The sequence below is a fragment of the Sminthopsis crassicaudata genome, chromosome 2 (assembly GCF_048593235.1).
Source record: "Sminthopsis crassicaudata isolate SCR6 chromosome 2, ASM4859323v1, whole genome shotgun sequence".
Taxonomy (NCBI): Eukaryota; Metazoa; Chordata; class Mammalia; order Dasyuromorphia; family Dasyuridae; genus Sminthopsis; species Sminthopsis crassicaudata.
In genome coordinates, this window is record NC_133618.1 from 320,236,811 (window position 1) to 320,525,168 (window position 288,358).

The window sequence follows — 288,358 nt, forward strand, 5'->3', positions numbered from 1 at the left end:
TACGTTGAGAGCCTGTGTTAGTTTGCTGCTTTGGAGGAATCCCTGAATTTACCTGAGTCATAATTAATTAGCAATGTCCCCAAAACTCTAGGAAAAGACATGGAGCCAATGAGTGTGAGCAAAGTGAGTTCCCCCTATCACCAGTGGGAGGCTTCTCTACTGAAAAGGGCTCAGAAACCAACGTGGTAGATAGAGTACAGATTTCGTTCCCAAGCCGCGGTAGGGTCACTTTCTCTAGGCTAGACTCTAGAAACTGAGGCCAAAGGAGAGTGTGATTTGGCCCAAGCACATGAGTTAAGTCACTGCAGTGTAAAAATTAAGCAGTAGGTTGCAAATCACGGGAATTTTTGGTCGATGTTAGTCTGGAACTTGGATTTTTGTTTTTCGTATTTTCTAGGAGTCTCACAAAAGGGTGTGAGGCAGAAAAGGCAGGGGGAAATTCAGGCCAACAAATATGCACAGTTCTTCCCCCGCGATCAAAACTTCACAAACTAGTTCAGCAAAAGCCCGTCTCAGTCTTTTTTTTGAGCATTGTAACTGTTGAATTGAAATAATATTTCAGATATGATTGTGGACTTTTGAATATGGACCGAACATACGCTCCAGCCTAATTTTAAAAGCCGACTTCTATGCAGAGAGAAGCAGCCCCCAAACGAAGAAACACGTTTGGACCCTTCCCCCACACCAAAAAAGGGGAGTCTTCACAGGAGAGTGCTACGTCACTCAAAGCCTGGCCAATCCTACTCAAGGCTCCCACAGGAATCCCGCCTATGACTCGCAGACACTGACCCTTTGGCCCGCCCCTTTCGGCGATGGGACGGGAGTTGGGGGAGGATCTGGTCTAGGTTGCGGCGGGCGGGCTCAGTTGCTTAGAGGCAGTAGGGGGAAGATGGCGGCTGCTGGACCACAGCGGTTGTGGAGTGCGGAGCAGCTGCGCAGCGAGGCGCTCCCCAAGAAGGACATCATCAAGTTTCTTCAGGACAACGGCTCGGATTCGGTACCTCAGGGCAGGAAGGAGACCGGGCTTGGGATAGTTGAGGGGGCAACCATTCTCCCCCTCCAGCCCCCCCATAACATTCTACCTCCCGCCTCGTGTACCTCGCCACGCGCACCCCGTGTCGTGGGTCTAAGGTGGGGGGAGCAGCCCCCTCCATTTACTGGAACTAGAACTTCGTATTTTAATCTTGAGTCCCCGGAAGAAGTCCCGCCTCCCCCGGTTTGAGGGAGGGGGGGACGGGGGAAGATGGGAAAAGAGACCGCCAAGACTATGTTCGAGGGCCGGGTGGAGGAGGCGACCAAGGAGCCCGAGGGGGATTGTGGGATCTAAGCTTCTTTTTCTCCGCTGCTAATGGCATTGAGGCTTGGATCGTACTCTCTCATCGCCTCCACGTTTTATAATTTTTCATTTCTTCAAATCCTGTTGAAACACGTTCCCTGGAAACTCAATTCCCAAAGGGATTGAGTGGGAATGTGCTCTTTGGCGTGGCTAGGGCCGTCTGGCCTGGTGCTCTTTCTCCAAAGGCCAGCAGCTTAAATTGTGGGGTCCTGTAACTAAATGTGGGGGTGGTGAAACTGATTTATTATCAGTAAATGCTTTCATTTGTAAACGTTTAAATTAAAAACGCAGGAGTCTGCACCCCCACCTTCCCCTCAGTAAACATTTCTGGATCGAAAAGGGGTCAGGAACAAAGTTTAAGAAACCCTACTCTAAAGGCACTCTTGGCATCCCCGGGCCAATTCCAAATGTGTAATCTCCGTTATATTCATAAGCATTTGCATAGGAGGGAACTTGGTGGTTTTTAGTTTTGATAATTAGCTCAGTATATTTTGCGATTCTATGTATTTTTCGTGCATTTAAATGCATTCTGAAAAGGGTCTGTCTTTCTCTAGACTGAGGGAAAGGTGCATGACAAAAAAAAGTTAAGCAACTTCCAAATTCAGTCTACCTCAGTTATACTCAGATGCTCTGAATAAAAAAAGAGGACTTTACCCTGAGGTACCTGAATTTTTTTTTTTTAATAACCTTCAGTGCGTATTTAATTTTTTTACATTTAAAAACTTTCTATGGGAAATCCATTGGTTTCACCAGACACCAAAAAGGTTAAATCAGTTCCAGACTCAGTCAACATCAATTACACTCAGATACTTTGCTTGAAATAAGGGTTCTTAACCCTGAACTTTCATTTTTTTATTAAATATTTTGATAACTTTTAGTATGGTGGGATTGCTTTGGCATCCTATGTATTTTATGCATTTAAAAATTTTATTCTGAGGAATTCATTATAGGCTTCCTCGACATGAAAAAGAGTAAGCACTGCTCTTCTGAGGCCAGTTCTAAATTCTCTATTACCATTTTCACTTGTACTCAAGTATTTCACATAAAAGAAAGATAAAAGATTTTGTAGAAATGAAAAAGTGAAAAAAGTTTGAGGCAGATTGTGTGCCAGATTACAAAATGACTTATGAACAAAGGAGGTAGCTATACTGAAGGCCAGTGAAGGAGAATTTTTGGCTACAGAAGGCAAAATGAAAACGGGTCAAGAGCCAAGATAACTAGATTAAAACGGAGAGGAGGTAGTGAATACTAGGAGGAAATGATTTAATTAAATTCTGTGTTTTTCAAGTTCACCAGAATGCACTTTCTTCCACCCTCTCAAATTTTATTTTCAAATAAAGAGAAAGAAAGTTGTTCTATATAAATAGCATGAAAATGACTATATTTTGAGTTCCTTACTCTCTATTAGGTATTTAGTACCTTGAGGAACATTGAGGAATTAAAGATTAGTATGGCACACAGCTGTGAGATGAAAAAAGAGACATTAATTTTTTACCTTCATAAATTTTATTGTAGTACAGTAGTAGATTGTAGGGTATTTCTAGGGTTTTTTATTTTCTCAATAGTGTAAATTATCTATCTAGTGGAATTAGAAATTTTAGTTAATAGTCTTGGATTGTTCATAATAGTCAATATCAAAGCCAGCAATGCTGATAGCATAATTCTTTGCCTTATAATTTTAACAGTAATATTTTTAAAAAATTTATAATGTGGGGCAACTAGGTGGCACAATGGATTGAGCACTGGCCCTGAAGTAAGGAAGATCTGATTTCAAATCCAGCCCCTGGTACTTTCTAGCTGTGTGACCCTAGGCAAATCGCTTAACCTTAATTGCTCCCCCCCCAAAAAAATAAAATAAAATCAATTATAGTGCTACTAGCACTTCCAGTAAACATAATAGAAAAAATTTTAATATCTGTTCTATGTAGTTCATTTCTGGTCCACAAGTATTTATTGAGTGCTTATTCTGCCAAGCATTGAGTTTAAAATCTTTTGGGGGAAGAGGAAACAATATGTATACAGATAACAATACAGAAAATATTTAGAATAAATATTTTAGGGTATTGAAGGAAATACAGAATTGTTTCTTTTAGCACTTTGAAGGAAGCTAGAAATTCCAAGAGATTGAGATGTGGAGGGAGAACGTCTTGTAAAGGCATCCTTTGCTTGGGGAATTATTATAATTTTTAACTTTCCTCCCTTAATAGTTTCTTGCAGAACATAAATTACTAGGAAATATAAAAAATGTAGCCAAGACAGCAAACAAGGATCATTTAGTTACAGCCTACAACCATCTTTTTGAAAGTAAGGTAAGTATCTCCCACAGATATTCAAATGATTACATTTGACATTTTCTTTAAGAATGTGTGTGTGTGTATAAATCAGATTGTTTTCTGTCTTAAGGGAGAAAGGGAAGATAAGGAAGGAAAGGAGAAACAAATTTGGAATAAATTTTTAAAAAAGAATGTTGAAAATTATCTACCTTTATTTGGGAAAAAAAATTGGTATAAATATAAATATGTGCTTTTATGTGCATATGTTCAACTACATTAGAGCTATAATTATTAAATTGTACAAGAGTGTATAATATGTCTGCTGTTTTTCTAAAATATCAAGATATATGATCTGCCAATCTAGGAAAGTTAATTTATATTATGTGGTATTTTGGGAATCTTGATTTTTATTAAGTTTGATCTCTAATAACAAATGAGAATATGGATATGAAAGCACCTTGAAAATCTAGATATGTTGCTAAAGCAGTTTTCTGTGATTTAGTCTTGTGGGAAAAATTTTAGATTGGAGTACACACATTTGAATTCTGGCTTTAATACTAGTTAAATATGTATTTTCATTTCTTTGAGCCTGAGGGTAGGCTGGGATGAGTAACACTTTTAACAAATATATAAATGTGAGCTACTTTTATTACATAAATAACTAGATGCAGATTTGTATTGGTAGACAAAATTTTCTTCATGAAATCTGAAGTTTTGTAACAAAAATGCCTTGGTGAAACCAGAGCTCTTCCTTTTAATGCAAAGATTCTTAATCTTGAATCTGTTTCTTAAAATATTTTAACATAATTGGTTTCCCTTGTACTTGTTAAATATTTTGTTTACATTTAAAATCATTATTCTGAGAAGGAGTCTTTAGGTTTTACTAGACTGTCAGAGAAGTCCATGACATAGAAAAGATTAAAAATCCCCATTTTAATGAGTTTGTTAGTGCAATACATTTAGGTTCTGGTAGCAACAAACATCTCAGAAAGTACTCTTACTCAGCTCTAGCAGGATTTTTTTTTAAGTGAATAATCGAGTAACAGAAACATATCCCTATCCCCTTTAACCCACTCTTCATCCCCAAGAATATACATTTTTTGGAGGGTTGAGATTATTTAATTTTTGTTTTTTTACTACAGCCCATTTTTTTTTTCATGAAAATATTGTTTTGGGTTTAATAAAATAATCTTTAAGGAGCAATTCAAAGATGAATTGACAAAAAGAATGTTATAGTGGAATTTGCAGTTTTATGAGACAGATTAAAATGTATAAGCAGTGTAATTGTAGAACAGCTCTGTTTTTGGTAACATCAAGGATATATCTTTAGAATTATTTTTTGGTTTGTATTTCAAGTGGTTGTTTTGGAAAATTAGCTCATGACTTAATATGGTAAAAACATTAATAACATATTTTATATTCGTTAGGCCAATTATTTTGTTAAACTAAATATTCTTGTCACATTTTTTTCATTTGGCACAGGATGTCTACATTTCCTCAGATGTAGTGTTCATGAAAAGGGTTTGTCCTTGGTATGTTAACATGTAAGGAATTTTTATTACAGCGTTTCAAAGGTACTGAGAGTGTTGCCAAAGTGACAGAGCAGGTGAAAAGTGTAAAACTTGATGAAGAGAAATCCAAAGAAGTCAAACCTGAAGAGACTTTGGATGAGGTCTGTAGAGTGTCATACAATATATCACAACTTTGTTTTTGTTTTTATATGTAAATCTTAATAGTATTATTAATGAAATCTGGAGATCTAATCTTGGATTGCTTTTTGATTTCCAGTCCTAAGCCCAATTTTTTCTAAACTTTAAGGTGGATTTCTAGCCAGAAGATTCTAAATGCAAATTGAAATAGATCTTTGAGAATTCCTTCTTCCTGTACTTGGAAACCTGAACCTTCCCTCACTTAAACTTCTGACACTAAAAATAAATGATTGAGGTATTTAGAACTCCTTCGACTTTTCAGCCTAGGTTGATATCCCATAAAAATTAGTATCTCTCTTGCCCATTTCACATCTTACTCTCTTGTTATTTGATTTTTTACCCATTCAACTGTACATGCTTTTCCCAAGGTCTTTTTAGTTCTCTGACCATTACGTATTTGACATTGTTTAAATATATAACTTGGGGGAAGAGAGAATGTCAAAATGGGGGATATAGTTATGTCTATAGAATATAGACATAAACCGGACGTTTCCTGTTTTTTTGAATATCTGAATTATCATTTTAGTTTTCCTTCCTTTGCATAAATATCTCTGCTTTCCCCTGGGTCCTTTTTTCTCTTTTTATAATCTTATTCATTCCCATGGGTTCAATTATCTATCTCTTTGCCTACAAAGGGACCCCCAAATTTGTTTATTGCTCTTCTAAATGCCAATTCTATATGACCAAAATTTTTTGCTTCATACTTCTACCTTGATATCTCATAGTCATATCAAATACAACATGATTAAATAAAGTTTCTTTTCCCCATGAAATTCTTACTTCATTACATCCAGGACAATACTGTAGTTCAAGTCACTTGCAACCTTAGAGTCTTCTTTGATTCTTCATTCCATCTATTAAAAAAAGGTTTTTTTTTTCCAATTATGAAGTGTTTTTCTTCCTTACTCTATTGGAAAAGAAAAAACCAACTTTGTAATAAACAGTCAAACTTTCTTATTTTCCACATCCAAAAATATTTCTTATATCTTAATCTTAATTCATCACTTTTGTCATATTCACTGCCGATATATTATTACTTGCTAAGTGCTTTTAAGTGTGTGTGTATTTATTTATTTGTCTGGCTACCACTCTAATTCAGGTCTTCATGTACTCTTAGCTGAAATCACTTCTTAATTGATCTTTCCTCCAGCCCATCCTCTACACATCTACACAAATTGATATTCCCTTCCCACCTCTTTGTTGAAGTTTCAGTAGCTTTCTATTGCCTCTGTAATAAAATGCAAAGTCCTTTGAGTACTTAAAACTCTTTGCAATCTACTTTCAATCTTTTTTTTTTAAGTTTCATTAAAGTATTTCCAAATTACATATAAAAAACTAACATTAACATTATTTTTTTAAAATTTATTTCATTATAGCTTTTTATTTACAAAACATATGCATGGGTAATTTTTCAACATTGACCCTTGCAAAACCTGTTCCAAATTTTCCTCTCCTCCCCACCCCCTCTCCTAGATAGCAGGTAGTCCAATACATTAAATATTTAACATTCATTTTTTTTTTTAAATTTTGAGTTCTAAAATTCTCCTTCCTGCTCCCTCAAGGCAAGAAACATTTCCATATTAGCCATTCAACATCCCCCCCCCCCCCCCAGGCTGGGGCTAAGTAACTTGCCCCAGGTCACACAGCTAGGAAGCATTAAGTGTCTGAGATCAGATTTGAACTAGGGTCCTCCTGAATTCAAGGCTGGTGCTCTATCCACTGCACCACCTAGCTGCCCCCTCAATATATTTTTCTAAACTTATATCATCCCCACACGTTATGTTCTAGCCAACCTTACTTATTTGCTATTTTTTAACATGGCATTCCATATTTTGCCTCATGGATTATCTCATATCCCTGAGAATTTTCCCCTTTCATTAAACTTCTTGGGAATCTCCTATCTGAGACTTTTCCTGGTAACCCCACTTATTAATATTCTACCATCACCTTGAATTTTTTCTTTAATCTGTTTTTTAGAAACAAGTCTGTCCATGAAAGGACAGTCTTTTAACTGATTTGATTATAGTGCTTACAACTCTTATGGATTTCAGCCACTGAGTTCCTGTAGTCCCCATAATCTTGACCACTTGGTTATTTTCCTCATGAAAATATTACTTACACAGTCTCTGGGTCTCATAGAGGTAGAAAGGATCCAAAAATAGAGATATTATTTGTAGACTGCAAAAATTCAAATGGGCAATCAAGAGCTTTTATAATAGTAAAATTGTATGTTCTTTTCTTAGTAGATAATCCATTTAAAAAGTAAATTTCAGTCCAAATAAGCAAGATGTTGGGCTAGTTCCTGAGGTTGCAGAGAATTAGAAATAAAATGGTAGCCATGATCACAACTTACTTTGCCATTAAAAATTTGAGCATACTACAACCGGGGTGGGATGAGGAAGGGGGTGATCAGGAAACCCTTTTATGTAGGAAGTAGCAGCTGAAGAGGCAAAGGGGAAAAGAGAAGGTCATGAAGGAAAGAACTGTAACTTATGCGAATTGATGGAAATGGAAGTTGATAGACAACAGCTAATAAGCTGGTAGAGTTAGACTGTAAAATACATGAAATAGGGAATATGTGATAAACATCATAAAGATATATGGCAGTCAGAGTGTAGAGGACTTCTAAGTGAAAGATTTTGTATTTTACTCTAGAAGCCATGGGGCAACTCTGCCTTTTTTTCTTGCATACTAATTTGGCAGCTTTATAGAAGATGAAATTGAAAAGAGAAATGAATGGAAAAGAACAATTATGAGGCTTTTGCCATAGTCCATGTGGGAAATTATGAAATCTCTGAATTAATGGTTTGGACTTCAATTTTAGCCTATAATCCACTGTACCTCACAGACACCCCCCTCCATTCCTTACCTCTCATCTGTTTCTTTCTTCCTAATGCCACAACTGAAATTGAATTTTTTCATTTGGCTTTTAACACAACCTAATGTCTGTATGAACAGTGCTAGCCTTGGTACATAGAATTTAATATGTGCTTGATGATTGATTGTACAAAATGATCTAAAAGCCATTACACCAACTTTTGGAGCACCGCTCATATAGATAGATATATAAGATTGGGTTAAACGCAGAATAGAGAAATTAAAATCTTAGCAGAGGTAATGAGCTATTGGCACTTGAATATAGGGGAGAGATGTGGTCAGACCTTAATGCAGCACAATGAACATTTTAGCAACTATGTATTGGTTTTTTGTATAAGGACAAATGACTTGGAAAGCCTACTTAATAAGCTATTGCAAAAGTGAGGGCCTAAATAAGAGTGGTGGCTGTGCAATTGGAGATAGACTTGAAAGATCTATGTCAATAGAATCAACAGCTGATAGCTGATTGATTAGAAATAAAAAATTTCAAGCCAATTTTTTTTAATACTTTTTTAAACTTCATAGAAAATACTCATTTTTGCTAAAAATCCTATATCTTTACAAACAGCATAAAAAAGGACAGTGCTTTACACCCCAACTTAGCAGAGAACATTTTACATAAAAAAAGCAAATTATGGCATGATTATCTGATGAAAGCTGAGTTTGATAATAGTTAATAGTTTGATTTCTATAGATATTTTAATTGTTTTGAAAAGTGAACCTCTCAGGTTTGCTATAATACTTACAAAGTCAAATCATCTCTGAAAATTCCAAAAATTACTCCAAACATCCAACCTTTAAAAAGGTATTGTTGAGCTAATTTTAATAATTTGTGTTAAAGCTAATCTATATATTCATACAGAAGAAGCCATGACCCTACAAGTATACTAATAATTGGAAATTGTAAATGAATAAAATTAAATTATTTTGAACTGTTAATAAAATTCAGTGATTTTTCACTTTTTTAACATTCAGACTTTAGATTTGATATAAAATGTATATGGTCCTATCCATATATATATATCCTATCCTGGAATATAGTATTCATTAGTAATAGCTAAATTATACTACTTAGAATAATTTAGCAACATTTTTTATTTCTTTTTTATTTCTTTGGTTTTTATGAAGCCAAAATGGGAATTTTAAAAAAGATGACCAATTTTGTATCTCTTTTATTTAGGGTCCACCAAAGTATACAAAATCTATTCTTAAGAAGGGAGATAAAACTAACTTTCCCAAAAAAGGAGATATTGTTCATTGCTGGTACACTGGAACATTACAGGATGGAACTGTTTTTGATACTAACATTCAAACTAGTAAGTCTACATGTAAATGAATTATTTGGTTTTACTTGAAAGACAATGTATTATTTGTGCAGATAAGTTGGGAAAATAAAGTAGCCATTGCCTTTTATTATCCACTTTCAGACATTTCCACAAGAATTTTTTATTTTAGCTTAGCATAGAGTTGAAGATTCTATTTTTCAAGACATGTCACAGGCTATGTTATCCCCATTTACTAGTATTTTTATACTTGACTGAGAAAATACGTGACAAAAGTTACTATGAATTAAAAAACTTTTAATGACTTAGTAATCATAACAGCATCTATATACATTTAAAAAATGATTGATAATACATACATTAATCATGCTGCATTTTTATTGGAAGTTTAGTTTTATAAAAAATGACAATGCTTGGTACATATGTGTATCTGATGATCCTTGTAACAATTTTACTCTTCCTCTTCCCCCTCCCTCATCTGCCCCCCCCCAAAAAAGGGTCCATGGTCCACAAGTTGGGAACCATTAGTTTATTTCACACTACACTGAACTTTTGTATAGTTAAGAAACCTAGATTCTAGTCTAGGCAAATCTTTGTGACTGACCTTGATTCTGTTCCCTCATTTGTAAAATGAGGATAAAAACACCAGTACTTCTGTACAGGCTATTGTGAGGTTTAAATTAGATACATGAAAATGTTTTATAACCATAAAGCACTATAAATAAAAGATGTCTCATTAACAAGTCTCCTTTTTCACTAGCTGATGATAGGCTATTGACAGCACTGTGCCTTCCACACAGTTGATAAGGATAGGTTAATTCAAAATCTGAGTAGAATCCCCTAATTCCCCAGCCTTGAATGATGCAGCATTATAGGGCCTGAAATACTTGGACTAAACGTCATTCAAGCCTAATTGAACAACCAAAAACAAATAAAGCTTCTCAGTGGTAAGCTTGAGTATTTAAAACAATAAAGAATTCTGAGTCATCTGATTTTTTTTGGCTTTTACTTTGTTTTATATTTCCAAAAAGCCTGCATAGTGACATCAGCAAGAACATAATCGGTTAAACTGGCTACTGTTTAAATTTAAAAAAAAAAAAAAAAATCAAGTTTTCAAAAAATAGAACATATATCTGAAAATTGTTTTCCAGGTGCAAAGAAGAAAAAGAATGCTAAACCTCTAAGTTTTAAAGTGGGAGTGGGCAAAGTTATCAGAGGAGTAAGTAATCAACATATACTTGAATTTCTATTCCATATAAGACATTGTCAGTTCTTATCAAAGATAAGATTTATCTTGCACTTAACAGCCTTTACCGTATAAGTTTGTAATCAATTCTTTTCTTTATTTAGTAAAGCATTGAGATTGTTTAAAAATTAGAAATAAAAAATTCTAGTTTTTATTTAAATTATGTATAACTTACTAAATGACAGATTTGGATTTTGCTTGCTATTGGGTAATTTTTGTTAAGTTTTAAATACCTGAATAATTTGGGGACGATTCCCCATATACATAGTATCTTCCAAATTATTTTGGTCATCTAATACCTATTAATAACCCTTTCTACTTTAACATTTTACGTAGCTTAGTGATAACACAGTTCTGGAATTTAAATTAAAACTCAAATGTCTCTTCCAGGTTTTGACTAAGAAATGAGGGGGGTTGGACTTGATAACCTCTAAGTTCCTTTACTATTACAATTCTATAGTGCTTGTAGGAACAAGAAAAGAATCAAGTAATGTTTTGTCACTTTGATGCATAGGGACAGGTCTCTGTTATCTGAAACTTTCTGCAGTTTTTTCACCTGTTTCTTACCCTTCAAATACAGGCTCAATAAAGAGAAACTTAAGTGACCAGGTTTCATTACAGTATACCATCTTACACTAAGTGAGGCATAAGGCAACTTTCAAGTTCTGTTCAGTCAGATCTTATTTTCCATCCTAGCAGTTAGCTAGCAATATGGAAACTTAAGTACAGAATTATACATTAAAACCAAATAATACAGTAGAAATCCCAGAACTCAGGTGTTTTATGTTTTAGCAAAAAAAAAAAATAAAATTATAAAAAACATTTGGGATTGTTTCATTCATTATATTTTGATCTCTATCCTAGGGTGAGTGCTTAATGCTTGACTGTTCACTAGAGACCAGAATGAATTTGTAACTAGACAACTTACCCCACTTATATTTCTGCTGCTTTTTAAGGCCTCCTCCCCTTCCCCCCCCCCCCGGGAAATTTTTGCTCAATTTGAGATTATCCACTGTTTGAGATAGCTATATTATAGGTTAAATAAGTTGAGGACAATTGATTCTGGGTGCTTGCATACCACAAAATCATGATTTGCTGCCTCAGAAACAGCTTTAAGAATCAGAATGGGAAATGAGGCAGGGAAGGATCTCATATTTTATAAAGTTAAAAGATTCTTATTTGGAATTCCTGTTTTGTCATGTTTTTTTACTTTTAGTGGGATGAAGCACTCTTAACAATGAGTAAAGGAGAAAAGGCTCGCCTGGAAATTGAACCCGAATGGGCTTATGGCAAGAAAGGACAGCCTGATGCAAAGTATCCTTTTTTTCTTTGAAGAGAGGAAAAATCTAGTTGGTGAAGTTATTCATTCATAGCTTCTGACTTTATCTCTCTAGTAAATACCTACTTCTTGAAGCAAGTGTTTTGCTTACTAGGAAATTGTCACATATCACCTAATCCACTGAAGCAACTAACTCAGGTTACCTTTTATAAAGCTTAAAGTGCTTTTTTCCTTTTACTCATTTGGAGTAGAAAAGGGAAAAAGACAGGTAGAGCTTACCTGGAATATGGAAGAAAATGACTAGTTACTAGCATGTAGTGCATGTATTCCAGAGGCCTTTTCTTGTGGTTAAAAACTTCCTGAAGATAGCTTTTAGTTTGCCCCAACATTTCTTTTTAAGTTTGAAATGTCAGGTAATATCTATATTGTGATATCTGAAAAATATTTTCAGAATAGTCCATAGCAAGTACCTTTATTGGTTTATAGATCACTTTTTGTGGAGGGAAGGGAGAAGAGAATGGCTTTGGAGTATTGTGATTAAAGTAATTGTCTGATTTAGCACTTATTTACCTTGACTTCTCAAACAGAATTCCACCAAATGCAAAACTCAATTTTGAAGTGGAATTAGTGGACATTGATTGAAGTGATAAATGTTTTATCAACCAAACCACATAACTTCAGGAGCTACTTCTACAAACCTGTGGCCTTGTTTATACTTGAAGAACTGATCTTATTCTTGGGGGTGGGGGAAGCATTATTCATTTTGAGAATAAACCCCTCAAACTGACTGTATATTATTGAGGCTATGTAAAAGGCTGGTTGGGATTCAGTTTTCTATTATTTAATAGTCATGTCGTAAATAGAAAATCCTGAATACAAATATATTAACACAAGTAATTGGATGACTCATTGAATTTTCTGGGGTTGCATTAATAAGTTCCTTCAAGTGTGCACTTTAAATATTTTTATTAAGTGCTTTTCCCACTAGTAATTCAACAGTTATCTGTGATAATTTGACTAAACCTAATAAAGGTTTTTAACACCTTTATTAGTTATAACACAAAATAGCAGGTATGTTTAAACCTAAACTATGAAATCTGCCTATTTTCAGTAAAGGAATAAACCTTACTGATGATCCCTATGTTAGCTATTATACGTAATGAAATCTTTTAGCAACTGTACCAGATGAGGTTACATAACCCCCAACTTGTTGCTAAACTCTTGACTTCTTTCCACATCACTGTATCTGTCATATCACTAATGGGCACAGTTTTTCTTGCTGGTTGTAAATAATATATATACACATTGAAAGATTTTGAGTGCTCAGAAGTCAGTGGCTGAAGAGTTGAGGATCTAGGTTTAAGTCCCCCTCTGAATGTGAGCAAGGCAAACCCCTCTTTACAGGTTTACTTGGATACCTGTATACAATCAAGATTATGCAAGGAGCAGAGTTTTTTGGCATTTAAAAGAAAAATGAATAAATATCAAAAGTCTCACCCACCTAGTAGCCTGTTTTAATTGGCACAAGTTTAAATTTCTAGAATATGGTTTTAAAAAATTCATAAGCAATTGTTATAGAAGTCCTTGTTTTATTACGAAAACGATCAGTTTGATCAAAAAAGTCTGCTCACAAGTTATACATAAACATTCTACATACAAAAGTCTTTGTGAAGCAGCATATTTTTAATGAATTTCACTTTTAAAGGGATGCAAATATTTTGACATTTTATCACTTATGAATATCCATTTAAGGATTAGTTCCTTATATTTCTATAAGTAGATGCAATGTCACAACAAGGACAAATTGGAACATGACCTGGACACCGCCTTTTTTAGGTTCAAAATTTGAAATAATTTTTGATAGATGAGGTGAAGACATGTTAAATAATCAGCCCTTACATATATTCAGAATTACTTGCTCAATTGACATAACTGTCAGTTTTTTTTTTCTCCTTAAGGCTATTAGACGACTTGGTTTCAAATATGTTTAAGAGAATTCTAGACCGCTTAATGCAAAAATTAAAAAAAAAAAAAAAAAATTTCCTCAAAGTAATAAACAAACAGTATGTTATTTGCTATTCAGTGAAATATCATCCCAATGTTACATATGAACAGGGAAGACAAGTTTATCAAATGTTACCAAATTATGTTTTGTTCATACCCCTCATTTAAAAAAAAAGTTTTGTTTCTTCCCCCCCCCCCCAGACAATAGCAATTACGAAATATTAAAATGCTTTTTTTCATCAGGTTGGAGGGGGGGGATAATATTGTCCATAATTCCAGGGATTCTGGTAATTGTACTGTAAAGAAAAAAACAAAAAAACAAATTAGCAGTTTAGAATTAGAATCTGAAAATTCATCAAAATTAGGTAATTTTTAAAGAAAGGAAGAACTTTCACTTTCACAGATCTGAGGCACATAGAAAACTCCCAGTACAGCAGTACTGGAATCAGATATTTTGACTCCTAATTCAAAAATGATCTTAACAATTAGCTGTGGCTCTAAAAGCCTGAAACATTTAGCAAAGAAAGTTTGGAATCAGGAACAGGGTTTTTAAGTGTCTGGTTCCTACAGTGACTCATGAGCAAATCCTAGGTCTCCCATCAACTCTTTAGGACATTTATAGATGGCCTGCAATCTGCATTATTTCCAATATGTGCTAGACACTGTATTATCTACACTATACCAATATCCTCTTACTACAAAAAATATTAAATAATGCTTCCCCCTCCCCTGGAAGTTTACAATACATAGGTTATTGATACATTGCCATGTGTAAAAAGTCAGTGGCAAAGATTAAAAAGCCCCAAATCTGAATGTTTTATACTTACTTGATACCAGGCACTATAATTATATGCAGCTTGGTTAGCTTGGATATCTCCATCAATTATCTGAGTAGATGCTAAAGCTGCATCTTCTGTGTGTACTTTTTTTTCATCTGGTTCTTCTGCACTATTTAAGACAAACAAAAATACTTATTAGTATTTCAAAATTCTGGTCAGCAAGACCATGTAATTCTGTTTCCATTAAGCACACCCAAATATTTCACCATAAGAGTCTTTTTTGCTTTCACTGAAAAACTGGTTTGTCTATGTAGACTTTGTCTTTTAAATTTTTTTTCTGTGATCAGAAAAAGAATTAACCTCTGAACCAAAAAGAGAATGTGGGATAATTTATATGAGAACCGACATTCCCAATTTATGCATATTCAAGACCATAGATTTAAAGTTAGAAGATATTTTTAAATGCTGTCATTTAAGAGATAAGAAAACAGAAACAGAAGTTGAATTGCCTGGTAAAATATCAAAAGCAAGATTTGAATCTAGGTCTGAGTCCAAAGTCAGTGGTTTCTGGGTTAGACATAATCTTTAGACGCGTCAAAGTATTTCAAGCTAATCTACTTTAATGAACTATCTTAATCTTATAGATGGTAACATACCCATTTTCAGCTTTCCTTTTTAAAGAATCTTGTTCTTTTAAAAGTATCTGATGTTCATCATAAGCATCCAGAAGCCTGAATAGAAAAAAGTGCATTAAGGTTTGTTCCATTCCATATTTTAAACTTTTTAAGTTTTATCATATATCATTTTATAATGATAACAAATAATTATTTTTTCAAGAAAATATACTATTTCAAAAATGAGTTTTTCAAGGTAAAAAAAAACCCCAAGTTAAACGAAAACCAAAGTTTTCAACTTTAATTGACTCATTAACATCATCTTTCTTTGAACTTTTATGGACTCCTTTACATTTCAAGTAAATGTTACCAAACTTGATATTTTCTATGAAAGGATTTTCATAAAACAAAATTCCATGGAATTTATTAAGATGGATTAAATAAAACAATGCCCAGCTTAATCTTGCATTATAATCTTATTTGTAACAAGATTTCTGACAAAATCTACAAATTCAATCCATTTAATGAGAGAAATCCTACTTTAAATTTTAAAAATTATTTCCATGATTAAAACTATTTTTAAAAAATCAATATTTGTGCTTAAAAAAATTCAAAATCATGACTAGTCATAAGAGACTATACTTTTAATGCATAGCCAAGAAACATTTTACCCAAGTCATATTTTTAAAACTATACAATTTTTGCATAAATACAAGCTGGACAATGATGTGTATTACTTTCATTTCCTCAAATGGCTGGTATACATTCACCTAAAATAATCAGTAAATATAGCCCTGAGGAATTATGGGTATTGAATTCAGAAAAGGCACCAGTTTAGATTTTTTTTTTTCTAGCAAAGCAAAAACTGGCAGATCCTATCATGTTGAAGAAGCTTTTAATTATGCCTTTGGTTCCAGATTTTTGTCAATTTTCTGAAGATCAGAAAAGATATTTAGGCAACCATATTATCATGAATTGTTTGGTCAAAATACCACATTTATGAGGCCCTCTTTTATTCATTTTCTACCTGTGTAAGCTTCAACAGGGTACTATGGGTCTCAATATCTTCATCTGTAAAATGTGAGGATTGAATTAGTGCGAAATGGTTGAGAAAAGGAAAGACTTTAAAAATCAACGTTTTTAAGACCATCTATACATATTAGCTACTAGTAGACTAAGAAATCATTATTCAAAAATCTTAAAGTCCTGACTCAGGCCAGATTTTTATCCACCATATAATAAGCTTTGTCTCTTATTTCCAGGATGCAGTAAATTTTGGCCCATATGTTCCAATTATCTTCATAGTGATATTTTCAAAACCTCATTATTACTGAAATTAGACAGCCAATTTTGCCCATCGAAATGTTATTTTTTGTTGCCTTTGGACCCATGAAAAAACATCTCTGACAAAGCCTTTTATTTGCCTCCATGAGAAAAATCTGAATCATTCTTAAATTACATTCCAAGTTCCTTGTCTTATTTCTTTTATAGTGTAAGTGTTTGGGGAGAGAGGCATTCCCTATCTTCAGGTCAAACTTTTATTTTTTCTTACTCAACAGATCTGTGATCGGAATTTAGAAATTTCCAACCTAGAATGCAGCACATCAATTCCTGTAATGTCAAAAGTGCTGTACATGTTCATATCCTCTTAAGTTGACCAAAGGAGGAGCATTTAGTTTCTATATATTCCAGCTTTTTAAACTGTGATTCATGATCCCATATGGAATCTTGTAACCGAAAATAGGAATTGCAAAATTATGATTTATTATCAGTTGTTTTATTTACACACACACATAAATTTTTCAGGTGAAAAGGGGTTGTGGGTCGAAAAAAATTCAAGAAAATGTTCTATATTGAATTCTTCCTCACTTTCTTCTAACATTCTGAGAGCCTCTCTGTCATTTCTCGCCTTTACCACAAGACCAATCTATCTTTTTGTCATTTAGTTACCCAAGGATATGTTTTACACCTTTCTTCAAAATTCCTCACTACTCACACCATTTGGATGATTGGTAACTCATTTTCTTTCTTTCTTTCTTTTTTTTTTTTTTTTTGATGAGTGTTGTATTTCATGTCTTGATACCAAATCCCAACACTATTAAAGTGCTGGTCTTTTTTTTTTTTTTTTTTTTTTTAAATAAAGACCCTTAGTTTTCAAGGAAAATCTGGGTTTATGAAAAGAGCATTATGATTTCCCAAATTCAACACATCAACATAGCAGCCTGCTCTCCTCACATTCAGTTCTATCCATCTGAACTATCACACACCACACTGGTGAGTAAACTCCATAGGGTTGTACAAATAAATGCCTTTTGTAATCTGGGCAGTAGACATTTTTCATCCACTTAATCTTTTACCTTGGGCATGGTCTGCTTGATGTCCAAGGCTGGACAATCTCACCATCCTCACAGAATCCCTATGGTGCAAAGCAATTTTGGCAAATCTACATTTTGTATCTCTCTTATGCTTTGCCTGGTGTTATAAGAACTTTATTTCAGAGTTATTTCTGTTCGATCTTTCAAGAAAGTGAACACTGTAGACATATTCGTAAGATAACTGTTGTGAAGAGCCTTCCTGATGGTTGGTTTTTCTTTAAATCCATCAATGACAACAGTGATTGTGCAGTTTTGTATTCTCTGAGTTTACTTATTAATTGGTAAAGATGTGAGTCTGCTATTTTCCATTAATATCCTCACCAAACAAGCATGCCCTTATTCATATAAAAGTCTAAGGAGCATTCTGGGAGAGAGATATAGGTTTATTCTCTTAATTGCCTTTTTTCAGTAGCATTAAAGGCTGTGATTATCTTTTCTCCATGCCTTTGTAATGTTTTCAAACTTATGTATTCTGTGAAATCTTCACAAATTGATTAAAGTACAATATCAGTTGTACACTTATTTTTGATATTGTATTACTAGTAAATAATATTAAATTATTTCAACTGTATGTCGCTCTCATTTTCCTTTATTTGAAAAAATTAAATCCAAATACATTTCTGATTACAGAGTAAACTCAGTGATACTGCTACATCCAAAACAAATTAGGTTTTTTTCTGTTTCAAAATATATCCTATTGTGGTCTTTACGAGTATTAGTTGGTATTCATCATTTCCAGCACCTATCAAAAAAAAAAAATTTTTTTTTTGGGGGGGGGGGGGAGAAATTGTATTAAAGGTAAAACTTCTATAATTTATAAGCTTTATTCTTTTTCAACCCTTCTTCCTGAACTATTATTTTTTCATATATTTCTTCCACTTTTCTACTGAAATCAAGTATGAAGAATGGTATATGTTGAATTAATACGAGTCTTTTCAAGTTTTTTAAAGATTTTCTTTAATTTTTGACTCACAACTAATATTGATGCATAATCAATGTTGAGAATAGTATTAAATTTATAGAATATTCAAGTAATAAGGATTAGGGACTGTACCTCTGATTTCAGTGGTATAGGGAATTCTTTTTGTATTGCTGCAAGTCAAGCCAATCCCTATAACTTAAAGAACTGGCTAATAGCTTTATTATACTGATGTAGTAAAACATGCATTTCTTGTACACCACACCTATGTATCTATTTAGAACTTACACCAGACACTAAGCATACTATGAACTTTAAATAAGTATTTTAATCTTCAAGAAGCTAATACTCTATCAGAGGGGAGAGTATATTTGTAACATAAAAATATTTATCAAGGTGATTTGGTGAAACAAACACAAAGCTGGGCAAAGGAATCAAGAGGGATTTTATGTAGAATGTAACATTAGTGTAATTCTGAAAGGGCAAGGCATTTCGATATGCAGAGATGAAAAAGAAGCACATTTCATGAATAGAAATCAGCTGATGTGCATAAGATATGGACACAGATGATGGAGGTCCTTAACTAGAATAATAGCCATGTGAAGAGAGAAAACTAATGGGGATCCAAGAGTAAATAGACAATGGCTAATTTAATAAATATACTTAGGCTAAGAGAGTGAAGAGTTAAGAGTGACACTGAAGACCAGAAGGATAGTGATGTCCTTGAAAGAAATAATTATGAAAGAAAAAGGGAATAATGGGGAGAGGGACGATAGTAAGATATTTTATACATGCTAAATTTGATATGTCTACAAACCATCCAGTTTAATATGCCTCATACATAGCTAGCTAGCTGGTGATATGGGAACTTGAATTTAAAAAACTGATTTAGGAACTAAAGAGGTCACAAAGAGTGAAGGTGAGGCCAAGAGAGATCATTTGAGACAGAAAGGTAAAGGGTATATAATATGGATGATGGTACTAACAAATGGAAAATGATATGGATTAGAATGGAAGGGAACATGCTGGAAAGAACATTATTTTTCTGGGATACTACATGGTAGCAAAAGTAAATAAGAATTGGACTATGTAATGAGTGTCCCAAAAGTGTTTATTGTTGTTTTAAGGTATTTATGTTGTATTTAAGCTAAAATGGCACTAAAACTCCTGTACTACTACTAATCTCTTCTAGCTCTAAATCTATGGATTTCTTTCTAGGATAAAGTATGGTGGAAGCTTGAACCCCCTCCATATTGGCAATGGACCAGTGAAAGAAGTTCTCACACTGATCACTTCCAAGGACATATGAAAGCATTAAAAAAAAAAAAAAAAAAAAAAAAAAATCAATTAAACATTTATTGAGCTTCTATTCTAGGTGCTAAGTGCAAAGAAACAAAAACAAAGTAAAAATTAAAGACTTTTAAGCTAATTTCCATGAGCAAGTTGAAGATTTTTATCAGGGAAATAGTTTCTACTTAAGTAAAAGGATGAAACCATCAGTTTTAAAGCAAGGATAAACTTCACTAAGTTTAAATAAGACCTAATGGGACAGCTAGATGGTGTAGTGGATAGAGCACCAGTCCTGGAATCAGGAGGACCTGAATTCAAGAAGGCATCAACACTTACTAGCTATTTGACCCTGGTCAAGTCTCTTAACCCCCAATTGCCTAGTCAAAAAATCAAACCCATCACATTTTTTAAAATCTAGCTTTATCAGAAAATTTGATATATGCTAATATACATATTATTTTAAGTATTCCTTTAAAATGCAAATTTTGAAATGAATATTAATAAAACAAGCTTCCCCCCAAACTAATTAAAATTTTTACTGATTTTCTTTTTTTAAGGAACCTTCACAAACATCAGGAAACATAACGAACATTTTTATGTACAAAGAACAGAAACAAAAGATTATACAAAACCATGAATCTGCTACAGATGTTTTTTCTTTTAAAAATAATATTAAATATGACTACCAAAATTGCTTCTGTCCCCTGAATGTCCTTCTGATCAATTTCATTATTAAAGTCAATGCCATTTTTTTTGGATACAATTTGTCATTTCACTGGTATAGCTAATTTCTTCCAAAATAATTTCCTCTACCAATGAAAATCTATAACATTGTAATGCAGAGGGGAGACTAAGAGTTAAGTAACTTGCTTCAGGGTTATTCCTCCCTATCAGATCCACAGTTCTTGAATCCATGGAAATTCTCCATCTACTTGTAAAGATTTCATTTCATTTTGTTAACTGAAACTTTATTTTCAAAACATATGCAAGGACAATTTTTCAACATTGACCCTTGCAAAACCTTGCACTTCTCCCTCCTCTTCCTCCACTCTCTCCCCTAGATGGCAAGTAATCCAACATATGTTAAATATGGTTAAAAATATATGTAAATCCAATAAAGGCATATATATATTTATACAATTATCATACTGCACAAGAAAAATCAGATCAAAAAGAAAAAAAAAAGAAAGAAAATAAAAATAAAATTCAAGCAAACAATAACAAAAGAAGTAAAAATGCTATGCTGTGATCCACACTCAGTTCTCACAGTTCTCTCTCTGGGTATAGATGGCTCTTATAAGATTTCATCTTAAAAGTGGAAAAGTTCTTCCTTCAAAATACCCTAAGATTTTTTTATTCCCAAGTTCAGGACAGTTCTAATCACTAATTACTCTATTACTAGAAAAGCCTAAAAAAATAATCTTCTGACTATAACATTCCCTATTAGGTAGGCTACCAGATTAAACTATCATTCTGCTACAAATTTCAAATGGTTTCCCAATGTCTTAAAAAACTCTTAAATCTGATTTTTAAGACCTCACAATAAGTCAATGTGGACACATAACCAACTGTACCCTCCACTTAAGTAACAAAAAACAAAAACAAAAAACCCCACAAAAATGCTTCACTCAAACTAGGCTTTCCTTAATGATCACAATTTTAAACAAATTGATTCCTACCTCTATTAGAGAAGAACCTTCTTCCTTTTCCCTAAGCACCTTCAAAATAAATTCATGTTGCTTTCCCTTAACCTTCATTTTGGTTCTTAAATGTCAAAGAAAATGTGTTAAAACTCCCTGTTTCATGTGTGCACGTACTTAACTTTGGAGCAATTCCTTATACTTTATTGTCCCCCCCCCCCCCCCCCTCTCATGGTCTAAGAGTACCAAACAGGAAAGAGACATTTATTATTTGAGTTTAGTCATCATTTAAAAAAAAGCCATTCTCATAAAAAATTCCATTTAAAAAAGTCAAACAAATAATACGTAGCCACTAGTAACATTCCATTCTAATTCCCAGGGGGAGATGATGAAAACTACCATAGCAATCTATGAAGGTTCCTAAAAGCTCTAAAAGATCTAATACAGCCAAATGAAGTATTATACTAGTCTTTTCATTAATGTAATTTCATACATAATTAAATGATGATCTCTTTTTCCTCGGTCGTTGGAAGACTTTATCAAGAGAATTGACTTGGGAAATTGGGGATTCAGAACTTTATATATAAAATCTTCATCTTTAAGATTACTTTTTAAAAAAGAGGTACAAGGTATAAAAAATAAGAAAAAAGAAGTAACACAGGAAAAAAGTGACACACTTTCCCTTAGTTAAAAACATCCAGTAGGATCTACTTTTCATTTGAATTTTTAAGGGCACAATAAATTTTTAAAAAGAAATCAGAAATAAAATTATCATTATTCCTTGACTTTTAATATGGAGGGGTTTTTTAATGCTTAATTTAGAAGGAAAAACATTCAAAATTATATAGATGTTTAAAGTGTTCTTAGAAGTCAATGTTCATTCATTTTTCAAATAATGGCAGATATGTCTTACTTGTTCACATCAGAACCAAAATCTTCTAGAAATTCCACTTTTCGTTGAGAAAATGTAATTCTCATCTTAATAGGCAATGAACCATGTATAGCTTTGTCAAAACAGGTGAGGATATTGTCTTCATTTTGTTTGAGGTCTCCACTATATTCCATTTCAAGTAAATTAAGGTACAATTTTGTGTTCTCCTATAGAAAAATAAAAACCAAATACATTACCTGTCTAAAATATAGACATAGAAGGACAGAACTTAATACCATTCAATAATTAGATTGGTAATATTTTACATATATACATTATAACAAAATCTATGTAAATAACGTTTAAAGTCAGGGAATAGGTAGAGTTCAAGAATACCTACATACACAGAAAATTAAGAACACGCAAAGTAATATGCAGAGTAGACTAGTCACAAAAATGAGATTTGGAAAAGGCCTGTAGGTAATATGAAATCAAACTTTAAATGTGAGGGAATAAATTTCTATTTTCTCCTTAAGGCAATTATAAAGGAGCCATGGAGGTTTACCAAGTAGCAGTTGAAATAGTTAAGAGATAACGGAGGTAGAACAATGAGGAAGCTACCGCAATAGAATGACATGATGGCATCCTGGACCGAAGCAGGAAAAACAAGTTCCCATTCTCCAGAAATATATTCAAAATTATACAGTGTAATAAAAATTGTTCTATGCGGAAAAATATAAACTTTAGCATACAATTATGCCAAGTATGAGTTTATATAAACATACACAGTGTTCTCAAAAATTGCCTTTTGCTTTTAAAACAATAAATTATTTTGGCTGCCAAATTACTTAAACATGGGTAAACATTTGAAGTTCCATCTCTGCCTACACTTTTATTTTTTCCGTAATTGGTTCCTCCATTCATGATTTGAATATCAACATATGACAAAAGTTAATTTACATAAGTGGCTTATGTGTACTTTAATATTAACCAGATCCCTAATTTTGCTGGTATAAGAAAATAACAGGTGAATAAATTCCCCCTATCTCTCTAAAGACTGCCATTTGCCCCAAAAGTGGAAGTCTAAAGAAATGCCCATAGGTTAAGTAAACAAAAGGTCACAGAGCAAGGATGACTAAGGTAGGAGTCCAAGCCAGGACTCCTTAACTCAACATCAGCTTTTTAAAAAACAAGAATGGCAACATCAGCTTAGAGGGACTGGTGTCTCCATGTAGTAATATGATATATTACGTACAGACCACAACCTGTCATCATTGTTGCCAGTATGGTCAAATATTTGCTTATTAGCCTATCTCAAAATCTGAAATATGTAGAAACACATACTTTGTCTCTCTCAATGGCTTCCAAGAGTACTTTTCTGGATTTTGAAAGGTTCTTCTGTATCTTGAAAAGATGTCGGGCTAATTTTATAGCATAAAATGAGGATTCATTATTTGATTTGGCATTCTTTACAGCATCTTGAAGCAAGTGCTCAGCTTCTTCCATATTTCCATGCCGTCGCTCTAAACTTACTCTTCTCAAGCGAACCATTGCCAGTCCTAAAACACATTCTTCAAATGTTCTTAGAATGCTTCTTGCTTCATTAATATTACCTAGAAATATCAATATACAATATTTTTAAAAAGTCTTTTTCCACAGCATTCCCCCATCCTTTTGATTTGACAATGGAATTTTTACTTTAAATTATAAATATAATTTCAACTGATGTTGCAAATTCTTACCCTGCTGTTCTTCAAAAGCAGCCCATAGCATGTGAACCATGGGTTTCTTTGGAAGATGGATCGTGCAAGCCCTGCTGTAGACATGTCTCACTCCTTCGATACTATGGTTTTCCATGTACTTGGCATACTACACACAGAAACAGAGTAAACACTGAATAATTTATGATTGAGTAGGCCATTAAATACATTTCAGAACAATAAAATTCTATTTTTAAACCCATTCAGCACCTTTATTGAACCACTAGACTAGTTTCTGTAAGGAAGGACGAAGAGAGGCAACGAGGTTGGCATATGCAGCAGTCAAATCTGGTTGCAAGCAGACCATCTCCTAATGCAACAGATATAGTTACATGAACAACATTCGACAGAGGTACAAAAAAGGTTAGTCACTAGATCAATGTTTGTAATCTATTAAAATTCATTAGCATGTAATATTCTCACCTTAATCCAAAAGTCCTCATAGAGGGCACATGATATGACACATCTTTCAAAGAGAACCACAACACGTTCATGAGTTCCATTTTCAATTTCAAATTCTAAGTATTCCTTCCAATTTTTCAGTTGTGCTTTTTCCAATGGTTTCACATGGAAATAAGGTCTTTTAATCTGAAATTTAAAAAAATAGTATAGCAGTGCAAACATGCCAATACTGTTTACACAGAAATGTCAAATGTGAATTTGATAATATAAATTAAATACTGGTTTATTGTCTAAATTTTTTGATTTAATATCCCCTGTACTTGGTATAATGCCTATGAGGCACATGAATACATTCTAAACTACCTATTTAAAATATGCAGCTATACCATCATATAATATGAACTCGTTAACAAGGAACACTAATACTACTTGATTCATTATTCTGAGAATTCTAATAAAATCTTGATTGACTATGGTATCTACTGGAATTAAAATAGATTACTTTAATGAAATTTATATTTAGAATAGATCAGGATAATTCTTATCCTAATTAAGATAGTAGGTATGTAGTTTTTATTTCCTAGGTAAGACAGGCATAAAAATAATACAGAAAGTCAAGTTTCAAAACATATGAACTTCAAAAAAAAGAACTTACACCTTCTTCAAAGGTCCATCTTTTGCTAACCTCATGCTCATTATAATTAAACATTTCTTGATGAATCTCAATGATTCTATGTCTCATGTTTTCTATTTCAGTGATTAGCTTAGAGAGAAAAAAAAAAAAAAAAGGAAAGGGAGAGTTAAAAAAAAATGACAATTGCATATAAATAGACTTAAATTTATACCAGCTTGCTTGATCTCAGAATTATAAAGTTCTACAACACTACTTGTTCCACAGACAGAATATCAATGTGAAAATTCATCCCATATGGGATTTTCAGAAAAATACTATTTTTTTTGCATTTCTGAAAGTTCCTAGGTTGTATATTATTATCAAGAAATTCTTTTGTTATCTTTACATTCAAACCTAACAGTTGCAACTGAGGAATTAGTATTTTCCTTCAAGAGAAGTTAAAGACTTGCTATTTTAATAACTTCATTTTCAAAATTAGAATTGATTGGTAAACGGATAGGTTATAATTCAACAAATCACATCTACAATGAAGAATGTGCAAAGAGTTTATCATATACTAAGGGAAGAATTTTGACGTGACTTTTAAAATTACCTTTGCTGGGTCAGTTATATCTTCAATTCCAGATGGTAAATCATCACCAGGAGGGCCATCATCACCACTGTGTCCATTTACAGAAGCCAGTTCTCTTCGTAGCTGAATAAATTGCTCACTAGTTAAAAGATCTCTAGGCAAGTTATTCTGTACATGTTCTTTAAACCTAGAAGATTCAATAGTATCTATTAAACATTTCAAAGACCCTACCTATCTTACTCTTTTAGAATTAAGATGTGCTGACTTTTTAATGTCTCAGAATTCTAAAAACAAGAAAGTCTGATTGAACATAAATATATTCAAGGAAATTATTACAAAAACAGAAAAACCTAGTAACCAAGAGATAAAAACATAAAAGTATAAATTAGCACTAACAAAATTACACAGTATGGCCAAAACGATATAAATCACATATAAATTTGATTTCACTTTTGTTGTATACTTTTAAAAAACAGATGGACCCTTATCTCACAAAAATTGAATTTCTTTAGAAAAGTTGAAGTTAATTTTAGATTTTTTAATAATTCTTAAAAGTATTTATCTATTTACTAAATTCAGAAGTGAAAAGATTCCCTGGGGAAAGCCAACTAGAATATTTTTGTTTTATGCCCTCCACAAATTAAAAATCAAGATAAAAACATGGAGAAAATTGATTCATATTAGAAAACAAATGAATAATCAAATAATTTCTACATATAAATGTTTAGTTGTTCAATCACTTTTCATTCATATCTGACTTCTCATGATCCCCTTTGGAGTTTTCTTGGTAATTATTAGAGTGGTTTCTCATTTCCTTCTACAGCTAATTTTAAAGATGAGAAAATTGAGGTAAACATGGAAGTAACTTGGCCAGGATTACCCAAGGTCAGATCTGACTTCAGGAATGAGTCTTTTTGATTCCAGACCCAGCACTCTATCCACTGTCCTATCCAGCTACCCATAGAAATGCTCTATGCAAGCTAAATGTAACACACATGTCTATGTGCATAGGGATATGTATACTGTTGACATTTGGTTATCTGCCTAAAATAACATTTTATTTTATGTACAGATTTCCATTTAAAAAGCATAACTTATTTGATATTTGCCATGAAGAATCTTGTTTTAGTAAATATAATATCAGTCTCTAATTTCCTTACTTATGCTGACAAATATCTCACAATGTTTTTATGACATCAGAAATATAATTCTTCTGAATAAAAGTGTCATATTATGAGTAAATTTAGCAAAAGAGATAAAAGCCTCCTAACTACTTGCCTCTTCATTTACCAGTCACAATATATTTTTTAGCCAGGGGAGGAGACCCAAAGAAGAGAGAAAGAGACTATGTATAGACACAAATCCATACCTATATAAATACTGTAAAAAGACAAATACCAGCACCAAAAAAGAGAAAAATTTGGATAGCTTCTTCATATAGAACTTAACAGTAACATATCCAGATTATGGTTTTTTATTTGAAAAATGAAAAAAGATTTTGCAATCAATCAATTCAATTATTATCTTGAAAGTGCTTCTGACCAGCTTTAAAAAGTTAACTATTAATTATAGAATTTTAAAAAGTTGTTTCAAAGTCCTATTAATGATTAAGTAGTAGAGCCAAGATCCAGGGTCTTCCGATTCAAAATCCAATAATATTTCTACTACAATACACTGTGAAAATACTATTCAAGACTGTTACTAATTATTTTAAAATATTTAAAAATACTTTATTTTTCTACTTACCTCTGGAAATGGTGACTATAGAGCTGTGTTGGAATACCAAGAATACGATCATATATAGTTGTAACTTCTCTCAGATTTCCCTGTTCATTTTCCCAGTTTATGTACATTTCCCATAATCTATCAGATCGGAAATCTGTTCCTGCAGCTAAAACAGCATGCTCGAAAGTTCTGAAAAATTAAATCATTTCTAAATTTATCTGTAATAAAACCATTTTATAATTATTTCACAATCTTATAAATTAATCCTGATGCTAAGATTTACTTTAAATCTTATGTAATTAAAGAAATGTTAAAACTCCATGAGGGAAGTAATACAATATAATAATTATCCCTCAGATAAATAAAACTGCACAAAAATGAGACTACACATTTAATTCCAAAGGAAACTTAAGTTGCAAGCTGAAATGTGAAATAAACAAATGGAATAATCTTAAATGTAATGTTCTTATTTCTTATTTACCTTATTTACTTGCTATTTATTATATTATATATTATAATATTATTTATTTATTATATTATTTACTTTATTTATCTTTGCATTTAGCACAAAGCATTGCACAATAGGTACTTAATAAATGTTTGTTGAATGGAGAAACATAACTGCATAGGGAATTCTCTAAAGCACATTACCAAAGATACACAAAGTGACTGAAAAAATGATAAGAAAAGCATAACTAAAATTATCTCAGAATGAGCTAAGACCTACAAAAAGTCTTAACATGTATAACTCAATTCAGCAAAGATAATGGTGGTCTTTGCTTCTTTGATATGTGTGGATACTCTACTTTTGCAAGTAATAGTTTAAAATTTCTTTGGACTGTTGGTTTATTATTAACTTAAATCTCTGATCTTTTTTATCTGAGTAGCTATCAAGCCAAGTTTCATTTGTTTTATGCAGCTTTCTTTTTAAGACAGCTAGATGTTACTGTAGATAATGAGCATAAAGTTGCAATCAGTAATATCTAGTTTAAACTCTGGGTGACCTTTAGCAAATCCCTGAAATTTTGTTTGCCTCAGTTTTCTTATTTTAAAACAAGGATAATAGCATACAGCTTTCTAGTTGTGAGGATAAAACTAAAAGACATTTTAAAAACATTTTGCAAACCTCAAAGTGCTATATACATACCAACTCTAATAATAATTATTATATTAACCCAAACATCTACCCCTGTTAAATCCATCTTGTTGGTTTTAGTTCATTCTAGACTTAGATAATTTTGGGTAATTTTACATTGAACATCAAGTTCAGCTTTGTATTAGCCTCATTACAAATGTCTTCATACAAATATTTGACAAATATGCTGATCATGATAGGACACTTTGAAACCCTTTTGACTCTTATTTCTAAATCATCAAATGTTACTGGGCTTCTGTACTGTAATTTTAAAATGTTGGACTAGATAGGTTTCTAAAAATCCTTTCCAACTTTCTCTGTAATGTTATGATCATATAAATACAGAACTTCATGATTTGACATTAGAAACCTGCTTCTAAATCGCTATCTGCTAATCAAGACTTTGGATATGATTATTTAGCCAATTGCATTTTTTGTTTCCTTGTATGCTAACTGGAATGATATCATTTAAGTGATTGTTTAAATCATTCGAAAAGCATTAAGCTCCTCCAAGGTGCCAGACACTATATTAGGTACTGAAAATGTAAATATAATGAATTGTATACCCCTCCTTTAAAGGTGTTTGCATTCTAACAAGAGAGACAAAAAAGTACGCAGGTATATATCTTGCTAAAAATTATTATATTTCTTTTACATTGTCCTAACCTATTCAATGAATCCATTATAAAATGAAATTACATCAGATTGTTGTGACTTTCAATACTGGTTCTTAGTGGCCTGCTTTCTATTCCAGATCACAAACTATCTCTTCAGAAATATTTCTAGAATTTCTCCAAAAAAATATTTTGTATGGACTGACATCTAACTCAATTATCCATAGTTTTTCAGTATAATACTCCTTTCTCAAATCTGATATACTGAGGGAACATTTGTAAATAAGTGAGTCTAAAAAAAACAAAACAAAACAAAATCCAAATTGTTAAGCCCATCCTGTTTCATTTTCTCAAAGCTTATTGATAGTGAGCACAATAGCATAATCTTGGACTGCTGTAATCTAATTCATTGATCTTAATTACTTGCATTTAGGGTCTTTTTTGGGGGGGAGGGGGAATGGACTTTGAGTATAATTTCTTTTCTTTATATGATACTCATGTTAACTCTTTCAGTTTTTACCATCAGAATAATTTTCTAGAATTTGCTATCATAACGTAGATGTCCTCATGCTGTGGATCCAAGCTAACAGTAAAACATTTTAAACAGTTATTAACAAAAGTAGAAGATTTACACATCAAAGATGCAAAGATCACTATTATCTTTACTGAATTGAATTATAGATTTTATTTTAACATTTTCTGTGAAAAAAATTAGAAAGATTCAATAGAAGAGAAATTACAGAATGATAGAAACTAGCTCATCTGTAGAAGAACATTTGAGGGAAATGGGGAAGCTAAATGGAAAACTGTTTTAAAAGGTTTATCTTCAGATAAAGTCTGATGCAGATCTGAGAATACCTTTTTATTTTCTTTTTTTGATCTGTTTTCTTTTACAACATGGCTAATACATAGATAGGTTTTACATGACTGCACATTTATAAACTGCATCAAGTTTGCCTTCTCAAGGTAGGAGGGAGGGAAGGGAAAGAATTTGGAACTCAAATTTTTTTTAAAAAGAATGCTAAAAAAAGAAAAGACAGAAGGGCAACTAGGTGGCGCAAAAGATAGAGCACCAGCCCTGAAGTCAGGGGGAACCGAGTTCAAATTTGACCTCAGACACCTAACTCTTCCTAGTTGTGTGACCCTGGAAAAGAAAAGGTACAGATTTTCTAGTTCATGAGGACAAATGAAGGGCAAAAATATTAAGTTAAGATTTTTGACTCATCATAAGGAATAGTTATCCCAAAATGAAAGAAGTCATCATAATGAGGAAGTGATGCAAATTGCTCTAGACTAGAATATTTCTGAAATCCTTTTCAATCTGAGATAATATCAATCATGAATAAGCAAAGAATTTTTTAACCACTGTGGGTGAGAATATACTGTGTATGGGAACTCTTATCTTTACTCATCTACATATTCTTTTTCCAATCACATAGCTAATCAGTTTCAGAAATGGGTTAGAAATTGAGGTATTCCTCATTCCAAGTCCATCATGGCACACTGCTTGCCTATGGCTTTATCATTACATACTCAAATATATACATCTATTATCTCATTGATTCAGGAGTTCCTTGCAATAACTCAAGACAGAAACACATTATATTTAAATCTGTAGATCCATACAGACATCTATCTACAGATAGGTATATTTAATAAAATAAATTCTATCAAAGGTTAGACTGATATACATATATACACATATACTTGCAAATATAACAACTGCATTCAAAAAGTTAATCAAAATAAATTAATCGCCACACTAAGGCCAAAAGAATCCCAATAAATACTTTAGTCATCATGCATATGACTTTATGACAGATGGAGAAATACAAATAATGAGATCAAGACAAAACAATTTTGCAAAATCTTTACTAAGAGGGACAGAAAATTATGGGCAGTGTCATCTATTAAAGCAGAGAGAAGCAATTGAGAGTAAAACCACTTTAAAAAAATTTAACATGGTAAGTCACCCCAAGGATATTTATAGAACAAATAAAACATAAATAGAACAAATAACAGGAAAAACAGAAAGAAATCCATGCTTAAGGCAACCCAATTATGAGGACCTTGATATATTTAAATTAAAAGTATCTAAAGGAGCCAAAGATGCCCAAGGCATGGAGAAAATTATCTGACAATAATGCTGGAAAAAAGTAAGCAAAATAACGGTTACTGATCTAGACTCTGCTCTCTATTTATACAAAATATTCCTGAGACTTTATATGAATTGAAGGCATCCTCGATGAGAGTATTAGTAGAGGATAACATACTCAAATTTTTACCAATTCGTAAGTAATGAAGAGAATGCAAGACTACACATAGTCACTATGATTCTCTTGTTTAATTATAAAAAAAAAATGTTTTTAAAAGGACATTTTGGAAGGACAAAAATACTATATCACAGGATTCTTCACATCAAGGTTCTCCCATGGCTACGTCCACATTGTTCACGCTTCCTTGAAAAGACTTAACAGAAATAATCCTATTCAATAACCTTACCATAACATCAGATAAGACATAAGATATAGGCTCTGCCCCTTAAGAGAAGTATAAGGCCCAAAGTTCATGTTGAACCGGGATTCTTTGTGTATGGTAGACATCAAGCTGATCCTATCCAAGGTAAAGATTAAGTGGATGAAGAATGTCTATTGCCCAGATCCCAAAAAATATTTTTTTGTACAACCTATAGGGCTCACGTAGTACTGTGTGTGTCTGGGACAGACAATGCAGAAGCACAGAACTGAACGTGAGGAGAACAAGCTGCTATGTTGCTCTGCTGCCTTTGGGAAATTACAAAGCTCTTTTCATAAACCCAAGCTAAATGAAAAGTACGTGCCCCTGTTCATAGGTTTTTAAAAAACTGTTTTGCAAACCTTAAAAATGATAAGCGAATTCATAGAAATGTGGGAATCTGTGTGGCCCATCTAGTAGAATCAAGAAAAAGATTTAATATAGTAACTACAATAATTGTAAATAAAAACAATGAAAAGATTTAAGAACTTTCATCCAGGCAACAATTATGATTTCAGAAGTATTAACAAAACACAGTTCACCTCTCTCAGTAGAAAGGTCATGAATCAAGTAAGAATGAGATATTCTTCAGTTTGTGAATTTGTCTGATAACATATGCATAAATGGAAGATTTCTGGTTGGTATGGGCTGGGAGGATGGAGGCTTAAAAATACATAGCACACTAGTGGGATTTTTTTTTTTTTTTTTTAAAGAATATCAATAAAACATTTTAAAAATACTTAAGAGGAAAGTGGAGCCAAGATGGCAGGATGAAGGTAGAGACAACCAATTCTCCCTCAGATCCCTCCAAATACCTTTAAATGCTGACTTTAAACAAATTTTAGCATTTTGGAACCCATAAAAAGATGGAGTTGATTGAATAATTTTTCTTTTAGAGGTGGTCTGAAAAGTCATCAATAAGTCTGTTGCTTTGAAGTGGGTCTGGAGTACAATCTTTGCATAGGCCAGGTCAGTACAGTCCAGGCCTCAGGGAATCAGAAAGTAGCAGCAATCTCCAGATCTCTCAGCCCACAAAAGCCAAGGACAACTCAACTAGAAGGGTTTGGCACTAGGGTGGGAGGAAAAGCTCAGCCCAGGATTAGGGTTTGGGAGCCACTGAATCAACAGGTATGGCAGCAGCAACCTCTGGAGATCTCAGCCCATAGACAAGGGGTTTCAGACAGCTGATCAGAGGGAGATTGCAGGGGACCTCTTTATTGGCACTGTCAGGACTCTGTTCTTTGGGGAAGAGGAGCTCAGAAAGATCACAAAACTCCTGAAGCTTAGGAAATTACACCATCCACCAAGAAAGAGTCCTACTTTAACAAAGAGTTAAAAGCAAGTAACAGGCTGGAGAAATGAATAAGAAAAATAAAAAAATTCTGATCACCAGAAAGTTACTATAGTGACAAGGAAAATAAAAAATACACATTCAGAAGATAATCAAGTCAAAGCTCCTACATCCAAAGCCTCCAAGAAAAATAAGAATTAGTCTTAGGCTAAGGACGAGCTCAATAGGCATTCTGAAAATCAAGAGAGATTGGGAAATGAGAGTGATGCAAAATACAAAAAGCAAAATTGGCCAAACAGGAAAGAAGGTACAAAAACTCAATAAGAAAAATAATTCCTTAAAAATCAGAATTGAACAAATGGAAGTTAGTGACTTTATAAGAAATAAATACAATAAAACAAACAAGAAAGAAAAAGAAAAGAAAGAAAAGAAAGAAAAGAAAAGAAAAGAAAAGAAAAGAAAAGAAAAGAAAAGAAAAGAAAAGAAAAGAAAAGAAAAGAAAAGAAAAGAAAAGAAAAGAAAAGAAAAGAAAAGAAAAGAAAAGAAAAAAGGAAAAGAAAAGAAAAGAAAAAAGGAAAAGAAAAAAGGAAAAGAAAAAAGGAAAAGAAAAGAAAAGAAAAAGAAAAGAAAGAAAAGAAAGAAAAGAAAGAAAAGGAAAGAAAAGAAAAGAAAGGAAAGGAAAGAAAGAAAAGAAAGGAAAGAAAGGAAAGAAAGAAAAGAAAGAAAAGAAAAGAAAAATAGAAAAAAAAAAAAAAAAAAAAAAAAAAACATTCAACTGACCTGGAAAATAGATCTAGGAGGGATAATTTTAAAATTATTCGTCTACGTAAAAGCCATGATCAAAAAAAAAAAAAAAAAAAGAGCCTAGACATCATCTTTCAAGACATTATCAAGGAAAATTATTCTATTATTCTAGCATCATCAATCACCTTCTGAAGATTCCAAGATGAAAACTCCCAGGAAGATTATAACCAAATTCCAGAATTCTCAGGTCTGGAAGAAAATATTGTAAACATCCAGAAAGAAACAATTCAAATACAATGGAGCCACAGTCAATATAACAGATTTAGCAGTTACCACATAAAAGGATCAGAAGGAATAGAATGATATTTTGAAGAGCAATGGAGCTAGGATTACAACCAAGAATCACCTACTCAGAAAAACTGAATCTAAGCCTTCAGAGCAAAAAGGCAGATAATCAATGAAATAGAGGATTTTCAAATATTCTTGATAAAAAGACCAGAGTTGAATGAAAATTTGATTTTCAAATAAAAATCAGGCATATACAGAAAGTATAGGAGTATACCTCCTATACCTCAGCATAAGGAGGTAATTAAGAAACTGAAATCATAAGGGTTTTAACAAAGTTTATGCGTTTACATTTTGACCCAGGAAGATGCTATTAGTAATGCCTTAGAATTTCCTCATCATTATGGCATTTAGAAGAGATAATATCTGAAAAATAAAACAGAAATATACTGAAAGAAAGGGAAAGGCAGAGATTGAATGGTATAAATTATCTGCCAAAAAAAGAGGCAATAAAAAGCTTTTGCAATGGAGGATAGGAGGGAAATTGGCTCGAAGAAGAAATAACATACACACTCAATAAGGATATAGAAATCTATCTTAGCTTGCAGGAAAGTAGAAAGAGAATGGGATATGGGAAGGGGAGAGAATGATAGAAGAAAGGGGACACATTGGGGAAGGAGACTGTTCAAAAGAAAAAAAGGGGGCCAACACAATTAGAAATAGCAATTATGAAAGGGATTTGGAAGGAAGTTTCTCTGATGAAGGCCTCATTTCTCAAAAATATAGGGAACTAAATGAAATTTATAAAAATTAAGTCATCTCCCAATTTATATATAATCTATGGGTTATAAAATCATGTAAATCCTATGACCTAAAAATATGACTACTAGGCATGAATCCCAAAAAGAGACTTTAAAAGAAGAACCTAAAAGGAGAAAAGAGAATATTTATAGCAGCTCTTTTCTTAGGGTAAGGAATTGGAAATTGAGAAGATATCAACAAAATAGGAAATGGCTGAATAAACTGTGGTATGGGATTATGCAGGAATACAATTTTGTATAAAATGATGGGCAGAGGGCTACAGAAAAATCTGGAAAATTTTCCATGAACTCAAAGTGAAATGTACTATACATGTATATAGTAATAGTAAGATTGTGGGATGATCAGCTACGAATGACTTTGCTATTCTCATCAATTCCAAGACTACTCTAAAAGATTTATGAAAAATGCTGTCCGTGCCCAAAGAACTAATTATGTCTAAATGTAGAGTGAAGCATACTTTAAAAAAAAAAAAAAAATTTTCTTTGTGGGGTAGGGTAGGGACAGGTTTCTTTTCTTTTGCAACATGACTTTTATGGAAATGTTTTGCACAATTTCACAGGGGATCTTCTCAATAGGGTTTGAGGAGGAGAGGAAAGAATTTGAAACTCAAAAATATTAAAAACAAATGTAAAAAAAATTGCTCTACACTTAACTGGGGCAAATAAAATATATTTATATATTTTTGAAAATACATAGGAGATATGAGATTTGGAAGAGGTCAAAAACACGAATAGTTCTGCTATTGTATATATACACATAAAAATAAACTTCCTGCATATATTATATTGAAATTGTATTTTTGTTAAGTTCATAAGAAGAGGGTGGGGCAGAAAAGCAGCCAGGACAAAATCACCACCAAATGCCTCTCCCAAAACACTATTTCAGGAAAGTCCCAGCAAAGATACATTTTACTTTCTCCTCTCTGGGACCATTAAGTCGAGAGTCCCCCTTACAAAAACTATAAGATCAAAACCAGTAACCTTATTTTTAACTTAACAACACTAGGATCCTTTCCCTTTTCCCAGTTCTAGACCAACCAATCACCTTGAAGCAAATTCTTATATTGTTGTGGGATGAAGTATGTTGAATATTTACTGACCATTCCCATTTAAGTTTCTGAACTTAAGTATCTATTAGAATAATGTAACTTTTGTGAGAACAGGGAACTTCTTTTTCTATCTGTATTCCCAATGCATGCAATTTAATAAATGCCCTTTAAACATTCATTCAATTGTACATGTTTTAACATATATTAGATCACTAGCTGTCTAGGTGAGGGGATGGGAGAGAGGAGGGAGAAAAATATGGAACACAAAATCATGCAAGGATGAATGTTGAAATTTATCTTTGTATATATTTTGAAAATAAAAGGTTATTAAAAAAAAACACAAAAAATAAAAATTTTGCATCCTATTGAAAAAAAATTCAATTATACAATAATATTGCAGTTATTTTATTTTATTTTTTTAAAGGAGAACAAATTAGGTAGCTACTATCAAAAACTGAGTTAGAGGTAAGAAAATAATTTGGGAATCGTCAATAGGCAGTTTTCAGATGAAGAAATCAAAGCTATCTATAGTCCCAGGAAAAATGCTCTAATCACTATTGTTTACAGAAATTAAAATTAAAACAAATGAGTTATTACTTATTATCTATCAGATTGGCCAACAACAACAACAAAATTTAACTGTTGGAGAGGATATGGAAAAATTTGGATACTAATGCCCTATTTCTTGGTAGGGTTGTTAACTGATCAACCATTCTCAAAAGTAATTTTGACCATAAAAGTGTATACCCTTTGATCCAGTAATTCCATTACTAGGCCTATATCCCAAAGAGATATAAAAGAGAAAAGGACCCACATATATAAAAATATTTATAGCAGTTCTTGTAATGGCCAAGAATGTGAGGTGATGATCATCACCTGGAAAGTGGCCCAATTTGTGGTAACAATGTCATGTTGTGGTGCAAGAAATGACAAGCAGAATGACTTCAGAAAAACCTGAAAAGACTTACATGAACTGATTGATGCTAAGTGAAGGGAGTAGTAGATTATTGTACACAATAATACTGTATTGTAATAATGATCAATTATGAATACCTTAGCTCCTCCCAGCAATAAAATGAACCATGACAATTCCGAAGCGCTAATAAGCTAATCATGGGAAAAGTTATCCACATCCAAAGAAAGAATTAGAGTCTGAATACAGATCAAAGCATACTAGCTTAGTTTTTGTTTTCCTTCTCAGGTTTTTTTGCTTTCTTTCTATATCTGATTTTTCTTGTGCAGCAAGATAACTGTATAAATATGTATACATATATTGTATTTAACATATACTTTAACATATTTAACATGTATTGGACTACCTGCCATATAGGGGAGGGGGTGGGGAGAAAGGTTGGAACAGAAGGTTTTGCAACATTTGTTAATGTTGAAAAATTACTCATACATATATTTTGTAAATATTTTTTTAAAAAAAGAAGAAAATAAGCATACTAGCTTCACTTTCTTCAGCTTTTTTATAAGTTTTTTCCCCTGTCAGTCTGTTTCTTCTTTTATAATATCTCCTAAAAAAACACTCAGAAATATATCCAAAACCCAGAGCTTCCAGATCAAAGAACTAATGGAAATGGTCAAAAAAAAAACAAAAAACACAAAACAACCAAGGAATGACAGTGTTACAGTCAAAATTTAAAAAAAAAAAAGAAATCTTGGAATAAATCATACCAAAAAGCAGAAGAAAGGATATAATTACCAAGAATAACTTATCTTGCAAAACTGAGGATAATGTGAAAGGGTTATAAAAATAAAGGGGTGAGATGACAACCCCAAGGGAAATTCGCAACCATTTCTGATTAAAAGATCTTTCAAATACAAGCATGGGAAACAAGGAAAAACTGGAAAGGTAAATGCAGTTGCACAACTACAAAGGTGTAAGTGATGATACAGTAACTGCATTCCAATTAAGGAAAGAAAAAAACTGGCTCTTCAGATTAGGATCACAGAGAAAATAAAGACAAAGGCATGGTTCTGCTTTATTTTGTATGTTTTAAAAGAGGAAAGAAAATGGAAGGAAAGAGGAATATACTAAGTCAGAAATGGGGAGAGGGATTTATTTCTCTTAATTTTCCTAGACAAGAAGACTATAAAAACATAAGCGCAAAAAGAAGTTTAGCATTTAACAAACCTTATTTTCATTTGAAAAAGGCAAAGGAGGGGCGGAGCCAAGATGGCGGAGAAGAAACACACGACTCAGTGAACGTCCTCACTCCCTCACAACCAATTAGATAAATTAAGTCTCAAAATTAGCTCAGGACTGATAGATACCACAAGGACTGGAAGCACGACTTACCAGCTGAAGAGAATCTGGAGTTTCAACAGGAAAGGTCAGTTCTCAGGGGAGGAATAAGAAAGACCAGCACAGACGGTGGGGTAGGGGCACACTGCGCCCATTGCGCTGGGAGGGGCTCTGGGATCAGAGAAGCCACTGAGGTAAAGGAATCTGGCGCAGGCTGTTAGCTCTTCTCTGCTAATTATTTAGCAGTTCAGAAGAGAAAGCCAAAATATTTTAAAACTCAGATTAGATTTCCCCCCCCCCCACCCTGGGGGTGACTCGGCAGACTCCGCACCAGGGGGTGTGGCCTCAGCTACCTCCTGAGAATAGTTAAGAGACTGACAAGTGGGCGGATACGGCCCAAGGCAACACACACTGCCTAGCTTAGCTGGAGGGAGTGGAACTCAGCTCCAGGAAGTCCCAGAGAAGCGGAACCTTTGAACTAGGGACCGCGGTTTCTGGCAGACACTTCCAGTTTGAGCGCAGGGGCTTCTCACGTCACCTGCTGCAGACATCCACTCCCCACCCGGACACATAGGCTGAGCTTCTTGCTGTCTTCACTATTCTACGCCCTCAAAGCACAGCAGTGCTAATCACCTCTGAGGCGCTTCCAGGGAGGGGGTGGGGAACTCTCTCCCAGAGCTCTCTCTTAGCGCGGGCGCAGGGGCCGCTGCATCCATCCGGTCTGGGAGGAAGCTGGTAAAGAAGTAAATAATTTCCTACCCCAGGGACAGACCCCAAAACATTTTTTAAGTATGAGCAAAAAAGCTAGAAAAACTATAGATTCCTTCTATACAGAGAAAGAGCGGGTATCCAACCCCGAGGAAGTTAACAGCAAAGATTCAGAAGATAACAACCTAAAGGGGAACGATTCCTGCCCCCCATCACATAACTCTCTCCTAGAAGAAGCTCTTAAGAAATTGAGGGAGATCGAAGAAAAATGGGGCAAGGAAAGGGAAGTTATGATAGAGAATAACAACGTCCTGAAATTGGAGTTGGAAAAAATAAAGAATTCACAGGAGATGCAGGGAAACAAAATTAGTGAATTAGAAAAGGTTAAAAAAACACAGGAAAGTAGGATTTCTGAATTGGAAAAGATAAAAAAGTCTCAAGAAAACAGAATTTCTGAATTGGAAAAAGAAAATAATTCTCAAAAAAAAAAAATTAGGGAAATGGAAAAAAATTCAATAGAGCAAAACAATTCATTTAAAAACGAAATTGGGCATTTACAAAAAGAACTAAAAACTGTGAAAGAAGAAAATAACTCCTTAAAAGTCAGGATGGAACAAATAGAAATGAATGATTCACAGAGAACCCAAGAATCAGTCAAACAAAACAAAAAAAATGAGAAGCTGGAGAACAACGTCAAATACTTACTGGGAAAATCTATAGACCTGGAAAATAGATCTAGGAGAGATAATCTGCGGATTATTGGACTTCCAGAAAACTATGACCAAAAAAAGAGCCTAGATTCTATTTTACAGGAAATTATCAAAGAGAACTGTCCAGAGATAATAGAAACAGAAGGGAAAGTAGATGTGGAAAGAATTCATCGAACTCCTTCTGAAATAGACCCTAAAAAAAGAACACCACGAAATATTGTGGCTAAGCTGCAGAATTACCACACAAAGGAGAAAATCCTGCAAGCAGCTAGAAAAAAACAATTTAAATACCAAGGTGCCACAATAAGGGTCACCCAAGATCTGGCTGCCTCCACATTAAAAGATAGAAGGGCCTGGAACCTGATATTCCGTAAGGCAAAAGATCAAGGACTGCAACCAAGAATGAACTACCCAGCTAAGTTTAGCATCTTTTTCCACGGAAGAAGATGGTCATTCAATGAAACAGAGGAATTCTATATGTTTCTAAGAAAAAAACCAGACTTAAACAAAAAATTTGATCTACATCCACAAGACTGAAGAGAAACAGAAAAAGGTACACAGAACCCTTGAGAACTGTAACTCTGTTGTGGGTATATAAAAAATACTCAAGGATAATTTGATTTTACTGATATAAAAGAAAAAGGCAAAGGAAAGCTTCAACACATTAATTTATTATAGAAATCAAATAATTCAACAGGAAAATAGGTATAGAAGCAAAAAGGGAAAAGATATTTAAGGAGAGAATAATCACAAAACAAAATAAACACCAACTTTTGTTGTTTAGACATTTCAGTTGTGGGTGGCTCTTTTGACCCCATTTGGGATGTTCTTGTGAATGATATTGAAATGATTTGCATTTTCTTCTCTAGCTCATTTTACAGGTGAAGAAACTGAGACAAAGAAGGTAACAGCAGATCTGAATACAGGAAAATGAGTCTTCCCGACTCCAGGCCTGGCACTCTAACCACTTCAATACCTCCTTTTCCAAAAAACATCAATCACATAAGACTAATCAAAACAGGTGGGAGGGGAGGTCAAAAATAGAGTAAAAAATATAAAAATATATGTTCCAGGTCTGGGCAAAGAAGTAGTCAGGCAGATTATTAGTGAGGACCCCATTCCATTTTTTTTTGGCTTTGTAAATAGGTTTAGCTCTTAATGTAGTAGAGAACAGTATGAGTTAGAAAACAATCCAACAACATTGGATAACAAGAAACAAAGAAGCAAAAGTTTAACACAAAATTAAAGAGCTAGAGCAGAATTTATAAGGCCTCAAGGGAATCCAAATGATGTCAATGGCAATCATAAGCCAACAAATAATAGTTTAGAGGCAAGCCAAGTACTTTCACACCCAAAAAATTAACAAAGGTAACAAAGGACAAGAATACACAAAATTGGAAAAACATGGAAAAAAACAGGCATACTACCAGTGGAGGTGTGAATGATTGCAGCCATTTTGGGAAACAATATGGAATTATACAAATTACCCAAACATGCCACTGCTACATAAGTATCCAAGGAAGTGACTAATTTAAAAAAAAAAAAAAAAAAAAAAAAGCAGCAGCTCTATATATTCCAAAATATTACAGCAGGACTTTGTGATCAAAAAGAACTGGAAATAAACTAGCTGCCCATCAAATGGGGAATGCTTCGACTGTGATATATAACTGAAATGAAATATTATTGTGCTTATGAAAATACATAATAAATACAAAGGCGCATGGAAAAACATAATACATGCAAAACTAAGAGGAACCAAGAAAACAATATTTATCCCATCAATGGAAATGGAAAAACCGACCCCCACAAAAAACAAACAAAAAGAAAAAAAACCCGAAAACGAATATTGTAAAATTATAAAGAACAAGCTGGACCTCAAACAGAACTATAGTGAACTCCACTGTCCAAACTCCAACCCACCCATACTTCTTTAAAAATGGTAACATATTATGTCAAATTTTCTTAAAAAAAAAAAAAAAAAAAAAAAACCAAACAACTAATATATTCTGATAAACTTTAACTTCCTCTTTTCATTTAAAAATTCTTTCATATAAATGATGGCTTTCTGTGAAAAGATAGGGAAGAATACATTGGCAACAGATAAGCAATGCAAAAACAAAAGCTATCAATTTTTTGTTTTGTTTCAATTCAACTATATGATTTCAAAGACAATTGAAGTTTTAATATTCTATGATTCTAATAAATGGGTAAGCCTAGAACATATTAACACTTATAATACTGTTTCTAAAACAGGGATGGACTTGTAATTTCACTGGTATTGGGAATGTCTATGAAAGACAACACCTACCAATAAAGGTTGGCACCTTCATTGCAACTTCTGGATTTAGAAGTTAGATGATGAATGGCATAATATTTATGTTATTTAAAGGAAAATTTAATCAATTATAGGGAGACTGAAAAACTCAAGAGCTGGGGATTCAAAGTGCCCCTTCAAGATATAGACAAAGCTAACAGTAAGACAAATAAGAAGTCCCACCTATCTATAAAAACATCAAGTTTATAAGGGTAATTATAAAAGGGGGAGAGATGTCAAAAGTAGAATAAAAAAATGTAAGAACCTATGATCTGGATCCAGGCAAAGAAGAAATCAGGCGGATCCCCATTCCTATTCTTTCCCCACCTTTTTCCCTTTAGAAAGGAGGAAGTAGGGGACAAAGAGAAGAAAAATTAGAATAAGAGCTGATGGGGGGGAGAGGAAGGAGAGAGAACTAGAAGAAAATTTTAGAAAACTCAGTTAAAATAATTTTCTTCAATAAGTGAATAAAGTATTAAATGGAAACTGAAAGGAATTCAACTTTGAATTCTACTTTATAAAAACTAACCACATGCTGAGGCATAAAAAAAATTCAATCAAATGAACAGCAAAGTCCCATCCCATCTCAGGGCAAGAAAATAATCACCTACCCTCTTATTGTATTATTTGTCTCAGGATCATCTGGGTCCAATGTTTCTTTTAAGAAGTTTATATAATGAATCCAAAGATCAACACTAAGAGGTATTGCCTGAAGCCCTCGCCGATAAACCTAAGAAGAAAACAACAAACTGTACTTCAAATATTTATTTATTTCTTAAAAGAGAGGCAACACTGTGTTATCCGGTGAACCTTAGAAATACTAATTACTGGAATTTTGTTTAAATAATCTACCATTACCATTTGGGTGGAGGTTGGATAGAACATGGCAATGTTCTGATCCCCACGTGCAGAATCTTGATCTTCAAAGCGCAGCAGTCCCTGCATTCTGACCGGGTTGTGTGGGCAGGCTTTGGGGTACAGACCATAGGGCACAGACCCATTAGAGCATCAATGACAGCGTCTGACCAAAAATGCAATAAGACGTAGCAAATGTGACTAGCAAACCAACTATATTATTTGGAAAATGAGAAATAAATGTAAGTGAGAAAAGCCCTGCCCTACTTGTTAAGCTGCAGTGTAATACAGAGGCTTGCACTGCAAAGCTTGACAAACTGTTGAGGTTTTACGCACCTGCCAACAAAGAGAGAAAATATTAGCTACAAATGCCACAAGAGTGACAAATGCAAATAAAATACCCTATTAAACTATTTGAGCATATATGGTAGGTACTGCCAGCCAAAAAAAAAAACAAAAAAACAAAAAAACAAAAAAAAGTTTTGTTGTTATTTGGCTTACAGTACCTAATGGTATTAACTTCATTCTGTGATGTACGCACCTCATCTGATTGTTTAATGTTGTCATGGCGCTTTTCAAGATCTGCATACTTTTTCCAATAACCATAGCAATATGGGTAGTGTGTAAAAAATTTGTCAAATGCTCTCCTGGCAGCCAGCAAGTGATTCTGATGAGGAGGAAAGAAAGAAAAAAAACAAAAACAAACAAAATTCTTAAAAAAAAAAAAAAATCATTTCTTACATGAGAAACACAAACATACTTTTCCAAATAACACAAGAAAATGCTCATCTAACTAATAAGTTTTCATACAAATAAAGGAATAGATTAAAAGAAATACCAACTAATGAGGAAACTGATCCTGAAATTAAATTACTTCCTCAGGTTAGAATTTAGAAAGCAAAAACTGATTCAAAAGTTTTAATTCCAGAGTTAATCCCTATCCCATTAAATCATCATGCCATGAAACAAGTTTAAAATCTAGAGGATACTGATGACCAAACTTACACAACTCTCAAAGAGAATTAAATCTAATTGTGAGCACATTTAACTTTCAAAAACATATACAAGCTAGTATTTTTTCTTGTAAAGATGTTAGAAAGATTTCATTCAGTTTCTATTCTTTCCTGTCAAAATACAAGAATTTAGACAAAATCTTTAAGCATAATTACACTATAAAAATAACATTTTCAAACCTTAATAAAACTTTAAAAATGAAAGAAAAGTACTATAAAAGCTATACAAAAAATTTTCTTAAGAATACTTGATTGAAAATATTAATATTTTCTATGTATCCCCATTCATTCTTAATGAAATAATTACTAACCTCCTGTTCTACATATTGCAGCAAATATACCCAGCCAGTAAAATCTTGGAGATTATTTTCTACAGTTTTCCAAAACTTTTCATATTCGGGAGGAAATTGTGCTTCAGTGTCTGTCACCGGTAGTTCTACATTTGAAATTTCATTTTCCTCTGTGTTTTCTTCATTTACATTGGGAGAGCCATCAGGCGACTGTTCCATCTCTATAACATTCATAATCTCAGTACTGAAATCACTGGGCTGCTCTATGGCTACCTCAGAACCATTGCTTGCATTGCCATTGCTAGAACTGCTGTACTCATCCATGTGTGCAGAATTCTGCATAGCTGTTGGTGTTGTCTTCTGTTAAACAATAATCTGTGAAAACATACAATAAAAATTACCATCTTCCAAAAAAAAAAAAAAAAAAAAGAAAAAAAAAAAGCACAACACACAAAGCTCTTCAAGTAGCCTGCTTAAATGCAAAAAAAAAAATCTACAACTTAAAAGAACTTAACGATTTGTCCATAATTGTTTATGGTTTTACATGGAAATGTATACCATATAAGATTGACTTCAGCAATTGGGTACCTCAAAAGTAAGACTGAGGCACAGTTGAGTATTATCTGATTCTAAAAAGTAAAATTGCTTAGGAAAAGGTAAAAAAAAGCGATTATGTTATACAAATGAGGGGCAGAGTAAGAAGAACAGAGGCATTTGAGGAACAGAAAAGGACTGGAATTCTGAAAACCTACTCACATAATACTACATCATACTACTATATATACACATACCGTGACATGCATATACTACATACATACCAGGAAGAACATGTATGTAGCACCCTCCAAAATCTATAAAGAAATAAGGGGGAGGAATGAAGAGGGAAAGCAAAGGGTGAGGGAAGAAGATAAGGGAAAGATCCATGGGTAGGGGGAGGTTAAGTAATAGTAAAACAAGTTAAAGAGCAGAATTTAAGCAAAAGAGTTAGCAGGGATAGGAAAGAGAAGAAATACATAAATACAATTATTAAAAACAAAAAGTGCGGCTGGTAATCATTCATCTTAGACAAAATCAAACTTTTTATATCCTTATATCTCACTACTCATACAGCTATTATTACCCTCTTAGTTCAATCCCTCATTGACTATTGTGGTGGCTTCCTAATTCGTTTCCCTGCCACCTAAAATCTCTTTTTCTTCAATCCATCTTTTACAAAGCTGCCAAGATGATTTTTTAAAAAGTGCATCTTATTAACAGCCCATATGCTTAAGTGACCATATCACTCTCTTATTCAATAAAACTCCAGTGGTTTTCTATTAGCTCTAGGATAAAACAAACTCCATTGTTCAAAGCTCTTCCCAACCTGAGTTCAACCTATTTTTGGGAAGCTTTCTTATTACATTACTCCTCTTCATGAACCTTACATATACATTAAGCATTCCATTGCCCTGAAGAAGTTAAATATGGAAAACAATAATCCTCTGGGTAGATAGGTTCTTTTTTTTTTTTTTGGGGGGGGGGGTAGTTATTAAGAGGAAAAATGAAAGAATAGTAAAAGGAATATACAAGTGCAGGAAATCCAATCAATAAATATTTATTACATGCTTATTATGTGCCAGGTACTGTGCTAAGCTCAAGACAAAGAAAAGCTAAAAGTTCCTGCCCCCTAGCTCATAATTTAAAGGGGAAGGCAACATGTCCATATAAGATATCCATATATACCCATTAATACATAGGCATATATATGTATGCACATAAGATAAACTGCAAATGAGAAAAGGCACTAACATTAAGGAGGATCAATTAGAGTTTCTTACTGAAACAAAGATTTTTAACTATACCTTTGAGAAGGGAGAATGAAGAGAAAGAACTACGGGCATAAAAAACATCCAATGGGGGGAAAAATGCAAGGAGGTGGGAAATTGAATCTCTTGTGTAAGAAACAGCAAGTCATTGATTACAAAGTACATGGAAGAGAATAAGATGTAAGTACACTGAAAAGGTAGGAAGGGGCCAGGTCATGAAGGATTCTAAAAGGATTTTTATATTTATCTTGGTAGCTTTAGGGTGCAACTGGAATTAGTGAATTGGGGAGAAAGGTTATCAGAAAAGAGAAAGAAGGAGGTGGAACTTGCAATTTCTTATAGTTGAGGTACATGAGAACAACTATATATATATATATATATAGTAGGACAGCCACCAGATGGAATCACACTCATATGAAGCAAAGAAAAGTTGAATGAATGTGCATAACAGTTTAATGTAGAAATACATGATACTCAACAAGGACTTAAGCAAGGAGGGGAGGATGTTAAGAGGGAAGAAAATAACAGCAGAAACAATAAGCAAAATTCATTTCTTGATCTTGAAAGGGGACAGAAAGGGATCCCCACAAAAAGGGAGGGATGCCCATCAACTGGGGAAATGACAATAAATTTTAATAGATGAAGAGAATATTACTGTACTATAAGAAATAATGAAACATGATTTCAAAGAATCCTGGGTAAAAACAAATTATCAAGAGTGAAATGAGCAGAACCAGAACAGTTTACAAAAAAGGTAGCAATATTGCACTTTTGTTTTTCTTCCCAGATTATTTTTACCTTCTAAATCTGATTTTTCTTGTGTAGCAAGACAACTGTATAATATGTATACGTATATTGTATTTAACATATACTTTAACATATTTAACATATATGGGACTACCTGCCATCTAGGGGAGAAGGTGGGGGGAAGGAAGGGAAAAATTGGAACAGAAGTTTTTGCAAGGGTCAATGTTGAAAAATTACCCATGCATATGCTTTGTCAATGAAAAGCTATGATTTTTTTTTTAAAGGTAGCAAAATAGTAAAGAAAAACAAATTCTGAATGACCTAATTCTGAACAATGCAATGATCAATCAGGTCTCCATCTTAAACATCTTTAATTTTTAATTCTTGTGAAACTCCATCTTCCAAAAAAGTGTAGAATAAATCATCTAAATATGGTTTCAAAAATTATATTAAAGTTTCTGTAAGTAAATACATCTTACATGTATTGCCCTGGAACTGTAATTTCATTGGCATTGAATACAAAAAGCAAACAGCTTCTACTTTCTATAACAAGCCTACTTCTAGAATTTATATTCTCAAGAGTTTCCTGGGGTACTGAGAGGTTAAAGGATTTGAAGTGATTCAGAAAACTATTATGTCTAAGAAGTGGAACACCAAACCAAGGATTACTAAGGCCAGCTCTAACTCAAAGGAAAAAAAAAAAAAAGAAAAAAAACATCTTACGCAAATAAAAGATATTTGGTGAGAAGTGCAACAGGGAGTAACAGACTTGGAAATTAGATTTCTTGTTGCTCTTAAGTTAAAGTACTTAGCTAGCTATTCAGAAAGTAACAGGCCAAATAGTAATCCTAAATCATTCTTGATTTTATGTACTTCCTTTCTAATATTTATGAATAGAAAATATGACTCAATGATATGATGAAAAGAGAAAAATAATTAGCATTAACTTGTACATAAGCACAATTGTATTATGTACCCATTTTAGCATACATCTAGTTTGACTCTCATATAGATCCTAGAAAAGTTCCAGGGAAGATTGGCCTATAAACAATTGCCTAAAAAAGGTTGGTTTAAATTATTTTTTTTATTATTATATATTATATTTTTGTTTCTTTTGTTAAATATGTAGGACAGGTGCTAGACCCCCTTACAACAAATTGACTAGGCATCTTCAGATACAAAGAGGAAGCAGCTGAGCAGACCTAGACCCCATCTCAGCTCTCAGCTCCCATCTCCCATCTCCCAGCATTGTGCCTAGTCAGCCAGAAATAGTGAATTTAGTTAAATAGCAAAAGACCCAAGTCTTTTCATAGAATGGACTGAAAAACCATTGATCAATGGTGAGCAATGCTGTCTTATTTCCTTTGGGTCATCTCACTTCCTGAAGCTTAAGTCTAGGGTCTGACTTTTCCTGCCCTACAAACGGCCTATGGTATGACCTATTCCATCTCTCGGACTTGGAGAAATCTTCATCTAGTCTCATTCATAAATACTTCCCAATTACATTTCTTTTAAAATTTATTTTCAGTTCTGAATTTTCTCCATCTATCTAGCCTGAGACTCATTGAGAAGACAAGGGGGGGGGGAAAAATCCCATTATACATCTGAAATAATGCAAAACCTTTCTACTTTAGCCATGTTGAAAAAGAAAGAGGAAAAAAAATAAAGAAAGTGAAAGAAAACATGCTTAAATAAGCACTCATAAAGAGTTCTTCTTGGAGATGGATGATATTTTTTCATCATGAGTCTTCAAAAGTGCCATGAAATCACTGTATTAGAGGAAATAAGTCACAGTTGTTAAATATTGCTAACACTATGTATAATGTTCTTAAGTTCTGCTCATATCACTTTCAGCTCAAATAAATCTTAAGTTTTCTGAAACCACACACCTTAATATTTCATCACAAAACAAAAAACTTTTAAGGTAGTGATGCTATTTTTTATGACTCTACAATCATATTTTCTTCCTTTTGCTTCAAGGAGAAAAACAGGTCAAGTCCCATTATAGAGATATAGTGTGTTAGAAGCCCAGACATTTAGAATGAAATGTTCACCAGATAACTGGTTTTGAAGAACTAGATTTCAGAATAAAAATGAGGTTTATAAGTCATCTGAAAGGACAATTGAACCAGTACTTAAACAAAAATTGCTCCTAAAACATACCCATGCAGCTAATAGTTATCCATCTAGTCTATGCCAGAAAAAGGCTTTTAATTTCTCCCAAGGTAGCCCATTCCACTGTTAGCCAAACAATAGCCATTGTTTAATCCCCCCCCCCCCCTCAGAGGAACAAGGGCATCAGAGCTGAAAGCCAGGTATGGACCTTAAAGGTGAATGAACGAACAGCCCTTAAATGGGTGTGGAAAGGTCTCACACCTGAGGTTCTAGTCCTCCTTGGACATGACACTTTTGGAGAACTCTGTAATTACAGGTAGGGCAGAGAGATGATAAAATGCATATAGTGCTAAGGCTAAAGTCAGGAACACTCCTTTTCCCGAGTTCAAATCTGACCTCAGGGTGATCCTGGGTAAGTCATCTAACCCTGTTAGTCTCCATTTCCCCATCTATAAAATCATCTGTAGAAGAAAATGGAAAACCATTCTAACTAAGTATCTTTGTCAAGAAAACCCCAAAGAGGGTCATAATGAATCAGACATGACTGGACAACAAATAATTATAGTTGAGGGCAGAATTCCAAAGGATGTGGCATCTTGTAAATCCTAAATATGAACAATTAATGTTAAAAATGGTAGAATTTAAAACCCATATATCATAATGATTTAAAATTTGTAAAGTTATGTTCAAACTAAACTGAGCTCATGTAATCATTAAAGCTAATTTAATGAGCTCAATTAATTTAATAATTAAATCCCAAATGAAATATTATGTCATTTGAGTTTCATACCCCTGTGAGGTATGTAACATACAGTATGGCTGTGCACACTTACCAATGAGGAAAGTCAGGCCCAGAGAACTTAACTAATTTACCCATTGTCACACAATAAATATGAAGGAATCTAAACCCAAGCTGGACTCCAAATCCAAAATTGTCCACTCTACCACATTGTCCAAACTAACACAGCATGTGGTAGAAACACAAACTCCTTTTGTATGGTACAAGAGAAATAACACTGGACTTGAAGTTAAAAGTTGTTTTTTTTTTTTTTTTTGGAATCATAACCACATTACATGTATACAAGTCATGAACACATCATGACAACACATCTTTATGGGCCAGAACTCTGAAACAAGGATTCTTACAAGATGTTAAGTCAGTGGAATTGATGAGACAATGGTTATCTAGTTTAACATGATGCTTAATAGTTCTCCAAGTTCAGTATGATTGATTTAATCTTACAAAAAATTATAGTTTCCTAGTGACATAATGATTAGTTTATACTGAGTGTAGAGCCTCAGCCAAATTCATTTAAGAGCTAGGGAAGACAAGCAGACTGGAGACAAGCACAAGCCCTTGTACTCAGATTCATTCATCCCATCTCACACCCTGTGGTGGCAGACCTGTCCTCCTGCATTTTCTCCACTGAAACTAAGACTATGGAAGGCCTCAAAGAAAGCTAATTAAAGCCCCAGGCAAGGAGACAAGACTTTGAAGATGATAAAGGATTTGGACTTTAAAACCTGGCTATTCTTGTGGTCATTACTCTACTGAAACAAAAGCTACCCCAAGACCTCCAGAAACCCACCAAGGACACTACGACGTCTCCATATATCTATGTTCTCTCCATATATGGGTTCAAATAATTAATGACAAATACTCATATAAGGCCATTTTAGCTCTCTCCTACTTCAAGACTAGAAGCCAGGTATCTTGACTTATGTTCCAAAGCTCTAGTATACCAAAGAGACTCTTGTATTTGCAATATTCTTATAAAGTACATACTGTATACACCAATAATTTTTTTTTTCCTGAGGCAATTGGGATTAAGTGACTTGCCCAGGATCACACTGCTAGGAAGTATTAAGTGCCTGAGGCTGGATTTGAACTCAGGTCCTCCAGACTTCAGGGTCAGTGCTCTATCCATCATGCCATCTAGCTGCCTGTATTTAATACTATTTATAAGAGAGATCTTAAGGTACAGGGAGAAAAAAAGGATATATTTTAGGGAACCACATGAAAATGGTTTACAAAATTACGTATCAGTCTTGTCAATTATATCCACAGAACAGGTCTTGAATTCACCCCTTTCTTTCTATGTACTACAATCATCCTACTCCCATCCTCCATCACTTGAACCATCATAGTACCCTCCAACTAAATATCATCTAAATCTCTTAATGAGCAGGCTCAAACCAGTCTTTCCAGGTTGACTTCACATTAATCCCCTTCAAAGACTTTATTAGTCAAAGTGGTTTACTTGTTCTTTCTTCTACATATTCTGTTCTGTTAATAAACATGTACCCATGCCTAGAATACACTCCGTTAAGACTTAGTCCTCTTCAAAGTTTAGCTCAAATGCTACTTGTCTTTTTTTTTCTTATTTCCTCCATTAGTACTTCCTTTTCCATCCATTTCCAAATTATTTTAAATTTCTTTTGTATATATTTTCTATTTATCTGTAGATAAACTATACTCTTTAGGATAAAGTTAAATTCATTAAATTTTTGTCTTTGCATCCTTGATGAGAGTTATGATGACCTGAGACAGCCCTGTAAAGTTATGTAAAATCACCAACAAAAAGTTATACAAACTCAAATGGTCTTATATCCTCTGGAGACAGGAAGATATTGAGTCTTCAGAAAACGTCTCTTTACAACTCACTTCTCTCTTGAGAACGATATTGCCTGCCAAGGAAGTCTTTCTCTTGGTGCCTCTTTAACAATAAAAGCTTTTTATCACAGCCTTTGAGTTTATCGAATTTCCTTCACTGTGAACTTGAGCCTTGGAGAGAACAAGAAAACCCTCACCCATTCCTGCCACACCTCTCCTTCGGTACCTTGTCCTCACCATCCTCTCCATTTCTTACACAAAATATCCCGATGAAAAGTAGGTATTTAATAAATGCTTGTTAAATTGTAAATCAGTCATAAGTAATTCAAATGTTTCCTACAGCATAATAAATTTGACTACGTTAGCCATGACAAACACTAAGTTTTGATTCAACAAAAACTTTCATAATTTAGAATTTTAAGGAGCTTTTTGGAATGATTTGAATGACCCACCTTTCTGTAAAAAATGGAGAGGAAAAAGGGGAGGAAACACATCTATTTTCTCTGGGAAATTTTCCTTGTAACTAACAAAAAGATCCCACAAATAATATTAATGATTATTATTTTCAGAAGTAGTTTTTGCAATATTTAAATATTAGAAGACATCATTAAGAACTGGTTGTCAGGAAACAAAGCTTTTTAGTCCTAGGGCTGATAGCAACTTCTTAAACTTAGTTTCCTAAATTTATTCCAATGAAAAGTGTAGGAATAAATTTTAAAAATGAGAAGCACGAATATCAGGGATAGAATTTTTTAAAAAGAGCTAAATTGCAGTTGCTTGTACTCTTAAACTTCCAGATTATTTTTGGTTGTAAGTCACTTGTTAAGAGTGATTAAAACAAGGGGCAGCTAGGTGGTGCAGTGGATAGAGCACCAGCACTGAATTCAGGAGGACCCGAGTTCAAATCTGATCTCAGATACTTAACACTTCCTAGCTGTGTGACCGTGGGCAAGTCACTTAACCCCAGCCTCAAAACAAAACAAAACAACAACAACAACAACAAAAGAGTGATTAAAACAAACACAGCTTAGGTTAATAAAGAAAGGCTAAGCAAAGCCTTTAAGATCCTCTGATAACAACTGAAATTTAACCAATGTGTAAATAAATGTGTACCAAATAAGGACTCAGAAACAATCCTGAATGGCTCAGTTGTTGACATACATTAACTTCATTAATTTAAACTATAATGAAATACATTAAATTAGTTCAACAAAGCCTACAAACATACATCTATGAAACAAAAGTACAGAATAGAACTTACACAAAGTTACTTTAAATTAGGTTATAAATATGAACTGATAAAAGAGGTAATCAGTCTTTGATGCCTTAAAAAAACTAAAATAACTATCTAAAATAATTCTATAATTTAGCAATACACAATGTTTTTAAACAAGGACCCATTACTACTATCCATAAAAAGAAAATTGTTTCCATAAAGTTAGAATTGCATTATCTTTTTTCCCTAGGTAATAATTATTTTTAAGTCTACTAATAATGCTGCTATGGACAACTTCAGAAGGAGAAAATTGATTCTTCCTGTCTCAAGTATTACCTCAGTTATGGACATCAATAATTCACCTCACCTATTATCCCTATAATCTATTTTTATGGAGCTGATTATTGGGGTCATAAAAATCTAGTAAGACCTCTACTTCTTACTGCCATTTTATCTTTATTAAAGGATACACGGAAAAGTTCCACACCTCAGAAAACATATAAAGTTAAAAGTAGTTCCAAGTTAGCAGCTTTACTTATAGTAGCATGTAATAAGCACTTTAAAAGCGTTTTCATTGCACTCACTCGGGGCACTGAGAAGTTAAATGATGTGCCCAAGGTTATAGCTAGTATACTACAAGAGGCACTAGTGTGAAACAAAATGTTGATTCTAGTATCCAAACTGCCTAACTTGTTGCCCTGTTAATAAAGAAACATTACTTTTTAACCTAAAAACTTCTCACTAGATCCTACCACCCCCTCAAGTTTTCATTATTTCTCCCCTCCATTTATCAAGCTCCTAAAATAAACCACATTCATTACTTGACTTCTCTTACTTCCCACCTCAGCTGAAACTTTCTCTAAATGATCTCAATTCCCAAATTTGACAGTCTTTTCTCAATCCTGAGCTCTAAGATCTGTTAAATCATCCTCTCAGTTCTGGTTATTATTTTCCTAGCTTACCTAAATCCTATTCAGTTCCCTTAGCTAGATTATCCATCACTTTGTATTCCACCTTTAAGTATATCTTAAGGCTCTGTGCTAGGACTTTTTCCTCTTCCCTCTACTATATCTCATGAACCAGCATATATATTCCTATGCAGAAGATTCCTAGATATAGTTAGTTCAAGTCTTTCCTGGAATCCAGTCTCATAAATAATTTATCGGACATTTCAAACTGAGTGTTCCATGTAATTATCTTGAATCCAAAAAGTTCAAAACGGAAAAGATCTTTTCCTCAGAAACACAATCAACTTCTAGACTTTCCTATTTCTAGTGAGATCATCATCATTTTTATAGGTACCCAAGGCTTTTAAAAACTCTGGTGTCATGCCCAACTCCTCAATTCTCCAGACCCCACAACTCAATGGATGCCAAATCTTGTCCTTTGTATCTCCAAAAACATCTCCCACATCTGCTAATTTTATCCAAGCCACTATTGCTATCCTAGTTCAGGTCCTTATCAATTCAAAATTCTAATTAGTTTTACCTCTCTCTCAAGCCTGGTCTCCTCACCCCCACCCCCACTTTCAATCCATTCTTCATACAACTAAAATTTTTCCTAAAAGATCCAACCACGTTAATTCCCATTAATGAACAGACTGTAGTGATTTCCTATTATTTCTAGAATAAAACACAAACTCTTTTGCCCGGCAAAAGCCTTGTCCCACTCCTACCATCCTTCAGAGTGGACATGTCTAAAAAGTTTAATTCCCTTGTTTGCGACTCTCATAACGTCTAATTTAAAGACATAGCTCCACTTTTAACACGAGGCCTCTCTCAAATGTTAGTATTCTCCTCAAAAAAAAAACAACTGCCTTTTCCTATTTATAAAAAAAAAAGTGTGGTTTCTTCCCTTCATACCCGAGAGGATAGACTTTCATTTGTCTTTATCGCCAACAGAACTTAGCACAATTCCTAGCATATTAGACACTTCCTAGAGTGTTTGCTGGGTAATAATGCAAAGTGGGAATGAATCCCGAGGCTGGCTCTGAAACGATCAGGAACAACAGCTAGTCTTCAAGCTGACTTCCCTGTTCCCGAAGCGGCCACATTAAAAGCGGACTTTGGCCTAGCTTTAGAACGCTGCTACCCGTTTAAGGCCCAGGACTGAGCACAGTGCCTGACACCACAATAGGGTGATTAATGTGCTTGTAGAATGCCTGGAGAGTAGGATTTTCTATAGCCTGGAGGAGTAATTAAGACTTAGCTCAGTAGGACTGTCCGGGATCCTTACCTCCCAGTCCGGATTGCCTTCGAATTTGAGGAGGAGGGGACGCAAGGATGGCTATCTGGGGAAATTCGCCTAACCTCGTGGGGCCAAATTCCAGCCTAAACATGAAAGAGCCGCTCCTCGTGTAAAAAGCCCGCGGAACTGCAATCCGGCAAAGCCAGAGGAAGGGAGGGGCCGTGGGGGGGGAAGCAGTAGCAGTGGGAGCTTCGGGCGCCAAGTCCGGACCAGGCCGCAAGGGCCTGTGGGGTTGGAGTGGGGGTGGGGAAGTGGAATTAGGCCCCGAACCGAGACAAACCAAACCAGGCTTTATTCCCGAGAAATCAGCCGCCGGCCCTCTGCTCGCGTTTCCACCACGCCGCCCGACCCGCACTAACCTTGAGCTAGAAGCCGTTCAAAGCCATTAAGGAGAGACTCGGGCCTGGCTCCCCACAAAACGAGCCCAGACAGCCACGTCTGCAGCGGTCGCAGCGGCTTCTACTACTGCGGCTGCGGTGGCTCCCGAGCGCCCCGCCCACGACACGCAAAGAGCTTAGAGCGCATGCGTCCGCGTCCCCCTCGCGGGCAGGCTTGGTCACGTGTCTTCGCGCTGCGCTCCACCCTCTCTGGCGCGTCCACCTGGGCTGGAGCTCGCGAGGCTCGGGGAAGTACCCCTTCCCTCTGCAAAGCCAGACTGTTCTTGCCACGCTCTCTGCTAGTCTCACCTGAGTGGAACTCCGGAATCCCCGGCACCTGGCGCCTCGCTGACCCCAGTGTTCTCCTGCCTCCCCTAGACTGGGCCGCGAAACCCAGAAGCTGGCGCTACTCTGCTAGAGTACTGTCCCTTAGTGTAAAGGGCTTGGCCGTGTACTCAGGCTTGAGAAAAAGCAAACAAACAAAACAGTCCTTGCTCCCTAGGAGCTCACGGGACACTATAGTTTTCAACACTGGAGGATAGGGATTTTTTTTTTTTTAATCGAACCAGCGCGGACTTAGCGGCTCTGAGTGTCATGTTTTGCTGCTATTTCCTGGGGGGAGTGGGGAGAATATATCTTTCGTGATAAACAGGACTTATTGTCATATTCTGGGAATGTCCATCTGATTGCGGAAACTGTACAATGCTGAGAAGGACTTTCTCCCATTCCAACCCCCGCTTAAAGCAGGAGAAACTCCTGCTCTCCAAACTGAATACCCGGTAGTTTTATTTGGAGTATTGAGGTGGAAATGAGTAGCTCTTCAATATTCAGAGGGTAGTGAACTGTCACATTTAATCTAATCCACTTTATTTTACAAAGGAGAAAATGTGAGGTGAAAATTAAGCGATTTATTCAAGGTCACTTAAGGGGTAGGAAATCAGTTACTTTAAATCTCAGACAAATAAGCAAAAATACCTCAATGAATCGCCTCGAATTTCAACAAACAAACCTTTTAACACGTGAAGAATAACAATATAAAAATTGTACATGAAAACGTGAACTGTTTTGGGTAATTTCTCCCAATTTCCACTTTTTTGGTGGTTCTGGCTTGTCTGACTCCAGGTGATCCCCATCACCTTGACATGCCGGGCTCTCCTCGACGTTCTCACGAAGTTTGTCCAAGCCCACGTGTGTTATTTGTGTAACACCATCTACTTCATACTCTGCCGTCCCCTTTTCCTTTTGCCTTCAATCTTTCCCAGCATCGGGGTCTTCCCGTGAGTGGGGCCTTATTAAGTAGACAAAATATTAAAGCTTCAGCGAGGTATTTGATCTTTCATTGAATAACCTGAATTAACTTCTTTTTAAGTATTGACTGATTTTAAGTATTGACTAATGATTTTGATTGATTTCATCAAAATCATCAGTAGCTGGGTGGGCATTATCAGAGAAAGCCTGAAGCACTGACAGGTTTATAATATCCCCTGGGATAAGCAGGAAGGGATCTAATGGTATTATCACCGCAGTGAGCATTTTGTTCTTAAGTAGGTCTTTGGTTCGAGTGGAAGGTCAATTAAAGTCCCGCTCCAGGTGGAGTCTCTAACAGCCCTACCTTTACTTGTCCAATCGGAAAGCCGTGATGGCAAACCCGGGAGGGTATATTTCCCCTATAAAAATCAGCTTGATTATCTGTGATGGAGTTGGCTCTTTCAGCCAATTCCAACAGACTTGGGAAAGAGTCATCTACATCCGGACAGAATACTATGAAGACTAAAGGGATCACAACATACTATTTTCACCTTTTTTCTGGTTGTTGTTTGCTTCCTTGTTTTTTTCTTTCTCATTTTTTCCCTTTTGATCTGATTTTTATTGTAGAGAATGATAAATGTGGAAATGTGTTTAGAAGAATTGCACATGTTTAATCTATGTTGGATTATTTGCTGTATAGGAGAGGGGGGAGGGAGGAAGAGAGAAAAATTTAGAATACAGGATTTTTTTTCCAAGGGTGAATGTTGAAAATTAACTTTGCATATATTTTTAAAAATAAAAAGCTATTATTGTAAAAAAAAAAAAAAAAAAAAAAGTCAGCCCATATTGTAGAAATTTGCTTAATCTCTCTTAAAGCTAGTCCACAAATCAATTGTATAATCCCCTTCCCTTGCTAACTCCCTTTTGGGGTTAGTCTGCTAAATTCTATGGATTTAACTTGCCAATCACTGGCTAACTCTCACCTTATATTGAATTCCCTCTAATGGCCTCTTCTTTCCAGTTAGTTGTGAGTTCTAGAAAATTTCTTTCTCCTTATTAATTCTTAAAAACCCTTTTTCTTGCTGACTCCTGTATGTTAATTCACATAATAAATAACATGTCTTTGTAACTTATGATGGATGCCTATGACCATAATTACTTTGTCTCAAATTGAATCTATTATTATGCTATTTTAAATATAATATTCTTTTTACCTGAATCTATTTCATATTTACAACTCCTTGTCTCTATTTTATCCCTTCAATTTGACCTCCTTATTATCCAAGGAACTCTGTGTGTGTGTGTATCTAAGGAACTCTTAAAAGAATTCTCCAGGGGCAACTAGGTGGTGCAGTGGATAGAATACCAGCCCTGAAGTCAGGATGACTTGAGTTCAAATGTGGCCTGAGATACTTAACATTTCTTGGCTGTGTGACTCTGGGCAAGTCACTTAACCCTAATTGCCTCAGAGGAAAAAAAATTCTTCAGCACCAAGATTTGAAAAGCAACAATTCTGCAGTGCTCAGCTTTCCTTATAAGTCTAACTCGTACAGCCATATATCGCTGCTGGAAAAACCATAGTTCTGACTTTTGTCCATAAGATAATGTCTCTATTTATTAATATGCCTTATTTTCCATAACTTTTCTTCCAAAGAGCAAGTATTAACCAATTTGATAGAATGATATCAAAGTTCCATATATGAAGCCCCAGAGCTATGAGCTTTAAAGTCCAAGTAATGTTGCTTAACTGTAGAAAGTTAACTAAAGGCCTTCCACCTTTGTTTTTTATTGTCATGGTGATCAAGTCCAGAATAGCAGAGATGACAACTACATGGAAAATCCCCAAACATATTTTTGTACTTCCAGAATATTCTCTTATCCAACAGGAGCAGGCGAACACTTTATGACCATTTAGGTCACTGATCTCACTTATATCATTTCCTCTAACCGAAACTAAGAAGAAACCTGTTCATCTTGGGTGGAGATATTTCTTGCTTCTCCTAATTTGTGATCCTGCTGATATATTATTTTGCTTATTTTAGTTTGTGTCACATGTCAATCAGTGAAATTATTCTGTATTTGGTATAGTTGTTCTTGAATTATAAAAATAGAGCCCAGGTAGAGAGAAGTATCTCAGATCATGAAGAAAAGATAAGGTCCACTTCATTAAAGGGGACTATAAACCCTTTGATAAAATATTAGCTCAGAGCTCTGCCTTACTCTTTTTTATTGTAGATGAAATAATTTTAATCCTCAGAGAACCCAAGATTATAAAATCTAACACTGCTTTCTTTTTTCTTCTCTCTATCAGGAAGTGATGGGATAAGTTACCAGAATCTTAGGATTTTTTGATGTTAAACTGAACACAGCTTTTATACTTTTCTCTTTTGCCTTTATCAAGATCTCTTAATTCTTTATTTTCTGCCATCAGAATGGTATCATTTATGAATTTGAGATTATTGATATTTCTCCTAGCAAAAATTTGGACTTTTGAAAATAAATTTTATTTTTTAAAAAAAAGTTATAAGCTTTTTGAAGGTAAAAATTGTCCTTTCTTTTTATTAAGAAAGTTTTTTAAAATTCATTTTTGTAAGACTTTGTTTTCCAAATTTTTCTCCCTCCTTCCCTTAATTCCTTCTCTCCCCAAGACAGCAAGCAATTAATATAGCTTAAAGATGTACAATCTTTTCCCCTTTCCACTCCCACCTTTTTTTTTTTTTTTAAATTAAAGCTTTTTATTTACAGAGCATATGCATGGGTAATTTTTCCAACATTGACCCTTGCATAACCTTTTGTTGCAAAATTTCCCCTTCTTTTCCCCATTCTCTGGCCTGCCATTCTATCTGGCAGGTAGTCCAATACATGTTAAATATTTGAAATATATGTTAGATCCAATATATGTATACATAATTCTACAATTATCTTGTTGCACAAGAAAAATCAGATCAAAAAGGAAGAAAAAGAAAAACTGAGAAAGAAAACAAAATGCAAGCAAATAACAATAGAGAGAGTGAGAGTGCTATGTTGTGTTCCATACTCTGTTCCCATGGTTCTCTCTCTGGATGTAGATGGCTCTCTTCATCACTGAACAAATGAAACTGGTTTGAATCCTCTCATTGTTGAAGAAAGCCACGTCCATCAGAATTGATCATCATATAGTCTTGTTGCTGTGTATTATGATCTTCTGATTCTGCTCATTTCACTTTGCATCAGTTCATGTAAGTCTCTCCATCCAGGTCTCTCTGAAATCATCCTGCTAGTCATTTCTTACAGAACAATAATAATCCATAACATTCATATACCATAATTTATTCAGCCATTCTCCAACTGATGGGTATCCACTCAGTTTCCAGTTTCTTGCCTCTACAAAGAGGGCTGGCACAAACATTTTTGTACATACAGGTCCCTTTTCCTCCTTTAAGATCTCTTTGGGATAAAGCCCAGTAGAAATACTGCTAGATCAAATGGTATGCACAGTTTGATAACTTTTTGAGCATAGTTCTAAACTGCTCTCCAGAATGGTTGGATCCATTCACAGTTCCACCAATAATGTTATCAGTGTCCCAGTTTTCCCACATCCTCTACAATATTCATCATTATCTTTTTTTGTCATTTTAGCCAATCTGAGAGATATATAGTGGTATCTCAGAGTTGTCTTAATTTGCATTTCTCTGATCAACAATGATTTGGAGCATCTTTTCAAGTGGCTGCAAATAGTTTCAATTTCTTCATCTGAAACTTGTCTGTTCATATCCTTTGACCATTTATCAATTGGAGAATGGCTTGAACTATTATAAATTTGAGTCAATTCTCTATTTTAGAAATGAGGCCTTTATCAGATCCTTTAGATATAAAAATGTTTTCTCAGTTTATTGCTTCCCTTCTAATCTTGTCTGCATTAGTTATGTTTGTACAAAAAAATTTTAACTTAATATAATCAAAATTATCTATTTTATGATCAATAATAATCTCTAGTTTTTCTTTGGTCACAAATTCCTTTCTCCTCCACAAATTTGAGAGGTAGACTCTCCTATGTTCTTCTGATTTGTTTATAGTATCATTCTTTATGTCTAGATCATGAACACATTTTGACCTTATCTTGGTGTATGGTGTTAAGTGTGAATCAATGCCTAGTTTCTGCCATAGTAGTTTCCAATTTTCCCAATAGTTTTTGTCAAATAATGAATTCTTATCCCAAAAGGTGGAGCTTTTCAGTTTGTCAAATACTAGATTGTTATAGTCAGTGGCTATTTTGTTCTGTGAGCCTAACCTATTCCACTGATCAACTAGTCTACTTCTTAGCCAGTACCCCTCCCACTTTTTTTATAAGATGAGAGATGTTTCTCAGTGAAATCAAATATATCTAATATTCTTTCTTTGGTCCAAATCTGATGAGAGTAAGATTCACATAATATTCCTCACCCTCCTTTCTTTCCCTCAATTATAATATGTTTTCTTTGTCAATTCCTGAGATGTAATTTCCCTCATTTTACCTCCACTTTCCCCTCTTTTTCTGTTACAATCCCCTTTCCATGTCTAGGTTTTTTTATATTATAACAGTAAAATCAGATTTTACATATACTCTCTATGTATACCCATAACAGAAATATAGTTCTCAAGAGTTTTTTTTTCTTTTTATACTTCTCTTGAATTTTCTATTTGGAGGTCAAATTTTTTGTTTAGCTCTGGTCTTTTCATCAAAAGTAAATGGAATTCATCATTCTTCCTTGAAAGAAAATGTTCAGTTTAGCAGAGTAATTTATTCTTGACTGCATTCCAAGTTCCTCTGCCTTTCAGAATATGAGATTCCAGGCCCTTCGATCCTTTAAAGTGGAAGTGGCTAGGTCTTAGGTAAATCCTTATTGTAGCTTCTCAGTGTTAGAATTGTTTCTTTCTTGACCAACAGAATGATTTCAGAAGGCCTGGAGAGACTTATATGAACTGATGCTGAGTGAAATGAGCAGGACCAGAAGATCGTTGTATACTTCAACAACATTAGTATATGGTGATCAATTCTGATGGAGGTGGCCATTTTCAACAATGAGATGATCCAAATCAGTTTCAATAGAGCAGTAATGAACTAAACCAGCTTACCAGCAAAAGAACTCTAGGGGATGACTATGAACCACTACATAGAATTCCCAATCCCTCTAATTTTATCCGCCTGCATTTTGGATTTCCTTCAGGCTAATTGTACACTATTTCAAAGTCTGATCCTTTTTGTACAACAAAACAACTGTTTGGACATGTATACATATATTGTATTTAATTTATACTTTAACATATTTAACATGTATTGGTCAACCTGCCATCTTGGTGGGGGGGAAGGAGGGGAAAAATTAGAATAAAAGGTTTGGCAATTGTCAATGTTGTAAAATTATCCATGCATATATCTGGTAAATAAAAACTATTAAAATTAAAAAGTAAATAAATAAAAAAAAAAGAATTGTTTCTTTCTGGCTGGTTGTAATATTTTTTTTCTTGGTCTGATAGTTCTCAAATTTAGCCATGATATTCCTTGGGGTTTTAATTTTGGGGTCTCTTTCAGGAGGTGTTTGGTGAATTCTTTCAATGGTCACTTTACCTTCTGATTCTATGATATCTGGGCAGTTCTCTTTGAGGATTTCCTGAAAGATAGTGTCTAGGCTCTTTTTTTTCATCATATATTTCAGGGAGTCCAATAATCCTTAGATTGTCTCTCCTAGGTTTATTTTCCAGGTCAATTGTTTTCCCAATTAGGTATTTTGCATTTTTTCCTATTTTTTCATTTTTTTGATTTTGCTTGACTGATTCTTGTTGTCTCATTGAGTCATTCATTTCCATTTGTTCAATTCTGAATTTTAGTGAATTATTTTTGTCCTTTTTTTTTTTTTTTTTTTTTTTTTTTTTTTTACTTCTTTTTGTATTTGTCCAATTGAATTTTTTAGTGAGTTGTTTTATTCTATGGAATTTTTTTCCATTTCACAAATTCTATTTTTAAGGAGTTATTTTCTTTTTCTATTTCACAAATTCTCTTTTTCTGGAAGTTGCTTTCTCTTTCCATTTTATCAAATCTATCTTTTGATGAGTTAAGTGCTTTTTCCATTTCACTGTCTATTTTGTAGTGAATTTCCTTCAGATTATTTCTGTGTTACCTTTTCCAAATGCAAAGTTTTCATTTCCTTTCTCCATTTTTTTTTCTAGCTCTCTTTTAAGATCCTTTTTAATTTCTTCTAGGAGAGCCTTGTGTAATGGGGACCAAGTTATATCAACCTTTGGGGGCTTCATGTGGAGAAAATTTGCCTTTAGTCTCCTCAGGATTTGAAATCTGTTCTGTTTTGCCATAAAAACTGTCAATCATTAGAGTCCTCTTTACTTTTTTACTCATTTAAAAAAAAAAATTAACGTCTCCCTTTAGGGTGGAGAAGGTTTCCCAAGCGGCCATAGCTGAGCTGGGTCAATGCGGATTCACTATGAGTGCTGGGTGGGCATGGCCAGGTCCCATGAGATTCTGGCGTTCTGGGATTCTCTACTGATCTTTTGTGTTTGTGTTCTATGTTTTATAACTTTTCTGCTGATCTACTGGCTTGCAACCAGGGCAGAGTGGCCAACACTGCTGTAGATTCCTCCCTGTAAATTCTCTGCCACACAGAGTCAACAGAGTGCACCACCCAGCAGAGTCTGCACAGTCCTGAATATGTACAATCTTTATAAATATATTTCTATATTCATCATATTGTAAAAGAAAAATCGTATCAAAAAGGGAAAAACAATAAAGAAAACAAACAAACAAAAGATGAAAATACTATGTTTCAAACCACATTCAATCCCCATACTCCTCTTTCTGGAAAGCAGATAGCATTTTCCATCCGAAGTCTATTGGAATTGCCTTAAATCACTTTGTTCATTTGCATATATTTTGAAAAATAAAAAGCTATTATTATAAAAAATCAACCCATGTTGTAGATCTTTGTTAAATCTGTCTCAAGGCTGGTCCACAAATCAATTGTTGTTGAGAAGAGCCAAGTCCATCACAGTTGATCATTACATCTTGTTACTATGTACAATGTTGTCCTGAATCTACTCACTTCACTTAGCACCAGTCATGTAAGTCTCTCCAGGCCTCTCTGAAATCATCCTGATGGTCATTTCTTACAGAACAATAATATTCCATAGCATTCATATACCATAACTTATTCAGCCATTCTCCAACTGATAGGTATCCAGTTCTTTGGCATACTTGCTTTTAAATCATATTTGTATTGACATAGTTGGTTTTTATATCACTGAATTTATTTTGATGTTGACTCTCTGTGAATTCCTAAAAGTAGTGACTATTTTTTTACCTTTCTTTGCATCCCTAGCACTTAGCACACTGCTTACTGATACATATGAATGCTCATTGACTTATTAACTGACCAATAAGTAATAGAATGTATTTTGAGTTGGAAGATTCCATTTTGTAACAAAAGTGATTAATTAATCCAAGTGTGACTAATTAATGGATTAGGGAGTTTGGGGGGGTCCCTAATTAATTGGGCCCAAGATCTTTCCATCAATGACCCCTTCCTTTTGAAGCTACCTGCTACTTTTATGCATTTGGAAGGGCACTAAATATACTAGATGTGTTACAATTCACTGATTGGTAAGTTCCAAAACTGAGGAAATCTTGTGATTGGCAAATGTAAATGCCCATCAATCATAACCAGTTAATCAATAGGCCTTTCACAGGTTATGAGAACTTCCATAGGTCATCAATACAGATCGTTTCAGCAGTAGCTGTCCAAAAGTCATAATGATGGGAATGCAAGACCACTCAAACCTTAAAAATATATTGGGTTTTCAGGCTCTCCCCATATGGTCCACTAAATGGTGGAGAGAAGAGGTTTGGACCTCAAAAATATATTGGAATCTCTAGTCAGTGTTATGAAGTGTCTCAAAAGAATGTGTAGGATTAGATCTTCTCCAAATCAAGAGGCATCAATGATTGTATTAATGAATTAAACAGAATAAAGTTTGAAATAATCATATTAATTGATGTTGTTAGGATGAATTATGAAAGATTAATTCACCATGTATTTATGATTATATTAATCGCATTTGATTTATCATAGTCATAGTGTTAGAAATATAATAAGAATGTAAGTGCTACCCTAATCCCCAAACTTTACTCTGTAACCTGCTAAAATAAGATTTGTTTTGTGATGCAATACCCTGTCTGCTTTATTCATTAATACAATCACTGATCTCATAAAATCACAATAAACTGAATAAATGCTGATTAATTTGATTTGGAACATCAAAATTATCATCTACAAAATAAAAACAGAGTAACTTGTCCAATTGTATTATGTTCAAAACAAGTTTCTATAATTTTTTCAATTCCTCTCTATTGCTATCAAACCCATCTCTGTTAATTATTTTTGGTCTCGGATGTCAGGAATCAGATGACCTGATTTGATATACAAATGCTAATTTTGTAGATAGTGGATGGATACCTAATTTTGTCCAGTTTCCTTTTTATTTCAGATTATCAATTTTAACACTAGTAGGGAGAGATTTGAATAGTTTTTTCATTTTTCCCCAGGCTGTATTCATTTTGTGCCTTTTTTTTTGTTTTTTTTTTTTTTTTTGTTTATACTATGTCCTCAAGGATACCTTTTTCTCCCCCTCCCTCAAGGGCAAGAGCTATCTATTATTTTTTGTCTTTTTATCCTCAAAGTTTAGCACAGTGACTAAAACTTAGTGGATGTAATAAATGATTTTTTCATTTATTGACTCTTATGGAGATGAGGAAAGATGCAAGAGATATTGTAAAAATAGAACTCATAAGACTTAATTCTCTTGTCTCTTTGGTTCCTGGTGTTTTCTGTAGCTGTCCTACATATCTCAAATGCTCTCCTTCTTTAGCTCCATCCCTTGCTTTTCCTGCCTTCCTTCAAATCTCATTCTCTCGTCTTTCTCTCTCTCTCTCTCTCTGTCTCTCTTTTCTCTCTCTCTTGTCTCTGTGTCTCTCTGTCTCTCTCTGTCTCTCTCTCTCTCTCTCTCTGTCTCTCTTTTCTCTCTCTCTTGTCTCTGTGTCTCTCTGTCTCTCTCTGTCTCTCTCTGTCTCTCTCTCTGTCTCTCTCTCTATATATAAATATATATCTTGGTCACTTTATATTATTCCAAATTGCTTCCCAAAATAATTACCATTTTACAGCTCCATTAATAATGTATTAGTATACTTATCACTCACAATCCCTCCAACATGGACTATTACTATTACCATTTTTTGGCCATCTTTACAAATTTGTAGAGTGTGAGGCTTTACCTCAGAGTCGGTTTGTTTTGCATTTTCCTTAAATTACTGACTTGGAGTATCTTTTCATGGGGTTGTAAATATTTTGTAATTCTTCATTTGAAAACTGTCCATTCATATCATCTGATCTTTCATGTATTGGGAATGGCTATTTGTCATGTAGATATATAAATAAATATACAATTATATGCAAATATATATATTTAATTGTTTATATGTCTGAAATGTCAAACTCTTATGAGAAAAATTTAATATGAAAATATTTTCCATCCTATCAATTCCCTTATACTATGTGCATTAATTTTTTATAATAATAGCTTTTTATTTTTCAAAATATATGCAAAGGTAGTTTTCAACATTCACCTTTGCAAAATCTTGTGTTTAAAATTTTTCTCCTTTCCTTCTTCCCTCTCCCCTCCCCTAGACAGCAAGTAATCCAATATAGGTTAAACATGTGTAATTTTTCTAAACATAGGAAATCCCATGTACTCTAGGAAACCTCTCCCATTCCCTCTGAATTCTAGTGCCTTTCCTCTTTTAATTATTATTGCTTTATTGTTATTACGATTATTAAATTTTTATTTAATTGTTTCCTATTTGTCTTCTATCTTGTTTGTACAATTTTTGTTTGTTTTCTTTCGCCATTCGAATGTGAGCTCTTCCATTTCCCCAACTGATGGATGATCTGGGAATCTATGCCCAGGGATTATGAAGTCATGCACATCCTTTGGTTTAGCAGAGACATGACTGGACAAGAATCCCAAGAGAGTTTGAAAGAGGGAGAAGAACCTATATGTATGAGGATATTTGTAGTGGCTCTTTTCTCGGGGAGTGAGGGAGAATTGGGAATTGGTGGGATACTCATCAATTGAGGAAAGGCTGAATAGATCATAGAATGGGATTGTGAGGGAATATTGTCCTGTGGGAAGTGATAAGCAGGATGCTCTCAGACCGTGGACTCTGGCTGAGTGAAATGTGCTTTATGCAATGTTATGGTGGAATTGTGGGATGATCAGCTGTGAATGACTTTGCTGTTCTCAGTGGTGCAGTGATCCATAGCTGTTCTGAAGGACTTGTGATGGGGAGTGCCATACATGCTCAAGGAGGGAACTGATTGTGTCTAAATACAGACTGAGGAACACTTTTTTAAAAAAAGTTTTTTGTCTTGATTTTTTTTTTTTGGGGGGGAAGAGATATATTTTCTTTTGCAGCATGGCTTTTATGGAAATGTTTTGCTTTGGCCTTCTCAATGAGAAAGTATGAGGAGGAGGAAGGAAGAATGTGAAACTTGAAGACTGGGGAAAATAAAAATATTTAAAATAAAATATAAAAAGGATATGAACTCTTTCAGTATTGTTCATAATAACAGTAATATTATATGATGGTCCACTGTGAATAACTTAGCTATTCTCAGCAATACAATAATCCAAAATAATCTTAAAGGATTTATGATGAAAGATGCTATCCATCTCTAAAAAAAAGAACTAGTAGAGGCTGAATGCTGATTGAAGATACTTTTTCTTTACTTTGTAGTTTGTGGGTTTTGTTTGTTATCTTTCATAGTATAACTTACATGGAATGTGCTTTGCATGACTACACATGTAGTCAAATCTATTTCAAAATGCTTCTCTCCTCAATGGGGCTGGAAGTAAGGGAGGGAAAGAATTTGGAACTCAAAATTTGAAGGAAAAAAAAGAATGTTAAATTATTTTTACATGTAATGGGGTATGTGAATAAAATATTAAATAAAAAAAGAATGTGAGCTCTATGAGAGCAGAGTCTGGTTTTTAAAAATTTATATTGTCCATACTTAGCATAATGCTTTCTACTTTACTTAATAAATGCTTTCTTTTTTTGTCTCCTCAGGGCCTGAGGTATTATAGGGGAAAGTATGGCCCAGGTTCCTGACATTGTCTGTGATGCAGGATTTCCCTTTACTTTCAACTAGCTCCACAACAGATTAAGACCCTCATAAACTCATGGCTGCCCTCAGAACTGGACATATCGATCTCAGTATTGGTGTATGATCACCTACACTCAGGAAAGAAATAAAACAGCAGAAAAAGCCTAAGACCTAGAATCAGGCCTGCTCACACATGTGCTTTAGCTATCACTGTGTCTTCTTGATGTGAACTCTATAAGAGTTCATTATATCCCCGTTATCAGGATTAATCTTATGGTTTGTCCTTCATTTTTAAAGAGGATCATGACATTGGGGAGGTGATTCTATGACGTGCAAGTGAATTGGATTGAAATGAGGGAGGACTGAGCAAGGTCACTTGCCTCACTTTCCCCTCCAGAACCATCAGGATCCAGTGTCCAGATAGAGATCAGAAAGATTAGACATGGCCCTGGAAGAAATGAAAGACCCTGTCCTTTTCAAACTAAGGTTCAATTTTGATTGATTTAGGATTGCCTTCTTATGCATGACCTATAGAAACAAAGCAAGGTAGATATTTTCTGTGGATGCATATTCAAAGACAGGAAGCTGGAGAAAATTGGTGAGAGATGGAATTATGAACAGAATTATTTTCCTCTCCAGAATGAACTCCTGGGTCTCCAGGATCCTTCTACTGTGCCATAAATTTTTTTTTTACTTTAGAAGTTCCTTTACCCCTAAACCTGTCCCATTAGTTGTATTCTCCTCTCTGTGGTATTTTCCTTTGATTGGCTGGCTCCTCCCAGCTCTGTGAGAAAGGTATTATTATGATCTTTATTTTTTTTATTATAGCTTTTTATTGATATGCATGGGCAATTTTTCAACATTCACCCTTGCAAAAACTTCTGTTCCAACTTTTCCCCTCCTTCCCTCTACCCTCTCTCCTAGATGGCAGTTAGTCCCATACATGTTAAACATGTTAAAATATATGTTAAATACAATATATGTATGCATATTATACAGTTATCTTGCTGCACAAGAAAGATTGGATTTAGAAAGAAAGTAAAAATGACCTGAGAAGAAAAAACAAAAATGCAAGCAAATAATAATAGAGTGCAAATGCTATTTTGTGGTCCATACTCATTTTCCAGTGTCCTTTCTCTGGGTGTAGCTAATTCTGTTCCTACTGACCAATTGGAACTGATTTGATGATCCTTATATTTTACAGATTGGGAAACTGAGCTTGGGGTTAAGTGATCTGCTCAGCATAGCACAGCTAAAACAAATTTCTAAGGAAGCAATTCAAATCAGGTCTTTTTGATTCCAAATATGACACTATCTGCTTAATCACCTAGCTGCCCAATTGATAGTTTATTTTTTCCCATATTTCTAGGATATATAAGAGCAGAAAAATGTGTTGCAGATTTTTTCTCCAGTTAACCGTTTCCTTTCTCATTCTAAACACATTTCTTTTTTTCATGTACAAAATTTTTTCTATTTTATGGAATCAAGACTGTTCTTTTGCTCTCTTTGGTAAATGGGATTGACGTGAAGTGATGCGTAGTGAAATAAGTAAAAGTTCTTACCTTACTATGAGAGTTACCTCCTTTCTTTCTCATCTTGTGTCACAGTTCTCTTCTAATTGTCCTGACTCAATTTCCCTAATTGGTCCTGCCTCAGTTTCCTTAATTGTTCTGCAACCCCCCCTCCAGTTCATTAAGACTGGTATAACTCAGAGGTTAATATGTAAATTCAAAAAGGGGGAATTCAGGCATTCTGTCTCTAGTCAGACACTTTCTTAATACTCAGCTTGTTAGAATTTATGGTCTTACCTCCCAATCTGTCAGAGACCAGTGATGGCTCCTGCCTGGAGATTCCTGTTCACCAGAGTTTGGATTCCATCCCCATCTTTGTTTAGCTACTGTGTATAAGTATGTCATTGAGAACTTGCATTGGCTGCTGGATGCAGCCTCTTGGAGAGGATAGTCTCATTCAGCCCTGGGACCAAACCATGGATCCATTTGGTCCCAGTAAATCTCTCCCTTTCAAATAAAATATTAAAAACTCTCTAATCTCTCTCTTGCCTCAGTTTCTCCGGCATTACAGCCTAACTTATAGAAACTTTTATATCTAGGTCATGTATTCATTGGAAGTTTATAATGTGGTTTATAGTGTGAAATCTTCTAAATCTAATTTCTGCAAGACTTCAAATTTTTAGCGTTTATTTGTTTTCAGTCATATTTAACTCTTCATGACTTCCCTTTTTGTTTGTGGAAGAAGGAGAGCATATCTTGGCAAAGACACTGCATTGGTTTCCCATTTTCTTTCCTAGATCATTTTACAGGTTAAGTGATAAACTGAAGCAAACAGGCTTAAATGACTTACCTAAAGACAGTAATATAAATGGCTGATTTTAAATCTGAATTCAGGTCTTCTCTACCCAAGGCCCAAAACTCTATTTACTGTGCCACCCAGCTGTCCTGTGTTCCAATTATCTCAGCAATTAAAAAAAATATATCAAGTCCTTAAGCCAGTTTGTTCTTGAGTTTACTGAAAATCATGTTGCAGTGCTTTTTAAATTTATTGACTTTTTTTTTTTTTTTTTTTTTTTTAGTGTGCCCATAGAAAATTAGAACCTTAATGGAGGGCTTAATAAAGTTATAATTGTCTCTGAATGAAATTGGCCAAAACTTTTCCTTCTACGTTTTTGAGAACATATGAAAAAAATAATACAAACCTTTGCATCTGAAGGTTTTTCCCTATTCTTGAAGATGATTGGAAAAGAAAAATTTGTCTGATGTAACCAAAATCATATGATAGTATCATTTATATAAACAGTAATAATTCCACTTATCACTGCTTAGCTGAGTTTAAAAATATCCAACATGACTGCAATTCAACAAGAAAAAACTGAGTAGAAATAATTATAATTTTCATTTGCTTCTAGATATCAAGATTTGTTTTTGTACAAGAGTCAGTCACAGTTAAAATCACTTTGTTGTTAATAGATAATAGCACTTCATTAAGGTGATAAAATCAGCATTAAATAGTAAAGCCTACTCAACTTGTATTTCTACTTAATCACTGACTATATATATAGCAACATAAGTTTCTCTGTTTAAGTAAATTTCTAAAACTATTTGATTAATTAAAAAAAAAAACCTTGTCATTGAATGTTTTCTTAGTTGATTTATGCTATTATAAGATTTTTTATGAGACCTTATCTCACAAAATATATCATAATGATAACGTTTAGATTTAGGGAACCAAAATGAGATTAGGGTTTCTGGTGGTAAGGTAGTTAAATGATAAAGTCTAGGGGCAGGTTCAGGATTCAGGGAACCAAATGGAGAGGTTTGGCTCCCCTGCAACCCTTGGGATTCGTCATAAGAGTAGGGAGTTTTGGGGACTTCCTTCTGGCAGCGCAGAGGTTCTCTGTAAAGGAATCTACAGGCCGGAAAACCTAGATTGATAAAAAAGGTTTATTATAGGGATTGGGAAGTTAACTTAGAAATCCTGACAGAGAGGCATAAAGTCTGGTTAGGGAAATAGATGGGGGTAAAGAAAGGGTGGCACTGGAAAAGAATATTCCAGTGGACAGATCTATGGAAAATTGAGTTTTGCACTGAGAATGCAATTCTTTTTGTTGAGAATGCTTTTTTTTTTTTTTTTTTTTTTAATTATTATAGCTTTTTAGTTACAAGATACATACATGGGTAATTTTCCAGTATTGAGAATTGCAAAACCTTTTGTTCCAACTTTTCCCCTCTTCCTCCCCACCCCTTCCCCCAGATGGCAGATTGACCGATTTACATGTTAAATATGTTAAAATATAAGTTAAATACAATATATGTATACATGTCCATACAATTGTTTTTCTGTACAAAAAGAATCGGACTTTGAAATAGTGTACAATTAGCCTATGAAGGAAATCCAAAATGCAGGCGGACAAAAATAGAGGGGTTGGGAATTCTATGTAGTGGTTCATAATCATCTCCCAGAGTTCTTTCACTGGGTGTAGCTGGTTCAGTTCATTACGGCTCTATTGGAACTGATTTGTTTCATCTCATTGTTGAAGAGGGCCACATCCATCAGAATTGATCATCATATAATATTGTTGTTGAAGTATACAATGACCTCCTGGTTCTGCTCATTTCACTCAGCATCAGTTCATGTAAATCTCTCCAGGCCTTTCTGAAATCATCCCGCTGGTCGTTTATTACAGAACAATAATATTCCATAACATTCATATACCACAATTTATTCAGCCATTTCCCAACTGATGGGCATTCACTCAGTTTCCAGTTTCTGGCCACTACAAAGAAGGCTGCACATACAGGTCAAAGGGATGCTTTTTGACCAGGATTTGTAATTGAATCAAAGGCTCTGGCATCCTGAAAAGACAACTTGTCTGGGGAAGATATACCTCAGCCAGGAGGTTGAGAATCTGAAAGGAATCACAGATCAATAGGAAATACAGTTTCTTAAAGGGATCACAATCTGCTTCAATAATACATTTTCTTAAAAAAAACAAAAAAACAAAAAACTTTTGTTACCTAATTTCTTGTGGCATATCTTGGAATGTGAATATACCGCTTGGATTTCCCCTTTGTTGTCCTTATATATTCAAGGCCACATACACATATCTGTCTATCTCTTTCATATGTTCTTGGATTGACAAAGAAGCTTTATATTTTTAATAAAGATGCAAAATATGTCCAAAAATTTGATTTTAAAAAATGGGGATGTGCAAGGCAAAGGATGGTATATAGCTGGGAAAGTAAGCACATAGGTTATCAATTATAGATTTTCTCATGTTCTTTCAATTTTTTCTTTTTTTTCTTCTTTCTTTTCTCTTCTTCCTTTCTTGTTTCCTTTTCTCCTCTCCTTCCTTTCTTTTTTTCTCACTTTTCCCCCTTGTTTTCCTCTTCTCTTTCCTTTTTTCTTTAGTTCTCTGCTCTAATTTCCTTTTTTTCTTTCTTTTCTTTTTAGCATGAATAGGTTCTGAAATATTTTCTCACACCTTTGGTGTCTCCTCCTTTAGATACTTTATATCTATATCAGTTTTTCAAAACTCTCACTAATGTCTTCAGCACAAGTTTTCTTTATATAAAATCCAATCTGGCTGTTTTTCTCATTTCAGTTCTTTCTTTAGGACCCTTTCTAACTCTGTTAAGCACCTTAGAGATTATCATTCTACTTCTTTCCATTTTTTCCCTTTTTTGTAGTCTTTTTATTTATTTCTTTCCTTTAATGCCCTAGAGATGACTTTGCTTGATTGAATATTTTCCCACATATTCTTCAAACTTGTCTTACTATTTACTGCTTCTCTTTGTTTTATGAGACAGGATTACTCATGATTATTCATCCTATATTTTAAATGGGTGTTGACTATCTCTGTTTGCCAATTAAGTTAGATGTTTGCTGACTAGGCAAACTAAGGCATTTTCTAGGCCCTTTGATCTCCTTGTAACAACTACTTTATAGTGGTTAAACTAGATGAAAGCATTCTAGTCTGAGGCAATGCCATTTATTTTTATTCATTTCCCATTTTTTATTTTTAGTTACTCATTTATAGATTTGGGTTCAATTATTTTAATTACATTCCATGTGTTTTATTTATTATTTTTTATTTAAAATTTTTACAAATACTGCTTTTTATTAAATTGATAATGACTATACATGTCTCAAAATGTAATAAGAATTTTTCCATGTCTACTAAGCCTGATTTAATTTACATTTTTGAGTGTTCACCTTGTCCAATGTCTACCAATTCTTCTTTTAAAATGTTGTTATCCATTTCTTAGTTTATTTATTTATTTATTTTATTTTCTGAGGCTGGGGTTAAGTGACTTGCCCAGGGTCACACAGCTAGGAAGTGTCAAGTGTCTGAGACCAGATTTGAACTCTGGTCCTCCTGAATTCAAGGCTAGTGCTCTATCCACTGCACCACTTAGCTGCCCTCTATCTTTTTTTAAATCACTATAATCCTCTCCAGTATCTCTACTCTTAGAGTCAGTCATCTCAGAGGACAAATTTTTTAAAGACACAAAAATGGGGGGGGGGGGAATCATAATTAATCAATATATTGAAATAATCTGAATATATGCAATGTATAACATTTATGAACTGAATCTCACCTCTGCAAAAGGGTGGGGTGAGAGTATCTTTTCTTTCTAACCATGTCAATTCTATAAAATTTTGCAATATTGAATTTTAATTTTTTGGGTATTCTTTTCATTTGTATTAATCATTGTGTATATCTTTTTTTGTTGTTTTGCTACTTCCTTTTGCATCAGCTCATATAGATCATTTCATGTTTCTCTATATTCATCACATTGTCATTTCTTGCAGCACAGCAATTAATTCCATTATATTTATCTGCTACAATTTATTTAGAGTTGATATTTAATGGCTATCTACTTTGGTTTCATTTTTTTGCTAATAAGGAAATGCTACTTTGATGTTTATCAAGACTATCTGTGGCCCTTATGGGGTATAAATCTAATAATGAAATCTCTAGGTAAAAGGATATGAATCTTTTCTTCATTTATTCACAATTATTCAGATAATTAAAATTATTTTATAAAATAATAGGGCTGATTCATCACCAACAATGCCTGGAATATTGCAATAGTCTATTGGTTGGTTTTCTTGTTAAAAGTCTCTCCAAAAACTGGAAATTGAGTGAATATCCATGAGTTGGGTAATGCCTGAATAAGTCAAGGCATGTGAATGTAATGGACTATTATCATTCTGTAAGAAATGATGAGCAGGCTGATGAATGACTGAGGTGTCACTTTACAACTTGCAAATAGCAAAAATAAAAGATAAGAATGGTCTCTGATGGAACAGTCCAGATAAAAGTTTAATGAGTGTCTATATTTGTCACCCTATGGTATGCACATGATATACAAAGAAAGATAAAAGCCAATCCCCTTGAACAGTCTCTAGGGAGTAAAACTTACAAAATGAGATAAAAACAAGCTTTAGTGCAAGATAAATTGGATATAATCAAAAGAGAATCAAAAGAGAATTGGGAAAGACTTTCTATAGAAAGTGGGACTTTAGCAGGAGACAGAGATGAAGAGGGAGCATATTCCAGCTATAGGAGTTGGGAAGGTTTTAATCTTTAATTACATAATTGCAGATGTGGGTGTTGTATAGAGCAGGAACACCTGGAATCAGTCTTGTCCTCTTTTTATACCCTAAATGCAACACTCCCTTGATGCCTCATGAGCCGAGTGACACAACCCTAAAGGAGTGCATGATTTCCCTCTGTGTGAATCTCTACCCTCACCACCTCATTACTCCTTCCTTGGCATAATATTTGGAAGTAGTTCAATCCTTCTGGATTCTCTGTTGGCAGAGTACTATTTTATCTGAAGTAGGACAGTCTAAATCTCTGCAAGTGTAAGTGGTTCTTTACCTTTAATTACCTCTCACAAGTATCTGGCGAATCTCCACCCTTGATTATATTTTCCTTTCATTTTCAAATCTAAAACCCTAATTCTGATTACATTCTTTTATTTCTTTGTTCTGAGTCCTAACCTCCATTTCTTGGGTTTTAATTTAATTTTTCTGTAGTTCTAATTCAATTTTCTCCCTCACTCAAATCCAATTCACTTGCATGTCATAGTATCACCTCCTTAATGATTTATGGTCTTTGAGAATGAAGGACAAATAGCAATACATAGTATAACATCAACCTTTTGGTGGCCCTATCTGGGAAGTCTGGTTGCACTCCCTTAAACATCATCCTTTAGTGGGCCATTTGGGAAAGTAATATGGGTTTTAAGAAACCCCTAATATATTTTTTTGGGTTTAATACCCACAATCCCCATAGAAATTTTTCAGCTTCATGTAATTCAAATTATGTTTTTTTTTCCTTCTGTAGTTGCCTCTTTTTTGTTTGATGAATAATACATCTCTAATGATAGCTGTGAAAGGTATACAATGATTTTTTCTTTAATGTTTACTTCACATATTTTAAGTGTTACAGAGTATGATGTAAAGTGTTGGTCTAAGACTAATTTCTGCCCAAAGATTTCCCAGCAATTTTTAATCAGAGTTCTTCCTTAACTAGTTTGTGTTCCATCTATCAAACATTGTATAACGGAATTCCATTGTTTCTGATTTTTGCTTGTCTAGTCTGTCCCACTAACCTATTTATCTCTTTAAATCAATACTAGATGATGTTGATGATTGTCATGGTCCAGATCTTTTATTTTTCAAAATGAATTTTATCTAGTAAAGGAGCCATCCTTTTTATTCCTGGCATAAATTCAACCTATTCATGATGATTTTTTTTTTACTGCAGTTTGTTATATTATTTTAAAAGATTTTATCAGTTTTTCTTTTATTTTTTATCTTTCCTTTAAGAACTAGACTGTATTTGTCTGATAAAAAGAATCTGAGGATGCTTTTTCAATTTTTGAGAGTAATTTGTATATTATTTGATGTGAATCCTGAAATCAGGTTATTCTCTCTCCTTTCTTCAGGGAATGCTAAAATGGGATTTTAAGTTTTCTAGTCTGTCTTATTACTATAGTTAGGGTAACTATGATGATTCCCAACTGCAATTAGCATCTTTTAGATACCTAAGATGGGAATTTCCCAGACTGTTTTGTTAAGCCTGATGGGAACCAAGTTTTCTCAGAATATCTTTAAGGCAGTCTCAGTACCAATATATACATCTTTTTCTCCCCAACTCTTTCCAGGTATTTCTCCTCCTCCCCTGAGGAATCCACATGGTAATATTTCCCCTATAAAATATATGCTTATGATGAAGATCTAAGTTAAGTCCTTTTTGGGACTAAGCCAGCTTATGAGGTATTCTCTCCATCCTTATGTCTTCCCTTTAATGGCATCTTTCTCCTTATTATAGCCAATTCTGTATTTTCTGCTAAACTTCTCTATGGATTTAGCCTGACAATCAATGAAGCATCTCATGGCATATATCTTTAATGTTTTCTTCCAAACTCCTTTACTTGCTAATTCTATTGCTCTCCTAAATCTATTTCTATTTACCACTCCTGGTGCCTCTTTTACCCCTTCATTTAGTCTGTAACCTCTTCTCTTAAATAAAGCTACCTTTTGGCAAGGAGAAAGCCCTTGTGAATTTATCACAAGTGCCTTGTACTGCATGAATTAGGATTTGCTCTTCTGACCTCATCACTATTGATATTAATTATTCCTTAAAAGTTTGAATTCTTCAGTGAAGCTATCAGGGTTGAGTTGGTCACCTTTCCCCCATCTTCTCACTTTCCTCTTCTTTGGTAGTTCCCCTATGTGAAAAATAATTGAACAGGAGTTCCCTATTGGTTGAGTACTATCCTATCTGAAAAGCCTAATTCTCCCAAGTAAATCTGTCTCCTTCTCTGATTATATCATTACATCTGTCCCCCCATCATTTATAAATGGTTCTTCATCTCTAATTTCACCTTGTTCATTTTTATTTTGTTGGTTTGATTTCTTGCCTTCTTTTAAAATCAGATTAAAGATTTATCCATTCAAAGTCTTTCCAAAGAACTAGATTTTAGTTTAGTTTCTAATTTCTACAGCTTTTTAAATTTGTTTAAAATTTGTCTGTGATGTAGATAAAGCAATCCTCTAGAAAAAATTCTATTCTTCTAAACATACACTATTAACAAAATAGAAAATGAGATGACTGATGAATGTACATTAAAAAAAATATAAAGCCAACAACTAAATCTAAAATAAACACAAGAAATATAAAAATTAGAGAAGCAAACTAACAATTTTTAAAAAATAATAAAACATCTAATGGCTGAACTACACATTCCTTTAAACCCCAAAATCAGATTTGATTGGTCAGAACTACTTTAAACAAAAGGATGAACTGTGTTAACAACAAATATGTCAAGTAGCATATTAAAAAAGTTCAATTAGGTGTTACCATCATCTCAAGAACTATAAAAATCAGTAATTCAGCTAGATATTTTAAACCTTGAAATGCAACCAATCCAAAATGATATCCTCAGATAGGTAAATTGGGCTTCATGATAGCTACTTATTCAGGAATTTTTAGTTGGGGACTGTCTCTTGAAAAAAAGACCATCATTCTAAATGCCAAGACACCCACTCTTCCATAAGCAGTATGTTTGTTTTTACTGTAATTCTATTCTCATAGTATAATATTAATAATTTTCTATCTCTTTACAGTCAATCTATTTGTTTTACTATTAAGTTTATCTGCATATTTTTTCAGTTCTAAATGTTTTAGGGATTTGAAGATGAATCTGCTCGTTACTTTCAAAATTGGAAACCATAAAAAGAGTTTATGAATCTTAAGACAAACATTTGATTATTTTTCCATTTTGAGGGGGAGGAAAAACAACACCTCACACATCTACAGAAATAAATCCCTTTATTTTATAACATTCCTTTTCCTTTTTAAAATGTAGTACAGTACTTGTAGCTGGATAACCTTGAGAAAATCTATAGAAGACCTGGCACTATTGTTGAAAATTAGACAACTGGGCAGAGATATAATACCTTTATAAATGTTTGGACAGAGAGAAAATTTAGTGTTTTCACACAAAGATATGGAAGTTATATTTAACACGTTCTCTTAAATAACGTGTATTTTAAAATATTTGAAAATTTGTTTCCTAAAAATTTGTTGTCATGCTTTATTATGTTATTTAAATCTTACAGTTTCATAGATGGTAATGCCCAATAGTTAAACAAATATATTACATCAACATATCAGCAATAGCAAGCTAATACTGCACAATCATATTGGTGGACTGATTTAAGAAATACATCTTTTTTTTTTTTTTTTTTTTTTTTTTACAAGTAGCAAACAAATCCCTCTTTGTGGTACATATATTTCAATGACTTTTTTCTACTTTTGTAAAATAAGGCTAAGTAATAAGACATATCAGAACATGATTACATAATAAAAAGTATATTTTTAATTACAAATCTAATTGTACATATAGGGCAACATACTGTAGTTTCTACAGAGGAGTGCAAATGAGCAGGACTTTATAAATGTTAAAGATGAATTCATTCCATGTGTTTTCAAACAGAATTTTTGAGTGTTATACTGATTGTTTCATATGTATTATAGGTTTGATCATGAGTGGTAGTCACTAGTATGAGACAGAGGTGTGCTTTACAAGTTTTCAAGAGTTGTCATTCTAGATAGTTTCTAAATGAAAAGTGTAGGTACCGTGATAATTTAACTTTAAAAAGGCTCCATCTGTCTTCATGTAAACAGGTATTTTTAGCCTATCTTATTGCATTACACATTAATGGAGTAACATACATAATTCATTTTAAGTTGTCATTTCAAGCAATTCTTCTAAACTCTTTTTAATCTGTGGTGGCTGAGATGCAGCCTGGTTTAATAGACCTTGACCCATTTGTGCAAAAAGTGCTTTTGATAATTTAGCTGTGGCTGTTCGGATATTTCCTCCAGCTCCTGGTAGTGAGCCACTATTTGTCATGTTGCTTAATAAATGCCAAAGAACAGCCAACACCTTCTGTTCTATAGCATGAGGTTTCCTTTGATAGAGATCCATAACAAGATCTGAAATGCAACAATATGGCATGTGAGTAAATAACTTGTAATTCAGTTCATTTTAATTAAAAATATCTAAAATACAATTTACAGTATAAAATATAAGTGTTACAAAATTTACTATAGAATGAAAATAAAAAATTGAATCTACTTCAAAATCAGTAACAAAATAAAACATACTTCAACTATAATGAATTATTTTCAGAAGAACAGGAATATTGGAACCAAACCCTCACTTCACACTGAGATCCTTTCTGAATGAAAATTATATTCCATTACAAAGAAATAAAACTACATTCTAAATCATAGGTCATAATGAGAAAAATACAGAGGGAGCATATTCTCTATCTTGTAAATAATTTCTATTTTTCAGGGTTTCAAGATAAGGGCTTTTCTTACAGCCTTTAAAAAAAAAAAGCAGTATTAAGAAGACAGAAACCATTAAAAAATGCTTTATAATGCTCTAAAAAGTCTTCTTGGGGTACACAACATGACTAGCTTTAATTTTAAGGCAAAATGATGCTTAATCAGGTAGGTTTTTAAGTACTGATTATCTATTAATACACAACTAAATATCCATCATAATAATAAAATCCCATAATTGGATTACAATTATAATTTACAATGTAAATACAACATACTTACCAGCAAGTTTTTCAGTCATATCCTGTTTTGCTTTTCCATTTAAAAACTGTGCTTTAGTACAGAAAGGCTGTAGAAGTAGATAATTGTCTAAATAAAAGAGAAATTGCATATAGTTACGTAAATATTAATTTTTCATTAAAAGGCAGAAAAACATTTATTTCTTGAATGCAGATAATTACACAATAATAAAAACCAAGTAATTAATTTAAAATTCTTTACTAGGCTAATGTGTTTGAAAAAATTGAGAAATAAAAAGATTAGGAACATTTTTTCAAATTAAATGTAAATTTTTTTTAAGCTTTAAATTGAAATTTCTTACCAATATGCTGACTCAGAGCATGAATAACATTTGTGGCAGCAGCATAAATTCCTGGATTCTTGGAATTTAGATTGTTATCCACTATTGCTGGAATGAGCATGTTGATTACAGGTGATAAGTTATCTCTGAGCAAAGGAATCATTTTGTGCATTGTTTCCAGAGCTATTAGATTTACTTTACTATTTGAGTCATGTAGTCGAGATTTAAATGCATCAAAGATCTGAAAATAAATTAGTTGATGACATTAAGTAATGAAATGGGAAAATTTTTTAAAAACTCATTAATGCTAACTCTAGAAAATTTAAGCTAGACCTAGATTTCTTGTTATTGTCCAGTTATTTCAGTAGTATATGCAAAGTGGTTTGTAGGCTTTCAGGTACTATATTTGTTGTTGAGCTGTTTTAGTTGTGTTAGACTCTTTGTGAGCTCATTTGGGATTTTCTTTTCTTTTCTTTTTTTAAATAAATATTATAATTATTTATAATTATATTATAATCATATTTATAATTATAATTATAATTTTTTGACAGTACATATGCATGAGTAATTTTTTTTTTTTTAAATAACATTATCCCTTGTATTCACTTTTCTGAATTTTCCCCTCCCTTCCTCCCTCTACTCCCTCCCCTAGATGACAGGCAATCTCATTTGGAATTTTCTTGATAAAGATACTGGAGTAGTTTGTCCATTTCCTTCTCCAGTTCATTCTATAAATGAGGAAACTGAGGCAAACAGAGTTATGATTTGTGTAGGGTCACATGGTTAGTAAGTGGCTGAAGTCACATTTGAACTCAAGATCTTCCTGACTCTGGGTATAGTACTGTGCTTCATAGCTGCCTATGATACAGATAATAAGTTGATAATAATATGATACAGATAATAATCAATTGTAAAAATATTAAAGATTTGCATTCAAAAGCTGTATTTTTGAGCCCTTTAGCAAAAGAAAAAAAGCTTAGAACGTCATTCTGAATTTCAGTATTACAATTCTGTTAAAATCTTAATTCCAGTCATAAAGCAGGACAAGAAATCTATGCCCACATCAATAAGATCACATATTGACTTAAATAATAATTCACTTTATTATATTAATACAAAAGAAAATGAATCAAATTAATTTGAAATGAAAGAACAAGTAATGTTTTAATTCTGGTGTCACTAATCTTTATCTAAAATATAGATTTGCATAATATTCTGATAGTGTTAGTATAATTGAAGTTCAAGTAGATCTGAATTAAGGTCAGTTGCAAATTAATTTTAAAACCACATATAAAGGGTTTCTTTTGAGCAAATAGGACCTCTCCATCTAACACTTATTATAGATATTAAGTTCATTCTAATGCCTTATTCTCTTCTAAATTAAGTCTTTCTTTTTTTTTTCTTTTTCTTTTTTTTTTTTGATCAGCTGGATTTGCTTATTTTTTTCTTAACACTTTTTATTTTCAAAACATATGCATAGATATATATAATTTTCAACCCTGCAACCCTTACAAAACCTTGTGTTCCAAATTTTTTTCCCCTCCATAAAACAGGAAATAATCCAAAACAGATTAACCATGTGCAATTCCTCCATACATATTTCCACAAATATCATGTTGAACAACAACAAAAAATCAGATTAAAAAGGAAAAAATGAGAAAAAGCCCAAAATGGAAGCAATAACAACAACAAAAAAGTGAAAACATTATGTTGTAATCCGCACTCAGTCCCCAGAGTTTTCTCCCTGGGTGCAGAGGGCTCTATCACAAGATCATTGGAACAGATCTGAATCACCTTGCTATTCAAAAGATAGGCTTACTTTCTAAGTCTTATTCTTCCTATTAGCTCTAATTTTCAAGATCTCAAAACAAAAGGATAAAATTATCTGGTTACATATTTTAAATTTATTTATTCACCTACACAGAGAGTGAAGCTTAACTGCTACATAATACTTTTTGAATACTAACCTTTACAATGTTTCCAACAACAAGTTCTTGATTGTTTTCAGTGTCTGATAAAAGTTGCTTGATCCCATTTATTCGATCTCGGAAGTCTTTTGCATTTAATAAACCTGTTAGGACCTTAATATATTCAGCACTCTCTAAAGAACTGCGGGGAACACCTTTTCTTACTTCACGTATGTCTATAATCTCCCTAAAGGGAAAGAAAAGAAGCAATTTCCTGGAAGGTCATCCACCCAATAATACATCATATATAATAAATAAAAATTTATATTCCCAGGATTCTCAAAACTATCTTCTGTTTTGTTCTTTTAGTGTCATGGAAAAAAAATATCTTTTTGAGGAGTCTTCATTTTATTAGAACTTATAAATCCTTTTTTTTGTTTGTGAGACAATTAGAGTTAAGTGACTTGCCCAGGGTCACACAGGTAGGAAGTATTTAAGTGTCTGGGGCCAAATTTGAACTCAGGTCTTCCTGACTTCAGGTGCTTTACCATTGTGCCATATAGCTGCTCCTCATACATCCTTTTAAATGATGGAAGACAGAATTCCCTCTTCACTCAAAAAGACAGGAAAATATTAAATCTGAGGAATATTTTCAAAAACAGTATAATCTATTATGACCGTAGTTTTTTCGTTTTTGTTTTTTTAAGCAGCATACTATTTTTTACATTGTGACTAAATAGAAATAATCAATTCTGAAAATGATCCTATAAACACTGAGGACTTAAGGGAAAAATACTTTTTATTTGGAGGTTGCTGGTGGCAATGATTATCATAACTGAAAAAGTTAAATCAGATAATTCTCTGCTGCTCTGAAACTGTCATTGCAGAAGCATAAAGATTTAGTTGCATTTCTGTTCGGTTGTAATTGTCAAAAAATTCTTTATTAAGTGGTCAGCCTTCTGGTATTAGATTTCTCTATGTTTAAATTAGTCTGGTTTTTGGAGATCAGGTCCAGCCTTTTTCCAGAATCTTACTTAAAATATGTTCATTATGATGAACCTAATTAATCTTATATTCTGCTAGTATGGCCATCAAGAATCCAAAGTCATTCCCACAAGACAAAAAAGCAATGAAAAGATGTGTCATATTATTTAAGCTAAAATAGATTATTTGTAGAGCTTAAAGAATATATTCATAAAAACTCTTCTCCTTTTTTTCCCTACAGTATCTTGAGATATTAATTTTTTTGATGAACTATAAAAAAATTTTTTTGAACACAATGTTTTCTCCAAAAGTCTCATAAAAGCAGTACTATCATGCAAACAATGAAACATATCACATAACATACGTTTTTTCATGTTGGCTTGGAACTCCTATTCAATAATATAATTATACAGTTATCAAAAAAAAGAATACAATACTCTCAAAGGTTAAAAAAAACAAAACAACTTTGGGATCCAATTCAGACTTACTATATTAAGCTTTAAGCTATGTAAAAATAGGACAACAAAATGTTTTACTAGTAGATTTGTTTGATAAACCTACCCAAGGCTTAACTGCTTGGTGACAATAAGAATGCTGTAAATATATAACTGCCTTATTACTTCATAGTTTGTGTGTCATACTTAAACTTTTGACATTTCATTCAATTTTTACAGTTCCTCTGGGGGAAAACAGTTCAAGTAAAAAGCCAAAGATAATTAACCAAATTATATGATATATGAAATGGTCCTGCCTTTCAGCTGAATTGAGAACATCTCTAGAAACAGAGGATGACCTTGTACTTCCAACACTGCCGGCATGAGAACGCCTCCCTTTGGCGGATGGAGTGTCTAATGGCATGTCTCCTAAACCCTGAAAGTGAAAAAAAGAAAGTCAAGTATTATAATATACACTTAAAATCAGAAAACTAGTAATTTAAATTAAAAACAGATAAAACAAATTTTTCATACTAGTAATTACATTGTTGTTTTAATATGTTAATAATCATTACAATATGTGCACTGTTAGTTATGAGGTGATCCTTAACAGTATTTAGTAGCAGCAAATTATTATTTTATAATGAATTCTAATATGAAATAAACTATTGGTCTGTGGCATAAGCAGTTTTTGACTCTAAATAACCCAGTAGTTGTTTCCTCTAAGCTGATCTCTAAAATGTCTTGTCCCTGATATCTGTTATGGCCCAGCAGCTCATGTAACAGTTGACAGGAACAAATGTTACATTTTAAAATCAATTTTTAAAAATCATATCTATAAATTTAACATTTATTTAACCTTGTGGAACTCCACAAAATAAACAATATGACAACATTCTTTCAATAACTACATAATTTCTTACTACCAATTTGAAAATTTCATCCTAAATCATCAATTTAGAGCTAGAATGGGATTTTACAATCATATAGTCCATCTTAAACATTTTACAGCTGAAGAAACTGAGATCTAGAGACATTAAATGACATTCTCAAAGTCACACAAAGTAAGTGTTGTTAAATGCACATGTGTGTGTACTCACATGTGTGAATACATAGCATGCTTTCATTGATAATAATACTTGAAATAAATCTCTAAGCACAAATGCTTCATTTGTCAAAAAACAGATTTTTGCTTGGGGTAGAAATCTGAATATTGGAATTTTCATGTTTAGTAAATAAAAGGATAGGATGGGGGTTGGAGAAGACATATAAACCCTTACCAGTTCTGAAATTCTGTGACTCTAATGACTAACATGGTATAGTAGATAGCAAGCTTACTTTGAGGAAGAAAGACCTGGGTTCAAATTCTTCATCTAATATATGCTAGCTATGTGACCCTTAACCTTTCAGTGTTCTATGTAGCTCTTTGAGACTATAGTTTCAGAGTTGATGTAGAAATGCACTGGTAAAGTAGGAGACCTCACCTAAGAGTACTCTACACCAATGTAATCACAGATATAATCACCTATTCCTATCTTCTAGCTACCATAGATTTTGTCAGAGTTACAAGGAATCTCAGAAGCCATTTAATGCAAATGACAGTCAAAAAAATTTTGTTCTAAAACCCTACAAATTGCTATGCTTTTGCTTTAAAATCTCCAAAGACAGGAAAACCAGTGCTTCCCAAGATAGCCCCTTCAACCTTTGGATAGCTCCTTACTATTTATCATAAGTGTGAATGCACGGTTTTGGGGTTTTTTTGACTAACTTTCATCAATTATTACTGGTCCTGCCCTCCTTGGCATATTTCCTAAGGTTATCAGTAAAGATATACTCAGTGATGATAATTCAAGCTAATACTAAATTAAATATGTTTTTAATATATCAAAATCGCATCTATTCCACCATTACGAGGTTAGCTATTATCTAGAAAAGCTCTACCACTAAGAATAAAGAGATTTAATTATATAAGGAAAATTGCATTTTAGAAGCTCTATTGCTGAAGGAACATTTGCTCTAAGTAGTTAACATTATGGAAGAAGAAAAAGAAAATAGTTATTTCTCTTTTTAATCATCCAAGGTGAAATATTCTCAATTTTTAAATTGTTCATTAAAACCCAGTCTTTTTTTTTTTTTTTAAAGTTTGCAACATTTGCTTTTATAAGATTTTGATTTCTATTTTTTCTCCCTCTCTCCCATCCCCCAATCTTTTTCACATACCTTCTGACGCAAGTTTTTAACAGATTCTTTAATATAAAGCAAATCTTTACATGGGACATATTTTTCAAGCATTTTATCAAAGTTAGGATGTGACATCATGAGGAATAGCATCTTTCGACCATAATACCTGCAAACATGTAAGAAGTGTTTTTATCATTTAGACTTAAGAGTTTGTATTATTAGCTACAATTATTCTAAATTCAAGCCCCAAATCTACTTGCTGCTATAATTTTAAAGAGATTTGAAAGCACCATTTCCTAATGTTTTGAGGTCAGCTGGTTATAGATCATAGTCTAGATGAAGGGCCAACTGTTTTGCTCAGTCTTGTGAGTACCTATAGGAATCCTGTTTTCCAATATTGGCTAGCTTTCAGCAAAACTGTGAAGCAGATCAAGTACAGTGTTAGCATTTGCTTCAATGCCCAGTAATTCTGATTGCTAACCACCTATTTAAAGCTTCTGACTCAGCTGTTGCACTTAAGAGCTTGATATCTTATGTAGGAACTCTATAATCTGATTTTTCTTTCTAAATCTACCCACACAAAAAACTTACCTGTCCTTTGTGTACTTATCTATCTCTCAGGAAATTGTTCTCTGTCTTTTAGGGATAGTTAATTAACTGGTTTAAGTTTATATTAATGTTGCTAATATAAGTGCTTCTCTTTTCCCAGAAAAAATATGAATTTTTATACCAATCTTCTAGAAATAATATTTTAAAGAAATGATACTCAGTAGGAATTTCAAGTGCCACAATTCAAAGCCAGCAGAATTTACAGCAGCAAGGGGTGGAATGGGGGTAGAGATAGGGAACTTAAGAACTTCAACTTCTTTTAAGCAGAAAGCTAGCTGCCTTTTCTGCTAAAGTGCTGGACTGGCTCTGATATGAGTTCCAATGTGTTTTCTCTTTTTGTCTCTACTTCTAGGTGTGGTATATAATTTGGGGAAAGAAAGCGATAAAGAGGCACTGAGATCTTAGAAAGCCTAAACAAATCTGTTTCCTTTCTATGTTCCTCTCTATCAGAAAAGAATTATGAAAATGGGAATATGTGGGGAAAACAGACTTGATCCTTCCATTCCCATGGTCCTAGAACCAGAATATGGCTCACAATACAAATGACCACTCACTCCTCAACTGTTATAAAGTTTCTTGGACACAACCATGGTACCTACTTAAACCTCAATTGGGGATCTAAGGATATAAAAAAGATCCTATAATCCAGAAAGGTCAATAGCCAAGTGATAAAGAACATATGAAGTGGAAAATATTTCATCTTGAATATTTAATTTTCACTATACAATAATTTCAAAATTATAAAGATGAATTAAAAAATTCATTAAAAATAAAACCCCAATGACTGCCATTAAGGGGAAGTAAAGGGGTATATCTCAAAGAATCCTAGGTTCCCATAATAATATAGCATGTTCCTATCATTTATGAAATTTGTCTAAATCCTTCCTTTATATCACTCTCTATCCTGTACCACTTTAGGAATAATAAGTTCCAAAGGTTTATTCACTGCTAAGTAAAATAGTAATTCTATGTTTAAAATATATCCTCTTTAATGTTTTAAAGCCTGTCTCTGTAATCAACTTATCAATTACTATTTAATCATTTTGATCATTATTCCTTTTCAAGCTTTATTTTTCTAATCAAAAAATCCTAAGAAACCCTTCAATCTTAGTAGTACCCTTCTTTAGAAATCTTTATTATGCCTTATTTTTCTTGAGAATAAAAAATGCACATAGTATTCCAAATATATTATGGCCCTGAACATTGGTAAAATAACATTCCCCTCCATGTTAATCTTGATGATATCTAGCACTTTGATGGCCTTTTCACTGCAGTAGCACACTGGGCCATGTCTCCAGTGAAAAGTTTAATGACCCTTAAATACTTTCCTGGATTTTAACTGAGCAATTGGAGCCCATTATTCTATAAGTATAATTTGGATTATGTTTCCCTAAATGCATTACCTTACACTTGCCCATAATGAAGTTCATCTGCCACTTTTCTGCCCACTCATACAGCCTCGTGTCGTTTTCCTGAAGTTCATCCCTGTGACTTGGCATTTCACTACCCAGAAGTGCGTAGTGTCATCTGTAAATTTGGAGAATTCACTGTGCACTCCTTCTTCCAGGTTATTTATAAAAATGTTAAACAAGTTCAGTCCCAGCACCAATCCCGAGGGATCCCACTGTTGACATTTCTCATTTCAGAGAAACTCCCGTTTGTCCCTACCCTTTGTGTCCTACTTTTAAGTCAGTTTCCTATTTGTGTCAAAAATATTCTTCCCAATCCCAAATGTTACTAGATTAAACTTATTTTATGAGCACCAGCTCACCTAGTTTCTTGTGAGCTGTCTTGTGCAAATTTTGCAGCAGCTGGCAATATTCTGTCAGCCAGATCTTTTGTTCCAGATAAAATCCTTTCTGGTTCCATTTGCTCTACCACATCAGATAAGTGCTGGGCTGTACATCTTCTTACTGCAATGTGTAAATGGCTGCAAGGAAATTATAATAAAATAAAACTAGTTGATGAGATTAACTATTTACCAGATTTAAGAGTTCTTAGGAAAGACCAATAAGTTGTTCTTAACCTTCTAACCCAATCCTTCTAAGTTCAAGAAGGAAGCTTGGTATTAATAATTTGAATTGGCTACCCCTGCACAAATAGCAAAAAAAAAAAAAAAAAAAGATATTTCTAATCAGTGGTTTAGCACAGTGCCTGGCATATAGCAGGCATTAAATGTTTATTAAATGACTGAGAGAGACATCTGTTTTCTTTTACACTGCTGTGTAAATAAGACTATAAAATTTGCCTTCTTTCTCTATAGTCTAGGCAGTATGAAATTTAATTTTAGCTAAACTTATTTCAATTTTTAATGAATATTACCTTTGTCCTCCATTTATTAAAGAATTAATTGCACGTGCTGGAGTTACATTATTAACCATAGCCTTCAATGCTTTGTCTACATCTTCTCTTATAAATGTGTTTGATTCACCAGCTTTATGTAACAGAACTTTTACTGTGTTATCTATTTCTGGATCCATATTCTTTTTCAGATGAGTAAAGAGATCACCTAAACAGACCACAGCAGCACGAGAAACTCCAGAGCGTAAATTCTTCACCTAAAAATTTTAAAATCTGAAATAAGAATAAGTCTTGCTAATGTAAAAGGCAAATCAACAAAAATATAAATCCTATTTTTTACCAACATTAACCAATCTCTGTATTTCCATATTTCAAAATGTAATAGTAACATTTGTACCTTCCTGTTCCTGCTTGGGAATTCCTGCTTCCCAACCTATAAAGTTGGGTTTCTGGCTGGTTAGAATTTATCATATCCAGGGCAGCCCCAGATTCACAATTACATGTTCCTGCACTTCTATCTCCACATCAATAAATAATTGTCTTTCCTTGTCTTTCCTCTTGTCTTTCCTACTCTGGCTCTATAAAAAGTATTAAAATCAATGGAGCCACAAACCTCCTCCCTTGCCATTCCCTTAATATTTTGCATTTCTCTTAAGGCATAATTTTCTTCAGAAAAGAGACTGTCTTGCTTATTGTATGGGTTTCCCTAAAGCTTGGGAGAGGGCCAGGTAAACATTTAATAAATACAAAACTTTTTTATTCATTTATTCAGTGGAAATGACCAAAACAGAAAAAGGCTGCATTCCTTATCACTTATTAAAGTATAATAATTTTTTGAGAGGTTAAATACAGCCCCAATGACATGTCTATCCAAAAAGATGTTTTTAGGATTACCTCTTGAACAACAGCAAAACTTGTTTCATGTAACTTTACAGTCAAGACATCAGAATGAAAAGCAGATAAACATCGTATAAAATTCAGTCCTTCAATTTTTTTTTCCCTATGGAAAAATAAAACAGTAATAAAAGGATTAATCAAGAATGTTTACTCTCAACTGGATTTCAGACTCTAATATATTTTCAAAATGCAGTCAAAGAATAAAAGAACACTTTATTAATAAACTTGTAAGGTTAATTCACTACATCTTTCTGTGACAATGTCAGATTAGGAATCTGAAATGAAGGGTATTTGCCTTATGATCAAAGAGGAACTCTAATATTTGAGTTGGTACAAGAAGAATGTTGGGAACAAACAAGGTGAATTTATTTTTCCCTCAATGAGAAATTATAATCTTGTTCTACATATTTTGAAGCATAGGGAAAAGAAAGAAGAAAGGAAAAGAAGAGAATGGAATGATTAATGAAAGTTAATGGAGTAAATTTACTGTATGAACAATCCTTCTTAGGAGCATGGCTCTCATTTTAAAATTTCAACATGTAAAATATTACATGCTTATATAGCCTGTGCTTGTTTCCTATAACAACCTAGTATTTGCATTTTTTTCATTAATCCCCTTGAAATTCTTCAATTTCAATCTGTTCTTCCAGATGAACGGTGTTATTATTTTTTCTAGCTCTGTAATTTCTTGGTATTCTGATTGATAAGGCACTGAATAAGTAGATTAATTTAGGTGGAATTGTCATTTTTATTATATTAACTTGGCCTACCCACGAGCACTTGGTATTCTTCCAATTATGACAACCTAGTTTGCTCAAAGACAAGATTAAATAATTAAAATAAGAGAAAACTAAAGATAGCTAAAATTAAAGAAAAACAAAAGATATATTAAAGATAATTAATAGACATAAAGGAAGTAAGGCTGAGAGTTCTTTGTTTTTCTTTATATCTCTAGTGTTTAGCATAGGGCCCAGCATTTACTTAAATAAACATTTATTAAGCACTTTCTAAGTAAAATTTTCACATGTGAAATTTTTTCTGATGTCCTCAAAAGTAGGAACTAACTGAAGAATCTGTCCTCAACTAGTATCTTTGATGAGAACAGTGGCTTTTTCTCCCTGAGTATTTAAATCTCTACCATGAAGTATTGTTAATGTTATTGTTATGTTCCTTCATATTACTTTCTGAGAGGAACAAAACATTTTATATATTATTTTCAGGTGGGTGCTAAGTAGGAATGTGTGGAGGTAACTTATCCTCAGTGCTTCAATGAGAAATTCCAGGATCATGACCTCATATTTAGATAGATAGCACTTTAAGATTTGTGAAATACTATACATGCTATCTCATTTGATCCTCAAAATAACCCTAGGAGGTAGATGATTTTATTATCCCCATTTTACAGATGAGAAAACTGAAGATAGAAGAGGTTAAGTCATAGAACTCATAAGTGGCTGAGACTAGATTGTAACTCAGGTTCAAATCTAACACCATCCATCTAACCATCAAATCTAACACCATCCATTGTGCCACCTGGCTATTTTTGTATGCTTTTCTATCTAAGGATGCTTGGGAAAGGGTGGAGAGAGGGTGGTTTTGTTCAGAGGAAGCAGATGTGCTTAGGATATATCGGAGTCAGAGAACTCCATGATAAGATACAAATCATTGATTTATTGTTTTGTTCATGGTCTAGATTTAAGAAAGTGAGGCAGAAAATGGTAAAATGCAGATCAAATTTTAAAATGCATTATGTTGAAAAAGTTTTTCCTTGGAAAGCCAGATGTTAAAACATTTGCCAACATACACCTGCATGTACTTGTGTGTTGTCATGGGAACTGGAGAGATAGAGAAACTTGAGGGGGAGGGGCAGGAGACAAGAGGTTGATGTGAGCATGTAGCAAACTTATCTGGGAAGAGGGAGAGTAACCTGGAGATCTATCTATGATAGAAACCAGGATCTGGATAGAATGAGGTAAGTTTTAGAAAAGGGGAAGTTGGTGCTGAGTGATGATGGCACTAAAAATAATTATAGTTTAGCAAAAATGTACCTAAATATATGAATGGATCTGTGATCGCTATGATTTATATTCAATACACCCATGCCTGTGCCCACCCTGTGAGACTCTTGACCAAATCCTTTTATAAATTCACCACAGGAGGTTCAACTAATATGATGGAGTATGTACTCACAGACCATTTTAAGACTGGAGTCTATTCCCTAAATTAACTTGTGATCCCTTGTTTAAACAACATTGTACTAAGTTCTAAGCAAATGAATTAGAAATTAACTTTTGGAACACAATGGATTTATAAAGTAGGGTCTTTGTATACTTACCAATCATCATCAGCTAAAAATCTTAGGGCTTCTGTAAGTGCTAGTTCTGGTTTAGAAAAAGGTCTTAGTTCAGAAGGATCCATTATTTCTGGACTATGAGTGACAGATGGGATTCTTTCTTTGTATTGTGGCCTGGCCCCAGGAGACACTTCACCTATGAATGCAAACATTAAATAATCACAGACCAGATTGCCAAGTTCACTCAATACTGAAATACATGGTATTTTCATCTAATTTTATTTTCATTAGTCACAGAAAGCCAATTTTATTAACATTAATTTTAAACAAAATTGTGTAATTAAGTCAACAATAATAATGAGGAAGATGAGGATGATAGCTGACATTTATATAGAACCAGGCACTACACCAAGTACTTTACAATTATCTAAGTTGATCCTTACAGCTCTGGAAGGTAATGCAATTATTACCCTCATTTTGCAGATGAGAAAATTGAAATGAAGTTAAGTAACTTGCCTAGGGTCATGAAGCAAATGTGTGAGGCTGGATTTAAACTAATTCTTCCTAACTCCAGTCTTGGCATTTTATCCATTTTGCCATCTAGTTGCCTCTGTAGGACAAAAATAATTTGAATCTTCATTTCTTATGAACTTAAACCTATTTAGAAAATAGAGAAAACTTTATGTCTTTGACATTTCAGATGCTATTATATATTGTTTTGTTTTGTTCTTTTTAGGTACTGGTCATGTTATATAAAAGTTTGGCTTCACTTCATTCATTCACTCATTTATTGGCTTCACTTTTAAAATTGAAGATATTTATAAAATGACAGGATGAAGTCATAGTTCTTCCTGTAAGAAATATTCTGGGAATGGGAAATAAATAGATATAAGAAATTTGAAAACAAATCACACCCAGCTTATAATCCATTTTAATAATTCATAGGCTCATTGTATCTGGGACAGTCAGGTGGTGTACTGGACAGAGCACTGGACTGATTTCCCCAAGTTCAAATCTGACTTCAGACACTTAATAGCTCTGTGACCCTGAGCAAGTCATTTAACCCTGTCTGCATCAGTTTTGTCATCTGTAAAATGAGGTGATAGAAGAAATGGCAAATCATTCCAATATTTTTGTCAAGAAATTGTCCCAACCCATGGGGTCATAAAGATTTGGACATGACTGAAAAACAAAAACAAATAACAATAACATCTGTATATACTTAAAGCAAACTAATAATTTATTTGTCTCTAGATTTTGCAGTCTGTCAAGACTGATACTACTGATGGCAACTTTAATAATCCAAAGTCCAAGAGTGTTCAACATCAACTAGCATTTATTGAGAGCACATCATTTTTAAAGCCTAGTTGGGCCTAGTGAGAACATAAAGAGGTATAAGAAAATTGTAGTCCTTGAACAGCTTGCAGTTTAATCAGAGAGAACAAATATATAACTTGAATTCCCCCCTTCGTATCCTTAATCTTTAATCTGATTACTGTAGTTATATATTAGAATAATCTATTGGAGCAAGAAAAATGTATTTATTATTCTGGTATATTTTGAAATGAGAAATAAGTATTTTGATTAGGGAGTTACTATGCATGAATCTTAATGTTTAAAAAAATCAGATTAAAATTTTATTTTGTTATTTCAAGGATCAGTGAGCTTTAATGTTTCTACTTTCACTGAAACAAACTATAACACCTCTATCCCTCAGGAGGCAATCTTTAAGGTTATATGACCCAAAAAAAAAAAAAAAAGTATTGCCTGGTGGCCAATGCTCTGATTTCATCTTGGACATCTATTATGAGGTTTCTTAGACCCACCACCAGGGTTTTATAGATAACCCAGGATTACTTCCATAACAGCATGATGAGAAGATAGATAATAAAATATACTACACACTAAAACAATATAAATGTAATTTAATCTTTCTTTTATTAATAAGATAACCACTGAAAAAGGTTTACATGTAATAAATATAAACCTCTAGGTACTGTCACAATCAGGTAAGTCTAATGTAAGAGTTAATAGTTCTTACCGATCCTGGTTTAAAAACAAAAAAACCACAACAAATAGCTATTCCCTAAGAAAAGCTGGTAAACTGCTAGAATTAATCATGTAACATAATGAACTTTGAGTTCCTTCAAAGTCCCTACTATTTTCTGACTTTTTTTTTATTAATCTTCCCTCCGCCCCCTCACCCCCTGCATAACACAATACCTGCATATAATAAGTGCCTAATAAATGTGTAATTACTCTGACTCTAACTAACTGACTATAAATCCAGGCAACTCTAGAAATCTTATCCCTTCTTTATTTTCAAGGGAGAAAAAACCCTAACATTTTACAACATAAAAAAGTGTAAACAAAATATATCAGCTATGGGGAAATAAAACTGGATAGGCTAATAAGGGATTATTTAATTATAGTATCATTTTTACTTTCATTTCCAAATCTTAAATAGTAAAATAGTTCTGCCATGATACAGAAAACTATGTGTAGAAAAATCACATAACAGAAGTTTGAACCTTTCAAATTTTATTTGTAACACTAAGACTAAGAGCAGTCGACATTATCATTTGCTAACACTTTTGATTAAGGCACAGAATCTTAATCAGGCCTCATAACTAACACACATAATATACTCATTTATTTTTAACTTTATAAGTTCTTTAAGTTTATGAAAAAATCTATTCCATACCGCTCTCTAATAAAATTATGAGAGCAATCTGACTAGTTAGTTCTTCTGCATAAAAGAATCTTGTTAGCATAATCAGTAAAATATTTTCAATATTTAAAAATTATAAACAATTACTTTACCTGACTCTGAAAAAAGAAAAGATGGTGATCTTTTTAAATAGGATACTCCTTTTGATGAAGGGCTGAAGGTTACATTTTCTAAAGATAAACCTGATATCACCACCTCATCTCCAAAAATACTCAAGTCTAGAAAAGAAGAAAAAATAAACCCCGAAATTTAGATGAAGATAGTCTGTTAATTTTTAATAAAAGCCTTACATTGAACCAAGCAATTATTTTCTTTTTTACTACAGGGATTCAACACTTGTTCTATATATCAAATTAAAAAATTTCTCTGGTACTGACCAATGTAATATTATAATTCTGATCATGTCAAAGAGTAAAATGAAAAATTTTATATTACATCAGCTAGGATAATATTAATACAAACACAACAGTAGCCCTATACCCAATCCATAACTTTATTTGAACTAACTTCGTTGACATTCTTCAGCTTCAGTATGCTTATTGCGTTCTCAGTGGATTATGTTCCTTTTTTATCATGATCTTAATACTTCAAAAGCGTTCATTTATGAGTTATTTCTTTTTCTTCCTTTCTCTTCTGGTCTCATCTTGTCATAAGTGGATTTTGAAATGGAAGCTTTAATCTGCATTAAAAATTGAAAAATTTGAAGATAACAGTTTAAATAATTACTAATTTTTTTTTTACTCTTACACCCTGCACATATCCATCTATAATCTGTAACAAAGTCTATTCAACATAAAATAAATAATTAATGCCCATGTGTGGTTAAAAAATTGATTAAATTTCTTTTTTTTCACCTTACTAGTATTTTATTTTTCTAATTAAATGTAAAGATCAGTTTTCACCACTTTTGTAAGATTTTAAGTTTCAAATATTTTTCTCTCTTCATCATCTCCCCCTTCACCAAGCAGCAAGCAATAGGTTATACAAGTACAATCAAAATGATTAAATTTCAATACTGGCATCTAAGTGTAGGAAAAAATAACAAGTTGAGGTATGAAATGTCTCAAGCTTTTTGAAAAGTGATATGGCGTTATAAAGTACAGAGTTATGATACTCAGCAGTCCTGCTAGACTGACATTCTAAGGACACATTAATGTTGATTGGGTTAAAAAACTTATTTACAAAAAACATTTGTAGGAATAATAAATATAATGGCAGAAAAAATTACAAATTAACTTGAGTGTATAAAAACTGGGGAGAAACCGCATAATACCTATAAATAGATCTAATCTAATAAATCATTCTATAGTCTTGGTGACTCTAGGTCCTTAAAGGAGATAGCAAATGACAACAGAAAGAGAACTCTAGCAAATTCTCCTAGGCTAGAATGACTCTGGGTATGAAGCTATCACAGACCTGTAATTGTTTTCAAAATGCTGATTTTCCTACATTTGGAGATTTATTACTAGCAAGCTGACTCTAAATTATAATAATGAACAATAAAATGAAAAACACAAAATGGCTTTCAGGCCTTTGTGGGCTTTCTTGGTTTTTGGCAGTGATAGTGACAGACTGACAAAAAAAATTAAGAAAAAAAAAGAGGCCAAGTGTACTAAGATGAACATTTTCAGGCTGCCTATGAACATTAAACTTAGGCAGATCCTCTATTGGAGTTGGTTTTATTGCACTTGCAAACCAACAGAATCAATGGGATAACCTTGTGTTGCAGTACTGATGATAAGCACTAGTTAAAAAGATAAACATGAAGATAATTGTAGCTTAGACACCAACTGTATGGGGAATAGTGAAGTAGAGGATAAGTTGCTTCAAATTAAACTAATAAGTTCTTTAATACTTAATGATATCAATAAAATGAGAGAATATAAAGATACAAGAAAATATAATTCTATAATAAGAAATGAGAAAGGCCAAAGTCTAATAAAGTATAAAAAGTTTTACTCCTACACAATAAGAATATTTTTTAAAGAAGTGATTTTAAAGAGATCAAACATGGCAAATATAAAATACTTAAAGAATTGATAGAAATTCACTGGTTATGCACGTAGGAGTCATTTTTGCATCAAATGTCTATGTAAAATAAGACTACTGACTTGTAAAGCAAAGACTTAAAAAATGCCAAATTAAAGAAGAATAAGAACTAGAAGTTATGGCACCACAATATATGGAAGACTGTGCTAAATTCTGGGGATACAAAGACAAACATTCTAACTGGGAAATCAATACATATATGTAGAATATACATGAAGAGAATATAAGATGGAAAAAAGGGTACTAGTAGATGAGGTTATAAGAAAAAGCTTCTAGAGCCTAAGTAAAAAGAATGTATGTGAGGAGGAAGAGGTTCTAGATATGGAAGACAGTCAATGAAAAGGCAAGGAGATTCCAGATACTCTTTGTATGTGGAACTTCAAATAGACCAGTAGGGAGTAATATGAGAAAAGAATAAAAAGATAAAAAGGGACCAGGTTGTGAAGAACTTTTAATGGCAGATGAGTTTATTTTTTATTTTAGAGATGATAGGCAACTACTAAAGTTTACTAAGGGATGATAACTTTTGATGACTGTCTGGAGGATGTATTGGAGTAGGGAAAAACTTGGGGAAAAACTTAGAAGGCCCATTGCAAACATTCAGGCAAGAGGCAATCAAGATTTGAAATAAACTGTGTAAGCAGAGAAAAGGGGATGTATATAAGAACTGTAGTAAAGAAAGAAATGACAAAATTTGGTAGATATAGAAATTGTTGAATGAGAACGAGCAACTGAAGTCAATACTGAGGTGGTGAATTTGAATGAATGAAAGGATGGTGGTGTCCTCAACAAAAAAAAAGTTTAGAAAAGGGATGAGTTTAAGGTGAATAACAATGCATTGTTTTGGACATATAGAATTTATAAAGCATATGAGACATCCATTATGAAATACCCAACTGCTACTTTGTGATGCAGGATTGGAACTCAGTATGGATGAGGACTACATACTATATCTGATATAGTATGTACCATAAAGAAAAGATAATTAAACCAAATAGAGCTGATGAGGTTACTAAAGGAAATAATATACAAAGAAAAGAGAAGATGTCCCAGAATAGAATACTGAGGCAGTATTCTATTGGATGATGAAATACCAAAAGAAAGAAGAGAAGTAGACAGATGGGGGGGGAGGGGGTGGTGAGGGGCGGGGGTGGAGAAGGAGGAGGAGGAAAGTTTATCCAAGTGTCAACAGTGTCAAATGTAACAGAGAAGTCAAAAAGGTTAAGAATAAAGTAAGGCCATTAGAATTGGTAGGTCATAGTTAATTTTGAGAAATTTGAGTTGAGAAAGTTTCAGTTGAATAATAAGGTTGGAAATCTGATTACTGAAGGTTTATTCAGAAAAGAGTGAGTGAAAAGAAAATGAAAGCATTAAGTGTGTTTCCTAAGGAATTTGGTTGAGAAAAAGAGGGGAGATAAGATGCTACATAATGGGGATGGAATGTCAAGATCTAGTGAGGGTTTCTTAAGATTAGAGAATACAGATATTTCATGGGCAAACATCACAGAAGAAACTAATAGAGAGAATGAAGACTAGAAAGAATAAGAAACCAATTGAAATACATTTATCCTGACCTATTGAAATTCAGATGTCAGAAAATGGGAAGTGAGTAATAGAACAGAACCTTGGCATCTCTCAAGGAATTTATGATAAACAGCCACAACTAGAAGGCCCACTAAATCCTAGAACTACCTTCAGTAGCAAGCACTTAATGACTGTGCCATATAGGGAGATATAGCGGCCAAGTGTATCAAGTAACTCAGTAAGCATTACTAAAGTAACTTTACTGTTACTTTAATCAAAGCATATTCACAGTTTTAAAGTCCATAAATCAATGATTCAAAATTTAGACTTTAAAAAGATAATATAGCCTTACATCTTTTTCATTTTCAACATCCAGATATGGTAGACTGTTCTGCTGGACTGCTCTTCCATAAATCCCTGATGGTGGTTCAATACTTGGTTTAATAGAGAGCGTATCCCCATTTTCCACAGAAGGTATCACTGATTGGTTACTTGTAACTGGAACTGAACTTGAGATTCCAAAAACACCTAAAGTCAATCAACCAGGAAATATTCATTGAATGACTGTGTACAAGGCAGAATGAGAAATACAAAGTTGATCCCTACTTTCAAGAGGTTTATAATTTAGTTGGGAAGTTTAATAAATACATGAAAAGCTAAACAGTGGCATAATACAATAGCATAGGAGATACTGAAGATGGTAGACGATTATATTAAATGAATAATACAGCTTTTTTACTACTTTGCTAAAATTTGCAAATTTAGAAAAGAGATTATGAACTAGATTAGCCTGAGTTGAGTTAATGTTTCAAGATAGGTATGATTTAACAAAGTAGGGGAGAAAAAACAAACAAACAAACAAACAAGATCGGGGCAAGAGAACAATAACACAAACAGGTGCATTTCTAATTAATTTCAACTTTTCAAATTTCAACAATTTTTTTCAAAATCTTTACTGAATAAACACTTGAATTAAATCAAACTCTCCTTTTTGATTTCAAACAGATAAGTTTCCCTATATGTGAATACTATAAAAAGGACTACATAGCTTTGAAATCTTAATACCTTTTCCAACAACTACTACTGAGTCTTCTGATAAGGAATTTGTTGAAGTGAAGTCAAAATTGGAAATTTGCTGTAAATTTGATGACCCTGTAAATCCTAAAAAAATAGGTTTAAAAAGAGAACAAAATTTTTCTACTTGCTTTTTCACCTCAATCACTTATAATGTAACAGCCTTTACACATATATATATATATACTTTTTTTCATACATTCAAATATAATAAAGGGATAACATGTAAAGTGCTAACCTTAAAGGACTATATCAATTTATGCTATTAATGATTATCATCTACATTTCAGTAACAAATGCTTTGTAATTTTTTTAAATATTTGAAGCAGATCAGAAAAGTAAAGTAAAAATACTATATTTATGTCTGGCTAATGGGTTGATTATTTTTGACTGTGATGATTGCTAAATATAGGTAAACTTATGGTCAACTTGGTCAACCAATCAGTTTGATGAATTTATTCCCCCAACTGATAAACTGATTCAAAAAAATTTTGATTGATTATGATCAGGCTTACTACCAGATTATCTGTGCTAATGGGAAGAACTAGGATGAAATCTGAAAATTATTTATATTTGGTTTTGGAATTTAACATAACATTTATCAAATTAGAATTACTCTACTATTTGTTTTTTTACTTTGGTGAGTACAAAAATTAGTTTATATTTTTATTACATATATGAATTGATTAGCAAAAGAAGAGTCTAAATAAATCACACAATGGAAGAGATAAGCCAACATGGGATTAAAAACCTGGGAAATACATACAGATAATCAAAAATTAGTTATAATTAACAACTGACAACTTACAGTAAGGAAAAAAATAACAGCCATCCCCAGGGTATGAATCATTGAGTTTTTAAATAATTTTTTTCATAGAAGTAGGCTATTAGTTCTCCTTTTTTTCATTTATGTATTCTTTGCAGTATAGTCTTTGCTGTACAAACAGAAACTTAAACTGTCTATTAATCATTAAGCAGAACATAAAAAAGGTTCAAAATAAGTGCCATATAAATGTGCCATATTTACTCATAATTTCCTCCCCTTTCCCCTAATATTTTCATTATATCAATGGAGTTCAAGTGAAAGAACATCTGGGGCCACATCTATCTATCCTCAGCAACCTTCATTAATTTTGTTCCCAGTCATCTCAAAGAAAGAATAAACTAGGGCAAAGTTTCTAGATGTCAAAAGGTAGGCTTAGGGAGATAAGAGAAGAGAAAGGACCAGCTGGTCCTACAAAAAAAAAAAAAAATACAAGTTGATCATATATATGTACGTATGTGTTTATACATATATATATTTTAATAATGTACACACACACATACTGCAATCACTATTTTGTAACTTTAGATTCTTTTTAAAGATGTCCTTGATATTTTTACTTGATTTCACTGGCATGAAAAAAGTTCGGGGGAGAGGGGTGTTAGGGCTAATCAAGTAGAAGGAAAAGCCCATATAGTATATAATTTGTCCTGGGGCCCACACTCCCCCCTTTACTAAAAAACAATGACTCACCCAGAGTTACACAGCAATCAGTAGCAAAATTAACTGGAATCTAAATCTACAGGCAATCCCCGCTTTTTTGCTGCAATGCACTCCTGGAAACCGCATCAGAAAGCAGAATGGCGAAAATGTATTATTTTTTTCATATGCACCATGCAGTCTGGAACTACCCTGTCCACCATTAGGTAGCCTTGATTTGGTATGGAATGCTGAGTTTATGGGGGCAATGGGAGAAGAAGAAAGAGCACCTAAAAGTGAGCTGATCAGGCTGTGAAAAGTGAAATACAGGTACTTTTTAGGCATTGCTAGCTGCGTATAGGTAGATGAAATTTGAGACAGCAAAAAGCAGACCTTGCTTCTAATGGTTTCTTTAGTACTTCACTCCTAAACTAAAGAATGCTGTGAGATTTTCCGATAGATAGGAAACTGCTTTGCAAATGAAGAAGAGTTGATATTTACATTTATAATTTCCTTTCATTTTCCTTTTCAAGTTTGGAGTTTTAATACCTTTGATCTACAAATTAACTTCTTGCATCCTCCCATAGTAAGAAGTGCACTGGTAAATCAACTGCCCCTAAAACCAGGGCCTACCAGAGGCAAGAAGGAAACAAAGGAGCAAGAAAAAAGGGCACAAGGCAGCTACTAAGGAGTGAATTCAATCAAGCCAGATGCTTTAAAAATTCAACCTTTTTCTGTCTAATCAAAAATAAAATTTGTTTTTAATAGGAACTCTTTTATTGGAAAGAAAAGTTCTTTCAATGAAGAAAAAGAACAGTAATATAGGTAGAGATTACAAGAAAGAAAAAAATTTTGGTTTTTCTTTTTTTTTAATTTTTTCTCAAATTCAAAGTACGGGGAAGAAATATTCAAGCAGAGAAAATATATGAGTAAATATGGTAGAAAAAAATTCATTTTATACAAAAGCTAAAGAAAATGGTTGCTATTATGACTAAATAAGACAATTACTAAACTATGCCATAGACTGAGTTTCTTAATTGAAATATAAGCATTTCTTCAGTTCTTTCCTCCCATTCCTTACTTAATTTACCATAAAAACAAATGACATAATAGATTTTCTGGTTAAATTAGTCTCATAAATATTCTCCACGAACTAAATTTTATTTTGCATATGATTAAATTAAAAGGAAAGCTGTTACATTCCAAGCACAAATTTTTACCTATTTTTTGTCATTTTTTGCTAAGATTTCAGCTTATAAAATAGTGGCTTATATGATTACACAATAGTTCCTTGCTATCTCATAGTAATATTATTATAAATTTGAACACAAGACAATTCTAAGTTATAAATATTATTGCTAGCGTCAATAATCCTTGAAAACTGCCCTCCCAACCTACTTCCTACATAGAATTCTAAGGGTAAATATAAGCAGTAAAACTCTTTCTGAAAGCTTGATCAGAATAATGGAGGGATGAAACTCTTGTCTATTATGCTATAAGAATTAAAACATAAAGATATTAATAATAAAGTAAATACTTCAGGTTTTAAGTTTTTACTAACACAATTTCCTTAATTTTTTTTCTTTTTAGCAGTTTTAGTAATAACTTTAAAAGTATTTGTATTTTGTGGGGTATTAATAAAAGAATTCTGTTGGGTAAATTTGGTCTAATAATTCACTTTTATAAGACTGTAGGGAAGTTCACAAACCTTTTGTGTGTTTATAATGCTTTAGGTGTTCTTTATTCTGCAATTTAAAAACACTAGGTGAAACATCTTGCAACTTGTCATCTTCAAAATCACCACAACCATATCCATAGTTCATGCGTTGGCCAATTATGCTCACATTCGATGTAATTCCTGCATGAGTAAATTTAAAGAAAAAGGTAATTCAGTATATTTTAAACAAACCTTCCCCACAAACTAGGACACAATAATCATTTTAAAGATTTTGGTTAATCAAAAAATTTTGATAATAAATATATGAGAAAATGTAATGGCACATATAGTAAAAAATAATTTCAAGAAATTTGTGAATTTAATTTACAAACACCAAATTAAAAAATTGTAGCTGTTAAAAGATATTATATATTTTTAGTTTATAAAAATTATGATAGGTATAAACATAAAGAAAAACCCTCATCAAACCCTAAAATTCATTTTGTCATAAAATTAGAAAATATATTAAGTAGACTTTTCTCACTGAAGTCATATTATATATAATTCAAAATTTCCATTCCAAATCCACTGTTATTTCTTGTTCTCTGATATTTATTAGTGTGAAAATGTGCAACTCAGCCTCTGTATGCCTCAGTTTCCACAACTGTAAAATGGGGATAGTAATACTATCTACCTCTCAGGATTGTTATATCAAATATGATAATATTTGCAGAATTTAAAATACTACATAGATGTAGAGAACTCTGGAGAAGTATAGTTGAAACAAGGTGTTAACTCAATTGGAACTGATGAGATAATGGTTCACATGTATACTTAGTACTTAGTATGGTGATGTAATGATTCTTTGGTTCACACATACTCAGCATACTATAATGATGTGATTGTAATAAGCTATTTAAACTTTGGACAAAGTTAGACTCAGAGGGAGACTGGTTGAAACTGCCAGTCTGCCAGTCTGACCTAGTTTTGATCTTACTGCAGGAGGTAGGAGAGCCACCACGAGGATGGTCAAAGATAGAATGTCTATCTTCCAGTCCTTCTTAGCCCTTTATATACCTTACTGTAATTACATCATTACAGTATATGTGTGAACTAGAAACAGCCCCAGGCAAAAAAAACACTTGGAGCATGATGGCAGTTGATGTTACACCTAAAGAGTCTTTATAAGTTCAGTACTTAAATAGTAGTTAATATTAATTAGTAGTAAGTTAAGGATAAAATATTAAATTAATATTAGGGTAAAATCTAAGTTCTTATATAAACTCATAGATATAAATTTATAGGAAGTCAAATAACCTTAATAAAATTCACTTTAAACAAATTATATATGATTTTTATCAGTCAGAACTAGAAGAATGAAAAGAATATCAGAGTTATGAAGCAGAATTAACAATGGATTTGGAAACCAGAGGATCTACATTGAGTAAGTCATAGTAAATGTTGCTTGATAGTGACAAAGCTGCTCAGAGTCAGGAAAAAAGACCTACATTGAAGTCTTATCCCTATCACCTAATGGAAAACACAAACAAAAACCCCAAAATATAAGTGACATGGAAAACAGGTAATGAAGAGAAAATATAATAGTTTAGGGATTTCCTGAAAACTATGACTAAAAAACAAAGCAAAACAGAAAACCTAGATACCATTCCCCCCCCCCCCCGTAAAGCACAAAAGAAAACCATTCAGATTTATTAGAAACAAAGGACAAAGCGAAATTATAATTTACCGATGTCTTCTTGAAAGAAATTCCAAAATGAAAATTCTCAGGAATAACATAGCCAAAATTCATTGCTTATGAGTTAAAACAAAACACTGTAAGCATTTAGGAATAAAAAATACCAAAGAATGACAGGATTCATGGACAGCTTAGAAACTATAATTATAAAAGTGAAGAGATTTTGAGTAAGATAAGGAAAAATAGATATAAGCTTATGACCAAGAATAATATACTCTGCAAAAGTGAAAGTGATACCATAGGGAGAAAAATAGCTTAATGGAACAGAGGATTATAAAAAGATAAAAGATGAGCAGAAGTTTTAAAATATGAAGAATCTAAATAGGTAAAAATATTTGAAGAATATTTGACTACACATGATGAAACACATTATAATAGAGAGAGAATAAAAAGTACACCTCTAGATCCCTAATTTCTTTCACAGTCACAGAGACAAATATAAGACAGAAGGCTTCAGGAATGTAGTTCATGCCCCTCATTTTGATAGGTTTTAGAAAGGAAATAAAGGGGAGAAGAGAAAGAAGAAAATTATAAAAGAAGGGAGGAAGGAAAGGGGGTAATGAACTATTTTTTATATTTAAGTAGTGTGAAAAAAAGTACAAACGTGGAAATGGAAAAGAAGGTAGAAAAGAACAATCATATGAATCTTACTCTGATATGAACTTATCAGTCAATATGAACTTATTAGGTGCCTACTTATTATGTGCTAGGTACTGTCTAAGTCCTGGGGATATAAAAAAAGCAAAATACAGTACCTACCTCCAAGGAACTTACAATATAATGGATAAGACAACAAATATGTACAAATATACTAATATGTAGGATAAAGAGGAAATAACTAAGGGAGGAAAGGCATTCAGTAAAATTGAGAGATTAGGAAAGGCTTCTTGTAGAAGACAGGATATTAAGTGAATTAGGAAGAGAATTTTGCAACTCTGGGACAGCCAGAGAAAATTTTAGGAGCTGAGAGATGGAGTGTCTTGTCTATATACTGGAAAAAAGACCAATGTCACTGGACTCAATATTAGGGTATAAAAAGACTGGAGGGAGAGGGGAGATTGGTTATAAATAACTCTTAGGTGCCAAATAGAGGATTTTATATTTGATGTTCAAGGCACTGGGGTTTATTGGGGAGCCAGATATGTATGGATCCTTGTTTTAGAAAAATTACTTTGGTAGCTAACTAGGAGAATGATTAGAGGGGGGAGAGACTTGATGCAGGCTGACCCACCAGCCCACTATTGCAATAATTCAGGAGGGTCTGTATTAGAATGGGGGGAGTGCCAGAGAAGAGAAGAGGAGACAGGAGAAATGCTGCAAACATGAAATTGACAGGTTCTAACAATATGTTGGAGAATAGGAGAGAGGCTGAGAGATTGTAAAGAGTTAAGCTAACACTTGACTACTGGGAGAATGAATTTCCCTTGATGGTAACTTCGAATCTAAATGGGACAGGGCTTAAGGGAAAAGACAGAAAATTCAGTCTTGGACATTCTGAGTTTAATGTGTACTGGATATTCAGCTGGAAATTCACAGCTGGAGATGTGAGATTGGAAGCAGCAGAGGTTAGGGGAGGATGTCATCAATGTAGAGAAGGGCATTCAGCATGGACGTTGATGAGATCACTAAGTAAAAGAGTAGGGGATGGAAGAATAAAGGACTTGAAGAATGAGATGTGTGGGACATGGTAAGTGGACATGAAATTGAGGAGTTTGCCTCTAAAAACCTAGGGGGAATCAATTGGGGAATGGCTCAATAAACTGTGGAATGTGTTTATATTGGAATATTATTCATCTATGGGAAATGATAAGCAAGATGCTCTCAAGGAAAAAATCAAAACAAAACCTGGAAAATCCTCTATGTACTCAAGCAAAGTGAAATGTACTATATGCAAAGTAATAGCAATGTGTCTGGGATTACCAGCTGTAAATGACTTTGCTATTCTCAGTAGTACAATCATCCATGACTACTCTGAATGATTTAGGATGAAAAATCCTATCCATCACCCAGAGAAGGAACTTGATTATGTCTGAATACAGATTAAAGTGTTCTCTCTAACTCTCTCTTTTTATTTTAAACATAATCTTTCTTGAGGGTTTGTATTTTCATTAGAGTGGGAGATCTGTTTTCTTTCATAACTTGACATTTATGGAAATGTTTTGCTTAACTTCACATGTGGTTTCTTAATTGTGGGCGGGGACAAGGGAAAGAAACTAGAACTCAAAACATTTTAAAAACAAATATAAAAAATTTGAGGAAAAATATTAAATAAATCAAACATAAAAACCTAGGAAGAATTATCAAGGAAAAGAGGGTAATCAACAGTGTCAAAGGCTGAAGAGAGAATGGGGATTGAAAAAAGATCACAGATTTGGCAATTAGAAGATCATTGGTAACTTTGGAGAGATCCAAGATGATTATAGAAGCCAGTCTTTAAAGAGATAAGAAGAAAATGAAAGCATGGAAAGGGGCCAAGAACTTGAGAGAAGAGGCCAATATAGAATTGAAATGGTTCTACCAAGAGTCAAGATGGAGGAAAGAGAAGAGTGGTTAATGCAGGAGTCACAGCCTAGGAGAGAACTGAATAGTTGAAGATTAAAGGTCATGGTGTAGATGAAGAATTGAGTTTGGGAAGAAAGAAGAAGTGGAAAACAAATAGGTTATGATAAGACAAGGGGATGTCAGAGTTGAGACAAAACTAGTCAAATCTAACAAAAACTTAAAATAAGAAAGAAATCAAATACCTGAATAGAATTTTGGAAAAGATATAATACCTATTAAATGGGAATAGAAAGAAGCATACACATATATGTAAAGTATATAGGGCAACTTTAGGAAAAAAACTGAACTCCTCTTCCAAACAAGCTTACTTTTTTTTTTTTTTTTAAATGAGGACTCCATTTTTTTTTTTTTTTTTAATCTTCAGTTACCCTCAACTCCCACTTCATCCAATCAACTGCTAAGTTTTATCATGAAGGTACAAGAGCCACCTCTTGTGTCCATACTCATCTTTCTTTGCTCCACACATGGCCACTGCCGTACTTATTACTTTATGTAGACTACCTTGACTACAGTAGTTTAATTGGTCTTGCTCCTTCCCAACTTTTTACTCAGATTCATTTTCCATGAAGGGACCAAGCTAATGCACAATAAAGCACTCCATTCCTCAATAACTATAATGAATCCCTATTACTTCTGTCTGGTATTTTAAGCCATTTGCCATTAGTCTCCAGTCTACTTTATCAATCTAATCTCATAGAATTCTCAGTGTGCACTCTACAAATGGGCTTACTGGCTGCCCTCCATATACATTATGTGCCCTGCTTTCAGACTATGGTAGCACAGTAGGCTCTCTTTGCCTATAACACCTCTATTGTCCTGCCATCTCCTGCCACCTTTTGTTCACACTAAGGTGCCACCTACATAAGACTAGTCCTTAATAATTAGTGCTCTCCTTCCCTCAAAAATTATTTTTTATTTGCTGTATTTATTATATAGAAAGGAATATATGTATGTATGTATATGCATATATATGCATATATATATATATATATATATATACACACACACACACAGAGACTCACATACACACATACATACTTTTTCCTTTGCATTTATCATATACATTTGTTTATCAATGGGGTACTGCTTTATGTTCTTCTTTGTACGTATAGTACATAAAACAAAGCTTAATTTGTAGCAGCAATTGATAAAGACTTACTGAACAAAGCTAACCAAGGCTGTTCCAATAATCTAGATGAAAGATGAGGAGGAACTGAATGAGAGGAATAGCTGCATGAGCAGAGACAGATACAGGAAATGCTAGGCAAGGATATGACTTATGAAGTGACTGATCAGGGGAAAACCAAGCATGACTCTAAGCTTTAAAGCCTGGGTTACTGGAAAGAAGTATCCTCAATAGGAGGAGGAAGCTAAGAAAAAGGGCAGGCTTTTTAAGAAAATTTTTTTTAGACATGTTAAATGTAATGGGACATCCTTGTGGAAAGTGCAACAGAAGGCAGCAACCACCTATGGCTGTAGACCTGGATATCTCAGAAGAGAGGTAAGGGATAAATATGTACTTATGAGGAAGAAAAGTCAGGTGGAAAAGCAGAAAGGCTGAGCTGTCATGAAAAACTAGGAAGAATGTATTATCCAGAAGGAGGAGATGTTCAGCAGTGTCAAAAATTGCAGAGGTCAAGATAGAGAAGCATAGAGAAAAGACTGACAAATTAGAGATGTTCGGCAAAAAACAATTGAAAATGAAAGCTGCAAAATTACAAGCAACAAGATTGAAGTCTGAATGCTGATGAAAGGTCACTTTTTAAACTTTATTACTCTTGTTTTTTGGGTCTGTGTTTTCTTTTGCAACATGGCAAATATGGAAAAGTTTTGCATAGTTACGGATTATGTAAACTACATAAAATTGCCTTCTCAAAGAGGGACGAGGAGAGAGAGGCAAACTGGAATTCACAATTTAAAAAAAATCCAAATTTAATGCAATTGAGAAAAAAACAAACATGAAATAAAAAAGACAATAGCTTGGAGGGATGACTAAAGTTAGTGAAAATTTAGGAATGGGAGAGATAGTTTTGTTTATAGGGAACAGGGTATAAAGCCAGAAGCTTAAGAGTGAAAAGATGAATGAAGAAGCAAGCTCCTGGAAGTTACATGAAATGATAGAATCAAAAACATAAGCAGAGAGATGATCTGAAAAGGAAAAAGGCTACCTCTTCTTGAAGATTACATTGAAATTTTATATGTATAAATAAGAAAAGGGGGTTCATGAGAGATAATGTCTATTTTCTTAGTAAAGTATGAAGAAAAGTATATGTAATAAAAAGCTGATGAAGGGAACAGAAGGTTCAGAACACTTGCTGTGGGGTGTGATATGAGGATAATTAGGGAAAAGTAAATGGATTGTCAAATTACCAGCAAGGGATCAATAGAGCTAATAGAAAGTAAATTTAGAGTGGATAATGTGAGTCATGTGCTGAGCTAGAAAATGGAACAAGTATGACTGGGAGAAAAAGAAGAGGAGACTCATAGACAAGAGTCACCCAGGTTCTGGATTACTGTAATCATAGTCAGCTAATAAATATTTATTAACACTTACTATATGCCAGGCACTGTGTTAAGCAGTGGACCTACAAAGAAAAATTTAAAAAAACAAACAGTCCTTGCTTTGAAGGGAATTATATGTATAACAGTGGAGACAACATGCAAACAATTATATACAAATCATCAACAAGATAAATTGGAAATAAGAGTGAAGACACTAGAATTAACCTGGATCTAGAAAGGCTTCCAAAAGATTGGATTTTAGTTAGAACCTAAAGGAAGCCAGGTAAGACAGGAAGTTGAACTGAAGAGAACATTCCAGGCATCTGTGCAGAGCTGGAAGATGATGGAGAATCCTACGCAAAGAAAAACCAGGAGGCCCGTGTTACTGGATTATGTAGGTAGAGATGGGGAGGAAGGAGCATAAAGTGAAAAAAAATTGCAAAAGTGGTGAGGGGAGGGAAGATTATGAAAGGCTTTTAATGTCAAACAAAGGTTTTTATATTTGATCCTGGAGATGACAGGGCATCACTGGAATTTACCAAGTAGGGGAGGTGGGGGTCAGATCTGCACTTTAGGATCACTGTGGCAGCAGATTAAAGGATGGAATGGAGTGGAAAGGACTTCAGGCAGGGAAATCAATCAGAAAGCTGTTGCAATACTCCCAGCGTGAGATGATGAGGATCTATCCTAGAGCAGTGACAGTGTTGGGAGTGAGAACGAGCCAAATATGAAACATGCTGTGAAAGCAGAATTAACAGGATTTGTCAACAGAATGGATATGGAGGAAGGAGTTGGAAGGATGGGAAGTAGGAGTGAGGAATCAAGGATTACACTGGGGTTGAGAATGTAAGTGCCTGGGAAGATGGTGAAGTTCCTGAATGGTAACAGGGATGTTTACAAGGGAGAGAGGGAAGTTGTTTTGGAAAAGATAATGAGTTCAATTTATGAGAAACTCAGTTTAAGAAGTCCCAGGACAGAGCCCTCTGAGACACTCATGTTTGGAAGGCATAACTGGATGAAGATGCTGCAAAGAAGATTGAGGAACAGTTAAATAGGTAGAAGAAAATGACATTTTGAAAAACTAAAGGAAAAAAAGAGTATCATGAAGAGGGTGATTGATGATATCAAAAGTTACAGAGAGGTCAACAAGAATAAAAATTGAGAAAAGACTGCTGCATTTGGCAATTAAGAATTCATTCGTAACCAGAGAAAGCAATTTCATTTGAATAATGAGAAGAAAATGAGAAGAGAGAAATGGAAACACCTGCTGTAGATAGCTTTCTCAAGGAATTTAGGCACAAAAGGAAAAAAAGATACAAGATAATAGCTAGCAGAAGTGGATGAATCAGGTGAGGGTTTTTTTAGGATCTGAAATGTTTGTAGGCATGTTAGTAGGGAAACAGTCAGTAGAAAGGGAAATACTATTGATAATTGAGAGTAAAAATGAGATAAGGGGTAAGAGAAGATGGGATAGAATGGGATTCTTTGTATAGGTAAAAGGGTTTGTCTTGGCAAGAAGTACCATCTTATCTCTTCGGGTAATACTGGGACAGAAAGTTAACTAGTTGAAATAAGAGGTAGCTCTTGGTGAATGGCTTCAAGATTTTTCAGAAAAATATGAAGCAAGGTTCTTAGGTTAAAAGAGTAGGGGGAAAGAAGCCACAGAAGGGTTGAGAAAGAAGAAAAGATTTGAAGATTTCCTATAGAAAGTGATACTGAGAGTTAATTATGGAAAAGCAGAAAAATTACCTTAATGAGGGGCCAGTTGAAATTACATACCATAAATTTGTAGAGGAACAGCTAGATGGAGGATGGATAGAGCATTGGCCTCGGAGTCAGGAAGACTGAGTTCAAATCTGACCTCATTATACCTAACACTTTCTAGCTTTATGATCTTGGACAAATCACTTAACCCTAATTGCTTTCCAAAAAATAAAAAAACACCCAAATCCCAAAAACAGACCAAAAAAAACCCCTCCAAATGCATACACACATACAAATAAATTTAAAGAAGATCCAGTCAGACCTGTCATCTCGGGAAAGGGGTGAGGGGAAGAAGGGGAAAAGTTGGAACAGAAGGTTTTGCAAGGGTCAATGCTGAAAAATTACCCATGCATATGTTTTGTAAATTAAAAGCTATAATAATAATAATAATAATAATAATAATAATAATAAAGATCCAGTCAGAATGGTTATTATGAGGCTGAGGAAGGCTGAGACCATCTGCTGTTTCCTAAGCTAAACATTCCAACTTTTATGTCCATTCTTGAAATGCACTTTCTCCCGTCCTTTGCTGTTTTTAAAATAAAGTCTCTACTCATCCACCATTTCCTTTCTTTATCTCCTTCCTTATTATTGCTATGTCAAATAATCAACATATATTATTTGTTATATATTTACATGTTTTGTCATCTTGAAGACAAGAACTGTTTTCCAATTTGTTTCTATATCCCAAGGGCCTACTACAGTAAGTTGAACATAATAAGAAAGCCAACAAATATTTGTTGGACTGGACCATTGCACAATTCTTTTAAAACTCATTGTTACATGTTGCCTTCAAATTATATAGTTTCAATTTATAAAATCTGAATTTTTGAAATAAGAATATAATTATTAAGTAAACTAGGATATACTCAAAATTATAACAGCCTTAAAATAAACCCAATTTATGAATTTATTAAATCTAATTTGCATTCAACACAATTTTTAACAATACCAAAATAGGAAACTGCATAGTTCTCACTAAAAGTGGTTGTATTTTATATCTGTTTGGAAGCAGTTGGATGCTAAAAAAAAAAAAATCAATCCATCAGTCTAATATGTGCCAGGTACTAAATTAAATGTTGGGCTATAAGAATAAAAATGAAACAGTTCATGCTTTTGGAGAATTTATATTCAAATGAAGCAGAAGACATATAAACATATGAGCATAAATAGAACACATACAAAACGAATACAAGAAGTTTTGGGAGGGGGTACCCTAACAGCTTGGGAAGGTTTTCTATAGAAGATGGTGCTTGAGCTGAGTTTTAGAACAAATGAAGGATTTGATAAACTGAAGCTGAAGAGGGAATGCATTCTAGGCTTGAGAGCCAGCCAATGCAAAAGCATTGTGTTAAAAATCTTGATGTTCTATTCAGACTTACTATATTAAGGTTCAAGATATGTAAAAATAGGACTATAAAATGTTTTACCATTAAATTTATTTGAAAACCTAAACAAGGCTTAATTGCTTGGTAGTAATAAGATGTTGTAAATATACCTTATTTCCAACTGCTGACATTCCTTTAAAATGTAACAAAATCCCATTTTTTATAAAAAGTCTTCCCTAACCTTTGTTATTTCTAGTGTCTTCCCTCAGTTATTTCCTATTTATCTTTTATCATAATTAGTTTGTATATTTTAGTTTGTTGTCTCTCCCAAGAGCCTGTCTACTCTTTAAGGCAAGAGATTGTGTTTTGCTTCTTTTTGTATCCCCAGTGTTTGCATAGTGCCTGGAATATAGCAGGAGATTAATAAATGTTTGACTGACTGAAGATGATCAAGAATGATGGAACAGAGAGGTCAAAGGAGTTGAAGATAGAAAAGCAGTCACTAAACATATAAGTCAGGAGATTTTTAATAATTTTGGAAACAGCAGTTTCATTTGATTGATAAAGTTATGAGACAGAAAAGGCACCAATTAAAGATAGCTTTTTAAAAGAATTTAGTTCAAAAGGGAAAAGACATAGATGATAAGTAGTGAGTACAATAGGATACAGTGAGGACTTTTAAGGGGACCTGGGAGCAAATAGGAATGGAACCAATAGAAACGAAGGCATGTAGGGACGATTGTGGAAACAATATGCTAGAGAAGTCTAGCAGGATGAGATCAAGGTTGCATGGAGAAGTGCTGATTTATGAGAAGGCCCATTTCTTTAAAAGAGACTGGAATAAAGGAGGAAATGGTGAGAGAATTATGTTGGGAAGACGAAGTTGGTTTCAGAAGAGGAGGAGGAAAGAAGAGAAAATATTCAATAAAATATGAGGCAAGAATCTGAAATGCATTTTTCTAAAGTAAATGATCTTATCTATTAAGTTTCTAGGCCATTTCACAATCCTGTTTTAACTTATAAATTAGCAGAAACTAATCAGTTTTTTATAGTAGGTAGAAAAAGTGTTCCATGATATCAGGAAGCCAGTAGAAACAAAAAATGCTTGGCCAGATATAACTGCTACAAGGATTAACAATATATTATGGAGTAATGCCCTATTTCTTCTCAAAGCTGAAAGTATACATTATATACACTCCTTTATCTCATTTTTCTAAAATAAATTTCCATTTATTTTTCATAAATTAAACTTATTACAGATTTATTATTTAAGTTTTTAAAAAATTAATTCAATTTTATTTTCTTTCAGTTCCAAATTCTCCCTATCCCATCCATGGAAAAAACAAAGACCACTACAAATAAGTATAGAAAAGAAGGAAGGAAGGAAAGAAGGAAGGAAGGAAGGAAGGAAGGAAGGAAGGAAGAAAGAAAGGAAGAAAATATGTTTCAATGTATTCTCTGATTGCATTTATTTTCTATCTGGAAATGGATACCTTATAACACTGTTTACTTTTTTTTTTTTTTTTTTTTTTGCTGAGACAATTGGAGTTAAGTGACTTGTCTATGGTCACACAGCCAGGAAATGTTAAGTGTCTGAGGCCACATTTGAACTCAGATCCTCCTGACTTCAGGATTGGTGCTCTATCCATTTCACCAACTAGCTGCCTTGACTGTTTACTTTTAAACAAAAAAGTTCTAATACAGAAGAATGCCTGCTCAAAGAAATCCTAGATATAAAATATTTTAGATATGAAATATATTCTGTATCACATGTTATATAAAATTTTCCTCTAATAAGGAAACTTCTTGCTTCTATTAGGCACTCTATTTGTTTATATTATAGACAATGAATACCTGAATTGGAGCTCTGTTCCACTACATGAGAATTTTTATTTTTTGCAGAGGAGAGTCTTGTTGAATAAGGTTTGGATCCAAATGTAGGAAAGATGTCTGCCCTAAAATAATACAAAGTAATTAAATAAGACTATTATATATGTAGAAAACATTTAACAAATCACTGTTTTTTTGCGACACTTTTAGAGAGTAAGACATGAACAAATAAGTATAAAAATCTTTATATCAAAATTGTCAGTTCACCATAGCCAAGCAATTCTATTCAAATTGATTCAAAGTATATGCATAAATACTGTATGATGACCAATTACAACAGACTTTGCTCTTATCAGCAATACAGTGATCCAAGACAATTCTAAAAGTCTTGTCATGGAAAAATGTCACCCACATCTAGAGAAAGAACTATGGAAACTGGATGCAGATCAAATCATACTATTTTTACTTTTTAAAAAAATTTTTTTCCCCGATTCTTCTTTCCCAACATAATTAATATGGAAGTATATTTAACACGACTGTATAGGGGTAATCTATATCAGACTGATTGCTATTTTGGGGAAGGAAAGGAGGAAGGAAGAAAAATTTATAAGTACTGGAATCAGCAACTAATTTAAATGATAACAGCTTCCTTCCTTAGAGGGATAGGATAAATTTAGATCATTTTTTAGCTTTTTTTTCCCTGGCATCAGAAAGACATGTGTTTCTTGTTTGATCAAGAAAGAAAATGGAGTATTAGTTAGGAACTTTAAAAACTTGATTTTGAATCAGAATATGTTAACACTATAAATATCTGACTCTTGGTTATATGAAACAGATTTTAATAGACACTGACAACTGCAAAACTAATCTGAACTGGAATATTTACTGTCAAGAAATTTTTTTAAAAATTGTTTAGAGCCAATTATTCAAAAATGTTGAAGAACATGTGATTTGGGATAAAAAAAAGTCTTTCTGTCCTTCCCTGTTATTTGAGTTTATTGCACTCTATCACGATTTACTATTTGAGGAAAAACTTCTCAGGTGACACATCATTCCCCATATCCTTTTTTAATTTTGAAAAATACAATTTTATTTTCAGCTCAAAATTCTTTTGCTTTCCCTTTTTTTATCCCCCTAGAAGGCAGGAAAATCAAAATCCCTTATAAATATGTATAGTCATGCAAAAAAATTTCTGCATTAGTGATGTCAAAAAAAGAGACAGAGGAAAAAAAATATGCTTCTGAGTCTATAAACTCTCTATACAGAGGGACATGGCAGTTTTAAGTATGAATTCTCTGGAACTGTGATTGACCATCACGTTGACCACAATTACTAAGTTTTTCTAGGCTAATTACCTTCACAATTTTAATGTTATTGTATAGAGTGTTCTCCTGGTTCTGCTCAATTCATTTTATAACATTACATAAGACTTCCTAAGGTTTTTTTTTTCTGAAACTTCTCTTTAATAATTTCTTATGGCATTCCATGACATTCATACACAGTAATTTGCTCAGTCATTCCCCAAATGATGACATCCTTTCCATTTTTAATTCTTTGTCATCACTAAAAGAGTTGTATTAAAGTTTTTGTATATATGGGTCATCTTCTTCCGACCTAGTAATTATATTTCTGGGTTAAAGGATAAATATAGTTTAATATCTTTTGTTCATAGTTTCAAATTTTTTCTAGATTGTTTAAACAAGTTCAACAATTGTTTTCCCCAAGTCCTAACAGCACATAATTTTTTTTTGTCATTATAACCAATCTGATTAGTGTAAAGTGGTACTTCAGAGTAGTTTTAATTTTTATTTTTCTAATTATTAGTGATTTAGAACATTTTCTTTCAGTAAAGATATTGATAACTTTGATTATTTCCTTTGGAAACTATACATTCACATCTACCATTTTTTAATTGAGTAATAAGTGATCCGTTTCTATAGGCATTAAAAAGCCCAATTTGGTTTTTTGGGGCAATCTTAAATTTAAAAGAATTTTGAGATATTACTGACAAGAGTAGGTACTTCAAAGTCTTATCTAAACAATTTAAGACTAGCCTCTACTGACTAATAAGACTAGTATCACTATATAAAATAATTGATTTCAAATCTGTACAGTATTCTGTATTTCAGAGTGTTCATATAACGTTTGATCATAAAACAACAGAAAAATGCTGGGTTTGATATCAGAGGATGTTGGAAATTGATGTAGGAAAATTCACTTCTCTCTGGGCCATGTTTCTTTCTCTATAAAATGAGGGGCTAAGATCCTATATTCCAATAGGAATGTTTCATTGTTTATATGGGTATCCCCAAAGCCTACCACATTGATTTGTGTTTAATGAATGCTTGTTAATTAACAGATTTCTAGGGTCTCTTCCAGTTCTATATAATAGTACAGATCTCAGCATTACCTAATATAAATGCCTTTTTAGGAAGACTAAGGAGACATCCATTGATCTAAAAATTCTGCTCTGATCATGCTATTTTACTACTCTGATTTGACATATTAACTACAACAAAAGAATTCTGAGTAAGGAAAAAAAAACCTTCAGTAGCAACACATTTTAAAGATTGAAATACACAGGTTATCATTTGAAGAGATAAACTTTTCACAATAAGGTCTAGGACATGTAATCAGTCTCTTAGATTTAGTGATTCAAGTATCAAGCATTTTGTACTAATTTTTCAAACTATTTTAGTTTTTTTCTTTTGATTATGCAACTAATAAGTTTTAGCTATCCTTTACTTAAACCATTACAAGTTTAACTTTATTTTAAATATTTGTTAGGATCACAAAATTGTGAAACTGAAAAGAACCTTAGAGATCACCTATTCTTATCTCTTTCTTTTACAGGAAAGTGAGATCCAGAGAAATGAAGTTATTTGCTCAAACTTAGAAAAAGTGGTAGAGCTAAGATAGGAATCTATGCTTTCTGTTTATTAACCTAAAGTTCTTTCCATTATATCTTACTTCTAAAAGACGACATTTACTTACTAGAGAAGGCAAAGTTTAAATAGCAATGATCAATTCTTTTATGTATTAAATACTTTCTATACAACTTACATGAAAGTGAGGAGCAAAAACTCCCAAAAACTAAACAGAGAACACAGACAAGCTCAAAAATCTAGCTTAGGACTTTTGTTACAGAGTCGCTGGAGTTCTAATGGCAATGTAGGAATAGCAAAATGGTCACTAGAAACTGAATGAACAACTATAATTTTTCTAGGGCTGTGAAGATGGCCAGGTGACTTTAAGTACAGTTGAATTAAATTCTTGTTATGAGAATACCCTTCAGAAGACTCTACCTCACACCCAATTTGGAAGACTGAGGTACAAACTAAGTGGTAGAAAGACCTAGTTATCAATAGCAAAGTTAGATCAAAGTAGTAGTGGTTTAAGAAGTATGAATTTGTGTTTCCTGAAGACTAATGGAAACTTGACAAGCTGAAATATAGTCATTAATATCAGTAACTTGTAGACAAGAACAGATGTGGTAGTTTAGAAAAAGGAAATTAAAACCCAAGAAGTCAAAAATGAAACGGAAACTTGTAAATATTAATTCTAAAGCTAGTTTATATTACAAAGTACTTCAGCCTAATACAGTATCAACAATGCACAGAATGAATATTAACATGTACTTGTTAAAAGGCCCAACACACATTATTCTCTTTCCCTGAGGAGTTGTTGACAGAGAAGAAGTCAAGGACTCTTGGCTGTAAACTCCACTTTCACTGTATGAGCTGATATTTGGAGAGGATGACCGGGATGGGGAGTCCAAAGTCAAGTCAAGTTTAATTGCAGAATCAGGACTTTCAAGGTCAGAAGTACTGCCACTCAGCTTTGCTCTTTTCTTAGCTGCACTATTTCGAAGAGATCTAAGAGAGCTCTGCATCTAAAAAATATTGAAAAGAATTAAATTTATAGATTGATTTAAGCTTTTTCTTTTTTTTAGCAGCCATATCTTAAATCATTAATTTGTTCTGTGAAGACATCATGTTAGGATAAAAAGTAAAACACAAGGAAAAGTTAATTCTATATGAATAATAATTATTATTATTTTCTTTTTGAGGCTGGGGTTAAGTGACTTGCCCAGGGTCACACAGCTAGGACGTGTTGAGTGTCTGAGACCAAATTTGAACTCGGGTCCTCCTGAATTCAAAGCTGGTGCTCTATCCACTGCGCCACCTAGTTGCCCCTATATGAATAATTATTATGTAGGAATGTAATCTGGGAGAGATTGTAATGAATAACTTTACAATGAGGTTTGTTAATGTGCTTTGATGATACTGTTGAAAAACCTGGCAACCTTATGGAACGTGCACCTTTATTAGCAATAGGGGACTCTTTTTTAGGGCTTAACTTCCATTAAGCAATTGGGTACCAAGTATTTCTTGAAGAATGGGAATTAAAAAATAACAATGTAATTTGCAGAAAGCTTTACAGTCAAGAATCTGAAAGAATGTTCGGAAGGTCAAGAAAAAGGGAAATTAACACACTAACTTCTCACAATTAACTAAATGGAGGCCATAATTGGTTGTTATGATTATGTGGCTTTAATGGAACTACCAAAAACTTAAAAATCTCCTTGGTAATACACAATATAGCACAAATTAAAGTATGGGGATGTATAATTTCCTATAATTTTCCTGGGGTATGGAATTCTCAGATAAGGAAATTGTCTCTACCCACCCAGCTAGGCACCTTTTCTTCATTTTATGGTATCAGAGATTAATTACTTAGAGCATTGAAGGGTTAACAGATTTATCCAAAGTTACCCAGTATGACTCTACACAATATATTGAAAAAGTTGTCATTAACCTAAATCCTAGCATATAAACATTTCGGGACAAAACTTTGGGGGGAAAATTAATGAGTTATGCTTAGAAAATTAGTGATTTGTACTTTGATTTAGATACATATTCATAAGACTAACCATTTAAGGAGCATTTCTACAAATTACTTCAAGAAGTATAATTTTTTAAAAAAAGAAGTACTATCTTGTATTCCCCAGCACCAAGTACAGTGTTTTGCATATGACAAGTATTTATAAAACCTTTAGTGAGTTGACCTGGATTGTTTGAATTTCAAAAAGTTTTACATTTTATATCTACAAGACAGGTTTCAGTAAACACTTAAAAGTAAGTCACCACTCTAATTTATAAGAAATTAGATGAAACTATTTCTACTCATATGAAAAAATGTTCCAAATCATTACTGATCAGAGAAATCCAAATTAAGACAACTCTGAGATACCACTACATACCTCTCAGATTGGCTGACAGGAAAAGATAATGACGAATGTTGAAGGGGATGTGGGAAATCTGGGACACTGACACATTGTTGGTGGAACTCTGAACAGATACAACCATTCTGGAGAGCAATTTGGAACTATGCTCAAAAAGTTATCAAACTGTGCATACCCTTTGATCCAGCATTGTTACTACTGAGCTTATATACCAAAGAGATCTTAAAGAAGAGAAAGGGACCCACATGTGCAAAAATGTTTGTGGCAGTCCTTTTTTGTAGTGGCTAGAAACTGGAAATTGAGAGGATGCCCACCAATTGGAGAATTGTTGAGTAAATTGTGAATGTTATGGAATATTATTGTTCTGTAAGAAATGACCAGCAGGATGATTTCAGAGAGGCCTGGAGAGACTTACATGAACTGATGCTGAGTGAAATGAGCAGGATCAGAAGATCATTATACACTTCAACAATACTATATGAGGATCAATTCTGATGGAAGTGGCTACTTCAACAATGAGAGGATCCAAATCAGTTCCAATTGATCAGTAATGTACAGAACCAATTACACCCAGTGAAAGAACACTGGGAAATGAGTGTGGATCACAACATAGCATTTCCACTCTTTCTGTTATTGTTTTCTTGCAATTTTGTTTTTCTTCTCAGGTTAGTTTTACCTTTTTTCTAAATCCAATTTTTCTTGTGGAGCAAGATAATTGTATAAATATGTATATGTATATTGTATTTAACATATACTTTAACATATTTCATATTTCACATGTATGGGACTACCTGCCTTCTAGGGGAGGAGGTGGAGGAAAGGAGGAGAAAAGTTGGAACAGAAGTTTTTGCAAGGGTCAATGTTGAAAAATTACCCATGCATATGTTTTATCAATAAAAAGCTATACTAAAAAAATGGGGGAAAAAGTAAGTCACCAGAAGGTAGAAGACTTTCTAAAAACTAACAATTTGCTATAAGAATAGAAATGTAAGCAGAAGCACCATGTGAACTGATGACTTTGCTAAATGGTCTTTTCTTCTGTGACATTCTGAATACAGTCCTGGCCATAAAATAAACAATTCTTTCCAAATTTCATTTTCACCAAAGAAAACATAATGCATTTTTAACTAAGTAGATTAAGATAATAGCAAAGAATGAAAGTAGTTATACTATGGCTGACCAAGCTAAGACAACTGATTCAATAAATGTATATGTGTTTATGTGTGTGTGTGTATATATATATATATATATACACACACACATACATATATATATATATATATATATATATATATATATATATATATATGTATGGTTCAAATGAGCTTTTTTTGTTCCACTCAATTTTTAGGGTTATTCTATGGTATATATGATTTCAAATATAACAAAAATCTACAAAAAAGCTAATTGAAAACATAGCATATACTGTAAATTTCTTTACCTTTATAACTTAACTGTGGATATTATTTTCTCTTGCCACAACCAAATTAAGGGAAAATGGCACAAGGATTGTTTGATTTTTTTTCTCCTGAGCATCTATATAGAGGATTAATTTCTTTCTTTTTAATATTAATACTTTGTGAATTAAGTCTACATAATGATGTTTAAATTTTAAGTCTTTTAAAATGGAGCAGTATTAGTATCACTCTCAAATCAATGAACCTGATTGTACATCAAAGTATTATATTGATTCTTTTCATTTTACTTATTAGTCAATTTATTGTAAAAAAAAAAAAGATAGTGCTATTGTTGTTATTCTAAAATAATTCATAATAACCAAGTTATAAAGAAAATAACAATAAATATTTTAAAAGTCATATAGGTCTAACCTCTTCCTGATCTGATTCCTTATCTCTGACATTTAATTCAGAAAGATCAACTTCAAGATTGTCTTTTTCATTCCTCCAAATATGATCTTTTTTTTCATGTTCCACAGTGATAAAATCTGCTTTATCAGGCAATAGGCTTATACCCCGTGGAATTGGTGGAACTGGTTTTGTTCCATTTAGGCCTCTCCGGGAAGATGGTGATCTCACCAATGCAGGTTTAAGTTGTATTGGAGAAGGTTTTTCTTGTGAATTTTCTCCTGCATAAAACAGATATTTTGTCAATTTATAGAATGACATAAGCAAAGAATTAGAGTGCATAAGAGTCTGAAATACAGTATTTTAAACAAAATCACATTCTTTCTATCAAAAATAATATAAAAGAGAGTGATAAATTTTACATAACAAAATCAAAATTAAAAGCAATTCTACTACTTGATATAAATATGAATATTACTCAAAAATACAGTATATTTGACAAGAAAAAATAATTTTCAGTGTTCAAAATAAACAAAATTAGAAAACACTCTCTTGAGGAATGTTTTTGAATCACCTGGTAAATTAAACTGTTCAAGACATAGGGTGGGATATTTAAAAAATATAATTCAGTTGATATTGAACATCAGAAATTCTTTACATGATGTTGGCTATCCAAATGACATGCTGTTCAATATGAAATTCTGTAAATAACTGGTTGCTGGTAAAATTTAGGGAAACCAGTAAAAGACTCTATATAGTTTGTATAAATATTTTAAGGGAAAAAATGACTTTTGGGTTGGAATCTAATGACTTGTACATTATAGCACCAATATGTTGTTTATTTTTGTTCCCAGAATACTAAGGCAAGTGTTTCAAAACTATTGAGTTTATGCTAATTCCAGTTGAATTTAAACTTATACATAAAAACACAGAGAGTTGGGCAGCTAGATGGCATAGTGGATAGAGTACTAGCCCTGAAGTCAGGAGGACCTGAGTTCAAATCTGACCTCTGACACAACACTTCATAGGTGTGTGACCGTGGGCAAGTTATTTAACCCTAATTGTTGGGGGGAGAGAGGGAGCGGAAAGAGAGAGAGAATTAATTTTTTTTTCATCATTTTTACCTGAAGCATCCATTGATTTTTGACCAAAGAGCTTTTTCTGTGAACTTGGCTTTGGTAGCCCTTCAAAACTTTTAAGAGGCCAGGAATTTGAGAAGTTAACAGAATTATCTTGAGATTTCTTTGGAGATCCATTAAGAGGAGATGTGTGCTTTGGGCTGGTTCGAGGTGATGAGAGTGGATAGTTTGGAAGGATGAAAGCTCCCTGGTTTGTAATGGGACTAGCATATGATAAAGTATTCTCTGCAGGGCTATTAAAGATTTGCTGAGTTTTACTGCCAAAATTTAGACTTGTGCACACTGTATAAAATAAAAGAGAATATATTATTTATATATACTTATCTAACTCAAACACTTTCCCCCTCAATTTTAAATAATTTCCTGGATTTATCACTTTAGTCTTTTTCTTTTTTTTATAAATCATAAAACTTATTTTAAAACAATTCTTTTATATAAATAGAACTTTATGATTTATTAAAGATGAAAGCAAATTTTCATATATTTTAGTCTTTTTTTTCCTGTAACTCATTGCATACCTTGGGTAAATACAGTAGTACAGTGAAAGCCTTGGAAGATCCTACCACCCTGTAAAAGCTTCAAAACTGGCCTGGCAATAGACTATTCATTCATCACAGCTAAGGCCAGCCTAGTTAAGTTTGGAAAAGTTTATCATGTTCTTGCCCACAGATGATGACTCTTTCATTCATATCAATTCTCAAAGATGATCTACTAAGAAGCCACAATCTGTACTAGTAGAGGGAATACCCATACTACGAAATCAGAGATTCTTAAGTGTTTATATTTCGTCTAATTTATCCTTAATTTGGGCAGGGTCAGGCCCTGCCACAGACTATATATATATATTTTACAGGTATAGGCATCCTCATGAAATTGACAAAAGATCAAAATATACTTAGTGATTAAACCCAGAACTAGCGTTTCCTAATTTTTTTTGCCTAATTATTTACCTATTTTGTTATACTTAGGACATTTACATACTTTATCACATCATTTACTCATAAGACACTAAAACACTTTAAATGTAGAGGTTCTTAAATAAATGACATAAAATACAATGGATCCTTATTATATTAATACAATAATTAAATTATTTTTAAAACAAGTTCATAGACTTCAGGTTAAGAATCTTTACTTAGGCAGACTATGGGAAACAGCTTTATTATAAAAGAATAGCAGACACTCATAGGCCTGATACAATTGTTGACTAATATAGAAACTTTTCCCTCCTCTACTTCTAAGCTAGTTCAGGTCATCCTTCCTAATATGTACCTTCTCCTGGGGGGTTGTCATATTACTGTAGGATTTAGCTGTTCCATGCACTAGAAAAGCTCTAACCCTATAACAGCTCACATATTCATCTCAGAGTTGCAGCAGTCTCAATCTACCAGCTTTAGTTTCTGGCATTTAGTGGCATATTTGCCATTATAACTAGTTATAACTCATATTCTACCTTACATAACTTTAGAAAGGGATGCTTGTTGAGCGATAAGCTTATCTTCTTGGTTGGAAGATTTTTACCAACTCAAAAAGTTAAAACTATCTGGGAAAATGATTATTATAACACTTTTCCAGAAATGGTGTGATTGATGAAATATTATTTAAGATAAGTTATTTCACAACAGAGATCAATATATTTAGAATCAAGATTCCTAGAAAAGCATCATATAGTGCTATGTATTAAATATAAACAAATTTCTAAAAATAATTCAGTTCTGTTGATACAACATGCTTTTCTTATTTATATGATTCTGAAGAAGCTATCTATCACATATCAATTATAAACACTCTAAGTACAGTTTATGACTGTTGCTTACTTCTGAATAATACAAACTATAAAACAAATTAGTATTTATACCTTTATCTTGACGACTGTTATTTGATCCTAAAAATTGCAAATCAGAATCCACACTGCCACTTTTCCCACTTATCTGTGAAAAGCCTAGTTGTCCACATTTCCCTGAAATATTTGTTTGATGAGACCCAGCAGTACCTTTTGGAGAAGGAAAAAAGTAAAGCATGTAAATTATATTTCATGAAGAGACTGTTTATACTGGGTAACTTTAAGACAAATGGTAAAAGGATAAAGCATTTGGAAAGAGGAGGCATAAGAAGCAGTAATCAGTAAGGTCTCTCTTCTAGGTCTGAAAGTTAAGACTCTAAAAGAAATTCTAAGGAAATAGAGAGAAATCCAAAGTAACAAAATCAGTAAGATTAGATATTTAGAAGCCAAAAGATTGACAAATAAAGGCAAAATGGACTTGGGGCTGGTGGAGCTCTGTAGTACAGTCATGGATGGATCTGGATCTTCTGTAGAAGAAGCTTCCTTAGCTTTGGGGAAGGACAATGAGATCCACAGAACAACAGTAAGGACATCTGTGGCTCCCAGAAGAACAGATGGGTGGTAGCAGTGAACTGTTGATTGAGAGGTATAGATTAAACCATTTTATTGGCCTGATATAACCATATAATCAAGTGGGAAGTGTGCTGACTTCCTAGGACATGAATCAAATATGTAATAGAGAGTATCCTGCAACAGATCTAAGGATGGTCACCCATGTCTGGTAAATCACACAGAAATGAATGGTACTGTCAGAAGGATCCTACAAAACATCACTAGGAATTCTGAATTTCTAAACAGTAATTAATTAGAATGACAAAAGTTGAAAATTTAAATCATTGTAAAATGAAGTGTGGACCTTCAGATGAGACAGTAGGATAGGGAAAGTGACCAGAATTCAAAGGTGTATTTTTTTTTTCCTTTGAACTGGAAACAAACTGAACTTTGGCTATAATGTTCTTGGAAGTTTCCATTTTGGAGTTTCTTCCATAGATTAAGCAGTTGATTCCTTCTGTTTCCACCTTGCCTCCTAGTCCTAAGAGATCCAGACAGTTTTCTTTTGATTTCCTGAAATGGAATATCTAAGTTCTTTTTTGGTCATTTATTTTAAGTAGTCAAATGATTCTTAGATTATCTCTTTTCAATCTATTTTCAAGTTCAGCTATTTTTGTTATGAAATAATTTCCATTTTCTTCTGGCTTTTCCCCCCCAATCTCCCCTCCCCACTTAATAGTATTTCCCCCAACTACATGTAAAGATAATTTTCAACACTCATTTTTGTAAGATTTTGAGTTCCAAAATTTTCTCCCTTCCTCCCTTCTCAAGACAGCAACCAAATATATTTCCATATTTATATTGTGAAAGAAAAATCAGAAAAGGGAAAAACTACAAAGAAAGAAAAAGTGAAAATAGTATGTTTCAATTTGCATTTAATCTCAATAGTTCTTTCTCTGAATGTGTATAGCAATTCCCATCCTAATTCTATTGGAATTGTTTTAGATTACTGTATTGCTTCTAATTAGTTTCATTTCAATTTTCAGAGAGTTAACTGCTTCAGTAAGGGTTTTTAAATTTTATTTTTACATCTTGTATCAAGCTGTTAATTTCCTTTCCAATTCTTTCTTCTATAGTTCTTATTTCTTTTCCATTTTTTTCCTTTAGCCCTCTCATTACACTAACCAAAATATTTTTTAAATTTTCTTTTTTTAAACTCGGGCTCCATTTCTTTTGGGAATTCTAGTTTAATCCATGCCTAATCTCATTTGAGACTTTCCCTGTAAATGTTTTGGGAGTCATTGAGCCCTCCTGGCCAGTATAATAGCTTTTTATGGTGGGATTCTTTTTTTGTTTGTTTGCTTATTCATTCTTTTAGACCACTTCTTGACTTTGGACATGATGTTAAGGCTAAGCTCTAGCACCCCTGAAAGGAAGGTCTGGAATGATTTTCTATTGCTGCTTTCTTGGAGTACTAAAAATTATGTTGTTCCAGGACCTCAGGAAAAGTTCAGATTAAGGACTTGAAAATCGTGTGAAGGAGGACATAATCTAATGATTGCTCCATTTTCCATGCCCATTTATACCCTGCAAGTCTCTGATTTGGGTCTGGGTCTGAGCAATAGCAGAATGCTGTTAGATTCTGACAGTCAATCAGCTGGAAAACTATTGATTTAAGTAATGGAACTGCAGGTTTTCCTTTGTTCTGGGATTTCTGCCTTGAATATTCCTCTATGTTTTATACTGAGCTGGATGCTGGAAATGATAACCCATTCTCCTTCTGAAGTCTGAGCCAAATGACTGTTGCTTGTTTCTGAACTTGATCTTTTTTCTTAGGGGGGGCGGGAGGTAGGGATGAATGGGATAAGGATTTAAACACCCCCTCTCACCAGTCCACCCTGGATTTACGACCTAGAATTGTGTAGTAGCAACAAAACTACCAATTTACACCTGTTTACATCCCCCTTGGGATAAGTCTAGGGATGTCCCCATATGGGTCTTGCCATGGTTCCTAGCCTCTCCCCGATCAGTGGTGTATTCTGCATATAGCATGGTCTGTATCAGCTTCCATCTTCAATGTCTACACAACTCTCTTTATGTCTCCTTATGTTGCCCTGGGATGGATAAAATATTTATCCTTTTCCTAGGATTTCCTTGTCAGGATATGGTCTGTTATATTTTCTAGGTCTGGTAAGGGGGCTTTTAAGGGGGAGCTTACAAATTAAAGATGATGATAAGACAATTAAGATTTAGATTTCTGGATGGTGGCTTAAGTAAGGTACAAGAAAAATGGAGTTTTTGATTTGAAAAGAAATATGAAAAGGAAGATGAAAGGGAAAAAAGGTCCAGAAATACATGCCAAACTAGATACCCAAGAAAAGAACTAGTGATAACAAAAGGAGCTTGATAAGTATAGAAACTAAGAAAAATAAGAATTATACTCATGATCTAAGCAATAAAATAAATATCAACAAGAGGTATGTATTAAACACAAGGAAGTAAATGTTTTCATACATACTATGAGCTTTAGTGAAAGTTTAGTACAATAGAGTATGACAAGGAGCAGGTAAAATTTGTTCAAAAAGAAGAAATTAAAAGGGCAAGAGGTTATATACAACAAAATTTTATAAAAAAACATTAATTAGAAAGAGAAACCACTAATAGAGGAAATTGGAGAGAGAGAAAAGTTAAGTAATATCATGGTGGAAATATATTAAAGGCTTTAGGAAATAGAGAAACAGGGAACAAATTCTTGATAGGGATCACAAAAAATTGCACAAAAGAAAAAAGAGGAAAGAAAGAAATTCCTTTTAATAGATACATATAGTCAAGCAAAATAAATTTTTTCATTTATGTATATTTGTGCATGTATTGTTTTGTATTTTAAATTTAATTACTTTTATGTAAAGGTGGAAAGTATGTTTCATCCTAAGGCTCTGGACTTATGGAGAGTCATTTTAGTGATCATATTTCTAATAGCTTACATATCACAAAGCTATCTTTGCAGAGTAGTTGTAATACATAATATATATATAGTGTAGTTATTGTATAACTGTCCTTGTTCTGTTCATTTTATTGTTTAGCATCTCATATATATATATGTATATATATATATATATATATATACATATACACATATACATGTAAGTATATATATATATATATATATATATATATACTTTTATAATACTGATGTTGTAGTATAAATTTTTCTTCTGATTCTAATTACTGCATTCTATACCACTTCAAAGAAACCTTTTCATATTTCTTTGAAATGATCTACGTCCTCACTTCTTAATCCTTTACCCTCCCTACATGACTGCCATATTTTTGTTTTTTAGCCACAAAATAATTTGGGGCTAACAATCAGGACAATGACATTCTTCATCTACTTGTTTTTTTCCTCAGTATATAGTCAAGTTAAACTCTTTTGAGAGATTACAATCCTAACTAAGGAGACTTTGCAATATTCCAAGATTTAATTCTATCAATATGTGGTCCTTGAACAGAAACCTCTTTAGAACTCTGACATCAACTTAACGAACCAATAGGCCCACCAACTATGTGTCAGACAATGTACTTGGGAGATGGATTAAAGTTAAAACTGACCTAGTTTCTACTTTCAAGGAGCTTCCCCAGGCAATAGTCAGGTATACATAAGCAAGAAAACACCATCTTTTCAGTGTTAACCCCTCTTTATCTCTCTCACTTACTTCTCTGCCAGGACCCGGCAGAGGCCCAAAGCAGGACCATGTCTTGTCAAGGAACCCCTCTCTCTCTTTGGCATAGTTGCCTACCAGGACCCTGCTCACTGAGAAGTATAGTGAGAGGTATACTGTACATAATGACCATTTGGACTCTACAATGGACATCTTCCACGATGAAGAAAGAAGTATGAGCTAAGTTATTTCCATTGTTTCATTTTTCAAGAAACTTTATATGATTTAATATTAAGCACAGGAAATATGTTATTGCCAGAGAATGTTAGTGTTTTATTTTCCCTTTTCAAAAGTATGTTGTTGTTGTTTTTAAATAATCAACAGACAACAGTCACAATGAAATTCTGTATATTCTTTATACCTTTCAGGCAATTTTGTGATTTGCTATATTAGATAATTTGCAAAGTTCCTTTTTTATACTTTCATCAAGGATACTCTCAATGTGTACATAAATTCAGACACCTTGAGAATAGATCCCAAAATGCATTCACAACTATTTGACTTCCAACTCTGACCTCTTATGCACATCTCTGGGCTAGTTCCACAGTTGTCGCTATATCTGTCTTTCAACACTGATAGAGGAAACAGCCCATTAAAAAGAACCTGGGAAATCTTTGTTGTATCGTCCATTTGTTGTTCTTCCGGTTTCATCTTTAAAAGAACTTAGGATGGCTTTATATAAATTTGTTTTTCCCTGCACCATTTTTTGTCATGTGTTAAACTGTTGTCATAGGCTATCAGCATTTTTCTCTGCAAAGATTTTATTTTTTATATTCTAAACTGGTATTGTTCTTGTCTGTCTTATTTCTCTATTGAGCAAAGAGTACCTCATTTGATCTTTACAACAACCTTGTGAAGTAGCTGCCATTCTTATTCCCATTTTATAGATAAGACAATTAAAGCTAAGAGTGGTTAAGTGACTTGCTCAGTCACAGTCAATAAGTCACCAAGGAAGGATTTAAACTTAGGCTTTTCTAACTTGCAAGTAATATGCAGGGCACAGAAAAAAATAACTGTACATGAAACTGTGAGTCTGTATTATAAAAATGCAGCTTACTTTTCTTTTAAAATATGTAAGTTCAACATGTAATTTTCAAAGGTATCCTACTGCCTTGTCTAGACTTGAATTTTCTTTTATGTATTTAACAAATGCTTAGAAACCCTCTTTTCTTTTCTTTTTTTTTAGGGAGGTATACTATTTTATGTCTAACTTTTGTCTCTTCCTTCCCCTTCCTTCAAACTAAAAGTTATTAAATACATACTATATTTATTATAGCACGTACAGGCAATGTGCTAAGTGTTGTGAATAAATGCAAAAAAAAAGGGAAAACAAAACTTTTGCCATCAAGGACCACTCATTTTAATAATAAGGAAGCAAAATGCAAAAAGCTATTTATAAGACATACAACTTGGTAGGTTGGTACCCTCCACTCTTGAAGAGAACCATTATGTTGGGACTCTACCACAGATCTAATACATGAACATATGAAGTGGAAATAACTGTAAATTTGGGCATCTCACATTTTTTTTTTGAGCTACAACAACTCTGCTTTGCTCAGAGAGCATAGCATCTTCCTTTGATGCAGGCACACCATGCTAGGTAGTTCTATGACAGCATCTTCTATGTCACACGAATAATTCCAAAGTTTTTCAGGTAAATCTTGAAAGTGTGCTTGTATTACTTCTTCTGACTTCCATGTGAGAGCTTGTCTTGTGCAGAGTTCTCTGTAGGCAAATATGTGTTTGGCATTCAAATTGTGGACAGCCCACTGCAACTGCACTCTTTGCAGTAGCGTTTGAATGCTTGGCAGTATAATTTGAGAAAGCACCTCAATGTCCAGTAATTTTCTGCAGGTGATGTTCAGAATCTTCCTAAGACAATTCAAATGGAAACAATTCAGTTTCATGGCATGGTGCTGGCAGATTGTCCTGATTTCACGGGCATACAACAATGAGGTCAGCATAACAGTTCTGCAAAGCTTTAATTTGGTAGACAATCTAATACCTCTTTTCTCCCACACTTTCTCTCAGTCTTCCAAACACTGAACTAGCTTTGGTAAAGCATATGTCAACCTCATCATCTATGTATATATCCATGCAAAGTATATTGCTAAGCTAAATGAAGTTACCCCTAACATTCAATATCTCTCCATTTACTTGTAATAACTGATGGTTCCACACAAAGATGGTGTTAAGACTAAAATCAGCACAAGCAGCAGAGAACTGATCCATACTTTGTTGCAATTCAGCCTCAGGGGCTGCACTGAGTGAACAATCATCAGAGAACAAAAAGTTGAGACCTAACTTTCTTTAGACTTTTCAAGTTAACATAATTTGCCTTCAGTTACATGTCATTTTCATTTTCACTGAAGGCATCTGAGGAGACTGCCGAAAGAATCATCCTAAAATATGCACAAGTAAAGCACATAGCCTTCCTTTATTCCAACTGATCTTCCATTATCCAAAGCCCAAAGCAAACATGCTATCATAAAACTGGCATACAATATCAATGAACTTCTCTAGGCAAACAAATTTTGTTATGGTTTTCCACAAACCTTCATGGCTGACCATATCATGACCTTGGTTAGGTAGACAAATGTATATAGATCTCTATTTTACTCCTGTCATTTTTCTTGGAGCTAGCAGGTAACAAACATCACATTGATCATTCCTCAGCTCTTTCTGAATCCACACTGGCTCTTGGGTAGATGATCATCTTCTAGGTGAAGGGTCAGTGTACTAAGGAGGATTCTGGCAAGAATCTTGCTGGAAATGATTAATGTAGAGACAACCCTCACCCCTTGATTGTCTTTGGACAATCGATTTCTTTTAACTTGATAGAGATGGGCAAAGGAGATATCCTTTAACTCCTTGAAGATAACCTTTTTTTGTCACCAGAAAATTTTAGTCAGTTTTTATAGAACAATGGACCAGGACCTGCATTATAAATCTGAGCTGGGATCGAATCAGTACCAGGTTATTTGCCACAAGAGAGGAGTCTAATGGTATTCAAAACTTCTCCTTTAGAGTTGGAAGTTTGGATAGAGGGATTGACTTTAATCTGAGGTACACAGTCAATGGCTTCAGCATTGATAGATGATAATCTGTTGAAAACACTATGGAAATAGTCAGTCCATCTCTCCAGGATCAAGTCCTTATCTCTAATCAATGTGGCTCCATCAACACTGAGTAGGTAAGGTGTACCTTTGTCTTTGGCCCTTAAATACCCTTCAGGGTATCATAAAAGCATTTTAGATTATTACTATCACTGTAAAACTGAATTTCTTTCTAAGCTTTGTTTGCTTTCTTGGATGAGACTCTACATACTTAGAGACAGATGAACTATCCTGTGAGTAAATCCTGTGGAATTCTCTCTTTTTTTGTGGGGGGGGGGGAGGAGTTATCAACTTCTGAATTTTCCCATCATTTTTATCAGATCAATCTTTATGTTTGAGAGTATTCTGGTTCAGATGAATTAATGTTGGGTGCTGTACACCACAGCTTCTTAAACTTTTTCCTTTCACAACCTTTTTTCACCCAAGAAATTTTCATATAACTTTGCATATGTAATTATATAAAAATATACAAATTAAACATTTAATGAAAATAAATCATAATTTTGTGATTCTTACATTCAGTTATGATCCACAGTTTAAGAAGCTTTGTTGTACCTCAAATCTCTGAAAGCTGCCCATTCCTTTTTTGCTCCACAGTATGTCTCAGCTTTCCCTCTAAGTTAGTAAGAAATTATTTATTCACATTCAAGAGAAGTACTATAATCTGCTAATGTCAAGTCTTCTGATAATCATCTTGCCTTGAATCCACTGCTTTCAAAAATATTAAATATTTACCTTGGAGAGGATAAGTCTATGATCTAGCATTGTATCATCTCTCAAATTTTGTTTGTTTCTTTTCCTTATAATGACATAGTCTATTAAATGCCAACATTTGCTGCTGATGCATCTATGAAGTTTTATTGTACTTAAACAAAAAAAGACAGTATTAGTGATGAGATGCATAGGTCTTCAGAAGTAAGTTGTTGCTATTTCTGACTCCATATTTCCAAGGATCTCCTGTGATGCCTGGTAGTTTGTACCTACTCTGGCATTCAAGTCACTCAGAACTATAAGCTTCTCCTCTTTTGGCACACTGATGATGAGTGTCTTAAAGTTTTCATAAAAAATTTTCTTTGACTTCATCCATCATGATGGTAGCATATGCACTGATGGTAGTATGTTGCTTTCCTGCAAGGGGCAATCACTTTGTTGTGAACCTGCCATTCATTTCTTTTGGCAGGCATATAATAAGCTTGCTGACCAGATTGGTTTTGATTGCAAAACCTATGGAAGTTTCATAACATCCCCCATTACTGTGGTCACTCTAGAAAAAGAGACTCTTTTTATTTTGGTAAATGGGTCTTTATTTAACAGCCTTGTTTCACTCAGGGTTGCTATTTAGATGCAATATCTGCTGAGTTCTTTTGCAACAAGAACTGTTTGTCTTTCGAGTCTACTGGATTTTGTATTACCTATAAGTGTGCGCATTCCCTGTACTGATATTAAGTGGAATCATTTTTGCAAAAGTTTTTGTATATTTTTTGTACCATCTGCTATGAGGCAAGGCAGGCTAGGATTGGATGAAACAGACAGCATTTAGAGCAGTTTTTTTATTCACTTCTTCATGCCAGGAGCAGAACAGTGAGAAGACAGCCCAATGGCTTGATCTGCCTGTGTAGAGAGTTGTGTCTATACCTGCGACTTTGTAATGTGCTGTTGCCTCCAGAAGCTGCCGATCACTCTCTGGGAGGAGATCTGCTGTGTCAACTCAAATCTCTCAGACAGATTCTTCTTCCTGTAGAGAGCTGTTGTCTTCAGACAGTTGCCGTTAACTCTGGTCCAGAGAAGTGATTTCCCTTCCTGCAGAGAGCTCCCTCAAGTCTGGTCTAGAGCAGAGACTCCCTTTTTCCTCCAGAGCTGTCCTCTTTATCCTCCCAGAGAAGGGGCGTGGGATAATGCAAGGGCTTCTGGGAAGAATTACTTCAATCAATGAACTTGCTCCTCCTAAGCATGCAAGCTCTTCCCCAGGAAAGGCCGAAACTAGAGAATTGTCAAGTACCGACTTAGCACTTAGTAAGAACCTAACACGACTTTGTCATTTGTCTGTTGTCACAGGACTTTAGAAGGATATAACAATGATAAAATGATTTGACCATGAATTGGATTTAAGTGAAGCAGGGCTGCATGAAGTCATTGGCCTGACCTTCTCTTCCAGTCTTCAGAGTCCAGTGGCAAGACAAAAGCCAAGATAACTGGAGGGGACTCATGCAGTGGATGGCCTTTGAATCTCTAGTGTCTAACCAAGCTTTATGTGACTTACAGTGCCTACTTCAACCATCCATCTATCCAATTGTTGGAACGAATTGTTCTCCTATATCCATTTTACTAGGGGAATCTTCCCACAATTGGATAGTCATTCTCTAATTCACAGTTTTGAGATCCCTTGATATCGATCCATAACCTGACGTAGCCTGTCTGCCAAAACAGTTTGTTGGGACATGGCCACTGTCATGCTACAAAGTTATATACAGTATTCCTAAGAAAGGAACAAGCAGTGGGGGAAATGGGAATAAAGGACAAAGAGAAAAGCAAACACTTTCTACATTGGCTATAACTGAAAATGTATGCATATTTTTTTCTGTACCTTTCACCTGTCAGAAGGTGCAGCACATGTTTCATCATTAGTTCTCTGAAAATGTGTTGGGTCATTGCATCAGAGTTCTTACATCTTTCAAATCTTTATTCTTTATGATATTCTATTATTGTTATTCTTTCTGATATTGTTATTGTATAAATTATTTTCCAGGTTCTGTTCATTTTACTCTATATCAGTTTGTACATTCTCATTTGTATTCATTTTATACAGTGTAACAATAATGCATTACTAATGGTCATAATCTGTCCAGTCATCCCCCAATTTATGGGCACGTTCTTAGTTTCTATTTCAAAGAAAAAGAAATAAAAATTACAAATATTTGGTGCTCCTTTATCTTAAATCCTATTTTGGGAATAGGCTTAGCATTGGTATCATTGGGTCAAAATCATAGTTCAGTGATATTTTGGACAAGATAGTTCCAAGCTCTTTATGGAATGAATGGCTGCACAATGCATAACTCTATTAACAGTATATTAGTGTGCCTGTTTTCCAACAGATTATCCAAATAATTATCATTTTTGGAATTTGATGTCAACCCCTTCATTTTAAGACTGAAAAAGACTCAGGCAAGTCACACATATATAGTGGGTAGCAAAGATACATCTTGACTTTTTTATATTTAACAAGTTCAACTATACAATGTTCTTCACTCAAATTCCTTGGCCCCTTGTCCTAACATTTTTAATAACTTTTCTAACTCCAATTCTAATTAGAAAATGAGTAGATGCCCATCAATTAAGAATGGCTGAATAAATTATGGTATATAAATGTAAAGGAATATTGTTCTATTAAGAAATAACGAGCAGGCCGTTTCAGAAAAGCCCAGGAAAAACTCACATGAATTGATGCTGAGTGAAGTGAGCAGAACCAGGAGAACACAGTTACACCAAGATTATGTGATGATCAACTATGATAGACTTGGCTCTTCTCTCAGTAATAGACTGATCCAAGACAATTCCAAGACTTGGGATGGAAAATGTCATCTGCATCCAGAGAGAGAACTATGGAGACCGAAGATGGATCAAAGCATACTACTTTCACAATTTTTTTGTTTGCTTTTTCTTTGTTATGATTTTTCCTTTTTGTTTTGATTTTTCTTTCACAAAATGACTAATATGAAAATATATTTAAAAGGATTGTTCATATATAATCTATATCAGATTGTTTGCCATCTTGGGGAAAGGAGAAAAAAATTGGAACTCAAAATCTTACAAAAATGAAGTTGAAAACGATCTTTATATGTAATTGGAAACATGAAATATTATTGAATTAAAAAACAAAACAACCCAATCTTGAAGGGAACCACACAGTTGTGCAGATGGGATTGGCCACAAATCTGTTACAGTATCAATTAGACCCTCACTACTGCACAGTAATCCTTTTATTTTGCCTTAACTGATTCATCACCGTCATATTTCCTTTAGTAACTATTCTTTTTTCTAAGGCCTTTCCACTCAGCAGAAATCTACACCTCAAAATTTCTTGGGGAAAACATAATCTGTCAATTATCAACTTCCTTTACTTCTTAATTCTACATCTCAAAACCCCTCATTCCCTGTTATCTCTTCTATTTCTTTACCAGTGATCTGGAACCCACTCCCTCCTGACTCCTCTGACAAAATCTTCACTTGGCCCTATCATCTCCTCGAGCTGTCATTCAATATCTTTCCCCATTCCCACAGCCAAATTCTAAAAAAAATTGTCTATACTCATGCCTTCCAATTTCTCCCCACTTTTCTATATATGATATCTAATCTTACTTCTCGTTTAAAAATGTTTCCTTTAAAGGTTACCAAGTATTTTCTAATTGCTAAATCTAACTAGTCTTTCCTGAAGGCAGGAAGCACAGTTCATTTTTTTTTCATTATACACTGTTACAAAGTGAAAGATAGAAAGGCCCTAATAATACCACAGTATTAATAACAACACAGTATTAATTGAAGCAAATAATCATTTCCAATCATTTGTGCATGACTGAATAAACTATAGAATATAAATATAATCAAGTACTGTTTTAAACTGAGAAATGAATATTTAATACTGTTCCAAAACTTTAATGCACTTAAGCAATAAGCACTGAATATAAAGAGATAAAATGAAAAAAGGGCCAAAGGGCATCAAGGAAATCAACAGTTTTGTGACTCTGCCAATATAATTTTATCTGCTAGGAATGACGTAAGTTTTATGTCTACTTCCTATGTTGATTTTGGACTTTTATCCAAGGTTAGCTAATGAAAAGATTTTTTTTCCTCCCGTCAATAGCTTCTTTTTATTTTAGCTGTATTAACTTTGTTTAAAGGGAAAAAATTTGGTAACTAAAAATTATTTTACTTCTTATGATGTTTTATTTTATTTAATTCCAAGTTATGAAAGATAACATAATTTCTCCTAATTTTCTTGTGATATTACCTTTTATAATTAGATTATATAAATAAATCCTTATTGAATTAATCAATTTCAGAGTACAAGAAAGATTTTCATTTATTTAAACATGCTCTCTATCTGTAATTGTTACTTACCAGCATATACAAGAGGTGGCTCTGGGTTAAAATCCAAGCTATTCTGAAATAAATTCCTTGACACTCTTTTTCTGCTAAAATATAAATCATCACTGACTGGCATTCCTTGAGAGAGCCTTAATTTTGGAGTTGGGATGAAATCATATGCAGAGAACTATAAAGAACAGAAGAATAAATTAGGTAAAAACAGCTTTAGCTTAACTATAACACAACATTGTACACAATAGCAGCATTTATATATTATTTCAAGTTTAATAAATACTGGATGTATTACCTCAATTGATCTGACAAAAAACCTTGAAGTTACAGTCATTTGTCCAAGGTCACACAACTATAACTGTTGTGAGTAGAATTCCATTCAAACTTCATCATTTTCCATCTGGCTACTTTCCTGGACTTTATGATCTCTATAAGAGATTTCAATCAACTCTGAAATTTATGCCTCCTCAGCAGTCTTTGCCCTTGGGGTTTCTCCCTCTGGTTGAAGAGGGTGAGGAACAGATATCTAAGAGCTCCTCCCAGATCCTCAGTTTGAGGAAATTACTTAGAGAATTCACGTCATCATGTCCCATCACTCCTGGACTTCATGAGCTCTAGAAACATATCAATCTATTAGATGAAATCAGCTCAGAAACTCATTTTCTAAGGTCACTTTAGATACCTGCCTTAAGACATTATCATGCTTGTGCTTAGCGATCTATCTTTTTCAGTTTCTTTTTATATGCAGCATTCCTCTCTTTTAGATAGTAAGCCCCCAAAGAGGAGGGATTGTTTTTAGGACTTTATGTCTTCAGGGCTTAAAATTGTGGCTGGTACATAATTGTTTACTTATTTCAGTCTGTCTGATTCTTCCCAACCCTATTTAGGGTGTTCTCGGCAAGGACATTGGAGTTCTTTGCCATTTCCTTCTCCAGCTCATTTTACAGAAACTGAGGCAAAGTGTTAAGTGGTTTGCCCAGGGTCACAGAGCTAGTAAGTGTCTGAGGCCACATTTGAACTAAGGAAGATGAATCCTCTTGATTCCAGGCCTAGCATTCTAGTCACTGCAACATCTAACTGCCCAGCTGGTACATAGTAAGTGTTTAACAAATGTCTAAGGATAGCTAATTGGTGCAGTAGATAGAGCAACAGTCCTGAAGTCAAGAGGACCAGAGTTCAAATCAGGCCTCAGACACTTGATACTTCCTAGCTGTGTGATCCTGGGCAAGTCACTTAACTCTAATTGTCTCAGCAAAAAAACCCAAAACAACAACAAAAAAACAAAAACAAATGTCTATTGCTCTAACTCTGACCTAAATCTGAATCTAAATCTAGTGATCTTTCCATTATAGCAAGATCCTTCATTTATAATAGAAGGAAAAACTTTTTAAAAATATAAACTTATTTTTAAAAACACACAATAATAAAACTTACATGCATATATAATATGGTACTCTGGAAAAAATTTTCCTAACTGCCTTGGCCATTCTACCCAAACATGTTTCCAGTTCTAAGTTTCTCATTTCTTTGCTCAGAGGATTAGTGATGAAATTACAAATTTCATATTAATCCAAGCAAAGAGAACACACCTCGGGAAAATTGTAATAAAATTTAAAAGTTATAATGATGTAAAAGTGGTCTCCAAAATTCTTTGATCATCCACTCCTATCAGAAGAGGCATCCCTAATACATGCTATTTACTTATAAAATATATACATATACTCCTGTACTAAGATTATGTATAATGTAAAACATACATAAAATAAACATTTTAAAGGATAAAATAAATTTTAAAATAATTTCATTTTATTTATTAATGGTTAAAAAAACCTTTTGTTCTTGCTATTAATAATATTTTTAATGAAACCAATGTTGAGAGATTTATATACTGAGATTAGCAAATAGCTCTAAGTTAATGTCAGTTTCATAAAGAGTAGGAGTTTTTTTAGTTAGAGGTTTCTAAACTTTGAGCCCCATTTTGAGCAGTCATTTAATGAACTTTTATTTTGATGTGACAGAATGAAAAGAGAGCTAATGAGAAATAAATAAAATGAAAAAAACCTAATTCTCAAGAACTATTTCACTAAAAATAAAGATACTAAATTTAGGACTTTATTTTATTGATAATTCCACATGGTCTTTTTCAAAATGGATTTGCAAATAATAATGGAAAAATATTTGAGTGCTTGAAATAATAAATTTCTTATCAAAGTTTTTCTGGAAGTGAGCTTCATTTGGATCAGTATTACTTCTGGGGAGCTTCTTACCCACCATAATGGTATACTTTAAATATGCAGTATTCCCTTGATAAGGAAGGACAATTAAACATCTTATCTCAGGGCAGTATTCTATAGAAACTTAAAATTCGCATCTTCATTCCAGCAGATTAAAAATAAATTTATTTTTGATAACATCAACAGAAATGGAGAAGCAACAAAAATGTTAACAATTACTAATGCTAAAGCCATTCATATATCCAAGAGATTAATGAGACATAGAGCCATAATCTTTAAAATCAATAAATGAAAAAGTATTTAAACCTATGTTAATACAGTGCTAGATATTAAGAATATGAGGACAAAAAATGATACAAAAATACTCATTGGCTGGTATTCTAATACTTCTCTCCCACACTTTCCTTTGGAGCATCCTAAACATTGAGCTAAGACTGGCAAGGACTGTGTCAACATCATCATCTATGTATACAACCCTGGAAAATATATTGCCAAAGTGAACTTATCTAGAACATTCAGAGTTGGGGGTTACAGGGCAGCTAGGTAGAGCAGTAGATGGAACACCAGCCCTGAAGTCAGGAGGACCTGAATTCAAATTTTATCTCAGACACTTAATATTTCCTAGCTGTGTGACCCTGGGTAAGTCACTTAACCCCAAATGCCTCAGAGTAGGGGGGAGATAGTAAATTGGGGATTACTCCTCAATCTCTCTATGATCAAGTCAAATTGTCCTTTTCTCTGTTCTTCATTTATGACATTTCATTTCCCTTCTCTACACCTTTATACTGTTTTACTTTTCTATACATCATGCTATCATCCCTGACTCTCCTAATAGATATTCAATGTGAACTCAATCTATTAACATGAAAATAATCCTCCAAATACAAACTATCTTTTGTTAAGGACATCCATAAAGTGAAATTTAAAACTTCCTTTCTCATCAATGTAGTAAATGTTAATGAGACATACATATGGTGGTAAATTATGAGTACAATGTGACAATAAATTGTGACAAAACTGTATCAACAATATGTCTAAACTGAATTGTAGACATTGATAGTTCAGTTTGCATTCAATATTATTATTTTCAAATAATGGGAATATAAACGTTTGTAATTACTGGAGTAAACAGCACAATGAAATAATATGTAAGCGTTATACCCACATCTCTGATATCTGGATATATCCCTAATTTGGCAAAGATATTAGTAAATCTAAGTACACATGTTGGGGCTTACATATTGGGGAGGATTTTTACATCTTTATCAAATTCTGTTTGATGTCAATTTGTTTCTTTTTTAGGTTTCATAGCTCTATTACACATAGAATGACTTTCTGTATTCCTTGAAATTTATACATCAATGGTAATTCTATAGAGCTGATTGATTACTACCATGAATCAAATTATCAAAATATTTTCCCACACAATTTTACAGTCAAAGGTTCTGATAAAGGCCTCATTTCCAAAATATATAGAGAACTGACTCTAATTTATAAGAAATCAAGCCATTCTCCAATTGATAAATGGTCAAAGGATATGAACAGACAATTCTCAGACGAAGAAATTGAAACTATTTCTTGCCATATGAAAAGATGCTCCAAGTCATTTTTAATCAGAGAAATGCAAATTAAGACAACTCTGAGATATTACTACACACCTGTCAGATTGGCTAGAATGACAGGGAAAGATAATACAGAATGTTGGAGGAGATGTGGGAAAACTGGGATACTATACATTGTTGGTGGAATTGTGAATACATCCAGCCATTCTGGAGAACAATTTGGAATTATGCTCAAACAGTTATCAAACTGTGCATACCCTTTAACCCAGCAGCATTACTAATGGGCTTATATCCCAAAGAGATTTTAAGAAGGGAAAGGGACCTGTATGTGCAAGAATGTTTGTGGCAGTCCTCTTTGTAGTGGCCAGAAACTGGAAACTGAGTGGATGCCCATCAATTGGAGAATGGTTGAATAAATTGTGGTATATAAATATTATGGAATATTATTGTTCTGTAAGAAATGACCAGAAGGATGATTTCAGAAAGGCCTGGAGAGACTTACATGAACTGATGCTGAGTGAAATGTGGACTAGGAGATTATTATATACTTCAACAACAATACTATATAATGATCAATTCTGATGGACGAGGAACTTCCAAATAAATTTCTTGAGCTAATTATCCCATTTATTACTGAACTATTCACAACACCAAAAAAGCAAGGGATGGGGGGGAAATTAGTTATTATTCATTACTGTAATTTCTGATTTTGAATTATCAAATCATTGCATAATCCCAGGATAATTTAAAGTATACTTATTCTGCCTTATATATTATTTGCCTCATACTATTGCTCAAACTCTAAAACAAATGATATACTTCAAAGTCTCTTTTACTATTTCAATAAAAATGCTCTATAACCCTACCTGTCAAGCATATAGAGTGTTCTAAAAGCCTTAGTAGTTTTAGTAGCTTAAAACTATACTAAGACTTTTGGCATATGCTACATAATACTGGGAAATTGGCTGAAATAATGGAACAGCAGGTAACTTTTACATTTTTATTTATTATTAGTTTTTCAATCTAGAAAAGACACTAATGTTTCTTACTGAAAACTTCCATTCTCTCATCAAATACTACTAACCATCAGCATTTTAATCACTAGAGTTTTTCCTATCTTGAAAGATGCCATTTTTAAAATGCTTGCCTTTCTAAAGCTTAAAATTGAAAAAGAAAAGCAAAGTAATCATGGCAGCCTCCTTCTTCTGGAGAAGAAGGGAAAAAAAAAACCAATACAAACCTTCTAACCTCAGAGATATGAATCTACTTTAGCTAGGTTGAGCCCCTATTATTTCTCTGTAAATTCTTAAAATGTATTTTACCTTCATGCTTATTGCTTTGTATTATTGATATATACTTGGAAAATGAATATATATATATAATTATGAATGTAAGGTGAAGTTTAAATGCAGTTAAAAATATTTTGAATGAATTCTGTAGATATGAAAGATGGTTACCTTCAAATCTGTTATATATTCTGCTAAAACTACAATGTAATCTTAATGTAACATGTTATTAATGCGAAGGCAAAATAATTGATTTAAGATGTCAGTAATGGCAATTAGTGAGTTGGAATTTCTTGAGATTTGACTTATTAGATTCAAGAAAAAGCACTAATGTTAATGAATCAGCACAGCCCATCATTTTATGAGGAAATTTTTGTTAGCTGAGCAATACACCTAATTTTTAAAACCAGTACTGGGTAGATCTACAGGTTTGCTGGGAAAAGTTGGGGAAAATGGTCCTATCAAGGCAATATAAGCTTTCTCGGACTATTCAGTTGCCTATTGAATATTTCAAAGTAGATGTCCTGGAGACATCTCAGTATGTCTAAAATTGAACTAATTTTTTTACTTAGTTTGACTATTTTCCTTTATTTATTTTTTGAAGCTGGGATTAAGTGACTTGCCCAGGGTCACACAGCTAGGAAGTGTTAAGTGTCTGGACCAGATTTGAACTCAGGTCCTTCTGAATTCAGGGCTGGTGTTCTATCCACTGCACCATCTAGCTAGCCCCACTATTTCTCTTAAAAAGATCACTACTTTTTCAGGGGTAGTCAGATGATGAGGTAATGGGCTGGTGAACCTGGAGTCAGGAAGGCTCATCTTCTTGAATTCAAATCTTACAAGACATTTGCAAGATCCTAGGCAAGACTCTGTTGGCCTCAATTCTCTCATTTGTAAAATGAGATGAAGAAGGAAATGGCAAACCACTTCAATTCCTTCTCAAGAAACTGCTCCAAAAAAAAATCATAAAAGACAGACCTGACTGAAAATGAGTGAACAAAAAAAATTTATTCAAGTTCTTTTTTTTAAATACATAATGGAATACATAATGGATACCAAACTCTTAAAAGGGAATTTTTGATACAAAGTTGTTTTCCCCCCTATTCAAAAGTTTTCCTTCTTATTCTAAACACACTAATTATATCTATGCAGAAGCTTTTCAATTTGATGTAATCAAAGTTATCTATTTTATCTTTGATAATTACTTATCTATTGTGGTTAAGAATATACCTCCTATATATGTGATAGTTACATGATATATATCTCTAATTTTATAAAAACATGATCTTCAATCTTAATGTCATATCATTGTTTAGAATTGTCAAGTACAGAATAAAGTGTTGTCAAAAGCCTAGTTTCTGCCAGACTGTTTTCTAGTCATGTGGGATGGAGCATTAAACTCTTTAACCCAATTTGACTACTCAGAAGCGTTTCTAGATGCCAACAGAAAGTTTTAATTCAGTTTTTGCAGGAGGGCTAACATATTATCTGAGCAGTTCAGAATAGAGTAGGCATGTGTTGAGGGCAGAAGGGTAACTATATAACACCAAGATGGAAGTACATTGCCCCCTTCCTGTTAGTTTTTAAGTTCATTGAATGAACTGGAAAGGAAGCAGCTATTGACCAATGGTCAGTGACCCTGTCTGCTTCTGGTGGGTCATGTGATTCCCTGAGGCTCAGGCTTAGAGCTTGACCTTTCTGCCCTAGAGTCCTCAGAAGGAGTTGCACTCCTGAACCTCAGGCTTAAGGTATGTTCTACTTTTGAGAAATATTCATTTATTTCATTCATAGTTTTACCAGCAATTTTCCTAAGTAATTTAAGTTTTCGGTTTCATAGAACCCTGGGTTAGAGTAACATTATTTCAGCTTCTCCCTTATCTAGTCTTTTGCACCAATTTACCTCTTTATTTTTAAATCGATACCAGACACTTTTGCTAATTGCTACTTTTTACTACTATACTACTCTGAGGCCTGAAAATGCTATTAACCTTTTATCTTTATCCTTTTTCATCATTTTCCTTAGTATCTAGCTTTTGCTACTTGACTTTTATCATGTTATCAAATTGTACAAATTGCCCCCTTAGCAAATTGAGCTAGAGAAGCAGGTTACGCCCCTCCCATAGTTTTTACCTGGCTCTTAAAGGAGCCACAGCTTCCAGTCCTCTCGAAGCATGCTTGCTCCAAACATTTTAAAACTGCCCATTTTTTCCTTAGCCTCAGGGTGCACTTGCCTGCTTGTGGACAGCTAAAAGCCTAGATATCCCACCTTTCTCTTGCAGGTGGGAACTCTTGACTTTTCTCTTGGTCCAGGAGCTCCTGGCACATTCTTGTATTTTTCTCGATTGGCATTCTATGCCCCCTGCCAGCAATTAAAGGTTCCTTTTTTAAGCCAACCCAGGCCAAGTTTTAACTTAAAAGAGACCTTTGTAATGTTGGCTGGGGAATAAAATTCCGATTCAAGGCAAATTAAATTAATTGTTAAGACAGTGAGGATAGTTTCTTTTGTCTTTTTTTTTTTTTTTTTTTTTCTCATTCCCTGACTGCAGGCGGGAGAAAAGATTCAGGATCTTTGCTTAATGAGGAACCAACTCTCTTTTCAAGAAAAACAGCACAGTTAAGAGATTTCCAAGACTTAAAGTGAATTCTTATCTTGAATAGATATTAAGGCCTCTAGCCTCCCCTGACTTCTGAGTCCACACTCCTTAATTCCCAACCCCAGGAGGAATTAGAGGTGAAAGGGCTAGGCTACAAATAATCTTTTCTCTCAGCATTTTCTCCTATTTCTCTTTGATAGTTAGATGGGCCATCAGCACTTTACAAGCAGCCTATAGAGGGCACCTGATACATTTCCCCATTCCTGAATATCACCATCCCCACTCTGGATGACACCTCATTTTTAATCTATTCCTGAGATCTGTTTTCTCTAGGCTTCAAACTTTGGATTCTCAGCCACTCTTCAGCCTGGAGAACATTGACTGGACAACTGACTGGGGACAACTGACCTGGACACCCCCTAGATGCCCTGCTGCCATCCCCCACACTTCACACCTCACCTCCTGGCATGAAACCCCAAATCTCTATGACCCTTGTCAGCTTGAAGAAGTTAAGAGGAAATCATTGCCCCTTTTCCCACATGCATCTGGAGGTGATGGTTTGAGGGGGGAACAAGAAGAGGGGACCCCACTACTCTGAAGATCTTTGGAGAAAATCTTCAACTTTAGCTCAAATGAGGGACACTGCCCCAAATCTTTTTTTTGTTTTTTTTTTTAATGAATTTAAGTCTTAACTGTTTGAGAGGAGAAATGATGGGGGTTGAGGTCCCTTTAAGCTAGGATATTTTGATTCACAAATCCTGGTCAAAAAGTACACTCTTGAATTCCAATGATATCCGGGATTTCCCCAGCCCCCACGGGATCTGAGCTGGCTTGAGTTTTCCTAGCCCTCCACTATCTGCTCAGGTTTCCCAACCCCCCACAAACAGTTTCTTCCTTATCTAAGGACTCAATGAATTCTATTCAATGCTAACCCTGGCGCAAACCAGCCAGGAGCCTGGGACTTCATCCATCTTCAAGATTTTAAAAGGGAGCTCTGGGGCCCAGTCTCTTTGCAAGAGCCCCCCAAAATGGTATCCTTCTGGCCATGTAAGGGTTCCTGTCCGCCCGGTGACCACCTTTGGCCCTGGCGTCTTTCTATCTTTACCCTTACTTCCAAACCCCAAATAAACCCCTTTTTTTTTTTTTTAAATCAATCTAGATTTTCAGGCCTGTAAATTCCTTTACAGGGGACTCTGCGCCGTCACTGGACTATCCTTGCGCCGATCCAAAAGGGGTTCCCCCTTTCCTAACTCACATCAAGATGACTTCCATATTATCTAAGGCCTTCTTTCCTCTCAGCACCATGAAACAAGTAAAGCTTATCCCCATTCCCTTACTTGGACATCTATCTCATCACGGATCCACAATTTCATTCTAGTCTTAATCTATTGCTAATCATTATAGTCATTATTATTTTAGCCTTTTTTCTAGTCCTAAAGATCTACAAATGTCTAACCAGGGTGCTAGCAACACCATCTATGTGTTCCCTCAATTCTTCTTATAAAGTGCTGACTGTAATTTGAATTTGAAGAGCTATTAGAGGTGACCATAATTTAGTGAACTTTTAAAACTTCAAGAGGGAGAGGGGAAGTTGGTTGGTTGTTGTCCTTTATCCTTGAAGAGCACCAAATTACATCAGTATGTTAGAATCAAATTACAATATGTCAAATTGTGGCTGATCAGACTAATAACAGTGGTGTGGAGACAAAGAGAAAAGGGCTTTTTATTAACAAGAATAACCTAAGGATTAGCCTGCAGTCTAGGCACAAATACATGCATTTCCTCAAGACTATCTTGCCCCATCACTTGTTCCTACTTAATACAGATTAAAGATATTTCTGTTCTTTTATGTGATCCTAAAACAGAAAAAAAAACATTTTGTCCTTCTTTGCTTGCAAGGCCAACAGTTTGTACTGTTCTACTTTCAAGATCAGTCACAGACAGAAACAAGTTGCCCTGCTTCATTTGCAAGACTTACTAGTGACAAAAACAAGTGTGTTTTTTTCCCCTTAAGAGTATAAAAGTCTTCTATGGGCCAAGATAGTGGGGGTGAGAAATTGTCAGAAATTCTTTCCTCTTCTGCAGCTATCTGTTCCTAAGAGAGTTTTTTCTTACCTGTACTCGAAATTGCAAGTACCCATAATTGGATTGGTAAATAGAGAAAATTGATGAAATAGAAAAGTTGGTGAAGGGGAGGTGAGAGGGAAAGAAAGTAACAGTGGAATTGCTGAATCTAAGAAAAGAAATGGGTGAAGCAATTAGGTTATTAAAAGTTGATTATTGTCTGGAAAGACTGATAGGTCCTTTGGGAGGTGTAAAAAGCTAGAGGCAGTTGGTTGTTTTTTTGTTTTGTTTTTTTAAGCTAAAAATTTCAATCAATATGGAAAGCTAATAACTCCTTTATGGGGTGGAAAAGTAGGAGGAAGAGGATTTGAAACTCAAATTAATCGAGCTTTTATTGGGGGCCAAACTATCTAGGAGCTATGAATACAAATACAAAGAAAGGAAATAATCCCTACTCTCCAAGATCTTACATTCTAAGAAAGATAAATACAATGTAAACTAAGGACAACAAAAAAGAATTGTTTTTAAGCAATATCAAAGAAAAAAGGATACCAAGATTGACAGATACCAAGACTGACAAGCCCAGTCTGACAGATGGGACAAAGATAATTTACAACTGAAAGAAAGCTTAATTCTGATTTTGCTTTGATTTTGAATAAGGAAAATGACCTTTGCATAGGAAATTACAGAACAACAACAAAAGATTATCACAGAGATTATGCCCAAGAAAGCAAAGAAAACATAAGAGTACCTTTGATGCATTCAGGTAACCTGGCCTGAAGGAACTATATCTTTGGATATGAAAAGAGTAGTCAGATGTTACTGTTAGACACTCAAATCTCTGAAAGACCATGAGAATAGCAAAAGGCCCCATATGACTACAGAAGGGAAAGTGCTGTCCTAATGTTGAAAAGAGAGAAGAAAGTAGAGTTTGAAAGTTATATGCCAATATGTTTGATTTTGAATCCTGAAAAAATTCTAGAATAGGTTTTTATTAAAAAGATGACTGGTGAACATCCATAAAGGAGAGCAGTGATTACAAAGAATCAGTATGGCTTCATCTAAAGTAAGTTATATGAGGTAAATCTTTTTTTTTTTCTTAATCCCTTTTTTTTGGGGGGAGAGGGGGAAGAGAAGGAGCTGTGTTATTAAGCCAGTAGAAAAGGAAATTGTGTAGTTTCTAGCAAAACATTTTAAATCTTATATTACTCTTGCAGAAAAGATGGAAAGATTTGCCCAAAGCAATAATATAGTTGAGTTAGATTCAAACAATTAGAATCAGAACTGGTGGGGAGGATCAAAAATCATGTCAATGAAATAGCAAGTATTCAGAAAAATGTCCCACAGGTCTTTCTTTTAGTTCAGAGGTTTTTAATTTGGGGTGCATGAAATTTTTTCATTATGTAACATGAAGATGTATTCCAATAATAGGCAGCGTTGGTAATCTTACATAATTTCTTTAGTGATTTAAAGACATTTCTGAGCAGTACACAATAAAAACTAAAATAAAAAAACTTTATTGAACTCCAAAGAGGTCCACGACACAAAAAAGATCAAATTTCTATATAGGCCTGTACTATTTTAACATTTTAATCAACATTTCTGAAACATAAATGGCAAACTCATCAAATTTTGCATGACACAGAGTTGAGAAAGACAGTTAAACAAACTGGATGAAAAAGTCAGATCTAAATAAAATCTTGATTTACTAAAACACTGGACTGAACAATGCAATGGAGATAAATATAAAGTCTTGCTTGTGGGTATTCCCCTCCAGAAAACCAAAATTAAATCATCTTTACATGAATAAGACAAGAGAAATCCTAGTTAGCATTATCAGGCAGAAAACAGTTTGAATTCATGTTTCAATCAGGATAATAAGACTGACTTTTAATAAACTCAATTAAATCTTATTTTCAGAGGTTAAACTGTCAATTTTAAAAATAGCCATATCTAACAGTTTCAAGACCTTGGAACAGCATTCTTATACACTCTCCCAAAAAACAACCCAAGAACCAAATAATCAGCCATACTTGTAACTAACATAATACTTCATTACCAATGAGTGGAAAGACAAGGAAGGTAACAAAGGTTAAAATTCTCTGCAAGAGATAAAAATGGTGGTAGTAGATAGGGAGAAAAAAAAGTTTAGAAGCAACAGACTGAATTCAGTACACTGCTGTGAGTATACCCTATACCCTTTAGTCATCTGAAAATAGTTACTACTCAGGAATAAGTATAAAGGATCTTTTGGCTATCTGCTCCTTGTATCATCAGGTATTCCCGTTAAGATTATTTCAAACAATGACTATGTTTAAAAACTTGGGAAACAACATTAAGAGAGGCAGCAAAATATATAAATGAGAACACTGGATTGATATTGAAGCAGCAGTAACAACACAACTTTGTTTTTGTTTTTGTTTTTTTAGCTCTGAGCTCTCAGACTGAGACAGTGATCCTGACTTTCCAAATTTCAAAACCATGCTTCATTTGTGTTATCTCAATCCTGGAACTTCTTTTACTGTCAGAAGCCTCTTCACCCTGGAACATTTAAACACTCCTGTAGCCTTTTCACTCTGGAATATTATTCTACCAGGGTGAGCCCTATTGATGACATATTCCTCCTGGGGTTTTCTTTTTGTGGAAGTGTTGAGATTTAGAAGGGACCCCAAAAGGTTGGGAGTCACAGATTGGTGTCATGAGGTGTCTTAAAAGAATTTGCAGGCTTGAACCTAACTCCAAGTCAAGGGGCAAAGTTTATTATAATAGTAATGCCAATTGAAGTGGGCTAAGTTCCAAAAGAATTTAGCAAAGGACCAAGGCCAGCAGCCTCCAGTAGGAATTAACCCACTAAACCCCCTAGAAGTTCCTCTACTTAATACAGCTATTCTCTTGGCTTCTGGGGTTTCTATCACATGAGCCCACCACAGCCTAATAGAAGGGAACCGAAAACAAATAATCCAAGCCCTATCAATTACTATTGCCCTAGGTTTGTACTTTACTATTCTTCAGGCAATAGAATACTACGAAGCACCCTTCACTATTTCAGACGGCATCTATGGCTCCACATTCTTTGTAGCAACGGGATTCCATGGACTTCATGTGATCATTGGAACCCTATTCCTCACAGTGTGTCTCCTTCGACAATTATTTTACCACTTTACATCCACCCACCACTTTGGCTTTGAAGCAGCCGCCTGATATTGACACTTCGTAGACGTAGTTTGACTATTCCTATACGTATCCATCTATTGATGAGGCTCATATTTTTCTAGTATAATTAGTACTACTGATTTCCAATCATTAAGTTCTGGGTAAAACCAGAGAAAAATAATTAATATAATCTTAACCCTAATGATTAACTCTGCCCTCGCTACAATCAGAAAGGAGAAAAATTTATCCAGTTCTTCATGTCACATTCATCAGGCAATTTTTATGACTTAGAGGTAGAACTGAGAAGTGGTTTCAGGAATTTGGTTATTACTGACCACCAGATTATCTATCTGATAGTAATATTTGTAGGACTATTCTAAGGCCAGAAGACTTTAGAATCATTGATAAATTGTTAGAATAATAGCACTTTTAAAGTCAGAGGGCCTCAGGATCCCTTTTATATCTTCCCTAAAGACTAAGGGAAGAAATATTATATTTCTAGACCAGAAGATTTTTGCAATCATTGATAGACAGATTGTTAGAACGAACAGCAGCACCCTAAGACCTAGCAGCTACTACACTGAAGGAATGTCAATCTTAATACTATATTCCCCAGGATAAAAGAGCTAAGGTCACAACCAAAGGTAACTCACCCAACAAAGTTAACTATAATTCTGAATAAAAACAAAAAATGACATTTATTGAATTGAAAGAGATTGCACTTTTTAATGACAAAATTTCTAGAACTTAAGGGAAAATTCAAAATATAACATCCAGGAGAAATATAAAGTAAATATGAAAGACCAAATTTATAAGAGACTCAGTTAAAATTGCTTATTTCATATATGTAAAAATATTAACAGTACTCTTATAATTGTCATTATTATTTGAATAGTTTGAAAGAAGGCCTGTGTTGCGATGAGTATGATGAATTGTATAGGGAAGAGATAAAGAGCAGTAATTATCTTGGCATGAAAGGAAAAATTGATATAGAAGATGCTAGTAGGGGGAAGAGCCTGTTGTATCTTACTGTCATTGGGAATGGGTTAAAATGTGTTTATGTGTATACACATATTCACACATGTATCTGTGTGCATATATATATATGTATATATATATATATATATATATATATATATATATATATGTACACACACACACAGATATATATGTCTTCTAAATTCAGAAAGAAAAGAGAGGGCAAGGGGAGAGGGTGTAGGAAGAGGATAAAGAGGGTCTTTTAGAGGGGTGGGTAGATTAAGAAATAGGAGGACAAGGTGGTGAGGAGAAGTAAAGCACAGTACAATAGAAGGGATAGAGTAAATAGGGTGAGAAGGATAATGAGAAAAAAAAGAAGGAAAATATCCAACAAATAATTGTAGCTTAGCATATTAATGAGACAAATTTACCCTAAAGAGACATGAATACTGAATTTAAAAATTTGAATTCAATAACATGTTGCTTTCATTAGAAAAATGAGAGATACACACAAAGATAAAATAAATGGCAGGATTATGTTAAAAAAACCAGGGGTAGTAATCATGATCGCAGACGAAGTAAAAATGTCAGCATTATTCTTCAATATTGTTTTAGATCTTTTAAAAAACTGGACAGTATAAACTACCTAAGTATAGACTTGCCAAAACAGACACATGAATTATATGAACACAAACATAAAGCTCTTTTTACACAAATAAGCTAAACTCTAAATAACTTAAGTAATATTTATTGTTTATGGGTAGATAAAGTTAATTATAATTTTAAAAATTAAATTTTACCTAGCTCATCCATTTATTCAATGTTATCCCAACTAAATTCTCAAAAAAAAATTATTTTACTGAATTAGAAAAAATAATAAAGTTCACTTGAAAGAGCAAAAAGTCAGGAACTTCAAAAATCAGGAAAAAAGATGTAAAGAAAGTAGATTCATCAATTCTGATGGACGAGGCCCTCTCCAACAATGAGATTAGCCAAATCAGTTCCAATAGAGCAATAATGAACTGAACCAGCTACACCCAGCGAAAGAACTTTGGGAGTTGACTATGAACCACTACATAGAATTCCCAATCTCTATATTTTTGTCTGCCTACATTTTTTACTTCCTTCACAGGCTAATTGTACACTGCTTCAAAGTTTGATTCTTTTTGTACAGCAAAATAACTGTTTGGACATGTTTACATATATTGTACTTAACTTATACCTTTACATATTTAAACATGTAGTGGTTAGCCTGCCATCTAGAGGAAGGGATGGAGGGAAAGAGGGGAAAAGTTGAAACAAAAGGTTATCAATTATGAATGCTGGAAAATTACCTATGCATAAAATTTTTGTAAAAATAAAAATTAAATTAAAATTTAAAAAAAAGTAGATTCAGTATCAGACCTTAAACTATAAGAACATTTTTGAAGTATAAAAAAATTATTTTCAGCTATTTTAAATTAAAACTTTCTTTTATAAATAAAACCTCTGTAGCCAAAAATAGAAAGAATGCAAAAAATTGGGGGAAAACTTTCATAGATAATCTCTCAAATAAGACACAATTGCCTTGAAAATACTGCTATGGTGTAGGAAATGATGAGTTTGTTAATTTAGAAAAACATGGAAAGATTTGGACTTAAGAAGGAAAATGCTATCCCTTCAAAGAAATAGATGACAGGTAGAAATAAAGAAGGCTTACATAAATATGTATGAGTAAGTGTATATATACACACTTACACAGATACTATAATTAAGTATTGAATTTAAAAAGGATAGTAATAAAAAATAAAAAAGCAATACTAACAATAAGAATGGAAATGGAGAAGAAAAGGACAAAATCCTATTGTTTCTAAAAAAAATTAGAAAATCATAGAATCAAAATGAGATGCTAGAACAAAATTTATTATATATAAAGTTAATTTAAAAACAAAACAAAACCCTGGGAATTATCACACAAAGCAAATATAAACATTCAAAATATCAACAAAAATAAACAAGGAAATTACATTATATTCAAAGGAGACCAAAAGCAATAAACTAACATCAATATATACTAAATATATCTGTACCAAATGGTACATATGTATGGGACAGCTAGATGGTACAGTGAAAACCAGTCCTGGTCTCAGCAAGAGCTGAGTTCAAATCCAACCTCAGATATTACTAGCTGTCTGACCCTGGGCAAGTCACTTAACCCCTTTTTGACTCAGTTTTTCATTTGTAAAAGGGTAATACACTGTTGAAGGAAATATCAAAAAAATTGAAAAAAATAAATCTGAAAAGTGTATATCTTTACAAGGTACAAATAACAGTCTGAAAGAAAAATATCTTTTTACCTAATACTAGTTGGTATTTACAAAGCTAATAAAAACATAGAAAAAAGCTGAAAAAGTGTGAAAATTCTTAACATTCATTCCTTATTGGTTTTCACAAAATAACATGACAGAAAGTTTCCTTGCCTTGTTAGTAAGCTTCTTACATAGTTCTTCCTAAGGCAGCAGTCAACTCCAGGGTATGATGACCTCAGGGCCTACAGAAGGGTGTAAATAGGCCATGTAGGGAGATGGAAAATCCTTACCTGGCTGCAATGGAGAATGTGAATGTCAAGAAAAGAGAAAACGATCCTGACACTAAAGGGGATGGAATATTAAAGTAGGTCCAGCTCAGACAAGTGTGTGGCACGTGTGTACCGATATGTACTACAACAATATAAAAGAACAGTGGCTCAAGTTAGAGGATTTAAATTCAAATTCCAAATTTACCATTTATTGCTTGTGGTTACCCCTTGAAAAGTTTACAAGCTCTTTGGGTCTATTTTTTCATCTGTATAATAACTAGTTATTAGAGTTGGACTAGATGGGCTCTGAAGTTCCTTCCAGCTCTAAGTTCATGTTTCTATGATCACACACACACACAAACACATACATTCTCTCTTTCTCTAAGAGAATCTCTCCCTTCCTCTCTTCTCTTTTCTCTGTCTCTGTCTCTCAGTTCAGTTCCATGAAACATCTTGAAACTTTACATGGAAGAGGCAATGTGCTATAATGGAAGGAGCCTTGGTCTAGAAATCAGCAGATTAGAAATTTTGTCCCTAATTAGTCACTAATTCATTATATGATTTTGAGCCAAGAAAGGATAGGGGAGAAAAGTATTCTGAATCTGAATCTGTGCAATAAGGTTGTCAAAATAAAAATAACCATAGCCTTCTAAGAAAGGAAAAATATTATCTTTTAATTTGTGACAGATGAAACTACTAAGCCTAGTCTGACATGCATCTTAAATTTTTGTTTTAGAATGCTCTAATAAAATCCATTCTGCAAGTATGATCTTCATATATAGTTTTCCTCAAATTTACCATAAAATGTCTTTATTCTATTGACATTACAAGGATATTAATGCAATCTAAATGCTATGCCACTTGGTACACATATGTTTAGAATTGGTGCTGTCTATGGTACGTTTTAACAAAATTAGTTTCTCTTTTTCTTTTCATTAAATCTATTTTTACTGTTATGTCTGAGATTATGATTGCTTACCCTTGCCTTTTTTACTTCAGTTAAAATGTAATAGATTCTGCTCCAGTTTATTATTTTATATCTTTTTTATGCATTTCTAGTAAAAAACAGTTTGTTGGATTCTGGTTTCTGTTCTATTCTGCAATCCTCTTCCTTTTTATGAATGAATTCATCCCATTCAAGTTTAGAATTTTGACTGCTGTGTATTTTCCTATATCCTGTTCTCAGACTTTCCTTCTCTTTTTCCCCATTCCCACTTCATTTGTTTTGCTTAATCTACCTTCCCTCTCTTTTCCCTTAACCTTTCCCTCTACTTCTCCATTGCAATAAGACATATTTCTATACGCAAATAGGAGTATGTATATTCTGACCCCTGTATAGAATTCTTGCACACAAGAATTCTTGTATAGAATTCTACTTGTACACAATTTATCTGAGATAATTTTCCCTATTTTTCCTCTGCCTTCCCTCTTCCCAGTGTATTCCTATTCCCCATCCTTTGCATTCTTCTTTTGAGATCAAAACAGTCATCCCCAGACCACTAAGATGCCCTCTGTTAACCCTGATGACAAGAATTCTGAGGTGATATATGTGTAAGATATCATCCCTTCATATAAGATTGTAAGTAAACTATTCAACTACTTCCTATAGTCCCTTATGATCGCGTATTTATATTTACCTTTTCATACTTCTGACTCCTGGGTTTGTATGTTAAATTTTTTAATCATCTCTGATCTTTTCATCAAGAATGCTAAGAAGTCTTCTATTTTGTCAAAGGCACATATTTTCTTCTGTAGCATTATATTAATTTTGTTGGGTAGATTACTTTTGGTTTTAAGCCTAGATTCCTTGCCTTTTAGAATATTCTAAGCTCTCTACTTCTTTGCAATGATGGCTGCCAAATTTTGTATGACTCTGAGTTGTGGCTCCTTCTTTGTTTCTGGTTACCTGCAATATTTTTGCTGTGACCTAAGAACTCTCAAGGATTTTGCCTATAATATTCTGGGGAGTTTCTTTTAGGAGGTGACAAGTGGATTCTTTCAATTTCTACTTTGTTCTTTTATTCTAAGATACCTGGATAGTTTCCTTTTATGATTTCTTAAAATATGATGTCTAAGCTCTGTTTTTTGTCTAAAACTGATCATCCAATAAATCTTAAATTCTTTCTCTTTGATCTAGTTTCTAATTTAGTTGTTTCCCTTATGAGATATTTCACATTTTTCTAATTTTTTCATTCTTTTGAATTTATTATTTCTTGATGTCTCTTGGAGTTATTCCAACTGTGATTTTCAAGGAGTTATTTTCATCAGCAGAATTTTGTACCTCCCTTCTGAGCTTTTAATTCTCTCTTATTTTTCATCCTTAGCTTTCAGTTCTTTCCCCATTCTTTTCTCTAATGCATTAACTGGCTTTATAATTTTTTTTTAGTTCTTTAAAAGAAAATCCTTGTTTTAACTCTTTTTAAGAATTCTTGTGGGCCTCTGAGGTACCATCATCATATCTATTAGATTGGCAGTTGGGGAATGGCTGAATAAGTTATGATATATGAATGTGATGGACTATTATTGCTCTATAGGCAATGATAAACAGGCTGATTTTAGAAAAGTCTGGAAAGACTTAAATGAACTAATGCTGAGTGAATTGAGCAGAACCAGGAGAATATTGTACATAGTAACAACAAGCTAATGTTATTGATCAACTATGATAGACTAAGCTCATCCTAGCAATACAGTGATCCAAGACAATTCCAATAGGCTTGTAAATGAATGAGTATTTGTTTATATGTTATTTGTTACTAACTACTGTGTACAGATTCCTTTTTGGAAAGTCAATGTTTTCTCACCATTTTTTATAGTAGTTTCTATAAGGTTATTTTAAAGAAATGGATTTTTCAATTGCTAGTAAATGTTCTATGTGAAATACTGCAGTGCCTAAAGTCAAATCAAGTCTGTAGTTTATAATTAGGGGTTTGCTAGTAAAGAATTAACAACCAGCTCCCCGAAGGGAAAAAGTGTCACCTATATTATAAAACAAGTCCTGATTTATACTGTTTGCCTATTTCCAAAGTATAAATGCTCACAAAGTTTAACAATTAGCTCTTAAATATGGCCCGGCTTTGGCAAATCTTTATTTGTAAATCTCATCAATACCAATTAAATTATGTTTAGATTGTATTTTAAAAGAAGATTACAAAACTTAAACATATTAAAGTTTTAAATGAAGGAAGATGAAGCTAAACTCTGGTACCTTTTATGAGATGTCAAGTTATCTGATCAAAATTGGTGAATTAGAATGGCTAGTCATTAACTTGCTAAAAGAATGAATCAATAAATATTTGTTAAGCATGTATATGCCAGGTACTGTGCCAAGTGCTAGAGATACAAAGAGGCAAAAGACAGAATCTGCCCTCAAATACCTTACAATCTAAAGTGGGAGTAGAAAGGGAGAGACAATATGCAAACAAATATATTTTTTAAAAAGTTATATACAGAATAAGTAGAAAATAATAGATGGAAGGCACTACAATTAAAAGGGATCAGGGAAGGTCTCTTGTGGAAGGTGGGATTTTAATTAAAAAAACAAAAACAAAAACAAAAGAGGTCAATAGGTAGATCTAAAGTAGGGAGAGTGTTCCATTCATGAGGAACAACCAGCAAAAATCCTCAGAACTAAGACATAAGAGTGTTGTCTTCTTAGAACATCCACCAGGCCATTGTCACTGGATCAGAGTACATGTTGTAGAATAGTGATTCCTAGAGGTAGGAGAGGAGCTATGTTATGAAGGATTTAAAGACTATCAAATAAAGCATTTTATATTTGATCCTGGAGGCAATCAGGAAGCACTGAAGCCTATTCTAAGGAGTAGGAAAAAGGAGTAACATGACGCGGACCTGTGTTTTAGGAAAATCACTTTACTGATTGAATGGAAGATGGAAAAGAACAGGAAGAAACTGAAGGAAGGATAATCTAAACAATAATTCAGGCGTGAAATGATATGGGCTTATACTAGAATGGTGGAGAGAGGAGAGAAGGGAGAATATTCAAGAGATGCTGCAAAGGTGAAATCAATGGGCCTTGGCAACAGCTTGGATATGGGGATTAAGAAATAGTAATGGATCCAGGATGATTCTTAAACTCTGAGTCTGAGGGACAGAGAGGCTGGTGCTGTCTTCTATAGTAATAAAGAATTTAGGAGGGAGTAGATTTCAGAGAAAGATAATGAATTCCATTTGGAACATATAGAGTTTAATATGTCAACTGAATAGGCAGTTTGAGCTCTCTGAAAGGGATCTGTGTGAGACTGAAGATCAAAAGTGAGACTGGGACAGGAAAGGTAGATTTGAGAATCATGAGCATAGAGATGGACAATTAATCCATGTGAGCTAATAAGAATATCAAGTGAAGTTATACAGAGAGAGTAGAGAGCTTGGAATAGAACCAGAGATACTCTTGAGTCAGGGAACGTAATGTAGAGGAAGATTCAGCAAAAGAGACAAAGAAGTGGTCAAAGATGAGAGGAGAACCCAGAAAGTGGTGAATAGAAAACTGAGAAGAGATAATCAAGGAGGAGAGAGTTTTCAAAGGCTGAAGACTTCAAGGTAGAGAAAAGGCCAGTGGAGATCATTAATAAGTCTGGAGACACCAGGTTCAGTGGATTAAAGTCAGAAGTCAGATTTTAAGGACATAAGAAAGGAAGAGAGAAAGTGAAAGCGCTTTTTGCAGATGGCCTTTTTGAGGAGGATAGCTACAAAAAGGCAGAAAAAGGTAGGATTATAGTGGTTATATAAGAATCAAAAGAAGGGTTTTTTTGGTTTAGACATGGGGAATATGGGTATGTTTGTAGATAGGAGGGTATGAGCCACTGGACATAGAGATTAAAAAAGGCGATAAAAGTGGGGATAGAAAAGACATTCTATTGGAGAAAATGGTATGGAATGGAGTTACTTGAATGAGGTATTAGTCTTGGTAAGGAATACAGCCATTTCATCATGTGAGACAGAAAAAATGGGAAGAAAATGGCAGAATGATATATGAGAAAGAAGGGAGAAGAGAGAGTTTAAGTGAGTGGTCTCATTTGTTTCTGTAAAATATGAGCAAGGTTTTCAGCTTAAGAGAGTTGGGAGAGGAAGAAGTAAGGTCTGAGGAGAGATGAAAAGATTTGGAGGAGCCCCATGTATAGGAGCAAAAATGAAAAATGATAGGAGTGATTCAATGCTGAGGCTCAGCTAGGCATAATAAGCAATATAAATGGGCTCTTCTCCAAGAAGCAGTTAAGGCTAGAAAAAATATTCTAAATATGAACACTAGTAGTAAAGAAAAGAGCTAGCTATGGAAGAACCCAATATTTAATTATTTTTCATTTCTTCTCTGGGGGAGGACGACAAGAATCAGTGTGATTCTCTTTCCCACACTATCAGCTGTGGCATTTTTCAGTCAAGCTGAAGTTGCTCAGCAGCAGACACTATATTTCAGCAGAGTAGGCCTAGGAATCAGGGTGAGAAATGGGTATAAGAAATATGATCCCTTTGAGTCAAGAAGAAAGCACTAATTATGCTAGGAATTGAGGTATGGAAAGGAACAAGGCCAAATAGCCTAGCTTAAAGATTTGTACAGTAGAGATGCAGTACTTTTTTTTTTTTTTTTTTTTGCTGAGGAAATTGGAGTTAAGTGACTTGCCCAGGGTCACCCAGCTAGGAAGTGTTAAGTGTCTGAGGCCACATTTGAACTCAGGTCCATCTGACTTCAGGGCTGGTGCTCTATCTACTGTACCATCTAGCTATCCCAAGATGCAGTACTTAAGAGGAACAGGATGAGAGCAGAAAAAAAAGATATTGAACTCCTATAGTTCTGGAGGTATAAGTTGCCCATGGCAATGTGTTACTTACTTTTGTGCCCATCTGTGTGCACATTTTTCCCACTAATACTATACATAGTTGTGGAACAGTGAATCTAAGGTTTGCAAGGGAACAACTTCTAATAGTGTTATAGGGTCATGTCAGTTTTGTTTTGAGCTAACTGTGCATACTGACTACTTATTAAAAGCAAGCACAATGCTTGGGGTAATGAATGCTGTGAAGTAAAATTTTTAAAATTCATTCTCACAAAACACTTTGAACTGGAGACAGTGACTCCCAAATTCCAAGAATCCCAACCTATAAGTGCAAATTGAAGATGCAGTTTTGGAAGCAAATTCCAATGGCTTATACTAACTTGTGTAAACAGTTCAGGAGTTTCTACAATTTTGTTTCTACCAGCCTCTCAAACCCTATCTCACTTATAATTCTTCTAAACACCTTAATTTCTTTTGTAATCTTAAAATAGGTGACAGTAGTATGTCATATACACTTGTGCCTTTGTTCATGCTATTCTCCACTCCTGCCCTTAAGTTTTATCCTTCCTTTGAAATTCAACTTCCTTCATCAGATAATCCCTCTCTACCCCAGATCTAAAAGATTAAAATATCCTAGAAATTGAAGGTCAGAAGAGACCATGGAGATTATTCTAGCTATTATCTTGTTTTTCTGCTGAATGTCCAACCTTGGCACTTAACTTGGCACTACAACTCTGGCTTTGGGACCCTGTACTTCTGAATAAGGGTTTAACATACATGTATATATCCCCAGAACTGCCACTTAAAAAAAAAAATCAAAATTACTCCTAATTGCCTCAGCTCTAGATGATTATGAGGAAAGGAAGGGATCCTTAGGGAGCATTCCAGTTATTTTTCTACTTTTTTATTTATTCTTCCAATCAACCCCCTGTTCTCAAGAATAATCAAATTCATATTACCATTATTTCTGAATTTGTCTTTTATACTGAAATGTAAGTTCCTTGCATGTTGTATTTATATTTCCATCACTTAGCATAATACATGGTATTGAGTAAGTGCTTAAGGTTTTTTCATTTATTTGTCTAATTTAACCTTTACAAATATGAAAATTAAATTGAATGTACCTGAGTTGCTTATAATTATTCAACTAATTAGCTGCAACTAGAAATAGAAGCCAGATCTTTTCACTTCTAGTCCAAAGTTTGTTCTGTTACATTGCTTTATGCCTCTTGACTCATATGCTATTTACTCTGCAATATTAATATAGCTCTTGGAAATAATCTGAATTTTATAAATTTGAAAATACTTTATAATTGTCCATCTTTATTACTATTATTATCATTCTCTGCAGTTGTAATTTTTTACTAAAACATATGGGGGTAGGGGTAAAATGTCTTTGAGATCCCTTCCAGTTGACTAATACATAGACTTGCTGTTGCATATTATTACATAAAAGTTTTGTGATGCAAAATCCTTGATCAAGGAAGAATACAACTTCCAAATATAAAGAGAAATATTTATTAATGACAAACAGCCTGCCTTGGGAGAGAGTGGATTTTCCTTTCACTAGATGTATTTAGTCAAACGCTGAATGATCACTAGCCAGATACATTTTAGTAGAGGTTCTTATTCAAATACTGGGGCTCAATAATCTTTATGCAAATGAATCCCCATACTACATTTCCAGCCCTAACATTTCTAATGAACCCGAGTACTTCACTACTGTAGTTCATCCTGTTTTTGAAGAGAACTGGATTTCAGTGTGATAGAGTTGCATAGAGTGGTTGGCCTTACTCTCTCTCCAAGATTCATCCAAAGTCCATGTCTAAATTAGATCAAGCTCGAAGCATTCCATAGAACCTGTTTTTTAATGGCCTCCATGGCCACTGTAACAAATGATTCTCATCTGTCCATTCTGCTGGGGAAGTCTTCAAATGATTGGAGAAGACAATCCCCCTAATTCACAAACAGGTTTGAGGCCTATTGCTAACCTGCAACCTGGTTTACCTTGAATGCCAAATAGTTTATTGGATTGTGGCTGCTGAGCATACTACAGCTTCTTGGAGTCACAGGTGAGAGCTGGATAATAAATGGACACCAAAAGAAGGTGAGAAACCCTGAAAAGGGCTCTGGCAAGCCCATATACCAGAGGTGCTAGCCCTCCCATAACACCCCACATATTAAACAAGTCATCTTTCCCTTCCTCTGTCCACAAGTATTATTACCCTTACCTACAGATGCTATTAAAAAGTTTTTTCTTTTGGATCTCTTAATCCTTCCAAGATATCTTGAGGTTTACTAGCTAGATTTCTTTAAGATGCCTTAAACCAAAACCACTCTTATTTTTTTGTTTGGCCATCAAAGGTCTTAGACCAAGCCCCACTTGGTCACTGGATTATTATGACTGACTTTGAAAGTAAACAGCAATCATTTCTGTTTTGACCAGAAACCCTGAGGGTCTTCCCCTTCCAGATTTATTTATTTAAATTTTTGGTTAGTTGAAAGAGGAGATTCTTTGCCTCACTCGGTACTTAATCACTGATGGGTGTGGCCTCAGTCAAATGGAGACCTGTTGGAGACGTTAGCTTCAAAATGTCCAGATCTCTCACTGCATCCAGGACCATCTTCAATCATGCTGACCTATATCTATCTGGCCACGGGACCCAGGTGGCTCTGGAGGGGAAGGTGAGGCAAGTGACCTTGCCTAGCCTTTTCTCACTTCAATTCACTTGCATATCATGACATCATCTCCCTGATGTCATAGGCCTATTTAAGAACAAAGAACAAACAAGAACTACAATGTCCCATAGTCATCTTAAACTTAATATTATTAAAACTGGACTTATTATTTCCTCCCTAAATCCCCATTTTTTGTTATGGCACTACTATGCTTTCCAAGTCACAGAGATTCCCAACCATGAAAATTCTGGGAATCTTTGAATCTTCCCTTTCCCTCAGAACACTTACCTGGGCAGCATACTATCCAGGGATATACACATTGATAATGAGGTTGTAATAAAGATTGCCAGAATTAACTCAGTGTTTGGGAGGCTCCAAAATAAAGTGTGGAAGAGGAGAGATATTAGACTACCAAATTGAAGGTCCATAGAGCTATTATGCTGACCTCATTATTTTATGCCTGTGAAACCTAGATAGTAAATCAATCAGTGCCATGCCAGAAAACTTTAGAACTGATTGTATGACAAAGGATCCCTCAGCATGGCTTGCCCTCAGCAGAGAAGGTGTGCTCTATGAGCAAAGCAGGATTGAATTAGCACAGAAGAAACACAAGAAACACAAATTTAGAGAATCCACTCCCAATGTTAACATGGATTATTTGTGCCCAATATGTGATAGTCTTCTGAGCTCATTATTTGATTTTATCACCACAGTCTGACACACTGTAACTTTAACATAGTGGTGTCATTTTGATCCTCTTCCAGAATAAAGGACAACAATCTGATCTAGTCAGTCCATTCTATCACCAATTTTGATCTAGTCAGTTCTGGTCCATTCTATTATCTTTTATCTGTCCCCTTATCTTCACTTCTTCAACCTTGATCCTAGTTTCACCTCTTATCTAGATTATTGTATTATTCTTCCTACGTCCTCTCTGTCCCTTTTTCAACTTTTCTTCTATATTGCTGTCAATATAGTAATAAAGCACAGATATGAGCATGTCACCCTCTACTAAAAAAATCTTTAATGACTTTTTATAAACATAGAATTCTAGGTGCTATTTATTTGCTCTCAAATGCTGCCTAGGCTTACAGTACATTATTCTTATTGCTCCATAGTCTAATCAAACTGCCCTACTTCGTGGTCCCCATATAACCAAGAGGATTCCTCCTCTTCCTGCTGACAAAGCAATTTCTTCCCATCTCTACCTTATAAAATCCTGGTTTTCTTAAATGCATAGCTCAAGTGTCACTACCTACACAGATCTTTCAGGATATTTCCAGTAATTAGAACTCTTTTTTGAAATTCCTTTATATTTACTTGTGTATAAGTTGAAAGTTGCCTCCCAACACCTGCCTTCAGGAACAATGTAACCAGTAAGCTAGGACTATTTTGCCTCTGTGACATAAGAGGCATTTAATCTTTACAGATTATTCTTCCAAAACCCAAGTCTCTTCCTAACTTTATTTATTAAAGTTATCACTGCCCCTTGCAATTATCTTGCTTTGTAATCTAGGATCCATTCTCTTTTGTTCTTCCATTTCTTATGCCATTTCTTTGCTCAAATAGTTTTCAAGGCTCACAATTGCCTTAAAAGATCAAATACAAAATTCCCACTTAGTGTTTATAGCTCTTCCAAACCTGCCTCCAAGTTATCTTTCCAAAGTTGATAATACATTATTCCCTTGTACTAGGGACAATGCATTCAGTAATACGTGGTCTCTGTAGTTCTATACTTCTATTCATAATGAATATAAGTATTTTGTTATTCAAGACTTTTAAGATAGCAAATGCTATCCTAATGAATGGATGTTGCTTGCTAGGAATACCTCTTGAGCAAAGACTCTTTTATTCTTGCTCTAAACAGCAAACCTCAAAACTATTTCCCTTGATAACAGAAAAAGCTAGTTGGAGACAAAAGAAAACTCCTTAGGGATACTTTCCCTAATTTCTTGTTTATGCAATTTATTGCAATTTCACTATGTGGTCTAATACTTTTGAACTGTGGAAAAGATTTCTCTTTTTTTCAGATTTGTGATAAGACTCATTTCAGCCCAAGTAGAATATTTTTTGGTAGCATCTAGCCCCTACAAAAGACAGATTTCTACATCCTAAACAGAGCTAAACATGAGCCTTCCAATCTTTTGGCTGACTCTTCCATTAAACCAAACACTACATAAGACCCCTAGAAAACTAGAAAACAAACGTTTCTAATGTGTCACAGATAAAGGGAGTTTTTTTGTATAGTAATGGAAAGCTAATGAGCCATTTCTAAAGGTGCTAATAAGCAGATCTAGTACTCTCTCACAAACTAAGGCTTATTTTGGGAAGGAGAAGGGTAAAGGTGAGAACCAGCTTCTAATATATCTGATAGGCTTAATCCTAGGAGTGTATCTCAACTAGAGTGGTATCCCTTTTGTGAAACAGTCTTCAAGGGATCTCTGAGAGTTGACTTGGCTATTGGAGCTAATGAGGCTCTTGTTTGGTCAGATAGCTTGTGGAAAAACATCCTGAAGTAGTATTTTAGGGAGGAAATTTTTGTTAGCTATTTGTGGAACTGCCACCTCTCCCCAAATCTACTAGCTGATAGATCAGAGCCTGCAATGTTCACATCATTAATAGAAGCCCCATTTAAGACACAGAACACAAAAAAATTTTATTTCATTACCAGACTTTCAGAGGCTACAAAGAATATTTTTAAATAAACCTCATGAGGACTCTTAAGGTTTATGCTGGTAGCCTACACCTTCCTTGAGTATGGGAGTTTATCATAAAATAATTCATCTAAGGGGCAACTGCCACTACTTATAGTTTATCTTGTTATCATCCACAAATGTATTATCACCATGTTCAAGATTCTGAAATCCCCTTCTCCAACTACTTCTGCTCTCTTTATAAAACACTATTCTTCCTCCACACTGTAACCTCCAATTCCTTGATATTTCAATTCTCCCAGGCCAGCTCTACTGTATCAGCCATTCTCTTCTTTTCTCCCCATCTTGAATCCTTGGTGAACCAACTCAAGTCTATACTGTCTTTTTCTCTTAAATACCTAGGCTCCCTCTCTTGAATCCCTCTAAATTGGCTATTTAATGAAAGGGATGTAAAGTTGATACTAATATGTTGATGCTGGAAACTCTAAATGTGAAAACCACAACTGTTCAAATTTTCTCAAAAAGAGACTGTATGTTTTATTCTTTCATAAAAGACTACAAACTTAATTCTCTGTTGTTCTCAGGATGATTAAAAATGGTAGCAAGAATAATGATAAAGTACTTAATACTTCGGACTTTTATAAAGATCAAGTGAAATAATATAAGCAAAGATTTTACCTTAAAGCAACACCCACACCCACACACACACCCCTGTTGTGATGAGGATATGATGATACTAGTAAATTTCAGGAATAATTAGAAATAAACTGATCCTATAATTTCTAAACTATGTAAAAAGATAGTTACAAAAACTTACAAGTTTCACTGCAGTCTTCTCCCAAGGAATCAATCTTTGTAAATTTTAAAAATGTCTAGAGAAATTATAAAATTACAAAATATGTTCCCTAGTTAAGAATATATTAGAAAGCATGTATTATTTTTCCATGCTGTAAGAAATATCTAGAGATAACTCAATTTGAGCCTTTTCTTGCTGAAAGGAAACCTATAGCACCAAACTTGAATATAATTTTAGATCATTTAACTCAGATCAGAGGATGTTTCATATTGTACTTTATTGGTAAGGAAACAAGGTTTTTTTCAAAATTAGTAAAATTATCTATTACATAAATTCCCTATGGAGAAGGGTAAGGTCTATACGTAAGAGAATATTAATGTAGTTCTGTATGCAGTTGGGTTTTCAACTAATGGGAAATCATCAAACACTTGAGGGAAATTTAATTATTTAAATATTTTCAATCGCTCAATATAAGAGAAATTCTGACACATCTGCTTTAAAACTTATATAACTTTTATTGAAGGAAACAGTGAAGTGAATTTATGATTTCCTTAGTACAAAACCAGATAATGTATTTTCCAGACTTATACTGAATATCAACATCTCTGATCAAGCAATAAATGACTGAAAAAAAATTAATTAAATGACAGCAATGTTTTTAGCAATGAATTCAAAGGCTAGCCCTGTTCTTGTAGTATATCTCTTATGGTATAGTTGTGAACCTATGTAAAAGTGCTTTACAAACCTTAAGGTTCTTTATGTCAATTATAATATTGGCAACTGAAGTTATGCTAACTAATTCATAACCTTTTAAAAATTTTAGAAATGGTTAGTAAATGAAAAAATTAATAGTTCACTTTTTATATACTGACTTCACTAGGTTCCTAATATTTAATGTGTAAGAGCAAGATAAGAAGCTAACAAGAGACAAAAAAAAGAGAATCAGTAATCAAGTCACAATGAAGGAAGCCCAAAGATAAGTTATCAAGGAAGAGATAGCCAGTCCACAATATCAAAAGCCATTTAGTTGGGTCATAGAGAGTAAGCTTGCATAGAAAAAAAATCTGATAGGTTTGACAATATGTAAGAAACTTTGAAGAGAGGTTTTTCAGTAGAATGTTAGGGATAAAAACTTAATTTAAAAAGTCAGCAAACGAGTGGTTGATGAGGCTGTTGAAATATCAAGTGCATAGTATTATTTATATAAGTTTGACAAGGAAGAGAATAAAATATGAAAACCCAGACATGGAGCAGTAGTACAGTTGTTTTAGAGAGTGCAGATCTCAGCATCTTCTTAAGTTCAAAGACTCAGCAGGGATGCAATTCAAGAAGATGTGCCAAGTCACAGAGAAGAAAAGAGGAGATAGGTTTGGGGAGAAAGGTGGCAGGATTAGTTTTAACTAAGGCTTCTTCTGAGAATGAAAGGACTGCAGTAGCAAGTAGTAGAGTAAGTGAGATACTCAGTCTTCTCAATAAACAAGTAAAAACCCATATGCTAAGACTGGAGAGAAAGCCATAGTAAAGATTTAATACGATATTACAAGTGACCAAGTGAAGTAGCTTAGGTGGCATAGTGGATAGTGTTCTAGGACTAGACTCAGGAAGACCTGAATTCAAATCCAGTCTCAGACTCAGTCCCTTTGTAAAATGCTTTGAAAACAAACTATATTTCAGCTTGTACAATGTGAATTAAAAAAAAAAAAAAAAAAAAAAAAAGAATATTCATGCCACAGTGAGGATCTCCTTTGACTGAAATTACTCAGCACAAAGCTAGATGAGATCCAGTTAGGTAAGATGGCATTCTGCCTATTTTACAGAAAAGAAAACTGGACTTCAATGGGATAAGCAATTGAGACTTCACAATCAACAGAGTTCAGGTTTCTTGAAGTCCTGACCACTGTACCTCACTGTCTAGTACCTTAAGGACTGAAGGTTCAATTACTGCTACAGATAAAATTAATACTTTAAATACAAATAACTATACATTTTTACTAATTGTCAAGTTGACATGCTGATACAAGATCATTTAGTCCAGTCCTTATTTACCTTTAAGATCTACTATAAACTTTGATTGAACATAAAAAAGCTCTTTACATCCTGACCCTCTCACCTCATCTTATTACACTTGCCTCCCCTCTATTCTACAACACAGCTACATTGGTCTATCTGCTACTTCACATCTGTCTCCATCACTCATCTCATCTTTGCACTCACTTAACCTGTGCTTGGAAAATGCTTCTTTCTCACCTTTACATCTTAAAATCTCTGGTTTCCTTCAAGACTCAGTTCAAATACTACCTCTCACAGGAGGCATTTTTGTGGTGCCCAGGCCTGCAAGTACCTTTTTATCTAAGGACCTGTCTGCTCTGTTTATAGCACTACATACTCATACATGATGTGACTCTCATTGTATTATAAGAATAATAAAATAGCAAAATGTCATTTTTGTCTTTACATGTCTAGCTAAACTTAGTATGTTGCTTTAGTACATAATAAGGAGGTAATTCTATGGGGCAACTAGGTGGTGACTGGATAGAATTCTGGGCCTGAACTCAAAAAAACCTAAATTCAAATCCAGTCTCAAACACTTGTTTGTATGACCTAAAGCAAGTTATTTAACCTATGTCTGCCTGAGGTTCCTGTTGGGTAAAATGGGAATAATAATAGTAACTACCTCCCAGGGTTATTATGAGAATCAAATAAGACAGTATTTGTAAAATATATTTTAAAAGTTATATAAATGTTAGCTAGTATTAATAAAGGATTCTTAAGTTTTTTTACATTTAATAATCACACATATACAGTGTTTGCCAATAACTAAATCATTACATACAATACCTCATTTGATCCTCCCTAAGGAGGTTAAGTGACTTGCCCAAGCAAGTCCTAACAGATGATCAGTGTAGTGGCAGAGCCAAGAGTCAGGGACTAGAATCAGAAGATCCCGATTCTTAACCTGATACTCCTTCCAGTATATCATTTTGCCTCTCAAGCAAATCTATAGTATAGATTTTTGTAATTTGTTCCACTAGGATTTGACACATGTATTTAGCAAAAATCATTTTGGAGTAAGTCACCTCCAAGGGACTATCTGACACATAAAAATATCTTTCATTAAGGTAAAAAAATTGTACTTCTACTGCCCCAACCCATACTAATTACAAAAAATGCATACCTGCTCTATTTCCTTTGAATGGGATGTCCGGTTTTCTCCCATGCCTCCAGGTTGATCATTTTCCCATGGTAATTTATTTTTTCCTTTTCCTGCACTTAAAACCCTTCGAGTACAGAAAGTCTGATCAGCAGATGGACTATAAGAGCCATACATTTGCATACTATCCCTTGAATGGTCACCACAATGACAGTGTGCACTTTGAGTTCTGTTACCTGCCAGAAGCCAGTCTGTATCTGCTCCATGGGGCAAGTGAGGTGATCTGCCCTGAGCAGAAGATGGCATGAGTATTGCATATTCCACAAATCCCTGTTCTGTTAGCCTTGGAAGAGTTTTCCTAGCTAATCTGGCTTGTACAGCATTCATCACTCCATCTCCATTATCTTGAAGTTCAACAGCATCAACAGCTCTGAAAAGTATACTAGTTTTACCTGAGCCCATTGAAGATGCTAATACAGCAAAGGCCTCAAGAGCAGCTTGGCGTACCCTACGTTTACTATCAACTAGAGCTGGGGCAAGGCCAAAAGCCAATTTGGGCAAGTCAAAATCCTCACTTGGATAGGTCAGCAAAGAGCAAATGCTTATATTCACCACCTCTTCTCTCACTCTGGAATGCTTATGTTTGAGATGTTCCAACAATAAACACAGCACCTGTTGAGGTCCTACTTCCTTCATCAATTTAAGGAAAATTTTCATGTATTCTTGCTTGATCACCAACTTGTTGTCTGCTAGTACTTTGACTGTGGCAGCAATGATTGGTCCCAAGAACTGTTGTACCTGTTCCCCAAGGCGGGTCACCAAAAGGTGCAGTACCTGAAGTGTGCCATGAACCACTTTGAAGTTAGAATCATCTAACAAATTGTACAATAAGCTAATGAAACCTACAAGACTAGCATGAGGAGTGGAGACAGGGCTAAACCTTCCCAGCACCTGCTTGAGTTCCTCCACAGCCTGAGTCCGACTCTTATAGTCCTCCTGATCTAACAACCTGAAATGCAGCTCCTGGGGAATAACACCAAACTTGAGGTGGCTGCTGGAAGTTGTAGTTGGGCAGGGGAGAGGATCATCAGGAAATTCAGAGGCTTCAAGTTCCAAATAATGAGGAACTTGAACCCCAAACTGGGACTCTATACGACGATTGTAGTGCCTCCGCAGAGCAGAGGGCAGGCGAGAGATGTAAGACTGAAACCGGTCTTGGCCCAGGCGCTCTCCTATTTGCTGCAGCGCAGAAAAAGCGATCTCTGCCTCTTCTTCTTCCTCCTGTTCCCCCAGCTTTCGGGCCAGGGACAGCGTGATCTCGGTGAGATCTAAGCCGAACAAGAAATCCGGGGGAGTGAACAAAATGGGGAGCAGAAGTGCAGTGGAAGCCCGGAGCCGGGCGTCAGTGCTCTCCAGGCCTCTCTGTATGAGTGCCTGCAGCACCTGCATCGGGCTCCGCTTCAAGCACTGGTGCAGAATCTGCAGCGTATCCTTCCTCAAGGCCGGGTTCTCCTCTCGCAAGGAGACCACGAGCTGCGGCAGAAGAGCCAGGCTGAAGGCCTCTTCCAACTGGCCAGCTTCCCCCTGAGCCCGGAGCACATCCGAGAGAAGTTGCAAGCAAAGGCGCTTCTCCTCCAGGCCCCCCTCCACCAGCACCCGGCCCAGGGCCCGATAAAGCGCTTCCTTCCGTCGCGGAAATCCGAGGCGCCCGCCCCGCCGGGGCAGGGCAGCCTGCAGAGCCTGGAAGGCCTCAGATGGCTCCGGCGCCGTGCGGAGGAGCTGCAGGAGCCGGGTCTCCTCTTCCTCTCCTCCTAGCAGGCTCCCTCCGGCCCTGGACCAGCCACTGGTGACGGCCTCCTCCGTTGGGAGAAAGAGCGCGGTCATGGTGGGGGATAGGGCCGGAGGGGCCGCCGGGCAGGAGCCCTGGTCGCCGGCGGCCCCACGGCAGCAATAGCTTTTCTCCTCTCTCATCGTCCGCAGAGGTCGCTTTTCATCAGTCTCTGGGGTGGAAGGGCGGCAGCTGCTCCGGTGCCCACAGGCGCTGGGGGCTAGGAACGGGGCCTGTGGCAGGAGAAGCAGCGGGAGCGCGGACGCCATGGAGGGGCGTCAGGAAGCTGCAGCAGCCGGGAACCATCGCAGCCTCCTAGGGGCCCGGCGGAGCCCTCTCCTCCCTTTTCTTCTCCAGGCTCCCGAGCTATAGAAGGGGGAAAGCAGCTGCCGATGCTAGGATCGGGAGAGATTCTCTCCTTTTCTTCTTCCTTCTCCCCTTCCTCCTCCTCTGCCTCTTCTTCTTCCTCCTCCTCCTCCTCCTCCTCTACTGCTGCTGGCGCCACGGCCCTACAGGAGCCGAGCGCTCCCAAGCCGCCCCCGGCTACAGGAGGCAGCCCTTGACAAAATGGCCCCTGCCGCGGGCCCCAGACCCAGCCGCTGGCACCGGGCGTAACCAGGGGTACCACGTGATCAAACCGACCGCTTCCATGGCGACCAGCCAGCACGCGATCTCTTAATCCGGAATGAAATTTCTTAAGGGCAGGAGAGAATCCTGGGATGTGTAGTCTCCAAGCCTTGATTAATACCCCACCCCCGCCGAAATCGCCTGAAAGAGGCCTGGAGAAATCAGCTGCTAGGGAAGGGAAAGGGAGATGGATGAAGGCTCGGGCATTGGCGGAAGTGATGCGGCTTAATCTCGGGGTGGCGGGGCTCCGGGCGGAAGTCCCCCGCCCTACTCGTGTGTGTCCGTCGGGGTTTGACTGGAGGCTAGTGAGGCTCCCGCCCCGCTCTCTTATTTCTGGTTCCTTCTGCTTCAGTCGCCGCTGGCTCAATCCCCGGGACTCAGGTATTTTCCGTTTGTTCTACCCAGGCCGTTTTTGCTTTAGCCGATGTCGCGCTCTGGGAGGATCGGTCCCGGGAATGGGGGGGAGGGGGAGGCAGAGGAGGGAAAACGGGGATGGGGAGTCGTCTCGGTGCGGAGGCCCTCGGGTGCCGGACTCCGGAGCTGGGTGCCCTTCCGGAATTCCCGAGCAGCCGAGCCTGGAAGAAAAGCTCCCTCCTTAGCATCCTTTATGCTGTCGGGTTAAGCGGGTTAGGGTTGTTGTTTTTCCCCTCCCAGGTTTGGCTCAAGAAAGGAGCTCTCCCTTACCCATGTTTCTTCTCCTTTAATTCTTTTGTAATAAACATTTAGAAAAAAAGAAAATTTCATCTAGAGATACTTTCATTCTCCTGCCACTTTCCCTCCTCCTCCTCCTGCCAAGATCAAGTCCTTTTTCACTCCAGCTGTGGGGACCTACTCCCTCCCTCTTTTGATCCCCTCCCTCCTGGATCTCCATAGCTCCCCTTGGTAGCCAAGAGACAGACTACAGATGTGTTACTTAGCAGGTGAAGTTCTTGGCACCACGGTCCTGAGAGAACTCTGCCCTGAGGATTTGAAGAAGGATGGGAGATGCCATTCTTCGTATTTTTCAGGGAGAGCTGTACTACAGATGTTTATTTATTTTTAAGGAGCCGGAGGAGACAGTTTTTTCCCTTGGAAATTTAAGTGGTGACAATTAAAGGGACAGAGGTCCTGAGCTGATGAAATTTCCAAATCCACGTAGAATTCCCTGGAATGTGGGAAATGAGTACGATACCTTGGTACTTCGGAAACAATACATACTCTATTTTAAGACTATCCTTTGGGGAGAATAGCATTTCTGAATCGCTGTTTGAAGTTCAAAATACCTTAATTCAAATAACTGGTTATCCACTGCTAAGCCTAGTAATTGCTTCACTTAGGCTACTTAGACAACATAAAATGGTTTGTTTTGTTTCAATCTCAGAATGAATTTAAATGCCTTTTTTAAGAACACAATTGAATATTACAGTATCATTAATATGTCCGAAGTTCTTGGAACTATTCTTTCTTAATGGCATTCTGGTTAATCATTGAAGGAAGATGCTTTGTTTTTATTTTAAGAAGATAGTTTAGTTTTTAAAATATTGACATTTTTGCACGACTTCATAAGTGTAATGGATATCATTTCTTGCCTTATCAGTGGGTGACTAGAGAAATGTACTAGAGAGAGGGAGTTTGAAATTGAAAATAATTTGTTAAAAAATTTGACATTTAATATCAGAATAATTTGACTCATAATTATAATGTCATTGAAAACACTTATTTTAAGCATAATTTTTTTCAACTTACAGAATTAACATGTGCAAAATCATGATGGGTATAAATAGGATCAGGTTGTTCATCAATTTCAAGTGCACAGGATGGTCTCTTATGCATAGTAAGTACTTATTAGGTGGTCATTGACCTGAATACCAGAATTTAAAAGTATTTTTAAAAATTTTAAGAATAATTTTTGGACAAATACAGAGCAAGTATCTAATTCATATGCCCAAGTAATAGTGCAAGGAAGAAAACAAAGGATTAAATTGTATTCAGATAATTTTCATAATTTTATTTGTTCAAAAAAAATTAGAGATGTTTGGGAGTATGCTCATTTTCCCCTATAAACTTTACAGTTTAAAAAAAAAAGTTGCAATTTAAAAAAAATAGTTGCAAACATTCATTAAAAAAAAAAAAAAAACTTCAGTAAACAAGTAACCATAATTTATTACTGCCTTACCTAAATTCTCACTCTGGTTCCTGTGATTGTACATTCACAGATATGAGAACATATTTGTTCTTTCTTCAGTTTGCATTAATTTATATATACATTATATGCCTCCTATTTGTACTTAGTAATGCTGATCTGGCATTACATTACATTTATCACAATTTGTTTAACCATTCCTCAATTACTAGACATTTAGATTGTTTTCAGTAATTTACTATTATAGGTAGTATTGTCTGAATCAGATCCAACTTGTTCATATAAGTCCCAAGAGATGTTATCTATTAAACCAAGAGAAACATTGCTCAGAGGTTAGTTACTATTATATACATGGCAGAGATAGTATGCAGCTAGAAGGAAGGGGAGTGTATTTGTGTTAAATGGGGAAAGTATTAATCAACAGTGGAAACATTTCAAGGATGTTTTAACATTCTTCCTATGTTTACATTCTAAAAGTTTGCCTCATAAGTGTCTTTGTGGTTTTTTGAAAGTGTACTTGCATAGTAGTATCTTAAAGTTCTTTACTACTCAGAAAAGGAATTGATCTTTTTTCTCTTCTTCAGTTCAATATAAATATATAGTATCGATAGTTCTTTACTTTCAATTACTTCCTGATAGTAGGATTGTAAAATTTAGATTTTTTTTTTTTTTTTTTTTTTACCTCTTGCTGTGTTCTAGATTGCTTTCTAGATATATAACATTCATATGTTGGAAAGAAAGTTATAGGGTATCTAGTTCAACCCTTTAATTTTACAAATGGGGAAGCTAAGGTCAGAGAAGTTAAATTAAATCAAAGTAACAGAAATAGGTGGCAAAGCTAGAATTTGAAACCAGATCTTATGATTTCCAAATAAGAACCTTACTTTGCCTTCAGTAGTGCTTTCCTGAAGGTCCATCAACACTTGATTTTGTTTTTATTTATTTTTGCCAATCTCATTACATCTCTAACTTTTAAAATTTGATTCCATGGGGGTCAATCTTAAGCTACTAAAAAAATCTTCCTTGGTTCCAGTGTTTTATATAGTGTGAACTTTTGTGTATGTGTGTGTGTGTGTGTGTGTGTGTGTGTGTGTGTGTGTGTGTGTGTGTGTGTGTAGTTTTTACAGAGATAATCATGATCATGTTACAAAGTAATATTTTATGTTGTTAAAATTCCAGCAAACTATCAAGGTCTGACAAGGTTTATCATGGACAGAATTAATTCAGAGATGTGAAAATTACATGGAAACTTAAAATCATAATAAACATGTTAAGTGTGGGGACATATAGGTAGATAAAGCACTGAGACTGGAAATTAGGAAGACCTGTGTACAAATCTGGTCTTAGAAATGAATGTATGATCTTGAGCAAGTCACTTAACCTCCTTTTGTCACAATTTCCTTATCTTTAAAGAATGGGGGTAATAACCTACTTCCCAGGATTGTTATAAGGATCAAATGAAATAATTGCAAAATGTGCTTAGCACAATGTCTAGCACATAGTAAGTGCTATATAAATATTAGCTCTCAATATTACCATTAATTATAATTATAATATCATCTAGATTTTTTGCATCCTCTTTCCTTAGGACTCTACATGTTGCTAATATTTCCCTTAAAAACTGTCAGAGAGAAAAACGACTACTGGAACCAGTCGGCATAATAACTTGCATAAAACTTTGCTCAGAGACATGCTGGGAGTGATGAGCTTCTGCACAGGGCGGGGAGTTGTGGGAACCCCCTTCTGAACTGCTCAGGTCCTTTGTAAATGAATTTACAAACATGAAAAGTTAAACTGGCAAAAGAAATTTATTATTAAAGATTTAGCAGAGAAATCCCAATAGAAAGGTGAATAAGGTCTTGTTAGGGAAATAGGTGAGAAAGATAAAGAGGGAGTAACTCTGAAAGAGAATGTCTTTTCATTGGGCAGGGAATCGCAGCTATGCTAAGGAGAAAGAGAGGTTCCTTGGCATGGCATATTAAGTCCTCTGCAAGGAGTTGGGCTGTTTTATGGGCAGTTCTTGGTGGGGGATGGGAGCTGTTTGAGGTGGAATCAGAGTAGAGAATCTTGGAATTGAATGAGTGTCTCTGGGCTAATCTCCAACTCAATAGGGATGGATAGAAATCTCCAGTTCAGGCTAAATAGAAGTGGTCCTGGACCCAACTAGTTTCACCCAGATAACAAATGAAACCACTTTATCTTGATTCCCTTGGGTGGGTGTCTCAGGGGAGAGCTTCTCTGAGGGAATTCCCAAGCTTTCCTCCCAAAGTCAAGAGAGAGAGAGACAGAGACAGAGAGAGACAAGACAGACTGACAGACAGAAAAGAGAGGGGGGTGAGGAAGGGAGGGGGAGAGAGAGAGTGAGTGAGTGTGAGTGTGTGTGTGTGTGTGTGTGTGTGTGTGTGTGTGTGTGTGTGTGTGTGTGTGTGTTGGAGCTTCCCTCATCTGGAGGAATATAAACAAAGAGATTATTTTTTTCCATTCTCCACATTTCATTTATTCATGTCATCTGTGCCCATAGTTTTCTTGAATTTTTGTTTTATAGCTAAAATATGTAATACTTCTTTTGTATTACATACTTTGATGTTATTCTCTATTGTAATTTATTTTGTTAAAATTAAAAACCATTTTAATTATTGGACTGAAGTAAAACTATAATGCTGTGGGAAAATCCTATTTCTGTTGCATTTCCTCTAACAATTTAATTAAAGAATTTAAATATGATCAAATTATTTTAAAATGTTCCTATTGGGGATTATAACTTTCTTATAGGATTAACTTTTCAAGGCTTTTTGAAAAGACTATTGGGAAATAGGGGACACAGTTTTTTTTCGTTTTTCTGAGTCCATGATACCAACCATGATAAAGCAATATTTTACTTCCCTCCCTTCTCAAATGTAACAAAAGTTAATACTTTGCAAATCTCAAAGTGCTCTATAAATGCTAGCCATCACCATTGTCATTATTATTCATTTAGCATTTATTAAATAAATATACTGTGCTAGGTACTAAGGATTCACATAAAAAAACAATCATTATTAAAGAGTTTAAATTATCTCGGAGAAAAACAACTTGTACCTAGATAAGAAAGTAAAAAATTTATCTAGTGTGTCGTGAACATGAAGGAGTTAGAGATGAGTGGTTACTAGCAACTGAAGGAATCAAAAAAGTTTCCTGTAGGAGATGGGACTTGAGTAATACCTTGGAGAAGGCACAGGATTCTCAGGAAACAACTGAGTAGGTAATGAATGCATTCTAGGTATAAGGGATAATTTGTGCTAATGCATAAAAACAGGATTGTATTCCAAGTGTGTGTGTATATTTAAAAGAAAGTCCTTTCTTCATTCTTTTGGAACTTCTAATTATAATATATAATAGACTCCTAATTAATTTGAATAACTGTTTCTTTGTAGTTGGATCACTTAGCTGCCAAATTTGTACTATGACCCTTTAGCAAAAGAGTTTTCTTTCTTTTTTTTTAAATTTTATTTATAATTTTTTGACAGTATATATGCATGAGTAATTTTTTAAATAACATTATCCCTTGTATTCATTTTTCCAAATTATTCCCTCCCTCCCTCTACTCCCTCCCCTTGATGACAGGCAATCCCATACATTTTACATGTGTTACAATATAACCTAGATAAAATATATGTGTGTAAATACCATTTTCTTGTTGCACATTAATACCGAAGGTATAAGTAACCTGGGTAGATAGACAGTAGTGCTAACAATTTACATTCACTTCCCAGTGTTTCTTTTCTGGGTGTAGTTGTTTCTGTCCATCATTGATCAACTGGAAGTGAGTTGGATCTTCTTTATGTTGAAGATATCCAAAAGAATTTTCTTAAGAAGTATTGAAGTGGGCAATTTTAGTATCTTGTAAATTGGGAAAGCTAATGGCTTGATGAACCTGTGTGGAACCTGTCAAGTATCCTTGAATTTCTGAACCATTATGTGTTTTCCACCTCCAATATCAGATCCTCTTGCTCAGAGAAGTTCCCCTAACACAGTGAAATATATGAAGGGCAGTGCTTTTGGATGAAAGCCCACAGACTTCTGGGCCTACAAATTCAGTCCATTAGCAAACTATGTTAACTGTTAACCAGTATGATATGAGATGATATCTCAAAGTTATTGTAGTTTGCATATAGTAATTTAGAACAGTTTTTCATATAACTATAGATAGCTTTGTCTTTTTCTTCTGAAAACTGCCAGTACTTTGACCATTTATCAATTGGAAAATGACTTGTATTTTTACAAAACTGACTTAGTTCTCTCTATATTTAAGAAATGAGGCTTTTGTCAAAGAAACTCATTGTAAAATTATTTTCCCAGATTTTTGCTTTTCTTCTAATCTTGGCTTCACTGGGTTTGTGCAAAAACTTTTCAATTTAATACCCATTAGTCTCTATTCATTATTTGGTCATTAATTCTATTGTCCATAGAGCTGATTGATATAACTGTTCCATGCTCCCCTAATTATGTTATCACTCTTTATGACTACATCATGTGCCCATTTTTTTTTCTCATCTTAATATATGTTGTGAGATGTTGGTCTGTATCCAGTTTCTGTGAAACTGTTTTCCACTTTTTTTAGCTGTTTTTGTTAAATACTGAGTTCTTGTACCAAAAGTTTGGATCTTTGGGGTTTATCAAACACTAGATTACTATGGTTATTTACTACTATGCATTGTAGACCTGATCCATTCTACTGATCCACTACTTTATTTCTTAGTCAGTACCAGACTTTTTTTGTGTGTGTGTGATTGCTGCTTTGTAACACAGTTTGATCTCTTAACACTTTTAAGCTGCCTTTGTTTACATCTTTTCATTGATTCCCTTGTTATTCTTGACCTTTTGTTCTTCCAGATGAATTTTGTTATTTTTTTCTCTATACAATAATTTTTGGTAGTTTGTTATAGCACTGAATAAGTAAATTAATTTAGATAGATTTGTCATTTTTATAATATTAGCTGAGGCTACCTATGAGATGAATATTTTTCCAATTGTTTATTATTTTTAACACTTAAAATTTTGAATTCCAAATTCTCTTCCTCTTTTCCTCTGTTTCTCCTCCCCCACCTACTGAAAATTATACATGTGAAATCCAAAAACACAAAATATATTTCCCTTATTAGCCATAGTTTGAAAGAAAGAGGAAGAAAAATAAAGTGAGAAAATCATACTGCAGTTTTTACTCAGAGTTCATCAGTTATCTCTATGGAAGTAGAGAGAATTTTTCACCATGAATTCCTTTGGAATTATGTTGGTCAGAATAGCCAAATTTCTCACAGATGATCATCATTAATTACAATATTGTTATTACTATAGCAATCTTTAGATTGCTGTTTAGATCTGACTTTGAAAAGTGTTTTGCAGTTATACTCATACAGTTCCTAGGTAGATGTTGGCAAGATACATACATAAAAGAGTCCCAAATGTTTTGTATTTTCTGTAAGTATTTTTAAAAATATATAATAATTTGGTTTTTCCTCACTTATATGTTAAAACAATTTTTTACCTTTATTTTTTCAGTTCCAAATTCTGTCCCTTCTCCCTCCTCGAGATGGTAAGAAAGTGAAAAATAGTGTGCTTCAGACTGTATTCAGACAATATCAATTTTTTTCTTAGGAGAAGGAAAGCATTCTTCATCACAAGTGCTTTTGAATTAATTATCTTAGATCATTGCTGAGAGTAGCTAAGTCATTAAGTTATTCGTTATAGGTTACTATTGCTATTACTGTGTACGAAGTTCTTCAAGTTCTGCTCACTTCATTTTTCAACAGTTCTGAAATCATCCTATTAGTCATTTCTTATATATATATATATATGTGTGTGTGTGTGTGTGTGTGTGTAACATACATATATATATATATATATATATATATATATATATATTTCATCATAGTCATATACCACAGCTTGTTTAGCCAATCCTCAATTAACAGACATCTCAGTTTCCAATTCTTCCAGAAGCTGTTATAAATATTTTTGTACAAATAGCTCCTTATCCCTCTTTTTATGATCTCTTTGAATCAATAGTTATTTTAAATGGAATTTCTTCTTTTCCTTTCTGCTAGATTTTGTTGATAATACATTGTAATGGGCCAGAACTCTGAAGAAATATTCTTGAGACAAGGATTTTTACAAGGTGTTAATTCAGTGGAATTGATAAGACAATGGTTATCTAGTTTAGCATGGTGATTAGTAGTTCTCTAGCTCAGTATGATTGATTTAATCTTATAACAAATAATGGTTCTATAGTGATAGAATGATTGGCTTATACTCAGTATATTGTAATGATGTAATTGTAATAGAATATATAAACTGGAGACAAACTTAGCAAGAGAAAGGGAAGACTTGACTAGACTTCTGTTGGCTCTCCTGCTTTCCTCTACTAAGATCAAGCCTTATCTAAAGGTCCCCCAGGAAGCTAACCGGGGCTCAGGTGAAGAAGCCAGACTGTGAAGGAAATAATAAAGACTGGACTTTATTCCTGACTTTTCTTGTGATGATTATTCTGCTGAGACCAAGACTGGTCCTCAGAGACTTCCAGAAAGCTAACCAGGACATTACAATACATAGCTTTTATGTACTTTAAAAAAAAAAAAAATCCTATCATTTTGCTTTACTTGTTAATTGTTTCAACTAGTTTTTTAGTTCATTCTCTAGTAAGCCTACCATTGTATCATCTGCAAAGAGTTATAGTTTTGTTTCTTCATTGTCTAATATTCCTTCAATTTCTTTTTCTTCTCTTATTGCTATAGTTAACGTATCAAGTACAATGTTTAATAAGACTGGTAATAATGAACATTCTTGCTTCACTCCTGAAATAACTGGGGAGTTGATTTTATTATAATTTCCAGAGCAAGAAATAGAAAGTGGAAGTAAGGGGAAAACAGTCAGTATACTTCAGTATATCAGTTAGTTGGCAAGATGGTTTTGTAGTTATCACTAGAAAGCAAATCTCTAGGACAGGATTTTCTTCAATAATGACTTGTAAATATTTTGAAGTGATGACTTAAGCACCTGCATCTAAGTTTCACATGTTTATAAAATTAGAGATATAGGGTTAGGAGGCATATTAAAGGCTATTTAGACCAACTATTAAATTTTTTTAGATATAGGAAATTGAAGCCTTGAGGTGTTTGTGGCTTCCCCCAGGTAGTAGGTAGACAAAGCCAGGATTCTTAGTTACTGCACCTAATTTCTGTTATTCTTTTCATTATGCTATTTTTTTCCTTTGAGAAGGAAGAAAAGGAGAGTGAGAGGTTAAGGCTGAGAAATTTTGAAAACTGAAGGAGGGGAGTTGAGGAAACCTGATGGCTTCATTATTCTCAATAAGTAGGAAATGAAAGCATCTGCTATTAAATATGAAATAAAAGTATTAGATGTTTTGAATTTAGACCAGCCACTGTAGGAAATGAAAGAGGAAGTCAATAAGAGTAGAATATGTGATAGGTATGAGAGAATTCTGTTCTACTTATATAGTTAAAGCTAAAAATTGGTTGTTTTTTTTTAAATCTCTAAAACTCATTATTCATTTAAGTCCACCATGAGGTCTGCAGTGAGCTAAAACTTGCAGTCATGTATCTGAAATTAAAATTTTTCTTAGAAACTTTTAAAGCTAAGTAATTTATGAAACTTAGCTTTTTTTTCTAAATGTTTCATGAAGCCCAGTGTTTGATAATTGGAAAAGCTAATCCAAACTAAGATAACTGGTGTTCCAATTTTTCCACAATATTTTCTTTTGCTAACATATTAGCCAATTTGATTGTGAGATAGTAACTCAAAGTTGTTGTAATTTGCATTTCTTTAATCAATAATGATTTAAAGCATTTTTTCATATAATTATAGAAAGCTTTGTGAAAATTGCCTGTTCATTTGCTTTTACCATTTATCAATTGAAAAATGACTTTTATTTCATTTTGATTCCTTTTTAAAAAATAACGGTTTTTTATTTTCAAAATACATGCAGAGATAGTTTTCAGCATTCACCCCTGCAAAAACTTGGTTCCAAAATTTTTGCATCCCAACAAGATTAGAAGGGAAGTAACAAATTGGGAAAATATTTTTAAAAACAAAGGTTCTGACAAAGGTCTCATTTCCAAAATATATAGAGAACTGACCATAATTTATAAGAAACCAAACCATTCTCCAATTGATAAATGGTCAAAGGATATGAACAGACAATTCTCAGAGGAAGAAATTGAAACTATATCCACTCACATGAAAGAGTGTTCCAAATCACTACTGATCAGAGAAATGCAAATTAAGACCACTCTGAGATACCACTACACACCTGTCAGATTGGCTAAGATGACAGGAACAAATAATGACAAATGTTGGAGGGGATGTGGGGAAATTGGGACACTAATACATTGCTGGTGGAGTTGTGAAAGAATCCAGCCATTCTGGAGAGCAATCTGGAATTATGCCCAAAAAGTTATCAAACTGTGCATACCCTTTGACCCAGCAGCGCTACTACTGGGATTATATCCCAAAGAAATACTAAAGAGCGGAAAGAGACATATATGTGCCAAAATGTTTGTGGCAGCTCTTTTTGTTGTAGCTAGAAACTGGAAGATGAATGGATGTCCATCAGTTGGAGAATGGTTGGGTAAATTATGGTATATGAAGGTTATGGAATATTATTGCTCAGTAAGAAATGACCAGCAGGAGGAATACAGAGAGGGTTGGAGAGACTTAAATCAACTGATGCTGAGTGAAATGAGCAGAACCAGAAGATCACTGTACACTTCAACAACAATGCTGTATGAGGATGTATTCTGATGGAAGTGGAAATCTTCAACATAAAGAAGATCCAACTCACTTCCAGTTGATCAATGATGGACAGAGGTAGATACCCCAGAGAAGAAACACTGGGAGGGGAATGTAAATTGTTAGCACTAATATCTGTCTGCCCAGGTTGCATGTACCTTTGGATTCTAATGTTTATTGTGCAACAAGAAAATGATATTCAACACATGTATTGTACTTAGACTATATTGTAACACATGTAAAATGTATGGTATTGCCTGTCGTCGGGGGGAGGGAATAAGGGAGGGGGGGTAATTTGGAAAAATGAATACAAGGGATAATATTATAAAATATATATATATATAATAAAAAAAATTTAAAAAAAAAAAAATTTTTTTGCATCCCTTCCCCCCACCTCCCTTAGACAGCAAGCAATCCAATATATGTTAAACATGTAGTTCTTCCATACATATTTACACATTTATCATACTGTACAAGAAAAATCAGATCCAGAAAAAAATGAGAAAGGGGAAAAAAAGGCAAGCAAACAACAAAAAAAAGTGATCCACAGTCTCCATAGACCTCTCTTTGGATGCACATGGTTAGGTTACTTCATCACAAGTCTATTGGAATTGGCCTGAATCACCTCATTGTTGAAAAGAGCCAAGTCCATAAGAGTTAATCATCATCACATAATCTTCTTGTTGCTGTGTACAATGTTCTTCTAGCTCTAATCACTTCACCCCAGCATCAATTCATGCAAGTCTCTCAAGACCTCTCCAAAATCATCCATTGGTCCTTCTCAGTTCTCTATATTTGAGAAATTAGATCTTTAGCACTCCTTATAAATTTTTTCTTATAAATTATAACTTATAAATTTTTTCACAGTAATGATTATTATGTATTTCTTTCCATCCTGTTTCCCCCTATTGATCTCACTCCTTTTACCCTTGCCCATTTTCAAAAGTGCTTTACTAGTGTCTTTCACATAGCCCAATTTGCCCTCTCTTCTATCATTCCTTCCTTTTTTGACCTCAGTAATGTACTTACTTAAACATTAACAATATACTTTATTCTCAGGTCAACTCTAAAGGGGCTCTTTTTCTAAATCTAGAAGTTTCTAGCATTTAAATTTGGTTCTTTGGTTTTGAAAATAGAGAAAATTTTAGTTCATATAAACATGTGCTTTTTCTTTCCTTATCTTGTACCTGATATAATGTTTGATAGAATTCATTCGTTAAGTTTGTCTACTGCTTTTTCTTAGGAACCTCATTCATGAACTATTCTGCTTTTTTAAAATTATCAGATAGATTTTTTTTTTTTTAGGCATTTGGAACTTGCCTAGTCACACAGCCAGGAAGTGTTAAGCGTCTGAGATCGTATTTGAACTCAGATCTTCCTGATTCCAGGGCTGGTACTATATTCATTATGGTGGTATTCTTTTCACTATGGCGTCTAGCTGCCCCTACAATTTCACTTTCTTTACTAGTACTAATATCCATATAATTTATGTGTAAAACTCTCTTAGTCCTTAATTAATAAAACTTTAGAATTTATTATCATAACATATTTATAGCCTGAATAACCATGATAGACAAATTTGGAAGCCAGTCATATATTTATATAGTTCGTAGAGAAAACAGTCTAATCCTGCTGCTTTTCTCAAAATTTACTATTCCATTTAATGAGAAAACTTTAACATTATATCTTTGTCTTTTAATTTGTCCAATCATTTCCCCCCTTTGGAGGATACAATCCTTATATTATAATTTGACTAGAGAGATTAAAACTGTAGGATATTGATACTTGCATCCTATTACAATTACTCAGAGATGTTCTGGTAGCAATCTATTATTTAATACATTTAATATTGTACTTATAGAACTTGTTAGTTATAGACATTTGCTACAAGAGGAAAAAGAAGGATATAGTTATATCATAACAGAAAGAAAACTCCCTTACATCTGTTTGATTCCAGGCATGAATCATATCTGACAGCCAATCATGTAGTCATAGTCTTGTTAAAAGCAAGACTCAAGATTAACTGAGTGGGAATTTTCCTTTTCAACAAGGAAATAGCACAATGGGGGAAACAGTTGGGAAGATCTTACTTAGGATGTCTGTCCTTGGTCATTCCTACAATCTTTCCCAAATACAAATATCTATCTTAGCAGTTCATAGACTGTTGCATATGCCATTTTCTATTATTGGCTTTTATGACAATTCAGAAAACCATTCCAGTAATAAAAACTCAAACAAATTGCAATCTCATGAATTTTTATGTTAAATAGCAAAATTTCACTAACTTTAAGTTGGAGCTTGAATATCTTTCCTTATGTTTCCCTAACAATTAACATTTTATTAATCCTTTACTTATACATTAAAACTACTCATATTCTGGGGCTTCAGACATACAACAAATACCTAATGCTGATTCTTCGTTAATATGTTGAAACTACATCTTTAAACCACCTTAAAAACTTTGATAATAGCCAAGATTTTCAAATGAAAATCTGCTATATTATAACTAGAAGCAGTACAGCAACATCATTATTATTACTTGTTTATAACTAAATATACCTCATTAAATATTTAAGTTTTCAAATACCTCTTTTTTTAATCAAATACTTTTAAAAATCCAATCAATGTGTGACAACATTCAAATTAAAAATTGCTTGGTCTAACAGCATTTCTGTTTTGCAGTGGGCTCAAATTTTTACAACATAAATTTAGAAATACAATAAAATTTAAAAAAAACATTAACAATAAATTTCAAATGACAATCATTGTGTTTCCAAATTATCCCATATAAAAATCATTGATCTTACTATCTTTGGTATTTTAAAACCACTTTATTGTTACCAAATATGGAACAATTACTTTCAATTGGAGAAATAATAATAATGTAGTGTTTAGCATATCCTAGTCACTGTATTAAGCATTTTATAATCATGATATCATTTTGATCTCGCAGTAACAGTCTTTATTGCTGTTTCTCTTTACAAATCAGGAAACAGGGGAAGAGATAAAATTGCACAGCTAAGGCATTTTTGCAACTAGAACTAAGAAGAGTGGGCTTACCAATGTTAGAGGCTAGCTGGGCTCCTCTATCTTGTATTGCTACACAAGGTACTGACAAGAGTACTAAAGAGCAGCTAGATGGGCTCTGCTGAGGGATGGCTTTTCCCTGGAGCTGGTGGCAGTACTCTCCTATTGGTGGCAGTTCCAGGTGGCAAGACTTATAGATTGCTGGTCATGGGGCCTCACCAGGCCTAATCTAACCCTCTTCTCTCATTCTTAGAACAACCACTTACCATCACTTGCTTCCCATCTCTCACAGCTACCAATGCTGAAATTGGGAAGCTGCTTGCTGGGGTAGGGTGTATGAGGCCTTGCTGCAGCTGTTGCCCCTCCACCTCTTCTACAAGGTAGGACAAAGCCTAAGTTTCCCCACAATTCTCCAGTATTCTCTTTTTCTTTTCTTAATCCTGTCTGAGATGAAAAGGGTTAATAGAAAGATATGGGCTATAACAAAATAGGTTAAAAACTGAAAAGTCAAGGAAGGGTTAACAAAAGGTTGCTTCAAGGTTTCCCCCCCCCCCTTTTTTGTCTGATTTCTGTTAACTAACTTTTCCTTACAGTCTTAGAACAATGAAGCTATTAATCTTGTCAATTATTTTTAAAACTTTTAATAAGATTTAATGCTTATTTTTCCTTAAAATCAATTCTATAGAGTGGTATCCAAAACTTACTGAGATTCTTCAGAAGGAGGTGAGTTCCTGGAATTACTCCCAAAATCTCAGGATTTCCTTCATATGCAGTCTTTAAAACACACACACACACACACACACACACACACACCCTTAATTGCAATATTCCTTAATGATTAATCTCAAAACCTTCAAAATCTGCTAAGATATTTTTAGTGGTTTTGCAACTTTATCTAATTTTATCTCTATAGTCCTACTTGGCCAGGATTGCAACAACCAAACAAGAAAAGAAAACCTTATAGACTTTTCTCTTTCTTTTCTCTTTTCTTATAACCTAATCTCTCACAAAAAAATCTAAGGTGGGAGTTAGTAAAGTTAATAAATCTTTCCCAGTATTCTCTCTTAGAGGTTTTTCTGGCTGGCTGCATTTTAAATCTTTCAAGGTAACAGAATCTAACTCACAGAACAAACATGATATAGACATTCTGCATTTTTATAAACACAGACAAGACAGATGCAAATGGGAAAAAGCATGCAGTTCATAATTGGATATGTATTTTAAAAAGAGAAGAGCTTGCAATCTGTATGTAGCCAGAGATGCATTTAACTAATTTAAACCACAAGACATGCAGAGAAAAAGAAAAAGAGATTTACCTCACCAGAGTGATCTGAGAAGAACCAGGTCAAGAAAGAGGTCTTGGAGTTTTACTTACCATGAAAGCTGAGCTCAATCAAGAATAAACCTTAGAATGTTTGAGCAGGAAAGGGCAGTGGACTCACCAGACAAGTACTATGTGTCAAGCTCTGGAGAAATCTTCCGTGGCACCTAGTTTACCCTCACTGGTACCAAAAATGGTTTACTTGACCCTATTACTTGTCAAATCCCACTTCTGATACCACTTAACATTAGCTGGACCAAAATCAGCCTTTAACTTGGGGGAAGCTAAAGCTGAAATAGAGCAGGCTGGAGAGTTAGGACACAAACAAAGCTTAATTAATTTCATAGTGAGAAACAGGCACCTTTAGGTGGAAGCTCACTTCCACTGCCTACCACTTCATAAAAAGGCATTAAGGGTGCTTAGGCTGAGGCTACTTATATACATGAAGGGGGTTGGCCCATTATGCAATCATTCATAGATGTTGAGGTAGTTCTCATGGTTAGTTAGAATTTCTTGGGACAATACTGGTATTCTTGGATTCTGTAGGAAATCACTGTCTCAAATTTTGGGGGTTGTGGCCATCCCTCAGGCCATGGAACCAGAGTTCTGTGCATAGTTCAGTAGGCGCACTACTTTGTCAGTGACCAAAAAACCCAGGGATTGTTTTGATATGATAGATGGATCTGGGAAATAAGGAGAGCCAAATCTCTTAAGAGAAAACTGGTGCTGGTCCAAACCAATATATTTTGCCAGAGGGTGAGATCATTCCAGGGTGCTTGCTAGGCCTTAGCTCTAGAACACAGGGTATCCAAAATAATATTGACAGTTCTTTACCTCTTTTATGTGAGATAATTTATCCTAACCCACTCCCTTTTTCTTTCTCCCAGTGCATTCCTCTTTTTTGCCTCTTACAAATTTTATTTATTTATTTTTAAATAATCATCCCATCATCTTCAACTCACATCCATGCTCCCTCTATGTACATTCCTTCTAATTGTCCTAGTAATGAAAATGTTTTTAGGAGGTACAAATATTTTCCCATTTAGGAATATGAACAGTTTTACTTATTAAAACCCTTATGATTTCTCTTTCCTGTTTACCTTTTTATGCTTCTGTTGATATTGTATTTGAAAGACAAAATTTCTAGTCAGTTCTGGTATTTTTAACAGGAATGCATTAAAGTCTTCTATTTAATTGAATATACATTCCCCCATCCTCTCATTCCCCCTAATTCCCCATCTCGAAAGATTATATTTAGTTTTTCTGGATACATGATTTTTTATTGTGATCCTTAGCTCCTTTACTTTCCATATATTTTAAGTCTTCTGCTTCTTTAATGTAGAAACTTGTAAATCTTGTATTTTTTCTGGCTTTGATTAGCTCTATAATATTTCACTTGTTTCTTATTGACTGCTTGTAATATTTTCTCCTTGACCTGGGAGTTCTGGAATTGAATATTTCGGGGATTATTTATTTTGAGATTTCTTTCACGAAGTGATCAGTGGATTCTTTGAATTTCTTTTTTACCTTCTGACTAGAATATCAGGACAATTTTTCTTGAAAGATGATGTCTAGGCCATTTTTTGGTCATGACTTTCAGGTAGTCCAATAACTTAAATTCTATCTCCTAGATCTGTTTTCTGGTAAGTTTTAAAAATCTATTTATTCATTTGTTTGTTTTTTGCAAGTCAATTGGGGTTAAGTGACTTAGCCAGAGTCACACAGCTAGTGTTAATTGTCTAAGGCCTGATTTGAACTCTGATTTCAGGGCCAATGCTCTATCCACTATATCATCTAGCTTCCCCTTCCAGGTCAGTTTTTCCAAAGAGATATTTCATGTTTTCTTCTATTTTTTTTTTCATTTCTTTGATTGATTTCATTTTATTGTTTCTTGGCATTGCATAGAGTCATTAGCTTCCACTTAGACATTTCTAATTTTTAAGGAATTATTTTCTTCAGTGAGGTTTTGTACCTCCTTTTCCATTTGACTGATTGTATTTTTTAAGTAAATTTTTGTACTTCTTTTTCTGTTTGACCAATTCTATTTTTTAAGGTTTTTAAGTGAAATAATTACTGGTAGTAAAATAATATCTAGTTAACTTTCTAGCATGTAGAAAGATAACCATTGTAGTCTGTGTTACAATGTTACCTGGACAGTGTCAAGGGATTTAGATGGATGCTGTTAGCATTTCCAACATGTAGATCTTGATTTACGAAAGGACATAGATAAAAAAAATCAAGAATGGATTGCGATTTGCACTGATCTCTTTAAAAAGTGTTTGTGTTATTTGAGCATGAGACTTGGGTAAAATCAACAAGTCTTTGAACTATTTTATTTCTTATTCCTGAATTGTGTTTTCTAGTATTTCCCCCCAACCTCCTCTAAATCTAACTTTGCATTGAAATTGCCCTAAATTTAGCTGGAGAATTTTATTAAATTCTTTATAAGATATCTTTACTACCTCATTATTTTCAGTAGGTGTTGATACATAAACTATAGTTATTTTCACAATGAACATTTCATTATGAGATGATCAAATATTCCCTACAATGATATTTGTTGTTACACAATAAAATCAACTATGCCAACTCTTTATCTTTTCAGGAATATCTGAGTTATTTATAATAAGAATGTCATTATTTTTGTTTAATTCATCCAATAGTAAAGTCCTTTTGTTGATAAGTGGTCAAGAATCTCATTTTTAGAATACTAACAGTTAAGTTAATGTTTACTGACTGTCTAAAAATTCTAATTCTTAACACTTCCTTCTTTTTCTGATGTTATGCTAGCATCACTACAGGACAAGAAGGGGGCCATACTGGACTGAGGTCAGTTTTATTTTTCTTCATTTCAGAGATTACCTTGGCCAAAAGTATTCATTACTGAGTGGCCTGCCTACCTTTGAGCAGCTTCTCTGTAGTTAGCTAGCCTGGTACACAACATACACAAGCAAACAAATTAATATAGTGTTCAGTAAACCCCAAGACCCCATCTACTGAGATAAGGATCACCAGTGAATAAAACCCATTAGAAGAATTAGCAATCTGGCAAAAAAAAATTTATGTTTAGATCAACACAAATGATTATATGATTTAGATATAAAAATTCATATCATAATCAAATTAGAAGAACAAGGAAGACATAGAGCAAGAGTTCATGACCAGACAAGAGCCAAAGAATATCACAGAAGGAAAAGTAGACAAACAATATAAAAAGAAACCGTTTTCTCACAAACAAAACCAATATAGCTCAAATTAAAAGGGAGACACTTAACTAGGACAAATCTTTGTTGCAAGTATCTCTGATGAAGGTCTTATATAGGAAAGGCATAAGAAACTGATTCACATTTTTAACAAAAGCCATTCCATAGTAGACATTAACAAAGGATATAATCAGGCAATTTTCAAATAAAAAAATCTAAACTGTTAATAAACAGCCATATAAAAAAATGACCAAGTCAATAATTTGAGAAATGCAATGCAGTTTTACAACTATCAGATTAGCAAAGATGACAAAAAAAAGTAAAATGGCTTTTGGAATGAATAAAGAGCATACTGATGTGGTTTTGGAACTGTGAATTGGTTCTACATGTTTGTTATAATAATTTTGCTTTTATTTTCTTCAGTTGGAGAGGGCAAGAGAAAATAAATGCTTTTTAATTGAAAAATATAGTAATAGAAAATTCTTCTAAATGGATTGCCAAACATCTTAAATGATAATCTACTAAATATTAATGTATGTGAAATACTAACATTTAAATATTGCATCGTTTATAAAACAAAGAAGAAAATGCAGGTACACAACTGTGGTCACTAGTACTCTTCCTGAGTAAACAGGATACTGGCAGTTATAAAAGCCAAAATTGGTTACTTCAATTAAAAAATTTAAAGCTTCTGTACTAAAAAAAAAGAATATTGCCAATGCAATAAGGAAATGAATAGCAGAAAATAAAAACAGCCTAATATCCAGTACATGTAGGAAGTTGTCACAAATATGTTGACCATATGCTATTATTCCTCAGTGACTAAATGGTTTAAAAAAAAAAAAAAAAAACTACCAACAACCAAATGAAGAATTGCTGCAAATTGGTAATAATAAGAAAAATGCAAATTAAAAGAACAAATTAGCAAAAAAAAAGAAAGGATGAAAACAATGTTGAAAGATCTGTGGAAAGACATATTTGCTGGTACACTTTTGGCAGAGCTGTGAGTTGATCCAATCATTTTGAAAAAGAACTTGGGTTAAATGAGAAAGGTGACTTAACTTTCTATATCTTTTGACTTCGTGGTTCTCTTACTGAAAGAAAGATCCAATATATATACCAAAATATGCACAGTCACATTTTTTGTGATAGCAAAGAACTGTAAGCAAAGTGGTTTCCTGTTAATTAGGAAATGACTTAAGAAACTATTATTTGAATTTAATAGAATATTACTTTTCAATAAGAAATGGCATGAAAAACATTGTAGTATAGTAGTAAGAGAACTATCTTTGGAATTGGGAAAAACTGAGTTCAGGTCCTGCCATTAACACATATGATCTGGATGAGCTTGATTCCTGAACCTCCCAGTGCCCTAATTTCTTGGTAACAGCTTATAGCTTGTAAATTAGATGCAGACCCACATTGATAGAGGAAGTTACTTCACCAGAAATTTCCTGTACCAATGAAGTTGTATGATCCTATTCAATGTACTCTTGACAAATATGAGGAATTCAGAAAACAATGGGAAGATTTTTTTATGAATTGTTTTAGAACAAAATAAGTAGATCCTCCCCCCATCCAAAAAGTATATGATTATAGTTAAGTAAGTGAAAAGAACATTAAGAGGAAATCAAAATCTGAATTATTATAACTAGTCTTGTCTATCTCCTCACAGCAGAAGGAGGCAAGAGACTACAGGGCAGTCTCAGAAATAGTCACTATGTTTTGATTTTGCCTATTTTTCTTTGTTACATGAGAATATTTGGGTGTTTCTGAAGGAGATCCTTCATTGAGAGTCAACTCACCACAATAAGTCATCAAGATTTTATGAAGGATTATTACATTGAGTTATCCTTTTAAAAAAATTCAGTAGTCTGTTACTTAATAAATGAATTATACTCTGACCTTCCTTTTTTATGATACATTCTAGAATTTTGCCAGAAATTGAAATCAAACTCATTTGCCAGTAGGTTGCATTCTCCAATCTCTTCCCTCTTTTGAAAATTGAGATATTTGCTCCTGTTTATATAAACATTAAGAAAATTTAATTAGAGTAAGAAATCATGTATCAGGTTGCCAAGTATAATGTACTTTTTAATCTTGCATTATTGAGATATGCATAAACATACTCTATTAGAAGCACCTTCTTTTGTATTTCTTTGACAAGTTATAAATATTTCAAATGCTACTTAAAGGACGATCAAGAATTTACCCTACTACCTGCCATCCAGGGGAGGGGAAGGAGGGAGAAGAGGATAATTTGGAACAGAAGGCTTTGCAAGGGTCAGTGTTGAAATTTCACCCATGCATATGTTTTGTAAATAAAAAGCTTTAATTAAAAAAAATAATAATTTACTGAACATTGATAATGGCATTATCTAGGGGAGAGTATGGGAAGAAGGAGGAGAAAATCCGAAACACAAGGCTATACAAGGGTCAATGAGAAAAAGCTTTAAAATGATAAAAGCTTTTAAAAAAAATTTAAATCTGTTTAAAAAAAAAAAAAAAGAACTAAAAATAAATAAATAAAATATAAGTATGCTTCAATCTGAAAAAAAAAATGGCATTAATACATCTGGGCTAGATGATTTCTTTCTTTTTGCTGAGGGGATAAAGGTTAAGTGACTTGCCCAGGGTCACACAGCTAGGAAGTGCTTAAATGTCTGTGGCTAGTTTTGAAATCAGGTCCTTCTGACTTTAGGTTGGTGTGCTCTAACCACTACACTACCTAGCTGTCCCTTTGGATGAACTTTTAAAATGAGAAAAAAACGTTTTCCAAAAGAGCCAAAGGATGGGTAGGGAGAATAGTTTTTCAGACATAGATTTAGTTCCTTATAGACATATATATATATATGCACATTTATATATATACACATACATATACTTGGCGAGCTTTACTTACCAAGACTTTGTGCCAGATAAAAGATACAGAAGATAGCAGAGAAGGATCTTCCTAATGAAGAGAATACTAGAAATCCTGGAGAAGTTCTTTGAAAAAAGAAGACAGTCAGGGACCCAGATGATAGGACATACATAACTTCTTGCTGGTACTGCATCATTTGGACTAACTGGTCAGGCATGATTTTTCAGTAGTAAACATTGATGGACTTTCTAGCAGCTTCAAGTTCCTTCTCTTTGCAGATTTTTTTTTTTTTTTTTTTTATCAACGGCAATACTGTAGAGAGTTATATAAATTGTTGGGAAGGGAAGAGCCCACCAATTTGGGTATTGATTCTTTATCTTGATTCCTTTTTCCTTTATAAGTGGAGTTCTACTCTTTTTACTTTACTTTGTAATCACTGTCTTTTTTTTATTTTAATTTTCATTGTTAAGGTCATTTTTATTTGTTTTGGTAAATGTTTTCCCATTAAGGGTTTTTTGTTTGTTTATTTTTGCTGAGGTAATTGGGGTTAAGTGACTTGCCCAGGGTCACAACTAGTAAGTCTTAAATATCTGAGATAAGATTTGAACTCAGGTTCTCCTAACTTCAGGGATGGTGCTCTATTTATTCCCATTAAGTTTTTTAAAAAATATTTTTCCCCCAATTACATGTAAAAACAAGTTTTTAAAATTAAAATATTTTTGAGTTCAATCTAGATTCTGCCCTTCCCCCCAAGAGGGTAAGCCATCTGATAATGATTATACATGTTCAGTAATGTAAAATATATTTCCATTTTAGTCATTTTGTGGAGGAAACTTAAACTAAGAAAGGAAATCAGGAAGGAGAAAAGTAGTATGTTTTAGTCTGTACTCAGACTGCCAGTTTTCTGGAGGTGGTTAGCATTTTTCATCATGAGTCCTTTGGGACAGTCTTGGATCATTGTCTTGCTGAAAATAACTAAGGCATTCACAATTGTTCATCATACAATACTGCTGTTATTATGTACAGTGTTCTCCTGGTTCTGTTCACTTCATTCTACATCAGTTCTTATAAGGCTTTCAGATTTTTCTAAGAACTCATTTTCTTAGAGCACAATAATTTCATTTTATTAACATATGCCACAATTTATTCAGCCATTCTTCAAATGGCAGGCATCCCTTCAATTTCCAGTTCTTTGCCAACACAAAAAGAAATGCTATTAATTCCCTTGTAGGGATAGGTCCTCTTTTCCCACCCCTTACCTCTTAAAAAAAATCTCTTTGTGATATAGATCTAGTAGTGCTGTTGCTGAATCAAAGGATACACATAGTTTTTTCTCCCATTGGACATAGTTCTAAATTGCTCTTTAGAATAGTTAGATCATTTTATAAGTCCACTGATTATACATTAGTGTCCTAGTTTTTCTGCATGTCCTCCCCAACATTTATTATTTTTCCTTTTCTGTCATATTAACCAATCTGATAGATGTGAGGGGATACCTCAGAATTGCTTTAATATGCATTTCTCTAATCAGTAGTAGATTTATAGTATTTCATATGATTATAGATAGTTTTGATTTCTTCAGAAAATTGGGTATTTTAATCCATTGATTATTTAAGTCCAGTATTAAGTAAGAAGTCAACAGGAAAGGGAAGAAAAAGTGTTCTGACAATTTATGGGTTTTAGGTTTAAGTCCTTTGCATTTTTTTGTTAGTTTATAAAAAACTTGTTTTATAGTTGATATTTTATTAGTCTTAGTGTTTACTTAGGAACTGAAGGACTATGGCATCAGCCTGGACATAGCACTCCTCAGGAAAACTCTTGATAAGACCAAAAAGAGCCTTAGTGCAAGAAATCTTTGTGCAAAATGAGCCTATACTATACTATGCAATCTTTCTGATTGTATAGCAAAAGTCCATATAAACTTACAGGTTTGATAATGAAACCATAGGTTACAATAAAAACAGTTAAATATCACCATTTCTGGTCTCAGTATTGTCTACACTAAATTAGACCTTTTATATTTGAATTTCATTGGTGTAACTATGTTAAGAGGTTAGATTTTAAATTACAAGCAGAGGTACTATAATGCAATGGGAAAAATATTAACTAATGTTAGCTTTTCAGCTCTACAGATATATTACTTTGGATAAATCACCTAACTTCTCTGGGCCTTAACTTTCCTTATTATAGAAGAGCTGGATTAGGTGTTCTTTAAATTCTTTTTGACTCTAAAATACTTTGTTGAAGTACCTGAAGTGAAAATAAAATGCATTTGATTTTCTTTGTACTCTAGAAAGAAGATAATTGATACAATTTCTTTTGAAAATAAAACTTTCCATATTTTCTGTTTTTACAGATGGACCAGACGCCCCCAACCTACATGCTTGCTAATTTAACCCTCTTACATTCTGAACAGCTTCTGCAGGGTCTGAACCTTCTTCGTCAACATCATGAACTCTGTGACATTATTCTTCGAGTTGGTGATGTTAAGATTCATGCTCATAAAGTGGTGCTTGCCAGCATCAGCCCTTATTTCAAAGCCATGTTCACTGGAAATCTTTCTGAAAAAGAGAATAATGAAGTTGAGTTTCAGTGCATTGATGAAGCCGCACTTCAGGCCATAGTGGAATATGCCTATACGGGAACTGTGTTTATTTCCCAGGACACGGTAGAGTCACTTTTGCCAGCAGCAAATCTACTCCAAATAAAACTGGTGCTGAAAGAATGTTGTGCGTTTCTTGAAAGTCAACTTGATCCTGGAAATTGCATTGGAATTTCTCGTTTTGCAGAGACATATGGCTGTCATGACCTCTATTTGGCAGCTAATAAGTATATTTGCCAAAATTTTGAAGATGTTTGTCAAACTGAAGAATTTTTTGAGCTCACACATGCAGATTTAGATGAAATTATTTCAAATGACTGTCTTAATGTTGTTACTGAAGAAACTGTTTTTTATGCACTAGAATCTTGGATCAAGTATGATGTACAAGAACGTCAGAAATACTTAGCACAGCTGCTTCATTGTGTTAGATTGCCATTGTTGAGCGTTAAGTTTCTTACTAGGTTATATGAAGCAAATCATCTTATTCGTGATGATCACACATGTAAACATCTATTGAATGAAGCTCTAAAATATCATTTTATGCCTGAACATAGACTTTCCCATCAGACTGTCTTAATGACACGACCCCGCTGTGCTCCAAAAGTACTTTGTGCAGTAGGAGGAAAAGCTGGACTGTTTGCTTGCTTGGAAAGGTAAGCAGAAGTGATTTAACTCTTTGACAGAAAATAAAATACAAGATTTATTTTGTACTTTCCTTTGTGTAGAGTGTATGTGTGTGTAAAATAAAATGAAGTGACTTTGTTTTTTAATTAGGATTTCACTTTTTCTTTCAGATATTAATGTTTGAAACTTTTGCCTTTTCCTTCTAATAAGCCTATTCTTTATTTAGTAAAAGTCAATAGAAGATTTAAAATATGTTGGAACTTAACATTCTCAAATACTGGGATGGTTTTCTTATTCTTAATAGAATTCCTATTTACTCATTTCTTTTATTCTTTATTCCCTCCATTTTCATCCTGTTTCTTTATTTTGCTTAGATTTTCCTCTGCTATGTTCTTTATTCTCCCTTCTCTTCTTATTTGCCTTTCTGAATTAACATTTTATTTTACAGTAATAGAGAAAAATTGAAGCCCAGAAAATTCAAGTATATAGTTATTCTCAGATGCAGAAACAATTTAGGTCACATGCTGGTTTCTTCTTTGATCTGAGAAACAAACTGTGCCCCAGTTTATTCCTATAACTTTTGGTTAGATAATTAGAAGACTTCTTTCTTGTTCCCCTAGACTTCTTGTTTCCCCCTTCTCCACTACCAACACCACCAAGTCTCTGTACGAAGGGACAAGGACAAGTCCTTGGGCTCTGAATATACAGTAGAAAAGATCAGGAGGGAGTTGTAACCACTCTTACACAGATATTAGTCAGTATGAAGACTCATCTGATAGTCCATGATCTCCTTGCATCAACTTCTTTGATTAGTTTTCGTGAGCTATAATCTACAGTTTTTCTCTTAGAAATAATAAGTTACCTGCAAAACAAATTGGGGAGAGATATAAGAATCATTGAACATTGACAAAAAAAAAAAAAAAAGCCTAAACAACATATTTCAAGAAATGTTAAAACTGCCAAGATGTCTTAGAACCAGAGGTCAGGATGAAAATAGAAATAATCTATTTCTTAGAATAGAAATAATCTATCTCTTTAAAGAAAGCTTCAAATGAAAACTCCTAGAAACATTACAATCAAAATCCAGAATTTCACTATGAAAGCAAAAAGACTTAAGGCAGCCAGAAAGAAAAAATACAGGTACAAAGAAGACACAGTCAGAATCACATGTGAATTAACTGCCTCCACTATCAAGATCAGGAATTTTACAATATGATATTTCGGAACATGGACTTGTAGCCAAGAATTACTTACCTGGAAAAACTGAATATAATCTTTTTTTGTTTGTTTGTTTTTGTTTTTGTTTTTTGGCTAAGGCTATTGGAGGTAAGTGACTTGCCCAGGGTCACATAGCCAGGAAATGTTTGGTGTTTGAGATCAAATTTGAACTCAGGTTCTCCTGAGTTCTCCACTGTGCCCCCTAGCTGCCCCAAAATTGAATATACTCTTAAGAGGAAAAAATGCATTTTTAATGAAATAGAGCACTTTCAAGCATTCTGTGGGGACTGAATGTGTATCACAACATAATATTTTCACCTTTTTTGTTGTTTGCTTGCATTTTATTTTCTTTCTCACTTTTTTGCTTTTTGATCTGATTTTTCTTGTATAACATGATAATTGTGGAAATATGTATAGAAGAATTGGAGATGTTTAACACATATTGAATTACCTGCCATCTAGGGGAGAGGGTTGGGGGAGGGGAAAAAATTTGGAACACAAGGTTTGGCAAGGTTGAAAATTATGTATATATTTTGAAAATAAAAAGCTTTAATAAAAAAAAAACTGACACAACATAAAAAGAATTATTTTGCTGTTAAAAATTAAGGGGACTGTAAAGGAAGATTTATATGAAGCAAAGTGAAATAAACAGAATGTCATTATACAATGACAATAATATAATAAAAGCAAGGATAATCAGCATAATGACCAATCATGATTTCAGAGGATTTATGGTGAAACAGGCTGCCTACTTTCTGCAATAGAATTAGAGACATGTATTATGTTGGACATTGCATGCCGAAATTGGTTTTATTTCACTATATATGGTTGTAATAGTTTTCTTACAAGGTAAGAAATAATCTTTGCTCTGAAAGATATCAGTCTCATAGTTGAAACAATACTTAAACAACTAGGTAAAAGTAAGAAAAATTCAAGGTTAGGAATAATCTCAGGAGCAAGATACTAAAATTAAAAAAGACAGGGAAAGGCTTCCTTTAGCAGGTAGGCCTTTAGCTGAGACTTGAAGGAAGCCAGGGAAGGGAAGTGGAGTTGAAGAGGAAGAGTCTTAGGCATGGAAAACAGCTATTGAAAAGAGAATTGGGAGTTGGAGTGCCTAATAGGAGGAATAGTAAAGAAATCATTGTTACTGGCTCACAGAGTACATGGAGAGGAGTAAAGTGAAGGGAGATTGGAAGAGTAGGAATGGGCCTGGTTATAAAGAGTTTAAAAGCCAGAGATTTTATGTTTGGTTTTAGAGGTAATAGAGAGCCATTGGAGTTTTTTCAGTTGGAGTTAAAATGGTTAAATCTGTTCTTTATGATGATCAGTTTCATAGCTGAGTGAAGGATGAATTGGATTGGAATGGAAGAAGACTTGAGGCAAAAATACCAACCAGCAGGCTATTATAAATGTCCAGGCATGAGATGATGAGAACCTGAACCAAGGTTAATGACAGTGCTGGAGGAAAGAAGGAAGCATATTTAAGAGATATTACAAAGGTACAGTTGCTAGCACGTAACAGTTTATTTTATTTATTTTGAAATGCATGGTTGGTGCTATGCCACCTAATGCAGTCTGAACCAGATTAAAATGTTATTGGGAAATATTTTGTAAAATTAAATAAAAATACAATAAAACAAATGACACTAATTTGTGAGGGTTTTTTTTTAAGTTTTTTAATTTTCAAAAGATATGCATGACTAATTTTTCAACATTAAGCCTTGCAAAACCTTGTGTTTCAGGTTTTCTCCCCCTTCCCCCACTCTCTCCCCTAGATAATAAGTAATCATATGACTATCAAACATGGTTAAAAATTTATGTTAAATCCAATATATGCATATATATTTATACAATTATCTTGCTGCACCAGAAAAATCAGATCAAAAAGAAAAAAAATAATAAGATAATAAAATGCAAGCAAACAAGAACAAAAAGAGTGGGAGTGCTATGTTGTGATCTACCATCAATTCCCACAGTTCCATTTCTAGGTGTAGATAGTTTTAACACAAGATCTTTGGAAGTGGTCTGAATCATCTCATTGTTGAAAAGAGCCATGTCTATCAGAATTGGTCATCACAAAATTTTGTTGCTGTGTACAATAATCTCCTGGTCCTGCTCATTTCACTTAGCATCAGAACAATAATATTCCATAATATTCATATAGCATAACTTATTCAGCCACTCTCCAATTGATGAGCATCCAGTCAGTTTCCAGTTTCTTGCCACTACAAAAAGGGCTGCCATAAACATTTTTGCACATAAAGGTCCCTTTCCCTCCTTTAAGATCTCTTTGGGATATAAGTCCTATAACAACACTTCTGGGTCAAAGGGTGTGCACAGTTTGATAACTTTTTGAACATAGTTCCAAGTTGCTCTCCAGAATAGTTGTATCCATTTACAACTCCACCAATAATACATCAGTGTCCCAATTTTCCCACATCCCCTCCAACATTCTGAATTATCTTTCCCTGTCATTTTAGCCAATCTGAGAGGTATGCATTTCCCTCATCAATAGTGATTTAGAGCACCTTTTCATATGACTAAAAATGGTTTCAATTTCTTCATCTGAAAATTTGTCTGTTCATATCCTTTGACCATTTCTATAACATATATTCAATATGTTACCCTATAGGGAAGTAGAAGAGGAAAGGGATACAGTAAGTGGGGAGGTTGATAGAAGAGAGGACTTATTAGGAGGAGGTGGTCAGTAGCAAAACACTTTTTGAGGAGAGTCAAGGTAAAAAGAAAATAGAATAAATGGGGGAAATAATAATAGTATTGGGGGAAATAATTTTGAAGCAAGTTTCTCTGATGAAGACCTTATTTTTCAAATATACAGAGAACTGAGTCAAATTTATTTAAAAAAAAAAAAAAAGCCATTCCCCAATTGATAAATGATCAAAAGAGTTGACCTATGCCCAAAAGGCTATAAAATTATACTTATCCTTTGACCTAACAACACCATAACTAGGCATGAATCCCAAAACAGATTTAAGGAAAAAGAAAAATTGGAAACTGAGGTGCCCATCAGTTGGGGAATGGCTGAATAAATTAAGATGTGTAATTATAATGGAATATTATTATTCTCAGAAAAGCCTGAAAGTCTTCCATGAACTCAATCAAGTAAAGTGAAATGTACTATGTACAAAGTAGTAGCAACACTGTGGGATGATTAGCTATGTATCAGTTTGCTATTTTCAGCAATACAAGCCTACTCTGAAGAACAACTTTTACTACTAATTCTTCTATGTGAAGAACTTATGTGAAAGATGCATTCAGGGAAAGAAGTGATATGAATGTAGTTTAAAATGCCCTTTTTTATTTTTCTTCAATTTTTTCGGAGGGTGCGGAGGCTGAGGGGAAGAAGATCTATGGTTTCTTTCACAACATGACTTTAATGGGAATGTTTTGCATAACTTCACATGTGCCTTCTTAAAAGGGTGTGGGAGTCGAGAGGGAGAGAATCTGGAACTAAGGTTTTAAAAACATGTAAAAATTACATGTACCTGGTAAAAAAAAAATTAAATATTAAGAAAAAATGAAGACACATTCTTTTAAAAAAAGAAGCATTGGAGGAGAGAAATATCTCTGAGAATATGACTCCTGGCAGCAGAGAGGAACGGCTGTTATAGAAGAACATTTTTTTGAGAAGGAATTGCTAAATTTGTTTTTCTTTTACATCTGTGTCAAAGTTTAGGGTTGATATTTCTTAGAAGAAGAGCCACACATAGCAAGGAGCATGACACAGCTAGGCCTAGGTTGAATTTGTGGTGGGAGATAACTCTGAGGAGTATGTTAAGAGGGCCAATCCTGACCAACTAGGAGCCTTACAGAACTATCCACCAAATGCACATAGGAGGAGCATTATGACAGAAAGGATACTGGAACCTTGAAATATCATTTGGGTGAATCATCTTGTTCATATGTGTTCCCTGAATTTGTCAGATATCACTGAAAGTAATTCAGTAAACACTTCCGCCATTTGCTTTATTGTCCAAAAATATCATATCGTGTGTCTGGGCCAGATGATGTGACTGCATTAATTTACCCATCTCCTTATTTATCTCTGATATTGAATTTTTGTTAGCCATTTTTGTTGTCATTTCCACTACAAAAGTCATCTTTTTTTTTTTTCCCCTGAGGCAGTTGGGGTTAAATGACTTGCCCAGGGTCACATGGCTAGTTCATGTTAAGTCCTCCTGACTTCAGGGCTGGTGCTCTATCCACTCTGCCACCTAGCTGCCTCAATCATCCTTTTAAGAAAACACATGAGCAAAATGAAAATTGAACAGCTCTGCCTCTCATATTTTTGTTCCATCCCTGAACAGAAGTCTTCTCCTTTCTTTGATCCTTTTTTTCTCATTTAGCTTAAAAAAAAAAAAATCCCATCAAAACTTTTTGTTTTTCCCAACTTCCCTTATCAATCTCAACTCATTCTGAGATTTAGTACTTTTGACACTATTTTAAATGACCATATGACGGTCATTCATCCTATTACTATGCTTTACTGCCATTTTCTACACTTTCTTTTTAAAGTCTATGTTGGTTTGATGAATTCCCTTTCTAGATTCCATTTTTCTTCATCATCAGGATATTTCTTTGGGATTTATTCTATTGAATTTTGTTCCTAAGTTTCTCTCAATTACCCCTTCTAAGCTGACTTCCCTTGCAGCATGAGGATTCTGTCTGAACTCCAAATCTAAGATGCATGCCAGATTATGCCCTTATTCTCTCTAGTTTCTCACAGACTGTAGTTGAGATTGTTACCTTTCCCTCAGCGTTCCTATAATTTGCACACCGGAAAGGATTTTTTAACCTCTTGGTAAGAATCAGATCCAGAATAGAATTTTTTCGCTTTTTAAAGAATAAAATTATCACTAAAGCAAGTCAACAAGTTATTGTTTGCTCAGTTTTTGAAAGAGCAAGTGTCTGGATAATTGAAGTTTCTAGTCATTACTGTATTATGCCTCTGCCCAGATTTGTGACATTTCTCAAACTCCTTTTCTGTTTCTTCGTTCTGTCCAGATGGTTTGATGTGCACTGTGATGATTATATGAGGTGTTCAGGAAGATTAGCACCTATACTGTGAAAGCTTGCCAAGCTCTTTTCAGGGATGCTCAGCCACTTTTGGTATCCAAACAATTCTCACTTGTGGATCCAAGAAGTTGTAGCATATTCAACAGTCACACTTTAGCAAACTATGTCATCAGGTTGACAACTTATGAGGTTTGAGGGTAACTGACAGGCCTCAAACTTGTTGGTGAATTAGGGAGATGTCAACTTCAAGCATGTGAAGACTTTGCCCTAATAGAATGGGTGAATGATAACAATTTGTTTCGATGGCCAAAAGTCAGCTTAAGCTTAATCAGGCATCAAAGACATCAAGGTCATCCACTGCATCCTTGGTCATCCCCAGCTATCTTGATGTTTTTCCTACTGTTGGACTTCAGTGATTGAGGAAGAGAGAGTAAGGCTGATCATTTTATGTAACTGCCTCACTGTAGTCCAATTGACACACAAGTCAGGATATCACCTCTTATTGTGTAATTTGTTCACTTTGAAAACAAAGAACAAGAATAAAGCACTAGCCCTGAAGTCAGGAGGACTTGAGTTCAAATATGATCTCAGGCACTTAACACTTCCTAGCTGTGTGACACTGGGCAAGTCATTTAACCCCAATTGCCTCACCAGAAACCAAAACAAAACAAAACAAAACAAAACAAAAAAACACAAAGAAAAAGCAATGTTATACTCTGACAGAAATTGTTTCTGCTTCTGCATATATTAACCTTCACCAAAAATCTCCCTTTCATGCTTCCCCCCCTTCTCAATTCCTTGATTTCCCATATAATTATTCTTTTTTTTTCTGAATAACTTTTTATTTTGAGCTTTATAAGTACCAAAATATACATATTTTCATGATAGAATAGAAAGTTTTATATGAAATTGCATTAAACTACAAATTTTTTTGTTAGGATCCTTACAAGGTGCTAACCGTTGGTATATAATAAACTTAACATTAGTTTAAAAACTGTCCTATTTGTGTTTCTTGAGTGTCTTTCAGTTTTCCCTTTCTATGTATATTTTAAATCCTTCAGTGATGATTTTTTTCATCATTATTGTTGTTCAGTCATTCATTCATGTCTGACTTTTTGTGACCCACTAGACCATATCACATTAATATTGCTCATGGGTTTTCTTGGCAAGATATTGGAGTGGTTTGCAATTTGCTTCTCCAGTGGATTGAGGCAAATAGATTAATTAATTTGCCCAGGTTCACACAACTAGAAAGTATCTAAGGACAGATTTGCATTCAAGTCTTCCTTACTCCAGACCAGCACTCTAACCACTGAACCATCTTGCTGTCTTAGCATCATTATTAGCTATTTTACTTTATTAGCTGAATTGTTTTATATAAACAAAACATCAGATGTATTTTATATTTTGGTTGCTGTAATTGTACTGATTATTCATTCAACCTTTGAAGTACAACCATCTTTCTGCTTTGGATTGTGTGACATAAATAGCCAGGAAGCATTTATTAAGGATGTATTATGTTTGAAGCACAAGGCTGTTGCTGAAGACAGAAAGATAGAAATGAAAATTTCTACCCTCAAAAAACTTATATTCTATCAGGAGATACAACATAAACATATGAATATGTATATGTAAATATAGATATATATGATAGTGGTAAGAAGCTTTATCATAAAGGGAATCAGAAAAGGCTTATTGTAGAAGATGGTGCTTTAAATAAGGACTCTTTAAGAGACCCAAGGAGAAGATATAATACATTCGAGGGGGACATAGGAAATAATCTGTGCATGAACTACTGAATCTGAGTTTTGGACATTTATTTTCTTGGTTTATGTAACTGGTTATTTTCTTCTTCTTCAGTGTTGAGATGTACTTCCCTCAGAATGACTCCTGGATTGGTTTGGCATCCCTTAATACTCCTCGCTATGAATTCGGAATATGTGTTTTAGATCAGAAAGTATATGTTGTAGGAGGCATTGCAACTCATATGAGGCAAGGCATCAATTTCAGAAAACATGAAAATTCAGTGGAATGTTGGGATCCTGATACAAATACCTGGACATCTCTTGAGAGAATGAATGAAAGCCGAAGTACCCTTGGAGTGGTTGTACTAGCAGGAGAACTTTATGCCTTGGGTGGTTATGATGGGCAGTCTTATTTACAGTCTGTAGAGAAATATATTCCCAAAGTTAAGGAATGGCAACCCGTAGCACCAATGTCTAAAACTAGAAGTTGTTTTGCTGCTGCTGTATTGGATGGAATGATATATGCCCTTGGTGGCTATGGCCCTGCTCATATGAACAGGTATTTATTTATTTTATATATTCATACATTATTTTTGAATGAGTATATATAATTTCTTTTAAAGCATATGTGTGTGCACATGTGTACACACACAAACACATACATACACATTTAAATGTGGAAAAGATGGCAAGGCCCAGGAGTTCTTAGGAAATGTGAAGTGTCTACCTCTCAGGGCAGAGTATGAAGGGAAGTGGTAGTAAATCTTAATGTGGATTCACTTCTTAAGTTTAGGTACCTGAAAATTAGATATAATCCAGAAAGCTATAGTTTCAGATTATAGATTGTATAAGGATATATATATATAGATAGATAGATTATCTGATAGATATAGATATATATAGATAGATAGATATAGATATATATATAGATAGATGTAGATATATATATATATAGATAGATGTAGATATATATATATATATACATGATTTCTTTTCAAATTAATAAATAATAGAAAAACTAAGTTATAGTAAGCTTACATTTTATGTATGCCATTTTTAATCTTTTAGAATTATTGCATCTAAATTACTGAAATATAAATAAATGGGATTTTTCTATATTCTAAAATATTTAGTATTTATTTAAATACCTACCATGTATCAGGCACTTTAGTAGGTATTAAGGTAAAAATAAAACAATACTTGTTCTCTAAGAACTTAACGGTATTTTGATCAGAAAAGACCATACAGTGTATGGTTTGTATTATAATGAATTAATCCAGGTTGCTAAATATTACATTAAAATGTGTTTATAGATTTATCTTAACTATCAGCAGTGTGTTGGTTTTTACTTTTGAAATGCATGAAAAAGGAGAAATGTGATCTGTTTGATGAAGCTGAATTTGAAGAAGTGTCTACAATGGAAACATTTTCAGAACCATCCCAATGGAATAGCAGTTTTTAAGACAATCTCTACTCCTTGTTGTTTATCTAAAGTTCATTGTAATGGCAGGCAGTCTGTTTGTGCCCTAAATATGCAACATCATGCTTTGAAAAACTGTTGCCTAGGAATTTATCAAAGTAAATATAGTATGTATCACAAATTATAAAAAGAACTTTAAAAAAATGCAATTTACCATTGTCATCTGAGTGGTCTTGGCTTATGGGTTTTTTGTGTCCAGTATACATATACATGTTTTACCATCTAGTCTAATAATGAAATTCAGGATGACTTCCAGAAACTCCCTAATTCTTGGGGCTATGCCAGAGATAGATCTAGACTAGAAATACAATAAGAAACTCTTTGACTAACGGGGGTCCTTTTCTGATTCAGGACATCTCAAAGGTTTTTCTTTAGGAAAGATCCTAGGAAAGTCTAAATTGATTTGGACATTTATGTAAAGCAACTTTTAAGTCCTAATGTTAACCTACATTTAATTTACAATTTAACTCTCATATACTTATTGATCTTCTGAATTTTAGAAATTATCCTAATTCTAGAATGGAACATGTTTTCGTACCCATAGTCTCACACGTGTATCCCTCAACTCTGATTTAGACTTTTGTGGTAATTCTAAGCTCTCCAAAGTCATCCTTGGCTTTTTAGTATTTAAAAACCAGGGCAGTGAACTAATTGTTATTATTGAATTTGGGGCACAACAAATTAACATGGCTGAAATAATATTCCCCTTTTATACCTTTATCAGAATTCCATTGTGGTTATATCTCAAGTATAAGCTTTTTAGAATAGTGTTAGTCCATAGCTACTAGATTAATTTTTATTCTGCTCTCTTAATGGCCAAAATCCAAAGTTCATTGTTTAGCATATTGATTTGTCTTTCTAGTTTTCAGCTTTTGCCTAATTTTTTGAATGTATAACTTATTTCAATGTGTATGAGCTGTTTTCCTTCTTCATTTTACTTGTTTTATTATTCTGAAATCTAGACCTGTAATGTGCTTTTGCATGTTATGAATGGTATAAAATGTATGGAAACTAATGCTCTCTTTTTTTTGTAAATGTCTGCAGTGTGGAACGTTATGATCCAAGTAAAGACTCTTGGGAAATGGTTGCATCAATGGCAGATAAAAGGATTAACTTTGGTGTTGGTGTTATGCTAGGCTTCCTTTTTGTAGTGGGTGGACATAATGGTGTTTCCCATTTATCAAGTATTGAAAGATATGACCCCCATCAAAACCAATGGACTTTGTGTAGACCAATGAAGGAACCCAGAACAGGTAATATTACTGACTAAACACATACAATGTACATCACTATGAAAGCTTTTCTTTTGGTACCTACTTAGATTATAAGTGTATAATTTTTCTTAAACACACATATACACATACACACATGATAGAGTATGTATGACGTATTGAAAAGAGCCCTTAGAATCAGAAAACTACTTTATGTATGACTTTGGGCAGTTCACTTCTTTGGGCCTTTCTTTTTACTAAACTTAGGAAAATGAAGTAATTGAACTAAATGATACTTTAAGGTTTCTTCTACATCTAATATTTTGTAATTTGTATAACATCCTTTTTGAACATTTAAGTCATACTCAATAAAACTTGAAGTATTTCTTCCTATAGTGTTCTGGTCCAAAAAAAAGGATGAACTTGAGGATCTTTATGATCCTTTATGATTGAGTATCTCTATGTCCAGATAAAATATCAGTATCTTAAATATTTAAATTGTCAATATAATTTATTTTAAGCAACATAAAAATAGTAAATTTTTAAGTGGAAATATACTGTTTGAGGTTTTATCACAAATAGTTTTTCTATAAAATTATTTCTTTGGAAAGCCATAGTTTAAAAGAACAAATGAAGATAATAAAATTTTATCATATGTAAATACACATAATTGTGCATATATGTACATAATCACCAAAGTGTTAAAGCAATTTAAAAAAACATTCTTTTTTATAAACTGAAAAATAAGAGGGTTTTATATTATTATACTTTATTTATTTCCCTTGTTTCTTACCTATTTTTCACAGGAGTTGGTGCTGCAGTAATTGATAACTATCTTTATGTGGTTGGTGGTCATTCAGGGTCATCCTATTTGAACACTGTACAGAAATACGACCCTATTGAAAACACATGGCTGGATTCTGCCGGCATGATGTACTGTCGTTGTAATTTTGGATTAACTGCACTTTGAGAAGTGTGAACCCATGGACACAATGTGATGATGAATCTTGCACTGCATGAAAAGATGCCCAGTTTTCAAGACCCAGAAGCTGCATACTTTTCTTTTTTTAACTCAGAGTGGCATGAAGACTTATTTAAAATTGTATTGGGTATTTTAAATTTATAAATAGCTTTGATTACTCTTTACATATGAGCAGATTTTAAAAAAAAAAAAAGAAAAGAAAAAGAAAGAAAGCCCTCTTGCCAATTCAGTGGAGCACTTTTGCCTGAGACTGGCTTGGTACACAGTAGCTTGCCATAGGTTTATAGGCATACATGTGAGGAGAGTCTATATTTTTAATTTTTTCTTTCTCTCTTCCTCCATGCAGTTTTCTGAAATAGTATAGGAGGTGCTTGAGTGTTATAGGGATGCATTATTTGTTGATAATTCTTAGATATGTCTTCATGGTAGAGTGAAACCCAGAGCTTCATTTTTTTTTGTTAAACAAAGTTAACTCAAAGGCTGCCATTTTTCAGTAACTTAAGGTTTGTAAATAACAATTGCTGTAGTAGGTTGGCTACACTTCCTGCTAATTGGGTGTAGGGCTGGAGTTAATTGGCAAATATTCATTGATATATTTATAAGGCAAATACCTTTAGCCATCATGTTATTTTGGGGCCATTTTTAAAAAAAATAACAATTTTTACACCATTTTTATGTGAACAGGTTAATGCTAGATTGATTTTTATTATCCAATTAGGCTGTATAGTTTTTTTTTTGTTTTTTTTTGTTTTTTGTTTTTGTTTTTGTTTTTTTACTTCAAGAGGAGCATGAATTGGGACTTAGTCATATGATTTGTTTGATATTTCTTTAACAGCTCAGCAGATTTCACAGACCACTTCAGTGTAAGTATTTGAAAGAGGTATAAGTACTCCAGCCCAAGTAGATTTTTTTCATATATTTGTAATAATTTTATTTTTTAAGAATGTATATTTGATTTTTCAAAGTGTTGAGATATTAAAATGGTGCTAACCGTAGGTTCTATGACAAGGCTATTACCAATGTTCTTAAGGTAGTTCAGTATGTGTAAAGCATGACATTTCAAATTGTATTTTTTGTTTTTATTTTTATTTTTTTGCTTGACTCATTTGTGCCTATGAGAGGTGTCAGTAACAATACTAATGTATGCAATATTTTGTTATTTAAAAAAAAAGATCTAAACAGTGTAGTCTTATAAGTTTTTTTTATATAATTTCTGAATAGTGGTTCAACCATTTTTTTCTTCTGATAATCCTTGCCCTTTAAAATGGAAATAAATTATAGCAAGTAAAAAGCAGCAGGCAATTATATATTACTGTACACATGTCCTATAAAAGTGAATATTTAATATTATTGGAAAAAACTGGAACTCTAATATGTTTACTTTTGTAAATTTGATTTTACTTTGGTTGTTAACTTAAAATCAGCATTGTTTGCTATAGCCAGATGAAAACTTAATTGAAACAAGCAACTGGATTCAATCTAGTGTTTTTTATTAAATGTTTGTTAGTCTTAAGTAAGGAATCAAATTTAAGTTGCATTTATTTTGATGTTGGTACTTATATTACCAAATTTGGTACTATGGTCACTTGCTCCTTTTCTCCTTACCAAATTAATTTCTTCATCCTCTCATTCCTTTTTGTTATTCTTGAAGCCAATGTATATTTTTTACCTCAAAAAACTCATCACATATTTCATTCTTAAGTGCCATAATGTTCTAAACAATTGTTAAGCCATTTGTAATTATATTACATATAGATGAATTGTTAGTATGTATGTAATACATTACATTCTTTGAAAAACTAATCGCAACTAAGCAATCTGCAGTTTTTCTTGTTCTTCCATAAACTTCCAGATGTGGATGTGAATATATATCATAAAACATAGCATCATGTTTTACTGTTATTTGCACAAACTTTAAAATCTTGCAAGTGATTTTCCCTCGCCTAATTTAGAATATAACAGGAGCTACAAATAATAAAATTGATAGGCTAGATATTTTCTGCATTGCTTATTTGAATGATCTAATGACATATAGCAATAATAGTTCTTGATCATTAATTTTATTAATTCTGATGATTGAAAAAGAGTATACCAATTGTGATGGGCACATTCAATAAAAAGCAATTTTAAATAGTTTCCTTTTGATTTCAAGTTCAATTTACTTTTTTTTCCTTAGCCAAGTAGTTAAATATACCATGTTAGAAAGAACTTGATTTTTTAAATGATTAATTCATTTTTCTTACTTTCATTTGAAGATAGAGGGATTTAAAGGAAGTTGTGCAATATGGACCAACCTTTGTAATCAACCTTATTATTTAATAGTTTTATTTATGTACTACCCCATCTCCCAAAAGAATTAACTGATTTACCATATCAAATGAAAGATATTTATTGATTAGCATTTTTTTGAATACAACTAGAGATAATCCTTTGAAAATAAATGTGTCTTCTGCATTAACTTAGAATGGGAAAATAATCCTCCAAACATCTCTTTAAATTGCCAAAGGAATGTAAGCATTTTATGTATCCTGGGCATCTGTGCATACTGCAGACAAGTTCTGAATTATCCATGTAATTAATGAGTATTCAAATTGTTGGTGTGGTTTAATAAGCCGAAAATATGTTAAGAAGTAATTTTCAAACAAAGGCTGAATTTAATATCTTTAGTCCTTTAAACATTGTTTTTCTTATGTTAGAGACAGTGAGTGCCCAATTTACCTAAACTTGTTTAGCAGAAACAATAAAGATTGGAGTTTTGTTTTTTTTTTTTATTAAATGCTGAGCTAAAAATTAGATGAAAAAAGTAGGAAAGGATTTATCCATTTTGAAAATTGATTTGGAAATCAGTGGTGTATAAGCTCGTAAAGTCAGATGTAAATTGTTTCTTTTAATACTAAACAAATTGTGTTTTATACACCAGATCTTGAAGTCTTTTTTTCAATGTCTTTTGGATATGATGATAGAATTTAAATAATTTTTAGTATATCACAGTAGATCGCTGCATAGTAAAACTTCAATTTGTGCTTGCTTATAATTTTTTGTAAACCTAAATAATCTCTTATATAATATGAAATGGCATTAAACTGATGCTTGGAAATGGTATGAGATGATAAAACAAAGTTATTTAGCTAAGTAAATGTGATGGTAGAACTTTTCTTTACTCCAACATCTTAAAATGGTCATGCAACCTAATGGCCAAATTAGATAGAATACCACCATAAATAAATCTTTAATACTTAGCCTAAATGATATAAGTGTGAAAAACTTATAGTTAACAAAAATATGGATGTTTTAGGATACAAAATTGCCTGGAATGGATAGTTTAATCCTAAAAGAAAAAAGAAAAGTACCTTAATAAAAATAATTAAAACAATAAAATTGTGATGGTCTATGAGTTATGGCTAACATGATTAGGGAAGAAATACCATGTACTTACAGTACCATTTTTATTTTCTGTTTTGTTTTTGAAATGCTGTTGTTGTCTAGTACACCTAAGTGCTCATTTTTAGGAAAACCAGATGAGTTCAATAAACTTTCTGTGACTTCTATTAATCTGTGTTCTCTCTGAAAATTAAGATATTCAAATAAGTTGTCAATGTTAAATTAGCATCCAGTTCTAATTCTTAACCACTCCATTTTTTGTTGTTGATGTTGTTGTCATTGTAAAAGCACTTTAATTAAATAAATATGGTTATTCTGTGGCTGAAGATACATTGAATTTTCACTAAAAGCATATTGATTCCTCATTAAGATATAGTATTCTTATAATGAGTGAGAGATTCAATAGGTTTACAAATTTTCTGACTGGTATGATTTTAGAAACAAATTAAAATCCAGTTTACATCTCTGCAGGAGAAAAATCATGTTAAACATGTCTTTTTTATTGCAGGTAATTTATTGTAACTTTTGTCAGGTTAATATTTGTAAACTTCATTCATTGTTTAAAACACTAAGCAAAAAGTTCCAAGTTTGCCTTAAATTTCTAGTGAAGTTAAATTAAAGAACTGGATGATTATGCCTATATTTTTGCCTTACAAGTTGTGCTGTATTTTAACCCAAAATGACTTTAATTTTTACAGGATTCTGAAGACTTTGTAGATGTAGAGTACTAATACTTTTAAGTTACAAGAAGATTGATGTGGCTGTGGATCAGATTGTTTAAATGTATTTGTTATGTATTTCACCTCTGTGTATGTATCTTTATAGCAACAGGGTTTTATTTTGTTTTGGTTTACAAAATAAAGTGGCACTTAATTTACTTTCTGTTATAAAAGAATTGATGAACATTCTTTTGATTTTGGTTCACCATTCTTAAAGTATTTTGTGTGTGCTGTTGTCTTAATAATAATGTAATGATTACTGTTGCATTTCATTTAATGTATTTGAAATAAATCCAAAAAGCACGTTTATATCTTTGATTGACAAGTGGTGAGAGAACAACTTTTGTATGGCTTATTTTGTGTGTAATATGCAGTCAACACTGGGACACTTATGGAGTGAAAATCGGGTAATATGGGTTTCAATACCAGTTCTATCCTTAGCTTGCTATGCTAGTAAACCATTTATTCTCCGGGCTTTAATTTAATCTTCTGTTAAAAATAAAATATTGAGTGGGTGACATAAAGCCCTTCCCACTCCTCATATTATTTGAATCTAGATTTGAAGATTATATAGGTACTTTTTTTCTTAGTGCTTAGGCAGTGCTCAGTATATAGGAGCAGCCTAATAAATGACTGTTGGTTCACTGACTGAATGAGAAACCCCTTTATCTATAAATTGCATTTGAGCTACTATATTTTAATTCGAATATCATAATGTCCCAAATACTAAAAGCAATTTTTCTAAACTATTCTACTTGACATTGCTTTTATTTTTACTTCTAAAATTATTTGGTAGAACAAAACACGATTTTTTAAAATGATAACTTATATACACATCAAAATTATGCTTTTTTTTAAAGATATAGCAATTGAAATATGCCTGATAATTAATGGCAAAAGAAGCAAACATGGGAGAGCTATGCCAGATTTTCCTAATTGCAGATGCCAGTTGTGATGTTCTCTTACAGTACACTGGAAAACTTAGTGGGTTTGGATCTTTGTTCAGATATTAATCTGTATTTCATACTACTTATTAGATGATTGCATCACTTTACCCTTTTTGAACATTGATTTCCTCATCTATAAAATGAGGGAGTTGTACCATACATCTTCCATGATCTCTTTCAGCTTCAGCTGTATAATTACCTTATAAAAAGTGAGGTCTGATCTGTTACATAAATATTCAAATTATTTAATAGCCATTGTCAATCAATTAGGGAATATTTTTTCAAGGCTATTTGTTATAAAAGCACTTTAATAAGTGTGGTTATTCTGTGACTATATATATATAGAGAGATATATAGTTATATAAAGTAATTTAAAAGTACCTCCTTTCCCTCTGCCCCCTCACATGAACGAAGTATAGATAGTAAAAATTAAAGTTTTCAGGGGAGGAAAAGATCATTTTCAAGAGAAATATATGGAGAAAAGCTGTAAGTAGAGGTGTTTAAGCTGTGCTTTAGTTTTAATGTCTATTCCTTGAGTATTGGGCAGGTTTTAGCCAAATAGGAAGAAGAAATTCAGGTCAGATTGAATAGAATAAATAAAGAAGTGGGCAAGTGCAAATGTAAGTTCAGAATAGAGGTGAAAGTTGTGCACAAGTACAGCATTGTCATTTTGTCATTAACAGTGGGTCTTGAATATATTCCTTTTTAATCCTCCATTGGGTGTTTATTCAGTTTATCACATTAAAATCCCTTCTTGCCTATCTTCCTACTTGACTTCACAGGCAAGACAGGGTTTCTGTTGAGGAGGAGGGATAGACAGTATGGATGATTGTTCTAGATCTTAAGGCTCAGTGCTTTCAGCACCCGAAATTTTATCTGTGGAACTCCTAGCTTATTTATGAGCACTAGAGAAATATGGAACTCAGTCTCTGAAATTCTGGAATAATACAACACTCAAATCAGCATCAGGATCACTCCAGACATTCCTTCCATTCCTTTATGTGAGAGGACTTGGCTCTAACATAAAGTCCAAAGTTAGGAAGTAGATTGGAAGAATGGAGGGGGAAGGGGGAAAGGAGGTGGTCTTATAGTGACAGAGATCCCCAGGGACACAAATACAGAAGAAAATGAACCATCTAAAAGCACAACTTGAGCATAAATCAACTAGAATTCCTGAGAGGGATGAACCAAGAGTTTAAAAGTCTTTTGTTTTTTAAAATACCTTTATAAATGAAATAGGAATTGGAGGAAAATGCTAAGAGAAATGAGAAATATGTAAGAGTGGAAAAGGAAATTAACAGCTTGGCATGAGAGATGTAAACATTTTTCAAATAAACTCTGAAAATTAGAGTGGAACAAACAAGTCAGTAACTTTATAATACAATAAATATTAAAAGGCAAATTATATATATATATATATTTAACTTCTTAATAGTATTTTATTTTTCCAAATTCATAAAGTTAGATTTCAACATTCATCTTTGCAAAACCTTGTTTTCCAAATTTTTCTCCTTCCCTCCTCTCTTCCCTCTTTCCCAGGACAGAAAACAATATGATGTAGGTTAAACATGGGCAATTCCATTTCCATACTCATGCTGTGCCAAAAAATATAATCATTGAACTTATACATTGAAAGTCATGACCAAAAAAATGTGAATATTTTTTCAGGAAATCTTAAAACTTCCTAAATCTCTTAAAATCAGTGGACACATTGGAAATAGAATTCCCCGCCCCCCCCATCACCTTCTGAAAGAAACTCGAAAGAACATAATAGTCAAAATCCAGAGTTTTTACATCAAAGGAGCTGTAATCATACATACCAAATGCCCACTTTACGCTTATCTGAACAGGTGAAAATCGAAAAATACACGCATAGAGTTGGGCACATGAAACTCAATAGAGAAGCAGGGGAAGATCGGGATAAGGGAGAATTAAAAGGACATTTGTTTCTTCCGTTTGGCCTTCATTCTGAAGAGTGCCAGTGACATCCAAGGTGACCTGTTGTTTAACGCACGGATAGGACTTGAACGAGGCCCAGGGGCTCAGCCTCGCTCCTCCCGGAGGCATCCAAGAAGTCAAGGCGATTGGCCGGCTCTGCAGCCGAGCACGTGGTGTCGTCGGTGGCTGGCCGCGAGCTAAGCGTGCGCCACACCTGCCTCAGTGTCTCCGCGGCTGCTGGGACAAACTGTCTTCTCGGGGCAGCCGTCCCCCTCACTTAGGGATGGCGTCTAAAGCCTCCCAGGGGCGCCCAACTTGATCCCGCGCAGGTCGCTGAGGGGGTGCACGCGAAAGCGTCTTGGAACCGCGGGGAGAATTGGTCACGGGCCGGCTTCCGGAGGGAAGAGGCAGTGGGGGAAGGGCTCCTCTGCTAGCTCTCGGACGGAGGCGCCGTCCTTCCCCTACCCTGTGCGTGGGCATGTTGTTTTTGGAGTGGGGGAAGTCAAGGGGTCCGGTCTGTGGCTAAGGAAAATTACCTTGACAGGAACATGTAAGCGCAGGAAGACCTCTCCCTTTAACGTAAAACTTCTCTAAGAAGCCACGTTTGATTTTCCAAATTCATGTATATATTTTTGTTCACTTTATGCCGGGTACATATTTTTAAAAGTACTTGCTGTTGCTCATTACAATATAAACTCATTGCAAATAGGGATGGTGTTTGTATTTTTCCCTCTAGCACAACGCTTGGCTTAGGGAAGGCACTTAACAAAAATTCTTGCTTTACTGATGAGAAGGATGCAGCCGTAATCTAAGTGAAAGATGATAAAGGATGATTGTGAAGACAGAAATGTTGCAGTATTTAGCGGCTGATTAGATATACAGGGTGAGAGAGAACAAGGTAAATGCTAGGTTTCAGAGCTGGAAAACTGCTGGGTACCAGGAAGAGCTCACTTCTGACATGCTCACAGCTTGACTTGGCAAGTCACTTAAGCTCTCAATGTTCTAGACGACCCTCAGAATTTTAAATTACAAACAAGATACCTTCTGCAATAGTGGAGGGAAATTTGCTCACCAACATCACCAGCCCTGTCCCTAATTCTATTCAAAAAAAATTTAATAGTATTAAAAACTGTCCATTTTGAGTTCACATACAAAAGATATTTTAAGCAAAGAACAATCATTAATATTCTATACAGTATTCTACAAAAATATTAAGCTATATCTGCCTAAATATATAGGTCTCAGGATCTGGTATTTTTTTTTTCATTGTTCCAGCCTTAAAAAGAGGGAGTGGAAAAGATGAAGAGAATGGGAAAAACTCATTTAGAAGAAAAATGGCTTCAACTGTGGAAAGTTTTAAATATTTAAGGAAGTTTTTAGAAATTAGAATCCTGAATGCTTCCATGTTGCTACAAAATGTATTTTTTAAAAATAAAGACTAATTGTCAACTTACAAGAAAAAAGTAGCATATAAAAGCAGGAAAATCAATTTCCCTTCTTCCCTTGAATACTGGACACATGTTCTTTAAAAAAATTTTTAATCAAGATTTCATATCCAAAACTTAATTTCACATACAATCAAAATGTCCTGATGCTAATTTTTGAAGATTCTTTGGGAACGAAAAATGATACTTTCAAAAAAAATGAAAATGATACTTTACCCTAGGATGGAAAATGATCATAATTCAACCAAAGACAAAACTTTTACAATTCAAAGACAGTTAAATTGCCTAATCTAATTTCACTTCCAAGTTAGCAGGTGGAAACCTACTTGTTAACAAGTTCCTTTTGGAGTCATTGTTTGTAGTTTGCATACTTTTTTGTCATAGATCTTTAATTTTCATTTTCTGTGAGTGGCTAAAAAAATAAAATTTTCTTATTATAAATGCTTAGAAAGGGGGTAATCAGGAAATAATCTAACACATAATATCCTCAAGGGGGAAGAGTATACATTCTCCTGAACTATTCCTACTTCAATTTCTACTCAATAGTGATCTGTATTACACCAGCCATTACATACTTGTCTTAGCCACAATATACACACTTCTTTTAGCAGATTGGTGAAGAATTAGTTCCAAACAAAATAAGTTCTAGGGATTTGCCAAAATGTGTAGTGTTTTTTGAGATGGCAAAGAACTGAAAAATATTGAGGAGGTTCCCAATAATTGGGGAACTAATTGGAAAAGTTATGGTATAGAAATGTCATAGAATACTATTGTACAATAATAGGATGGTTTCAGAGAAACCTGGTAAGTATCACATTAATTGATACAGAGTGAAGTAAACAGAACTAGGCCAACAATTCAGATGAGGACAACAATATGGTGAAGAAAAAATAACTTTGAAAGACAGGGGCAGCTAAATGGCAGAGTGAATAGAGCATCAGCCCTGAAGTCAGGAGGACCTGAGTTCAAATCTGCTCTCAGACACTTAACCCATCACACATCCTAGCTGTGTGACCCTGGGCAAGTCATTTAACCCCAATTGCCTCAACAAAACAAAACTTAGAAACATTGATCTGCTTAAGCACAATTCCAGAGGACTAAAGATGAAATATGCTACCCTGCTGCCTTATAGAGATGTAAGTGACTCAGGATAATAAGACTTCAAAAAACCATGGCCAATGTAAAAATTAATTTTGCTTGACTCTTAATGTTTTGTTTTTCTTTTGTTCTTATTGGGCAAGTGTTGGGAGGGGATGGAAAGAAAAAAATTGCCAATTGACAAATTATTATTATTAATATTATTCTTATTTAAGAAAAGATTCAAGATTACCATTGCCAAATATTGGCTTGGGACAGTCATGATAAAATCATCTTTGGCCTTAATCCTGCAGTTGGGAAACTATTACCAGATGAAATTTTACCTTTTAGAAGGTGGAGTTCCCAGACTGTCAGGAGAAAGTAGACTTAGGCACTAGAATTTCACCTAATTTACCATGAAGAATAATATATACATACATATGTGTGTATGTATACATAGATATAGGATACATATATGAGTATTAAATGGTTTTTAAATGTCAATTATAATACCAATCTTTCCACATGTTTTCTTTCCATCTTCATAGTTTGCTGTTCATGCAGTAATCCTCCATTACAGCATTTGTGTGCCCAGCACTATGGTAGACAGTGGAGCTATAAAGCCAAGAAGGGCAATAGCTGACCTCAAGAATCTGGCATTCTATTAAAGGGAAGAAACTTAAATGCTTGTAAGTAAATATATATAATAAGTTATTTACATGAGGGAGGATACTAGCGACTGGGAGGAAGTGGAGTTGGACAGAGTTCTTTATAGTGTCATTTGGGCTTTGAAGGAAGCTAAGGAATCTAAAAGACAGAAATGAGGGTGGAATGCATTTCAGATGTAGCAGAGAACCACTCATTTAAAGATACAGAAACAGAATTGAATTGTTGTTTATGAGTCAGCCAGTTTGGTCAGAATATAGCATATGTTCAGGAGAGAAATGTGCATCAAACTGAAAAAGTAAGCTATTGAAGCCAAGTTATGAATGGTTTTAAATAGCAAATGGAAGACTTTATATTTTATCTTAGAGGAAATGGTAGCCACTAAAGCTCTTGAGCAGGAGAGTGACTTGGTTAAACTCTTTAACTCTTTAAAGCTTTAGAAATGTCAAAAGTCAATGTTGAAAAATTATCCATGCTTATGTTTTGTAAATAAAAAGCTTTATTAAATTTAAAAAAAAAAAGAAATGTCGATTTGGAAGCTATCTTGAAGATGGACTGAAGAAGTTTGAGACTGGAAGGAGGAAGAACAAGTTGAAGCATACTGAACAGTCATACAAAAGGTAATAATAGTATAAACCAAGATGGTCATCTGAGAATGGAGAGAAAATGGTATAGATGTCAGGGATCTTCTGAAGATAGAAATTTGGCAACTGATTCAGTAGGGTGTTGTGAGAGAAACTAGAGAAATTATGAAGAGGAGAAGGTTTATGGGAGAAGATGCTGAGCTTCATTTTCAAAGTGCTTAGCTTAACATGCCCACAGGATGTCTATTTGGACATATTTTATAAGTAGTTTGTGATAAGGGAACTCAGGAAAAAGGCAATATAGCTCTGGGAGTCACTTGAGTAAAGATGTAACTTAATCCAAGAAAGTACATGGAACAAAAAGAGAAAGAAGGTCCCTAGGGTACAGCAAGATAAGCAGATGCAGCAGTCAGAGAAATAAGAAGACTCCTAGGAGAAAGAAAGGCCAAAAAACTTAGGGAGGAGTAAGTATCCAGAGGGAGAGACTTATTCAACAATACCAAAAGTTGAAGCAAGTTAGGAAAGATGATGAAAATTTGACAACTAAGATCATTGGTAATTTTGGAGAGAACATAGTGACAGAAATTAGACTACAAAGGAATGAGAAATGGGAGGAAAGGAAGGGTAATGGATATCATCTACTCAACACTGAAGTTGTGGGATAGAGAGCCAAACACTGGTGGTAAGGATAGCATAAACCAAATTGTAAGGCAGATTCTTAGATAATTTTAATTTCATAGACTGTTTTAGCTTAACTTCGAATCACAATTTTTCTCTAGTTAGACTACTGCAAATAATGAAAAGTGAAGACCAGGTACTAGATGGAGAAAAGTCATCTAGCATACAGCCTCTCATTGCAAACACATTTAAGAATTTAGACTTTGAACTAAAAGTGTTAAAAATTATCTTAGTGTAAAAAAAGATGTGTTAGTAAAGCATTTTGTTCAGAAAAAAACAAAGTGGTATAATTTTGAAGCTTATGTGCTAAATGTGATTTATGCTTTGAAAAAACATTTTAAGTAATGGAGATTAGAGGTTTTATAAGCAATTCTTTTTCTGATCTTTGCATGTGGGAATCCTCACATTTACTGATATTTGCGAAGTTCAAAATATTAAAAATCCTTTTATTGAATTTTATACTCAACTTACTAGGAGTATATTGTCATAAGGACAGGAATTGGATCTGTGATTTTAATATTATAGAAAACTTGTAGATAGAAAAACATTCTGTATCAGTGCAACTTGGTACCTTTTGTGCAATTTATAAAGTGGTTAGCATGCTGAAGCCAGGAAGACTCATCTTACTGAGTTCAAATCTGGCTTCAGACAATTTTCAGATGTGTGATCCTGGGCAACTCATTTAATCCTCTTTGCCTCGGTTTCCTCATCTGTAAAATGAGCTGGAGAAGGAAATAGCAAGTTACTGAAGTAACTTTGACATGAAGACTCCAAAAGGGGTCACAAAATTAGATACAATTGACAAATAACTAAAAAACAATAAAATATAAAGAGAAGAAGAGAAAGACAGGGACTTGCCTGAACTCTCCCAAATTCCCCTCCAAACAACTTTAAAGTAATGCCTTAAATCAAACTCTGGAACAGTAGAACCAATAAAAATTCAGGGTAAAACAAATTTCTAGCATCAGGCAAAATAGGAAGTTGGCAAGAAAAGATCAGAGCCGGATCCCAGCCCAGCCCACTCAGCACAGGCTGTGGCTGCCAGTAGCAGATCATGGAGGTGGTTTATCAGCAGCAGCAGCATTTTAAATTTGTGAGCACTTAACCCAAATATAGTATGGATGTGGGGCAACTGGTGAGAAGGAGATTACTACCATGCCAGGATACAGACCAAAAAAGAGATCAATATATTGGGCCTGTGGCTGCTGGGGAAATTCCCAAATCAGGCAGCCTGAACAGTAGGAGGTGGAGGTTTATAAAGGCTACAACCGCTAAGGGGAGGGGAGTCTACAGTAGAAGAGGAGTAACAGGAGCAAGAAGGAGAGGGTTCTTAATGCCAGGTGGAGACAAAGGAATGGCATAGTGACCACAAGCTAATCTAGGCGTGTTAGGGTGTCTTTACAACAAAAGACCTTAGTACATAACATGACCACCATAATACAAAGTGATACATAGACAACGGGAGAAGAGAAGAAAGAATTCATCACCGATTCAGGGAAGCAGCAACAGTGCAGACCTAAGGCTGGAGAATCCTGGGCTACATCCCTGCAAGTCCCAACTAGGAGCGTCCCAGACAGAGCATCCTCTCCTTAGGTGAGATTCCATTTTGTGGATTGGCCTAATGTAACTTAAATAGCTCAAGGAACAAGGAAGGCTTCTTGCCAGCAAGACTAACTTCATGTTCTTGAGCAAGGCTAGAAGGGGGGGCCAACACTACCAGAGCCTGTCAAGGGTGAGAAAATTGTGACTGCAGTGGCTAGCTCCAGTACACAGATAACATGTCCTTGGGGGGGTTGGCCAAATTCCACCCCGGATGTTTTTCTGTAAGCTATGTTTGTTTCCAAGGTTATTCAACAGCTGCATAACAGGGGAAAATACAGTTCACTGCACTGTGATTATTCCTTGGACATGTAGGGAAACTGAGGGCCAAGCCACAGAATGTTATCTTTTTATCTTTCAGGGTCACTGGATTCAGAGTACTTCATTCCCTACTTCTTGTAATGACCAAATCAAACCTCTGATTCTAGGTATTCACAAGATGGGGTGGCTCTAATGGGCATGTAATGGGGGTCCCTAACAAAGAGCAATTTGACAGAGTTGATACAAGACTGAACAAGTCAGAGCAGATGGGAGAACAAGCAAGGGCCAACCCATGGCTGCTGCCCTCCCAGCTCTTCTCCCTCCCTTCCTCCCCCTTAACTTCTCTCTCACTTCCTCCCTCCCTCTCTCTCCCCCCTCCCCTTTCCTTCCCTCTCTGTCTCTCTCTTTCCCTAATACGCTATCTCCCTCTTCCTAATATGATGTCTTTCTCTCATTCTAACAATGTATCAAATCAATAATCCTCAATTTTAGGTTTCAGTATTATAACAATAACCCCTACTTAATTATCAATTTCACAATTTTCACAAATGATAACCAAATAAACATAACATAGCCTATCACTAAAAATGGAAAGGAATTTCATGTAATTTACAGTTGTTTCCAATTTTGATATACACCAATTTAAAAATTTTAAAAATCAATACCTTCTAACTAGATGTTTCATTCAAACTATCAATTGCTTTTGCAAATCAATCTTTCCCGTCAGCCCTTGTTTTCAAATTCACCTCTTTTACTTTTTAATTTTTAAGATTCATAATATAATTAAATAACTTTGGACCAAATTTCATAAAGCTAATACACATGTCTAGCAGAACTGACAAAATTTTATTTATTTTTTTTATTATAGCTTTTTATTTACAAAACATATGCCTGGGTAATTTTTTCAGCATTGCAAAACCTTCTGTTCAAAAATTTCCCCTCCTTCCCCCACCCTCTCCCCTAGATGACAGGTAGTCCAATACATGTTAAATATGTTAAAATATATGTTAAATCCAATATATGTTAACATATTTATACAGTTATCTTGCTGCACAAGAAAAATCGGATGTAGAAAGAAAAAAAAAAAAAAACCTGAGAAGGAAAACAAAAATGCAAGCAAACAATAACAGAAAGAGTGAAAATGCTATATTGTGGTCCACACTCAGTTCCCATAGTTTTCTCTCTGAGTGTAGATGGCTCTCTTCATCACTGAACAATTGGAACTGGTTTGAATCATCTCAGTGTTGAAGAGAGACATCTGACAAAATTTTAAACCACAGTTCATAATTTTTACAAATTACACAATATACATTTTAGAAAGCAACATACTTCATCCAATTAGGGGATACAAACATGTGACCTCTTAAGATAAATTACCAGAACTTTGTTTTAACAACCTATTTTTTAAACTTAAAATCAAATCAAATATAGATTTAAATTTTCAGTAGTAATGTTTCAATATTTGAACAAATTCCTAAGATCTTATGCCCCAAATTAACAAATTTAGCATGTATCAGCCAATAATAATTATCTCTTACAATTTCAGAATCAGAATTCCAATTTAAACATACATAGCCCCAAAATTTAAGGTAGCAGAAAACTGCCCTTTTAGATCTGTCTATCCAATTCAGCCTTTCTGCAGTTAGGATTGAAGGGAAAGAGGGTGCAGGATGGTTGAACCAATAAGCCATATGCTTTTACCCAGTTGGAGTCCCAAGAGGAGGATTTCTATTCCCTTAAGTAAATTTTCCTTTTGCTTTAGGGAGAAAACAAGACATTTCTTAAAACTGAGATAGAACTGATTTTAAAATTGACTGTAGTCATAAGATTCCCTAAATTCTAAGTGTTTCTGACAAAGACCTCATTTCTAAAATATATAGAAAACTGACTCAAATTTATAAGAACACAAACAATTCCCTAATTGATAAATGGTCAAAGGAATGAACAATTTTCAGATGGAGAAATTATAAAGCCATTTCTAGTCATAAGGAAAAATGCTCTACATCACTATTGATTAGGGCAATGCAAATTAAGGTACCACTTCACATGTCTAAGATTGGCTAAGATGACAGGGAGAGGGGATAAGCAGGAAGAAGAGAAAAAATTGGAACAAGGTTTTGCAAATGTATTTGGAAAAATAAAATTCTATTTCAAAAAAGAGGGCATAACAATATTGAAGAAAATTACATTTTAAAAAACAAAACTGGACAAATGATAAAAGAGGAACAAAATTTACTGGAAAGAATTCCTTAAAGAGCAGAATTAGCCTAGAGAGCAATTTGGAACTATGCCCAAGGGGTTGTCAAGCTCTGTGTACCCTTTGATCCAGCAATCTCATTACTGGATCTGCATCCCACAGAGATAACAAAGGATAAATAACAAAATATATAAAAATATACAAAATATATGCAAAAAATGTACAAAAATACCCATTGCGGCTCTTTTTGTACTGGGAAGGAACTGGAAATTGAATGGATGCCCATCAACTGGGGAATGACTGAATAAATTATGGTACATGAATGTAATGAACAATTATTGTTCTATAAGACAAGATGAGCAGACTGACTTCAGAAAAGCCTGGAAAGACTTATGTGAACTGCTCAGGGAAGTGAGCAGAAGCAAGAGAACATTGTACACCTTAACAAGTTTATGTGATGATCAACTGTGATGGATGTGGCTCTTCTCAATAATGCAGAAATAATTATTCCTTAATAATGGAATAATGCAATTCCAGAGAGAGAACTATGGAGGTTGAATGTGAATTGAAGCATAGCACTTTCACCTTCTTGTTGTTTTACCTTTTTAGTCTGATTTTTCTTGCACAACATGATAAACACAGAAATATTTTAAAAGGATTGCACATATTTAATCTATATCAGATTGCTTGCTATCTTGATGTGGGGAAAGAAAGAGGGAGAAAATTTTTAAACAAAATTTTACAAAAATGTATATTGAAAACTATTTTTACATGTACTTGGAAAAATAATTTTTGGGGAAAAAAAAGAGCAGAATTGGTCAAATGGAAAAAGAGGTACAAAAAAAAATCATTGAAGAAGAGAATGCCTTAAAAAGAACTGGCTAATTGTGGCAGCCCTTTTCATAGTGGCTAGAAACTGGAAGATGAATGGATGTCCATCAATTGGAGAATGGTTGGGTAAATTATGGTATATGAATGTTATGGAATATTATTGTTCTGTAAGAAATGACCAACAGGATGAATACAGAGAGGCTTGGAGAGACTTACATCAACTGATGCTGAGTGAAATGAACAGAACCAGAAGATCGTTGTACACTTCAATGCTGTATGAAGAGGTATTCTGATGGAAGTGGATATCGTCAACATAAAGAAGCTCCAACTCACTTCCAGTTGATCAATGATGGACAGAAATAACTACACCCAGAAAAGGAACACTGGGAAGTGAATGTAAATTGTTAGCACTACTGTCTATCTACCCAGGTTACTCATACCTTCGGAATCTAATACTTAATGTGCAACAAGAAAATGGTATTTACACACATATATTGTATCTAGGTTATATTGTAACACATGTAAAATGTATGGGATTGCCTGTCATCGGGGGGAGGGAGTGGAGGGAGGAGGGGATAATTTGGAAAAATGAATACAAGGGATAATATTATAAAAAAAATTACTCATGCATATATATTGTGGGGGAAAAAATTATAAATAAATAAATAAATAAATATTTACCTGATTCTCCCAAACATAAAAAAAAAAAAAGGATTGCACATATTTAATCTATATCAGATTGCTTGCTATCTTGATGCGGGGAAAGAAAGAGGGAGAAAAATTTTAAACACAATTTTACAAAAATGTATATTGAAAACTATTTTTACATGTACTTGGAAAAATAATTTTTGGGGAAAAAAAAGAGCAGAATTGGTCAAATGGAAAAAGAGGTACAAAAAAAAATCATTGAAGAAGAGAATGCCTTAAAAAGAACTGGCTAATTGTGGCAGCCCTTTTCATAGTGGCTAGAAACTGGAAGATGAATGGATGTCCATTAATTGGAGAATGGTTGGGTAAATTATGGTATATGAATGTTATGGCATATTATTGTTCTGTAAGAAATGACCAACAGGATGAATACAGAGAGGCTTGGAGAGACTTACATCAACTGATGCTGAGTGAAATGAACAGAACCAGAAGATCGTTGTACACTTCAATGCTGTATGAAGAGGTATTCTGATGGAAGTGGATATCGTCAACATAAAGAAGCTCCAACTCACTTCCAGTTGATCAATGATGGACAGAAATAACTACACCCAGAAAAGGAACACTGGGAAGTGAATGTAAATTGTTAGCACTACTGTCTATCTACCCAGGTTACTCATACCTTCGGAATCTAATACTTAATGTGCAACAAGAAAATGGTATTTACACACATATATTGTATCTAGGTTATATTGTAACACATGTAAAATGTATGGGATTGCCTGTCATCGGGGGGAGGGAGTGGAGGGAGGAGGGGATAATTTGGAAAAATGAATACAAGGGATAATATTATAAAAAAAAATTACTCATGCATATATACTGTGGGGGAAAAAATTATAAATAAATAAATAAATAAATATTTACCTGATTCTCCCAAACATAAAAAAAAAAAAAGGATTGCACATATTTAATCTATATCAGATTGCTTGCTATCTTGATGCGGGGAAAGAAAGAGGGAGAAAAATTTTAAACAAAATTTTACAAAAATGTATACTGAAAACTATTTTTACATGTACTTGGAAAAATAATTTTTGGGGAAAAAAAAAGAGCAGAATTGATCAAATGGAAAAAGAGGTACCAAAAAAATTATTGAAGAAGAGAATGCCTTAAAAAGAACTGGCTAATTGTGGCAGCCCTTTTCATAGTGGCTAGAAACTGGAAGATGAATGGATGTCCATTAATTGGAGAATGGTTGGGTAAATTATGGTATATGAATGTTATGGCATATTATTGTTCTGTAAGAAATGACCAACAGGATGAATACAGAGAGGCTTGGAGAGACTTACATCAACTGATGCTGAGTGAAACGAGCAGAACTAGGAGATCATTATACACTTCAACAATGATACCGTATGAGGATGTATGCTGATGGAAGTGGATATCTTCAACATAGAGAAGAGCTAATCCAATTCCAATTGATCAATGATGGACAGAATCAGCTACACCCAGAAAAGGAACAATGGGAAATGACTGTAAACTGTTAACATTTTTTGTTTTTCTCCCCAGATTATTTTTACCTTCCGAATACAATTCTTCCTTTGTAACAACAAAAAAATTCAGTTCTGCACATATATATATTGTACCTACGATATACTATAAGATATTTAATATGTATGGGAATGCCTGCCATCTAGGGGAGGGGGTGGAGGGAAGGAAGGGAAAAATTTGGAACAGAAGGGAATACAAGGGATAATGTTGTAAAAAAAAAATTACCTATGTATTGTCAAAAAAAAGTTATAATTATAAAATTAATTAAAAATAAATAGAAAAAAGGAGAAATAGAAAAAAATAAAAATAAAAAAGATCAGTCTATAATTCAGATTTTGTTTTAATTTTCCACTTCATATTGTATGAATAAATACAATGAACAAATATTGTCAAAAAAAATAAAATAAAATATCAAAGGCTAATTGGAGAAGAAAAAAAAAAAGAACTGGCTAAGTAAAAAAGGAGTACAAAACCTCCTTGATGAAAATAATTCCTTAAAAATTAGAATTGAGCAACTAGAAGCTACCATGAAATATCAAGAAATATCAAATTCCATAAAATATCAAGAAACCATAAAACAGTCAAATTAAAAAAAAAAACAGAAGAAATGTGAAATATTTCATCAAATAAACAATTGACCTGGAAAATAATTGAGAGATCATTTAAGAATTATTAGACTAGACTTTGGGAAGCTTCCTAATGAGCCCACAGCAAGCCCACTTCAGCAAACCAGCCTAGGTGTGATGAAGAGGGCAAACGCTAACACCAGGACCCCAAACATGCCTTGGCAAAGCCAGAGGAGGTGACAGACTCCAGCTCTGGAAATGACCACATGCTTTGGTACAGCCTGGCCAGACGGGCATTCTCCAGCTGCCAATGTAGAAGCACTCCTCAGCACACATCAGACAAGGCACCAGCTCAGAGCACCCAGTAAGCTGCCACATGTCTACAACTTCCAGCTGTACCAGACACTCCCTTCCACACTCTTCACCCAGTCAGAAAAGAGGGTCTCCCAGGGCCCCAGGGCAACATCAATGTAGCACCAGTTAAACAACTAGGACCCACATCCGCCAGCATGTTTCACTGTAGAGCACAGGTCCAATTTAAAAGGAAGGAAAGAGAGAAGAAAAGGGAGGGGGGAAGAGAGAGAAAGAAAGAGAGAGAGAAGGGAAGGAGAGAATGGAAGAAGGATGAAAGAAAGAGGAAGGAAAAGAGAAAGAGACAGAGAGAGGAAGAGAGGAAGAGGAGGGAATGAGAGGGAAAAAGAGAAGAGAAAGGAGAGAGGTGGGGATAGAAAGAAAGGCAGGGAGGGAATTAGAAAGGGAGAGGGAGAAAGGAGCAAAAAAGAAAAAAAATAATAATTTGACCATAGAAAGTTATTATGGTGACAAGGAAGAGCAAGACACAAATTCAGAAGAGGATAACAATGTGAAGACATGTAGGGGGAAAATCCCAAACATAAACAAGTCTTAAAACTAGAAAAAATTAATGGAAGAGCTCACAAAGGAGCTCTAAAAATCATATAAGAGAAGTAAAAGAAAAAATAGGAAAAGAAATGAGAATGATGCAAGAGAATTATGAAAAAAGAGTCAACAGCTTGGAAAACTGCTTAAAAGTATCAATGTCCAAAAATAAATAAATAGAATTGGCCAAATGGAAAAGGAGATACAAAAATTCAATGAAGAAAACAACTCCTTAATGGAAAAATGGAAAAGAAAATACAAAAAAAGGCAATAAAATACAAAAACTCAGGAAAACACCTTAAAGTCATAATTGGGCAAGTGGAAACTAATAACTCTATGAGATATCAAGAATCAATTAAACAAATTTAAAAGAATGGGGGGGGAAAAGATAGAAAATATAAAATACCTCATGGGAAAAATAGCTGACTTGGAAAATAGACCTTCGAGAGACAATATCATTGGATTACATGAATGCTAAACCTGGGCAGCATCTTTCAAGAAATTATCAAGGAAACTGTCCTGATGTCCTGGAACTAGGAAGGCAAACAGGCATTGAAAGAATCCCCTGATCACTTCAGCAAAGACATCACAAAATAAAACTTTTAAAGAACATTAAAGCAAATTTCAGAACCCTCTCAGATCAAGGAAAAAATACTTCAAGTAGCCAGAAAGAAATATTTCAGATATTGGAAAGTCACAAAAAGGATTACACAGAACTTGATGGCTGCAACTTTAAAACTTTAAAGAACCAGAGATCAGGGGATATGATATTTCAGAAAGGCAAAGGAACTAAGACTACAACCAAGAATCACCTCTTTGGTGAAGTTAAACATAAGGCTTCAAGGAGAAAAAATGGCTATTCAATTAAATAGAAGGATTTCAAACTTTGATAAAAAGACCAGAAGTAAACCAAAAATTTGACCTCTAATATCAGGATCCAAGAGAAGCATAACAGGTAAAAAGGGAAAAGAAAATATAAGGTATCTAAGGGAGTTAAATTGTTTACACCTATACAAGGGAAAAACAATACTGGATGATTCTCAAAAACTAGTAGGAAAATACATAGAGAGCATGAATATAAGGTGAATTTGAGGGAATGACAAAAAAAATTAAGGGATAAGAAAGTGGAGTACACTTAGAACAGAAGAAAGAGCGAGGTAGATTGAGGTAAAATATTTCACGTGAAGAGGTGAGAAAGACCTTTTAAGTGGAGAGGAAAAAGTGAGCAAGGAGCATCACTTGAAACTTACTCTCATCAGTATTGGCTCAAAGAGGGAATAATATACACAATCTGTTGAATATAAAAATCTATCCTATCTGACAGTTATCTAACATAACTAACTTTTCTGGTATTCTATTTACCTTCTTGGTTTATTTGTTTATTTTTTAATTGGGCTTATCAAAGTCTGAGAGGGAGAACTAAAACAGAGAAAGAAAATAATAGACCAATTTCCCTAATGAATATTGAAGCAAAAATTTTTAACAGAATACTAGTAAGGTGATTACAGCAATTTATCATGTGGATTATTAATACACTATGACCAGATGGAATTTATATCAGGAATGTAGGGTTGGTTTAACATTAGCAAAACTATCAACATAATCGACTATCAATAACAAACTCAATAGAAATCATATAATTTTGATATTGAAAAATTTTTCATAAAATACAGCATCCATTCCTATTAAAAATACTAAAGAACATAGCTATAACGAGTATTTCTTAAAATGACAAGTAGTATACGTATAAAACCATCAGCATTATGTGATGATGATAAACTAGAAGCCATCCCAGGGGTGAAGCAAGAATGCCTATTAACACACCACTATTATTCAAGATGGTGCTAGAAATCTTAGAATTTTAGATCTTAAGATTTTAAATCTTAGAAATAAAAGAAGAAAAAGAAATCATAGGAATTAGAACAGGCCATGAGGAAACAAAACTTTGCAGATGAGATAATGGTATACCTAGAGGACCATAGAACATTAACTAAAAATTACTTGAAATAATAATAAATTCATCAGTGTTGCAGGATATAAGATAAACCCACATAAATCATCAGCTTTTTTTTATATGATCAACAAAGTCCAACAGCAAGAGAGAAATTCCATTTTAATTGTAAACAATTTAAAATATTTAAAAGTCTACCTGCCAAAACAAGCCCATGAACTATATGAACACAATTACAAAACACTTTTCACACAAATACAGATCTAAACAATTGGGAAAATATCAATTGCTCAAAGGCAAGTTGAGTCAATATAATAAAAATGTCATTCCTGTCTAAACTAATTAATTTATTCAGTGCCATATCAATCAAATTACTGAGGGGGAAAGGGAGGAAATCAAAACAAAAACCTGACAAAACTAGAAAAATAACAAAATTCATCTGGAAAAACAAAAAGGTCAAGAATGTCGGGGCAAGGGGCAACTAGGTGGTGCAGTGGCTAAAGCACCAACCCTGAAGTCAGGAGGACCTAAGTTCAAATACAGTCTCAGACACTTAACACTTTCTAGCTGTGTAACCTTGGGCAAGTCACTTAACCCCAATTGCCTTGTGATGGGGAAAGATTCAAGAATATCAAAAGAATTAATTGGGGGAAAATTTCAAAGGATGGTAATCTAGCAAAACCAAATCTCAAACTATGTTATAAGAGAGTAATCATGAAAACTGCCTGGTCCTGGATAAGATATAATAGTCAATGACCACAGTAACGTAGGGTTTGATAATTTGGTTGGATGTTTCCCTCCTGTTCATAGTTTATTATTTCATGATATTGCTATTCTTTCCTCATTTTTTATTTTTATGTATTTTTTGTATATTGGATGGGTTTGCAAGTGTTAAGTTATAAATTGTAATAACCCAAGAAAAATGACAGTGAAACAATTTTATTGTTCTATAGGTTTCTCTGCAAGTTAACTTGGCTAACATAAGTGTTTTTTTCCAAGTGTAAAATGCTGCATTGGTCTCTTAGTTTTATCATAGAACTACAATAAGGGTCGGTGCTTTTTGTGTTTTGCCATTGTACTTTCCTTACAAGATGAATTACAAGATCCCAACTTATGAGATGAGAACTTACTATTTGATGAAAAATTTTTGGGAATACTGGAAAAAATAGGATAGAAACTAGGTATAACCCCAAACTTCAAATCATTTACCAAGATAAGGTCAAACTGTGTGCATGATTTAGATATAAAGGGTGACACCATAATTAGAAGAGCAAGTAATAGTCTACCTTACATCTATAAGGAAGGAAAAAATTCATGACCAAACAAGATAGAGAGCATTACAAAATACAAAATAGATTAATTTTTATTATTTTAAAAAGGGTTTGTACAAACAAAACCAATGCAACTAAGATTAGAAGGAAAGAAAGCTGAAAAACAATCTTTGCAGTACGTATAAAGGCTTCATTTCTCAAGTATCTAGAGAACTGAGTCAAATTTATAATACAATCTAATCCTCAAATGATAAACAAAGGATATGGGCATGTGAAGACGAGCTCTAAATCATTTTTGATTAGAGAAAAGCAAATTAAAACAATTCTGAGATACACCTCATGCCTCTCAGATTGGCTAATTGACAAAAAAGAAAATTAACAAATGTTGGAGAGGATTTGGGGGAAATTGGGACGTGAATGAATTGTTGGAATTGTAAACTGATGTTTTTTGGAGAACAATATGGAACTACATCCAAAGGGCAATAAAACTGCACACCCTTTCATCCAGGAATGCCTAAGCGATTATTAAAAATATATATATATATAAAATTGGATTACCTGAAAGTCATGATCCTGCCCCCCCAAAGTTTATCTTTTCATAAAGAAAGTTCTATTTAAAATAACTGTAGATAATATAAAATATTTGAGAGTCTACCTGCCAAGACAAAGTCAGGAATTATACGAACACAATTACAAAACACATTGCATACAAATAAAGTCAAATCTAAGCAATTGTTAGAATATCAAGTGCTCATGAGTAGGTTGAGCTAATAAAGGAAGAACTTTTATAGTAGATAGGAAGATGGTGGAGTAGCAGATAATGCTTCAATATTGCTCTCATTAGAAATGGCTTAAGGAATGAACATTCAAGTATCAAAATCTATCTTGCCCTACAAAGAGGTAGAAAAAGAATAAGAGAAATGGGAGGTGGGGAGAGAAAGGAGGACAGAGTAGAGTAGGAAATGGCCAAATTTCAAAAAGTGTGAGACCTCCAATTGATTAATGGTCAAAGGTTATGAACAAGCAGTTTGCCAAAGAAATCAAAGCTATTTATAATCACATTAAAAAAAAATTCTACATCAGTACAGATTAGAGAAATGCTAATTTAAATACCTAATTAGCTAGTGATTATCTAATATGACAGAAAAGGAAAATGGCAAATGTTGGAGGGAATGTGGGAGAATTTAGACATTAATGCACAGTTGGGAATGGCAAATTGATCCAACCATTCTGGAAAGATATTTGAAAGTATGCCCAAAGGGCAATAAAACTGTGTATAACCTTTGATCTAGTAGTAACACTATTAAATCTATATTTCAAAGAGATCAAAGGGAAAGGATCATGTGTATAAAACATGTTAGCAGCTCTTTTTTGTGGTAGCAAAGAATTAGAACTTGAGGGACCCATCACTTAAGGAATAGCTGAACAAATTGTGGTACATGATTGTAATGGAATACACTATTGTGCTATATGAGATAACAAGCAAGATAGTTTCAGAAAAATTCACTGACATGAACTAATGCAAAGTGAGCAGAACCAGAACATTGTACACAGTAATAGCAATACTGTAGGATGATCAACTGTGAATGATTTATTCTCAGCAATACAATAATCCAAGATAATTCCAAAGACCCTATGATGAAAAATATCTACCTCTAGAGAAAGAACTGATAAAATTTGAATGTTACTTTAAGTAGTGTTTTTTAACTTTTTATTTTGGTTTGTTTTTTTTCACAATATGGCTAAAAGGAAAATGTTTTTACATGACAACTTGTTAGTTTATATGAAATTGTTTGCCTTCTCAAAGAATGAAAAAGAATTTTTTAAAAAAATGAATGTTTAAAAAATTTACATGTAAAATGGAAAAAATATTAATATTAAAATATTTTTTAAAATGTGAGAGGGATAGATGGACAGAAAATGTCATCTCTATGCTTGAGGGCAAGGATTACTTTTTGATTCTGTAATTCTAGTGCACATTGTATAGTAAATGCTTAAGAAATGCTTGTTTACTTGTTATTAGCCAATTTAAGCATTTTATAATTTTCATCCTTTTGCAATTTATTTGGGAAAATTTTTTTTTATTTATATTACATTATTTTATATTAAATTCAGCCCCCAATACACAGCTATTGTTTAACGAGAGATGATAAAAAAGTAGGAAATAAACAGAGTCATACTCATACATGAAAGAGAAAATCAGTTTGTTTTTTTTTTTTTTTTTTTTTTTTTATTAGCACCTTTCAGGATGGTTAAGGTTTACAAACATTATCTTCATCCTCACAACAACCCTGTGAGGTAGGCAAGTCACCATTTTGTAACAACTAGCATCAAATATTTATTTTAAATAAGGTGCAAAGTATTGAGTAAAATCTCTATTTTAAGCATAATTTTAGTAGACTCAATTTATGTATTATCTGTATCCTTCTCTCTTTTAGGGAATATAATTTCTTTACCCTACCATTACAGCACTATATAAATGTGAACTATTACTTTTGATCTTTTTAACCCAGAGCAGTACCAAATGTACCTTGGTTTGTTCAGTAAAGTTTGACTAGATATCAAATTCTTTTTTAAAATACAATAAGGAATCATACTTTTTTTCGTTTTCTTTTTTTGGTAAAAGTGATTGCTCAACCCCAGTTTTATCTTTTGTCTAAATACTTCATTTTGGGGTTGTTCCCCCCAACTTAGCTGCGTTCTGAAGTACCAATCTGACCACAATGGCATTTTGAGAATTCTTTTAATAAAAAATATTACAGTAAGGAAGTAAACTGTATAGTATTAGGAGTAAAATTTATTTCTAAAAAGTTTGCTGAAATGAACGTTAAGCCAATTGTATCTTTTATGGTTCCTAGAAAATATTCCTCTTCTCAAATGAATTAATAATAAAAGATGAGAAGGTTCTTAAGGTCTTTAATGAACATAATATTCTGATAAATGTAAATTTGGGAGTGAGATATTCAAAATCCAAACTGTTAAACCTATTAGTTCACCAAGCAAGGACACTTATACGTCCAAAGTATATATATTTTTGTTTCTGATTATTAATATTCAGATTTGGGACAAATAACAAAAACAAAAATTCTAATTTCAAGTTTTCCTTTTAGTCATTTCAACAAAATAAAGCACACTGCTTACATTTACACTAGTATGAGAAATAAATTTGTCTACTTTAATATCTAATAGAGCACATTTATCACTCTTATAGCTTCTATTTATATTTAATTTTGAAACAAGACATTTTTGCAATGCTTATATAATTATTAATAATACTTCCCTGGGAATTAATACTTAAAATTAGTTAGCAAGGACTGTAATACTTGAGAAGCTGGTTCAAAATTCTCTCAGCAGTATTTAACAAAAAGAATTCAAAGCCCATGCATAAGAATCACAGGTACACACACATATTTATAAAATGTTTAAAAATTTGATATTTTTAGGTCAGAAAAAATGGATAAAAATAGTTAAAAGACACTGACAATTACATATACATATTCAAATGAAACCTAGCTGAATCCATAATGCACTCTGGGTTGTGGGTGAAATGAGGTGAAGCAGAAATGCAAATACACATTTCCCAACTCAGCTCAATTTTATACTCTCAAAGTGTTCTAAACTGGCTTATCCCAATTGTTGATTCAGAATTGAAGAATTTTTATTTGAATCTCTAAGAAAAAAAAAATCTAACTATAAATGCAATTTTGGGGGCATAAAGATACATTAATTTTAACAGATCTGATGTACATATGAATACAAAATTCAGTCTACAAGAAATTTTTATTTCAACATTAAATATGCTTGTATAAAAATAAATCAGGAAATATAAAAAGAATTACAAACATTTTGCATAGTTTTTTCTATATATAAAACATTTACCTGGGGCTTAACATGGGATAATACAGCTCTGAAACTACTATAGTTCAACAATTTTCTTGGATACCAAGTAAACAGTAAATAAGAGCCCTTAATTTGGAGGGGAGGGGCAGGAGGGAACACAATTTAATTTAGCATCAGTCTATATTTATTTTTCTGTTGCTCGAATATAAACCAACGATGACAAGAGGAGAAACTCTGGTGGTTTATTTAACAAAATTAAATTCACATTTCTGAGGCCATCATAGTGCATCCAATATCCATCAATCTGGAAAGCTGCAGAATAATGATGTTCCTCTTTGTTAAATAACGTGGCACCTTCCAACAAATACCTGAAAATTAAAATAAATTTAAAAGTAAGTATGTTTAAAATTATTTTAATAACCTTTTTAATTAAAAAGATAAATCATTCAACTTTAAACATATAGCCTAATTATCAGAAAACTATGTTTTGATTGTCTGAATCCCAGAAAAGAATGCTCTATCTTTCTAATTTATGAAGTGTGTGGTGTGATGTGGCCAAAACTTAAAAATTTCTAAAATGCATTTTTAACATATATATTAATGTAGTCAACATTTGTAGAAAGAATAAGATATAAGTATCATCAAAATGTTAAAAAAATCAAACAAAAATATCTAGAACTCAATGGGTATGTCCTACAAGGAAGATGTGCAGAAAGATATGGACAAAAATCATAGGGAATGACAAGATGTAATTTATGATATGTATGTTGAGGTATTAACCACAACAATAAAAGATTTTAACAAATCATAATGAATCATAGAAAACTTTGTAAACCAAAGTCTTAAAAGAATTCTGGATTTCTCAATTTGTTTATCTAAGTTTTAATCCTATAACATTCTATAACTAATAGATATTAATCTCTTTGTTAAGTAAGTACCTAGTATATCACTGAGCTGGAAAAAAAATAAAACTACACTTACTTGTAGTAATCTAAAAACTCATTTTGAATAAAAAGGGAATTCAGCAATGACTCTTCAATCACAATCCCTTCTTTAGGCCTATTTAAAATCATGAATAAATAGGAAAAATTGAACTGAAATTCCATTTTCAATTGTTTTATAAAACAAAAAATAGTACCTACTTGTGATCAGATAAATCCAAGTAATATGGTACATATGCCAGATCTTCAGATTTCCAGTGCTGCATATTTAAGACAACAAAAGGTGGTGCTCCATGGCAGAAAACTCGCTGGGAAAATTCTCTTAGCCCACCACAGCTAAAATAAAAAGTAAGGATTTATTTTGTTGTAATTTTAATTTTTCAAAATCTTTAACTTTATGTACTGGAATAGATCTATTTACTCATATCTAACATTTCTTTTTTTTCCCCTCAAAAGTTTCTACTAAATATTGAAGTCCCTAGAGTAACTAATAACAAGACAGCATGAGAGAGTGGAAAAAATGCTTGTTGCTGTCAGCCAGGACTTGGATTAAAACTCTGCCTCTTATTCTTAGAAGCACTGTTACCCTGAACTAATCACTTAAACCTTTCAAGCCTCAGTTTCTCATCTGTAAAAGAGTGATAATACTTGTAGTATTAATCTGTGTGAAGGCCAAATAATGTCCCATATGTACTTTGAAACACCAAATAAATGGCATTTATTAAAGATGAAGCCCATGGAAACATAACTATTTTATAATTTTTGTTTGTTTAGCAAGAATCAATGAGAATTTATTTAAGCACACAGTATATTCCAGGCATTGTGCTCAGATACACAGATAAAAACAAAAATCCTGCCACAAGTTGATTATTAAGGTTTTAGAATTTGGAAATACATTTTCTTCTTACTGGACTGGTTTGAGTATATAAAGAGGTAAAATGACCTTCTAAAAGTTTCCCATAGCCTGAATGAATTCTCTTATTTGCTTAATTTTACAAATATTGTATCTATTAATATATGAAAAACTGTTTTCCCTCAGAAGTTGCTGACTTTATAAAGTTTTTACTGCATACTAATTAGAAAATTACAAAGAGACACAAAAGTAAAATATTAACTAAAATGCTTTGGACATGACATAACTTACATTTTATGATTAATTTAAATGAACCATAAAATTTTTTGTTTCACAGTTTGTAATTAAAAATTTGTCTAAAATATAAAAGTTTATTTTCCTGACCAAGTAAAGATAGTATACCAAATATATTTTAACCCTTTTTTGATGACAAATGAAACCTCGCACCTTCTTAAGGTTATTCTGAAATGTAGGAGTCTAGACTAATGAATGTACTGGTTCTAGGATAGCACCTATAAATTATTATTTTTTATTAAATCTTTTCTTTTTCTCTTTTTGTCATTTACCTCTTTTTTCCTAAATCTGGGAGAGCAGAAAAAATATCCAGTTAACTGGGGGTCCTCCTTGATTGGTTGGGTTTTGCTTAACCAAGGTATCTACTCATTAATGGAGAAAAATGGAATTATAATTATATACATCCGCATCTAAAACAACAGAACAACAATATATGTAATAATAGAACATAATAAAATCCAAGTATTTACATATGTTTTTCTATAAACAGCATATAGCAGATTTATAACAGATTGCCTTTAAACAGTTAACAAAATACTCACCCTTGCTCTTCACATAGTTCTATCTTGGAACAAAATAATTCATCCACAGCCAATCGAATCAAGTTTCCATGGGGTATTTCTTGGGGAGGACTGGAACAATTATGAAATATGTATAATTTTGTATTTAGAAGTATAAAGAAGTTCCTATTGCATTTTAAGATAATACTCTAGTAATTTGAATAGGATAATGCCTTTAACATTTCTCTAACTTTTCCAGAACATTAATACCTCAAAACAGTATTCTTGACACTAAAATGTTGTTGTTAAAGGAACTTTAAAATCAATTTTAAAAAATATTCCAAAGCAGCAATCTGGTCTACTCTAATGTTTACAACAGGTGATTAAGACTCAGCAGACTTTCTTCCACTATAGCCATGGTAATATAGATAACTTAACTTGTCTATACATTTAGGAGAGTCATACAGACAAAATGAGATGGATAATGATGTGCTTTAAAATTTAAAAGCACCAGCACAATAATTGTAGAAATATGTATAGAAGAATTGCACATATTTAACATATATTGGATTACTTGCCATCTAGGGGAGGGGGTGGAGGGAAGGGGGGAAAATGTTGGGGAAAAAACAACAGTTTTAAAAGATTCAATGTTGAAAAATTATCCATGTATGTTTTGAAAATAAAAAGCTTTAATAAAAATTTTTTTAAAAAAAGAAAAAGAAAATTAAAAGCATCATGCAAATAGGAGATATTGGAATTTTCTCTTACATATCTAAGATGTTTTATACAATAATTGTAGTCACTAATGTACACTAAAAATACAAATTTTAATGGACAGTAATAAACTGTATGAAGAACTTGTTTACAAAAGAAGAAAACATTTTAACAGTTCAAAGAAAAACATTCTAGAGAAAGGATATATTTAACTTTTTGGACAAAGAATATCATCTCAGTTTTTTAGAAGGTTCACAAGGAGAAAATAAAATCAGTTGAATTTCTTTATATGCAAACTAAAACAATATGTGTGGATGAATAAATAAAAATATTTTATTCCCACTCAAATTAAGAAATCTTTAATCAAAGCATGCCTGTTTCCAGGGCAACTTATAATTCATGCCGTATTTATAAAAAAATTTCCTACCTTAAAAACTAGAACTGTCCCAAAGACGGGAAAATGCATCTAGAATGTAATTTCTCAAAATTATGGAATATGATTTCATTTTTCCATTTGTAAATAAAATATTATGCTATTTTCTGGAATGGGATCCAAGTTCCCTTTCTGGTGTCAGTCAATAAAGACTTATTAAATGCTGGCATATATGTATATATACACATAAGGTAGCTTTGTTCATCTTTGTTTTCTTATAGTCATGGTTTTCTTTCCTGGTCCATAGAGAGGTCTCTTCCTCTCTCAGCTTGTCCCCCTCTTTCCATTTCTATCTTGTAGTTCTGCCCTTTGCCTCTATATTCATCTGGATCCAGGAACTTTCTCTACTACTATTTTCAGCTACTTACTTTATGTTAATTGTTCGCTGCTGATCTTCCTGCACTCGAGTTGGACATCTCCAGTTTGAACAATAACTCTCTTGAATGGTCGACATGAGGTTTTCCAGATTCTTTGTAAAATTATCATGTTCATTGCCAAACAAATCAATTATTAATGAAGCTTTGTGAACTTCAGATTTGTATTGCTGTTTTTCCATCTTGTCCCAAATCCAGAGTAGTTTTACAGTTGTAAAACTGTATGAGTCCATTAAGTAAAGAAAACAGTCTACGAACTCTCTGCCTAAGTGAAGAGAGAGTTCCCTGGGGAAATTTTCATTTTCATGAAGAATGACATATAGTAACATCAAAAATCCATCTATAGTGCAGGTATTTTTCAGATTTATTTCAACATAGAGTGGTGTACAGGACACTGCTTTGCGGCCAGCTTTGATGGTAAAAACCCCTCCCCAGGGAAGGACAGGCCTCCAAAATGAACGATCTTGGTTATAGTTATTTTTAATTGATGCTTTGATTTCTTCAAACAATGTCTTCATCCTAAAATGTAAAAACCAAACTTATAATACAGCAATAAATTTGAATTTTAGAACTCTTATGATTCTAAATATAAAACCATCTAAAGATATTGGCTAGATTTGGAATCAACTAAGAGTTCTATTAGATTTTTAAAATATAAAACAAGTCAAATGACTCATTTCTGTTATCATCTATTCAATCTCTTTGGCCATATTTACTTAAGGGACTGATAAATTGAAATCCATCTATAGACTCGGCCTAATCTACAAAAATATTTACAACAGCACCTCCAATAGGAGAAAAGATAGTGTTTTGAAGAATATTTCACCTGTATTATGTTAAAAATTTTGTTATAATGGGATCCCATTGTAATTAAAATTATATTCCATTCAACTTTAGAAAACAATGTGAGGAATTTTTTTCATCACTCAATAACTGTAATTAATAGCAGTGAATATTTAAAAATAATTTTCATATAGCTCTGGAAAATATTTTGCATTTAAAGAATTTATGCTTGGGGCAGCTAGGTGGTGCAGTGGATAGAGCACCAGCCCTAAAGACAGGAGGACCCAAGTTCAAATGTGGCCTCAGAAACTTAACACATCCTAGGGGGTGAGACCCTGGGCAAGTCACTTAATCCCAATTCCCTGGGGGAGGGGGGGAGAATTTATGCTTGTGCCAGAGGATTCAAGAATCTATACTTCTTAAAACAGGAATTCCATATCTAATGAAAATCTGATTGAGAAAACTTGAATAACAATCTCTTGAACTTCATTAGTCTACTTCCCCCAAGCTGTAAAGGGAAACAAATTTTCAGTCAAAAGGAAAAGTCCTCTATATACAACAAGTGTTCACAGAAGCATTTTTGGAAGATATGAATAACTAGAAACTGCATCAATCAGGGACAAGCTAAACAAAGTGATACATGAATATAATGGAAGACTGTTGCCACCATAAGAAATGACAAATATTAAGCACTTAGAGAAACCTGAGATTTATAGGAATACAACGTGAAATAAACAAAACAAGGAGAAAAATGGACATAATTACCATGGAAGCAATAATGTAAAGAAAAAGCATTCAAAGACTGCAGGACTCCCTGATCAATGCCCTGACCAGTCATGATTCTAGGAGGCTGATGGTAAAGAAAATTGATGCTAAGAACCAACTCTCAGGAGAACAGAGGGGAGAGCAAGGGATATAGCTTGGGACACTGTGAGGTAGTTTAGTGTGTTGGCTTGTATTGTCTGACTGACTTCTACAGTGGCAATGGGAAGACAACAAAAAGCAGCCTGCTTAACTTCATAAGCTCACTTGTACTACTGCCCAAAGCTTCCTACAAGCTTTAACTGCTTCAAGCCTTTCCCCTCTCCAAGCCATCCTCTTTTCAGCTGCTAAAGTGATTCTCCTAAAGCACAAGCCTAATAATATCACTCCCTTGTCATTTAATTTCTATTGCTTTTGGGATCAAATACAAATCATCTGTTTGATTTTTAGTCCTTCACAAACTGGTTCCAACCTATCTTTCCAACCTTATTAACTAGTATCCCCCTCTTCATACACTTTTGGTCAGCCAATACAGCCATCCTCACTGTTCCTCATAACCCACATACTCCTCATCCCACAATATACTGGTGTGAATCCCCTTCTCATCGGCGCAAATTCAACATGAAAGTATTCCCGAAGCCAAAGTGGAAAAAGGAAGTTTTATTGGCACTGCAGAACTCAGCTTTGCTAGGAGACTGACTTCCTCAGTGGCAGATAACAAAAGTTTTTCTGCTGAGAAGAGGGTCTCTTCACAACGGGAAGGGGTCCTGGCAGGCAGCTATGCCAAGGAGAGGTTCCTTGACAAGGCAGAGTCCCGCTTTGGACATTTTGCAAAGAAATGAGATTAAAATTGCCCTTTAATAGGAAATCTGAGGCTCAGGTTTCAAGTTGAAAAGAAAGCCAATGTCCCCAGGCCTAGATACTTATCAATATCAGGTCCAGATCTCCCAAATGAATGAAAATCACTTTGAAGGCTTTTTGAAAAGTTTCCTAAATGAGGATACGATCCCCAAAAGATCAATGGAGGAGGAGGGGTGAGTTGCCCTTGAACGATACTGCTTATCTCTGTCAGGAGGATGTGCCTTCTTTCAAGATTCTCTAGAGCCTGGGAGAACCTGAATCTATCTTTCTTTGCAGATCAAAGGGAACATAGTTTCAGTGATTATTTTATACAATTTTTAAAGACTTTACCCACATCAATACCTTTGCACTGACTATGCTCTAAGCCTGGAGTGTATTGCCTTCTCTCCTCTGGCTCTTAAAAACCTTAGTTTCCTTCAAGGGACAGATTAAATACTACCTTTTGCTTGAGTCCCTTCCTCAACCCTCAAGACACTGTCTTCTTACTAATATTAACCTTACATTTACTTTGCAGAGTTACATATGTACATTCCCCCCCTACAGAATAGACTGTTTCACTTTTGGTTTTGGATTCCCAGCACCTAGCACAGTGCCTGGCACATGGTAAATATTTAATAAGAATCTGCCAATTGAACTACATATGGAAGTAGGAAGTAAGAATAGGGAAGAGATAATTAAAAGATTGGCATCTAAAAAGAGAATTTGGATTTCTGAGCCATAGCTTAAAACAAAGGAATTAAAGACTCCTGGCCAAAGTTGAAATGTCCTAACAAGCACTGAAAAGAAGGTACTTGCCTGGAGTTTTGCAAATTTGAAATGTGGATGGTAAAAACCACCTCTGTATATTATATCAATCAATATGCATTTATTTAGTGCAATCATTAGATATAAAGATGTAAAGGACCACAATTCTTCTAGTTCAACCCTCATTTCACAGTTGAGGAACCAGGCCCATAGAGATTTACTTGTCTTATCATATAGCAACTCTGCTTCCCCATCTGGAGAATAAAAATTTAAAGTCAGGTATCCTCTGATTCAAAATCCAATGCTCTTAGAGTTATAGTCCAGAAACTAAAGTAGCCAGCAGTTCAAGATAAAATCCAAGGAAGGAACAAAAAATAACAAACAAAAATTAGCAGTCAAATATTTACATACCAATTTAAAAAGTACAGCTAATAAGAAAGATGAAATCCTAATGTAAATAAAGACAGCATGGCAAGCGGTTAAGGGAGCTGCCTTCTGAACTAGTAAAACCTGGATTCACATTTTGCATCTGACTCATGCAGGCTTATGTGCCCCTCCTCAAGCCGTTTACCTTCTCAAAGATCTAGGCAACTCTACCGGATTTGACAATTTCCTCTCCTAAGAGTTCCCTCTCCTAAGTTTCCTTCTCCCTAATAGTAGAGGTGCAAATTTGATTTGATGATACAGAACTCCTATATGGAAAGGTTCTAAAAGACAGACCTTTATTTAAAAAACAAACAAGACATTTAAAAGCCCGGTGGAAAGTGCAGCTGTGTAGCATCATGTGTATCTTCAAGTTTTATATAGATATGTGATTTTTTTGTTGTGGGTACTCTCCTGGTGCAAATTACAACCCATTTGTACCCATCCTTAACACTTTATTGAGCACTCACCATATGCCAGGCACTGTGGTGGGAATGTGAAAAAGACAGTCCCTGCGTTCAAGAAGCTGACAATCTAATGAGGGAAAACACACACACACACACACACACACACACACACACACACAGAAAAGGGAAGAGAGAAAATGATGATACTCTGCATGAAAACATAATGGTGGAGTCCAAAAGACTTCCAAATCTCAGCTAAAGTCCTATCTTCTGCCAGAGGTCTTTCTAGGTTCCCTTAAGACATTTCCTTGTCTTGTTCAGTTGTTTCAAATGTGTCCCAACTCTCTGAAACCCGATTTGGCGTTTTCTTGGCAAAAATACTGAAAGAGGTTTGCCATTTGTTCCTATGTGTGTATTATGTGTGGAAACACAGATAATATTTGTTGTTACAAAATATTTGTTGTTATTGTTGTTCAGTCATTTCCAGCTCTTTGTGGCCCATTCAGGGTTATCTTGGCAAAGACATGGGAGTGCTTTGCCATTTTCTTCACCATTTTACACATAAGGAATCTGAAGCAAACAAGGGTAAAGTGACTTGCCCAGGGTCACCTGGCTACTACATGTCTAATAATTAAGGCTTGACTTTTGAGTGACTTACTATGGCTCTCACTTGGATGGTTACAAAATGTTCAGAGGCTTAATGCAATTGCAATCAATACAAAATCAACCAGGAACATTGAGTAGCTAGAACTACTATCTGAATGTCATCCTTCATGATAGTGGTAAATGCCTCTGATAAGCATGTCTCCCTGTTTTTATTTTAATAAGCAATGTCAAAGTTAATTATGTTATTAAAGCTTTTCAAAGTACCTATGTCATAATTTTTATCATACATAATTTCGTTCTTAGTAGGTCCTTCTCCTGGTGAGTTTTTCCATTTGGAAGAAGCCCAGACCACTAATGCTCAAAGCTCAAGACTTAGTCATTAGCACATCTTTCCTACTTTTCAGCTTTCCTTTTATATGCAGTCTTTGTCTTGAGGATAAACACTGTCTTTACTAACATTTGTATCCCCTGTGCCTAACACTTGTGCCTGACATATATAGAGTATTTAATCAAGGTTTGTTGATTATGTGTGCAAGATACCTTATTGAAAGAGAATATGTAAAAGTGGTATTTTTTTTTAATAATCTGCAAACAATGAACAATAGTGTATCCTCTATACCCTTTCCATCAAACCCGTAAATATAAAACTAAGATTAAATAGCTTGATATGATGGATAGAGAACTGGAATTTGAGTCAGGAAAACTCAAATTACAATCCTTCCTAAAACCACTGAACTTCTTTCAGTCTCAGTTTTCTTATTTGTAAAATGGGGATTAACAGCACCTACTTTACTTCTATTAAGGAGTATAATACTAATTATACTAGTATTATATTAGTGTATTAGTAGATAACACTAATTAAAACTCTTATTCAGAGAGATTTTTATCCTCCCAACTACCCTGGGAGTCAGGAGTTACTCCAATTTATAGATGTGCAACCCAAGGAAGGCAGAGTGGCCAGCCCAGAATTATATAGGTAATAAGAGCAGGAAGCCATGCTCAATTCTTCCTTTAAATTGTTAGCACTAGAATAGAGTCCTTCATGAGTAGAGATGATCTAGCAGAGCTATTTTTCCCAACTTTATTTCAATAAAACAATGCATATCTATTTAAATTTAAGCACTTAATGCGTTTTAACTATTTTGCTAAAATAAAGAACTTACTAGATGTTAGCTTTAGCATAGCAAGGACTGTGATGTCAGAATTCAAATGTTTGTAGATCTTCTGCAATTGGTGGTAGTCTGCTATAAAAATCTTATAGATTTTTCTATTTTTTTATTTTTAAATTTATTTTAATTTTATTTATTTTATATTTTTATTTATCCTTAGTTTCTAACCTCACGTACCCTCAGGATGAATTTCCTTACTTTTCTTTCTTATCAACCTTTATGCAAAAACTTTTTTTTCTCTAGACTCTTTCGGTTTTAACATGCTGTTGTTGTTTTGACTGAGGCAATTGGGGTTGTGACTTGCCCAGGGTCACATAGCTAGGAGAGACCAGATCTGAACTCAGGTCCTTTTGACTTTATGGCTGATGCTCCATCCACTGCTCTACCTAGCTGCCCCTGGTTTTATTATATTTTAAAAGATAGACTTGTTTGAAGAAATCTAAAAACCAAAATGAGTAAGAATGGTAGAGAATATCTAGTCACACATCATTCCCCTAGGGCCTCTTGGATTGGAGGGTGGGGCTGGGAGTTCCAAAACTTCCCTTGAAGAGAGTCCAGCTTTGACACCTCCCAACTACTCTGGGATTTCTCCAAATGACTTTTCTACCAAGCCCCTGGAAATTCATTATTAAGCTGTAGGGCATCTAGGTGGTGCCATAAAGTAGTGAGTGCTGGGCCAGGAGTCAGGAAGATTATTCCTCACTTCTAATTTGACCTCAGATATTTACTAGTCTTAAGATCCTGGGCAATTCACTTAACCCTGTTTGCCTCAGTTTCCTTCACTATGAGCTGGAAAAGGAAAGGGCAAATCATTCCAGCATTTTTGAGAAGAAAATTCCAAATAGGGTCACAGAGAATCAGATATGACTGAACAACAAAAATATAATGGAGATGTGGGCTAGTTGACTTGTACTTCTCTCAAATTCACTCCCTATTAGCTATATTTGTTTTGTCCTTTTAAGAAATGATTAGTGAAGTGAGAATACAGTAACAGAAATACTATACAATCATCGACTGTTAAGGACTTGACTATTCTCAGCAACACAAAGATCCAAGACAATCTCAAAGGACTTATGATTAAAAATTCTATCCACCCACCTCTAGTGAAATAACTGATAAAGTCTAAATGCAGATTGAAGGATAGTGTTTTTAAAACTATTTTTGTCTGTTTTCTTTCACCAGATGGCTAATATAGTATTATATTTTGTATGACTGCATATATATAAAACTATCAAATTACTTGCCATTTCAGTAAGGAGAAGGGGGCAGGAGAAAATCTCAAAATTTTAAAATACAAATGGTAAAAATGTTTTTTACAGGAAAAAAAAATATATTATTAGGAACTGGAAAAAAGTGATTAACCATTCTACTTTGGCACAGAGGTCCAGACATGAATATTTAACACTGAGAATCATTCCCCAATAGATAAGAATTCAAAGGATATAGAAAAATATTTTGCAAATGTTTGAACACATGCTCCAAATCATTAATACCAACAGAAATTCAGATTAAAACAATTCTGCGGATTCATCTCACGTTGTGTAAAATCAGCCATGCTGACAAACAACAAAAATTGTCCATGTAAGACACAGGCTCACTAATACATAGCAAGCAGTGAATTAGTTCAATCTTTCAGGAAATCAATTTGGAATTGTGCAAAAAAGTGATTAAATTATCCATACCCTTTGAACAGGTGATTCCATTATTAAGCACATAACCTGAGGAAATAAAAGACAAAAATAAAGATTTTGTAGAAACCAAGATTTTTCACAGTAGCACTTTTTGTAATACCAAGGAAAATGAACCAAGGTGAGTGCCTATATATATATATATATATATATATATATATATATATATGGAATAGTTGGGGAAAACAAACAAACAAAAAAACTATAGTACATGGTTAATGGAATATTATGCACTAAGAAATAAATCAGGAATTCATAGAAAGCTGTAAAAATCTGTATAAACTAATGCAGAGTGAAATAGCAAAAGAACCATATAGAGACTATAATGAGAGTACTACTAAACGTAGTAAATGAGGGGATTACTAAAAGGAAACCCAACTTTTAGGCCAAAGAGAAACCAATGATAATAACACAGAAGAAATGGTCATGGCAGAAAGGTAGTAAGTTAATCTCCTAAAGTAGTTAAATGTCACTCTATGGGGGTATTTTTGCTTAACTGTTTTTCTGTTACAAGGCACAGTCCAATATGAAGGAGATGAAAAGTTGATGTTTTTCTCCATTAAAAAATTATTGTGACAAAACAAATCAATAAAATATACTTTTTTAAAGGTAACACCATAGCTTGGTAGAGAGAGAGAGCTAACCTCAGTTAGAAAGGACCTATGTTCAAGTCCCCACACCTAGAGCTGTGTGAACCTGAATATTAATCCTTCTGTGCTCACAGAAGAGAAGGTGATCTGCCTCATAGGAGAGTTCCTCACTGGGAGAGCCCTATTCACAATAAGATAACAGATTCAGTCCCCTCAGTTCCCTATCCAAGCTGCATTAATCTTATTTCCTTTTTCACCAGGATTACTAAACTGCTAGATCAAAATATCATCCGAAGTATCAAACTCAAGGAAGCAAAAATCCCCAACTCTAGTGCACAGGAACCAGATAAAAATGAAATTGGGAAATTTTTGACAAAATAAATTAAGATACAACATAATGCTATTTTATGGTTTCTAAGGCAATATATAGTCCCAGGGGAATTCTAAGTTTGACTTGAACCCAGGTTTTTCCTGATTTGCAAGTTAACCACTTTGTCATGCTTACTTAGTTCTAGCCAACAGTTTAGGATACTGACCACTGAAAAGACTGAGAAGATGAGGTGAAGCAGAAACAGAAAAGTGACCTGCTTTGAAGGCAGGATTACTTGAAGGAACTAAGAACATATAGCCTCCCCACTGGGAGCTTAACAATCAGCTCCCAGGACACTTAAATTTAATCTGCATTTTTAAACATTTTCTCTATCACATTCAAGTCTAGATAACTAAAAGCAAGTTCTTATTTGTAGTTTCTAAGGCATAATACCCACACAGAAAAATCAATAATGGACTCTATGAGAGGATAGAGCTAGAGAGCAAGTTAGTGAGGGACTATTTTAAGGCAGTCAAAGGAAGAAGGAATTACATTTATTTTGCTTGAGACAGAAGGCAGAACTAAGAGCAGTAAGTAGATGATGCAAAGAGACAGTATTGGTTCGATGAAAAACACCTATAACCCAAAGGGAATGGGCTGCAGTGGCAGGTATATTCCTTTTCCTGGGAGGTTTTTATACAAGACAGCCACTAGAGTAAAGTGTAGAGAAGATTCACTTTTAGCTATGGGTAGGACTAGTTAGCAACTAACATCTTTTCAACTCAAACTCGAATCTTAATCCCTGCAAATATATGAATGATAAAGCACGACCTCAAAATAAGCAATCACATATTTTGTTAGTTTTCACAAATTGTAAACTACCAGTAGTTAGAATCTATAACACGTGCTCTGCAGATATTAGTCCTTTTATTGTTTTAGTAAATATGAATAGGTTTAACACTATTAGACAACTGACCACTAAGGACAATTCAGTACAGTATTTGACTTGGAGCATAACATTTCAGATCTTTTAAAATATTCAAGCCTATATACTTAAATTGTAAAGCATATGCTTCTTTCAGTCAGTCAGCATTTATATTAGTCAAACACCATCCAATCACTTAAGAATAAGTGGGTGTGGCAAGTCTAGAGTCTGCTATGACCCAAACTTAGTCCAACTATTACTTAGCAACAACTTTTTAAAAATTCAAGTGTCCATATATTTTGAGAGTAACTTCTATCTTACAGCTTTTGTAATACATTTTCAAGAATTTAGAATATGGGAGGAAAAAAGAGTTTAGAATGTGTACTTAAAACGACTAACCTCACATTCCTTAATACTGTAGAAGGAAAGCAAGCTTAACCTCTGACTTTTGTAATCTCCTTCCGATGGGCAGCATCAGCTAATCAATTACAGCCTCGTGAACAAAACCATCGAACGATAAAACAATACTGTTCTCGCCAAGTTAAACATGTATCCTTTGTGTATATGAAGGAAGGCAAAACTCTTCTAGTTTGTCTCCAAAAGGAGAAAAATTTAAAGGAAGGAATGCTACCAAATCGGGTCATTAATCCAATTTTAGCATTTAAGCTTCACTTAACTTGCTACCAAGAAAGTATAACAAAGCCGGTAAAAACAAGGTGCATGCAAAGAGGGTGATTCGGGGCGTTCTCGGGCTTACAGGCATTTAGGTGGCAGCCCGAGAAAGGATGACATCGGGCCGGCTAAGCGCCCCTTCCTCAAAGCCCTTTCCCCTTAGGCTCCCTACTGAGTTAAATCACGGTTCACTTCCAGTCCGTCACCCCCAAAGAGACACAGTTCCTACCCAAAGGCATAAAGTGCCCGATGAACGGAGGACTCCGCCAGGCCTCCTGTTGCTCCCAATTCCCAAACCCTGAGTCCCAGCCCTTGCAGCGGCGCCGCACCCCGGAGCAGGGCGTGTCTTCTCCCCAGAAATGGCTTCTGGCTTTGGGAATTATTGCAGAGCAGCCAGGAGGACACCATCTACCTCCTCCCCGCCCCCCCATGCCCATCCACCCTCCCCACCCCAAGTCCATCCGGGGCTCGGAATCAGTGTCCCCGCCCAAGGACTGCCCAGCTAGCCAAGCCGCGGGGTGGGGGGGACTTGTGGCGAAGAGGAGGGCGCGAGAATAGAGGGGCCGGGCAGAGGCGCCGTCTCTTCCTCCCCCACCCCTGCCTCCGCCCCCCGCTTAGTTCGGAAAGAGAAGAGACGGACCCAGAAGGCTTATCCAGCCTTGGCAGTAAGTGGGAGGGGGCGCCCTACGAAGGAAGAGCCAGGTGTGCAAGGGGGGAACTCCCCACCACGGGACGCTTCCGCCTACCTCCTCGGGGAGCAGAAACCGCCGGTGCCGCCCCCGCCGCCGCCGCCGCCGCTTGCGCATGGAGAGCCCTGGCCGCCGCCGCCCCCGCCGCCTCCGCCGGCTCCTCATCGACTAACTCCGCCGGCTATCGCGGCCTCCCTGCTGCTGAGCGCCTGGCGCCGCTACGACCTCCATGGCAGCCTCCGCGGCGGTCGCTCCTGCAGCCTCGGCGCCGCCAGCACTAGCCGGAGGAGCCACTGAGCCGTGGCCGCGGAGCGCGTCGCTTGTTATTACGGAGGGGGATTCGGCCTGAGGTCCCCCCCCTCCCCCGCCCTCCGCCCCTAAGGCGGGGCTGTTGCGCAAGTGCCGAGATGATGTCACTGCGCGGCCGAGCCTGGGCCGGGACCCGTCCGTCCCAAGTGGGGAGACTTTCTAGGGTTTGTCCCGGGAATCCTAAGGGCCTGGCCGAAGGAATGGAGATGTGGAGAGTGACAGGCTGACGGGGAGTGGGTGCGTCCTTCGGGAAGGGGGCGGAGCTTTATGCAGAGGGTGGAGTTTGCAGCACAAATCTCTTTCATATAGGAAATTAAATTTCACTCCAATGATTGTCAAAGTCCTTTTTCTGCTTCGTGAGATCAGTTCTTTGGAGGGCTTATCAGTAATCCCCAGAGGTGCCGCCTTACAAAGCAATGGAATTGAGATAGACGCAACTGCTGGATTAAAAGTCTTTTTTTTTTTTTTTTTTTTTTTTTTTTTAATGGGGAGAAAGGATGTGGAACTGCAATTTTATAAGTGTAGGAGAACATCCTGCGTGGAAATTACTTCCAATAACGCAGATCTACAAATAGTCATTAACTTCTATTCATCCTTGCCTGGGGCACTCATACGTTAAGGGACTTAACCATAAAGTAGAAAAGGAATCCAGGATTCTTGAGTTTTCCCAAATTCTTTGGCCCTCTCTTTACCATTGCTTTAATGATCTTAAAGTGTTTTAATGATCTTAAGAGAAAACAAAAATAAACGTGAGAGACTTTATTGGAAAGAAAGGAAAAAGGTAAGAAAATCACTACTGTATAATCTAGGTGCATGATGAAGTATTCATAAGCATAGAGGAAGAGGTGGGGGATTTAACATCTGTGAATCTCATTTTCATCAGAATTACATAAAAGGATATTTAATGAAATTGTACACATGCACATAGATATTAAACTCAAAAAGGAAATAGGTAAGGATAAGAATATGGGAAGGATAGAGAGGGGTCTAACAGGGACTATAGAAAGTAATAGAAGCAAAACAATTTTGTATGGGGAGAGGAATATAAAGGGATGGTTTAAAGGGAAAGAAGAAAATAGCAACGTGGGGTCAGAATAAGAGAAGAGAAAAACTGCATTAGAGAAAAAACAAGCTAATTCACTTTTAAGATATTAAGTATCCAGCATCTCTCTATCTTTGTAAAGAGAAGAAAAAGTACAAGAAGACATAATTAACAATCATAATTGGATAGGGTCAATTTTTTCAAAATGGAAAAGAGAGGTTAGAAAGGATTAGTAACATATATTCACCTAATAATATAGTTCTAAATACTGGGATGGGGGAAGTAATCTAATTGAAAAAGTAGATTAAAAAACCACTAAAATGATGGAATATTTAATATACCCCTTTCAGAACTAGACAAGTCTAACCAAAAAAAGATAAGAAAGAAAGAACTTAAGGGCCTGAATAGCATTTTAGAAAAATTGGCAAAGATAAATCTCTGACAGTTATTAAATGCAATAAAATATATATACATATATATGGTAAAAATACCTTTAGTTATACATGGCAACTTTACAAGAATTGACTGTATTGGGAAATAAAAACATCACTAAAATATGAGAACCAGAAAAATGCTTACTAGATCATTTATTTGCCACAATGAATTATACTTAATAAAGGAATCTTAAAGAAGTAACAAAAAATAATTGAAAACTAAAAAAAGTCCTAAAAAACTAGTGGGTCAAAGATTAGAGTATAGAAGCAATAGAATATTTATTTCATCAGGGAAAATTGCAATGATAAGATAGAATACAAATAGAGGGGTCCTTGGCTGCAGCTAAAATGATTTTCAAGAAAAAAATTTTTATAAAATATGTATGTACATATTTATCAACAAAAAGGGTAAATCAATTGAGCATACAATTCTTTTTAATAATAACTTTTTATTTTCAAAATACATGCAAAGAGAATTTTCAACATTCACCCTTGAAAAGTCTTGTATTCCAAATTTTTCTCCCTCCCTTTCCTCATCTCCCTTCCCAATTCAGCAAGTACTTGTGCAATTCTTCTATGCATATTTCCACATTTATCAGAGCATACAATTCCTTAAAAAAAAAAAAATCCCAATTAAATTACAAATAAAAGTTCTGAAAATTCAGAGACTGATAAAGTTAAATGCAAAATACATTGAATTGATATATAAAGCTAAAAAAATTTAATAAACTAGCTTACTTGAGTGTTTTCTCATTTCCATGTAAAAAACATGCTAACATAAATTTTTTGGAATTTTGTATACCAAATTATCTTCTTTCTTCGGTTCCCTCCCTCCTCCTTGAGAAAGCAAACAATTGAGGTACCACTATATGATCTAATGGATAGAGCACTAGCCCTGAAGTCAGAAAGACCTGAGAAGGCAAGCAATTTAATGATTATGTATGTGCAGTTATATAAAAAGTATTTCCATAATAGCCATGTTACAAAGGAAAACACACCAACTCATCCCTCAAGAAAAATTAATTTTTAAAAGTGTGTTTCAATTTGCATTCAGATTTCATTAGTTCTTTCATTAGAGATGGGTAGCATTTTCCATCATAAGTTCTTTGGAATTTACTTGGACCACTGTGTTGTTCAGAATAACTAAGTCATTCACAGCTGACCATACAACATTGATGCCATTGATCAGAACAACATTGTAATGATCACTTCATCTTCCATCAGTTCATATAAGTCTCCTCAGGTTTTTCTGAAGCCATCCTGTTCATCATTTCTTAACAATACCTTTCCTTTATAATCATATACCATAATTTGTTCAACCATTCCTCAAATGCATCCCTTCAAAATCTAATTCTTTGCCACTATGAAAAGAGCTGCTATAAATATTTTTATATATAAAGCTTTTTTTCCTTTTCCTTTGTCTTTTTTTGGAATACAGATTCACTAGTGATATTTCTGAATAAAAGCCTTTTGGGCACAGCTCCAAATTGCTCTCCAAAATGGTTGGATCCGTACAAAAGTCCAACAACAGTGCATTAAGTTTTCCCATTCCATTTTTTCCCATTTCTTCCAGGATTTAGCATTTTTCTTTTCTGTCACAAATGCCAATCTGATAGATATGAGGTAGTACTTCAGAGTTGTTTTAATTTGCATTTCTCTAATCAATAGTGTTTAAGTATTTTTATATGACTATAGATAGCTTTGACTTCTGAAAACTATATTTTCAGATTTTTTGACCATTTTTCATTTAAATGACTCGTATGCTTATAGATCAGACTCAGTTTTCTATATATTTGAACAGTGAGAACTGTATCAAGGATACTTGCTGTAAATTTTCCTCTAGTTTGCTACTTTTCCAAATCTTGGGTGTATTGCATTTATCCGTGCAATTTTTTAAAAATTGAATATAATCAAAATTACATGTTTTATATACTTTAATACTCTCTAATTTCTGTTTGGTCATATATTCTTCCCTTCTCCATAGATCTGATAAGTAAACCATTGCATACTCCTTTTTTTGCTTATGGTATACTTTATGTGTAAATCATGTACCTATTTTGACCTTATCTTGATATACATTGTGTAATTATACCTAATTTCTATCAAATTGCTCTCTGGTTTTCCCAGAAGTTTTTGTCAAATAGGGCTTGATCTTTGGATTTATCAAACATGAGATTACTATGTCATTTACTACTATGTATTGTAAACCTAATATATTCCACAGTTTTAACATTCTATTTCTGAGCCAATGCAGGTTTTTTTTTTTTTTTTTTGATGATTACTGCTTTATCATGCAGTTTGAGATCTACTTTTTTTTCCCACTGATTCCCATGATATTTTTGACGTTTTATTCTTTCAGATGAATTTTGTTATTATTTTTACTAGCTCTATAAGAATTTGATTGGTATGGCACTGAATAAGTAAATTAATCTAAATAGAATTGTCATTTTATTATATTGGCTCTACCTAACAATGAGGAATTAATATTTCTCCAGTTATTTAAATCCTGCTGATGTTTTTAGGTAACTAATTTTTATTGTTTTAAGGAAATGCCATTTATCCCTATACTTTCTAGTTGTTATTTTAAATAGAAATGATTATTGTATTTTAACTTTTTCTGCATCTATTGGGATAATCACATTTTTTGTTGTTTTTATTATTAGTGTGGTCAATTATGCTGATAGTTTTCCTAATATCGAACCAGCCCTGCATTCCTTGTATAAATCCCACCTGATCATAGTACATGATCTTTGTGATATAGTAGTGTAATCTCCTTTCTAGTATTTTATTTAAAAATTTTGCATGTGCATTCATTAGAGAAATTGGTCTATATTTTTCTTTTTCTATTTTTGCTCTTCCAAGCTTAGGTATTAATACCATATTTCTTTCTTTAAAAAAAAAATTAGTTTTTTAAAATTTTTCAAAATACATGCAAAGATAGCTTTAAACACCCACCCCTGCAAAACCCTGAGTACCAAATTATTTTCCCTTCCTGCCCACCCCTTCCTCCCCTAAACAGCAAGCAATCTAATATAGGATAAACACTTGTAACTCTTCCAAACATTTTTCCACATGCCATATTTGTTTCATAAAAAAGAATTGATAGGATTTTCTTTGCCTCTTTTCCCAGATAACTTATATGGTATTGTAATTAATTGTTTTTAAATGTTTGGTAGAATTTATTTATAAATTCATCTGATCCTAGGGTTTTTTTTTTCCTTAGGGATGTCATTGATGGTTTGTTCAATTTATTTTTCTAAAATTAATTTATTTAAGTATTATCATTCTTTTTATGTTAATCTGGGAAATTTATATTTTTATAAATATTCATCCATTTCATTTAGATTCTCAAATTTATTGGCACATAATTTGGCAAAATAGTTCCTAATAATTGCTTTAATCTTTTCTTTGGTGATAAATTCATGTTTCATTTTCAATACTAGTAATTTTGTTTTCATCTTTTAAAAAAAAATCAAATTAATCAGTGTTTTAATTTCTCTAGAAAACCATTTCCTAATTTCATTTCTTTTTTTCTTTTTTTTTTTTTTCCCCGTGAGGCTGGGGTTCAGTGACTTGCCCAGGGTCACACAGCTAGGAAGTGTTTAAGTGTCTGAGACAGATTTGAACTCGGGTACTCCTGAATTCAGGGCTGGTGCTCTATCCACTGCTCCACCTAGCTGCCCCCTCCTAATTTCATTTCAATGATTTTTTTTTACTTTCAAATTTATTAATCTTTTCTTTCACTTTTCAGGATTTCCTATTTCGTGTTTAAGTTGGGGAGTTTTAATTCATTTGTTTTCTATATTTTTTTTAAATCGCATGCCTAAATTTATTGATCTGCTCCTTATTTTGTTGACTTAAGCATTCAGAGATAGACATTTTCCTCTAAGTACTACTTGCTTGCATGCCATAAATTTTGTAGTGTTATGTATTTGTTGTCATTCTCTTTAATGAAACTGATTGTTTCTATGATTTGTTCTTTGATCCAGTCATTCCTTAAGATTAGATTATTTTGTTTCCAATTAATTTTTTTCAGAGCATTAAAAATCAATTTCTTTTTTTAAAAATAGTTTTTATTTACCAGATATATGTATGGGTAATTTTACAGCATTGACAATTGCCAGACCTTTTCTTCTAATTTTTCCCCTCCTTCCCCCTTCCCCCCCCCACAGATGGCAGGTTGACCAATACATGTTAAATATGTTAAAATATAAATTAAATACAATATATGTATATATGTCCAAACAGTTGTCTTGCTGTACAAAAAGAATCGGACTTTGAAATAGTGTACAATTAACCTGTGAAGGAAATCAGAAATGCAGGTAGACAAAAATAGAGGGATTGGGAATTCGATGTAGTGGTTCATAGTCATCTCCCAGAGTTCTTTCGCTGGGTGTAGCTGGTTCAGTTATTACTGCTCTATCCAATTAATTTTTAATCTATGTTTCTCCAACTCTTACAGAGTGCAATTTTTACTCCAAGTTGGTCTAAAAAGGATACATTTAATATTTTTGCTTATTGGCATTTGGTTCTGAGGTTTTTAAAATCTAATGATGGTCAATTTTTGTATTAGGTGTCAAATATTACTGAGAAAAAGATATACTCCTTTCTATCCCCTTTCAATTTTCTCCAGAGATCTACATACCTAACTTTTCTAAAATTGTATTAATCATCTTAATTTCTTTCTTGTTTATGGTTAAATTTATCTAGTTCTGAGAGGAGAAAGTTGAGTTCCCCCCACTAGTATAGTTTTACTGTTTCCTTCTGTAACGCATTTAATCTTTCCTTTAAAGTGTAGGATGCCATTTGGTACATTTATATTTAGTATTGATATCACTTCATTGTTTCTGATACCATTTAGCAAAAGTAATTTCCCTATACATTTTTTTAAAATTCGGTATTATTTTTGTTTTTAAATTACTTTTTTTTTGGTCTTGCTTTGTTAAAGCATAATATATTCTGCTTCAGATCTTTATTTTACTTTTTGTGTCTCTTTCAAGTGTGTTTTTTGTAAATAGCATGTTGTTAGATTTTGACTTCTAATTCATTCTGCCATCCACTTACATTTTATGGTGAGTTGATTTCATTCACATTCAATTATAATTGCTTAGTGTGTATTTCCCTCTATTCTATTTTTCTTCCCTGTTTATCTTTTTTTTTTCTTTTTCTCCTTTTACCCTCCTCAGAAGTTTGTTTTGCTTATGATGAAGTACAGAGTGATGGTCCTGAGAGGAGCGGCTGGATAGAGAGAAACTAAAGAATTCTTCCCTGAAGTAAGCAGAAAGAAGGCACTGTTAGAGATCAGTTTAGCTTAATAGTCCCAACCTCTAGGGAGGAAATCCAAGTTATATCAAACTCCTCTGTAGAAGTCTCCAGCAGAATCATCTAGCTATACCCTGTCAGAAATCTCAGTCATGTCCCTCAGATTAAATTTTCCCTATAAAATCTACATATGAGCCATCCATGTCTGCCACAGCACTTTGCCTCATGATGCCTTTCTCCTTAAACCCCTCCTCCCCATGCCAGGTGGTATCTCTCCAAACTCCACTATGCTTGCCAACCCCACTTCTCCTCCTTACAGCTAACTATTTTTGGGTGCTAAGTCCCTTTCAGGATTTAGTCTGCCAGCTAAGAGAAGTGCGAGTTCCCCTGAGTAACTTATCTTTCATATGCTCTCCCACTCTATTTCATATTTACCAGGTGTCTATTAGTGTCCCTTCTTTTTGTCTATATTTCCCTATGTAAATCTAAATTTCCCTATAAAAAAGAATGGCCATTATGAATTCTTCACAAGACCAAACCCCAACTTTGGTGCCTACCATTATCTGATATCTAAATCACCCACATCATAACCACTGTTTCTGTTACTCATTCCCCATTCCCCTGCATAACTGTACCTCTTCTCTTATGTCCCTTTCCTTCTACTTTCCTATTAGGTAAGATAGATTTCTATACTTTACTGAGTCATATGTTTCCTTTTTGTGTCAATTCCAGTAAGAGTAAGATTCAAGCATTGCCCCTCATTCCCCTCCATGTTTCCTTTCACGTTTCCCTCTACTGTAAAAACTCTTCCTTCCATATCTATTCTATATGAGATAATTTTCCCCATTCTGTCTGTGAAAATAGTAACTCAAAAAAAAAAATAAGAATTCCTGGAAGAATTAAAGAAAGAGATAAATAGTAGAGAAAATTTGGGAAAAGAAATGAAAGTGATGCAAGAAAATTATGAAAAGAGAATCAATGGTTTGGTAAAAGATAGGTGGCATAGTAGAAAAAGTGCTGGGGATGGAGTAAATAAGATGCATCATCATGAGTTCAAATCTAGCGTCAGACACTATTTGTGTGATCTTTCAATATTAAGTTAATCTTGTTTGCTTCAATTTTCTCATTTGTAAAATGATCTAAAGAAGGAAATGGCAAATCTCTATGCTGTCATGAAGAGTTGGACACAATTTAACAACAACAAAACAATAACAAAAGAGAGGCATAAAAAAGCTAAAGAAAATAGGATTTTAAAAACCAAAATTTATGAAATGGAAAAGGAGATACAATATCTCATTGAAGAAAATAATTTCTAAAAACATGAGAATTGGGCAAATAGAAGCTAATGATTGACAAATCAAGAAACAATAAAACAAAAATTTTTTAAATAAAAAGTGAAATAACTATCTCATCATGAAAACAACTGATGTGAAAAATAGATTGAGGAGAGATAATTTAAGATTTTTTTAAAAAAATTCAATAGTATTTTGTTTTTCCAATTTATATGTAAACATAATTTTCAATATTCATTTTTGTAAGATTTTGAATTCCAAATTTTTTTCTCCCTCCCTTTTTAAAATTTCCTCTTCCCCAAGAGATCAAACAATCTTATATAGGTTATACATGTACAATCCTTTTAAATATATTTCCATTTTAATCATTTTCTAAAAGAAAAATCAGAACAAAAGGGAAAAATCACAAAAAAGAAAAAACAAAGCAAAAGTGAAAATAGTATGCTTTGCTCTCCATGGATAGTATGCATCAAGTCTCCATAGTTGTCTCTCTGCATGAGGATGGCATTTTCTATCCTACGTATATTGGAATTGTCTTGCATTACTGTATTGCTGAGAAAAGTTAGATCATAGCTGGTCATCACAAAATCTTGTTCCTACATTGTATAATGTTCTGCTCACTTTACTCAGTCTCAGTTCATGTAAGTTTCCAGGTTTTTCTGAAATCACCCTGCTTATCATTTCTTATAGAAAAATAATATTCCATTATTTTCATATACCCTAACTTATTCAATCATTCCCCAATTCATGAGCATCCCAACACTTTCCAATTCTTTGCCACCACAAAAAGAGCTACTATAAATATTCTTGTTTATGTGGTCTTTTCCTCTGTTTATGATCTCTTTAGGATACAGATCCAGTAAGTGGCACTGCTAAGCATAGTTCCAAATTGTTCTCCAGAATGGTTGGATCAGTTCACAATACTACCAAAAATATATCAGTGTTCTAGTTTTCCCATATCTCCTCCAATATTTGGTATTTTTCTGCTATTTTAGCCAATGTGATAGGTATGAGATGATATCTCAGAGTTGTTTTAATTTGCATTTCTCTAACCAATAGTGATTTAGAGCATTTTTTCATATGACTACAGATAGCTTTAATTTCTTTTTTGGGGGAAATCTATTATTTCAAATAATATTTTATTTTTCCAAATATATGTAAAGATAGTTTTCAACATTAATTTTGGTAAAACTTTGTGTTCCAAAGTTTTCTTCCTCTCTTCCTTACCTCCTTCCTCCCCAAGACAGCAAGCAGTCTAGGTTAAATATGTGTAATTCTTTTAAGCATATTTCCATATTTGTCATGTTGTACAAGAAAAATCAGAACAAAAAAGGAGAAAATTATGAAAAATAAAAAAACAAACAACAACCACCACATAAGTGGAAAAAAGTTATCTTCCATCCATATTCAGTTTTCATTTTCTCTGTCTGGATGAGGATGCCATTTGCCATCCCAAATCTATTGAAACTGCTTTGAATAACCACATTGGTGAGAAGAGCCAAGTCCATCACAGATGATCATCACATGATCTTGTGGTTACTGTGTAACCACAATGTTACACAATTGATTCACAAATGATCAATTGATGGGCATCTACTTAATTTCTGGGTCCTTGACACTACAAGAAGGGCTGCTGCAAAAAATTTTGCATGTGTAGTGATTTTTTTCCTCTTTTCCTCCCTCTTTTATTATCTCTTTGGGATACAGATTCAGTACTGGCATTGCCGGATCAAGGGGCACAGTCTGATAGCCCTTTGGGTATAGTTCCAAATTGCTCTTCCAGAATGGCCAGATCAGTTCACATCTCCACCAACAATGCAATAGTGTCCCAGTTTTCTCCTATCCTCTCCAACATTATCTTTTTCTATCATTTTAGCCAATCTGATGATGTGTGAGGTAGTTCTTCAGAGTTGTCTTAATTTGTATTTCTCTAATCTATAGAAATATAGAACATTTTTTCATAAGATTTAAAAATTTTTTCATCTGAAAATTGTCATCCTTTGACTATCAGTTGCAAAATGACTTGTATTCTTATAAATTTGATGTAGTTCTCTATTGTATTTTAGAAATGAGGTCTTATTAGAAACTCTGGCTGTAAAAAAATGTTTCCTAGCTTTCTGCTTCCTTTATACTCTTGGCTGTATTGGTTTTGTTGGTGCAAAACCATTTTAATTTAATGTAAAAAAAATTATCCATTGTGCTTTTCATGCTATTCTCTATTTTTTTTTTTTTGGTCAAAAATTCCTTCCATCTCCAAAGATCTGATAGGTAAACTATCGCTTGCTCTCCTAGTTTGCTTATAGTATCACTTTTTATGTCTAAATCATGAACCTGTTTTGACCTTATCTTGGTACAGAGTGTAAAACTATGCCTTGTTTTTGCCATACTATTTTTCAGTTTTTCCAGCAATTTTTGTCAAATGCGGAATTCTTATCCTAGGATAAGGTTTTTATGGATTTATCAAAAAGATTATTATAGTCATTGATTATTTTTTCTTGCTTATATAATTCATTCTACTGATTTACCAGTTTATTTCTTAGTCAGTACTAAATGGCTTTGATGACTGATGCTTTATTATATAGTTTTACATTTGGAATTGGTATGCTAATCTTCCATTGCATTTTTTCAGTAGTAAGGGTTTAAAGCCTGTGGTATTCTTTCAGGGAAATTATGTACATGTACTAGGAAAGTTACAGGTTGACTCCACTAAGATTTTTGTCCCAGTGTCCCTAATGTATTCAATAGTGCAAGGATGAAACACTCAAACTACAGATATCTTTGAGGATGGAAAGGTGTAATTGTAAATTTTGGGAAGGCAAAGTTAGTATTTCCTTAATCATGATAGTACTTTTGCTTAAAGTTTCTTCTGACTTCTAGCCAAGATGGTGGAGAGGACACAGACATCTATTTAAACTCTGTCTTTGTTCTCAGAATACTTTATTTCATGACAAGGCCTTAGTGCTTGACTGGAAAAAAAACACAAATAATTACCAACAGAAGATATCCTCAAAATTCGCCAGAAAAGGTGTGTTTTTGCTCATGGGTGGGGATGGTTAGATCGGGCGCAGACTGAAGGCAGGCATCGAGAATATGGAAGGCAGCTCACATGAGCAGATCTGAGGGGGGAGGGGTGTGATCTCAGCTGTTTCTGCGGGGAGAACTTTACCGCAGAACTTTGCCCTAGCAGCAAGCCAGTAAATCAGCAGAGAAGTTCTAAACAGAGAGTATAAAGACCATAACCCTGAAAAATGAGGATCTCTCAGGACCTGGCCACACCCACCCAGAGTGACTCAGCACACTCTCAGAGTCTCAGAATACAGACACAGCCCAGTGCCCCCTGCAGTCTGTAGAGGAAACTCGGTAATACCATTCAGCCCCCTCCCCCCCAAAAAAAAAGCAGACTGCATTTTTTTTTTTTTTTTGCTAATTTGTTTTCTTTGATTCTTCTTTGACAAAATGAGCAAAAAATTAAAACAGACTCTAACAATTGATAGCTTTTATATGGATAGACAGCAGACTTTAAACTCTGAGGAGACTAAAAACAGAGTGTCTCCAGATGAATGCCCAAAAGGGGATATGATCTGCTTCTCAACACACAAGACTCTCATAGAAGAAATTAAAAAGGCTCTCACAAGAGAACTAGAAGAAAAATGGGAAAAGGAAAGGGAAGCTTGGCAAGAGAGTCTGGATAAAGTCATCCCACTCATTTAAGGTAGAGTGCATAAAGAAATCAAATCCTTGAAAAACAGAATTAGTGAGTTGGAAAAGGTAAACAATTTCAAGGAAAACAGAATTAGTGAATTGGAAAAAGAAAATAGCTCTCTAAAAAATAAAATTGGCCAAATGGAAAAAAAAATTCCATAGAACAAAACAATGTACTTCAAAACTCAGTTGGACAATTAGAAAAAGATATAAAAAAGTGAGTGGAAAAAATAATTCATTAAAAATCAGAATTGAACAAATGGAAATAAATGGTATCAGTCAAGCAAAACCAAAAAAAAATGAAACAATTAAAAAAAATGTCAAATACCTTCTTGGGAAAACAACATACCTGGAAAATAGATCTAGGAGAGATAATCTGAGAATTATTGCACTTCCTGAAAAATATGATGAAAAAAGGGCCTGGACACTATTTTCCAAGAAAATATCAAAGAAAATTGCCCAGATATTATAGAAACAGAAGGTAAAATAGATATTGAAAGAATTCATCAATCACCTACTGAAAGGGACCCTAAAATCAAAACTCCAAGAAATATTATGGCTGAATTCCAGAACTATCAGACCAAGGAAAAAATATTACAAGATGCTAGAAAAAATCAATTCAAATATAGAGGAGCCACAATAAGGATTACCCAGGATCTAGCAGCATCCACATTAAAGTATTGAAAGGCCTGGAATCTGATATTCCGAAAGGCAAAGGAAATTGGTATGCAGCCAAAAATAACTTACCCAACCAAAATGAGCATTTTTTCCAGGGAAGAAGATGGACATTCAACGAAATAAGTGAACTTCATCTATTTCTGATGAAAAAAATCAGAACTAAATAAAAAGTTTGATCTTCAAATATAGAACTCAAGAGAAACCTAAAAAGGTAAAAAGAAATCTTGGGAACTATATTTCTACTATAAAGATATATAAAGAACACATGTATAATTTGTTCTAGAAACAAGAGGTAGAAAGGAAATTGTACCAGAAAAAGGGTAAAGTGGGGGTACTACATCTCAAGAAGCTGCAAAAGAAACATATTATATCTGAGAGAAAGAATGGAGAGGGATGAACATAGTGTGTATCATATTCTCATTAGAATTGTCTTAAAGAGAAAAATATAGACATATTCGATTTATGTGAAACTCCTTCCACTTCATTGAAAAGTGGGAGGGGAAAAGTGAAAAGGGAAGGAGTAAGCTAAGTGGAAGAGAACACAGAAATTGTGAGGAAAAGGGGAAAAAAGGGGGAGAGCTATGAGAAGCAAGTGGTACTCACAAGTTTAATACTGGGAGGGGGTAAGGGGAAAGGAAAGGAGAAAAGCATAAGCAGGGGTTAACAAGATGGCAAGTAATACAGAATTAGTCATTTTAACCATAAATATGAATGGGGTAAACTCCCCCATAAATAGGAAGCAGTTAGCAGACTGGATTAAAAGCCAGAATCCCACAATATGTTGTTTACAGGAAACACACTTGGAGCAGAGCTATACATACAGAGTAAAGATAAAAGGTTGGAGCAGAATCTATTATGCTTCAGGTGAAGCCAAAAAAACAGGGGTAGCCAACCTCATCTCAGATCAAGCAAAAGCAAAAATTGATCTAATCAAAAGAGATAAGGAAGGGCACTATATCTTGCTAAAGGGTAGCATAGATAATGAAGCAATATCAATTTTAAACATATATGCACCAAGTGGTATAGCATCTAAATTCTTAAAAGAGAAATTAAGAGAGCTTCAAGAATAGACAGCAAAACAATAATAGTGGGATATCTTAATCTTGCACTCTCAGAATTAGATAAATCCAACCACAAAATAAGTTTAAAAAGAAGTCAAAGAGGTAAATAGTATATTAGAAAAGTTAGATATGATAGATCTTTGGAGAAAACTGAATGGAGACAGTAAGGAGTACACTTTCTTCTCAGCAGCTCATGGAACCTATACAAAAACTGATCATATATTAGGACATAAAACCCTCAAATTCAAATGCAGTAAGGCAGAAATAGTAAATGCATCCTTTTCAGAACATGATGCAATGAAAATTATATTCAATAGAAAGCCAGGGGAAAATAGACCCAAAAAATTGGAAACTAATCTCATATAAATGAATGATTGGGTGAAACAGCAAATTATAGACATAATTAATAACTTTACCCAAAAAAATGACAATAATGAGACATCATACCAAAAGGTGTGAGATGCAGCCAAAGGAGTAATAAGGGGAAATTTTATATCTCTAGAGACCTACTTGCATAAAATAGAGAAAGAAAAGGTCAATGAATTGGGCTTGCAACTTACAAATGAAAAGGGAGAACTCACCGCTAATGAAGAGGAAATTAGAGCAATAATTAGGAGTTACTTTGTCTAACTTTATGCCAATAAATTTGATAAATGAAATGGAAGAATACCTTCAAAAATATAGCTTGCCCAGATTAATAGAGAAATAAGTAAATTAGTTAAACAGAACCATCTTAGAAAAAGAAATACAAAAAGCTATTAATCAACTCCCTAAGAAAAAAATCCCCAGGACCAAATGGATTTACATGTGAATTCTACCAAACATTTAAAGAACAATTAACTCCAATGCTATATAAACTATTTGAAAAAATAGGGATTGAAGGAGTCCTATCAAATTCCTTTTATGACACAGACATATACTGATACCTAAACCAGGTAGGTTGAAAACAGAGAAAGAAAATTATAGACCAATCTCCCTAATGAATATTGATGCTAAAATTTTAAATAATATTAACAAAAAGATTACAGAAAATCATCCTCAGAATGATACACTATGACCAAGTAGGATTTATATCAGGAATGCAGGGCTGGTTCAATATTAGGACAACTATTAGCATAATTAACTATATCAATAACCAAATTAACAAAAATCATATGATCATCTCAATAGATGCAGAAAAAAAATTTTGATAAAATCCAACATCTATTCCTTATAAAAACACTTGAAAATATAGGAATAAATGTACTTTTCCTTAAAATAGTCAAGAGCATATATTTAAAACTGTTAGTAAGCATCATATGTAATGGGGATAAACTGAAACCTTTCCCAGTAAGATCAGAAGTGAAATAAGGTTGCTCACTATCACCTTTATTATTCAATATTGTATTAGAAATGCTAGCCTTGGCAATAAGAGTTGAGAAAGCGATTAAAGGAAGTAGAGGAAACCAAATTATCACTCTTTGCAAATGATATGATGGTATAGTTAGAGAACCCTAGAGATTCTACTAAAAAGCTATTAACTTTAGCAAAGTTGCAGGATACAAAATAAATCCACATAAATGCCCAGCATTTTTATACATCACTAACAAAATCCAACAGCAAGAAATACAAAGAGAAATTCCATCCAAAATAACTGTCAATAGCATAAAATATTTGAGAATCTATCTACCAAAGGAAAGTCAGGAATTATATGAGCAAAATTACAAAACACTTGCCATACAAATAAAGTCAGATTTAAATAATTGGAAAAATATTAAGTGCTCTTGGATAGGCTGAGTGAATATAATAAAGATAACAATACTCCCTAAACTAATCTATTTATTTAGTGCTATCCAATCAGACTCCCAAGAAACTATTTCAATGACCTAGAAAAAATAACAACAAAATTCATATGGAAGAATAAAAGGTCGAGAATTGCAAGGGAACTAATGAAAAAAAACTCAGAGGAAGGTGGTCTAAGTGTACCTGATCTAAAGCTATATTATATAGCAGCAGTCACCAAAACCATTTGGTATTGGCTAAGAAATAGACCGGTAGATCAGTGGAACAGATTAGATACAGAGGATAAAAAAGGGTACATCTATAGCAATCTAATCTTTGACAAACCCAAAGATTCCAACATTAGGGATAAAAATTCATTATTCGGAAAAAACTGTTGGGAAAACTGGAAATTAGTATGGCAGAAATTAGATATGGATCCACACTTAACACCATATACCAAGATAAGATCAAAATGGATCCATGATTTAGGCATAAAGAGGGAGATAATAAATAGATTAGAGGAACAGAGGATAATCTACCTCTCAGACTTGTGGAGGAGGAAGGAATTTATGACCAGAGGAGAACTAGAGATCATTATTGATCACAAAATAGAAGATTTTGATTACATCAAACTAAAAAGTTTCTGTACAAATAATACTAATGCAAACAAGATTAGAAGGGAAGTAACAAATTGGGAAAATATTTTTAAAAACAAAGGTTCTGACAAAGGTCTCATATCCAAAATATATAGAGAACTGACCATAATTTATAAGAAACCGAACCATTCTCCAATTGATAAATGGTCAAGGGATATGAACAGACAATTCTCAGGGGGAGAAATTGAAACTATATCCACTCACATGAAAGAGTGTTCCAAATCACTACTGATCAGAAAAATGCAAATTAAGACCACTCTGAGATACCACTACACACCTGTCAGATTGGCTAAGATGACAGGAACAAATAATGATAAATGTTGGAGGGGATGTGGGGAAATCGGGACACTAATACATTGCTGGTGGAGTTGCGAAAGAATCCAGCCATTCTGGAGAGCAATCTGGAATTATGCCCAAAAAGTTATCAAACTGTGCATACCCTTTGACCCAGCAGCGCTACTACTGGGATTATATCCCAAAGAAATACTAAAGAGCGGAAAGAGTCATATATGTGCCAAAATGTTTGTGGCAGCTCTTTTTGTTGTAGCTAGAAACTGGAAGATGAATGGATGTCCATCAGTTGGAGAATGGTTGGGTAAATTGTGGTATATGAAGGTTATGGAATATTATTGTTCTGTAAGAAATGACCAGCAGGAGGAATACAGAGAGGCCTGGAGAGACTTAAATCAACTGATGCTGAGTGAAATGAGCAGAACCAGAAGATCACTGTACACTTCAACAACAATACTGTATGAGGATGTATTCTGATGGAAGTGGAAATCTTCAACATAAAGAAGATCCAACTCACTTCCAGTTGATCAATGATGGACAGAGGTAGCTACATCCAGAGAAGAAACACTGGGAAGTGAATGTAAATTGTTAGCACTAATATCTGTCTGCCCAGGTTGCATGTACCTTCGGATTCTAATGTTTATTGTGCAACAAGAAAATGATATTCACACACATGTATTGTACCTAGACTATATTGTAACACATGTAAAATGTATGGGATTGCCTGTCATCGGGGGGAGGGAATAGAGGGAGGGGGGGTAATTTGGAAAAATGAATACAAAAAAAAAAAATAACAACAAAATTCATATGGAAGAACAAAGGTCGAAAATTTCAAGGGAACTAATGAAAAAAAAAAAAATCAAATGAAGGTGCCTTAGATGTACCTGATCTAAAACTATATTATAAAGCAGAAGTCACCAAAACCATTTAGTATTGGTTAAGAAATAGATTGGTTGATCAGTGGAATAGGTTAGGTTCACAGGACAAAATAGTCAATAACTATAGCAATCCAGTGTTTGACAAATCCAAAGATCCCAACTTTTGGGATAAGAATTCATTATTGACAAAAACTGCTGGGAAAACTGGAAATGAGTATGGCAAAAATTAGGCATGGACCCACACTTAACACCATACACCAAGATAAGATCAAAATGGGACCATGATTTAGGGATAAAGAACAAGATTATAAATAAATTAGAGAAACAGGATAGTTTACCTCTCAGACTTGTGGAGGAAGAAGGAATTTGTGACCAAAAAAGAATTAGAGATCATTATTGATCACAAAATGGAAAGTTTTGATTATATCAAATGAAAAAGTCTTTGTACAAACAAACAAACAAAAAAAAACTAATGCAAACAAGATTAGAAGGGAAGCAACAAACTGGGAAAACATTTTTACAGTTAAAGGTTTTGATAAAGACCTCATTTCCAAAATATATAGATAAGTGACTCCAATTTATAAGAAATCAAGCCATTCTCCAATTGGTAAATAGTCAAAGGATATGAACAGATAATTTTCAGATGATGGAAGTGAAACTATTTCTATTCATATGAAAAAGTATTCCAAATCACTATTGATCAGAGAAATGCAAATTAAGACAATTCTGAGATAACACAACCCACCTGTCAGATTGGCTAAGATGACAAGAAAAAATAATGGTGAATATTGGAGGGGATGTGGGAAAACTGGGACATTGATACATTGTTGATGGAGTTGTGAATGGATCTAACCATTCTGGGGAGCAATCTGGAATTATGATCAAAAAGTTATCAAACTGCACATACCCTTTGATCCAGCAGTATTATTATTATTGGGCTTATATCCCAAAGAGATACTAAAGAAGGGAAAGGGACTTGTATGTACCAAAAAGTTTGTGGCAGTCCTTTTTGTAGTGGCTAGAAACTGGAAAATGAATGGATGACCATCAATTGGAGAATGGTTGGGTAAATTATGGTATATGAATGTTATGGAATATTATTGTTCTGTAAGAAATGACTAGCAGGATGAATACAGAGAGGCTTGGAAAGACTTACATGAACTGATGCTGAGTGAAACGAGAAGAACTAGGGGATCATTATTCACTTCAACAACAATACTGTATGAGGACATATTCTGATGGAAGTGGATATCTTCGACAAAGAGAATATCTAATTCGGTTGCAATTGATCAATGATGGACACCATCAGTTATGCCCAGAGAAGGAACACTGGGAAATGATTGTGAACTGTTTGCATTTTTGTTTTTCTTCCCAGGTTATTTTACCTTCTGAATCCAACTCTTCCTGTGCAACAAGAGAACTGTTCGGTTCTGCACACATATATTGTATGTAGGATATATTGTAACATATTTAACATGTGTAAGACTGCCTGCCATCTAGGGAAGGGGGTGGAGGGAGGGAAGGGAAAAGTTGGAACAGAAGTGAGTGCAAGGGATAATGTTGTAAAAAAAATTACTCATGCATATGTTCTGTCAATAAAAAGTTATAATAATAAAAAACAGATTTTAAAGCAAAAATAAAAAAAAATTAAAAAATATTTTTCAAAAAAAAAAATTCTCTTCCTTGGTTTAAATAAATCCTAGCAGGAAGCTTGCCCACTACTAAATACTTTTCTCATATTACTTTGGCAACTGTGCAAGCTTCCTAGTTGGGTATATCTTATAAAACAGTTATTTATTAACAATATATGGCTCGTGTACTCATCATCTTTTTTCAGAGACAGAGAAAAAAATAGCGAAATTCAAAAAATTTGCTTGTACTTACATTCTTCAATATGTATACAAGTTTTAAGGTACTTTTATTTACACATAAAAAAACACAAGCCTTACCTTTCTTGTGATAGCTCAAGCCCATCAAATTAGCTTTTCTGTTGCCAAATGGGTGCTAGTATAGGTGATAGCTCTGCTAAGGGGACGAAACAGAGTGATTTTTGGAAGGGGTGAGGACTGGGGTGGAGTTGAGGAGGCTATGTCCTGTCCCAATGTAACAACTCATATTTCTCAGATTACACTTCAGGAATGAAATTGATGAAATCAGTTCAATAGAGGAAAAAAAAAAACATTGTAGATTTACCAAACATTATAGATTTATCTACAGAGATTGTAAATTATCTACAGAGATAAGGCACACTGAGTACTTTCAGATTTGTGAGTTGCCTTGGCCATATGAGTTTCCTACATGTGTGCCTAACTATCATTGTGCTTTTAAGTGTGTGCCCATTTTCCCTCATGGACACTGTGTGTATTGGTGGGAAAATGTGTCTCTGAATTATGAGAAGGATGTTTTGTAACTATTGGTTTATTTGAGTTAATATCTTTCATAAGATTAAAATGATTCTAATATCTGAATATTAACGGGAAAGCCAGTATGGGTCTTAGAAGTTTATAATGTTAGTAATGTAACAATTTATTCTCAAGTTACTCCTAAAGCTCAAGGAAGAAAACTCCCTTCTGAACAATATGTATCTTAACAACTATGACCTTTTTCCTTGTTCACAATTGTTATGAATTTTATTTGTAATTTGTTTGAGCTATAATGACGTTTGAGGGCAAGACATGGGAGGTGGATGAGGGAGGGGAAGAAGAGAGAACCATGCTAGTTTGGACAATTCTCTCTTTAAGCAGAAATGTTTGGTTTTAGAATAATGTTAGATTAATTGAAATTATTTTAGCAAACATACTAGAAGTTAATATATTATTAATTATTTTTTTTAATTAAATTTTATTTTTTTCAATCTAATATCTATCTTCTCTATCACCCCTCCTCCGCGCAGAAAGAAAGAAAAACAAAATTACTGTTACATATGAGTATAGCCAAGCAAAACAAATTCCCTCAATGGCTATGTCTAAAAAAAAAAAAGTTCAACCTGCACACAGTATGTATATGGGTGGCCTATTTTATCATGAGTTTATTATTTTTCTTTTAGTTAATTAGCAACAATGATAACAGCATTCCATTTACACAATGACACAGCTAGATAACACTTAATATTGAGTATCTCAACACCACTACATAGCAGGTTTTTGTATGTAAATGCAACATAGCACCAGATGAAAAAGACAATCTATCTGGGATAGATTGGGTGAAAAATAAATGGGGGGGAAAAAGAAAAAAATGGAAACTGGGTTTGAAACAAATCAAATGAATATTTCAGTGAGAGAAAAAATAGCATAAAAATGAAATAAAATGTACTTTTTTCCTCTTTTTAAAGAGTTCTGTTTTTAGCTCTAAATTATTACTGATTAGAGAAATGCAAATTAGGACAACTCTGAGGTACTACTTTACAATTTTCAGATTGACTAAGATGACAGGAAAAGAAAATGATAAATGTTGAAGGGGATGTGGGAAAACTGGTACTCTAATGCTTTGTTGGTGGAGTTGTGAACCAATCCAACCATTCTGGAGAGCAATTTGAAACTGTCCAAAGGGTTATCAAGCTGTGCATACCTTTTGATCTAGCAGTGTTTCTACTGAGTTTGTATCTCAAAGAGATGATAAAGGAGGGAAAAGAACCACATGTGCAAAAATGTTTATAACTGCCTTTTTTTATAAAGGTAAGGAACTAGAAATTGAGTATATACTCATCAGTTGGGGAATGATTAAATAAGTTATAGTATGTAAATGTGATAGAATATTCTTGTTCTATAAGAAATGATGATCAGCTTTTTAACAGTGAGGTAATTCAGATCAGTTCGGATGGTCTTGTGATGGAGAGAACCATCTACACCTAGACAGAGGACTGTGGGGACAGAGTGTGGATCACAACCTAATATTTTCATTTTTGTTGTTGTTTGCTTGCATTTTGTTTTGCTTCTCATTTTTTTTCCTTTTTTGATCTGATTTTTCTTATGCAAAATGACAATTGTGGAAATATGTATAGAAAAATTGCACATGTTTTAAAAAATTGGTTTACTTGATGTCTAAGGGAGGAGGTGGGAGGGAGGGAGAGAAAAAAAATTTGAAACACAAGGTTTTGCAACAATGAATGTTGAAAACTATGCATGTATTTTGAAAATAAAAAAGTTTTATTTTAAAAAAGAGAAATGATGAGCAGACTGGTTTCAGAAAAACTCGCAGACTTACATGAACTGATGCTAAATGAAGTGAGTAGAATCAAGAGAACAAGATTTTGTGATGATCAACTGTGATGGACTTGGTTGTTTTCAACAATGAGGTAATTGAAGGCAATTCCAATAGACTTTGATGGAAAGAGCCTTTAACATCCAAAGAGAAGATTATAAAGACTGAATGTGGATCACAGCATAGTATTTTCTCCTTTTCGTTCTTCTTGTTTGCTTGTTTATTTTTTTATTTTTACTTTTTTTCCCTTTTGATCTGATTTTTTTCTTGCACAACATGACAAGTGGGAAAATATGTTTAGAAGCATTGCACAGATTTAACCTCTATTGGATTCCTAGCTGTTTAAGGGAGAGAGAAGGAGAAAAATTTGGAACATAAGACTTTGCAAGGGTGAATGGTGAAAACTATCTTTGCATATATATTGAGAAATAAAAAGCTATTATTATTTAAAAAAAACCAAACTGACAAAGATAAAAAATACTATTTTTAACATTAAAAAAATTTGAGTTCCAAATTCTTTCCCTTCCTTTACCCATTGAGAAGGCAAGCAATATAATAATTATATATATGAAATCATGCAAAACATATTTCCATGTTGGTCATGTTATTTAAAAAAATAAGAAAAATAAGTTTTTAAAAGTATGCTTCAATTTGTACTCAGAGTTCATGTTTTTCTGAAACCATCACTCTTGTCATTTCTTATATTACAATAGTATTCCATCACAATCATATACTATAATTTATTTAGTCACTCCCCAAATAATTGTTATCCCCTCAATTTCCAATTTTTTGCCACCACAAGAATGGATATAAATATTTTTGTAGATATAGTTTATTTTTCTTTTTTTTCTTTTGTCTCTTTGGGATGTAGATGTAATAATGGTATTGCTAGATCAAATTGTTCTCCAGAATGGTTTACAACTCTACCAACCATACATTAGTGCCCCAGTTTTTTCTTATCCCCTCTAGAATCTGTTATTTTTCTTTATTATCATGTTTGATAATCTCATAGATATGAGGTGATATCTCAGAAGTTGTTTTAATTTGCATTTGTCTAATCAATAGTGATTTAGAACATGTTTTCATGACTATAGATATCTTTAGATTTCTAGATATGTGATCCTTGAGAGCTGAAAATATGATTACTGGAACTTCCTAATTAAGACCTTAAGGGTTTATTAACTGATGTAAATCTGAATCTGATTCCATTTATGATCATCAAGGAATGCTATTGAGCCAATCATCTGTGATACCAGCAATCCTGTGAGGTTTTACATCATACCTGGCTGACTTTGGCCTGCATTTTCCCTTATGTCCCTATTCTTTTAAAACAAATTTCTATTATTAAGAAGTTTTGTAAGTACAATACTGAATCTACTGAATAATAGATTGATACTGGAATAGCTCTGAGTTATTATAATAGAATCTAAATTAGTCTGATGAACATAAGTATTTGCCAGTACTGATGTTAGTTAACCAGACAATCCTGAATTCCACTTGAGTTCTTATGACACATCAATAAAGTTTGAGCTAACTTGAATTATCTTACCTGTTTATTAGCAAAGTAAATTGTTTTGAGGTCAATTTTGGATCCCAGAACTACATTAGATTTATCTAGAGGAAGGGAGACAGCTACTTTTTCTTTTGCATCTTTTATCTATCAGGTCTACTTATAAAAGGGGACTACCGTCTTTGAATTTGTCAGTGTTATCAAAGGGAATTGCCCCCTTTTGATTTTCATCAAGGCATTTTGTCATCCATTTTCCTCCTTTCATATTGTCTCCACTCATAAGTCATAAGAAACCCTTGATATAAATGTTTGTCTTTGGTCTAAAAGAGATGGCCAAATGTTCATTCTTTTAAATAAAATTATTAAATTGCCCCCCTCTCCCACAAAATATACTGATTGTAAAATGTTTTATGAAATGACCACCAGGATGAATTCAGAAAGATTTGGAGAGACTTGCATGAACTGATGCTGACTAACATGAACAGAATCAGAAGATCGCTGTACACTTCAACAACAATGCTATATGAAGATGTATTCTGATGGAAGTGGTTATCTTCAACATAAAGAAGATCCAACTCACTTCCAGTTGATCAATGATGGACAGAAACAACTACACCCAGAGAAGGAACACTGGGAAGTGAATGTAAATTGTTAGCACTACTGTCTATCTACCCAGGTTACTTATACCTTCGGAATCTAATACTTAATGTACAACAAGAAAATAGGATTTACACACATATATTGTATCTAGGTTATACTGTAACACATGTAAAATGTATGGGATTGCCTGTCTTCTAGAGGAGGGAGTAAAGGGAGGGAGGGGAAAATTTGGAAAAATGAATACAATAGATAATGTTATAAAAAATATTCATGCATTTATACTGTCAAAAAAATTTATAATTATAAAATATTAAAAATTTAAAAATTTTTTAAAAGTTTTTAAAAGAAAAAAAAGTAAAATGCTTTACATAGTAATTAGCATATGAAGTGCTCCATTATTATTTATATAATTAAATATAATTGTTCCATATCTGATAACTAAAAAGTAGTTTTATAATGCTAAAGGTAATAAGGTCAGTGGTTTTTATATATGACAATTTGGAAATTTGGAAATGCAATATGAAGTTTATTGTTTGTGTTATTATATATTATATGTATTAATATTATTTTGTGTTATATAATATAAATTATATGTGTATATTACATTATATATAATATAGTATTATTGTATTATATTATATTATATATGTATATATTATATATATTGCATTGTATTTTTAAATCTATAGTGTGAATTTTTTTTTTTTTGGCTGAGGCAGTTGAGGTTAAGTGACTTGCCCAGGGTCACACAACTAGAAAGTGTCTGAAGCCAGATTTGAATTCAGGTACTCTTAACCAGGGCCAGTCTCCATTCACTGTGCCATCTGGCTGTCCCTTTTATTGTGAAATTTGAGAGCATTGCTAACTGTTAGATAAAACTTCCCTTGTAATGTAAGGAATAGGATAAAAATATTTTTCTGGATATTTGAATATTGTTAAACATTTATATTTAGTGATACTACTAATCTATCATTTACTTGATATATATTGGAAACCCCAGAATATAGGTAGTTTTAATTTGTAAGTGAAGGGTTAATGTTAACTTATTAAAATTAAATACAACTGCTTCATACTTGATAATATTATATGGGTTTTTTAGATGTGATCAACTATATAATGCCAATGTTGAGATGAATGATTCTTTGTGCTCTTAAGATGTCATCTTGATGAATGGATGTCCATCAATTGGAGAATGGTTGGGTAAATTATGGTATATGAAGGTTATGGAATATTATTGCTCTGTAAGAAATGACCAGCAAGAGGAATACAGAGAGGCTTGGAGAGACTTACATCAACTGATGCTGAGTGAAATGAATAGAACCAGAAGATCGCTGTACACTTCAATGCTGTATGAAGATGTATTCTGATGGAAGTGGATATCTTCAACATAAAGAAGATCCAACTCACTTCCAGTTGATCAATGATGGACAGAAATAACTACACCCAGAGAAGGAACACTGGGAAGTGAATGTAAATTGTTAGCACCCAGGTTACTTATACCTTCGGAATCTAATACTTAATGTGCAACAAGAAAATGGTATTTACACACATATGTTGTATCTAGGTTATATTGTAACACATGTAAAATGTATGGGATTGCCTGTCATTCGGAGGGAGGGAGTGGAGAGAGGGAGGGATAATTTGGAAAAATGAATACAAAGGATAATATTATAAAAAAAATTACTCATGCATATATACTGTGGAAAAAAATTCTAAATAAAAAAAAAGATGTCATCTTGATTAGTAATATATATTATTTTCGGTATTTCTAAATTTTCTAATATTGTATAATTTGGTAAATGGCTATGTCAGCTAAGTTATTAGAAAAGCAATTTCTCTTATGATCTAGGTAAATTAAGAATTGTACTGTTAAAAAAAATGGATGGATGAAATAGGAAAGTGTGTGATCATTTTATCAGCCCTGCTGATCACATGCTATAACATTTTGAAGCATTGTAATTAAGAACTTATCAACTTCCAAGTTTTGTTCATATTTAAGAGGAAGTTTTACCTAAAATTATTTGACTATTACTTATGAAAATTAATAAGTTGTTAACTAAGTTATATTAGAGCTACTTTAATCAAATATTTACATATGTATTTTTCCTTATTTATTTATTTATCTATTTCTTTTCAAAATATATGCATCGATAGTTTTCATCTTTCACCTTGTAAAACCTTGTGTTCCAAATTTTCTCCCTTCCTTCCCCACATCTCCTTCCTTATATATTCAGTATATATTAAACACGTGTAATTCTTCTACAATTATCATGCTGCATAATAAAAATCAGATCAAAAAGGGGAAAAAAAGAGAAAGAAAACAAAAAACAAGCAAACAACAACAAAAAGGTTGAAAATACTATTTTATGATCCACAGTCAGTGCCCATAGTCCTCTTCCTGGATGCAGATGAATTCTTTCCATCACAAGTCTATTGGAACTGGCCCGAATCACGTCGCTGTTCAAAAGAGCCAAGTCCATCACAACTGATTGTTGTATAAATTTATTGTTGCTGTGTACAATGTTCTCTTGATTCTACTCACTTTACTTAGCATCATTTCACGTGAGTCTTGCCAGGCCTTTTTGAAATTATCCTGCTGATCATTTCTTATAGAACATACAATTATATTTTTAAAAGGAAAAATTGGTAATTGTACAAGGAAAAGACCTCAGAAAATGTAAATCCATAAGGATTCTTAGAACCATCTAAACCTACTAGGATTCTTACAATCATGCAATCATAAATTCTTATCAATCTTGTATAAGAATTCTTTGTGTTGTAGAATTCCTGATGAGTAAAATGGGATATAAAATAGTAATCCTTACACAAAATAGGAGTGAAATTTTCAAGCTTATTTATAATGTAGAGTGGGTTTCATCTAGAGTTGTTTGTCTTATCACTTCTGGAGGTTTTACATATATATATATATCTTGAAGCTATTTAGTCTTTTAAAAACTCTACTCTAAAAAGATGAATTTTGCTTTAAGGAGTAAATACAAAAATACCTTTAGAGAAGTCTATATGTATATATGTTATTTTGGAATTTAAGTGAACTATCACATATTCACTATTTATATGGGATTCCAGAATGTATTTTTCTTGATTTCTAGTGATATATTTAAAGAGAAATGGTGGAAAAAAATATTGAGCAAAATTTTAAAAACCTGGCAACTCATACTGCGATAAATCTAATTTAATTTCTTATATTTTTCTTTTTTGGTTTATAAAAATTTAATCTGTCTTTCCCCATTGTAAATGCATTTTAACTAAAGATGTCAGTGTAACTAGAAATTTTCTAATGATTGAGAATTTATTTTGTTATAATACTTTGGGGATTTATTTATGTTACTTAAAGAAAATTTACACCAACTTACTTTTGATAAATCCTAATTTTAAAGATTTATTTTTGCTTTAAAGTTGAATAAGAAAGAGATATTTGCAATTTTAGAGATTTCCACCTAAATTACTTCACAAATGCTTAATGATTATTACATTTAATATCAGAATAAATTTTAAAATGTTTTTAAGAAAGAGAAATACTTTTAGGAAGAAAATTATTTATGTAATATTGAACTTAAAACCATATACTTAGAATGAGTGCTAGCTCTATCAAAAGAAATTGTGAATTTTTTGTGAAGATTCTCTTACTGTTACCAATGTAAGATTATAATCAATATTTTTTTATTTAAGATATGTGATTCTTGAAAGCTGAAAATGTGATTACTGGAACTTTCTATTTAAGACCTTCAAGGGTTATTAAATAATATAATTCTGAGTCTGATTCCAGATATGATCATCAGGTAATGCTTTTGAGCCAATCATCTATGATGCCAGCAATCCTGTGAGGTTTTACATTGCACTTGGCTGATTTTAGCCTGCATTTTCCCTTATGTCCCTAGTCTTTTAAAACAAATGTCTATCATTAAGAAGTTTTGTAAGTACAATACTAAATCTATTAAATAATAGATTGATACTGAGTTGTTATAATAGGATGCAAGTGTATATACCTTAACATTTTAACTTATATTTATGATCAAATGATAATATTGGGATTATATCCTCCAAAGAAGGGGATAATTAGACAAGATGTTATGAAAGTTTTCTAATTAAATGGAATAGTAAATTTTGAGAAAAGTAACAGTACTAGATTTTTTTTCTCTGAAGAACTAGATTGATAATATTAAAAGGCAGAAGAACAGGCCCCATAAGGAAAAAAAAAAAGTCACTAGAACTAGAAAGATTTACTAATGAATTCTATCAAGCATTGTGACAGATACAAGATTTGGGTAAGATAGAAACAAGGAATGAATGACAAGAAACATCTGGGACTATTCCTTCAGCAAGCTCTATCCCCTTAACCTATTCTGTTCCAACTTCACCTCTTTCCCCCTTCCCTGCCATCTCAGGCTAAGGGAGTTTTCAGTCAGTGGCATATCTCTGTTAAGATGAAGTTAATGTTTAAGTTCACTTAGTTACCTTGATGATATATAAGTCTACCTTCTCAGAACTAATCCATTGTGAACCCTCCAAGTGATCTGTACCTGACTTATTGTAATTATGCAATTATAGGAATTGAGAAAAATTTTATTGTGTTAGCCCAGTGTGGCTGGATTATCTCTGTGCTTTTTAAAGATTGTTAATTTAAAGACCTGTGTTGTGCTGACCGGACCAGAAGCAGCAGATTCAAAGATTGATGTAAGGAGTTTTCTCCACAGGATCTATCAGATCCTTCTTACTACTTCCATAGCTGCCAAACTTGTGGATGTGGACTCCTGGATCATCTGAAGAAAGCACCTTGCTCCGGAGTAAATAGCAGACTTCCAGAATCATTTGGTATGGATCCAGAAGCAGACAACATCCAGATGAGACAGCTGTCCCAAGAGTCTGGGCCAGGGCTTTATATATTATCTACTCTGTTGTTGTTGTTGTTGTTGTTGTTTTTCCACTCTCCCTTTTTGTGTCCAAGTAGCATGATCCTAATTCAATAATGTTTGGCATTTTCTCCCTCTAATGATGGGAATAGCCACCATAGTAGTAGAGAACTTGAAGGGTGAAATCAACTGAGAAAGTAAGCCATTGCAACACATCTTTAGCTCCTTCCCCTCAGGGATGGGAAGCCCCATTTTGTCTCTCCTTTCTGCTATCTATTTTGGAGACCGAATAGACCTAGCTCTGGCCCCTAAGTGCTCCACCACCTTAATGAACAAAATTATGTTGTCTGTGGCCATTCCCTTTTGATCTGTGAGGAATATCTCTGGTATTTCTCTTGTCTAAAAGGAGGAAATATGAAAATGGAAAGGTCAATGAGTTTACTAATCCCCTTGATTTGCTAAAACTCCCTTATTATCCAGAAAAGGCTAGGTTGATTTGGGAGACAGATAGAAATGAGTATTCCTTGCTGTAAGAGGTTTCTTGCAGTATTCATGGATTGGAATTCACAGTATTGTGAGAATCACAATATTGATCCCAGTCACAGTTTTGAACCCAGAACTTTCCCTGTTATGACAGATAATCAACTCAGACAGATTCATATCAACTCCCCCCTTCTAAAAAACAACCTAGCCCAGAGGTGATTTGATAAAGACCACTATACAATTACACTTACCCCCTCTGATTTTTGCTTTTAAACCCTCTGCTTCCTATGCCTACTTGAGCTCAGTTCTAACTTTACTACCATATGTATGTATCTAATTACTTAGAAGGAATAAAGTCACCAATAACAGTATAATTGTTCTGTCTTTCTTAGACTGAAGTCTGGGGGGGGGGGGAAAGATTGACACTGTCAAATTGTTTTCCAATTTCTCCAGCACTTTTTGTTAAATAATTAGTTCTTGCCCCAAAAGCTTGGTTCTTTGGGTTTGAATGAAGTGAACTATGATAGCTATCTCACAAGATGGAGATGATGTTCTAGAGATTGAATGAAAGTCAATTGTGCTACAGGTTCAAGTTTAACTCCCATATACGATAATTTAGTAATCCTAAAATGTAGTTGGGATAGAAGTTATTTCTCATTAATAGCTTAGAATGTGAGGTCACTTGTCCTAGCTAATTAGGGCAAATTGGGTCCAGCCTATAAGGACTATTACCCAAACCTGTATATAATTATTGTCTATATACTGTATCTTGTCTCTCCTTGTCTGTTTTTTTTTGTTGGGAGGGAGACACTCTTTCTTGAGAGAACACAATAAAATTCCTTTCTGCCTCTACCTTGAGAACTTTCCTTTATTGATTTGAGCTGGTGGTCTTTGTCCCACATAGTTCTTGTGGGCTCATCCGGGATTATGTGATCTGGTGAATTGGTGAACTCTCAGACATTAGTGGGGTGGAGTTCTGCCCTGTTTCAGGCACCTGGCGAATGTTCAGGGCTTCTATTTGGTCACAAAGATAAAGTGAGCCAAAGCAGAGAGACTTTGGGGAAAAGCAAAAGTGAGGAGCTCCATGGCAAAATTCAGACCATGGGTGAGGATGTAACAGTCAGATAACTTGTGTGTACACAACCCAAAAGTAAGACCTGTGTATCCCTTGAGTTGAGGGTTATAGACTCTGGAGGGGTGATCTGGACAGGATAAACTCTGGGTAACTGAGAGTTGGGGGGCAACCCTGCCCTAATAAGGTGTGTGAAACTTAGAATTTTGTCCAAATTAGAATGGGCACAGCGTGGTCCAAGCCGCCTTCCAGGGAGATTAAAAGATAGTCCCTGGGAAATAAATTGAGCAATTGGAATGAGTTACCAAAATATAGAGGAAAAAGTTAGAAAAAAAATGATAAAAATATTGTTGCTCTGTAAGGGGAGAATGCTCCCAGGGCTAATTAAGTATGTTAGACTTAAATCTGTATGTAAAAACTGGAATAGAAGATTTCTGGGTGTACCTATCTGTGGATGTCTGCTTTGTACTTTGTGTTCTGTGTTAAAAGTTAAGCAAGCTTCTGAGAGATAAGAGAGATCTGTGTTGCTAATTTGGAAAGAGAATCTTTTTCTCTTTCTCTTCCTCTGAGTCTGGTTGACTGTAGCAGTTCTGCAGAAGAATGTGGGGGAGAAGAAGAAAATATATTTAATACAGTGAAGATGATAAAAGATATATTTAATACAATGAAGAGGGTAGTCAGAGTGAGAAAAAAAAGGAACTATATGTATATGGAAAGGTGAGTGAGAAAGTTTAAGTGTATAGAAATGAGACTAGCATAAACTGAAAGAGCTTAGAGAGTTAGGGAAATGGAAAAGCAGTATGCTACCATTTTAAAAACCTCTGTAAGCAAGAGGCTTGTAATTTTGTTATCATAATTCAATCCTGTGGAATCCTGCTAGGAAGAATTTCAAGGTAAAACTTATATGGAGCAAAAATTGGTGCTTAACTCTTTCCTGACTTAGAAAAAGAAGAGGTTTGTGGGAATCAGGAAAACAACTAAAAGACAAATCGGCTTGAATGGAACAGCTAGGTAGAATTTAGGGAATCTTACAAACTAAAGTACTGGTTAATTTTTAAATAACTGAATTGGTATCTGTAGAACAGATTGGTTCTGTTCTACATAAACTAATATAGTAATGAGTTCCTTTGGAGATTATAGCACCCAGATTTGGTTTGTTATCTAGTACCCTGAATGTTATTGGAATATAAACTTTAAAAAAAATACCAACAGGAGGTGGAAAATGTGTTTAAAAATATGTTGTTATTATCAGCCTTGTTTAATGCAGTAAATGTAATTTAGGAGATTTAGTATTTCCACCTTTGCTTATGAGTTAAGAGGGAATTACACCTAGGACCATTTGGCTATTACTTATGAAAATTCTATGATTGTTCATTATATTAAAACCAACAATTTGTAATTACTATGTGCATAGAACAAGAGTAAAAAGGAACAAATTTAGTTAGTTACTAGAGTGGAGATATTTGAGATCTGTAAATTAGTCAGAAATTTATAGAATTGTTAATGGATGAGAGTAAAGAAAAATATTTCTGTGTATCTTCATAGAAGTCCTGTATATGGGAAAAATTAAAAGATAGATGTAAATCCCAGAGGTGAATAATAATTTATTAGTCAGAGATTAAATTATACAACTGGTATTGGAATTAAAAGTGAAATATCAAAATTTTAAATTTAAAATGCATCTTTTTTTCAATAGAATGTGAATGGCAGAGATAGGGGAAGTTTAAAAATTCCCCACTTAAAATCAATCTAAAAAAATCCAGATGTAGGGTATGTGTTAAACAATGTCCTGTATCATTGGAGGGAAAAATAAGATTGTGAAGGATGGACTATAAAATCTTTATATGTCCCTTTTTAATAACCCTATTTTGGCCCTTAAGATATCATATGAGACTTATGAATAAATACAAGATCTTGGGGTAATAAACAGTTTAGTGACATGTTAGAGAATATCAGAAGGGAATAACCCTTGAGATAGTGGGAAGCTGTTTAACTGATGAGGAAAATGTTTAAAGGAAGTGGCTTTGTAAAGGGAGGAATGGAAAATGAATGTTTGTCCTTTCTCTACTTTGTCTAAAATAGATGCAGATCCAATATGTTCTAAAGAGGAAGAGAAAAGGTTGGAAGATATTGGAGCAATATAATCTCCTGAAAGACATTGGCAATTACCTGATGAGAGGAGAATGCTGAAAAAGGCCATGACTGGGGAGATTTTAACTGTATTGTATTAAGAAAGCCATTGGATACTCAAGCAATGTGTAATGCCTTTTTAAGAAAATAGGGCTACACATATGAAAAGGTGCTCCAAATCACTATTGGTCAGAGAAATGCAAATTAAGACAACTCTGAGGTACCACTATATACCTGTCAGATTGGCTAAGATGACAGGAAAAGATAATGATGAATGTTGGCAGGGATATGAGAAAACTGGGACACTAATACATTATTGGTAGAATTGTGAACGAATCTAACCACTCTGGAGAGCAATCTGGAATTATGCCCCAAAAGTTATCAAACTGTGCATACCCTTTGATCCAGCAATGCTTATATCCCAAAGAGATCTTAAAGAGGGAAAGTGACCCACATGTGCAAAAATATTTGTGGAAGTCCTTTTTGTAGTGGCAAGAAACTGGAAACTGAATGGATGCCCATCAATTGGCGAATGGCTAAATAAATTATGGTATATGAATGTTATAGAATATTATTGTTCTATAAGAAACGACCAGTAGGATGATTTCAGAAAGGCCAGGAGAGACTTACATGAATTGATGCTGAGTCAAATGGGAAGAACCAGGAGATAATTGTATATGGAAATAAGATTATACGATAATCAATTCTGACAGACTTGGCTCTCTTCATCACTGAGATGATTCAAACCAATTTCAATGGTCTTGTGATGAAGAGAGCCATCTACAACCAGAGAGAGAACCATGGGAACTGAGTGTGGAACAAAACCTAGCATTCTGACTTTCTCTGTTATTATTTGCTTGCATTTTTTCCCTCAGTTTTTCTTTTTCTTCCTTCTTGATCTGATTTTTCTTTTGCAGCCAGATAACCGTATAAATATGTATAGACATATTGTATCTGACATGTATTTCAACATTTTAAACACGTATTGGACTACCTGACAGATAGGGGAAGGGATGGGGGAAGAAGAGGAAAATTTACAACAAAAGGTTATGCGAAGGTCAATGTTGGAAAAATTACCCATGCATATGCTCTGTAAATAAAAAGCTTTAATAAAAAAAGAAAGAAATGTCTATGTTTTGTTAAAGAATTAGAATTGTCCCCAGAAGAGATCTGGGGCTTTCCCTATATGACATGGAAGGAAAAGGAAAATACCCTCCTTTGAACCAAAAAATAAGTTTTTTTAAGAATTATATGTTGGCAGTGTCCTTATCCTTTTCAATCCTTGGGGCGGGGGGTGGGGGGTGGGGGGAAGAACTGCTGACCCAGACAACACCTTTGGAGTTTGTAATTTCAGAAGACTGGGTGGCTTTTAAATCCTGAAAGGCTCAAAGTGAGAAGGCCCTTATCAGATATTACTGATGACCAAGACCGTGGTCCAGAGACTGAGAAGAGGTGGACTCTACACCACGGCTAAAGGACCTGTGGAGGAATCTAAAGAATAAAGTGTTGAGGACAATTTATAACCTGTAAAAATTGACTTTGCACCAAGGCAATTAAAAATGTTTTGGTGGGAGAGAAATGTATATCAAAGTACATTCCACAGAAAAATCCTAAGGATACTTAGGGTGAACCAGTAGGAACATCAAACTTGTTGATTCTCTTATTTGAAAGATTACTACTTCTTTTAACCATCTTGGTAGCCCTGGTAAAAGAGTTTATTTAGATTTTATAGTCTCCAAACAAGGAATGGTTTATTGATAATCTACAAGTTTGTTATATAAAGATGATTTTTAATGTTTACCCCATACCAGAATGAATTTTACTATAAAAAAGTGTCAAAGATGTTAAGTGAAATCTCTTATATATGTGGAATTTATCAAACTTTGTTTTGATTGGTTGTATTAAGCCATCTTAAAGCTGCACCCATTATTTAAAGCGACTCTGAGAATAATAATTTTTGCCTTTGTGCCTTTGAACATGTTTCTTTTATAAAGAATATGCAATTTAGAATTTTTCTGTGTATTGAGCATTTTAAAAGCAAAATTATTTGTGTAATGTTGAACTTAAAATCATCTAATTAGATATGAAGGATAAGCTATGAACTTTCTAGAATGGACCTCTTACTGGTATCAATAGTCAATACCTATTTAGGATAAGTAATCCTTGAGATCTAAATTTACCTGAAGCTGTGATTAATGAGATTTGCTATTTGAGATACAATCTCTTGGGACTATAGCTGATATCATTTGGAGTTTTAAATTCAGGTATGATTAATGGATCATCAAGCCAGTGATCCACCCTCTGAAAGGAATATGTCACAAGTTACTCAGAAGAATGTAATCCTGAATTGTTACAGGTGGAAGTTAGTATTTGGGCAAGAATTAGGAGGATGACCTTGGCCTCTGTTGATGTGGGATCCTTCTGACTCATTGTCCCAGTGGTGTTCTTTTGAATAATAATCCTCCTGATTATCCCTGAGACTGGCTTAAGGTGAAATTGTTATTACATGATTAATTGAAAACTGTGACGATTACCTGGAGTTAAGGATGCTTTATTCTGTATCATGTATGTGCTCTCAGGCCAAAACTTGAAGAACCAGTTTTGATGCTATTTAAATCAGGTCCTTGCCTTTTTTTTCTTAAGGCAAGTTTTTATAATCAGAGCAAATGGCCAGTAGAAGCCATGAGCACAATTCAAGTAATCTGAAAAATATGAGGTCATTATATCCTAAAATAGTGAAGTGAGTATTAGTCATCTATCTGTTGCTAGGTACATATGCCTGTCTATTTATTTTAACATTTCTGTTGTTGCTGACATTTGTGGTAGGCATCTTTATTTGTGAAAGGTTACCTACTCCAATTATGAGGAACGTAACTAGTTGTGATGATAGGTGGCCCTGCTATCTGAGGCCAAGAAGAGAGCTGGGTTATCCAATCAATAAGAAGGGGGTGTTTATGAAAGACTATCCTCATAACACTTGATGGGTCCTCCTATTCCCAATCTCTATTATCCAAGATGATTAGAATGAAGAGCTAGGAAGGGAGAAAACTGTCTGGGTAATTTCATAGCTAATATTCCCAAGAGAAAAGACTTTGTTTCCAGGAGAAACTAGTGCCTTGGTAAAAGATATAACCAAGGACATCAGAAAATTAGCGCATGTTCTCATTCAAACTAGGACCTCCTTTTCTAATACCTCTTGGGAGTCTTGGTTTGGAGGAGCCTTTGGTGACAGGCTTTATGGTTTCTCCTAATAGCCCTCAGTGGAGTTATGTCTCCCCTGTATGATGAAACTTATTATCAATAAGGTTCAGAAAATTGTCCAAAATGATTAAGATAAAAGGTAAAGTCATAAGATCAGAAGAATTGATGGTGCTCAAGAGACAAGGTGGGGAACTGAAGCCTGGGGGAGGATAGGTCAGACCCTGAAAATGAAGTTGATTAGGAAGTTAAAAAAATGTATCAATTTTGGTGTGAGAAGCTTTCAATTGATAAAAGACAAAGGGGAATTGAATGAAGTGATCTGTGAAAGCTGTCTCCCAAGATGGGGACAATGTTCTAAAAATTGAGTAAAATCAGCTGTGCCCCAGGGCCCAGATTCTTTCTCCAGAAATCATGTGATTTACAAAGAATGGGATCATATAACCTTTTTCTTTGTGAGATTAAGTTGGGGCCACCTTGGCATTAAAACTTTCATATAATGATCCTAAAGATGTGATTGGGTTAGAAATTTTTCCTCATTTATAACTTAGAATGTGAGGTTATTTGTCTTGACTAATCAAGGCAGAAGTCCAGCCTAGGACTTTTATATCATCTTTTTCTGCTTTCTGTTCCTTGCCTCTCCTTGTCTGACCGCTTGTTGGGAGGGAGATGCCCTTTCTTGAGAGATAGTAATAAAATTCTTTTCTGCTTCAACCTTGAGAAATCTCCAGTCATCTTGATGCAGTCGTAGCCCCCTTTAAGATTCCTTGTACCTTTGATTTACAAGATCTGGTCAAAATCCCAAGGGGAGAGATCAGTATCTGAGCCAGTTTGGGCTTGTACCCAGCCCCCCCACCAGATCTGAGCTGGCTTGGATTTTCAGCCCCCATTCTAATGATCTGCTCAGATAACCCAACCCCCAACTATCTGCTCAGGTTTCCCCAAAACAGTTTCTTCCTTATCTGAAAAGCCGGCCAAAAATCTGGCCTTCCAGGAATCAACTTGAGCTCCGCCCATATGTTTCTTCAAGCAGATAAAGGCAGCAAAGGGGTGACTCCCTGTACTCCAATCCTGCCACTAGACCTCAATTAATGCTATTGAGGTATTTACCTCACCATTAGGTATATACTTCATCATGTTACCTCATCAATCTTTGTCTCACACAGGGTTTATCAAATGCTAGCTGACTCTGGTCATTTATTATTGTGTATTATGTACCTAATCTATATCTCTATTTCTTAGTACTAGATTGTTTTCATGATCACTACTTTCTAATGTTGTTTGAAATCTGGTAATGCTAGAATATCTTCCTTCAAATTTTTTTTTCATTGATTCCCTTTACAATTGTTACCTTTTCTTCTTCTAGATAAATTTTATTTTTTTCTCAAAAATATCTTTTAAAGGAAACCCTTTTGTGTTTTAAAATGATAAAATTTGAATAAGTTAAAATTATAAAATTCAATAGATTATAAATTTTCCCAATAATTTAAAAATTGATAAGCTTAATTCAACTCTGTTAGAAGCATCTAATGAAATATGAATTATCACAAAGAGTAAAAATTATGAAATAATTTAATTTGTTATAATATTGATCCTTCTAATGAGGTCCTGGGTAGCCAGAAAGCCTGAATTCAATATGGAAGCCTAGTTATCTCCCCAAGGCTAGTAGAGAAGAGCACTGAAAGAATTATCTCAGCTTTAAGTGGGTCTTTGTTCTTAAATAGATGTTTTATTCAAGTGAATTTTTGATTATAGTCCAGATGGACACCCCTTCCCACTCCACCAGGTCTCTGGTAACCCAAATTTTACTGTATCCAATCAGAAAGCCAAGTTATGATGTCAAACTGCAATGTTTGACCCTATAAAACATCTGCTCATTTGTAGATCCTTGATAACTCCTTTTTGCTGTTAGTCCATTTGAAAGGAGTCAAAATAACTAACTTTTCTTGGAATTTAGCCCTCGATTTATAGTCTTTTTTTATAACAAATTTTTTTGAGGTTATTCCATTAACTTCTGTTGGAATTTAGCCTGCTTTTAGTTATATAATAAAATATTTGCCCCTTGATTTGGAAGATATTTAAGCCTACAAATTCTTTTGAGACACATAGCAACATCAGCCCATTACCCCAATATATTTCATGCTTATAGCAGTATTTAAACCTTTAAGTTGGGGGTATTTTAAAAATAAAAAAGAAATTGTAATATAAACCACCATTTGTAATAGAGGCTAGAGGTTGTAGGTACTTTGTTGAAGAGAATTTGTTATTTCCTCTATGTTATATAGCTTCCTATCCTATGAACTAGAGCTATTTATTCTAAGTTCTTAAGGTGACGCTGTCTTTCTCTCACACACACACACATATATATATAGACATTCTGTCTTCATACACATTGTACAATTTTTTCTCTATGGACATTTGTAGAATATACATATACATCTCCATTTTAATATATATATATATATAATGTATGTATGTATGCATGTATGCATGTGTATTAGCATTATGATTTCACCGGTTTATACAGCTTCTTGGTGAGGAAACTCCCTCTACCAAGTAGGTTATCACCTTTGTAACTTGTAGATTTAGGGAGTTGTCTAGGACACTGAAAAGTAAAATTAAACCACATAGGATCACAAAGCAAGAATATATCAGAAGTGATTTTTCTTGCATAACATGACAAATAATGAAAATGTGTTTTTAAAAATTGCACAGGTTTAACCTTTATCAGATTGCCTGCTGTCTTGGGAAGGGGAGAGGCAAAGTAAACATATTTGGAACACACAGTTTTACAAAAATGAATTTGAAAACTATCTTTTATGTGTATTTGGAAAAATAAAATACTATTGGAAAAGAAATATACCAGAAGCAAAACTTCAACCCAAGTATTCCGAGCTTTCTGCCAGCTTTCTATCCATTGCATTATATATATATATATATATATATATATATATATATATATATATATATATATATATATATATAAAATTTTGTTGTCATTGTTATTCAGTCATTTCAGTCATATCTGATTTTCTGTGACCCTATTTGGGTTTTTTCCGGCAAAGATAATAGAGTAGTTGCTATTTTCTTCTCCAGCTCATTTTATAGATAAGGAAACTGAAGCAAACAGCGGTGACTTGCCCAGAGTCGGTATGTGTCTGAAGCCAAATTTGAATTAAAAAAGATGAGTCTTCCAGACTCCAGATACATTGTAGTATCTAGCTTCCTATGTAATTTAATGTATGTATGTATATATCTACATGTATATGCACCTATATATATACATACACATAAGGGGAAAGGAGATCTCCTAACCTCCTTGAATATAATTCATGACAATATATTGTAACACTGAAATGGTCTTTTGGAAAGGCATTCAAAAATATTTTCAGAACAGTTATCCAACGGATAGCTAAATGGCTCATATGTTTAAGGATCCCATGGGTACAGGATCATAGCTCTCTTGTTATGGAACTAGGAGAGATTTGAACAATGAACCATAGTTCAAAATGGTAGAATGTTCATGGACATGAATGTCAGGACATTTTATGCCCTGCTCAATTCCTTCTCTAGATTTCTCCATTTCCTCTCCAGGAGCTTTTCCACCCAGAAATATCTTGCTTTTCAGCCTGCTCTCTTAATTAGCGAGTTCCTGGGACAACTAAGTGGCACCTAGTACATGGAGAATCATTTTCTTGGATAATATGACCTCAGAAACTTACTAGCTGTGTGATCCTGGACAAGTCACTTAACCCTGTTTGCCTCAGTTTCCTCATCTGTAAAATGAGCTGGAGAAGGAAATGGCAAATTGCTCCAGTATCTTTGCTAAGAAAGGGGGAATGAAGCATTGGATACAGCTAAAAAACAACTGAAACTGAAAGACAGGACCTCCATTCCATGAGAAGCTTTACCTGTGCTCACTTCTCTTAGCTCAACTCACTCTCTAGATTTCTTTGTTTCCTTTTTATTAAACTTTTCCCCCTCTTCTCCCATTTCTGGGAATCTCTCCCCTCCCCCACTTTCTAGTTCCCTTTATTGTCTTCTCTTACTAAATTATAAGCTTTGTTAAGGATAAAGATTGTCTTATTTGCTTGCTTGTACTTCTATCCCCAGAGTTTACCTCACAATGTAGCACATAGAGAATTTATTAAATATTCACCATATTGCCACACACTTTGCCAGCTCTAAGAATAGAAATCCCTACATTATGGAATACCTGCTTTCTCCTCTCTGAGGGCCCACTAGCTCTTGCAGCCATTCACTTCCAAGTTGTGTTTTGACAGCAGAACTAAATGGATCATCAAATGGATAAAAGATCATCAAAAGAAGATTTTCTAAGATACCAAGATAGATTAGCGATAGATACTACTCCTTAGAATAAAAATAACTTCTTCCCAAGGCAGCAAGCAATCAGATATAGATTAAACATGAACAATTCTTCTAAACATATTTTCATATTCTTCATCCTACAAAAAAA

At 33.9% G+C, this 288,358-nt stretch overlaps 5 protein-coding genes, 1 long non-coding RNA gene and 1 other non-coding gene across 20 annotated transcripts; 2 read left to right on the forward strand and 5 right to left on the reverse strand.

Annotated features, from left to right (window-relative positions):
* Window positions 1–810: 810 nt before the first annotated feature.
* Window positions 811–12,896, forward strand: FKBP3 (FKBP prolyl isomerase 3). Its single transcript, XM_074290174.1, has 7 exons — window positions 811–997; window positions 3,544–3,645; window positions 5,174–5,281; window positions 9,376–9,511; window positions 10,630–10,697; window positions 11,941–12,038; window positions 12,591–12,896. The coding sequence occupies exons 1-7, from the start codon at window positions 890–892 to the stop codon at window positions 12,643–12,645; spliced, it is 675 nt and encodes a 224-aa protein (XP_074146275.1). The 5' UTR covers window positions 811–889; the 3' UTR covers window positions 12,646–12,896.
* A 679-nt stretch (window positions 12,897–13,575) lies between these two features.
* PRPF39 (pre-mRNA processing factor 39) lies at window positions 13,576–55,423 on the reverse strand. Of its 4 annotated transcripts, none has more exons than XM_074290169.1 (14): window positions 55,285–55,423; window positions 44,203–44,556; window positions 43,420–43,545; window positions 42,635–42,753; window positions 27,609–27,776; window positions 25,884–26,049; window positions 25,313–25,420; window positions 24,679–24,843; window positions 24,238–24,364; window positions 23,840–24,108; window positions 22,538–22,722; window positions 15,443–15,517; window positions 14,835–14,955; window positions 13,576–14,303 (listed from the first exon to the last, which is right to left on the reverse strand). In XM_074290169.1, exons 2-14 carry the CDS (start codon window positions 44,521–44,523, stop codon window positions 14,247–14,249), a joined length of 2,007 nt encoding a protein of 668 aa, XP_074146270.1. In that variant the 5' UTR covers window positions 44,524–44,556; window positions 55,285–55,423; the 3' UTR covers window positions 13,576–14,246. The 4 variants fall into 4 exon arrangements, with proteins under 4 accessions (XP_074146270.1, XP_074146271.1, XP_074146273.1 ...); XM_074290170.1 differs by lacking the exons at window positions 44,203–44,556; window positions 55,285–55,423 and adding exons at window positions 42,882–43,044; window positions 43,146–43,214 and having other exon boundaries at window positions 43,420–43,547; XM_074290172.1 differs by lacking the exons at window positions 44,203–44,556; window positions 55,285–55,423 and adding an exon at window positions 42,882–43,044.
* LOC141559300 (small nucleolar RNA SNORD127) lies at window positions 23,692–23,778 on the reverse strand. The gene has a single exon (XR_012487356.1). It is a non-coding gene; the product is annotated as a small nucleolar RNA SNORD127 (small nucleolar RNA).
* A 22,659-nt stretch (window positions 55,424–78,082) lies between the features above and the next one.
* TOGARAM1 (TOG array regulator of axonemal microtubules 1) lies at window positions 78,083–170,386 on the reverse strand. Its single transcript, XM_074290185.1, is given in 24 exon segments — window positions 78,083–79,269; window positions 79,906–79,992; window positions 80,225–80,444; window positions 82,171–82,357; window positions 83,846–83,964; window positions 85,749–85,875; window positions 88,090–88,248; window positions 88,641–88,876; window positions 89,514–89,619; window positions 91,852–92,005; window positions 94,633–94,758; window positions 95,048–95,087; window positions 95,090–95,176; window positions 95,178–95,219; window positions 98,466–98,641; window positions 99,179–99,274; window positions 102,358–102,507; window positions 114,073–114,173; window positions 117,708–117,940; window positions 121,123–121,379; window positions 122,223–122,519; window positions 124,096–124,230; window positions 136,523–136,676; window positions 168,023–170,386. Coding segments are annotated over 24 exon segments (5,616 nt in total). The 5' UTR covers window positions 170,096–170,386; the 3' UTR covers window positions 78,083–79,015.
* Window positions 170,387–170,630: 244 nt separating this feature from the next.
* Window positions 170,631–209,953, forward strand: KLHL28 (kelch like family member 28). 9 transcript variants are annotated; one of them, XM_074290180.1, is made up of 8 exons: window positions 170,631–170,834; window positions 184,679–184,766; window positions 188,498–188,536; window positions 191,106–191,193; window positions 194,130–195,028; window positions 203,115–203,558; window positions 205,524–205,732; window positions 206,497–209,953. In XM_074290180.1, exons 5-8 carry the CDS (start codon window positions 194,130–194,132, stop codon window positions 206,658–206,660), a joined length of 1,716 nt encoding a protein of 571 aa, XP_074146281.1. In that variant the 5' UTR covers window positions 170,631–170,834; window positions 184,679–184,766; window positions 188,498–188,536; window positions 191,106–191,193; the 3' UTR covers window positions 206,661–209,953. The 9 variants fall into 9 exon arrangements, with proteins under 9 accessions (XP_074146281.1, XP_074146276.1, XP_074146283.1 ...); XM_074290175.1 differs by lacking the exon at window positions 191,106–191,193; XM_074290182.1 differs by lacking the exon at window positions 191,106–191,193 and having other exon boundaries at window positions 194,190–195,028.
* On the reverse strand, window positions 195,065–214,010 carry LOC141556290 (uncharacterized). Its single transcript, XR_012486483.1, has 2 exons — window positions 213,540–214,010; window positions 195,065–195,861 (listed from the first exon to the last, which is right to left on the reverse strand). It is a non-coding gene; the product is annotated as an uncharacterized LOC141556290 (long non-coding RNA).
* Window positions 214,011–232,076: 18,066 nt separating this feature from the next.
* Window positions 232,077–248,958, reverse strand: DORIP1 (dopamine receptor interacting protein 1). 3 transcript variants are annotated; one of them, XM_074290188.1, is made up of 5 exons: window positions 248,509–248,958; window positions 237,817–238,341; window positions 236,344–236,433; window positions 234,856–234,990; window positions 232,077–234,081 (listed from the first exon to the last, which is right to left on the reverse strand). In XM_074290188.1, exons 2-5 carry the CDS (start codon window positions 238,338–238,340, stop codon window positions 233,898–233,900), a joined length of 933 nt encoding a protein of 310 aa, XP_074146289.1. In that variant the 5' UTR covers window position 238,341; window positions 248,509–248,958; the 3' UTR covers window positions 232,077–233,897. The 3 variants fall into 3 exon arrangements, with proteins under 3 accessions (XP_074146289.1, XP_074146287.1, XP_074146290.1); XM_074290186.1 differs by lacking the exon at window positions 248,509–248,958 and adding an exon at window positions 247,992–248,142; XM_074290189.1 differs by lacking the exon at window positions 248,509–248,958 and adding an exon at window positions 245,260–245,292.
* Between the last annotated feature and the right edge of the window lie 39,400 nt (window positions 248,959–288,358).

What these genes read in the sequence shown, in the direction of transcription:
- FKBP3 (XM_074290174.1), top strand. Translation starts at nt 890, where the DNA reads ATGGCGGCTGCTGGACCACAGCGGTTGTGGAGTGCGGAGCAGCTGCGC. An exon ending in AGGACAACGGCTCGGATTCG is followed by an intron (nt 998 to 3,543) that starts GTACCTCAGGGC and finishes CTCCCTTAATAG; the next exon opens with TTTCTTGCAGAACATAAATT. An exon ending in TGATACTAACATTCAAACTA is followed by an intron (nt 9,512 to 10,629) that starts GTAAGTCTACAT and finishes ATTGTTTTCCAG; the next exon opens with GTGCAAAGAAGAAAAAGAAT.
- DORIP1 (XM_074290188.1), bottom strand. Translation starts at nt 238,340, where the DNA reads ATGAAGACATTGTTTGAAGAAATCAAAGCATCAATTAAAAATAACTAT. An exon ending in GAACTATGTGAAGAGCAAGG is followed by an intron (nt 234,991 to 236,343) that starts GTGAGTATTTTG and finishes TTTTTATTTTAG; the next exon opens with CTGTGGTGGGCTAAGAGAAT. An exon ending in TTGGATTTATCTGATCACAA is followed by an intron (nt 234,082 to 234,855) that starts GTAGGTACTATT and finishes TTTAATTTTCAG; the next exon opens with GTATTTGTTGGAAGGTGCCA.
- PRPF39 (XM_074290169.1), bottom strand. Translation starts at nt 44,523, where the DNA reads ATGCAGAATTCTGCACACATGGATGAGTACAGCAGTTCTAGCAATGGC. An exon ending in TGCAATATGTAGAACAGGAG is followed by an intron (nt 43,546 to 44,202) that starts GTTAGTAATTAT and finishes CCTCCTCATCAG; the next exon opens with AATCACTTGCTGGCTGCCAG. An exon ending in GATGGACCTTTGAAGAAGGT is followed by an intron (nt 24,844 to 25,312) that starts GTAAGTTCTTTT and finishes TTTAAATTTCAG; the next exon opens with ATTAAAAGACCTTATTTCCA.
- KLHL28 (XM_074290180.1), top strand. Translation starts at nt 194,130, where the DNA reads ATGGACCAGACGCCCCCAACCTACATGCTTGCTAATTTAACCCTCTTA. An exon ending in CTGTTTGCTTGCTTGGAAAG is followed by an intron (nt 195,029 to 203,114) that starts GTAAGCAGAAGT and finishes CTTCTTCTTCAG; the next exon opens with TGTTGAGATGTACTTCCCTC. An exon ending in GGCCCTGCTCATATGAACAG is followed by an intron (nt 203,559 to 205,523) that starts GTATTTATTTAT and finishes AAATGTCTGCAG; the next exon opens with TGTGGAACGTTATGATCCAA.